Source organism: Lagopus muta, chromosome 29 (assembly GCF_023343835.1).
Source record: "Lagopus muta isolate bLagMut1 chromosome 29, bLagMut1 primary, whole genome shotgun sequence".
Taxonomy (NCBI): Eukaryota; Metazoa; Chordata; class Aves; order Galliformes; family Phasianidae; genus Lagopus; species Lagopus muta.
In genome coordinates, this window is record NC_064461.1 from 1,331,242 (window position 1) to 1,601,219 (window position 269,978).

The following is a 269,978-nucleotide window of genomic DNA, read 5'->3' on the forward strand; positions in this document are numbered from 1 at the left end:
TGGCGCCGCGGGGGCCAGCCTGGAAGACGAGCTGCCTCCCGATACTCTGGGGAGGGCACCTGCAGCAGAGGAGAGCCCACGCTCCCACTGCCAAGCAGCTGTGCACAGCCCGCTGCCCGGCCTGCAGGTGGGGGCTGCCCTGCAGCAGACCTTCCAGCACGTGCTGCGTTGGGGCGACCAGCTCAGCCGTGCTTTCCTGGGAGCTGACAGCTTCCCGGGGGCAGTCAGGCCCGAGGCAGGCCCTTGGGATACAGGGGCTGCCCCCAGCAGCTGGTGGGCCCAGCTGAGCCAGGCCTCCAGAATTTACACTGCTCCCAGCAAGGAAAGATTCCCCTTCGTCTGGTGGACAAAGCTGCGGACGGCTGCGGGGGATTCCAGCCCTGGCCAGGCGGCTCGACCCCAAACCCCTCCAAGAGAGCCTAAAGGCACTGAGCTGCAGCTGCTTCAGACCAAAGCTATCCCTGAACTCTCCAGTCCCAACTCCAGCAGCAGTGCTGACACCTCTGCGACCTCCTCCCCCGAAGACCTCGTCCTGCTCGCTGGAGCCGGTCCAGCTGCTGGAGAGAAACCGGCTGCCTCTCCACAGCCTGGTGCAAGCAGGAGCCAGGCAGCACCTCCTGACCCAGGGGCCTGCAGTCCTGGCCCCGACAGGGGCAGCTGGCTGGGCCGACTCTTTGGAGCCAGCAGCCCCTCTGCCAGGAGCTCCCCTCCCAGCCCTGACGCCATCTCAGTGAGATCCAGGTGAGACCCAGTGGGGCAGGCAGGGGTGGGGAGCAGCAGGAGCTCATGGTTGGTGCTCAGCGGTGTTATCGCGGTCCTCCCCAGCTCCCAGATCACCAGAACTAAGCTTGTTGGCCTGACAAGCATGCTTGGCCTGCACGCGTGCCACGGCATCGACTCCGTGCTGCAGTCAGGAGCAAAATTTCAGTGTCCCCATCACTGCACAGTGCCTCGTCCCATCCAACTGCATACACACGCACTCACAGCCCCAGCAACTCGCTGGCTCCTGGTCTTTTCCATACGGTGGCTGTAGGCTGGGTAGGAAAGGCATTCCCAAACGAGCTTGTGGCTTCCTTTGCTTTGTGCAGGAGACCCTCCAGCTGGCTGGCGCCCAGCTCCCGTGTCCTGGCCGTGGTGGTGAAGGGGCTGGCCGAGAAGAGCCGTGCTCCAGAACAGCCTGAGAAGCAGCTGCCTGATTCACCGCAGTCCCACAGGTGATGCAGGGCTCTGCCTGGGGCTGAAAGAACGGCTGGTGGGTGGTGGGTTTGGGTTTTTTTTGAGGGGGGTCCCTGGGGCACAGATCCACAGCGGTGTTTGTTGTGCAGAGCGGTTCGGGCGCTGTGTGACCACACCGGTGCTGCTGACGGTCACCTGAGCTTCCAAAAAGGGGACATTCTGCAGCTGCTCTCCACCGTGGATGAAGACTGGATCCGTTGCTGCCATGGAAACAGCACTGGCCTCGTTCCTGTGAGCTACACGTCTCTGATTTTGTGAGGAGGAGATGTGAGGAAGCAGCTGAGCTTGCAGCAGTGCCATCCCTGCCCCATCTCTACCACCTCCAGGCCTGGATGCTCTGCAGGGCTCCTTGCTGCAGTGCCGGCCCGCTGCTCCTTGCAGTCGCCTCCTGCGGCTGTTGTCACAGCCCTGCTGCCACCTCACCACAGCCCCTCGTTGGGATCTGCTCTTGTTGGTGTGCCCTCAGCTGTTGCCCACGTGTGAGGGCCACCAGGGTCCCCATCCCCGTGCATTGCTCTCAGTCCCACGCTCTGTCCCTGTGTCCCATCGCTGCCACCACGTGCCCCGCTTTGCCGCAGGGCTGCTGACCCAGGCCGGCCCCAAGCACCCCCACGCCGTCCCAACGCCCTGTAAATAGTTGTAACCACGGGAAGATGCTCATTCCGGGGGAAATAAAGGCTGTGACTCAGTGTGCTCGGGTGCTGCGGTCAGTGTGGACACGGGGCTGGGAAAAGCTCCAAAGGTTGGCTGTGTTGGAAGCTCTGCTGTCTGTGGGTTTGTTCTGCTGCTGGTCCCCACGTGCAGCTGGGCTGCTCAGGTGAAGCCCTTCCTTCCCTGTGCAATGTGAGCAGAGGGTTCCGTGCTTGGCTCCGGGTCAAACCTGCTGCTGTTCTGACGGAGGGGATTTCAGGGTTTTCTCCTGACTTGGGGATTTGCACCCAACTGCTGCGTTCTGTGTGGGGCTCCCCGGTCTGTGGATGTGCTGCAGAGTCCAACGATGGCATGAGGGAGATTGCAGTGCAGGGGATCCCAGCCCAGGCCCACAGCCCTGACCAGGCTCTGCTCCCTGCTCCCAGCACGTTCAGCAGCCCCTTTCCATTCCGGTGGCAGATGAGCCATCGCTGAGCACACAGGCAGCGTCCTGCTTTCAGGATAAAGCCGATCTGTTTTTATTCTGTTCTCATTTTCATTTATCTTTCTGGAATTTTGGCTTTTAGACGAGGGATGCTGCATCTTAATTGGAATGTTATCTGGATTGCCCTAAGTAGGTTTGATTGAATGCCACGACCGCCTCTGGACTTTGAAATGAGGTCAAAGCAGCAGGAGATTAATCCAGGTACTTTTTCCATTACTGTTTTTTAAAGCACTAAATCCATGGCATGGTACCTGTGGTTTAAAAGGGACAATGCAAGGGTATGGGACAAGCACGGCGTTTTAACAACGCCACAGAGGCCAGGAAATGGAAAGAAAAACTGATTTACATCAGAACGAATCCTCAACATGCTATTGAATTCCTCCAAAAAACATTTTATGCCCAGAAATTACTTTTGAACCATAGCAAGTCCCTAAAGGAGGATTTGTGAGGACCGCGGCCCCTTGGTGCCAGCAGCGTCAGGGAGTGCAGGGCTGCAGATGCCTCCAAGGACCCCAAGAAAGGATGCAGGGCTCCCCATCCCCATCTCTCTGCTGCTGCACTCTGTGCTCCACGTGGCCAAGCAGCACAGCAAAGAAACACAGCATGGTTTGGGTTGGGAGCTCAGGGATGGCGAAGCTCCGACCCCACAGCGCCTGCAAAGCCACCAACCTGCCCACGTCTCACAGCAGCCCAGGCTGCCCAGGGCCCCATCCAGCCTGGCCTCCAACCCCTCCAGGGATGGACGGGGCATCGCAGCCTCTCTGGGCAGCTGTTCAGCCCCTCACCGCTCTCCCAGCACACAACTTCCCTGAGCCCCAGCCTCCAGCTGCCCTCCCTCCACTTCCAGCCATTTCCCCTCGTCCTGCTGATGCTCCCAACACCTCTTCATCTTTCCAGATGATTCTTTAGGTAATGGGGAGGTGGAGGGGTGGAAATATTGCTTTGGGTTCAGACTATGTGTGTGACACCACTGCTCTGACATCTGCTGACTGAGATGCTGGGGCTGACAGCAGTGCCTGGGCTCTGCATTCTGGAATCAGAATCTACCGACCTGCCACAGCAACCATAGAATCACAGACTGGCCTGGGATCACAATGACCATCAGTTCCAACCCCCTGCTGTGTGCAGCATCGGACCCATAGGGACCCACAGATTCCCTTAGAGCCCCACAGATCCCCCAATGGGACCCATGGGGACACATAGAGACCCATTGAGATTCATACAGACCCACAGAATCACAGATTGGCCTGGGTTGCAAAGGACCACAGTGACCATCAGCTCCAACCCCCTGCTGTGTGCAGGTCCCCAACCAGCAGCCCAGGCTGCCCAGAGCCACATCCAGCCTGGCCTCCAATGCCTGCAGGGCTGGGGCATCCACAGCCTCCTTGGGCAACCTGTGCCAGTGCCTCACCGCCCTCTGGATGAAAAACTTCCTCCTCATATCCAACCTCAACCTCCCCTGTCTCATTTTACACCCATTCCCCCTTGTCCTACCACCATCCCAATGTCTACCAACCTGCCACAGCTCCCTGTAGAACAGAATCATAGAATCCCCCAGGTTGGAAAAGGCCTTAAAACCATCGGGTCTGGCACGCAGCTGACCGTCCTCCCCTGCCTCCCAGCCCTCTGCTCAACCCTGGCCCTGAGCACCGCATCCAAACGCTCCGCAAACACCCCGGCCGTGGCGCCTCCACCACCTCCCCATGCAGCCCATTGTTCCGGCGCTTCGCCACCCTTTCTGTACAGCACTTCTCCTTCCCGACGCCCAACCCAAACCTCTCCCGGCCATGGAGGCCGTTTCCCTCGTCCCGTCACCGGGGAGAAGAGCGCAGCCCCGCCGTGCCGTAGGCGCCTTCAGCCGCTGGCAGAGAGCAGCAAGGTCTCCTCAGCCTCCTCTCCCCCGCACCAAACAGCCCCGTTCCTTCGCTCTCTCCTCACGGCCCACCTTCTCCAAGCCCTTCCCCAGCCTCGCTGCCCTCCTCTGGCCCTGCTGCAGCCCCTCCACGGCCGTTCCGTGCCCAGGTGCCCAACCTGAACCCAGCGCTGGAGCTGAGGCCTCACAAAGGCTGAGCGCAGGGCAGGACGACCTCCCTGCTCCCCTCGCCGCTCCTGATCCCAGCCAGGACGCCGTTGGTTTCTCGGCCCCCTGCGCACACTGCAGGCTCGCCTTCAGCCCGCTGCCATCAGCGCACCGAGCTCCCTGTCCATCAGGCAGCTTTCAGCCGCTCCTCCCCAAGCCCGTAGGGTTGCCTGGGGTTGCTGTGACCCAAACGCAGCACCCCGCACTCGGCCCTATTGAAACTCATCCAGGTCACCTCGGCCCATCGATCCAATCTGCCCAGATCCCTCTGTAGATCAACGCTGCCCCCGAACTCGACGTCGTCCATCCCGCCGCCCTCCCCAATTCCTGAGCGCACGCCAAGGACGGGCAAGCTGCACTTTGCCTTCCTGACCCCGTCGTGACCAAACGCTCACAAGCGCTGAGCGCGGGGCAGGACGACCTGCCTGCTCCTCTCCACTGCTGATCCCAGCCTCCCCCATCAAGCCGTACCAACCTGCCACAGCTGCCTACCAACGCTGTCCCTCTGCCTGGGGCTGAGCACAGCCAGCAGCCACCGCTGCGCTCTCAGTGCAGATCTGAAAGAGAGACATCCAGCAGCATTACTGGGGGCACGGCGCCTGGGGGGGGGGGGGGAGCTGCTGTGAAAGGGGGGCGACCCCAAAAGAACAGAACAGAACCCCCAAAGAACAGAACAGAACCCCCAAAGAACAGAACCCCCAAAGAACAGAACAGAACCCCATAAAGAACAGAACAGAACCCCCCCAAATAACAGAACCCCCAAAGAACAGAACCCCATAAAGAACAGAACAGAACCCCCCAAAGAACAGAACCCCATAAAGAACAGAACAGAACCCCATAAAGAACAGAACAGAACCCCCCCAAATAACAGAACAGAACCCCATAAAGAACAGAACCCCCAAAGAACAGAACAGGACCCCATAAAGAACAGAACCCCATAAAGAACAGAACCCCATAAAGAACAGAACCCCCAAAGAACAGAACAGAACCCCCAAAGAACAGAACAGAACCCCATAAAGAACAGAACAGAACCCCCCAAAGAACAGAACAGAACCCCATAAAGAACAGAACCCCCCCAAGAACAGAACAGAACCCCATAAAGAACAGAACAGAACCCCCAAAGAACACCCCACAAAGCCATCGATAGGAAAAGATTTTCCATTTAATACTAGACTCTCTCAGGATCGAGATGCAGGCTTTTTTTTTTTTTTTATCTTTTTTTTTTTTTTTCCTTTTTTATGCAATTACATCCAATGTTAAAATTGGTAATACATAATTTACAAAGATTAACATCAAAACAATGATCTATTTAGATATGCTTTGTAAAAAGGAAATATATTAGCAGCATTTATTTTCAGCAATCACACAGCCTACACCCATGCAGACTAAAGAGTTCGTATCTATTTGCAGTAATGTAGTGCTTCCTGGTCTCAGAACAGCAATCCTGGTGACACAGCGGCCTCCTCGTTATTATAAAATAACACAAGAAATAAAAAAAGTCATTAATTTCTACACCAGTAAGAAAAAACAATTCTTTGCACTTACCTAACATTTGATTGTCTAAAAAACGTTTTCTTTTTAGTCTTTCAACAAAAGAAAGATAAAATGACAGAGCTGATGCCTCGCTTCTGTTCGCGCTTTATTCGTTAAAAACCTCTTTGTTTTTTAGTTTTTAGTGTTTAACACCATTGGAGACAATGATTTCTGTTTGAAACTAAATGGTGAGAGACAACTCGAGGGCTGGACATGCGATTTTCCTACGACACACACGAGTATTTGATACTCAGGGATCCTGGGGCTGTACAGTGCTTCTCTACAGTAAGAAAATATTCCAAACTATTTTCTTATTTCTTTTTTTTTTCTTTTTTTAATAAAATATTTTTTTTTTCTCAAAGGGTTTTTTTTTTTCCTTTCTTTTTTTCTTTTTTTCCTCCTTTTTTTTTTTCCTTTCTTTTTTCTTTTTTTCCTCCTTTTTTTTTCCTTTCTTTTTTTCTTTTTTCCTCCTTTTTTTTTTCCTTTCTTTTTTCTTTTTTATTTTCCTCCTTTTTTTTTCCCCCACTTTTTTTCCCCCCTTTTTTCCTCCTTTTCCCCCTTTTTTCCTCCTTCTTTCCTCCATTTTTTTTCCTCCATTTTTTTTCCTCCATTTTTTTTCCTCCATTTTTTCCCCTCTTTTTTTTTCCTTCCTTTTTTCCCCCCTCCTCTTTTATTTTTCCCCCTCCTTTTTCCCCCTCTTTTTATCCCCCTCCATTTTTTCATCCCTTCCTTTTTTCATTTTTTTCCTTTCTTTTTTTTTTTTTTTTTTTTTTTTTTTTCTCCATTTTCTTTTTAAACCGACACATAAAACTCCAATGGAATGAATCATGTTCCACTAAGAGCAAAATAATTATCATCATAACAAGAATGTACATCGGGACAAGCTTGGTCCGCCCAAAAGGAACATGTAACTACCGTATTGCTTTACATCCACGCAGCAGATATATACAACTTGGCACATTAAAACCCGGCTTTTCGTAGAACAACACCTACAACAGGACCGTAAATGCGTGTGGACGCCTGAAAGACACAAAGCAAAGCCATCCGAGGGGCGGCTCGCTCCCCTCCCCCCCTCCGCGGCCCGCAGCTCCTTGCCTGCCCCAGCGGTGCTCCGTGCGGGGCTCAGCGCCGCGCTGCTCCTCGGGTCGGACGCCTCGGGGCGGGGGGGGGGCGCACGCACCGCCCCTACATTAAGAGACGGCTGAAGCTGCACAACCAGAACACAGGAATAGTGTTAGCAGTCGAAATAGCCCACAGTTCACGACGAACACTCGCTCCGAATACTGCTCTGACGGTTCATGGAGTGAAACGTTTCCTTTTTTTTTTTTTTTCCGTTTTGTTTTTTTTTGGTTTGTTTTTTTGTTTGTTTGTTTTTGTCTTTTTTTTGTTGTTTTTTTTTTTGTGTTTTTTTTTTTTGTTGTGTTTTTGTTTTGTTTTTTTTTTCCTGTTAACAGGTTTTTAAATCCGCACGACGCACGAGACACACGAGAACCACGGCTTAGCAAAAGAACCCACAGCAAATGGTGTTGTCAGGGTCTGACTCCGCTTTATAAAACCTCTCTGCAGGAAAAAAAAAAAGTGAAAAAGAAAAGAAAAATCACAGCCCACCCCTTCCCCCCCCCCCCCCCCCTCCCTGCCCACCCCTTTCCCTTCCCCCCCCCCCCCCCCCCTCCTCACTGCACGATGCAGAACAGAACGAGCGCCTCCACCGAACGCCTCCTGCCTTACGGGACCAAAGGGGACCAAAGGGGACCAAAGGTACACGTGTGCACCCTTTGCACACTCAGGGACGTTTCTCACTTCTTGGTACTTGTGCAAATCAGAGGCCACGACTTTAGGGCGGCCTTTAAGCCACTGAAGGGCCTTTCCCCCTCCCATCTGGGTTGCGTTCACCGTAGGGGCAGCGGCGGGGCGGCAGCATCTCATACAATCACGGGTTAATGGGTGACATGGGGGGTATCTCAGTGTCACTCCTCAGCCTTCTTAACCTCCCCATCCTTTTTTTCTTTCTTTTTTTCCTTCCGCTGAGTGGGAATATCAAGCAAAAATAAATTAAATTTGACCATCCTGGACAAAGAACCACGAGGTTTTTCTCAGTACCTAACATCAATACAAGGCACGCCCAACAACACACACACCATAAGAGCACTGCAGAGCAGGGCAGGGCGACCTGCCAACCCAGACATCTAAGTGCTAAACTGTTTGTCAGTTTGTCAGTTTGCTGCTGCCCTCTTTTCCTTGGCTGGTGCACAAGAAGTTGGGCTCCTGCCCTCAAGTCCTCAGCAGACCTTGTAGCAGCCTCCAGACCACGGCTTCCTCGTGCGACATCACTTCCTGAAGCTGCTCTCCGGGATGCTCAGAGTGCGTCTCCTCAGTTTTCTTCCTGATCCTTCCTCCAGCAAATACGTGACATCGATAGCTGCAACAGAACAGAGGCCGCGGGTGAAGATGGTGACACCAGAATTGCTGTTTTCTTTTGCAAGAGGAGCATTATATTCTGCCATTTCCCTTGTGTTGCTCTTTCAAGGAGGGCTTCACTCACAGTGACAGTAAAGAGTCCTCTGGAGAGCAGCCTGGTTTGTCTGAGGTTATCAGTGCCCTCTCCAGATCACACCAAGAGCGCTGCAGCACGACAAACCAGTCTGCAGAAGGGCAGCAAGCAGAGCACGAGCTCTATGGGCAACACATGAGGACAACCTGCAGCAACACACAGGCTGCTGCATCTCCACTCAGCTCCTAATGACGCTGCAATTAAAAACAGGGACCTGCTTAACCACAGCAACTGCCACAGCTCAGAAGTGACTCAGAACCCACCAAAAGGACCCGCACTACAAGTCAAAAATCACTTTCCAAAGTCACTTTTGTTGTGTCTGTTTCGCTTCCGTGCTGTAAACAAGGAGTGACGGAAGGAACGACTTCAGAAAGTCGCAGTGGTTGCTTAAAATATCACCCAAAGCTGTCTGTTAATTTCTAGGTACTGGAAAATGCTCCTTTTGCAAAAGAAAACACCAATGCAAACAAAACCCATCATACGACTCGTGTCTGCTTGCAATATTCAGGCAAAGGCATTTCTTTTATCAGTGCAGCCTGCAGCGAGCTGAAGAAGAACAAACCACCAAACCCGTAAGCGAGGCCGTTGTGTAACCACAGCTTAAGGTCTCACCGTTTTTCCCTGGGATTTTCTCTAAGAGGTTGAGGAGGATTTGGTTGAGTCTCTCTCTCTGGATGTGCCGCCTCTCCTCCGGACTGCAGGGCTGCCGTGTGTCAGCAGCGCCTTCTTCTGCTTTTTTCTCTGTCTCAGAGCTCTCATGAGGAACTGCCTCTTTCTCCGGCTCCTCCAGGCTTGGAGCCTCGCTCCCAGCTTGCTCCTGGTTTCCTAACACGTCCTCCATCAGCGGAAGAGACTCTTCCTCCTGGTTCAAGTCTTTGATCTGTTGCTTCGCGCGATCCGATTTCCAGGATGACCTGGAAGAAAAGCAGCATTTGAATTGTTTCAGGCTCCAGTGGAACACAGCAGCCCTGCCTGCTTTCACAGCACCACGTGCTCAGATCAGATCCCCCTTCTGGCAGCAAGGCACGCAGGCTGGCACTGCTGTGCTGCCTCTGCCATCTCCCACGCTCAGCTCTGACAACGTGCAAAATGGCTCCTGTGCTCCTCCTTAAGTGCAGCACCCAGGAACAAGGCTGAGGCTGCTGCTCTCCCTTCTCCCTCATTCCCTTTTCCCTTCCTGTTAGTTCTGACATAATCTCTATTTACTATTTCCGCTGCACTCAGGAGATGGATGGGAAGAACAGGGGGGCACCCGACAACCAGGATCACCCACCTCCAGCCCTGCAGGACTCACCTGCCTCCATTCCTCTTGTAGTTGTCTGGTACGTAATGGGGCTGGAAGAAGAACAGGGATTACGGTTAATACTGAATGCTGCGCGGTTCTGAGACACACGGCATCACTTCAGCGCTGCAGAATCGCCGCTGAAAAGTGAGCTTTCAGACGTTCCCCAGTCGCAAGGAATTACCATCTCAACTTCTGTCAGAAACCACAAACTTCAGACCTCCCCATCGCCATTCACTCAACATCTGCTCAGTTTCAAATTGCATATTCCCTGCATGGAGTCATTTTTTCTTTCTGTGCTTTGTTTCCAGCCAAATTTCCATCCACTCTGTGTACTTATGTGTCAGTTCCTGAAGGTTTGCTGTGTGCTTCGTGCACAAACACAGCCAGGGGCCTCTCAGAAACACGCACACAAGTAAAGAAGCTGTGAGAACACTTACAGAGAAGTCTCTCTTGGGAGTGAGTCTCTTGGGGAAGTGGTCGAAGGCGTAGGGCTTGGTGCAGACGGGGTAACGATTGCGGTGGATCTTGTAGAAGAGATGAGCTGATTTATCCAGGCGGTAATCACAGATGTACACATCCTGCTCCTTCACCCCTTTTGGCCTCCCTGCAGTTCCAAAGCAAAGAACGTAGGAGAAAAATACGAAGCGGGTTGAAGTGGAGGCACAAAACCCACACGCAGTGCTGGGGCAGCAGGGCTGGGGGCTGTGAGTGCAGCAGCAGGCACTGCTTGTCCCCTGGCTTCGCTTTCGCACTGCACACATTTCCACTGCAGAAAATCTGTATGTTCACATCAAACTCCCCAAATTCACACAAACCGCTTTCGCCGCTCTCACTTTGCCACCTTTACCACAGCACCGCCCTGCTGCTGCCTCCTCACCTCCTGCACAGCACAAATCACAGCCCTGGTGCCACAGGCAGCACCTGGAAGCTGCCTGCTGCCTTTGAGCAGCGGGAACCATTTCAACACACGACCCGAAGGTGATTTCTGAGCCTGTTTCCTTACCTTTGCAGTAGGTGTACAGGTCAAGAACGCAGCACGTTCCCACCACAGCCTCTAAGGGGATGATTTCATACAAGGGCACCCGGAACAGCTCGTTGTGATAGAACTTTCGAGAAGGGGAATGATGCGTTTCATGTGGACGGAAATAATGATGACCAAAGGCAAACCGTTCCTCTCTGCTCGGAGATGTGGAGGTAAGAGAGAAACAAAAGACAAAAAAGAAAGACTATTTCTATAAGCCTGGGACACAACTTTCTTTCACGCCCTCCTCTTATTTTTCTGTTTTCCTTTGCAACGGCTGCGATGAAAGGAGAGCTCAGATGAATATAACTTTATCCCCCCTGCTAGGGGGAAGTGCTCCCACCGTGAGCTTTGTGAGCACAGCAGACTCACCGTGCTGCTGTCGATAGGGCACAAGCATTCAGTCACATTACAATGCCTTAGCAAGCCTGCGCTCGTTAGCAGCGCCAACTCAGCTGTCACTGCGTATTCTCAGCCTATTCCAACAGTGAGGGAAATACAGCAAGTTGTGTCTCTTATCCCCTGTTCACACCTCCAACTGGACGTGCTTTGACTTCACAGTAGTGGGGTACATGCAGAGACAAGCAGCAAATCATCAAGCCTTGGCAAGTTAACCGCGCTCAGTCCTGCGTTTTTAAGCTAAGACCTCCACAGAACGGCTGTGTTCTGACAGGTGGGGATGCCTCACATTTAAAAGGTGCCTTCAACGTACTTCTCATTTTTCCAGAGTTTTTCAATGCGGAAAATATCGAGTTTCTCCCTGTTGATGTGGGACAGCAGCCTGTAGGACTGCCGGACCGGGTGTCCGTCTGGAGTTCTGCGGCTGTCTCTCATCAGGTAAACGCAATCACCTGGCAATGGGCACAAAATACACACCTGTAAAGAACTTCTCATCAGTCCAGCAGAGTAAAAGGCTTCATTAAAACTAATGTGACAGAGCTAGCTAATGGAGAGCTACCTAATTCAGAGGGCTGGAGCAGCTCTCCTATGAGGAAAGGTTGAGGGAGCTGGGCTTGTTTAGCTTGGAGATGAGGAGGCTGGGGGGAGACCGCATTGTGGCCTTGCAGTGCTTGAAGGGAGCAGATAAAGAGGAGGGGAACGGCTGTTTGTGAGGGTGGATGGGGATGGGACAAGGGGGAATGGGTGTAAAGTGAGACAGGGGAGGTTGAGGTTGGATATGAGGAGGGAGTTTTTCATCCAGTGGGCGGTGAGGCACTGGCACAGGTTGCCCAAGGAGGCTGTGGATGCCCCAGCCCTGCAGGCATTGGAGGCCAGGCTGGATGTGGCTCTGGGCAGCCTGGGCTGCTGGTTGGAGACCTGCACACAGCAGGGGGTTGGAGCTGATGGCCGCTGTGCTCCTTTGCAACCCAGGCCATCCTATGATTCTATGATTGCAAAGGGTGATGCAAACCCAACGCAGAAGCAATGGAAGGAGGAAAGGTGGTCATCCTTTGCACAGAAATGTTACTAGCAGAGAGCCAAACACAAGGCTGGTAGCCTGCACTCAGGTTCCTTACTACGTGTCACTCCCATAGGAGCAAAGAGTGCAGCTTTCTAATTCTACAGAGGCAAACGTTTGCAAGGAGGTGATGCCAGAGATCTGTGCACCCCCCTCTGATGGAAATCACAGCAGCCATTGGAGGAACCACACACACCTTGGCGCAGCAGCAGCTCGTCCCGCAACAAGCAGATGTAATACACACAGCCAGGCTGGGTGTAATGGGGCCGGGGAATCATAGGAACCTCCTGGGGGAGAGAAGAAAAGAAATGTTCAGTGCCACCACAAGCAGGGATTCCCCATTTGGAAACACACAGATGTGGATAGGGAAGAACTGACAAGAAAAGCACGCTATGAAGAATCCCACACAGGCCGTGGCAGTGTTAATACATATAAATCAATTAACTGCTTCAGCTTGTAGCTGTGGTGATGAATTTATTGCTGCTTTTTACCCTGTTCACGGATCGAGGCTCACACTGCTCACACAGGTAGTGCTCCACGTCAGAATTCACACCCATACAGTCACAGTGCTGCCAGACCTAGGAAAGCAGAGCATCCCAATTAGAAATTCCTGTGATACACCTCGTTTACAAACCGTACTTTCTCAGAAATATTAAGGAAGGCATGAAAAGAAGCTTCCCAAAGGCAGCTAAAGACTTTCTCCAAGCTGCTTCACATGGTGGGAGACACAGACACCATTTCGATGCAGCTGCTGGTGCAGAAGCTTGAACTGCTCCAATCCTGGCTGTGTAGGCCAGGAGTTTGTGGCAGTTTCAAGAAGTGACAGCCCCCCCTTTTCTGAAAACAGAATCTCTCAATCCTCCTGGAGAGAGGAAACGAAGCTCAGAGGAGGTAATTTAGGCAATCAGCTGCAGGTGTGAGTTCCACTGGTTGTGCTGAACAGCAAAGGGGCTCCATTCCGCCTTCCCCGGCCTCACCATGCACTTCTCACACTGGATCATGAGTCCTTCATCCTTGTAAAGGCCACAGATGCAGCGGATGACGTCCTCATCCTTCTCGTGCCCATTCTCCTTCTCGCAGACAGAAGTCTCGCTGCTGTCAGCCTCGCTTGCTGTCTCTCCCACAATCTCATCAATCTGGGCAGAGGCCTCGTGGCGGGCGTTGTAATACGCCTTCCGCAGCCTGCACACATCGCGACCAGTCGGAGACTTCCTGCCGTAATATTTCTGCATCAAGAGCAAAAGGAGGAGTTAAAAGCTTTGCAGTGGCTGCTTTTCCCTCTCAGGTTCCCTCATTGCGCTCCTCCTCTTTGTTTGAATGCGCTCTTAAAGATGCATCCACTGGTGTGGTAACACGACCGTGGGCTTGGCCTGAGCAGCAAGACCAGCCATCAGTATGGCACTAAGGAACAGCTCAGCTCTGCCCAGAAGCACTGCAGCTTCTTTAGGTCAGCTACCCATGCACGTTTTTTGCCTTCTACTTCTCCAACCTACGGCAACAAAAAGCACTGAGTAACTTGAAGCACCCAGACTGTTAACAATGTCTGATCTTCAGAAAAGGATGATCAGAAATTCTCTTTCTATACAGTATCTTTTTATCTTTTATTACTGTAAGTCAGGAAAAGCATTCAGCTAGGATATATCCTCACTGTGTGCAAGAGCCTTAGGATCAGAGGGAGCCTCACCTCTGCGTTCCGAAAGACCTTCAGCATGTCCCCATCAAAAGCTTCCACAGTTTTGTAATAGCCAGTCAGGATCTGTTTCTCAATGGTGGCGAGGTCCAGTGGGTCAGAGATCTTCTCATAATAGTCTGCATTCCTAAAATGAGAACGGTGTGTGCAGAATTGTCATTTTCATCAGCATCTCCAATGTGTGCAAACCCATTAGGGAACACTGGGTTACTCCAGCAGTACTTACTTCTTCTTTGGGGGCAGGTTCAGGAGGGGAGCTGCAAGAGCCTGCCTGGAGGAATCTGCAATGGGAACACACAGTTTATTAGCAACAATTCCTGGGGTGAAACTTGGAAAGTAACTAACAACATTCAGCTCAGGTTGAATAAAATCAAAAGGCCCTTCCACTATCAGGGAACCGAAACCAAGCTGGTGCCCAGAGGTTGGCTGCTCTGCTCAGATTGTGTGTATCGAAATGCAGGATGGGCTCCTTGCAGTTTAAATGGCACCACTTTGCTGAAATACTGAACAAAAAGCCATGTAAAAGCATGATCTGCAGGTTGTGGTGGTGGAGAACATGGCTGAGGATAATTCTGGTAGCAGGAAGGGGAAGAAAAGGAAAAGGTTATTTAAAATCCTGACAGAAGCTTTTTTTTTATATTCCTAATATTTTGTATGCAGAGAATCCATTGCTCCAGAGGCTGAGAAAGTCTCCATGGAGACACATGGGGTCACCTTCACCTTTGTAGGCGATGATGCTGTCACAAATCTCCTTGAAGATCTGTGCCAGGCGGGCAGCACGAGCCACTTCAATGTTCTCTTCAGCTGCAGCCAAACGCCGCGTCCGGACCGAGCGGGCGGTTTGAAGGGCTGAGAACTGGGTCATGAAAACATCTGCAAGAGGGCAGAAAGGAGCAACAGCTAAAGAATTCCACTAAAGACTGAACCGCAGTGTTCTTTTCCAACGCAGCAAGTCATTACCCAGAGCCAGGACAGGGAGCACTGGTCAGGAGAGCATAAGGAACGGTGACACAATCAGCTTTTAGGTATTAAAAGTCCTCCAGGAAAAAAAAATAGCAGATGATAGAGCTGGACCTTCCATGCTACTTGCAGTCATTGTGCCATGACAAAACACGGCCTAGAAACATCATCTTCTGCATGAGAACTGACTAAAGATGCGTAAGTAACTGCTTGTGTCTGTTCTATTTGTCTTTAAGCTCAGCATCTGGGACAGCAAAACCACACATTCCTAATATTTACATCATGTTTAAATAAGGGATTGCTCATTTATCTTCTCCCATCCAGATCCTCTTTTCCTTGCATACTGTTTAACAGAGATCTGCTCCAGGAAGAGCACAGTGAACCCTTCTGTGCTCAGCATCCTTATTTTTCTGCCTTGCCTGAAGTCCTTCCTACCAGAACTGAAGGTTTCTCACAAACAATAAGACATTGCTTTGGAAAAGGAGCCTGTGGGCTGGCTGGTAGGGACTGCCTGATTCCATCCTAAGGTTATTCCTGATTTCTTTTTTGCCTTTCTAGTGCCACCATGTTCAGGTGGTTACCAAGTATTTGATGTTGCTGGAGCAAACGCAGTCTGTCATTAAAGCCACTGCAAATACTCCTCAGAGCTTACAGAGCAGAACGAATTCTGGGCAGGAGTACAAACTCTCTTCTTTTGGCTTCTCATAGGAGAGGAGCAGCATCCTGAGGGCTCTGTGCTGCCCTTACCAGATTTGATGTTGCCGTCATCCCGACAGATTCCATTCCAGCGGCTGTACAACGACGCCGTATGGATGTTATCACTGACTTGCTTCACTTCCTCCTGCTTCTGTCGAATCTTTTCCCAGTTTCGTACCAGAAACACGTGGTGTTTTAACACAAAATTCCTACATACATAAAAGAAAAGTCAAGAATCACCTTCTTGCTCTGTAATTAACACCAGCACGTGGGAAAAAAAGACACGCAGAGGTGAAGTTCTCACGTCTGTGGTGAGGAATCCCACCCCGACTTCCCAGTGCCCCATCCTATAGAATCATAGAATCACCAAGGTTGGAAAAGACCTCAAAGCTCATCCAGTCCAACCGTTCCCCCATTCCCAACAGCTCCCACTGAACCACGTCCCTCAACACAGCATCCAGCCTTTCCTTGAACACCCCCAGGCTCGGTGACTCCCCCACCTCCCTTGGCATCCATTGCAGAAATAGAAATGGAAATATAGAAAATACCTGTTCAACATTTGCACACCCCTCAGCTCCTGAGGAGAAAAACCACCATTAAAAGCTCTCCTCACCTTTCTCTGTTGGACATGGGCTTCATCTGGAGCTGTGGTGTCAGCCTGGTGGGTGTGCTCACGCTTTCGCTGGGCTCCTCCGCCATGTGGCCCCTCTGGAAAAGAAATCACTCTGATAGACAGGAAAAACCACGCTAAGAACTGCACAAACCAGGGGAAGCAGGTCCTTGGGGTGGAAAAGGCAGCATTTCTCTTTTCGTTGTGATGCTACAGACTGCTTTCTTGTCATCTTTCACCCACGAAAGACGCTGCCTTTTCTACTTACTCTCTTTTTCAGTTTGTGCTTGGACTTCCTCTTCTCCTTCGACCTCCCGGTCCTCCTGTGGCTGCTCACAGGTTGGTTGCTTTTGTTTGGAAGTCCGTTCACTCGCTGACTTTTGCCCCCAATTATCCCTCTGCATTTCTCAAACCCACACTTGCAGAGTTGCTTTGGAGAAAACAAACAGGGGGAAAAAAATAAAAGAAAAAAAATAAGAGTGATTGAAATAAAGCACTCAGATCCTCTCTCGGCATTATAAAGAACCTGTTCTGTCAAATGCAACATGGATTTTTGTTAACCTTCACTCTGCAGGCACTGAGAGCTTTCTCAAGGTTTTGCACCCTGCTCCTTACCTGCTTTTCAACATTAAATGAGTGGAAGTTGTAGTCGTACGTCAGTTCAGTACCAGCAGGCATATCTTTAAGTGCATACAACCCAATCCGGTAAACACCATTAACAGACCTGCAGAGAAAAAGACATACAATTAAATATTCCTAATAATTAAAACTAAATTGGCCTTTGTCCACACGGTGGAAGCGCTGGAGACAGGAAGCAGTGCTATTGCTATGCTCTGCTGGCTTGTTCTCCATCTGTTTTGTTCTCATTGCTCTCTTGGACAGCAAACTTGCAAAGCCAAAAGCAAAGGAGAGCTGTGCTACGAGAGCAGGAGGCTGTGCTTCAAACAGAGAACCTACAAACCGCATCAGCTGCTGGGCAGCACCTCTCACCAGCTGCCAGGATTCAGGCCCTCACCACTTTCAGCCCTCACTGAACACTGGATCTCCTTTCACAACATGCTCTGAAATTCATTGTCTCTCCAGTTCTCTCTTTTTCATGTGTGTGTGTTGGATTTTAGTATTTTAAACTCAATTACTACTGCTTTCAACCACTACAGTTACCTGAGAACCAAAAGCTTCCTTGCTGTGCTACAGCTACTTCTCTTCTGCAACCTATGACAATACATTTTTACACTGTTGAACCAAATTCCCCTCCTTTTACACCAGATTCCCTGGTTATCTCCACCTCAGCCACCAGCATCCCAGTCCCCCAGTAAACAGAACAATATTTTTCTTACCATTTCTGCATCTCACAGTTTGGATTACAGCTGTGGTTGATAAATCGAGCCTCGTTGCCCATACGGTAACTGTCTATCACCATTCCACTGTCCAAATTCAGGCAGTAATGGTCACTGTGGTTATGGTACTGTTCAATCATCCGGTTCCTACGAAGCAACACAGGGAAGTTATTTGTGATCCTCTCCTTCCTGCTGCAAAGCAAACAAGGAGGGACACAGTGACAGCATATTCAAGAATTCGGAGAGGGTTCTGAAGGAAAAGCAGCCGTGCAACCCTGTAACACACAGAAATCACACCTAGAGATGGAGGAGAACCATTTAACACCTATTCCTATAAGTCAAGGCCACTGCCTGGATTAGAATTCAGCAGTTTGCTCTTTTGGAATGCTCCCTTTTGGGTTCTGCAGATGATGTGTAAGCATTTCATGTCGATAAGCTGTGCATGGAAGAGAAAATGCAAGCATGCATTCCTTGGTGTGTACAGGAAGGCATGTGAACAACACTCAGCTCCTCCCCTCCCCTGCCTGCAGTGGGACACAACATCCATGCATTGCAGCCGAGCAGGAGAGCAACAGTGGGCAAAGATTCAGCTGTGCCAACAGTTATCTCTGCACCAGGAGATCCTGCCTGCACCTGATGGAGCTCTCTGAGCAGCACGGATGTCTCTCCAATGTAAATTACCCTGTGATGTTACGTAGTTAACGAGACCGTGATTGCTTTCTGTAATTAGTTACTAATGCTCCCACTTGCTCTTTTGCCTTCACACCACTCTGCAATGTCTGCTTTCTCCTCCTGCCCCATTCTGGCCCCGCAATTCTGTTCTGCACAGATCCTGCACAGCACTCCTATCAGGTTCACAGCACTGACACTGACAGAGCAGACAGGGCAGCTGCTGCACTCCACAGAACAGCCACTCCTCTCTATCTGACTGGGAAAAAGATGGTTGAGCAGAAAAGCTCAATTCTAAGCCTTCCTTCTGGTGCCAGTGACCCAAAAAGCATTTTCTCTTCTGCATTCTCCCATTCGTTTCTGTCAAAGGATTTCCCAACAATGACGACGGATGCTAAAGTCAGCTACTGAGCTTTCCACACAAGCAGCAAATAGATTTTTCTACCTGAATTCTTGCTCACTAACAACTTCTCCCAGGTATTCGATGATGAACTGTCCTGCTTTCAGGGGCTCTTTGGTGCGGATTCCCCAACCCTTCTCCTCAGCCCGGAACCTCTCCAAGCACTGCACCCATTCGTGCCTCTGGATCCGCTGGTTACAACACTGCTCGCCACAAGGGCAGGTGTTTGGTGAACACTCAGCAAAGATCATCCTAAAATCCAAAATGAAGAAGCGTAAGGAAGGTGAACAGCTTACTTCTTACGTGAACCAATGCACAGCACAGCGGGTCAGCCCACTCCTGACCTGTTAAGGCAATCCTCCATGCAGCCCTTGCCATTCTCATCATCTGGTTTCTTGCAGTTGCAGGTAGTGGCTTCGTAGCCAGAGAGAGGTTTGACATCCACGTAGACGTCTGGAGGGGCAGGGAAGAAAGAAGGAGGTGGGGATTCCTTCCAGGTAAACCCACCAACCATTTACCTACACAGCTCTCAGTACCATTGCACACAGTGAGAACAGAAGGAGGAAGTTCCTCTGCTAGGATGCAGAGCACGACAGAATCCCAGTCGCACATTTTAGTAACAGTAAGATTTTACTTACTGGAGCGGATTTTTTTGTAAAGCGGGACATCTGGCTTCTTATACAGCTAGAAAAGAGAGGAAAACAAGACACTGAATAACAAGACACTGAATAACTGCATCTGATAGTCAACAGCATCAGGGACGCGACGCCCCGTCTGCGTGTCAAGGTTTGGTCATCACTGCTGCATGCACAAACTAACACGTTTTGGACAAACGAGGCTGCTGTGTGGCTGTCAATACTTCAGGGAGCAATGGGAAATGTCCAAGAAACAGATTGCATTTATTACCTGTGTCGTATTGATTTGATAAGAGGGGCAGATGCACCTCACTTTCAATACAGGGCCGGAAAGTGTCCCCAGCTGGAATGTCAACAGCTCTCAAGACTTTGAGACCACAGTGAGGTGTTTTAAAGGGGACTGAAGCAGCAGCAGCCATCTGGGGATGTGCTTGGCTCCCTGACGGCCCATGTCTCAGAGCTCTGCCCTCAGCACGGCTGGGGACAGCTGTGCCTCCCAGCCCTCAGCGCTGTGTTCAATCACCCGGTGGAAACTTCTCAGGGGGAAAGGAAAAAAAAACAAAACCAACAACCCCAAACCTATTTTTAGGTTTGCCCATATTTAAAAGGCTTGAAAAAGAATTGTGAGCGTTCAACACTTTCTCTTCTTTCCTCAGTACGAAAATTTCAGCTTGCAAAGTGAAAAATAAATTCCACTCTGCTGGGAGCCCTCCAAGAAAAATAAGGCCCGAAATTTCTCCGTGCTGTTGGCAGTACATCTGAATTCTCCCGAGGCATGTCTAAAACAAGATCAGTGCAGAAAGCAGGCATGCTACCAAAATAAAAGCCTGCAGCACAATTAGTGACTTCTCTGGCAGAAACCTATAGGGTTGCTGTTTTGCAAGAGATGGAATAATGGAAACTATTCACATGAAAGACGTAAATAAATCCTTTCTTCGTCACCCAGTGGCAGCAATAAGAATATCCAGCAATACACAGGATATATAAACACGGCTTTCATGCCGAAATCCTGCTATTTTCTTTCCAACCATAATCTTGGCAAGCAGTAACTTTTTATCTTGTACCTGATTGTGTTTCCACTGCCAGAGGATGTCGTAAGGCAGCTGGAAGTCAATTCTCTTTTGTCTGAGATACTTTCCTGAAACAAAAAGGTTTATAAGTTGTAGGCACTCATATGCACAGATCCCCCAGGGCACCAGGATTGCTCCCAGGCACACGGCCAACATTCTGATAGGGCCTCTCAGTGTCTGCAAGGCAGCAGAACAGCAGACTCTTCCGAGAAGGTTTTGTGTCAGTGACGAGCACAGGAAGGAGCCCACCATCTTGTGATCCTTTGCCTTCTGCTCTGTTTTCAGTGAGGTCTGAAGCGTCACAGAGAGCAGGCAGGCTTGCTGGGTTAGGTGCACAAAGGAGCTGCATTCTGCTCAATCACTGATCATTAAGGGTGTCCTTAAACTCTACCAATTACAATTAAGCTCTTAAGAGCCGTGCTGGGAACCTTTCAGGTGCTCATCCAGGAGACCCTGAATGTGAGTTACAGGACAGAACCCAAGAGCTCTGTGCCCTGCTGCACAGCAGTTACCAGTGAGCAGAAATCCCCATCCAAGGAAACGCCTCCCCCACGACTCTGTGTACACAAGCAAGATGATTTAGCACAGAGACCAAATATGCATGCAAGAATTCTGTATGCGTGATTCACACGAGGTGGTAAATCACAATATTGTGCTCAGAGAAACCAAATCAGTTTTGGAAACAGTTTCCAAGGCTGTCGGTACAGCCTTCACCAAATGAACGAATTCAGACTTGACAAGGACATTCCTGACTGCTTCAGAACGACTTCAAGAGGCTCTGCATTTTCAGCAATGACTGGAACTCTTTTTAGACAGGAGTTACTGCTGTCACTGCAAACCTTGATTTCTTTTAAAACTCTCTGTCACCCCAATCTCTCTGCAAAAGAAGGAAACTGACTCGTTAAATGCTTCATTTATGTAAGGCCTGAGGCTTGACACCAAGTGCTGGGTGACTTCTGGCTAAGATTAAAACGTTCCCTTATCATTTAGCTGGAGCACTGCTGTCACAGCGCAGCAGTGAGAGGAAGGACTGGAGATGAGGTGACAGCTCCTCCTCTGATTTTCCCAGGTTTTCTCAGTAATCCCTGCCTTCGATTCGCACCCCTCCCCACTGGAAAACAGAAATGGTGATGTTTTCCCTACAATGCGCTCCTCAATGACTTATTTTCAAAGCTTTATTCATCCCTAACAGGTTCCAGGAAAGAGCTAAATCTGCTGGGAATTTGCTTTCACTTCTATGACCTCACCGAGCCAAACAAAAGGTTCTTTCAAGTGCCCTGGCAGAGCGCCTGCAGAGTGAGCTGCGTCCCTCCTGCCCTCCCCAAGCAGCCACCAGCACGGCTATCTGGCACAGCCCTAAACCTGTAACCCTGCTCTGCAGGCAGCTACCCTCCAGCTGCCCAACACGGAGCAATTAAAGCAGGCTTATCTTTATGGCAGAAGCTCGTTTGTGTCTGCTAGCACAAACAAACTTGAGGTCAAGGCCCTGTGAAAAGGGAGCGGGATTGCTGCAAACCAAACCTGAGCATCCTGACAGATGGTTCAGTCCTGCAACAGAGTTAGGTGACCTAATTGAAGAAAGAACTGAGGAAGGTCATGTTCTTGAGAATCCCAATTAACACCTTCAGCTCTGGAACCTGTTTCTGAAAGGCTTTACTGATTCACACGCTGTTCATTTCTATTTATGTTTTTCATTCTTCCTCATTTTTTCTTATTTGAAGATAGACATCATTAAGTGCATGGACACAAAGGGGGATTTATTACTGCTTGCTTAGCATTTGAGATTTAAGAAATTGGACTAATTGGACTGTTTATGAGGGTGGATGGGGATGGGACAAGGGGGAATGGGTGTAAAGTGAGACAGGGGAGGTTGAGGTTGGATATGAGGAGGAAGTTTTTCATCCAGAGGGCGGTGAGGCACTGGAACAGGTTGCCCAAGGAGGCTGTGGATGCCCCAGCCCTGCAGGCATTGGAGACCAGGCTGGATGTGGCTCTGGGCAGCCTGGGCTGCTGGTTGGGGACCTGCACACAGCAGGGTTGGAGCTGATGGCCACTGTGGTCCTTTGCAACCCAGGCCGTTCTGTGATTCTATGATAATCATCTCTGGCTGTCCTACTGCAATATCAGTTTGAGAAGGACACTGCCATACTGCTTTCATGCTGAAGCACTTAAAGCACTTAAAGCACACTTAAAGCCGAGCTGATCTTGAAAAACAAAACATGAGAACAAAGGACAAACAGCACAAAAGAAACCTCAAGAGTCAAACTCCTATGCTGAAAAACACAGAAGGATGAGTGTGACCTCCGATGGAGTTAATATGCTGAAAGATATCACGACCTTAATGAGGTGATAAAATAAAAGGGAGAGAGGCAAAAAGTCCAAACAGAGTCACTCAATGTCACCCCAGAGCGATGTTTGTTTCCCAGCAATTAAAACGTGTGAAGTACCCACCGACATGAATAGGGGCTGGAAACAATCCGTGCTCGTGCTCTCCAGGAGTGTATTCCAGCTTCTCCTTCTTCAGCTGGATGAGGCGGCTCTTCGGACTGCGGGCAACAGAAGGAGAAACGTTTCTGTCACACACAACAAATGTATCATCTGTTTCAAGGAGGCAAACAGCTCGAACATCAGGCAGCAGAATGAGAAAAGGAATGGCTGAAAGAAGTCATTTCCAGGTTGCCTGGCAAAGAGGCTCATGGCATCCATTTGAGTTTTTCCCCATCACATCAGGCAGCACCTAACGGGGCACCAACAGAATTAAACTCCTGGTGTGTGAGAGGTCAGAGGTGACTCAGATTACAGGAATCAATTCCCATGTTGTCTGTCCAGCTCTCTGAGGTGTCATAAAGGCACTGTGCCCACTGTCCCAACAAACATTCTGGGTCTGTTCCTTTAGTAGGGCGTCCATCAACGAAGAACAGAGAGCAGAGTTAAGGGAGCCCCTGTCCAGGAGGAACAAACAGGGCTGTGGAGTGGCTGTGTGCTCAGGCTGATGTCCAATGACACAGCCCAGCACCTCTGCAAACATTCTGGTCTGTTCCACAGTGATAATGAGGTAACTACATTTCAGGCAGTGATAAGAAGCTGAAATGAGGCTCTGCTGAACGAGATGCTGCATATCCTCTCCATGAAAGCTCTGCTTTTAATAGCTGGTGACTGAAGAAATACTTGCACTGAACCACATGCACACACGTGGGCAGACACAGCAGTGGGAAAGTTTATTATACAGATGAAATGGGAATATCTAGGTAAAACCCAAAATGAACACCTTTGTTTGCTAAGGGACAAAGGGAATGTACCTGCAGATGAGAGGCTAAGAAACGTGCTCCAGGCCACAGGGCAGGGGTTCAAACACAGATCACCCATTTCCAGTCGGGTGTTTCATGTCCCAGAACGTATCACCAGCACAGTGCTGCTGCTTTACCTAAATAGAGTCACTGCCAAGCTCTGCCAAGCTGTCCTAACCAGGAAGCAGCATCATTTCCCCATGCAAGAAAGGTCGCTGGTTTTGACATTATGACCCCATTTACTGATGGCAGACTTTCACTCCATTTGCCTTGGCAAACACGCAGCTCCTTCACCCACCAGGAAAAAACGTTCATCTAGAGAGGATAAAAAAGGAACCCACACTTCTGCCCTTCCAAGTTGTGCTGTGCTGAATCACTGAGGCTTGCAAGGAAAGTGACTTTGTGGTGACTGCTTACAAGACCTGGAAAACAAATTCTTACCAAGAGGAAATGGAAAAGCATTGTGAAAAGGGAAAGAGTGAACCTCTGGTGCCAAGAGGCAAGCAAAGCCTGAAACCAGAGGCAAAGAGAAAAGGAAGAAAGGTGTGACTAAATGCCAACCAGAAGAGCCCCTTTCACACCTATATGCTCCATGTAAAGAAAATCACCAGAAATCTAAGTTGCCAGGTAGTTCCCTAGATTTAATTGCTAATTTATTATTTCATTTCTTTGGCAAAGCAGACTTTGTACTCCTCTAGCAAAGCCACTGCTGGGTAAACAGAAAATGACTGCAGAGCTCAACCTTCCTTTGTTCTTAAACCCGCAGCTCTGTGCAACCTCACACTGAACTTCTCCCCAGCAAAAAGTGCAATTCCTGCAGGGGGAGGCTGAGGACGCTGGGTAATTCGTGGGGATGCTAAAATGTACCTGCAGACATGGCCACAAAGGCACACCTGGATACAGAGGTAAAGCTGAAGCTGACTTCTGAAATCACTCCTCTCATTCTTATCTTATTTCATTCTCGTCTGCAAGAAATTACAAAGTTTGAGCTGCAGTCACTGTGCTGTAATAAAATCTGTAGACCAAAGTGAGTCGGGGGGAAAATGATTTCTCTCTTTTTAATGCTTCAGACCATAACAGAAGTGGCAATTCTTGACTTTCAACACAATGCTCCAAACAGCTGCAGGAATGTCACCTCACTGCAGACAGAAACGGGCTGCTTATCAGAAATGGGAGATGGCTGAGACACTGCACTGCTGCTCCCAGCAGCACAGAAAGCAAAAGACACAACCACACCTGGCAGGGCAGCGAGCAGGGCAGACACCTGGGGTTCTTTCCTAAGAAAGATAACCACTCTTCATCATTCAGCCCATGAAAGCAGAAAACCAATGGGCCCCTGTGTGCAGACGCTGCACTCAGTGCCTGAACGCTCAGGCTCTGCCAGCACTTTGACTGCCACGATTCCCACTGCCAAACCAACGCCTCACATTCTCCAAGGCTGATCCTCAGAGACACTTTCAGACTGCCTTCTGACAAGGGTTACGTTTCAAACCTTCACTGAATCAGGTTCTGATCATTAGCACGCGTTATTTTTCACAGGCTTTAATGAAGTTGCTGGTTTTGGTTCAGCTCTTACTGCTGTTACTTACTCTGCTGTTTTGTACACGTCAGAGTAGAGCCCTGCCTTCTGGTACTTCTTCTTTGGGGGCCGGGGGGCTTTCTTCTCACGCTGGGGAAGAGAAGGCAAAGGCTGCTGCTGCTGGGTGTTCTCAGGTTCAGGTGGTTTCCCAGGGGCATCCTGAGGACTGGGTGGTTCAGGTGGTGCCTCAGAAAAACTGGAAAAACATCAAGATGATCTCAGTGGATTTGTATTTCTTACCATCAGCATTTTCTTACCGTATTTCATCGCCCCTTTTTATGGTCAGCAGCACAAAAGCCTCTAGGTTACAAAATTACCTGATGTCTCTGCTATTTAACAACGCAACTCAATGACCACCAGCCAGCAGTGCTTAAGCATCACTGTAAGAAACAGGATCTTTTCACAGCAATATCACTACTCCTAATGTTTGGAGCCTCAGTGAAGTAATTCAGAAGGTGGTTTGTACTGTTTGCTTTTGTACTCTGAAAATAGGAGGTGGCCAACCTTCACTTAGCTTCCAGGAGCCATGCAACGCATTCCTGGAGCGTGCAGCTCCAGCAACATCCTGCACAGCCAAATGCCTGCACGTCAGCACTTGGTTGTGAAGCACAAACGGATCGTAATTGTTTGGAACTATTCAGAAAACTCAGGGAGGAAGAGCTCTGAGCTCTTTGCTGCAGAGATTTCTGGTGTTTCTTTAGCAGTGACTGCACCCCTCACACAGGTGCACACCTTCCCTCCTACTCACTGTTTTGGTTTTACTCTTTTGCTGCCTATCAGTCGATCTCGCCTGACGTTCAGCGTTGCTCGTAATTGTTTCTCAAGCATGTAAGTCACACACTGCAGATTCCCACGGTGCTGCAGCTCTTACAGCTCCCAGCTCAGTGCATGACCTAAGAACTGTCTCTGCTGAAGCACCTCCTCAGTTCTCCTGTTACAAATCCATTAGCTGCATTCTTCACCACGTGTTTCACTTGAGAGTTCACACAAACAAGCTTTACATTACCTGTGATTTTACCCCATTTAGGGGTGTGATAAGCAGTGGCTTAGAAAGACCCCATGTGTTCTGAAAACACTGAACTCCTCAGTGGAAACAAATGTAACGAGCAGAGCTTGGAGAGCAGGATTCTCTGATGGGTTAAAATGCCTTAAACATCAACAATATGAAAATGAAAGCAGGCAGCTCTAAGGGAATTACCTCTTACTGCTCTCCTGTTCGTCTTCTGGCAGAGGTTTCTGTCGTTTCCTGGCCTGTTCCTCCGACAGCCACCTCTTTCTCTTCCATCCTTTCCTGTGATCTGGATTCAAGTTTACGCTTTGCACCACAGCTTCAATCACATCAGTGATGGTATCAGGTCCGAGGTGTAAAGGGCTGCTGCTTTCTTCCCTCTTATCTAACTCCTGACTGACCAGCCGAGCTGCCTGGAAGGCCTGCATGGACACCACAGCCTGCATTGGGTATTTCCTGGGCCTTCCTGGCCTGCGTTTCACAAAGTTGTTCCCTGTCCGTGACTGCCTCTGCAGCTTTTTGGCTTTCAGGATTTTATTGACGTGATCAAGATTTTTTTTTGTTGCCAAGATCTTGTTATAATTGCACATTTTTCTAGCTTGTCGCTGCATGGCTTCAACCACGCTTCTCTTGAGATGATGTGGGGAATAGCTGCTCGGCAATCTGTCCGACAGAAGCGAGATGCTGTCACTGCAGGAGCTGCTCGGGATGGCTGGAGCAACGAGGCTGTCCTGCTTGCCCAGGCTCCTCTCCCTGTTGTGGTTTCGAGCAGGACTAGCCGATGGTGGAGCAGATACATTCGCAATGACTGCTTCTATGCTTTTGTCCAAAGCAGCCTGGCCTTCGTGCTGCGCCATGCGCTGCAGCAAGCTGTCCACAGAATCATCAGCAGCTGTCAGCCTCGTCCCCCGCGCCGGCGCTCCGATCACTGAAACAACCAGAGAAACAACCAAAGTCTGAAGCAAAATCCAACACAGTGCTGACAGAATCGATTGCAAGAAAGGTGGGGTTGGGTGCAGGTAAGCCAAAATACCGGGACAAAGAGAAAGGCAAGTTGACACAGGAAGTCAAATGAGGTCTCACTTTTCGATCTACTTCAACTAGCGGGTCGTGGGCTGAGGACTGAAAAGCTGGGGTTACTGTTAAAGAGAAGGCAACAGAACGTTTCTGTAAAAGGGTTTCTATCTTTTGGCAAGAAGGTGTGTTAGCAGCCAAAGATGCAGCACAGACAGTTCACACTAAGTATTTTCTAGTCTGAATCTGTTACTGTGGAGAGATGCATTCCTCATCAGTTTTCCAAAGTCATGAATTTGCAAGTGCAAATGGAAACATTTTTCTGAGAGTACAAACAATTTGAAGGAGGAAGAATCAGCATGTCTGCTCCTGAAGCCCTTCTGTGCACAACTTTCTTCCTATGGGCTCAAAAAAGACACGTGCAGTCACTGCTGTAAGCGGAACCAAACCACTTGGAAACCAAACTGCCTGAGCGACTCAAAGCACTGAAAGGATTTTCACTTTCAGCTTTCAGTTTCTGGTGGAGGGGTGAAGACAAACTTCCCTGTTTTCCTGTGGTCTTTACACACACACTGGGGCAGAGCTGAAGGTTCCACATAGAAGCACCGCCTGCTCAGCTCTGCGAGCAGCTGCCCATGAAAACTGAACAACACACATTTGGACACAGGGGCTGCCCACGAAGCAGGGCTTCTGTAGGGAAAATGACCCCAAAGGATCAGACATCTGAACTCTGATCCCCAGCAGCTGCAGCACTGCCCGTGTACTCCGGGATGGTGAGGAAGCAGCTCTGTGTCAAACGCACCGAAATCCCACACGCGTCCCAGAGCTGCAGATGTGACAAAGTCTGCTCTCTTCCAGCACCAGTTCCATGTCTTTGAAGCTGACAAATAACTCAGTTTTGTTCTTTGCTCTCCTGCCCAAGAAATGCCTGAGCTTTTGACAGCTGCCTGTGCAGAGGCTTGAACTGCTTGCAGTTGTCCCTTTCCAACAACAAGACACAAGGACACTTCACTCTGGGTGGATTTCCTCAGCACGTGCTGAAGAAAGCTTCGTGGTAAATGTTTAAAGGGAGGAGGAAACAGCAGCTTTGCCACATTCTTTGCATATGGAAATTGTAACCAAGTGGTTCTGTTGGTACACATCCTAGGGATGTTTACTACAAAGCTGCAATCAACTTTACTGTCTAAGAATGTTGGAACTCTCACAGAAGGCTCTTCTACAACTGGCATTCTACAAATGCCTTTCTTGCCTTATCTTCTTGGCCCCACAAGCTCCCCACAGAGGGATTTATTCACCTAATTCATTGATTAGCTGCAGTGCCGCAAGAACTGCTAGCAATTAAAGTCTCAAGCTTCACGAAGACTCATTTAACACGGTGAGGAACCCAACTCCATTCCAGCACAGCTACGCTGCTGCTGCTTCTCTACATGCCAGCTCAATTTCCCCTGTTCTACAGCACAATTTGAAGCACTTGCACCCTAAGCTGCAAATGGAAAAAGTCATCATCTCCACGAAACTCCTGCTGCTGTAAAGTTCTCATAGCAACGCTGCCTTTGCCTGCAGCACCGTAGGTCTTAGTATTGCAGTGATCTCCAAAACAAGATGAGCAAATATTACTTGCCTGTAGAAGATGTGCTCTCAGATGTTGATCTCTTTCTGGAAGGGCTGCAATTTGTGCTCTCTGACTGCCTCTGGGAAGGTTTGTCCTGTGTTGGCAGAGTGCCTAAAAAGCAGATCAGGGAAGACAAAAGCACAAAAAAACAACACCACTTCAGTCGGGCAGTGCCAATAAAACACAATGCAGATGCTAAATATTCAAACTAAGAGTATACTTTCTTTCTTTTTCAGCATTAAGAACACTTCCTTGTTAGGATGTCAGTGCTTGCAGAAGGATGGATCTCAACCCTCACAACAGAATTGCTCGCAGGGCAATGTCACACATGGGACAGTAAAGCAATCCATGAGGAAGAGACACTTAGTATCCGAGGAGCAGCTTTAATGTGAAAAACCGACACCAAAACAAACAAAACACTCGGACACATCCCTGCTTCCAAATGAACTCCCCTCCTGTTTCATCTTCATGGAACAGTTGAGGTTGGAAAGGATCTTCTGCAGATCCCAGACAGCCACCATGTCAGGTTTCCAACGTGTCCACAGAGACTCCAAAACCTTCCCAGGCAATCTGAACTGGAGTTCAAACCCCCTTATGATAAAACAGTTTTGTTTTTTTTTCTTCTACATGGCCAGAATTTCCTGTGTTTGACTTTGTGCCCGCTGCCCCTCGTCCTGTCACCAGGCAGCGCTGGACTTGGCTCCCTTTTCTGTGCTCCCTGCCATCAGGTCTATGCACCACTGATAAGATTTCCCCTGAGCTTTCTCTTCCACAGGCTCAGCAGTCCCATCTCTGTTTGTATGACGGGATTCCCAAGCCCTCAGTCACCTCGGTGCCTTGTCACTGCATTCCTGCAGTGCCCCCATGTCTTTCTTGGAGCGAGGAGCCCAGAACTTCTATGATTATTATTATCCTGTGTTGTAACACCTCAGAAATGTTCAACTGAGAGACGAAGTAAACAATACCACGGCTCCAAATATTCTCACTTTTTGACAATGCAGAAGCACCAGACTTAATTTTTCATTAATTCTTCTCAGCAAAGGCATTCCTACAACGCTGCTGGACATTGCCCTGAGCTGCAAGCTGAATGTCTTTGCATGGAGAATTCCCCACTTTCCTGCATGGCATCCTGGCACAGGGCTGTGAGTGTGTTTCTGGAGGGTCTGCTCTGACAACACAAAGCTAAGAAGGAAGCTGCAGTGGAACTCTGCAGGGAGACCACATGCAGTTGCTCAGTATTAGAAAGAACAATTGTCTTCTCATCCCTGGATCAATTTTTCTAGCGAGGAACTACAAGAGATATTGATTTCATACTGCGTAGATTAAAACAAATGCCCTGAGACCTCAGGAAAAAAACTGGAAAAGAAAGGCTAACTGCTATAAGCACAAAGAGGTTATAATAAGTTTCAGCAGGAAAAAAAGACGAGAGGAATTTAAAGAGCTGCTTCATTACAGAGCAGCTCATCACTGAGGTTTCTTACACATGACCACACACAGAGGGTTCCTTCCTCTCATAGATTTAACTGCTCACCTCCCTCAGCTGCCCAACCTCAGCAGGCAGGAGCCCTTCAGCCCCTGCGGGGACTCAGCTGCACAGCCAGGCCCTGGGGTGACAGAGGCCGAGCCCTGATGGAGTTCAGCTGGTGCTCAGCCCAGGGTGCCATGCTAGGCCCGGGGTCAGGCAGCGCTCGGCCCACACTCCTGTGTTAGGCTTGGGCTCAGGCAGCGCTAGCCCTATGGTCAGGAAGCAGCCCAGGCTGCAGTCCCAAGCCCAGGAGGCACTAAGCCCAGGGTCAGGCAAGTGCTAGGCCTCAACTGCAGTGCAAGGCCTCAACTGCAGTGCAAGGCCTGGGGTCAGACAGGCGCTGGGCCTAGGCAGAGGTGGAGGCCCTGGCAGCGCTAGGCCTGGGGTCAGACAGGTGCCAGGCCCAGGCTTCAGCGCTAGGCCCAGGCGGAGGCGCAGGCCCCGGCGGTGCTAGGCCCGGCCTTGCCGCCAGGCGGCGCCGTTGCCCACGGCCCTGCCCAGCGCTGCCGCCCGCCGCCGCTCGGCCCTCGGGTCGGGCACAGCGCTGCTTCGCGACCCGAAACCGGCACACCAGCAGCTAAAATATACCTCGCATTTGAACACGGATGTTTCCCTCGTCTGAGCACGCACTCTCCGAGCTCTGGGCGCACACACCTTGTGTCACGCTGACGCTTGCCTCAAACCTCTCCTTGGCTTTTCAGTGGGATGAAGGGAGTTTCAAACCACCAAACAGCTTCTTTAGGCTCCCCTTCGCTCCAGGCACGGTGAGACCACCTTAAAATAAGCTCCCAGCTGTTCAGAGCAACTCGAGGTGTGAAGCTGCGGCGGTTCCCTGAAGAAGCCCCACGCAGCAGTGCCCACAAGCGGCTGCTGTGCTGACAGCCCCTGTGTCCCGCCGAGCCCCACGTAAAGACAACTCCTTACAGCCCCACGACCTTCCTGCCGGCCCCCGAGTACGGACTGTGCAAAGCTGCATGCCTTTAGGATTGAAACGCCTCTCTGAAGTGCATCTCCTGTGAAACACCACCATTCATCCGCTGAGCCCCGGGTGCCAAAACACAGCATCCCAATTACAGTTCTGATCCAATAGGAGAGCGTCAGACATCAGCTAAGATGACAGAAAGTACGCGCCAAGGAAGGCGGCCATGCAGGGTTTTGTGTTCAAAATCCTGTGGAAATGGAGGGTGTTTTCCATACGGGGTATTTCTGAAATAAATTATGACGAATGTCCCCTATGGATCACAAGGGACCATTTTAGAAAGCATTCCCTAACGCTGCTCTCCCACTGCTTGCTTTAACAGCTCTCATTCTGCGTTCCCTCCACCACGCACCTCAGCTGCATCTGGTTCAATAAATAAAAGAAAAATCATCCTTGATGCACCACATTTTCCCTTCATCTCTGCCATTTTCCGCAGTGCACAAAAATAGGACCCGGGTCTTTCACAGTAACGGCCACAGAATCACAATTCAGCAGTACAGATTAAAAACAAAGCCAACTATGCAACTTGCCATTGATCTAAAGGGGAAAAAAAAAAGGAAAAGCATGGGGCTTTTTTCTAGATGCAGTCTAAGCCCTCTGATGCACGTAGACGACGCGGGCATCAGGAGCTCCTTGTGAATGAGATGAATGCTGAGCTGGAAGCTGCTCTCACAACACCAACAGCTGGTTCCAATCACGAGAAATACACTTACTGAAAGTGATACGCTGCATCTGATGAACCAAATAAACACGCCCTAAGAGGGAGAGTGATTCAGAGCCTTCGCTAGCAGGTTTCAGCCTAAAACATCTCTAATTAGGCCGTTCCTCATAAAAACCCAAGTCAGATCATTCACTGTAATGGAATTCCTCAGGAAATTCCCAGAACTGCACAAGCTACCACAACGGTTCTTCGCTCCTCCGAGCTGCATGTAACCCTTTGGTGACTGAGCTCCTTCAATTCTCCTTTCCATCTCAGCAGCAGAGGCGACGTTACAGCTCTACTGCCTTCTCCTGACACCTCCCCTGGTGTCGTTTTAATCAAATACTACAAATACTAAAGTTCTGCCTTTCTCTTATCAACGCTGCATGCAGATGCACTTTACTTTCCTCAGACTGGAGGATAACACAAATGCAGGCGAGGCAGTAGGAGGCATCAAATGGAAGCTTTACAAGGCACACGAGGAGGTAATATTCCTTACTGATAGCGAGCTGCTTCCCCAGCACTCACTGTGAGCTACCAGTCACAAGTGATTTTGGGCAAAGGATTTACATTTACCAGGGAGAGCACAGGAAGAATGGAGTAAAGGAGGAGAAACTGTCGGCATTTTTTAACACAGCAGAACGGAGGTCCTTGAACAGCAATCCTCTGCTGCTGCCACTGCCATTTTCTGTGCAGCCTTAGTTCTGTTTCAGTTACGTTTAGGGATCTGTAAGACGAGCTTCCCAGCTATGAATAAAACAGTCTTTACAATGTTTGGTCTTGGGCATTCCCAGGATCATTTTGCAACTGCTTGGAGGTCCTGCAAAAGGCCTCAAGTCAGGGATCAAAACCACGCTACAGTAAAGATGATCAAAACACCTAAAATTGAGTCATAAAAGAAATACCAAACATTTTCTTCAATGGAAAAGTAACTCACAGTAGGAGCCCCCACAGCTAGCCTCAACTCAGTCCATCCAACTTCAAAATAAGTGGAAAGAGAATTTCTACAATATCAAAAATCGTATGAAATTTTAACTCAATTTCTCCAGAAACCAGAAGGATAAAGAAAAGCCTTTGAATGAAATCATCCTTAGGAAACTTTGTACGCAAAGCAAAGCAAATCTGATGGGAAGAGGTACCCATGCAGCCCCACACACAGAACTCATCCCATTAATCTGCGCCAGAAGCTGAGCAGAACAGCATTAACACAACAGAAATCCTCACAAAAACCCCCAACCAACAGCAGTTCTAAAATCCAACACGGGAAAAACTGCCACAAAGCCAAAGCCATCGCTGCCTGCCTCTCCAAGCGCAAGCAGGTTTAGAGCTTACCATAACAGGGCTGATGATAACAAGGCTCCCTTACCTGACAGAGGCTGCAGTGCCTTCTCAATAGAAGGCAACGGCTCCTTTCGCAGCGGTCGATTTAGCGAGCTGTCCTGGCCGCTGAAGAGTCCAGGGCTGTCAGTTAGTTTTTTACGTCCATTGGTGCTGGTAGAGTTTGTGACTCTGCAGCTGCCTATTGCACTTGTGAAAAGATTGGTGTGCTCGTCGCTGCTGGCCGGCTCGGAGCTGGGGGTAAATCCCCCCAGGGACAGACCTGGGGAGCCGTCTGAGCAGTCTATCTGTAACGGCGTCTGCAAGCCCAGTGCTAAGGAATTAGACTCCGAAGGCTCCCTCCGGACCCACTGTTCGTCTCTGCTCAGCAATCCCTTGGAAGGCGACAGGTGGGGACAAGACATGTGACATCTGTGTTTCTCCTTATGTTTGTACCTCTCACCGACAGCCTCCTTCCCGAATCTGTAGCGCTTCAAGGACTCCAGAACTGTTCTGGAAGAGCTATTGGCCGTGATGGTGTCCATGGAAACCTGCGGCTGCTCGGAAGTACGATGCTCTCTGTGTTTGTGGCGGTGCCGGTGCTTGTGCTCCAGCATCCAGCCGTAAGCCATCTCGGGGGGAACGCTGGGGTACGTGCTCATGGACAGCAGCGGAGTCCTACTCGTCGTGAGGAAAGCTTCCTGGCGTAAAAGTTTATGCTTTTTCTTGTGGTATTTGGTGGGATTGAGAAGCAAATGGCCTGTATGCATGTAGGAGGGCGGTGGCAGCGGGGTGGTGAAAGAAGGAGAAGGTGGAGGGGGATAAAGAGTCGGAGGGTACCTTCCGTAATAACCTAAACCTATGGGAGCAGCTGCGAGGGGGGAAGGAGAGTAAGGCATGCCGTAGGAGGGATAGAACCCGGTGCTGGAGAGAGGAAAGCTGAGGCTGTGCATGAAAGGCATCTCTGCCATAGCCTCCCGCATCTTCGGAGGCCTGCCTCTCTTCTTCTTCAAATCGGGTTTCCTAATGTAGTGCAACGGATCTAAAGGAAAAGTAGGGTGAGTGTAGAAACTATTGAAATTGATCCGGAAAATGGTAGGCAGGAGATCCCGGGGTATAAAATGGTGACTTCTGTGGGTTATTCTAATTTCGCTTAATCGACTGATTAATTCTTCCAACTCAGCCAGGAAATCTGGGTCCTGCCTACCCCGAAGCTGAGGATATTTCTTTTTCCTTTTTCGCTTCTGCCTCTTCATTTTGTCGTAACTGAGGTAATCGTGACTCCGGCGCTTGCATTTGTGTTTATGCTTCTCTTTGAGATTACTTAAAACCGTGGAAGCTTCGGGTGCAATAAGGGAAACGTGATCAAAGGAATGCCTCTTTTTCTTCTGCCCACAGAACTTCTCAGCTCGATCCGAAGTGCTGTTGTTATCTGTTCCTATTCCACTGTCGCTGGGTATGGTCTCATCGCTGTGAGATTCGCTCACGGGGGAAGGAGTGGCTTCTTTCAGCGATGTCAGCTCACTCAAGTGAGAAGGAGAGTTTGGCAACAAGGTGGGTGGCGATAATCTCCTCCTTCCCTTAGCAGCTTTCTTCATTGCGAGTGTCTGAACAACGCTTCCTTGCCTGGAGTGGATGTGCAAGTAAGGCACCGAGCTGGGCTCAATGAACCCCGCGTCGCTGCTGACGGGGCTCTGCCCCCCACTGACCGCAGAGGACTGAGAGCAAACGGGGGACGGGAGGATCTCGGAATTATTCGCTGCTGAAGGCAGCAGGTGGGGAAGCACTTGGCCAAACGACGTCCCGGGAGTCTGTTGAGCAGATTTCTCAAGAACCGTCAGGCTGGCAGAATTGCCGGTTAAAATCCCGTTCAGGACAGCTTTGGGTTTCCTTCCTCTCCTTTTTCCTATATAAATCGTTCCTTTCTTGCTGACATTTATTTGCTGGCCCAGTTTTGAACCAAAAGTGGCAGCAAGAGTTGACACCGTGTTGTGGAGCTTGGATTGCACTTTCCCTTTGTTATTTGGTTCCACCGTACTCGAGAGAATCTGATTCAAAAGTTTCTTTCTCTTCAAAGTTTTCATTTTATTTATTTTCCGAATAATTGTTTTCATTAACTGCCCGTTGTTTCTCTTGGCAACTTTTCTGTCTGAGTCTACTTCCAAATCACTCATGCTACAAATATTAGGCTTTTGGACTTCTTCTGGCCCTCGGAGCTGGTCCTTTCTCTCATAAAAATCCCCGCTCCGATGCTGATCGCTCTCAGACTCCATCTTGTTCGAGCTCTCCGTTCCAACAAAAGGTGCCACAGAAAGAATCGGTGGCTTCATTTTAATCGATGACCTCATCTGCCTTTTAGGCCTCCCTCTCTTTTTGGGAAAAGCTTGTCCCGATAAACTCTGCTTTAGGGAAGGAATTTCCACCTCGGGCTGCAAAATAGGAGGCTCCTGCTCTTCTTTTGACTGCACTGAAAAGACTTTTGATGCTGGGATCTTCAGAGTTCTTTTGGGGGGACCTTCGAGCTCCGGCATCTCCTTGGATTTAGGTCTTCCTCTTTTAGGTTTATACATGTCAGGTAAGAAATCATCCGACATACACAAACTTGAAGGTTGTTTGTGAGCACTGTAGAACTTCTGAGTCTGCTTGTCAGACTCAGTCAGCAGTGCTAGAGACTGCCCACTGCCCTCATTCAGTTTTGGCAGCTGATGCTTAACAAATTCGTGCTCCACAAACGAAGACGATCCTATGTTTTTTAAGAATTTGGCCTGCTCCAAATTACTGCTGGATAGTGCACTGTATGAAATGTTTTTAAAAAGCTCTGACCTTTCCAGTTCCAGACCCTTTGGAGGCCGGCATGTGCTTCTCGACACCACTTTAGTCCATCGTGGCTTCCTTCCTTTTCTCTTCTTTAAAGGTTTGGATTGCTGACTGGTGCTCAGATTTTTTGCTCCTTGGCAGGATTTATCTGATGCAGCTATTGCACCGATCTTTAGGAACTGCTTGCTACTAAACAAGCTTGTAAAACTCACTACCGAAGGGGTGACAGTAGCATGAATGCTTGTTTCAGCTGCCAAAATGGGTTTTTTCCCTATAGAAGGGCTAGTTCTTGAAGTTTCTACATAAGTAGCCTTTGAATCACTTAGGTCTTTGTCAGCACCTTTAAAATCGGTGCTCAGAGTATGGTTCAACGTTCTGTTGATATTTAGAAGCGTGCTGTCGGGAGAAAACTGACTTTTGCCAATCTGATCTGAAATGCCTTCGAGGAGATCAGCCGTGGAACTCAGGTGCAGCGGGTTGGGGGCTAACTGTGAAGATGCTGCTGAGAGGCTCCTGTTTAAGGTGGTAACAGACACTGTGGGTGAAGGCGACGGGAGATTTCCCTCTCCTACTGCACTAAATGGGGACTTGGCTGTGGATACGTCTGAAGCACCTCCTGTCCTGAAGTCTGGTGAAGTGCAATAGACCGGAGGCTGTTTTTCGTGCTTAGATGTTTCATAAATCCCTTTCTCACTGGCTGTGTAACCATCCTGTGGGACGCAGATTCCTTCATTAAACATTTCTTTGCCTACATCAGCGATTTCTTTCCGAATTGAAAATTTTTCCAAGCTACTTTCTTTGCTCTGCCTCGCAATATGCTTCTCAAACGTTTTGCTGCTAGTATTTTCTTTCAGCAAATCCGTAGTATCGTGGCTTTCAAGGCTGCTGAGGTTAGAATTGCAAGGAAGCTTAAAGGGCTCCGAGGCAGGCATAAGGGAGTCTGCTTTCAGAGTTCCAGAGTCCTTGTTAACCAAACCCACTGGAGTGCTGATTCCTGTTGGCTTCTTTCCAGAGTCCTTGCTAACCAATCCCACCGGACTGCTCATGCCTACTATCTTCCTCCCAGAGTCCTTGTTAACCGGACCCACTGGGCTGCCAATCCCTGGCGTCTTCCTACCAGAGTCTTTGTTAGGCAGAGCCGTGGCATTGCCAGTCCCCGGCATTTTCCTCCCAGCATCCTTGCTAACCAATCCTGCAGGACTACTTATTCCCAGCAACTTCTTCCCAGCATCCTTGTTAATCAGTCCGGCTGGAGCGCTGATCCCCGCTGGCTTCTTTGCAGACTCCTTATTAGTCAATCCGGTTGGAGTGCTGATACCTGGAAACTTCCTCCCAACATCTTTGTTAATTAATCCAACTGCAGAGCTGCTCACTGGCTGTTTCTTTCCAGAGTCCTTGCTAACTAACCCAGGTGGAGTGCTGATCCCTGCCAGCCTCTTTCCAGAGTCCTTGTTAACCAATCCTATTAACGGGCCGATCCCTTGTGGCTTCTTCCCAGAGTCTTTGTTAACCAATATGGCTGCGCTACCAATCCCTAATGGCTTCTTCCCTGAGTCCTTATTGACCAATCCAACAGCAATACCAGATCCTGGCAATTTCTTTACCAAATCTTTATTAACTATCCCACTTGCAGGAATGGTTCCTGGCAGCTTCTTCCCAGAGTCTTTAACCAAACCAGATGCAGTTCCGCTTCCAGGCTTCTTCTGCTTCGTTTTGGAAGACTTCGAAGGAGGACAAGTTGCAATAAGTTGAGCCAATTTCTCTGTAACAGTTGTTGCTCCATTAATCTGTGTTCTATCCTTTAAGTCAGAATTATGGCTACTGATAAGAGTTGGAGGAGATGACTTTATATAATCTGTCATTTCAGTGTGCAATGGGGAAACTTTCTTAGGTAAGGGATTTGTTTCTACTTGTATACCTTCTTCCACATGTAATTCAACTGTTGTAACTTCTCCAGCTTTCTTGTACGACTTTGAAGGGTCCTACAAGTTAATAAAAAGAGAAGTTCTTTAGGAATAGAGCACAAAGACCCACTACCTCAACAAATTCTATCAGGAACCTGTCAATAATTCTTCCTCGTTTCGAAGGACATTCTTTTCGCATAGAGCTCCCATCTTTGAAATGCACGGATACATTCACTCCAATCTGGGCCTAAGAATGGAAGATTCCCATCCCTTATAATTACATGTGCACACAATTTCAAAACATTGCAGGATATCTCATCTCAAGCATTAAATGGAGAGGGAAAGGCATCAGTGTCATCCTCATCCATCCCTCTCCAATAAAAACGAGTAAGCCAATTGCTTGGTACTTACTGTACTTAATTACAGTCAGCACTGGGTGGATTACATTTTAGAAAACTCTAACTATGGTAGGCAAATATCTAATTATACTGAAGAAAGATATAGCCTGGATTCCTTTGAAATCATTTGACATCTTGGGTGCTGCTCATGAATGAAGTACTGACTCGGCAAGCTGCACCAGTACGATCCCAACAGAAGACTGCAAGCTGGACTCAGTCCGGCATTATTTCCTAGAGATGGGAAATAGTTGCTTGGGTAACACGTGTTGCCCGAGCTGTCGGAGCTCTGCAGTGCGCAGACGTGCTGACCTGCCACTTTTCTGCAGGGCCAGAGCCAGAGGTGCTGCTTGCTGGCACTCAGTGGAAGCTACTGAGTCAGCATGACCCACAACATGGTTCCAAACCTGAAATCCAACCACTGCAATCAGGGCTCTCAAACATGCTGCAGACACAGGGAGACTGCGAGTCCCAGAGATCTTCAATAAATAGTATTGAAGGAAACTTTTTGATCATCCTTAGTCATAGAGATCCTTCTTGCAGTTCTGTATTATCAAAAGCTTCTGTTCATGGGAGGTGTTGCTATCACTAAGGTGTTGCTGTCACACAGAAGGAATAAGATTGTTTTAAAGTGGCACTGAAGATTAAACTTCAGTAGTGCACGGCCAGGAACCTTGGGAATAACAAGTATGGAAAGCAACAGCGAGGAAAACATTTGAATACAGTGCTCGTGCACTGAGGAAATCAAGCAACTCTCAGCTTAACTGTACCAGCACCAGTCAGAGTGCTTGCACACACCAGCTGTAAGAGTTCTAAAGCAGTTGGCCAAAAGCTAATCAAAGCAGGTCACTCCACCCGCCTGAGATGAGCCCTGATCTCTGCTGGGCTCACACTAAAATCCTTGATGCACCAGAAGCAAAACAGCCCTGATGTTACCACCGCTGCCTACCAGCCTGATTGTGCTTTCAGAAAACAAACAAGGTTTCCCAAGAGCAGCGATGCATCTCCGATCAAAGTCCTCCTCTTGGAGAAGGGTGGACAGGAGCACGGGTAGAGGCCGGATGCCTCCAAATGCAGATACAGAACAAAACCCACCAGTCATATGGGCTACTGATTTTTAGCTGTGCTGGAAAAAGCGACCGTGGTCTACAGAGAATAGTTTGGCACTTAGCCCAGCTTTTCTGTGGCAGCTGCAATCTTATGTAAATTCTGCTGGAGCGTCACATTTCAGGAACTTCCCCCCCGTTCACCCACCCTCATACTCACCAAACCCACAGCTGGGGGCGGGGAGGGGAGCAGCCCCAAACCCTAAAGCATGGGGACAAAAGTGCGCCAGGCTTTCCTGAAATGACTTCTGTTGTGCAAACAATCACTGCACGACAGGGAAGGCGTAATCTGAAGTCCCAAATATATTACAGAGTGCTTTCGACGAGTGCAGCACTTGAAAGCTTCCGTGTTTGGCCCCGTTCACATGCAGCTCTCCAAATGGCAGCTGGTCCCACGCTTTCATTCTGTCCCTGGTGCTGGAAGCTGCCTTACACGAAGCTCATTTAGCACTGCATGACTTTGTGCAGTCAGTCTAAAACAAGACCTCAGGTCCCAGATCCTGCAGAGAACGCTCTGAGCCACCCCAAAGAAGATGAACCGAAACATTTACTCTGCTTTGGTACCTTTTTGCCCAGTTTTTCACTTGGTGGCTGTGAGCTCATCAGCAGCCTTCCCTGCCTAACCAAAGGCAAGATACAGAAGGACAGAGCGCTGCACTCAGCAGTTTTACAAAGACATAAGATGAAGCAGAAAGGCAAGTCCCAGCCTGCTCACCCTATTTTAGAGTTACAGCAGACTGTAGCTATGTTACTATCACTTCTTGCCTTCCCATTTTCTAAAACTTCAGCAACGCAACTCTGCAGTGCCTCTGCACGCCTTCACCACGCACACATCAGCAAACCACTCATCTAAAACCAACAGAAGCTGAGTTTGTATTTATCTGTAAATACGGAATGGAAAAGTGGAATCCCTGCCACTTTTTTCCTGTTGGTTTCTTTTTTCTTCCTCTTTAGAAGGCTGTCAGCTTTGTTACCTTCACATTTCTGGAAGACAAACCAAACAAACTCACCCACCACTCATCTTTGTGAATGGAGACCAACCATCTGTTGGCACAGCTGAAGATGCTGCCCAAGTTTTAGGAGTCCCTTCAGCAATAAGCTTGAAATCCCACCCAGAGATGGGAGTGCAAAGCACTTTCCTATTCCTTTTTACACTGGTATTCCAAGAGAAAGATTTCTACCACTTCCCTTTGTGCCTTGGCAGTGAACCGAGCACACTGCATGTGCTGAATTCCCACTCAATTCCTCCTTCAAAAGCACGGACAGTTCAGTCTCACAGCTACAAAGATTGTCACAGCTTGCTCTGAATGGGTCACAGAATTGCTTCTCCTCGCCTCCTCTCCACAGAAAGGAAAAAATTAAGGGATCAATTTCATTTTCTGAAGCGTAATTTCCAGCACTACAACTCGCTTTATTTCATCACAGTAAGGAGAAAAAAAAATACATCCCTCTGGTGTAATATTCAAAACACGAGGTGGTTTTAAACTCTGTTTACCACTTGTGTCTAGAAAACCAAATTTTATCTCGCGCTGGAAATCAGCAGGATGCTGTAAACCATCGCTCCAGCCATCAGGGAACGGAGTTCAACAACTTACACAACATCTCAGCACAGCATCAGAGAGAGAGCAGAGTATCTGCAGTGCGTGACCATCAGTGAGGGACTTGAAACTGTTTTAAGCAAGGAGAATTTGGATTGCAAGAGATTGGAGCTTCTCTACGCTACGCATTTGGGTTACTGAGCAGACAAGAGCACTGCAGAAACAAACTACTCACTTGTTTTGAAGGACAGTGCTCGTTCTTCTCATCTGTCATCTTCCCACTCTTTGGTGGCCTTCGTGGTTGCTTGATGCTGGTTTTTATGGCAGGCCGGCACACATAATTCTCGAGGTTCTTAGGAGGCTTTTTTGTTCTCTTTGCTTGGAGACCAATCTTCAGTTTCAAGTTTCCCTCCGAAAAGTTTGTTTCTTTCACTGAAAACTGTTGCTGCGCATCAACCAGAGCCTCCTTCTTCCCATTCTCCACACCGTTCCCCTCCCGATTCTTCTCACCCTCCTCCTCTTCCTTGGTGCAGCTTTCCAGGTCTACGTCTCCCTTTCCCACCAACGTGCCAATGTTTACCAAAGAGGGGCTTTTCCCAGAAAACCCTTCAGAATCAGAGCCCAAGCCTAACATAGCAGTATTCCGAGGGTCCATCACAGAAGGAGTCCAAGCCTTCGGGTAACTGTAGGGAAGATTTATGGCGAGCTGTTCCACAGATCAGTTCTACGACTGGCAGCCAGCATCTTTTACTCTGCAAAAGGAAAACGAAGACAGAGGTAAAGTCCAGCTTGAGAGCAGGAGGGGACTGACTAGCAAAAATGATCAGAAAGCAATTGTAGGTCAGGAAGTTCAGAGGTGGGCAACGCCTGGGCAGCAGCTGAGCGCTTTGCAGTGACTGGAAATGACAAATAAATATTTGCACTTTCATTTGAACCTCCAGGAATGCGGGAAGAGAAAAGTCCATCACTGTCCATCACTGGGACACTGATGTGTGTGTATTTAACCCACCTACCATGAGACAGCAGAGGGAACTTTCTCATCTCAGCTTCCCCCAGAAGTAAAGCAGAGGGCGATGGGAACAAACCAACGCAAGGGCTGCACCTCCAGCTGTCACCTTCCAATAAGAACATCTCCAAATAATCAAAAATGCTATTACATTATTGCTCAGGAGATCGGAGGTAATTAGGGGAAATCTCCATCTTGCATCCAGATGAAAATAATTAAAAAACCAGTGGGGTGACACAGGGGACTAAAAGCAAATCAGTACCAGGTCCCAGGCAGAGGCCATTGGGCAACTTTGTGTCAGTGGAGGTGGGATCCACATGCAGGCACACCAAGGAAAACTGGCCAGCACATAAATAATAACAACTCCTGGATTAGCTCCGAATTATTTGGCTACAAGAAGCGATTCCTACAGTGTGTGATGCAGTTTAAATCCCAAATCTTTGCCCACACAAACGCTTCCTTCTCCAGTCAGGTAACTGCAGCCCAAAGCAGCCACAACCCTTCAGTCACGTTCCTACAAACACAATTAATTAATGAGCTTAAAATCGGAAAGCGAGTTGAATCAAAGCAGCAGCACCAGCACTGCTGCACCTGGCTGCACATTTCCTCTCCCAGATGAGCAATGATGCCCACATAGCAGCTCCATCAGCTGCAGGACCAAGGCGAAGAGTGCCTTCAGAGCCCGAGGCTGCAAGGTGGTCCCCCTCAATCCACCCTAAAGGGACCCGGAGCCATTCCAAAGTCCCCAGATCCATGGCTCTCATCAACACGTAGCAGGTCATTTCATTTAGCCATTAATTCCACTCTGCACAGACAACAAAAATGCTAATCCTGGACCTAATCATCATTTTGCCTTGATCACTGTAATCTTCTTCTCTCTGACTCTCCAATTATCCCACTCTAATTCATACAGAATGTGTCTGCCAATTTGATCGTTTTCATAACCATGGGCTGATTGCATCTCATCCCCTTTCAATCCCAATAACGTTTTTTCTTCCCCACCCCTCCAAGTTCAGGCTTCCCATCGCCGTGCAGAACAGCACTTTGGTTCCTGAACTGCTCCTACACCTCAGTGCCTTCTGTTACACCACTGTGTGTGTTCTTCTTCTGCCTTTTTTCAGCTTTTTATGCCATTCTCTGTGGCACCCTTCACTCTCCGGATGCTCCCCACACATCCACCCATAGGACCTCTGTGGCTCCTCCAGCAGCTCAATGCCTTCAGATCTTCTCATGGATGCAGTGCAATGGAGCAGCTGGATGGCAAAACCACAGCCAAGAGGTGGCTGGAGCAGCTTCCAATGAATCTACCCTGAAAACACCCAAGATTTGGTACTTTCAGGACAAAAGATGATCCCATAGACCTGAAGGATGCGTGCCCTCCCTTCCCACTGTTCCACCAGCACACAGAGCCTCATCATTTCACCACCAGCTCGGAGAAGAGGGCAACGGACTCACAGAGCGCTGCTCCCAGAGGAGATCCTCAATATGAATGAGCTTCATTACACCTTCGTGCACCAGGCCAGCAGTGCTGCTCAGCCATTCCTCCCCCAGGGCTCACATTCTGCAGACCCACAGCTCTTCCCACAGCAACACCCACACGTTTCACTTACAACGTGACAAACTCCATTTCCCACTCTATCCCAAGACATCCTGCCTTTCATCCACGGGATCTTCGCTGAATGCAGATTTTGCTACACCAGGGACTCTCTAGCACCAAACATCTGCGTGGCCACACAGACCACCATCCTCACCACCTCCCCAGAGTGAAACACACCGAGCTTTCAGCCACTTACCCCACAGATCTCAAATCCCTCCTCACCAAACAGAAGCATTTTCACACCTCTTCACACTTGTGCCACCTGGGGCTGAAGGCTGAGCAGAGCGATGGTTCTCTCATTCATTCTCACTGCTGTGTTGGCACATCCAACTCAGCACGGATTACAGAAGACAATTAAAGTCAACAATCCATACAGCACCCCCACCTCCTTACAGCAGCTGCTATGTAAGCACATGGGCTACGTCCACCTTTCTCCTGTGACGCTGCTTGTAGTTTCTATCCATGAGGCTGCCCCATAAACCAAGCATTTAAACCCCCCCCCTTCACTTTAAACTCCTTAAAACAAGTCTCTTCCTTTTGTCAGTTATGACTTAATTTTTTTGTTTGCTGTTCATTATCACTATGACACGCTGAGCTTTTCAGATGACTGCTGACTGCCTGTAGCAACAAAACGTAACTGGAGGCCACCAAGTTGGATTACTTTGGTTTGGAAAACACGATACACAGAATCCTCCCCACCCCCCCATCCCAGCATCACAGAGCTCAGAGCAGCCACCAAAGCTTTCGTTTTTGAGTAAAAATGCTTCTCCAGAACTCAAGTAGGCAAACAGATGATGATTTTAGAGCCCATCTCCACCCATATGTTCAGCCAGCTGCCAAAACTTCCCCATTCACACTGAGGCAGCAGCACCAGGGACAGCCTCCGGGTCCTCACGGATGACCACGTGCAGCACAGCTCGCTGGCTTTCACCCTTTACATCACTTCCCACATTCTCAATGCAGGTGCACTCAGGAGAGCAACCAAAACAATCGAGCAAAGAGGTTCTCTGCTGTGTATTTAAGTGTGTGAAGTCAAAGCAGACACATCTCAGCAGCACGCCCTGCAGTTCCAGCTCCCCACATCTCCCCATGGCACGAGGAAGCCGGAGCAGGAACCCATTGCTGTGCTTCTTGTTCAGCTGCTGACAGAACACAGCTCCCTAGGAAGGGAATACATGCCCTGAGGCCATGGATGGAAACCCACATTCCAGGCTCTTTCTACTTCTCTGCAGAGTAATTAATGGGGTGAAGGAACCACAAACCAAGGGTGAACAACAGAAGTTACTGAGGCTGGAGATTCACATTATCGTGGTGTTCCAGGGGCTGGAAGGGGAAATCACCTCATGCAACTCCTGGGCAAAGCAGGATCCCTACAGGAGGGGCACAAACTGCACGCATCACGCAGTACAAAGTAAAGGACAGCAACACGTTTTGGCTTCTGAGCTGAGAAACGGGTCAAGCTGAGAACCATGAGGCTCAACCATCACATCCAAGCTCATAAACGGGACCAAAAACACAACAGAAGGGCAACTTCCAAAGCATGATTGGTGGGAGGGGGACGGCACACAAACACAGAGACCCACGAGGTGCGGAGCCAACCCAGCAAACCCCCCCAAAGTGCAACAAACCACCCCAATGTTTCATTCAGAGGGTGGTGAGGCACTGGCACAGGTTGCCCAAGGAGGCTGTGGATGCCCCAGCCCTGCAGGCATTGGAGGCCAGGCTGGATGTGGCTCTGGGCAGCCTGGGCTGCTGGTTGGGGACCTGCACACAGCAGGGAGTTGGAACTGGATGAGCATTGTGCTCCTTTGCAAACCAGGCCATTCTAGGATTCTACGGGTCCTTATGGTACCCCATGGGTCCCTGTGGCACCCCCATGGGTTCTCTGGGCAGCCTGGTCTGGTGGTTGGCAACCTGCACACAGCAAGGGGTTGGAACTGATGATCATTGTGGTCCTTTTCAACCCAGGCCATTCTATGATTCTGTGGGTCTCTGTGAGTCTCATTGAGTCTCTATGTGTCCCTATGGGGGATCTATGGGTCCCTATGGGTCTCTTGGTGACCCTGCACATAGCAGGGGGTTGGAACAGATGGTCATTGCGGTTCTTTTCAACCCAGGCCATTCTATGAGTCAATGGTTCTGTGGGTCTCTATGTGTCCCTATGGGGGATCTATGGGTCCCTATGGGACTCCTGGTGACCCTGCACACAGCAGGAGGTTGGAACTGATGATCACTGTGGTCCTTTTCAACCCAGCCCATTTTCTGATTCTGATTCTACGACATGTAACTGCCCCCATCCTCCCTGCAGACCCCCGGCCACTCAAAGCCAAGGAAACTCGGACTCACCCCCCATCCCCCCCCAAAAAAAAACCTCACCGGGAAACTTCCCTACAGCCCCGCGGATCGGAACGCCCGGAGGTCCCGCGGTGCCGCCGCCGCTCCGCCCCGCTCTGAAGGCGGCTGTCAGCGCCGGGTCCGGCCGGAGCGGGGCCTCCTTTGCAGGCCGCGCCGCTGTCAGCGGGTTCAGCTCTCGGCCCGCCGCTCCCCTCCCGCTGTCAGCGATCCTCCGCCCCTCCCGGCTGTCACGGAGCGCCCGCCCCGCCCGCGCACGGCCCCGCTCCGCCGACCGGAGAGCTCCGCCGCCGCCGCCGTTGGCGGGATCGCATCCCGCAGGCCGCACCCGAGCGCTCGGGGCGGGCTGCGATGCGGTGCAGCACGGCGCGGTGCGGTGTGGTGCGGTGCGGCCCTCCCGGCCCCGCTCCGCTCCGCTCCGCTCCCCTCCCCCCGGGCTCCGGGCCCGAGGCGGTCCCCAGTCCCCGCCCGCCGCCCTCTCCCGCTCGCTCTCCCGCCCTCCCGCTCCTCACCGTGTCAGCGACAGCACGGCCGGGACCGAGGACGGGCTCCTCCTCGCCGCATCCTCCCGGCCGTCCTCGGGGACGGAGCCAGGGCGGGACCCGGACCGAGCGGCCGCCGCTTCGGCCCTGCTCCGACCGAGGCGGCGAAACCAAAATGGCGGCGGCTTCTGCTCCACCGCGAGCGAGCGCCCGGCGCCCCGCCCCCACCCCGCGCCAGGCCCCGCCCCCTCCGGCGGCCACACCCACCGCACCAGGCCACGCCCCTTCCAGCAGCCTGGGGGCGGGAGGGGGATAAAACGCGAGGCGGCCGGAGCTCTCGGGTTGGATCGCGCTGCGTTTTTTGTCCTTTCGCGGCAGCCGTAGTGCCGCGCTCGGCTCGCTCTCGCGGGGATCCTCGCGGCGCGCTGGTGAGTGCCGGCCTGAGGGGAACCGGCCCCGGGCCTGCAGGCCGCACACCGCCTTCGGGCCCCGCCGTGAGGAGGCTCCGTACTTGCGGTTCGGGCTGAGGGGAGGGGAGCGGCGGGGTGCGGGTGCGGCCGGGCTGTGAAATTCTTCGGAAATCTGCTGGGGAAGCGGAGCTGTGCGGGCTGTGAGGTGAAGGGACGCAGAGTTTCCTCATCGTCGCTCCTTGGTGTGCAGCTGCGGCCCTGGCGGTAACGGCTGTGCCGTGCAGCCCGGCGCTGCTTTGCTCGGTGGTGCTTCTTACCTCTGTAGCCAATGGAGCTGGCTGGGGTCAGCCCTGCCGCTGCGATGTGGTGTCAGACTGAATTTAAGCTCTCTGGGAAGCAGCGCTTCTGATCTGGGGGAAAATATAGAAAACGAGGAAAAAAACTGAACGGCCTCCTCCTTTCCCTGCAGAGAAAATGCTGAGAAGCGTGAAAGGATTCATTTGCCGCCCTCTGAAGGTAAGCAGAGTGGCAGCAGGGTGCTGCTTCACCCTTTGCATCTGTGCTGGAACCCAGAATGATAAGCGTGACAGCAGGACGAGGGGAATGGCTGGAAGTGGAGGGAGGGCAGCTGGAGGCTGGGGGTCAGGGAAGTTGTGTGCTGGGAGAGCGGTGAGGGGCTGAACAGCTGCCCAGAGAGGCTGCGATGCCCCGTCCATCCCTGGAGGTGTTGGGGGCCAGGCTGTATGGGGCCCTGGGCAGTCTGGGCTGCTGTGAAATGTGGGGAGGTTGGTGGCTTTGCAGGCGCTGTGGGGTCGGAGCTTCGCCATCCCTGAGCTCCCAACCCAAACCATGCTGTATTTCTTTGATGTGCTGCTTGGCCATGTGGAGCACAGAGTGCAGCAGCAGAGAGATGGGGACTGGGAGCCCTGCATCCTTTCTTGGGGTTCTTGGAGGCATCTGCAGCCCTGCTCTCCCTGACACTGCTGGCACCAATGGGCTGCGGTCCTCACAAATCCTCCTTTAGGGACTTGCTATGGTTCAAAAGTAATTTCTGGGCAGCCTGGGCTGGTGGTAAATGTGAAGGTTGGTGGTCCTGCATGGAATGGGGGGGGGGGGGTTGGAGCTTCATGATCCTTGAGTTCCCTTTCAACCTGAACCATTCTGTAGTAAGAAGTGCAATTCCTCTCATCTCACATCAGTTATGTGAAAATGTGGTGTCTCCCTTTATGGGAAGAGAGGCAGCTTGTTTGTTTTCTTCCTTCTGTGTTTTGTTCCCTTGGTACAAATGTGAGACAGCAAATGTGTGAGCGTGCCTGGGCAGAGGGCTTGAATGGGACAACTGTTAAAAGCCCGAAATTGGGCATTCCATAATGCACAGAATGCAAGAGTTCTCCTTCTTCACTACTGGTGCTTCTCAGAAGGTGAAGAATCTGTTTGCTCTGCACTGCTGGAAAAGGAAAAAGGAAAAAAACAGCCCTTCCCAAAGCCTGTGCTGCAGGTGGGAAGGGGAGCTTCCCAGAGCTTCAGGTGGGTGCAGAAACGGCCCAGCAGTGCAGCAGCACTCTGCTATCAACACAGCTTCCTTATGCCATGCACAGCGTGATCGATCCGTACTGCAGCCTGGAATGACTTCTCAGTGGTCAAGAACAGCGGTTGTTTGGTTTGCTGTTGTCTTTTAAATGCCTTTTCCATTAGAATTAGTGATTATGAGCCTCTCTAAGAGGAAGAGAGTAACTCCTTCTTCCCAGAGGGAAGATTCTGGTGTCAGTGTTGATCATGGCAGCCTGTAAGCAGCCCTTTCTGGAGACCCAGCTACGTAGGAACAGCTCCACCTTACGGCACATGACTTTATGATTAATCTCCCTGCACCACGTGATGCTTTGCTGCCATTTCAGGGATCCGAGTTAAACTGCAGCCCTTCCACAGATGTGAAATCCTCTCCGTGTTGCTTGGATCAACTGTGTTAAAGGATGACGTGGGGATGGGAGAACTTCAGGTGCATGGTAGGGCTGTGCACAGCTCTGCAGTGAGTCCCAGAGGAGCACGCTTATGATTCTGGCATTCCGTGCAAAGCCAAGAGGAGCTCATTCTGCAGAGCTTAGCAGCTGCTGGCTTTTGTAGCACAGGGAGCCCGACTTCTGCTGTTCTGAGACAGCCCTTCTTCAAAAGTGGTTTCATTAGGCGTCACTCAAACCAATTCTTGAGCTGCATCCAGATGCACGTAAAGAAAACCACGGGCTGAGCCTGAAGTGAAGCCTTGGTTCGTTTTCATTCCGTGGAGCAGAGCTGTGGTTCTCCAGATGAAGGCATCCCTAAGGCAGTAACCTTTCCTCTCCTCCCCAGCCAACAGAGCTCACGCTGCGTGCTTTGCTGCAGGTTGGAGGAGGTGAGATGCTCAAAGACAACGAGAAGGGCTGGAATTCTGGGCTAGGAGCGACGTGTTTTGGTGAACAGGTGGCAATGCTGTGCTCTGCTGTAAATGGACATCCCTGTGCCTTGCTCCAGGCTGTGCATTAAGTCACCTCCGAGGATTAAGGGTAGCCAAACAGACATCCTAATTGATCATTTGTACTTAAGGAGGAGAAAAAAAACAAACCAAAACACTGATGGTATTTAAAAAGGTGTTGAAGCACTGATTGAGGACCCCGTGGTGTGGTTAATGTGGGTTGTGGGGTAAAACCTGACCTGATGTTTCCTTCTGACCTTGTGGTGCTCAAATGGCCCCCAGAGGAGGATGGGGATGACAGCAGAATTGCATCATGCAGCGTGGAGTGGAAGCAGCTGTTCCTGTCTCTAACCTTCAGTTTCTGACCGCCCTCATCCACGCAGACAGACCAGGAAAACGCTCCTCTGTTTATAGGCAGAGCCTGCAACTGTTCCAGTCCATAACAGGGAGGGTGGCTTTCGGTTTTGCTTGCTTTGCTCCCAGCCTCTGGCCTGTGCAAATGTTGTATTCATTGACAAACGCGTTTTCTTTCACCATCGCATAACAAAGTGCTTGTCCTCCTGCTCCTCTCTTTCTTGCTGTGTTGGCTGGGCTTCATGGGTGTGCTTCAGCAGCCTGCCTATGGGGAGAAGAACTAATCAGCTTAGCTGCCTGTTTCAGTTTCTCAGTGTTGTAATGAAAGAGCCTGGATGCAGGGATGCAGCCAGGACAAATCGGTGCAGGGAGTGCAATTAGGAATATCAAACAGTGGGCAGCTCTGCACCAATCTCTCCATAACTGAGGTGGTTCTGGATTACTACAGCTTGATTATGGGCTACTACAGCTTGGGTTATCAAGGCACTCGCTGCTATTCATCAACGGGGGCAGAAATGTTATGGGAAGGGCCCAGCAATGAGGCCCAGCACAGCCACGTCTCCAAGAGGAAACTCAGCTAGGAGCAGCTTGGCTCTCTGGGCGAGGGGAGTGGATGGAAACGGTTTAACAGCAGGCATGGAGAAGCGCATCGTGGTTTTTCATGTTGTTTTCCGTTCTAAGGGCAGATTCCAGTTCTGACTGCAGGGACTTCTGCTCTGCGCTGTTGTCTGATCGTGCTTTTCTCTCCTCAGTTGGACCATGGCTTTGCTCTCCACGCGGCAGCCAAGGATTGCTTCAGTTCTGTTGTCAGCCAGGATGTCCAAATCCCAGCAGAAAAACCAAGAGCGATTTTCTGCACCAACGAGGGCGACCCGGTGAGTCCCTGCTGCCAGGGAGAGGAGCCCACGTTCCATCTGTGGGTGCGTGGAGCCAGCAGGGCTTGCTGGGGTGGCTTCTGGGCCACAGAAAGGAAAGTGGCGACCCCCAGCCCAGAGGAAAGCAGGCTGTGGCTGTGCAGTTTAAAACAAGGCCTGGATTTAAGCAAGGCAGGGCTGCTCCGCTGCCTCAAATCCTCCCGCAAATATTGATTCCTCCTCTGTCGTTGCGCAGATGAAATAGATTGATATATTGCACGGGCTCAGATGTGGCTTAGCTTGTCATCAGACACCATTAATTTCGACTCCAGGGTTCTTCTTCCCTGACTAACCTCCCCAAATTGGCTGTGAGGGGGGATGAAAAGCGCACCCCAGATAACCTCAGCGCGGCGTGGCTCTGCAGCATCATTCCAGCCCGCTGCTCTTCGTCTCCAGCACAAAATGAAGTGGGATAAATGAATGGAAGAAGCCTTTGAGATGCTTTTCTGCTGCCTCTGTAATTGGAGTCTTTCAATACTGATTCCTCAGGGGTCTCTATGGAAACAGCAGCATGCAGATGATCTCGCTCACGTGGTCTGAGCGTCTCTATAGATCGCGCAGAAGGGTCCAGATGGCAAGAATTGTCTCTGCTGTCCTGTGCCTCCAATCCACGTTGCTGGGCAACTGGCTTTGGCATTCTGACTTCACGTGCCTGATGTTGGGTGACAACCAGCATCTCCATTTCTCTGCTCAGTTCCTCGAGGTGCAGCACTGCAGGCTGTGCAGGGAGCAGAGCGGCGCTGCTGGGTTGCTTCATCAGCAAACCTCATCATTCCAACTGGGCTCCTACGTGTGCGCAGTAAAACCCCATTAAAAATGGATTAAGAAGGCCAGGTGAAAGCTAAATTCTTAATGAGGCTTTGCTTTTTTTATATATACCTTTCTGTTAGCAGAGCTCAGAGTGACTTAAACACGGGGGTAAAGGTAGGAAGCACTTTGCAGGTGTGGCAGCTGAGGGTGAAGGAATTTGCCTGAGGTTGTGCAGCAGTGATGAAGCAGAATAAAACTGATCTCTGGAGCAGCGCCATGCAGAAACGCAGCTGCTGGTCAAACCATTCCTTATTCAAATAATAGATAGCAGGGAAATTATCCACCTGTGGGCTTAAAGAAAGTACATTTGAGTCTAGCAGGCAACTCTGAGGGCGATCACAGTGCCGTTAAGGTGTGCTGGTGATCAGGAGGAGAAGTGGAGCAGTAGAGGATTAGATACTTCATAAAGCATGGGGCGCAGTGCCTGTGAAACACAGCAGCTTGTGCACAAGCTCAGGTGGGCTGGAGATTTCCTTTGGCAGTAATTCTCTGACACCACAATTCCTGCCTGACTTCGCTGTGTGGTTCTTCTGCCTGTCAGTGAGCTGGTCCTTGTGTTGCCTGCGTGGTCCCTGGGTGCAGAACGGAGTCAGGCTTCAGAGTGTTGCAGTTTGCTCTTTGCCTCCCCAGGCCAAGCACAGTGAGCAGCACGAGGGTCAGCATTACAGCATTCCTCTGGAGGAGGTGAAGGCTGTTCTCCCACATGGACTGCCCCCTCGATTCCAGCAGCAGGTAAGCCTGCATCAGAGCACGTTTGTGTGAGTGCTTCCGAGATGATTGCATCGAGCAGCAGCAAAGAGGTTATGATGGACTGAGGCATAATGGTGATTTGCCTCTGCTGGTGCCAGAAGGAAAGGCCTTTGATGGTGCCAGTCAGAGATGCTGGGAAGAGCTGCGGTGTGCTGACGTGTGGCTTCTTGTTCTTGTCCTGTTCTCAGATCAAGACCTTCAGAGAAGCCCGCATCATGGTGCGAAAGCCTGCTCTGGAACTTTTCACATACCTGAAGAACTCCAACTTCGCCCACCCCGTCGTCAGATACGTGATTTGTATCTTTTATCACTCGGCTCGGTGGTGGAACACGGGTTAAACACAGGCAGGTGAACATGAGCACATGAGGGCAGCATTTTGCTGAATCACAGAATCACAAGGTTGGAAACAACCTGCAAGATCATCCAGTCCAACCCCCCTCCCATTGCTATCAGTACCACAAGCACTGAACCATCTCTCGTAGCTCCTCATCCAGGTGCCTCTTGAACACCACCAGGGACGGCGACTCCACCACCTCCCTGGGCAGCCATTGCAGTGCCTGACCACCCTTTGGGAGGAAAAGTTTCTCCTAATATCCAACCTAAACCTCCTCTGGTACAACTTCTTGCTGTTTCCTCGGGTCCTGTTTGTTGCCTGGGAGAAGAGGCCAGGCCCTTTTGCACCACAACCTCCCTTCAGGAAGTTGTACAGTGCAGTGAGGTCTCCCCTGAGCTCCTCTTCTCCACACTGAACAATCCCAGCTCCTTCAGCCTCTCCTCATCAGCCCTGTGCTCCAGACCCCTCACCAGTTTCGTTGCCCTTCTCTGGACACGTTCCAGGGCTTCAATGTCTTGTAGTGAGGGGCCCAAAACTGAACACAGCACTCGAGGTGCGGCCTCACCATTGCTGAGTAGAGGGGGACGATCACCTCTCTGCTCCTGCTGGCCACACCATTTCTAATGCAGAAATATTTGCTGCATGCTGAGCTCTGTGCTTTGTCCTTCAGGAGCTGCCTCTGCCTCATCTGCTGTCAGCAGAGTCATCCTGAGAGGTTCCCAAAGCTGATGGTCCTTGTTGGGGCACAGCTCCACCAATGGTGGTGTCAGCACAACTGAGGGAATAGGAATCACAGCCCTGAAGTCCCAAGAGAGGGGGGAAACGTGGGGAGAAGGAATTCTTCAGCCTTGCTTTGCTGCCAGATGGAACTCCATCCTGGCTTTTACGACCTTTGCGCTTCCTTTATTCTTTTTGCCAAACAATTTACAGCTGCTTCATGCTACATTCAAAGCTTTTTGTTGGAGATTTTCCTTGACAGACTGCGTTGGAGACGGTGAGAGAGGAACTGGGAAAACCATGACGCTGTGCCACGTGGTTCACTTCTGCGCACGGCAGGGCTGGCTGGTGCTGCACATCCCGGATGGTAAGGCCGTGTCAGGTACACACAGCCGTCACTGCTATGGGAGATACAGAGCTTTAGGGCAGCACACTGAAAATGACGGGTCTGTGCCACCTCTGTCCTCACAGGACTTTGTCCATCAATGCTGGCAGACTCCTCTCGTAAATGCAGCAGAATGAGGACAAGGGATGCACCCACGTTGTACATTTTGACTCAAAATAGCAACTGCTTTCCTTTGCTTGTAGCTCATCTTTGGGTGAAGAACTGCAAGGAGCTCATGCAATCCTCCTACAACAAGGAGAGGCTCGATCAGCCCCTGCAGGCGTCCTTCTGGCTCCGGAACTTCAGAACCACAAATGAGAGCTTCCTAAAGGAGGTTTGTAGGGGCTGCCAGGCTGTCGGTTTGTAGCCACAAGAGATCATCACTGCAGGATCGCCTCTCTGGGGCCACGTGTGTGTGCTTCTGTTCTGCCAGCACCTCGAGGTGAAGCCTGCATGCGCCCATCGCTGGGCAGCGCTTCGTGGGGTGATGCATGCGCTCACGTTGTACACATAAAACCTCTCCATTGCTAGAATGCAGTTCTTTAAAAAGAAGTAATATAAATCCCTCTGTGGGAATGGCTGCCTTTGCATTACTGCATTGGTTTAATTGCTGTTTTCTCTTACGCAGATAAAAACACAACAAAAATATGTGTGGAGCAAACGAGACAGCACAGAGCAGGGCAGGCCGCTGGGAGAGGTGGTGGAGCAGGTAAGGAGCTGCCTCGCTCCGTCTCGGCTTCTATCAGAACATTGCATCGTTGCTTTTGTAAAGTGGGATTGCTTCAGAGGTCTGTCGTACCTTCCCCACCCCTTTGGAAGGGCAGGCACCCCCAGCAACCTGCATTAAGGAGAACAACCTGAGTTGTGTTCCTTTGTTCCTTTTCCTCCTGGAAGGGCTTAACTCGAGTGAAGAACGCCAGCGACGCGGTTGGGGTGGTGCTGAAGGAGATCAAGCAGCAGTGCTGTCTGGGTTCCTTCAGGGTCCTGGTGGCAGTGGATGGAGTCAATGCGCTCTGGGGAAGGACAACGTTAAAGAAAGAAGACAAAAGCCCTGTAAGAAGGGAGTGTGAATGTGTGTGGAGAGCAGGGGGGGACGCACTGTTTTAATTTAGGTTCAGGAGTAACCCCTCCTGTGAAGTCATACACACCAAAATGCATGTTTGGCTCTGCCAGCTTGGAGGGATGTGCAGAATACAGCCTGGGCTTCAGGCAGTTTTAACTGAAGGAAGTTGTCTCAATGGGGAAAAGATTCAGGTACGGTGTTATGGCAGGGAAGGTTTGGGGGCTTCTCTGTAGCGTTACTGGGGCTCAGTAGGGTTAAGAAAGAGCGAAGAAGGGATGCACCTGAATGATGCACACAAATAATACTTCCAAAGTAATTTAAAGGGGGGGAGAGGAATGTATTCCCCACATAGAAACTGCTGACAAACAGGAGTCGTGCCATCCCCTCTTCGCCAGGTTTCTCCAGAGGAGCTGACGTTGGTGTACAACCTAAGGAAGATGATGAAGAATAATTGGGTGAGTTTTGGCCCTTTACTTTAGGTGTCGATTAAAGCTCCTGCTGAGAAGTGTGAAGCTGCAGCTGTTTCACTGCTCCTTCAGTAAAGGAGAGCACAGTGCAGCTGCTTGGGGTCAGCATCAGGCTGATGTTTGGCAGCAGATGTAAGAATGTAACAGCAGCTCAGGTACACAGCCCTGCCTTCCTTGAATAGTTTGTACCTCACTTCCTGAGACCCCAGGATTCCCCGGCTGGTAATGATGTTGCAGTTGATGATTTTGTTGAACTGAGGAGAACTTTCTGGATTCCTCAGAGTTACACTTGTTCCTCAAGGCAGTGTTTTGGAACTCTGAGCTGCCATAGGACTCTGCCTGGAAGCTGTGTCCATTTCACAGTGTGCTCTGCCCCTCTGTTTCAGAACGGGGGTGCTGTTGTGACAACACTCAGCCAGACCGGTTCCCTCTTCAAGCCCAGCTCTGCCCATCTGCCCCACGAGCTGCTGGGAAAGGTGAGCAGCCACGGCCTCTTCTCTCCTTTATGTTGGGAAACAAAACCTCAGTTTGGAGCTGCGCTCAGCCCCAAGGCTGCAGTGTATGCTCTGCTTTTCCTTGAGCTCAAACGCACCTTCGTTCCCTTTGGAATTCCAGGAGGGGTTCGATGCTCTGGATCCTTTTGTCCCCATCCTGGTGCCCAACTACACAGAACGTGAGTTCGAGAGCTGCTACCAATACTACCTGCACTGCCGCTGGCTGCAGCACGACAAGGGTGAGTGCCCGCCTCGCTGGCTGGGGGCTGCAGCTCGGGGTCTCCCCCGATCCCCTCTCAGTGCCTCCTCTCTCTTACAGCGCGCACGGAGGACGGCAAAGAGGAGCTGCGCTTCCTGAGCGGCCGCAACCCGTGGCAGCTGGAGCGGCTGGCGGCGCCGCTGTAGTGAATAAAGACTGTGCTGCACAGCACGTGTGTCCTTGGGGGCGGGGCTTCGGGAGGGGCGGGGCGTTTCGATGATGGCGCTCTGATGCGATAGGCGGAGCGGAGGAAGGGGGCGCGGCTTCTACGTGACGTACTTCCGGTGGCGCCGCCAATGAGGAAGGCGCAGAGCGGCGGCGCGCGATGGCGGGCGAGGCGGTGACGCTGCAGCTCGGGCACTACGCGGGCTGCGTGGGCGCCCACTGGTGGGGGCTGCAGGTGGGACCGGGCGGCCGCGGCCGCTCCCGGGCGGTGCGCGGGGAGCTCCGCTCTCACTTCTTTCCGTCCTTCCCCCGCAGCGCCGCCCCCCGCCGGGCGCCGAGCTGAACCACGCCGCGTTGCTGCGGGCCGGGCGGGAGGGCTGCACGCCGCGTCTGATCGCGTTGGAGCTGAAAGGTACGGCGGCTGCGGACCCCTCCCGGTGACCGCCCCGCTCCCGGTGACCGCCGTCTCTTGCAGGCGGTGTGGGCCCGCTGGGGCGCGGCGGGGTCCGCCCGGAGCCGCTGGCGGCGTGGTGAGTAGCGGGGGGTGCGGGAAGGAGCGGCGCTGCCGGCAGCCGCCGCCACTGTGCGTTGTTTGCAGGCGCGGGGATGTGGCCAACTACGTGGAGCCGGGAACCGGGACAGAGGTGCGGGATCGCGGGCAGCGGCCGGTGAGGGAACGGCGGGGAACGGGCGGGGGAAGCGCTGCAGCCCCGACGCTCCCTGCCGGGCTCCGGATTCGCCGTGGGACGGGCGAGGTTTCCGTCCATAACCGCCCCTGCTGGGCTTTTTCTGTAGGGAGACGCTTCAGCTGATGGAGACGGCAGCTCCAGCGCTTCCGCTCAAGGTGTGTGCGCCTCTATTCCACGGCTTGCGCTGTCCGTGCGGCTTTGGTTCAGTTGGTGAAGACGGAAGCAGCAGCAGCAGAAGGGAGGGCACAGAGTAACATCTCCTCGCAGAGAGAAGTGGTAGAAAAGAAGCGAAGAGCTTCAGCCATCCCAGCCAACTGCAGGAGGAGCTTTTCTTTCTCCTTTTCTCCAGTCGAGGGGAGATTGAGAGTGGAAAAGACTTTCTTGGTTCTTCCTTCTCTCCCCAGATGCAGCCCCAGGCAGCAGCATGCAGCTCTGGTCCGATTATCTCAGCGTTCAGCTGCACCCCAGGAGCATTTATGTCCTCCAGCAATACAACCACGATGGGTACGGCTGAGCACAGAGACACACAGCCTTTTGCCCATGGATCTGTTACCCAGAACAGGGATCTTCACTTTGCCTTCACGTAAATATAAAAGAGTGGAATAAGAGCTGATCCTGCTTGCTTGTTTTCCTTTATAGGGATTCTGGTCGTCTGGAAGCCTTTGGGCAAGGAGAAAAGCTCCTGCAAGATGGTGGCTGTATGGAAGAGCTGGAAGATCGCCTGCACTTCTTTGTTGAGGAGTGTGATTATCTGCAGGTGTGACAGCATCAGCCGAGCTCCCCATTTCGTTTTCCCTGCTTTGGCATTAAGCAGCAGCTCACAGCCCAGCCCTCACTTTGCACAGGGATTTCAGGTCCTCTGTGACCTCCACGATGGCTTCTCTGGAGTTGGTGCCAAAGTGACAGAACTGCTGCACGATGAGTATTCAAGAAAAGGAATCCTGACCTGGGGCTTGACTCCAGTCACTCATAACGTGGGAGTAAGTAAAGGGGGAAAAACCCCACCACTACAGGTGAAGTTATTCTGTCCCATCAAATTATGCTATTTCTCTGCATCTTTTTTTCATTTCCCCCCCCCAAGGATCCTCAGAAGAACTTCTACAGAGTGCTGAACACAGCCCTCGGCATCGCGCACCTCTCTGCTCACAGCTCCCTCTTCTGCCCTCTGTCACTCAGCAGCAGTTTAGGAATCAAACCCCAACCTCCCATTGCGTTCCCCTACCTAAACTACGATGTAAGTCCCGTGCCACATCTCCCCTAAGAGCAGTCGATGTACCACTAAAGTTATGCATGTTTCAGTGATGCATTTGACAACGTTTGCTCAGCAGAAACAATAACGCCTTTTCCCCTTTGACAGCAGAGCCCGAATTGCTGCTTTACCATTTTTGTGTTTTACGTCAAAGTTCACTGATTTTTATTCACATTACTCAAGGAGCAGAAGGACTGAGCTCGTCCTTCAGCACTGCCTTGTGCCCCTTCTGCAGGCATCCCTCAACTACCACAGCAGTGCAGTTCTGGCAGCAGCACTCGACACCCTCACAGTTCCGTACCGCCTCTGCTCCTCTCCAGGCTCCATGATGCACCTTGCTGAGATGCTCAGTTTCTCTGGGAGAAAGGTAAGGGCTGTGAACGCAGCAACCTCCAACTCCTTCAGCTCTATGGGACCCACAGCAGGAGGATGAGGAGCGCCATGCAGACCCCGAATTTGTCACCTCTCTCCACTCAGGTTGTGGCTGCGTGGGCTGCAGTTCCCTTCCCCGCTGCGCGTGGCCACTCGCTCCCAGATGCTTTGTGTGCACACCAGCAGGACGTGCCCTGGAAGCTTCTGTCCTCGTGTAGGGAGCAAAAGGTCAGCCGCTGTTTTGCTCAGTCTGTTGTGCTAAGAGGAATTTGCAAAGAAAACCCAACCAGGTAATGAATACTTCAACGAAGCTTTTTCTGGCACTTCTGTCAGAAATCATCTCTTACACTCACTGTCCATCAGGAGTGTGGGTCAGATTCAGAGTCCAGTGATATCATTTGCTATTGGCTGCATAGCAGAGCTGTTAAAAAGCAGCTGAGTCACCAATATCTTCATTCACGTCCCCCTGAAAACTTTGGATTTGTTCTCTCTGCTGCAGCTGCTCAGGACAGCAGCCGCCTTCTCCGCTCCATGCCTGTGAGACAGCCGAGCAGGTGCTGCAGTGCTATTTGCACACTGTGTTTCCTGGGGCATTCAGGTTGGTAAGAGGCTCCTTAGGGATCCCTGCATGGAAATGGAGGACAGACTTTGGGGTAACTTCATTCAACTTCTTCCTGGCAGCGCATCCCTCGTTCTCGAGCAGCCATGTGTTACTCTACCTCCATATCCCCACATCTTTTCTTCTCTTCTGAGCAGACAAGGCTTCCTCCCAGACGATCTTTCTAGTTATTCTACAGCAGGTAATATGGCCCCTTGCAATTATTGTGCAATAGAAAACAACCCTGTAAGGCAGAAGGGTCCAACAAAGGTACAGGATCCTCTTCTGAGTTTGCAGAATGAGCAGCAGCCAACCTCTGTGCTGCACCGAGTGCAAGCAAAACGTCTGCTTATCGACAGCACTGTGGAGCAGGACTGGGAAACCAAGTTTTGATTCCTGTGTTTAAACCATTTTCTCCTGCAGCTGTTGAAAGCATCCCTGTGCTGACATCGCTGCAGTCCTCACCAGCTCTGCGCACGCTCCTGTCTGATCTCTGCAAGGACCTCCAGAAGTTGGGCACCCGGCGCTGTGCCAGCTTCTTTGCTGCAGGAGTTGAAGAGGACGACTTCCACGAGGCCTTGCAGGAGCTGAGAACTCTGTCACAGTGCTACGAAATGGGTTTTGAAGCCGGTAACTCTGAGGATGAAAGCGACTCGGATTGATGGATTTATTACAGGAGACAGGGGAAGGAAGGAGATTCTTGAGATTGCTTTCAAAATAAAGGGAACGGCTCTGAAAATGGCCCAACTGCGACTTTTGTTTTATTTCAGATGATTAAAAGGCTGGCTGGAGTGGTGCAGTCTACTTGCACTTGTGTTCTCAAGCAGGAAAGCTGCTCTTCTTGACTCTGCACCCACCTCATGTGCTTTAGAGTAAGACCACACAATAAATACCATCTGAATTCTGTTAACTTTCCCATATACAATCAACACAAGGGAAAAAAATTTACAGAAAGTCTTGTGTTCCACATGAAAACAGGCATCTTATGATACAGTATTTACATGCAAAGGTAGAACGGCCCAGATCTTTACCCCAGACAGAACCATCACTGCTGTCATCCTGTTTCTGAAGTGCCTCACATTGATTCTAAAGGAGGATCTCCCTCTTTGTTCCCTTAGTTCAATGCAGATGGAAAAGTGCTGCTTGGCAGAAACCCAAGTGAACCACAAGAAAGGTGCCACCAAGTACCTGCAGAAGCATTTTTCCTCTGTTAGCTGCAGCAAAAAGCTCTCCTGCTGCAGCCAGGAAAGCCTCAGTCGTCGGGTTCCTCCTCAGAAAGCAGGAGGTCTTTGTCTGACAGCTGGTCTGCATTGCTGGTGCTCGTTGCATCCTCCTCATCTTCTGAGCTCCCATCACAGGATGTGTGGAACAGCTTCATCAGTTCCCTGAACCTGTGGGATACCTGAGGGAGAAGGGAAAGCCAAACTGAGCAGGGGCCTGAAAGGCGACAGGAAAGAGGAGTTTCAAGTAGAAATTCCTTGGTATGAAGGTCAGGCTTTATTTGTATTTTTTTAAGCATAAAAATATGAGATTTTATCCCAGCCTCAATCCTAAAGGCAAATTAAAACGAGAGCGTGGAGCTGCTCTGCTGAGGATTCTTATTCTCTGATGCAGCATCACATTGAAAATTAAGTTTGGCTGCATGTTCAACAGCAGCTCCACAGCCCTCCTTCCTTCCCAACCCCTTTCCCCGTTCAGCAAACACAGCATTCCCACACCCCTTACCTCAGCAGCTGTTTTGTTGCCCAATTTCTGTGAGATGGCCTGGAAGGTTTCCAGGTGGGCTCCTTTCTCCTGGCAGGTGGTGAGGATGACTCTGTCTGCCTCCCTGTGAAGCAGCAGGATGGTTATCAGAGCAGCCAAAGCCAGGAGCTGACAGCGCTGCTGCCAACACAAACCTAAGAGCTCCGTTCCCAGGTGAAGGCTGAACTTCACGACCTCAACACAGCACAGCAGAGCTTTCCCTTCACTATTACTACCCAGAGGAAATCTCTCTGGGCAGAACTGCTGTTAGCATTTTTACCTTTTTGTAGGGAAAAAGGTGTTTTTTTCCCCTCCCCCCCAGCTTGGAGCACTGCAGCAATTACACTGCCACAAGCAAAGGCAGCAGCTATGGTAGGCTGTGGTCAGAGGAAACAAGACAAGAACAATCAAAGAGGGCAGAGGGGGGCAGAAGAAAATGGGAAAAGAGGATGAAAATAAAGAACTCTCTCAAAATTGCCATGGCTAAATCCAAACACTGAGCACAGCAAGGATGTAAGGCACAGTCCAAGCAGATGTACCTGGTCCAGAGAACAACCTTCTCCCCAGTAGAGCTGACTTTGCTGTTCTTGGCACACACCGTTGCTTCCATGACTCGCTGCTGTTGCTGCTCCTCTTCCTTCTGCCCCAGGGAGGCAGTGCACACTCTATATTCCAGCTCCTCAGAATGCTGGTGCACCTGGAAGCAGTTGTTTGCATTTGACTTTAATCTGTTCTCAGGAACACTTCCAGTGCAGCCCATTTTATCTGCTTCCAAAGCACAATTACTGGGGGACGGTGAGCAGCAGCTCTTACCCAGTGCTGGTTTTATCCAACTCTGCTTTGCTTCAGATTTTCCTTCCAGAACCAAAGGTGCTCCCTCAAATTCCCTTGCACTTAATTTTGAAGGATGACCAAACTTATCTGACGGATGTGAGGGAAGCCCTTCAGCCTGACCCAAACTGTTCCTGGAGGAGCCGGGTCGCACGGAGCCTTTCAGCGTGGCAGAACGAGACGCCAAGAGCAGATCTGTGCTCAGCTCGAGGGAAGCGTCCGCATCTCCGTGCTGCTGCTGCTGCTTCAGTCCTTCACTGCCACCCCCTGCACTGCGAGGGCTGCCTTTGGTTTCTTGAGGTAGTTTTGGGGCAGCTTTGTGCACACGTGTCCATCCAGGTGCAGCAATGAAGGAAGGACCGTCCTTGGCAGCACTCACTGCTCCCTCCTGGACCCGGCGTTCAGGCAGCGCAGCTTTGTCTGGAGATGTGTGCCTGCTGCAGGCTGCTCTTCCTTCTGGCTGAGATCCTGGGGAGAAACCCAAACTGAGCTCAGTTCCTGCATGAAAAAGCTTCTGGAGGTTTCATGAATTTATTTTAAAGAGGCTTTTGGATTCTAGAGGATAAAGCAATGAGTGAGAGCAGTTTGTAACGCAGCTGCACTTTACTCATCTTGCACCTCCAAGAAAGCACCCTGCAGTCCATTTCCTTCAGCACTGTGAGATCCTGCAACTACTGCTGTGTGGGGAAGTGAGCACATGGGAAACCTTCAGTGCCCTGCCCAGAACAAAGCTGAAGGTGAAACAGGGGTTGATGCTTTCAGTGCCCTACTCAAAAAACCACACAGTACATTTAAACCCCTGTATTTAAGCTTTGGACAGTCAACCCAGAGCTCCCTTTCAGTTTGTTGATCCTGCAGTGATTTTGTTTCCCCTTCTCTGTGCTGGACTGAAGGAGATAGGAGTAAAGTGAGGGGGATTATTTAAAGGAGGATTAAGGAGACTGATTTTGAATTATTGTGCTAATATCAAAACTGGGGGGGGGGGGAAAGCAGTATCATGGAGCAGTGGTGCTGGGAACAGAGTTCATACATTGGCAATGAGCTTAAATGTATCAATAACTTTTAAAAAGGGATAATATTTCCAGTCAGGAAAGCTTGAACTGAATGCTTTGGATATATTCACATTTAAAGCACCTCAACAGATCCCCATTAGGAAGTTCCACGCTTGTTTTCATCTGTGGAAAAAGGTTTGGAGGTAAATGCTAGTGAGCATCTGCATGCAGGACATGCACACACCTGCAGGCAGAGGATCCCCTTTCCTCAGTACAGTTTTTGTTCTGCTCTGGACATCCTCCCCTTCATCTCTGTTCTCCAAGTTTTCTTCTGCAGGTTCCTTCGACGTTCCAGAATCCTTCCCTTCAGGCTGAGGACTCGATTCTTGCTGAGCAATGCTGGCACTCAGCTCTTGAGAATCCTTGTTTTTATAAAACTTGTTTTCACACACCTGCAGATCAGTAAACAGGCATCTAATTACAGATGTGTTGGATCCAACCAGACCCAACACCTCAGCCTTTGCTTCCAAAGCATTGCTTGATCCCAACCAATGCTTCAGTTCGGCAGTATGTTCACATCCAGGAAGCCAAATCTTTTCCATTACAAACAGGCACAGTTCTCACACTGTGGCCACAGAAGCATCTTTCAGAAACACACACAAAAAGCTTATTTTTAACTCAAAGAAACACCAAAACTGATGAAATTTGCCCTTCTTTGCTGCACTGATTGAAAGTGAGCAGGAGATAGACCAGAGAAGGCCAGACAAACACTGAAGAGGAAGACAGGACTGGATATCTGCACTCTTCCCCAACACTTCCCTCTGATACTTCAGAGACAGCAGACCTGTGTCTGAAAAGCTCTCAGTGAGGCTCATGGCAGAATTCCCCCCTGCACCCAGCACCCCAACAGCTTCACCTCACCTTACTGCTGCAATGGCTGCAGCTCCTCCTTTTGCTCTTCTTCAGCTTGAGTTCACCGCTGCCTTCATGGCAGGAACACGAGCATTCCTTCATCCCATCTCCCCACTCAGCCTCCTGCAAACAGACAGACTGCAGCTCATCAGTGTGCACTGCACAGAGATGACAGATCTCTACACAGACACACTTATTTTCGTGGACATGCATTTGCCTAAAGTCCAAATACAAGGATTGATGAGGTGCCCCATTGCCCACCTTGTCGTTGTTCTGGCCTCCCATTTCTTTACGCTTCTTATTTTTGGGGGCTGAATGAATCTTGGGCGGTTCATCCTCTTCTTCTACATCTGGCAAAGACACCTCTTCAAAGCCATCAAACTAAAAGGAAACAACAACAAAACAGAGCTTCTCTATCAGCACAGCTCTCCAAAAGACCGAATTCCATTTCTAAATGCTGAGATCAGTTCCAGTGCCCCACCAGCCCAGTTGTGTTAGAAGAGACAAATGCTGTATAAAGAGCTTTTCAAGGTTTGCCCCAGGCCAGCTGTTATCCCATCCTGCTGCCTCCATTGCTCTGGAAATGCAGCCATGATTGGAGCCTTTCAGGTTCAAACGTTTTTCTTATACTTTCTTATCTTCCCCAGTCCAGTGAAAGCATCACTGCACCTCGTATTCCTTCTCTTCCGTCCAGTTGATTTCCTCAAAATCCCCCATGCGGCTGGCTGAGGGCCGTAAGTGGTCAAAGAACACAGAGAACTCATCCTGCAGGTGGTCGTGTCCTTTCAGCAGTTGCCACATCTGGGTCTTCAACTGAAAGAGAGAAATGAGGAGAAAGTGAGCGTTTCGTTCCACGCCATCTCACCCTTCTGAGCAGGATTCCTCAGGGCAGGCAGAACATCAAGGCTTATTACAACTCCAGCATGGAAGTTTATGTCGTGTTGGTATTATAGCTCAGGAATATTTTGAGATCATTCCATATGCAGATACCAAATTAGCAAAGAAACATCCCTATAAAATGCTGCATGTGGAAACCAAGGAGGAGGATCTGTCCTCGCTTCTCAGGGATTCAGAGGAAGATCCCTGGATGCCTCCTTACCTCTGCAATCTCCTGGGGGAGGCAGTCCACAGAACTCTGCAGAACTTTGATGATCTTCTGATGGTGGGCAGGATTTTCAGCAAAGCAGATCTCCAGCTGCCTGAGGAACTTCCGGCTCTTCTCAAATGCTTGCTGCTCCTCAAACTGAGCCAAAGAAAAAAGATTCAACCCTCATGAAAAAAAAACTCAGAAGGAATTTAATGGGTGAAACCTCTGCCTCAGTGATGGGAGAAGTGGAAGGCTGACTTCTGAGAGAAGGAAACCATCCCACAGCTGAGAATAGGAAACCATCCCACTTGCTGCATCTGCCCACGTCTCTTTGTGGTCAGGTTCTGGGATTCCAGGGGGAAAGGCTGATTGCTTCTGCACAGTCACACCCAGGCTAAGTCTCATAACAGACACTAGACTTTTCAATTCCAACTAATTAAGCAGAAGGTAAACAAATGATTTACCACCTGTTTTTCCTTGCCCTGGGGAAAACTCCTCATTCTTTCACTCCCATAAGCATTCACGCTGTCTGCTTCTTTCACTCTACCTACCAGCCCGCACTCCAAAGCTTGTTCTGGCAAAAGAAAGGCAGCAAAGTCTGTGAGCAACTGTGGCCAGTCATGCAACAGTTTCTGTAGAGTGAAATACAGATCCACAGCTGTCTGCTTGTCCATGCTGATCTCAAACTCGTAGATGACACGGAGGAAGTCTTCATACTTCCCAGGAATGTGCTGCAGTGCTTCACGCACCTGCAAAGAGCAACAGACCTTTATAGGACTGCATGACACCCAGGAAGGAAAAAGTAAATGTAGGAATCCCTGATCTCTTGCTATTCAGCATTCTTACAATGCTCCCAGTTTTGCTGGGTCAACAAAATCTCTTTCTTCAGAGGTAAAAGCAGACTGCTCACAAGAGAGAAGGGAACCAAACCCAAGAATGTGGAGTTGTGAATTTAAAGCAGGCCCAGTGTTCTGGGTTGACCCCAGACAACAGCTGAGCATCCCCACAATCACTCTCTCTTCCCATTTCCCCTGAGCAGAGCAGGGGAGAAAACAGGAAGAACAGAAAGAAGAAAACTCCTGGGCCAAGACAAAGGATTTGGTAAGTAAAGGAGCAGCAGGTGGTGTGCTATGAAGAATGGCAGCCCCATCCAGGCCAGCAGCAGCACCCACAGCTAGAAACGGCAGTTGTGCTGCTCAGAACTGCACTGTGTTTGAGGATTCAGAGTCTGATGTAACCCCAAACACCAACAACTGCTCTGCCTTACCCTGGTCAGATACGCCTGTGCAAACGCCAGATCCTTCTGCTCCCTCAGGGGGTCCCTCTCCAGGATGTTTTCATCATACAAGAGGAGCAGCTTTGATGTGTCTTTGCTTGCACGTGCCCGGCCCCTCTTATTTCTGGCTCTGTGAGAGCTCCTGCTTTTCCCTGGGGCTTTCATGTTCTCTCCTAGGAAGAAACACAAAGTCAGCCATTCCTCATGCACTCTCTTGGCTGGCAGACAGCTATTGCTCTATACTAAACACCACAATACAAAAGCAGCTTTTTCAGAGTTGAGGTTTTCACAGTGATCAGTTCACACCCTCCTCTAAGCATATGAGTAACATACTTTCCATTAATATAATGCCATAAGGGAATGGAAAGTACTGCAACAGGAGGGGGTGGCAAAGTCTTTGGCAACAAGCCCAAAAGCAGCAGCAGCAGCAAACACAGACATGAAGGAAAAGAGCTGCTTCCCTTTGGAAGGGCTCCAGTAGGCACAGACCTCCAGCAAGAGAGCTCTCACCTCCACTGCCAACCCTTAAATGAGGTCTGGGAAGAGGTGGCTCCTGGCTCTTCCCCTCCCAGTCACTCAGGCACATTGCTTGCAGCTGAGCTCCCTTGTGTTAGCCCTGCCTTCCCACCAGGTGCTCAATCACCTGTGATTTAGCATTTCCACTACAATTAGTCAGGCAGGCTAATGACATAAATTAGCTACTTATAGCAGTCAATGAGAAAAATCTCTGGAAACAGCCAGAAACCCTTCTCTGACCTTAACTGCTACACAGCTGTCCTTTATTGCTCCCCAGCATGACTTTGTAGCACGAAATTCAACTCGGCAAAGATGTGACACAGTGTCCCCATTTGTCACTTTCCATGCAGGCAGCAGTTGTGTTTCCCCACGCCTGCCTCAAAAGAAACTGACAAAGCTTACCTGGTGGCATCCTGTGGGCTTCCACCTGTGGGGCCATGTTGGTCAGCGTGAAAGCCGATTTAGGTTCCTCTGACACATCTCCACACACTTCATCGTCTTTCTGGGAGCTCTCTATTCCCTCCCCTTCCTCCTCCTCCTCTTCCTCCGGCTCAGAGTTCTCTTCCTGAGAATTCTCTTCTTCAGAATCTCCTTCTTGGCTTAAACGTCTCTCTGTTGCAAGCCAGGTCAGCTTTTCCATCGTCTCCTAAGAAAGAAACGACAAAACCCCAAATCATTTTCTTTTAGTGTCTGTCTGTCATTCAGCACCCAGCTCACTCAACAAGAACCAGAACCACGCATCTCTGTGTAGTTCTGCACAAACCTCACTGTCAGAATCTGAAGTTTATAAGAGCCTCAAGTTTGGGAGGACTGTGCCAAACAATCCTCCATGATCTTATTTTGTCTCAGAAACCACTTTTCAGCTAAAGCATCTTGGACCAACAGCCTCACCTGAGAAAGTCCCTACAACTCAGCAGAGTTTAAATCTGGGATTTTGCAAAGTATTCCTTGAAGTTTAGACTCAAAACCTCCTCAGAAAAATGCAGTGCATCATTTCTCCACAGCCAGCACAAGCACTACGATAATACGTGGTTAACATTCCATCCTTCTGATCAGCTGCAAACTGTGATTTTCCCTTACTTCAATGAGGTGTTTTGGAACACCAACATTTTTTAAAGCTTAGTTTGCTCTTACCTGAAGTTCAGGCACTGAAAGGATGGATTCTTCCGAGGCTGACGACATTTCCTCATCTTCATCTTGTGTAAAATCATCAAAGTCATCATCCTCTTCCTCCTCCTGCCCTTCCCTTTCTCCTCCAGCTTCAGGGCCAGCGGGTGTCCCAACAGACTGCCCATCCATGCTGGATGAATCCTCTGGTCTTCCTAGAGGGCTGCTAAACTCTGTTTCAACATCTGCTGCGGATGAATGATTCTTTGGAGACTCACTGCTTGCTTGTGCTCCACCAACAGCACCCGCTTCCCTCTGTGCTTCGTCACGGGGAGACGACTGCAAAGCCCTCCTCTCTTCTTCTCCCTTCTCTTCACACAAAGCATGCTCCTTTTTAATTTCTTTCAGCTCATTAACACATGAGCACGCAGCCTCCATGTTCAGCTCCTGGCCAAGCCCCAGCATGAACTCCTCCTTGACCTCAGCACACAGCAGATTCCTCTTCTGTACTGGATTTACTTCCTTGACAGCATCGCTCGAATCTTCAGCTTCAGTTTTCACTGCTTGATCTGCATCTTCTGAACGAGGCAAAAGGTCCACAGACAACGGCTCTGAACCGTTCTCTTCTACTTTTACCACAGTCCAGCTACAGCAGTCACTCTTGTTTACCTTTTCCTGACTGCTGCTATTTGAGGCAGTGGGGTTTGCACTGCATTCCTTCTTGGGGGAGGCAGCTGAGCACGGGACACACAGCTCCTGGGGTTCAGCCTTGGGCTCCACCACAGCACAGGAATTCTTGCTGTTTCCAGCAGAGCACGAAGGAATCAGATTCAGCTGCTCTTCACTTTCACCAACAGATGATGCAGGAAGACCAACAGGGTTAGGAGAGACGATCAACGAAGGAATTGAAGACGTCACCAGAGGTTGATTTAATGGACATGGGAAAGTGGAAGGATTTACCAGTAAGGTTGTAACTGGAATAGCCTGAGTGCCTCTACCAACGGCTGTATTTATGGACTGAATCATATTGCAGCCGTTGCCAATGTTCACCACTTTCACAGTGGTAGCAGGCACAGTGAGGATGACAGGAGATGGCTGAATCAAAGGGGGAGCCTTTAGCAGTGGGGCAGCTTTTGTCCCTTTCTTCTTTTGGTATCCCTTACGAACACAAGGTTTGCGTATTTTTGTTCCACTCAAATCAGGTAACATCAATTTGGGTTGAAAAGTGACTGGATTTGAGGACACCAGAGCTGGTGGCACAGCACCTGAGAAACCTTGCCTGGAGTCTGGATGCGAAGCAGAAAGCACGCTCTGAAACTCCAAGCCATCCCCACTTCCTACCACTGCTGGCACATTCAGAGGCTGCACTCCTGGAACTGTCTGCACAACCGTAGCTGGTTGGATTAACTGAGGAATCTGAACCATCACTTTGCCAGGAGGAGCTTCTGACTGGGATAACTTCACAGTTTTCTGAATGTTAACGGTGTTGGAACCGGGCTGCAGGCAAGGACTGGGTCGAATGAGGACAGGCTTCAGGGCTGAAGACTTCTGTCTTCTCCAAGCTCTTCTAGAGAATCGATTGGCAAGGGGCTTCAAGGTCAGGACCAGTCCTTTAGGCATGAGGAGAGGGTATTTTTCACCACATTCTGTGTCTGAAGATTCCTTTTCTGTGCCCAAGAGGTCTGATTCCTCACCAGTTGAGCCTGGCACCTCCCTGGCATCTTCTGCTAATTGCTTCAATTCCCCCTGAATGGAAGGCAAGCTTGCCTAAAAAATTAAACAAAAAACAAGTGGCTTTCAGTCCATCCAGAGGCTCTTCCTACCCTCAAACATCACTGTAGAAGCAGCAACAGAAATTGTACCTTTAGCCAAAACGGCAGGCGATGCTCTTCCCTTTCCACAGGTGGCTTCCACTCATTAGGCTGGATTTCATCACAGCACTTGAACAGAACAGGCAACTGCTTCGTCTTTTTGTAGTGCTATGCAGAGAAATGCAAGGCAGCTGTGGTCAGCACACCTGGCTGATAACTGGTGGCACGCAGGCTAAGAACTGCGCTGAGCAAAAGCGTTCATTGGAATTAAACAACTAAAACCACCACAGAAAGGTACATAAACGGAACAGTAATAATAAAAGCTGAACACAGCCATGTTTGCCCTTAGGAAACTGTCAGCACGTACATAAAAAGGTCCTCAGAGCAACCAGCACCTCGACTGCATGCCGAACATGGAAGACAAGGATCCATCACCCATCACTTACTCTGATGATGTTGTCTGGGGCTCGATTCATATTGAGATTCTTGATTCGCACTGTCAGCTGGTGGGCAGTTTTTGTTGGCAAGAGATACTTGCTGATCAAAGGCTTTGGAAACTCTGTCCCTTCAAAATGTTTCAGACCCAAAGCTAATAAACTGAAGAAGGAAGGAGAAGAAAGAAAGAAAAACAGTCTTTTAACTGTACTCTGGAATGCTATTTGGATGTGCTGCTCCACACACACAGGTATCCTTCAGTTTGCATCCTGGCAACTCTCCACACAAAGAAAGCTCACACGTGTGTGTGCTGGTCAGTAATTCTAAGCACTTACTTGTCCTCTGCCTTGGTGAAGATAATCTTGTCCCGAGGAGGGTTTGCTTTCAAGGAGCATACTGGCAGTAGCTCTGGATACATAAAGACTCTCCTCGTTGCCAAAATCCACGCCACTTGCTTTGGCAAACATGGAAAATCATTGGCTGTGAGGAGATAAGCACAAATGGCAAACGCTGCTACTCACTACTGACTTCTTGAAAAGTGTTTCTGTTATTCCTTTCCGTGGACCTTTCTACTTCCACTCAAAAAAAGTGTTACTTCCCCCCAGTTTTCAGAATTTGCACGTTGCCCAGCTTCTGCTTTGAAAGGGAATTCAATGTTATGTGTGTTAAGCAACACATCTGGAATTATTTCCAGTTTCACAGCTTTCCTGATGGAGCTCTGCAGCTCATAAACATCATCTACAGAACAACAAGTAGCAGGATTACGAAGCTGAACAGAAGTCAACAACTCTCATCACACGCTTCACCGGGTTACAAGTTTACAGAGTGAAAAGACAGTCAAACAAAATTAAGGCCATGCCTTAAGGATGGATATAAGAAAACTATCAAAGACATTTCCATTTCCAACCGTCTGGGCTTCGCCTCATTTCAGCAGTGTGCAATTCCCACTCTGAACCCCCCATCACCTCTCTCCTCTCACACATACCGCTCTTCTTTGCGGCTTTGCGAGGGCTGCAGTCAACCTGAACTTGGGCATGGAAATCCTCAACGAGCTGCAAGGCTCCCTTCAAGTTACAGGGCTGGAACATTGTCTGAAACTTCGGGTAGAACGACTGGCGAAGGAGCGTGGAGCTCTGAGCAAAGTTCCCCAGCTCGCTCTGCAGAGCCACACAAATCAAGAAAAGATTTTAAAGAGTCTCCAAAGGCATTTTTGAGAGCACATATGTCACTGCAATCATTGCAACCAGTAACAGCTGGCCGAGTGGCAGGCATAGGAAATGCACTGCTACCGATTTTCTGTCCTGTTTTTCAACTCCATGAATCTCAGCTGTTTTTTAATACTCAGCTCTGTCTGACCACGTGAAATCCCCAACTTCCTGGAATCTTTCAAGGTCACTAAAAGTTCACTAATTACAACAGTTGCATTTGTTGAGCTTTGTTTTCTGTGTTTCCAAGGAAACGGCACAAAACTACACTGAAAGGAAGGAAACAGCACAAACTACAGCCAGCCCAAAGCACTGCTCTGAGCACAGTGGGAATTATTTCAAGTACTGAGCCCACTAATCAGCTAACAACATCGCCCCTTTTCTGAGAGATGATCTCCCTCAGTTTAATGGGATCAATTAAACAAATCGAGCTCTCTGAACATCTCCAGTGACCATCCACCATTACGAGTGGTGCAGCTCTGTTTTCAGACATATCCTTACCAAAAACATCTTTGTGGTACTTGCTTCTGAACTTAAAGCAGGGTTGGAACTTGCAAGAAGATGGATTTGAGTCAGAAGCTGAACGTGCTTGTAAAATAAAATGAGACAAACAGGGATTGTCAGCGTGTCAGTAACCCAAGAAACCCAAAAGCATAATAGAAAGGAGCAAGAAATATCTCCTGAGAACCACAAACAAATAATAATAAGCAGAACAGGCAGACCTCAAAAAAAAAAGCCTTTAAACAACAGAAAACTGGGGAGAAAACTTGAATACCTACTTAAGATCCAACTTCAAATGATATTTTTAAAATTAATTTATAGAATGAAATGCATCAAACTGTTTGCTGTACCATTGGCTTCCCTCCACCCAAGGCAGCACACAGGGAATATTCATTAGGTCAAGCCTGATAATGTTTTATTACCTGCTGCATTTGTTGCTGCAGCCTTTTCCTTTGTGCGCAGTCCAGAACAAGGCTCTGGAGAGGCTTCTCATTCTGAGGCTTTGATTTCTCTGCCTCTTGTGGTGGCTTGATAGATGACTTCTTCATTCTCAACTGCTCAAGCTGCTCCTTCACAGTGCGGTGCTGCTCGTTCAGTAAATTGGCCAAAGGCTCTTCAAACCTGTTTGAGACCAGGCAGACCAAAATATAAGCACACGACCAATAATCACCTGTATTCAATTAGAATGTTTGGCTCTGTAGCTGGTTTAAGAATTGCTGAGCTCTCCTCTGGTACTGCTCATCCAGAGAAGAGTATCGAGAAACTCCAGCCTTCATTTTAGCTCCTTTCCCAAACAGATACAGCTTCATCTGGAGCTGATCTGCCCCATAAATAAGGAGACACCACCCTTATTGCAGTTTCTGTGATTTCTCAAACAAACTGATATTGCCCAGAAACGCTTTGGAGCCTTTTCCACCTGAACTACGAGTGTCACTCACACCAAAAACCATCAGAAGTTTATTTGCACACTTCAGCCTTTTCAGACCTGAGCCTCAGCAGTTTTATGCATTCTTTTCCTTAGGAAATGCTACTATTACATTCAAGTTATCTGCTTAAAAGATAAAACCCCACACTTTGTCAAACCAGCTTTCAATATCATAGGGAAAAAAAAGGAGTACATCCTTCAAAGTAACGGCCTTTGCTGAAGAGGCATCGTCCCCTTGGTGGATGGCACAGCGCAGCTGCAGATGATGGTGGGCTTTTTGCCACAGCAGTTATTAATAATGAGTTCTATGACAACAGATGGTCTCACCTCAGTGCCTGCGGCGTATTAAAATTTGGCCGTGACTCTGTGATGTTGTCTTCATCTTCCGGGCCTTCATCTTCCATGTTTGAGAAACCCATCTCATCCTGAAACTGCCAACAAGCACACAGTAACAGTCAGCAAAAGAAAGCTTAAGAATGACATTTACCACAGCGCTCACAGTTCACAAAGCCCACGATGTCCCTCTGAGCACACATTCATCTCTGCAGAGGTTTCTGCAGCTACACAAGTTCCTTCCCAGGGTTACAAATCACACTTCTGTGACAGATTTTTGCACATATTCAGCATGGAACATCTTACAGAGAACCCTCTTACGACTGTAGAGTTTTCATGCCAGACTTGAGAACGGTCTGTTCTTCAGTGCTACCACTTACTGTCTCAAACAGCTCCTCCATCAGCTCATTCACTTCCTTTTCTGCAAGCAAAATTAAAAAGAAGTTTGAAGATTCCCTCCTGCAAGACACCTAGCAATCCTGTCACAATGTCAAGCCATGAATGAATTCATGAATGAATCTCTCCTGCAAAGCACAACCACCCTCCTCTGGGAAACAAAGAGGCCCTAGAAGGAATAACCTCTGATACACACAGAATGGCTGAGGTTGGAAGCGACCTCTGGATGCCATCTGCTCCTGAAGCAGAGTCACCTACAGTGTTTGCTCAACACAACACCCAGGTGGCTTCTGAGCATCTCCAAGGGCTGCACAGCCTCCCTGCTCAACCAGTGCCTGAGCTCATCACTGATCAGCAACTTGTATCTGACAGCACAGCAGTTCTGGCTAGATACCTCCACGTATTCAGGGCAAGGCAGCTGTGCATAGAAAAGCTTGTCAAATCAGTATGCAGGATGTTCTTTTTCTCTTACTTTTTGTACTTATTAGCCTACACTGCAAAGCTTTTGCAACAGAATACTTTTCAAGACCAATTACTAATCCTAACAGGAAAGGCAGCAGGATTCCCAAAGGACTCACTGGTAATTCTCACAGCACGATCATTTCTGAAGTCCTCTGTGTCTGGCTCATCCAGATCTTCCAGGAAGTTGTACTCGGGGTCATCATCATCGTCTAATTCATCTAATAGGAAGTATGTTGTGACATGTCAGGACTCTGCCCCAGGACCAAATCAGGGCGTACAACATGTGTTACAAAACCAGACAACGGCTGCAGCCAAGATCACGAACAACAGAAGGAAAAAGCAGTCAAGAAGAAGAAGAGAAAAACCTCAGGCTCCATCAGTTCCACAACATGCTGTACACACCTTCATTCTCCACATCATCGTTCATGAGCCCTCCAAGCCACCTCTTCCACTCCTCATCATCTGCAGTGTTGGGATCGTACATGTCAGGTGTGATATCTGGGGCTCGGAGCTCAGCCTCCAGCTGACCAAGGGGAACGTCCTTCAGGGGTCTCTTGGATCGGGTTCTGAAGGCAATGAGGCTGTCTTCCAGAGGCTGAAGAGTTAGGAAAAGCATGAAGGAATGACTGTTTCCCTGACACCAAGATTTTCGTCACAGTAAGAAGAATCCAACCCCAGAAGTATCAGAAAGCTTTCATTACTCTTGCTATTCAGTTGCTAGCCTTTGTAAATACACTGTAGCAATGCTCCTCCACACACATCCCACTCCGCTCTCCCTTCCCACTGCCTGTCATCAACCTGAAGCTGCACCACAGCCCTGTTTCTTCATCACTCCTCACCCCTGCACAGTACAGCAGTATTTTTCTCAATACAAAACAGCACTTCTCTTTACAAGCGAGCTTCCCTGTGTATTCATAGCATTCTGACCTGGCACAGAGTTATATTTAACAGTAAAAAACAATGAAAATGAGAAGCTTGTGTGCAGGTTCTGAGACAAGAAATGAGAAGTGTGTCATTAATAGTGCTTTGCTAACAGCTGCCACCACTTTCACACAGCTCCTGTCCTACACACCAAACACATTCACCTGTTTAAATGTACAAACTGGGAGCAGAATGCAGTAAAAATAGCAGAGAACACCAGAGAGCCTCCTCTTTTTTTTTAGCAAATCTTCATTCAAAAGGAAAAAATATTCTCCCATAGCATCCCAAAATAGGGTACCTGGTAGGAGTCCATGCACACCGGGCTGGAAGCCAGTTCCTCATCCACTGCATGCAGCTTCTCCATGAACGTGCTGTCTTTGCTTTGCTTTGGTTTAGGAGGAGGTGGAGGTCCCATGGGAACTACTTCAGCACTAATATGCCTAACAACAGGCGTAGGAACCTTCTCCACCTAATTAAAAAGGCCTCTGTGTTAAAAGGAGTCATTTAGAACAGATTTCCTAGGACAAAATAAGTTGTTGGGTTTTTATTCCCGTTTGAGCACGGTTTAGCACAACAGAAACATGGGAGATGCTTCAGTTCTCACAGCTTGTTGCTGATGCAGGTCTGCTGATACCCAGTCCCTACCACACTGTAAATATTTCCCCCAGAGCCAAGCACAGAAAGCCTTACTCCCTGCACTCCTCACAAAAATAATCAGAGGAATAATGATTGTCTGAAGAAGAGCAGACTGCTCCCATTGCCAGGACCTTTTTTAAGCACTTCTATTTTAGACAAAGCTTTTTCCTGCCAAGGTTGCATTTATCTGCTTATCACAGAACGGCCTGGGTTGCAAAGGCCCACAGTGCTCATCTGGTTCCAACCCCCTGCTGTGTGCAGGTCTCCAACCAGCAGCCCAGGCTGCCCAGAGCCACATCCAGCCTGGCCTCCAATGCCTGCAGGGCTGGGGCATCCACAGCCTCCTTGGGCAACCTGTGCCAGTGCCTCACCACCGTCTGGATAAAAAACTTCCTCCTCATATCCAACCTCAACCTCCCCTGTCTCACTTTACACCCATTCCCCCTTGTCCCATCCCCATCCACCCTCACAAACAGCCGTTCCCCTCCTGTTTATCTGCTCCCTTCAAGCACTGGAAGGCCACAATGCAGTCTCCTTGGAGCCTTCTCTTCTCCAAACTAAACAAGCCCAGCTCCCTCAACCTTTCCTCATAGAAGAGCTGTTCCAGCCCTCCACATCTTAGTGGCCCCCCTCTGGACCCGCTCCAAGAGCTCCACATCCTTCTTGTACTGGAGGCCCCAGGCCTGGATGCAGTACTGCAGATGGGACTTCACAAGAGCTGAGTAGAGGGGGAGTTCCTCATGCAGGAACCATTGCAGTGGGACCCCAAATCTACACAGCACCTGTAACGCCACCACAGCTTAAGGCTCCGGTATGCAGGGTAGGTAAGGGATGTAATTTTGCTTTTCCGTTCATAATTCAGGAATAATAACTGAAGGCTCTTTCTAAAAAAGGCAGCAACTCTCTTAAGCTCACCTCACAGAGTGCTCCTCCTTCTTCATCAGACGATCGCTGTGTCCGGGACCGCTTTGCTCCCCGAGGAGAGGAAGCAGTGCTCTCCACATCGCTTTCCAGTAAGCTCTGTCGTGCAAGAGATACAGAATGCAATCAAACAGTCATGCCACAATCAAACCTCACTTCAACTAATTTTCCTAAAGATTCTTTTTTTTACCCAAGGGAATAATACAGAATTCAAGAGAGATTACTAGAAGTTCTTGGTAATTTACAAGCATTCACTTGGTAAAACGGAACGTTCTGCAGCCTCAGTGATGCAGACAACAGCATGCTGAACAGGTCTTAGCACAAGTGACATTCACCTCTTCTGCAGTCTCATCTTCATCTTCATCATCAGGCTGGTATTCTTCATCAGACGAATCATCCTCCTCAAGAGGGATGTCCACAAACTGAGGTGGCTGCAATACAACAGAAGAAACGTGGCAGCTTTTAACAGGCAATGGAAAGCACTGCACTCCGATGCTATCAGATGAATCTTTCTAACAGCATCCTAGAGGCCAGCCAAAAGGTTCCCTGCTAAGCCTCAGCACAGACTGCAACTTGCCAGCAGTAGTTCACTTACCTTTACCTCATTTGCCTTCTTAATTGGAGAAATATTCCACGTTGGAATCACCTGAAGAGAGAAAAAACTCCCCTTATTCAACCAATTACATCAGGTGAGTCACTGAGCTGGGGTCTCGCTCTCCATCGCAGCCAAATAACAACAGATTTCATATGCTTTATAACAACAAATGCTTTACAAACCACCTCTGGAATCTCTGCAGGCAACAACTTACATCTATATACTGCATACAACTTATTTTATTCTATATATTTATACGACTCTGACCTGACTCTGCTCATCTAAAATGAATTGGTTTCACAAAGTTGCATCAAAAACACGCTCACAGAACTTCTACATCAACCCAATTTGGAAAGCACCCCCGACACTTCCTTTAGAAGTCCCACCAACCAAAGGCATCAGGTGTAATAATTAAAGCAGCTGATGAACTTACCACTCCCTTCTCCACAACCTCCTTCAGTTTGGAACGAGTCATTTTGGGTTCCTAGGTTTAAAACAGAAAACCACCATCTGTGTTCAGCTCCTTCAACTGCAAACTTTACCCCAGCAATTATTAACTACAGGACTTTTCTCCCTTGAATTCATTGCTTTTTAGACACGATCTGAGTGAAGTAAAAATAATTCAATAATTTGGTTCCATAATTCATGCTCACAAACGCGACTTGCTTCACCCAGGTGCCAAACCTGGTAGTGAAATGGAAGAGATGATTCTACCCACCCTCTCTACACCATAAATCAAGAGGGTAGACTGGAGAATTTGTGTGTTTGGGTAAACCAAGAGAAAAAAAAAACAACTGGAAAAGCTTTTTACTTACAAACAAAGGTATGTCCTCTGTTTCACTGATTGCTGCTTTCATCATGGCAACCACATGCTCATTGGTGATCACCTCCTACAGGAACACACACCGAAAAAAAGAAAGGTCACCTTCATATTCTGTTTGTTCAAAAGATGCAGCTTTACAGTGAAAGTTGGAATCGTGAGGCAGAAATAATGAATGCACAGTAATTGCAGGCACTCACATGCAGGATATTTCTCACATTGACCACTGTCAGGTTATGCTGTTTGGCACCATCTTCTAAGGTGCGATCGAGGGTATCGTCTAGCTTGATATCACAAGACAGAGACCTCTCTTCTTCTTGACTTTTCCCTTCCCTTTTCCGTTTGTTGGCCTTCCTCCTCCTCTTCCTCCTCTCAATATCTTCTCCATCTTGGTCCTCTGAAAATTAACAACAAAATTGGATGCTTCAGACAGCACGACTTACAAAAGAAACAAAGCCCACTAATCCTGTAGATAACGAAGCGGTAGCAGCTTGCCAGCAGCTGATAATGAAATCTTCCAAATGGCCATAAGAACTCCAACAGAGGACCCCAATTCCGTAGGAGCTCACTGAGTCACACCAGTCAAGCAAATACAGGCGATGCATTTGACATTTCTACATCTGATTTTACGGCGTGTCTCAGCAGCCCTTTAATGCTCTTCCAGGAGGAGCTGTTTCAAGCACGCAGTCAAGATTAAAACAATCAAAACTCCCAGACACAATACAGCAAGAGCAGCTTACAATTTCCAGGACTTAAAATGCTTCCCAAGTGGTGTTGGTTTGCTGACACGGGGAAAAGAAAGCATTCAAAACTTCCTCTGAAGGAAAACAGTACTTTCAGTAACTGAAAAACGCAGAGATCATCTCCAGCAGGTTTCACTTGAACACCCATGGTTTATTTAGCCACTGAGTTACAGAGCATGGAATGAAAGACTAAAAAAACACTGCACTTGAAAAGCCCTCAGCATGGCATACACGCCTCCAAAGTTCTGTGTCCATCACATCAAGTCTGTTCCTTGCACAAAGCTTCCCCAAAAGGAACAAATTCCCCCAAACACTCCTTTTCCCCATTATTCTGCTGGGGCCACTCACCAGGTCTGGTGCTCTTCAACAGCTTCATTGCAGCAGGACTTCTAACAGCTAGCTGCAAATTGCTCCTCGATGGAGATTCCTGCACTGCAGACGGGTTGTCAGTCAGACACAGATCTCTTTGCACATTTGCTTCCACCTCCGCATGCAGCTTAGGAGTTTTCCCTGTGAACAGTGTTCACCAGGTTGCAGTCAGACACAGAGACAGGTGAGCAATGTTAACGGGCCACTACATTAAGAAAGTTCATCAGAACCCATTCAAATCCATTAAATCAAAGTACTGAGTCACACTCTGCCACCCAGGCAGTGAAAATGACCAAGTGCTTCAGCAGCACATGATTTCTCCTGCCAGAAACACACCAAGCAAAGCGAGCCTCACCTCCAGCCATTTGTCTTTTTCCCTGCCTTAAACAGGGGCCTTAAGCATGTTAACAAACAGCTGCACCAATGGGAAGTAACAGTGAGGGGCAGGCATTCCACCAGCCAGCACAGCATGCTGGCAGCCAGAACAGCACAGCTGACTGCAACCTCAGCCACCCCTGGGCTCATTTAAGGTTATTCTGCTGCTAAAAGGGTCAATTCCATTCCCCTGCCATTGCTGTCCTGCACAGCTCTGGGACTTACAAGGGACAGCAGCTGTGAGCTGACTGCCGTGCCACCCCCAGTGTGAAAGCAGCTCTCAGTCCAACCAGAGAGCTACACACAGAGCAGCAAAAGTGAGGACAATGCTTTGCACAAGGTAATAAGGGAGCACTGTCAGGTTTTGCAGCAGATGAGCTTACAACGAGCAGCTGGAGCTTTCTGAACACCTGGAGGCAGAATGGGAAACATGTGCGTGTGTGATAAACCTCCCACAGAACAGCTCTGTGTCAGAGCTACCATCAGCTCAGGAGCAGATGAGAAACCAACAGCTCCAATTCCTTTTCTTTTTGGGCTCAGATCCTCAGCCTCACTGAAGCCAGAGGCAGAAATGTATGACAGGGCAAGAAAACAACAGAACAGTCATTGTGGGAAAGCAGATGCCAAGCATTTATGTCAGCATACAAAGACTGGAGATACAAAATAGCACCGCCATAACCAGAAATGCCTCTCACAGCAGCTGAGCTCACTGCTCCCTAGAATGCTCCATACCGTCTGAGAGGCAAAAAGAGCCCTCTGTCAGACGAGCAGTGCCTCACTGTTCATCACAGACCATTTATTTTGAAAAACAAAAGGCGAGACAGCTGCCCCGAGCTGAGTTTTGGACAGCCGCCTCTAAGTCACGCACTGCACACAGCACAGAAAATCTCTTTTTTGGAAGTTATTATAGGGCGCGACTGCTACCCGAGGTCCGTAGGAGAGGAAACCCAAAGACGGGCCCGGGGAAGCGTGGGGTCTGCAGAGCAGAGCGCTTGGAGGTCTGGAGAAGCTCTGTGCGGTGGGGCTGCTGCCGTTCCCCATTCGCTATCAGACATTTTCAGGGACAAAAACAACTTTTGAGACAGAAACAACCGGACAGCTGCCACAGCGCAGCGCGAAGTAGGACAAAAGCAAAGCGCGGGCAGAAACGAGGTCTCCCGGCTCTCCCTCGCGGCCGAGGCCTCACAGCGGGCAGCCCCGCGGACCCCCCACCTTACGGCACCTCCTCACCTTCCTTCCCTCCTTCCAGCCGCTTCGCTTCCTCCCCGCTCTCCGGGGGAGCAGCGCAAGGCTCCGCGGCGCCGGGCCGGCCCTCGTTCCCCTCCTGAGGAGGCCGCCTCCCGCCTCTGGGCAGCGCCTCCGCTGGGGTTCTCCACACGGCGGCGGACGTCGCTGAGGAGACGGCTGCGGGAGGCGGCGGTGGTTGCGGCGGTGGCGGTTCCCCGTCCTCCCCGCTGCCGCTCCTCTCCCGCGGGCTGTGCGGCCCCGCGGCCGCCGCTCTCCTCTTCTTGCAGGGCAGCATCTTCAGCGACAGCGCCATCCCGCCACCCACCTGCGGGAGGGGAGGAAAGCGGCTGAAGGCGGCGCAGCGCCCGCTGACCCCGCCGTGTTCCGTCCCGTTGCGGCTCCTCAGGAAGCGGAAGCACCGCGGAGGCCGCGCGCAGGCGCCGCGCCGCCATCTTGGGGAGCTGAGGAGCGGCTGCCATGTTGGGGGGAGGGGAGGAGACACCGCCATGTTGGGGGGGAGACAGCGCCATGTTGGGGGGCGAGGGCCGCCCGTCGCACCGCCCGAAGGGGGGGAACCGAGTGCCGCCATCTTAACGCGGCCAGCACGCTGAGGGCGGTAGAACCCGCCACTCGGCCCCAGGGTTGAGCTGTGAGGGGAGAACCCGCCCGCAAACAGCTGCGTTAGCACCGTCCCCTCAGCGCGGGACACGGACTCTGTACAAACGCACCGCAGCCCGTCAGGGCCTCCGCCCGCGTCCCGCAACCCGCAGCGCCGCCCGGAGGCGCGACCGCAGCGCCGCCACTGCCGAGTCACCGCCGGGCGGCTCCGGGGCGGGGCGGCGGGGCGGGGCCGGGCGGGGCCTGCGCCGATCGGGACCAGTCGGCGGCTCCTGCATCCCGGCTGCGGAGCATCCTCCGGGCGGGGGCCGTACCGCGGCGCCTCCGCACCGGGTGCCGCATTCCGCCTCAGCGCGGACCATGGCGGAGATCACCAGCGTCCACCCCGGCTTCGGTGAGTGGGGCTTGGCCGCGCGGAGAGCCCCGTTCCGCCGCCCTTTCCTCCGTTTCCCAACCCCTCCCCATCCCCATTTCGGCGGTACCGGAGCAGGCCGCGGGTGGATGCGGAGGGCGGCGTTGGAGGCCCGGCCGCGGTACTGAGCGCCCCCTTGACGCGCTGCCTGCGCCGCGCCCGGCCCGCCCTTTGTTCGCGCCTCCCCGGGGGCCGCGGGGCTGCGGCGCCGCCACCGAAGGCCGAGCGGGGCGGGGCGGGCCGTTACCACAGCCACCCCCCCCCCTTTCCTCGGCGGGGCCGCGGCGGGCCCGAGGGGTTGGGGGGGAACGGCGGGGCGTCATCCGTCGATTGGCGCCTGTCCGTTGGGTCCCCGCGACTCTTAAGAACCCGATCGCTGCTCCTTCCGTCCTCCAGCACCGACCGACCTTCTGTCGGGGCCGGGGCCTATCGCTAACGCGTGGTTACCGCGTTAACTTTACGTTCTCAAGCTCTTAGTAACACGGATCCATCCTGCATCGCATCCCTTACATACAATGTCTGCATTCCACTTGCGCGTTCCGTGTCGTTTCTGGGCTGCCATCGCTGGCCGGCAGTGGCCATCAGGGTGTAATCAGCAAATGTTGGTATTAAAAAGAAGTTCTCAGCGCTATCTCATTAACCAAAACCGTAATTCCATAGCCTGGAAATCGATTTGGGTCTCAGATCTTTGCATCGCATCAAAGCAAAGATACCTGGTACAGATGGTGCATTTTTTTTTGTAAAGAATGGGGTTTTATTGGAGAGAAGAGACAAAATGGGCTGTTTGAAACGGGCATCCAAAGCACTTCTCTGTTCATGAACTCTCAGAACCTCATCTCCGGGAGTCTGGGAGGCGGCTTGTAGCCGTGAGGAACTACAGAAAGAGAATTCATGGATGTATGGAAGGATTACGTAAAGTGGGAGTCTCCAGGCAGGAGAGGAGAGGTGCGGCGGGCAGAGCAGGGCTGGTCCTTCCGTGCTCTTTCTTTTATGGAGAAAGAAGCATCCAGCAAAACAAGGTGGGGAGGGCTCGAAATAAAAGCTGTTGGTTTTTTGCCACTATGTTCAATGAAGCTGGGAGACTCTTTGCCACCAGAAGCTGCAAGAGCCAAGTGAAGAGCTGGGGGATTTAGAGGGGGAAGAAAAGGCTTGTTTGGTGCTTTCTGATGTGACTGCTGAAATTGTTTATTGGGAAATAAAGGTACAAGAGCTGATTCTCTGAACACACAATGGGAACAAAACACAAGAAAACATGAGGTCAGAATAAGAAAAGAGTTTGGGCTTTTGTCCTTTCCTGCATGTGCTCAGAAGCTTTTAAGGTCTGCATGTGGCTGAATTGCACTGGGTTCAGACTGGCTCTTAAAGACCACTTGGGTCATTTCAAAGAGGGAATGTGAAATAATGAAGCAGAGATGTGTGTTAGTGTTTGTTAGTGCTGTGGGCCCAAAGATGCGTCTGTGAAGGCAGTGACCACCTGAAAGACATCCTGGTGCAGGAAGGGAAGGCTCCCATTCAACCCAAAGGGATTCCTGTGAGAAGGAGATTCATTGTTATGGGAAAATCAGATTTCCCTGAGCCTATGAGATACTCAGATCAGAGCCTGCCAGTCTTCTCCTCTTGCCTCGCAGCTTTAATGAATGATAACATAGGAAGGGCAGAGAAAAGTGCCAAATTCGGGTGTTGTCTGTAATTGAAGCATGAATTCAGAAGATGATTTTCTGTTGTTTGCAATGATGAATTTTTGCCTTTCCGCGCTCCTATGGAAGTGAGCAGTGTGTGCAGCTTGTGAGGAAAAAGATGGGGCAGAGGGGATTTAGTTTGCTTTGAAAAGAGAGGAAAAAAAAAGGGAAAAATGTTTAGTAAAGCAATAATACAATTATAACAAGACCAATACCTTAATGAACTTCAAAATACCTTTGCTTGCAGTGACAAGTAGCATTCCAGTGTTAAGATGTTTAGGCTATAGAGAAAACGCTGCAGAAACAGCTGCTTGTTTACTTCTGAAATAAACTGAATTTCACTCTCCTCCTCACTGCTTCTCACCTCTGAGGGGCCGCAGAAACGTGTTGCAGAAGGCGACTGTCCACCAGCAAATAGGGAGGTTGTGAGAATCGGGAAGAATTTCAAAGCCTGAGTGTAGGGAAAGAGCTTCAGGAGGAGCAGCTCTTCTGTTCCGCAGGAGGAGAGCTGGGGCTGAGGATCCCTTCCTCCTCTGTTGTGATACGACCGCAGCGTGAACGTCTCATGGCACAAGAGGAAGATCTCTCCCTTTTCCTTCTTTTAAGGCTGAGCAGAGCCAGCTCCTTCAAGCTGGCCTCATATTCCATCTGCTCTCCGTTCTCCACCCTCCATCTGCTCCAGCTCTTTAATTATCTTGGTGGCCCTTGACTAAATTGCTTGAATATGTCAATATAATGTACTGGGGAGCTCGAAACTACTGGTTTCATTGGGTGTTTGATAATACATCTCCAAAGCAAGGGTTATAAATAGAAAATAACGAGCTTGGTCGCTAAAAATGAGTGCTGTGCCTTTTTGTTCTGGCCTGACACAGCTGAAGAACCCGATTGACATAAACTCCAGAAAATATCAAACAATCTCTCAATACAAAAAGAGGACATTGTGCCCATTGCTTTTGAACGTCAGATTTTAACATGAGAGTCTTGGTAACTGTGGGGTGACAGCATTTTGTCAGCAGCTGCTCATCGAAATCTGGATGGACATAAATAGTAATGCTGGGGTGACCAAGCAGAGAATGCAACACAGGGGAGCAGTCAAAGAGAACAACGTCAGCTTTTGGGGGAGACACAGTGGGCTGTGTGTGCATGACAGGGCAGCTGGGGAAACAGAGCAGTGAGTGGAGGAGAACAAATCTCCGTGTGATGCAGGTTGCTGTTGTGTCCCTTGTGCATGTGGGACGGGGCCACGTTCATCACCCTCCCCCAAAAAATAACTGTAATGTAGCCAGGGTTCAAGCTGTTCATAAGGGATGATTCCCAGTCCGTGTTGTGGCCATAGAAATACAAGTTCTGAGATACAAGTTAACTTTTTATTCTAAGGAAACCTTGATACCAGGCTTATTGCACAGCATTCTGTAGGGTCCCTGCCAGGCGTGCTCGCTGCAGGCACTCACAGAGGTTCCAGCTCTTTCTTGACTGCCTTTCTCCCCTGCAGATGTCTCTCCAGTTGTGGCAGGCCTCATTGGTGCTACTGTCCTGGTGGTTTCTGTCTCAGTAACAGTTTTTGTGTGGACATGCTGTCACCAGCAAGCAGAAAAAAAGCACAAAACCCCACCGTATAAATTCATTCACATGTTGAAAGGCATCAGCATCTATCCGGAGACCTTGAGTAACAAGAAGAAAATCAACCGAATCCGGAGAGACAAGAATGGCGCTCCTAAGGAGACTGGGAGGGGAAACCTTTTGGTGAATGCTGCTGAATCTGGCTTGGTAGGCTCTGATAAGGCTCCAGATGGGCCAAACGCAGCTCCCCACATTGATCAGCTTCCGATCAAAGTAGATTATGGAGATGAACTAAGCCCAGATCAAAGCCTCACTCCAGGAGGAAGTAAAACCTCCTCACCATCTTCTCCAGGAGAGGACGTCCTGTTGGGTGAGCTGACTTTCTCAGTGGACTACAACTTCCCCAAAAAAGCACTGGTGGTCACCATTCAGGAGGCCCACGGGCTGCCCGTGATGGATGAGCACACTCAGAGCTCTGACCCGTACATCAAGATGACCATTCTTCCCGACAAGAGGCATCGCGTGAAGACTCGCGTGCTTCGCAAGACGTTGGATCCAGTCTTTGATGAAACCTTCACCTTCTATGGGATCCCCTACAGCCAGCTCCAGGATTTGGTGCTTCACTTCCTGGTGTTGAGTTTCGATCGCTTTTCTCGAGATGATGTGATTGGAGAAGTCATGGTGCCCCTTGCAGGAGTGGATCCGAGCACCGGGAAGGTTCAGCTGACCAGGGAGATTCTCAAAAGGAACATACAGGTAAATACATTCATCTCGTGTCGTGCAGGTTTCCTTGCATTGCACTTGATGCCAGTTCTTCCGGATCGGGAGCCTTGCTGAGCAGGAATGCTGCAATATTCTCAGTTATGAAACCCATTTTTTTCCACAGCTGTGTTATTTTAGTAATATCTGACCGTGCTCTTTTAGTTCTGTAGTTCTCTGCTGTGTGGTCATAGAGTTTTGGTAACACAGTCACTGCAGAGGCATAGAAATGAGGAATGATTTAACCAATTATGCCCAAAAAAAGGCAAAGTCCCACTCCCATTAAAAGAGCAGAGTGACAAAGGGTCATTCATCCCTGTCCGAGCTGTTCAAGGGGAATAGCAGGAGATACAGTTACTCTGAATACCTTTTCTACCACTTCTGAGGAACAACATATCCTGCTCTGCAGAGGCAAATCTCACTTAGAGAAGGATTCATCTGACAGATCTGGACACCTCCATTTGTAATTATCTAATTTGTAAGTGTAGGCTGTAAGCCAGTGAAAACAGATCAGCATCAGCAGCAGAGGCTGCCACAAAACATGGGGAGAGGTCTGGAACAGCTGACATCAATCCCACCCCAGCGACCGTCTCCTTTTCCCACTGAAATGTATCTGCCGTGGTTTTGCCCAGTGTAGACGTCTGAAACCTAAGTGAAGTGAATCCTGCTCTCATTTCTCATTGCTGTACGCTGGAAGGATGGGCAGCCCACAGAAAAGATGGAATCTCACCTTGATGGGCTGCTTTACGTTCAGTTCAGTGGCTGCGTTTTTTAAAGTGTTCTTTTCAATGCTTTGACTGCATGTCCTGTAGGTTTTACAAGTAATGGATTAAAAATTGAGCAAAGTGGTCACGCTAAAAAATAGGTATAATCAAGGATGCAAATTGTTTAGCATGGAACAGTAATTAAAAGTAGATTTAGTAGCTTGCTTGGTGCCAGCTGCGCACACGATTTTCTCCAATTAATTTAAGCAATAGCATTCAAAAACCAGATTTCACATTTATTGTGGTGATGTTTCTGTTGGAAACAAAGCAAATCCTCCATTTGTGACCTCCTTCCCCATCTGCACCGTGGGGCTGAAAGGAGCAGATGCTGACAGAGGGGGCAGGGCAGGGTGCTGTGGCTGGGCTTTGCAGTGCTGTGCTCCTGACGCCGCACGATCTCATGCCCACTGCTAATACCATTTCCTTTGATAGCAAATAAACTTCATCTAAATTAGTGCCATCTCACTGAAAGTTAATGAATACCGACTGGAAACCAGAGCTATTGATCTTAATAGTGTTACTCTTTGGAAGGATGTACAACAAGTTGAATAGAATAGTTTCTTTTTCGTCTTCATCCTTTTCCAGTGCAGACTTGACTGATGGTGGAGCTTCCAAACTGTGCCCTAGGAGCTCGAGGTGCTCACCAGTGTAAGCTCCAAAAGAGGTCAGTGAGCTTAGAGCTCCTAGAAACCACAGCATCTCCAGAGGAGACCTCAGAGGAACCCTGGGGTGCTGATTTCTGTGAGCAGGGCCCCAGGTTTGCTCCCAGAGAAGCTGAAGGCTGTGGTGATGCTTACTTTGCTCAGCAGGCACGGGATGTGGAGCAGAGGATGATTTACCTTCAGCAACTCGATCTCCTTCTGGAGACCTCACGTGGCTAAGGCTAAACACGTATTTAGAATGAAACACAGACAACTTCCCAACTCCTTGGTCCTTTAGCATAAGAAAAGGAAAATACCGGTGACCCCCAACATTTGCCCGTGTTTATAAGACCACGTTGTCCTAAGAAATGATTGCTGTTTCTTGTTCACAGAAATGCATTAGCAGAGGAGAGCTGCAGGTCTCACTATCTTACCAACCCGTGGCGCAGAGAATGACTGTTGTGGTGCTGAAAGCCAGACATTTGCCAAAGATGGATATCACTGGCCTCTCAGGTAGAAGCTATTTTCTCCAACCCTGAACCTGTCTGTACTCTGCCACATAAAGCCACCAGGAAGGCAGCTCATAGCTTTGCTGAAGTGCAGGACACCTCAACAACCCACACTGTTGTGTCCATCTGAAAGAACGTGTAGTGTAGTAAAACACAGGCTGGGTGTGCACCCTATGCCACATGTATTAATTTAAACCTGATGCTGGCATAAGGAGTAAATTGGTTTGAGGCTGGTGGAAGAATGAAGGCTTAATTTTCATCTTTCATCGGTTTCAATACCTTTCACTGCAACCATTCCCCATCTTAAAACCATTCTGACACTTTGTGGGACCGTTCCCTGAAATTAGGTAGAATATTTCTTTTTACAAATGACAGCAAAGTGAAAGCTTTGACAAGTTGGTCCCTAACCTCACCAGAAAGCTCCCCACATGGTACTGCTAGGAGGGAGTAGTTGCTGCAGTTGGTGTGCCACCATACCAGCCTTCCCCAGTTTCCCCATGCAGTGTTGAAGCTTGTTAAGAACTCCAGCTGCTGATGTCAGCTGGTTGCTCTGCAGTGGGAGAATCCTCTGGGAGCTGAAGTGTGAACCTAAATGTGCACAGTTCACTTCTGCCTGGATCAGCAAGCTGAACCCCTTCCCAGAACCACAGAATCACAGCATGGCCTGGATTGGAAGGGACCTCAAGGGTCCCGAAGCTCCGACCCCACAGCACCTGCAAAGCCGCCAACCTGCCCACGTTTCACAGCAGCCCAGGCTGCCCAGGGCCCCATCCAGCCTGGCCTCCAACCCCTCCAGGGATGGACGGGGCATCGCAGCCTCTCTGGGCAGCTGTTCAGCCCCTCACCGCTCTCCCAGCACACAACTTCCCTGAGCCCCAGCCTCCAGCTGCCCTCCCTCCGCTTCCAGCCGTTCCCTGCTCTCATCTCCCCTGCCCAAGAGCTGCCTCCCCTCCTGGCTGCAGGCTCCCTGCAGGCGCTGCAGGCTGCACTCAGCTCAGCCCCAGCTCCTCTTCTCCATGCTGAACGAGCCCAGCTCCCTCAGCCTGGCTTTGCAGGGAGCTGCTGCAGCCCCTGCTCATCCCTGCGGCTCCTCTGGCTCCTCTCCCACAGCTCCCTGTCTTTCTTGTTCAGGGGGCTCCAGAGCATTGCTGGACTGTGTTATTAGTTCATTTCTCTCTTCTCTGACAGATCCCTACGTTAAGGTGAATGTTTATTACGGAAGAAAGCGCATAGCAAAAAAGAAGACCCACGTGAAGAAGTGCACTTTGAACCCCGTCTTCAACGAATCCTTCATTTATGACATCCCTGTTGATCTCCTTCCTGACATCAGCATCGAATTCCTGGTCATCGATTTCGACCGTACCACAAAAAATGAAGTGGTGGGACGGCTGATTTTGGGAGCTCACAGCATCACTGCAGCTGGTGTGGAGCACTGGAGAGAGGTTTGTGAGAATCCTAGAAAGCCGGTGGCCAAATGGCACAGCCTGAGCGAATACTAGCAGAGGTCGTGGCAGCTGATCATAGAACAGACTTACACCTTGTTTTAGCTGTAGAACTAAACTTTCGTAAGAAGCAGCAGCTGGTGGGTTCTCTAGTGATGTGATTTTGCAGGGCACTACGATTCTAAAGAGCATTAAATTAAAAAAAAAATACCACAAATATATATAACAGTGTAATCACGCTATTGCATGCCTAATACAAACTGAAATTAGTATAACTACCAATATCAAGTCGCAGATTTTAATACAATTATCTGTCACTATGGAAGTTGTGTTTGTGCCGAACTGTCTTTGCTGGTATTCACCAAAATTGGCCTGTCTTTATTAGGCTTCTCCCAAAGTTTCTGGATTCTGCTGTTTAACCTCTAGTTTCTTGTTAGTTTGCCTGCCCATTGGTTCTTGCAGTTCTCTTCTTTGCTGGTTTGGGAGTACCAACTGCGTTTCCATTGAAGGTGGTTTAGAATTCTGCACTAATGCAAAAGGAGAATACAGGGGGAAATGGCACTTTCCTTCAGAGACAAAAACAAATTCCTTTATCAGGTACTGAAAGACTTATATTGTGGTATCACTGCTTTGGAGCTGTGAGGCCGCAGCCTCAAAGATTCGCATCTAAATTCATACACCAACAAATGGATCACTTTGCTTTTGCCACGTGGAAATTAGCACAGACACCATCCTACAGGCTGTCAGAGCTGGGGGAGTTCCACTGTACTGCGTTTTATTTGACCCTGTGTGTGAAGGGCCCAACAAAACCTGGCACGGCGCTGTTTGTTAAGGAAGCTCTTGCTGGTTTTAAACATGAAATCTGAAATTCCACAGGATTGGTAAGTTCTGTAATAGCAGCGTAATGTGAGGAGATAGGAGAACAGCCTGGGAGAGAGGCGTGAAGTGAAAACTCCAGAGAGCTTCCTTTGGGTTCAAAGCGAGTCAGTTCACGTGATCTAGGACAGCTCTCCAAAAGCGTAACACAGGGCAAAGTCTGTTCTGACACAAAGTCAAACTGGTCAAGCAGTTAAGCTTTAGAATTACAGAGCAGCTCAAGTCAGCTCTGAAATTGTGGACACAACTTCTGAGACATGGAACACGCATTCTGTCACCCCTGAAATGCAGCAATGCTGCTCCATAAATGCGGCCTGCAGCACTTCAGGCTGCCAGCCCCAAACACTGGGCAGTTCTGAGCTGCAGCTCACAAAGTTCCACCAACACATAACTGAAGTTTGGAAACTGCTGCATTCAATCTCACTTTCTAGCGAGACAACATTCACCAAGATGTTATTAGCCAGGAGGATCTCGGTGTGTAACTCGATTGGGCTTCTTCCTACATTCAAGCCAGGAAAGACAAAAGGATGATAATGAGCAGCAAGCAATTAGTTGTAAGCGTTGTTGTTGAGTGCAGAGGAAATAGTCCTAACAAGCAGCAGAAATTCAAAGCAATTCTGTGCTCTGCAATGGAGACACAAAGCAGAACTGAGCTTGCAGGGAGGCACTGCGAGGTTGCGGTGTTTGTGTGGCTGCTTCCAGGCAGCCCGTCTGTTCTGTGCCATGTGGGATGCAAATAGGTGTTGTAATTAAACGCTTCTAAGACAGCTGAACTGTTTGCAGGACTTGGCTATTGAGCTGTAGAGCCCTGATGGAAAAATGGTCCGTTCCACCTTCTTCCTAATGAAAGTAGAATCACTGAGCAAGGCTCACGCGGTTCCCTTTGCACCCGCACAGTAAAGCACTGCTGCTGGGGTGGCTGTTCACAGCCAGTGCTCGGTCCATTGGCAGCCCTTTGGCATCTCTCCCTTGGAATTTGCTCCTAGAAAGCTGAGTTTTCTCACTCGTCGCCACTTTCCCATTGAAATTCCTTCTAGGCAAAATGTCTTTTCAGAAGAGAAGTCGCACTGGAGCTGCAGCTCTGTTTCTCGGCCCTGCGTGGCAGATGGGAGCACGGACTTCTGTTTGTGTTCAGTCAATCCCAGTTACGAGTGTTACTGCCTGAGGTTACAGCAGACTTTATCTTTGTCCCTTACAGCCACAAACCAGAGCTCTCCTTCAGAAACAGCCATAGGTTTATTCCAGTCCTGCTTTTTGCACTAAGCAAGCTTAGGAATCATCACAACTTTTTCTTTCCAAGAAAATCCAATCACCAGAACAAAGCAACGCAAAGATCCCTTTTCTTTCCCTTCAGTGTGAGAAGCATGCGTAAGCCTAGATGATCTCTATAAGATTCCTTTAGTTGAGAAGGAAAGATGAACTTCTTGTCAAGGAAACATGCTCAGGGTAAATAGTCTTAGGCTATCGGGCAGATAGGAATAGCTCCAACGCTTCTGGAATGATAGGAAACTGAAGATGTGCAGATATATATTTTTTAAAACGTAAAATAGACAGTAAGTGACAGCGGGCTCACTGTAAAATCTCCCAGATGTGGTTATTCTTTACCTTGTGTCTTCTATTGTAAAATTAACTTGGACAGTGACAGCGTTGTGTGGAAAAAAAGGCAAAAAACCTAACTCAACATGTGTGAAACTGCATAATGCTAGAAGCTACTTGACATTATGTAATGCTATCTTGTATGTTGAATTTGTTAACGCACATTGAGCGTGGAAATAAAACTTAAATCACTTTAGATGGTGGCTGTGCTGTGTTGGAGGCAGGCGGAAACAAACCTGCAGAGCATTCCTCAGAAATGCAGGGAGAGCAAAACGCCAGCAGATGAAGTGGGCTGCTGTCACTTCAGCATCAGCACGGTGAGAACCGTGCCATCACTGAGCCTCTGCACGGCTGTGATTTCGTGTGAACGGGCATCCGAGGGGAATAAATGGGCAAAAAAGAATCCGGGCGGTGAAAGAAGCAGAATTTGATTCTTTTATTCGTGGTTCAGACGCATTCCTGGATTCCCAGGCAGAGCTGCTTTATTCAGGAACGCTTTTGTCCGTGTCGCTGTGAGATACAATGGTGCAGCGCTCCGTAACGCAGCTTCTGCAGCTCCCATCACTGCCACAGAGCACAGCACTGCTGGGCACGAAGCCACAGCTTTAGAAAACACCAAATAGTGCAGAATACCAAACCGTGTTTCCACAGCAACCTGGCTACAGAAACTCTCCAGCACGGCCTGACAGCCTCCCCTGCAACAAAGGGTGGGGATCCAGAGGTGGCTGAGGGATGTGAACACCTGAAATGAGCTTCGTGGGAACTTCGGGTCTCTTTAAGATCTTGGTGGTTTCAGATCTTCCAATGTCCCAGAAAATGGAATGCAATCAAATGCCACAGCTCCTCAGACACCATTTTCCACCAGAAGGGAACGGTTCATTGAGGAAGGAGAAAGCACCACATCAAGAGGTAAGGACGTTCCAAAATGCTGCCCTCCATCCTGAGCACAGAATGCCTTTACCCGTCCTTACCTTGCTGCCCACACTGCAGTTGGTCGCAGTGTTCAAGCACTGTCATTTATTGCTTTAATGACTGCAGTTGGCAGGGGCAGCTTTGCACTGTGCAAGATGTGAAAGAAAACCTCTCCTCACCCTTCTCTGCTTGGCTTCTACCTCTAACAGGGCACAGCTTTCACAAACATCCCGTTTCAAACAAAAGGATTTGCATAAGAAAAAGAAAAGAAGCAAACAGAATGGATCTGACAAACCGAAACGGTTCAGGGAAAGCATGGAAGCTCTGCTCAGAGGCTCTTCCCACCTTCTCTGGCTCTGGCTGCTGATGCCAATGAAATCAATAGGATTTTTGCCATCTTTCTCCGGCAGCATTAATTGGGCCCCTCCTTCTCCAACAGCTTCTGCCTCTCCTAATTCAACACAGGAGCAAGACCAGTTACCATGGTAATGCGAGTTACTTTTTGATGACAGACGGGATCTGCTGGTATTTCCTTCAACAGGCAGGCAGAAATAGCAGCTCATCCATCCCCAGCAGCACCTTACGCTTCAGTCCTCCTCTTCCACCCTGGTTACAAGCAGCCTTTGGATCCCAATCAATTAGAAAGTGACTCCACTGCTTTGAGACAGACGAGAGGCCCCCTGTGCAGGCAGCGTTACTGATGTGCTCACAAATGTGCCCTCACTCAGAACCCACGGCACAGAAAGCTGGGCTGCCCCTGCAGGATTGGAACACGATGCGTTCCTGGGTTTCCCTCCCGTGTGTTGTTTGAACCTCTGTGTTTACTTCCTTCCTTCTGTGGTCCTTCAGAAGATGCCTTACCTGCCTACCAGGCTCATCAGAACATGGGATGGGAAGGGAAACACAGGCTAAGAAATATGGAAGAGAAAGGGAGGAAGTGAGAAAGAGAAATGCCAGGAAAGGGAGGCAGCGCAGTGAGCGGGCAAACGCTCCTTGAGTCATTTGGATTTGGTTTAATTTTCAGCAGGTTTAGAATCTGCTCCCTTTCATACACTCTCCTTGCTCTTAAAATCGATAGACTTCCCTAAAATACACAAGGAGGAGCATTCCAGAGAGGAACTCTCCTTAACAGGTTGAGTGTGGGCATGGCATGGTGGATCACGAGTGTGGTTCCACTCTGCAAGCTTCACGTTTCAGCCACATAATGAGCTTTGTATGTTTTCACCCTTTCCAAGTCATCCTCACGTAACACACCTCAAACTTCAGTTTTCACAGCCAGAAATCCAGCTTCCCTGTGCTCCTATGGCTTATTTCTTCATAGACCATTCAAGTGGTCTGCAGGATTTAGCAAAGAAACGCAGCTCAGTTCCAACCTTCCCATCCGGAGCGATGCTGACCACCTCTTCTGCCATCAGCCATCTAGTGGCTCAGCTGCTCCAATGCAAATCCCCCCCATCACGTGTTTCCACGCAGCCTCACTGCGAGGAATGACCTCAGCCTAGCAAACATTCCACTGTCGCTCATCTGCTGTGGCAAAATGCAAACAGTTTGTGCTGGAGGAAGGGGAACATCTCAGATCTCCTGCTGTTATGGCTGTGTAAAGGAGCAGGCATGGCAGCACGCTCCCCTGACCCAGATACCCACCTTCATCTGCAGGGTCTTTTTGTTCAGCTCTCAGTTACGTGTAATTAACATCCACCTTTTGAAATGTGACCGATTTTGCATACTTGTAAACAACTTGTTGTTATGTCAGCAACCTTTATCCGCAGCGAGGAGGTGCTGTGGTTCTGCATTCCTGCAACAGAAGCAGGAAAGTAAAGCTGTATCAGCAGAGCAGAACACAGCAAAGCTTTTCTTAGTGGAGTCCAAGCAAACAATAAACAGTAACATTTGCTGAGCGTGGCAGCGTTGGGCCCATCTGAGCTGTGATTTCTTCATTCCTGGGGATGTTTGTGAGCTGATGGCAGTAATTTCTGCCTTAAACACCTCCGAGTGGCCTGGGGGGGGGCACGAAGCAATGAAACTCTCCCTCTGTTGCCATACAGAACATATTTGCTGCCTCTCCCAGCTCCTGGGGGCTCAGACAATGGGACCGACTGCCTGCAGCACTGCCTGCCTCAAAGGTCAGAGCCTCCACTGGATGAGCTGTTGCACACAAAACGCTCCTGCAGCCCTTCAGATGACAGACAAATGGATCACACTGGACTTCACGGAATGCTGTGGTGCTCATTTTTCTCATTCCACAGATATTTTCATGCTGGTTACAAAAGGGCCGGCACTGGAACCAGTCCTTAATGGCTTCCAAATTCCAGGGATGAAGCTAAAAGCGAAGCCCTGAGCGTCTGCCTCCAACCGAATTGGAATTTCCCCCTCGTTTGGCTCAAGATCTCAGCACAGTGCCTACATACTTACCAACTTTTAGTATGAATATCAGCCAGGAAATGTGTTCTGCCCTACGTAAGTTGGAGTTTTGCCCCATAGCCAAAACCAACCCAAAGCCAGAAGAGCCTTTTCCTTTGGGCTGAGCTCCGTGTCCTGCAGTTAGTGAGAAAGGATGGGGACAAAGCAAAGTGAGGAGCTCCCTGTCTCTGAATGCACTTGTTCACTTTGGGTGGATTGGTCCAAGCCATGGAGCAGCAGAACTCAGCATCTGCCACATCGCTCCGAAGGAGACAAAGCATCCAAATGGTGAAGTTTTAACCATAACCATCCATCTTTTTACATTTCTTATTCCTTTTCTACTTCCCAGACTCCCAGCAGTAAGATGAGCGCTTTCCAAGCTCACTTAAAAACAACCCACGAGTTTTCCTGCCCTGCCTCAGCCTCACGTGTAACACGAAGGGGGGCAGCTCCACAGCACGCAATAAAACACCCCACACCAATCCTGTATTAAAAACTCTATATTTATAGTGTCAAATAAAACGATAACCCCGGGTACAAATTTATACATGACAAAAATAAAACTTTGTTTTTCTTTTGAATAACACTGTGAAAACAAACAAAAAAAGTGCTTGCTGCTGTTCTGATTTAGTAATTGTGGAAGCAACAGGCTCATAAAAGGCATCAGTAAACACACGTTGCATTGAAGGATCACGTAAGGCACAGACATTACAGATGGGATGGGGAGAACTGGGCTCCCAGCTGCCTGACACTGGAAGTAATCATTGCCACGAAGCACTGAGAGCTGCTCCTAACCCTGCTGCTGTCCCTGGGTTTTATCTTCCAGTTTTAGATGGCGTTTAATGCAACAAGGAGCGGCTGAGAGCTGCAGTTCCAAAGCAGTAACTGCAGTGAAGGCAGCGCAGTGGCACGCATGGTGAATTGAGGACAGCTCTTCCATTCCCAATAACCCCAATTATTCTCCCTGCTCTGCAATCGGTGATGATTACCAGCACAGCCAAACACTGCAGTTCTGGAAGGAAGTGAGGAACAGAAATCCACTCCAATGCTGAGCTTGGCTACAAACAGCATCAAACCATTCGCCCTCCCCACTTCCTCGTGACAGATTCGTTTTTTCTTAAAACCTCACACAAAATACCCTTAGAAGCACCAGGCCCAGAAGTTCAGTGACATCTCACACAGTAAGGAGTGTAGAAAGAAGAAAGCCTAAATTAGGGTCTGGATGTTCGTTATCTTCACTTTTTTGTGCTGGATTTTTTTACACGTCCAACAACCTGTTTCAGTTCTGCTGGCAGCACACTGAAGGCACTGCAAGGCCTTTGGGTCAGTGAGATTAACAGCTGCTGACACAGAGTTCAAAGATCAAGAGAAGCACTTGAGTAGCACTGCGCTTACAGGCTGCCCAGCCTTCACCACTGAACAGAGACTCGAGGCACTTGGTTCTCTGAGAAAGGCCTTTTAAACCCATCTGAGTCACCTATGATTTTCTGTATCATTTCTAAAACAACCCTGGACATCCATCTCTCCACGAGCTTTTTGCATGGCAACAATCTAACAATCTGGATTTAAATCCTGTAAGCGGTGTCAAATCACCCCCAAGGAGGAAGGACGTGCTGACGGTTGGGTGGGGACGCCCAGCTGTGCTGCTGTGCCCTCACTGCTCCCTTCTGCTGATCCCACCTTTGAGGCAGCACTGAAGAACCTCACCAGCATTAGGGATATCAGCTCCGGCCCCAGCGCCTCACTTTCAGTCTTCTTTACAAAGCAGTTATCACAGATCAAGCTGAAATGACTATGTTAGAGACTCCTACTCAGTAATACTGTCTCCTTTAAGACAACCATAGAAAACGCGACGTAAATAAATACGCCACTGCACCATCACAGCTACAGCTTCAACAAACAAGTCAGGAAAACCCAAAGCTGCAGTTTGCAGAGCATCCGCAGCATCAGCTACAAACGCTCCAACAACGCCATCGATGCTGAACGGAGGGACGGCGCTGCACATCCGTGCTGCTGCCAGGTTACGGCTGCCAGAGGAGCAATAATTTGCTGTTTCTGCCTTGCTGAGGATCCCAGCCACCACGCCGTGGGTTCACTGCTCGTTCAGGTGAACTTTTTGCTAGAGAAATCCTTTCCCGTGAGAACAAAGCACGCATCTCCCCTCACTGCCACCTGCATGCAGCCCAGGCTGTGGAGTCGCAGGCTTTGCTCAGCACTTTCCAGCACAACCTCAACAAAATCCTCCTCTGGTGATGGCAGTGAGTGGCTGGGAAGGCAGCAACACTTTGTTGTGCAAACGACTGAGAAACAGAATGAATTAAGCTGGGTAGAAATTCAGCATCTTTTTTCCTCTTAAAACAACTCGGCTTCCAGTCTGCAGTGACCAAACATTTAAAAGTGCAGCGTCAGAAACCCACCAGCATCTGTAACCAACACACAAGCAGTATTTGGAGAATCCGATCTAAAAATGACAGCAAAGGGAAGTCAGATCGTTACTGTGTCTCAAATTAAATATCCAGAACTAAGAGAATACCGTCTTAAGCAAAAATAATGGTAGAAGTGATGCTCCCCCTCACAGAAGTCCCATCAGTCTTTAAACCTACTGCTGAAATGTTGTTGTTCAACCGCTTTGGTTACGGGTGGCTGCTCCCAGGTTTTCTCTTACACAGGAATTCTTTCTCTTCAAGTGACCGAATCCTTCTTCCTCCTGAAGGGGGATTTCAGTCTTTTCCAAACGCTGCTTTTGGGTTTGGATTTTTTCTCCATTGCCATCACTGCTTCTTTTTCTTTCCTGCGGATCTCTCGCACCAGAGCGTGGAACACATCATCAATGTAATAACGGTAGGCAGCAGAAGTTTCAAAGAAAGGACAGTTGAATTCTCGTGCCAAAGCAGAGCCTTCTTCTTTAGAGACCTGAAAAAAAACACATCTGTCAAGAAAGCCAAAACCAGCGAGGTTCTTCCTTTCTCTCTTCTTGTTCTGCTCAGCCCAGAGCTGCGCGCGCGCCCTCCCAGTTCCACAACTGCCCACCTCCCCTGGTGTCTTTCTCTACAATTCCCCTTCTCTTTCACCCATCATTTCACAAGCTACGTCACCATCTGTAAGCGACCCTCCAGACACAGCAGCTCTGATCATTCATAAAACAAGAAAAGCCTTTCAGAGAGAATTCCCTTCTCAGGACGTAATCCTGGCTGCGTGACGCAGCAGCCCTCAGCCCAGGATGAGCTTCTGTCAGTGTGGGGGATTCCTTCCCCTGGTCACTGAAGCTGTGCCCGCTCCCTCTGCTCTGCCCCACACCTCAGTATGGATTCCACCTCAGTGACTCTCCTGCCATGCTGAAAAACCACCTCACTCCAGGCACACAAACACCTCTGCAGTTTGTTCTCCTCGTCGCTCTGAAGCTTTGCTCCAAATTGTTTCCCACAGACAAGAGTTACCATTCCCTTAAGCTGAAGCTCACTTTCCTTTCTGTGCATTCTTACCCCCATTATTAATCACACCTCCTTTCTTAGCAGACTTGCATCCTCTGACCTGTAACGTTTGCAAGTGGTTTATCGTGTTACCATCGAATGGCCTGGGTTGAAAAGGACCACAATGATCACCCAGTTTCAACCCCCCTGCTACGTGCAGTGCTGTACATCCATTAAAAGCAGCTCTTTTCAGGAAATAAAGACAGAAAAAGCCTAAGAGCAGCTGAAACTCAAAGCATCAACTGGAAGATTTCAGTCCCACAGTGGTTAAATGCATTTGGTTATTCAGCAACTCCAGCTGAAATTCATACTGCTCTCGTGTTCAACTTATTACAGTGAACCCAGAAGAACCTGATCTCTTCTATGCCTGCATTTTGAAGCAGAAGCAGGAAGGGGAGCCTCCTGGGGAGCCACACACCTGCCTCAGCTGCGTCAGGTCGGATTTGTTCCCCACCAGAACCACAGGAGTGTCATCGGTGCGCCGCACACGATAGATGAGCTGCTTGAATTCACGCACTTCGTGGAAGCTGCGTCGATCTGTGATGGAGTAGCAGATGATAAATCCCTCTCCAGCCCTCATGTACTGGTCCCTCATGGCCGTGAACTCTGCCTACAAGCAGAACGTGACACAAACACAACCATTTCTAACTGGAAACAAGAGATGCATTCCAAAATCGGCGGCGGAGGAATGCTGTGCAAATTTGGCATCTCCCTCCTCATCCTTTTACACGTGAGACAAAAACTCTGTGGGATCAACACCATCTTTCTCTTGGTAAAGAAATAACATAAATACGTGTTTTGTATTTGTAGAGTGATCCAAGGGATGAAACCTTCCCTAGGAGGACTGGCTGGGACAGCTGGGGCTGCTCAGCATGGAGAGCTGAGAGCAGCCTTTCAGTTTCTAAAGAAGCTGTAATTGAGGAGGGGACAGAATCATTAGCAGAGTCTGCTGTGAGGAGACTGAGGGATCTCCTGTCTGACTGACTGTATCAAACTAAAAGAGGGGAGATTTCCATTAGGAACAGGAAGGGAGTCATGGAATCATAGAATCACAGAACAGCCTGGGTTGCGAAGGAGCACAATGACCATCAGTTCCAACCCCCTGCTGTGTGCAGGGCCCCAACCAGCAGCCCAGGCTGCCCAGAGCCACATCCAGCCTGGCCTCCAATGCCTGCAGGGCTGGGGCATCCACAGCCTCCTTGGGCAACCTGTGCCAGTGCCTCACCGCCCTCTGGGGGAAAAACTTCCTCCTCATATCCAACCTCAACCTCCCAGTCTCAAAGCAATCCAAAGGCTCTGTGTATTTCTTAAGCCGTTACACATCGCTTGCTGAGTGTGAGCAGTGAGAAGCAACAGAGAGAAACACGTAAAGCAAGAGAGCTGCCTGCATGCCTAAACACAGCATGGGAGCGAAGCTGTGAGCACGCAGATGAATGAAGACAGCTCTAAAGGCCGTTCAGAAGGACAGAAAGGCTCTGTGGAACTCTCTCTGTCTGTGCCCTTGCAGCCTCCCATGCTCTCAGTGGTGCTCACCAACCTGTCCTGCTGTGTCCAAGATATCCAGGTTGGCAGGTTCATCATCGATGCGTATCCGGATCTTATAAGCATCCTCTGGATTCGCAGCACAATTCGGGGAGAACAAATCGTCAACGCCATCGCGAACACCCGTTAATCACCGACACGCAAAGGGAGCGTTACACAAAGGGAGCCCGACGCGGTAACGGCTTCAAAGCATCGGCCGGCGGGGGGGCGGAGCGGGGCGGGCGGTTCTTACCGATGGTCGGGTCGTGGTCCTCAGGAAAGCGATGGCTGATGAACTGCATCGTCATGGCTGCAAAAGGAACGGCGCTGAGCGCGGGGCAACGCGGCCCCGACGGGAACAGCGCGGAGCTCCGCCCTCGCAGCGCGGGAAGCGCCCGGCCCCGCCCCGCCCCGCACGCACCGCTCTTCCCGACGCCGCCGGCGCCCAACATCACCAGCTTGTACTCGCGGGGCTGCCCCGCGCCGCCCGGCCGGGCCCCGGCGTCCATCTCCTCAGCGCCGATCGAACCGCCGCCGCTTCTGAGGGTGAGGAAAGCAGCGTGAGCCCGACGGCCCTCAGCGCGGCCCGGCCGCTCCGCTCCTCGCTCACCTCAGGCCGCTCCGTGACCCGTTTCACGCCGCCGCAAGCGCGCGGCCCGGCGCCGAGCTCAGGCGGCGACCCCAAAATGGCGGCGGGGCCGCGCCAAAGAAAGACCGCCCCTACGTAGCCACGCCCCCATGGTCACATGACCACGAGCCTCCTTGGCCCCGCCCCTCCCTGACTTGGAACCATTCCCGATTGCGAAACGGGAATTAAAGGCGCAGCTCATAACAAAGCGCGTTTATACAGCATTTATACATTTATTTATAACGAAAGCACGGGTCTCAAGTATTTACAAGACGTAGGAAAGTCAATGTTTGTACAAAGGTGCCAGCCACTCCCAGCGCCAGGGAGCTACCAGTGCTGCTCCGGGAGCTGATGGCGTCCCACAGCCCAGCAGCTGTGCAGCACCCTGCCCTGCCACCACCGCCACGTTGTGCTTTGTGTCCATAAAGATATTCACACTCCGCTCCCCGTGCTTCACAACGGGAGCGGCGCCTGCAGGCACGGCTCTGTGCCTCTCCTCCTTTGTCGAGCACCGTGAAACAGAACGGGATGGAATCAAAGTGAGTTAAGAGAGTGGGAGAAGCTTGGAGAACCTGCAGGTCCCATACGAACTGCTGAGCAGAATGAAGGAGGCAGGGATTGCTGGAGGTGGGGGAGCAGCTGGCAGCCGGGGGCGGCAGCAGGATGAACCCACAAAGGACAAAACAACCCCCATCTCAGCCCTCCCCCCCCCCCAAGCACTTGGCTGGAACCAGAAGTCGTGGGGTTAGAGAAACCACATTGCAAAGAAAACACAACGTGGAGTTACAACAGGAGATGCTTAAAGTAAAAGCAAAATCATCAACTTCAAGAAATGCAACCCAGCAAATTTCTCTGAACTATCAGACGCTGCTTTCCTTTGTTGAAAGTCCAAACATTGAATCCACACAGTCACCATTAACGGGACCGTGAGCACGGGCTGACAGCAGAAGCACTGAATAAAATACAACACCAGATGGGTGGTGAAGTCAGCGTGGCTGACAGCTTCCTTTTTTGTTTTTAAAGTTACCCTGGAAAATGGGAAACAGAGGACAGGTTTCTCTTTCTAGAACCTCCCCCACGCCGTGAGGGACCGGCCCTGTCCAAAAAAACCCTATTTCAAATGGTTTTCATAGATGACAAATTCACTGCAGAAATAAAGAGTTTAAAAATAATGGAGCCCTTTCAAGGCGGAATACTGAACCTTTAGCTTCTGCAAATGTAAAAACAATGCATATTTGCAAAGTTCTCTTTGTAATATACATGCATTATTGCTAGAGGAAAAAAAATAATAATAATAAAGAGATGAATGAAGACAGTTCTGTAGCTTTTACGGTGCCATCCAAAATGGCATCTGTTGTTTGGCTCGCTGTTGTGAGGAAGGATACTGGTATCCCAAACTCCACCCCTGTGAAAAAGTACTTGCATTTTTATGGCCACCATGTTCCTCCTCTTCATCTGATGAATCTCCAGCATATGCCACCAATCCAAAGCCCTTCTCGGATGTTTTCATCTTCTTTGCTTGATGATCTAAGGGGAAGGGGGGGGAAAAAAACAACAGAACAATCCCCCCGGCCCCCAAGAAGGAAAAATAAAAATAGAGAGAGATAAAATGCCCCAAAACAAGTTAATAAAAAAGATGTTAATTGTAAATCGTTAGTTGGACACCATTTTGAGGTCACAAGGCCAATGGTCATCCAAGGTCGAAGGCCACACGAAACAGCAGCAGCAACAGCACATGTGATCCATCAGAACCATGTAAGAGAACAGAGAAAGAAGAAAGAAACACACAAGAAAGGTAAAGTTAGCAAACGGGTCAAAGTGATGGCAATCGCACCGTTTTAGAGATCAACACGTAAAGAAAAGTAGAACTTTTGCTCAAAAGAAAGCTAGCAGGAGAACAACCTCTGGGAGCAATACTGCAGAAAAACTAAGGTTAGACGAACTAACGTGGTTTGTACCTGCAGACTGGTATGGAAGGCACTAAACTACCAGGAGTTAAAGCGATCCCATGTTTTACCGAGCTGCAAACAGCCGATGTGTGACAGCCCTGAGAGAGGATGAAAGCTAACAACGCTTCTGTCTGCAGACAGGGTGACAGAACTCGTGTCTGTAAATACACACCTGAACCATAACTGACACTCCTCAGTGCTCCTAGAGATAGCTGTGCACAACGTAAAGCCATGACATCTGTTACAGAGCGAGCCCAGGAGATTGTGCTGACTGTGGGTCAAAGCTCAGCCCTCCTGCCTTCATCACAGCCTCACCATTCAGAGGCGTTTATTAAAGCACAATCAGTGATTTCAGAACGGGGCAATGATCTCCCTTTTACTGCACGCAGTAAAAAGGACACAAAACACAATCACCAATCTAAATGAGCGTTAAGACCACCGCAAACTCCACTGACAAACAGGTTCCACTCGTTGCACTCACCATGGCTGCCTGGTAAAGACCCCACACCATTTCTTTCTTCAGATTCTGATTTCATCCCAGTGACAGGAAAAGCTGGTGGAGGCATCAACTGCCTGTTCAAACACAAGCAAGCCTTCATTACCTTCTATTTATTTTTTAAGAGCAAGCACAAAGATAACAGCGACCGAATCCGAAACGCAGTCCTTGCCATTAACTCTCAGCTGGGCTCTGCGCCCCTTAAGAAGGACAGAAACGAACAGAGGTGCCAGCAGGCAGCGCAGGGCTCGTCCCATACCTGTCCCTCTCTCTCTCCTTTCCTGAGGAACTTGCTGACTTCGACCCGGCTCCATCGATTTCGCTCTGACTGGAGAAGCCTGTACCTAAATTAGTCATATGAATGGGTCCATGCTATGAGCAGAAAAACACACGGCATTAGCAAATCTACCACTACAACACAAGCTACAGCTCCTTAATGATACTGATAGGAAACCCAACTTTTCAGAGCATATTGCCAACTATTAGGAGCAGCCACTAATCACCTCTGTTCAGTACAATGCTTTTTTTTTTTCTTTTTTCCTACAAATACTGAGGGTGAAGTTGTAAAAACCTTCCTGACTCTGCTGTGGAAGCCACTCCAGCACCCCGTCCACCATCCCCGCACTGCAGGACAGTGATGACAGCTGTTTATTCCTGGTTTGACTCATTACCTCTAATCAGCTCATTCTGAGTACTTAGAGGCCTCATGCCACAGTAAACTGTGCTTGACACATGTTAACAAGATCTGATGCTTAAGCAGATCTTTATTTTCTCCAGACCAAGCTTTTATTCATGGGTTCTGCCTATGAGCATTTGCAGAACCTGCATTTTCTCACATAGAAGCCTGATGAAAAGCTCCGTTATTTAACATAAACTCAGCAACTTTTGCTGTCTAAAATGAACCAACAATCACTTTCAACACTGGGATTCTAGAAATCCTCCCAAGCCCTGCCTGCAAGAAAGGGGAATGGGAAAACACAGACATTACACCCACCTCCCCTCCCTCTATGGAAGCCCATCCAAAAGACCCACAATAAAACAAACAGGGATAAAAAAAGAAAGCCAATAACAAATCATCTCACTTTCACCTAACCAGGCACACGCTGCTGCCATCTCTTCAACCTGAATGCACTGCTGCTCTTCAGGAAAGAACACGGGCATGGAAAGCAAGGATGCACAGGCATGGATGCCAACGCATCGGACAGCCCAGCCTGAGAGCAGAGCATCGGCTCAAAGAAATGGAAGCGTGCTCTCAATGTTTGCAACCATCACTGCTGCCTGCCCGAGGGCCTGTCTGAATTTTCTCAAATAGACTTTGCTAACAACCATCCCTCTCTCCAGCCAAGTTCCATTTTGTCGAATGAAGTAAAATTGCTGATTTTATTCCACCTGATATCCCAGCAGTCCTGACTCCCTCTCATCGGGCAGCTCCTCGGTGAAGCGCCTCTTTTGGCCTTGGGGATGGGCCTGGACTTGTGGCTGCGTACCAGCTGGCAGGCTTGTTTTGACCGGGGCAGCAGCAGGAAGGAAAGGAGCGCTCAGTGGACTCTGGCATGCAGAAATTAAAAACAAAGAAGATAATGCTTCATATGCATATGATCAAGTCAATTCCACGTAAGGTTTCATACAGAGGATCAGAAAACGCAACCAATTTCTCTTTGCGGAACCTGAGAGGTGAAAAGGAAGTGCATAATTTAGAAGACAAGTACCTGCACTGCAGAATGCTCCCAGCTCTAAGTTATCACTGCCTGCAGCTCAGGCTCCCTGCACCCTCAATGCCTACAGTAACGTTTTGCATCAATGGGTGACACCTCCCTGCATCACCCCTCATGTTAGCAGGGTGCAGCACGAAAAGAAATGCAGCCTGAAACTGTTATACAAAAAAAATAAGTTGCTTGGCCAAAAGCATCAAAGCAACAACCCCAGATATCGGCTCTGTGTGCCCCAAGTTGTTCCCCATCTGGAAGGACTTCAAGTACGTCATTGTTAGCAAAGAAACAGCTGAGGAAGCCGACAGCTACGAGGCAAATCCTTCATCTTAGCAGTACCTGCCCAGTGCTGGCTGGAGGCTGAACTTGAGATATTGGATACTGCGTCGGCACAGGTGGAACTCCTGCAGGAAGCGTTGTGAGGACGCCTGGGGCCATTGGCACTGCGGGTGGAACTATGCCTGGAACACCATATGGAGGCTGAACTGGTTGCTGAGGAGGGGGAACGACAGGATAACCAGACTGATATCCATTGGAAGGGTAATATGACGGCTGAGAAGGAACGCTGTTGATGGCAGCAGGCTGTGCAAAGCCTGCAGAGAGAGGAGGAGGAAAAAAGGGCCATCGTTAATGCAGCCAAGAGTCACGAAAGCAGTGAACTAATTACAAAGCGTAAAGGAAACACGGCTGCTTTCGACACAAGGAGCAAAACACCAAGGCTTCCACAAAGGCCTTCCGCCAAACCCAGCTCCACAAAACACAACACCAAAGGTTTCAGTCTTGCCAACGTTACCTGCCAAAGGTACAGCTGTCGTAATCTGATTCACAAACCGGGAGTATTCAGCATGGACCTGCAAAGGACGTTCAGAGGTGAGAAAGTGAGCATCCGATTCCTACACTGCAATCTTGCAGGCAAAGGGCAGCTGCCTGCTCATAAAACCACAAGGGAACTTTGACTGCAGAACACGCTGCACACAAAGGCACAGCAAGAATCCAAACATGAAAGCTGAAAAAAGATCAGGAATTCAAAGCAAAACCTACCAAAACAAAAACAAAAGTGGAACAAACCACTCATCCTGCTGGTCTGAGTCACAGTTGTGTAAAATGCAGGAAAGCCTTTCAGAGGATATACAGCATGGCAAGGGAGCTGCTTTGTTAAAAACAAAACACTTAAAGCATCTAAAAGCTCCCAGACGTATCTGTCAATATTTGTCCTTGGATATGGGCTGCAGAAAGGCTCTGACAGGAGTTTACTCTCTTTTCGGTACTCTGCTTTGTTGCATTCAAGTTAAAAAGCCTGAGAAATGAATTTTGCATGTTTGAGAGATCAAGAACATTCTTCTGGTGCCAACCATAAGAATCTCTTTAGGAGAAAGAGACTGTGTGCCTCTGGACATTGTTTAAAGCTAAAGCAACATCAACTCTGAAACTCATAAGAGCTACTCACAGTTTGCAACAGATTTTCACACAGCTTTTTAGCAGCTGCCAAACCTTCTGGCTTTGGGTGACTGAAAACAAACAGAAAAATCCATAAGCACAAACATTTATGCTGACCTGGGGAGCTTTTCCTTCACAGCAACCTGCTGCCAGACGTTTGCGTTTTAGGGAGCCTCAGCATACCTGATGTAGATGTACATGGGTTCAAAAGCTTCTCTGCCTGATGCTGGCTCGATGCAACCCGAGCCTTTTCCACGAAGGAAGACTTTGGCACCTGTTTCAATCTGAATGTGCTGCAGATAGGAGCAGCCGGGCCCTTCCACCTTCTCCTTCACATTAAATGTAGGTACAGCATGCTCCAGACCGACGAATAATTTGTCCTGAACGTAATGCATCTGTGAATGTAGAAGTAAAACTGATTGTTTCACTCTTAGGATGAGGACGTTGCTTTCACTGGAGGCCAGAAGTCAAGTCAGAACACTCAGTGTTGGATGGCACAGTGGGCCCTTTGCCTTCCTCTACATAGGACTGCTCTCTCCATCCCTTTTCTTCTAGGAGATCACTGTCACCTGAGCCTCACCCTTCAGACTCAGTCTGACCAGTCCTCCAGTTCCCACCACGGCCCCATAAGCATTTATTTCTCTCCATAAGCAGCACATGACATGCATACTTGTAATTAACTAATTGAAGTCACGAACCAATCACTCACCCCTGACTGGAATGGAGGCTTCTGACCAACTGCTGGAGACATCTGAGCGATGGGGGCTGGCTGGTGGTACACAGTCACTGTAGCTCCATTGAATGTTGGACTGGAACCTGTGGCAGCCTTCACTACTCCATTAGTAATTATCTCCTTAATACGATTAACAGCTCCTAGTCGACAGGATGTGAAATCCATTTGTATTTCAGCAGAGGGAAGTTCCTAACAGCCCCCAGCACTCCCCACAAAATCATCTGTGCTGATAGGATACACAGATATTCATCTTTTGGTAAACACAGCACTAAGAGATGTCCTCATGCCCAACGGGGAAGCAAACATGACAGAAACATCCCTAACCCTGCACTGAATTCACAACTGCACGAATGAGCGAGGTAAGAAGAACTGCTGGCTGTAGGAGGTAAATACAGGTGGGCAGCTCTACGGTTAGCTTGGGAACATGAGCAAAATGCCTTCAGCTTCTGCATGCAGAAGGAACTTCCTCGTGAGAAACTGCTCTGCTGCTGCATCCTGGTATGTGATGAGTTGTTATTTCTGCTGGTAAGCTCATGGCCACGGATCCAAAGGGGGTTGGTGGACATCTCAGTGCTCAGCCACCCCCAGAAACACGAGCACCTCCCCATTAAACTGATGGCTGTTAACTGCCCTCTGTCTGCTCCCCTTCAGGATCCACAAACCTCCCAGTGAAGCACTGGTGCTTTCGCATTACGCTGATCAACGCAGATTATTTACAGCGCAAATCCCCACCAGCCACAACAAAACCCATCAGTACTACAAGACTGCCTGAACACACTGCCAATAAGGAGCATGAGAAGTGGAATGCTTGGCACACTTACTGTCAACCAGCTCCCTTGTCTGACCCTGGACATGAAGATACAGAGGGCGATCTCTAGGGAGAAAACATCAAACATCCCATGACATAACAGAGTGAGAACCTCGTCACTTCAACACCCAACTACAGAGAAAGCAGAAATACAAACCCAGGTCCCACTTTTGCTTTCTCCTCTGCAGTCATGAACCGCCCTCGAGTAGAGACAGCAGCTCCACTCAGTCGACTTATCTGAAAGCAATGAAGAAAACAGAAAAGCTTAGTGATAACAAGAACACACACAGCTTCAAAGCGGTTGAAGTTAAGTTGCCTTACAAAGAGACCAGAAAATGTTATTAAGGTAGGAAGAGAATGAACAGTGCTGCTGAAGAACACTGGCCGTGCTGCCTCACCTCATGACAGGAGGCATTATTGAACAAACCAACCAACCACTAAACAGAGCACCTTAGAAAACACTGTTTTTGTAACAGAAAGCTGAACACACGTTGCCACGAACTCTTTTAACCTCAACAAAGACGCAGACCTCGAGCTGCCAAGCCAAAGAATGCAGATCCAGCTCCTGAACGTACCTCATCCTGGGTCTGCCCCCTCGTCAGGAGGTTTCTGCATGTGAGGGGCACGTCGTTGATTTCCACCTCTGCCACCACGAGGTCATCTTTGCTTTTATTTGTGGCCGGGCCTTTCCCCAGAGCCTGCAGCTTCAAAAACAAGCGTTGCAAAGACCAGTGGTTGGAAAACCGAGTAATAAGCAAACAGAGCCTACAGGTCCAGGTTGGGTGAGCAGCCATTTTAATTTCCTCTTACATCTGTTGAACCCTCAAATCCATAAAATTATTCATAGGAAGCGCTTTAAAATGAAAACTTTAATCACTTAACACCCCACAGCTTCAAAATCAAGTGATAAACGTTATTAGGTTTATTTTCAGGAGATTTTGAGGTAACAATTAGTACTGGAGCTCTGCAAAAGGTGAAATAGACATAGAAACGAGCAACAACACTGCGCCAATGGAATCCACAGCGTCGTTCACTTGAACTGGCATTCCTGACCAATGCTGTGCTCCCAGAGGAGCGCTCACTGCTGCACCTCACGGTCAGAAGGCAGCAAGAAGTGCTTTCCATGCACAGAGAGCAGAGAACCATCTCTGGTGACTGTGATGTGGGGCACATTTGGTGTCCTTTCGTGTTACCTACAAATAACTCCAATGACTGCTTGGTCTCAGACCGCTTCAAATGTGGAACTCTCAGAACACGCTGCTGTGCCACTCTATCAGACTCAAAACATAAATAACCTCCCCCGTTGTTTCCTTACGCCTCACTCCACTTTTCCCACGTATTCCTGAAAGCTATTTGAGAAAACAGCAGATCGCCCTAACCCCCTCCCGGGGCCCGGCGCTCCCCTCGCCCCTCTCTCACCTTATCCGCCGCGTTGGGCGCCGGCTTCAGCTTCCCTTTGGCCATTAACATCGCGTTGATCTTCGCTGCCACAGCCGCGGCCGCATCCAGGGCCCCCGACGGAGCCGCGGAGCTCTCGGAGACCCCCACGGCGGTGCCGCCATCTCCGCCGCCGGGGAAAGGGCGGCCGGGCAGCGGAGCCGCACCAGAGAGAAGGAAGGCGGGGGCCGGGCCGGGCTGATCCCATTTGCTGCGCCGCCTGCAAGCGGAGCAGATCGAGGAGTGCCTTCAACGCCTGCCCGTTGGAGGCCCGGCGCCCGCCGCTCCGCGGAACCGCCGCCCCGAGGCCTCCCCGCCGCAGCGCCCGCAGCCCCCGGCCTCACCCGCCCGCGGTCCCAGCGTCGCGCTGCCCGCCGCCTCCCGCTGACATGGCTCCGGCCCGGCTCCACCGCCTCCGCGCGAACCGCAGCGTCATTTCCGGCCAACGCGCGGCGCCGCAACGTCACTTCCGGCCGTTGCCATAACGACGGCGTACGCTCGGCACCGCGCGATTTATGTCACGCCAGATGGACCAGGCCCTCCATGGACAGACGGGAGGGAAGGCCGAGAACCGACAGCGGGCAAGCGAGGTGGAGCGGGGCGGGACCAGAGACGTGGCGGACCTCCCACTTCAGGGCTACGAACGCGGCTCAGCCGTGTTCAGGCGCGGCCTAAGCGAGGAGCGCGAGACGAAGGCGGACGGCAGGCGGCAGTAACGCCACCGGCAGCGGAAGACGCGGGCGCCCCCTGGGTGCTTTCACGCATGCGCACTCCCGCTAGCACAGCGCCCCGCCTCTGGGCGAGCTGCGCATGCGCGCTAGCTCCGTTTCCAGTCAGAGCTGGTTTTCCGCCCCGCGCTGCTCTCAGCCCCTCCTCAGCCGTCCTCACAGCGCCCAGTGCCCGGTTTGCTGTTTCCCAGCGTCTTTACTTTCTCACCGAGTGTGACCAAATGCCCTCGATTCGTTTCGTGAGGGTCTCAGGTGTCGCCTGACCCCCTGGGACGGACCCTGGGGTCCTAAGAGTCGCAGACGCAATGACTGCCATGCAGATGGAGCTGTAATGAAGGCTTTATTATTTCGCAGACTTTTGTTAGCAGTGCAGGATATCAGTAATCAGAATCGGCACAGCACAGATCTTCATTAGTAGCAGCTTAGAGTTATGAGGTGTGCCCTCATCACCTGGACCAGGCCAAACCCTAACGCTGCTCACTCTGCAGGTCATAATCTGACCCCAGAACGCACCCAAAGGAAAACATGTGGCTCAATCCGTCCTCAGAGGTGCCCCTGACTGAGGGGATTTCTGTTGGCTGCAGCTCCAGCCTGCAGCCCATGGGCGGGTGCTGCCCAGCTCCCAGCGTTCCATGGCACGCCCTGTTCCCCTTTGTGTCATCATCTGACATCACAAAAGGACAGAAGCCTTTACATCAGTGTTGGCTCAGGCCCGGCTCAGTGCCTCCTGGCAGTCGCAGAGTTGCCCTCGCATCCAGTTTTCTCTAGAGGACACAAGGAGTCTCTTGTACCTCAGAGGATAAAGGAGAAGAGAGCTATTCGGCGAAGGACAGAGAAGGGTATCAGAAGTGTTTCCTGGTAGGAAACATCAGAAACCTTTCATTCTTTAGCTTCACGTGCCCACCTGAAGCAAGAGCATGGTCAGCCTGCTAGAGCTGATCGCTAACATCGAGCACTGGAACGAGACTGATGGCTGCAGCACAGTCACGTTTCCCACACTCGAGAAGCTTTCCACCAATGGTAAGGCATTTGGGAAACTCGGGAGATCTATTTGCTCCTGAGCTGTAGACCTCTCCCAGTACTTTTAGTCCAAAGTCTATCCAAAATTCAGTCCGTGTCATGGATGAATTTACCCAGGAGCTGTGGTAGATCACACCTGCCATCTCCTTGTTTAGAAACATGCTAACAGGCCACAAACTTGCTGACTTAAAGCATTCTGTGTCTTTTCTTGCATTGCAGATGTCACTACCATTTGGAACAGTTTTTTCAAGCGTGTTCAGCAATTGCTCCTGCTGAAAAAGGTGGGACTGCACCCTACCCCTTCCCTTGCCCAACGGCCTCCCCTTGCCCAATGGCTGCAGTAGCCCAGGTAGCCCTGGACCAACAAGTGCCCTTGCTCTTCCACATACAGACGTGCCACAAATGTGCCAAAGACCACTTCCTTCAATCACTGAAGATATTAAAATAGTTAGAAGTACAGTACCTATGCCAAATACAGTAATGCAAATAATAGCACCCAAAAGTATTTGCTTCTCTGTTCCTCGCTCCCAGAGTGCAGAGCACACACACAACTGGGGATGCTTGGAGAGCAAAGGAAAGGGAAAGAATGTGTCCAAGTACCTGGTCTTTTCCAGCCCCCCCGTCTCAGGGTTGTGCATTAGGAGCGGGGAAGCCATGGGACACCCCTTTGCAAGCTGCCACAAGTCCTCACTCTGTCCTTCTCCTTTTTGTTCCAGCCTCTGGCTGTCAGCATCACCGGACTGGGGACATTTTGGATTCAAAAATGGCAAACCCTTGAGGATGGCAAGATCCTCACGTTTCGGAGACCGCTGTTTTTGCTGTCCAAGGCTGTTACACAGATCCGGGATTTCAAATACTTTCCGATACACTTGCCTGGTAAGACTAATTAAGCAAAAATTTGGCTTAAATACATTTGCTCACTTATCCTAATTAGCAATCCTTGGTGGTTAAGACAGCACTCTGGCAGTGCACTTAAACCAGAAGCTCCTGGTGTGTTACCTGGATCTGCTCAGCTGCTGTGTGACTCAGTCACCTTGCTCCTCTTTTCCAGCTGACAGTGAGATAGTGGAGCTGAACTGTGAGACCATATGCCTGCACAGCTCCTATTCTCAGCAGACAGTGCAGGGCTGTCTGTTGGAGACCTTGGAGTATTTCTACCACATCCTAACAAATGGAGAAGATGCAGACTTCACATTAAAGGACATCGGCACTCTCGCTATCCGAGCGGAGCAGGTGGAAATGACATTCTGTGAAGACTTTTTACTGCATCTTAACACGTCTACATACCTGGTACAAAAGCTTCTCAATGTAAGTGTTTTGGTTTTTTCCTGCACTTCTTACAGCGGGTTTGAAATCCTGTACAAAGCCAGGGAACCCAGCTCTGCTGCCAGCCGTGAGCTGCCAGGCCACTGGAGCTAGGCATGCAGCAGTGAAAACTGTCTCTGTGTTCTTTCTTGTATTTGCACTAGTTCAGAGGTGCTGGGAATGAACACAGTCTTATTTTTGCTGGCAGGGCATAGCCCTGGAAAAGCCTCACCACAAAGAGGAAAAAGGCCAAAGCAGTGTTGGGGCCAAAGCTGTTTGATGGTGAAAGCAGCAGCCAGAAACCCGGACTCAGGACAGGCCTTCCATTGTGTTTGCTCCATTGCCTTGTTCAGTGCTGAACAAGTGGTCGCTCTGCTGGCTGAGCTGCTAAGCGCCGTCCTTGCAGTAAGGCTGGCAACACTCCTCATCCTATCAGAATATGTGCCATGCAGTTTGCTTTGGCAAGAGGCTGAGGCACTCGTCAAGAAGTTTGCTGAGAGACAGTGAATTCTTCCACGTGTAGAAAAGCCTTTGTGAGCACTGAGATTCTTCCCTTGGAGTCACATCAGGTCTTTCTGTCACTTGCAGAAAAGATGGGTCATCTCAGACAAAGAAACTGCTCTCATGCCGAGCCCACTTGGCCAAGTCCACCTGTTGCCAGAGTGAGTATATTTGTTCCCTGAACTTATCTGGGCAAGTTTGGATGTGCTCAGCTCACATTTGGTTGTTTCAGCTCATATTTTGGCTCTTTCAAACGGTTTGGCAGCTCATTTCTTCCTTGCTTTTGCTAAGCTTGGACTTAACGTTCCTGATTGTGCCCTGCATTTTACCATTCATCCAATCAGAGGGAACTGGTTTGCACTGCAGAGACATTTAGGCAATGCTCTGATGTTTCCTCCACCTCTTTTCTGCACTCGAGACTGCCAAAACATCGAACAAAAGGCAGATCCTAATATTGCTGTCGTTTTCAACACAACATGGAAAGCATCTCTCAGAAAGTGGAACAAAAGTAGATGATGCATGTCCTCTGCCCGTGGCGTTTCCACGTTTGTTGTGAAAGTCACATCCATCTCAGTACCTCTGAAATGCCTTCTTGTGTCAAGAGGGGCTGCTGAGCTGTTCCTGAGGCCAGCACTGTTCACTGGCTCCTGTTTAGGGCACATAATTTAGTCTGTACAGATACCTGGCACTGATCTGGCAAAGGAGCCCTTTTCACAGAATGGCACCTTCTTCCTATTTCCAGGTTTGTGATCAAGGAGGTTCCTCAACTTGATACGATGCCAATGCCAGAGGAAAAGCTACTTGAAAGAAAAGGTAACATTAATGACTGATCCTTGAGAGGTTTGTGCCTCTCCCTGTGCTCCTTCCCAGTGGCTGCTTAGAGCCTGTGGTACAACAAGATGCCTGGGGCAGCACTCCGTGTGCCTCTGTCCACAACTTCTGGTAAACATCAAGAGACACATTTGGAACAAGATGGGACGTGTGTCCCCCCTGCCTTCCATGCCCCACAGTGCATCTCTTCCACGTTATGAGTTTGTGCTGGAGAGAGTGAACTTCTAGGAAGTTCAGCACTGGGAATTACAAACGCTGTCTTAAGTTCTGGGGATCAGAACAGCTCCTGAAATCAGAGTGCTGTTATGCAGGTCTGTGCCTGCAGTTCTGAGAGCCTTTCTCCTTTCCTGTTTACAGAGTCTCTTCTCTGCAAGCTACGCAGACTACGAAGGACCATTTCTCTCAGCACATTAACCACAGCTGAGAGCGACAATGAAGAGGAGCCTGCTGACAGGTGACAGTCGACAAGGATTTGAGTGGAGTGCTCTTGTGCCTGTGTGATATTGGCACTGATGCTGCTCTTTCAGCAAAGCAGCATTCCAATCAACGTGTCCCAAGGAGGCAGAGCAGCATCTGTCTGCGGTGCTTCTTCATGCTTCCTTTAGTTCCTGAAAAGCCTCTTTGTTGGTAATGCTGAGGACAAGAACAGGCTTCATGGCTCTAGCCCATCTTTTCTGCCTTTGGCACTAACGACCCCTTTTCCTTCACTAAGTAATGCAGTATTTGAGACCACATCAGGCCAGGAAGGGGGATGCCAGCATGGCCTGTCATTGCACAAGGCACAGTTCCTCATTCCAATAAGAGGGACAAAGAGCTGTGTGTCCTGAACTTTCCTTAGAGAAAACCCTCGTTCCCTTGGTGGCACATCTGAGCATTACAGCTCAGTGCTGTTATCCCCCATCTGCTGGTGGGAAGACAGTTGGGTGAAGAGACTTCATCCTGCTGAGGAAGAGGGCTGGAGAAGAAATTCCTCCTGCACTCAGACTGACTCCCCTTGGTCTGTTTGTTGTTTTTTTAGACCTCTCCCACAAGTGCCAGCTGCAGAAGGAAGGCAGGAGAGAGGAAGTCCCACCTTTCCAGTGGTCATTTCTCATCCTGAAGATGATCCAGATAAGCTGTCGGCTTGGATCCAGGAGAGGAAGCGATTCATTTCTCAGCTAGAAAGCTCTGTAGACATTGAGAAATGGCTGAGAAATAAATCTTCCTGGAGCCACGTGGAAGAGAGAGTCTGGGAACGCATAAAGTCACGCAGAGCAGAGAGAAGGGCTGAACGCAAAGCAGCTGTGACTGATAAACTGGGCGTAAGTAGATGCTGTGTTACTTCAGCCTTGGGATCACTGCACTGCATCCTCTGTGGCCTCAATCAGTAGAGCGGTGCTGCTCTGTCCCAGCCACTCGCACATCTCCTGGCATGGTGATTCTGGCAGTGGGGATGGCAGGGTATTTTCCAATTCCTTTCCAGGACACAACACCAGCAAGCAGCAAGCCTCAGCCCCCTCCTTGCATACCGTACCCCGAGGCTCTCATTGCACTGCATAACCTCCTGCGCAAACGGAAGACAACACTGGTGAATATCTTCAAGAAAGCTGGCATGGAAGGCAGAAATATCAAGAAAGCAGACTTCATTAAGATCATCAAGCAGGTATGGAGGGCACAGGAAAGCAATAAACAGCTCATGCTGACCCTCACTTTGCACAGGCTTCAGTGGTAAAGAGTTGTCAGGATCACATTCAGGTCAATTAGGGCTTAGCACTTCACTTTCTGATAGTCTGGCCCATGACAAAATATATTCTTGATACCCAGGGGGCTGGGAAGCTTAGCACAGTAAAAAGCTGAGAGCTCAGCAGGGCTGGCAGTGGGCAACCATGCCTGTGGCAGGGCAGTTGGAACTCGATGATCCCTGAAGTCCCTTCCAACCCCAGCTATTCTGTGATTCAGAGGGCAGCAGCACAGCGGTCCATTTGTCAGTGTTTGGTAACCCCACGTAAAGCTCACCCGGTGGCCTCCTGCTCTGGGGTCAGCCTTGTTTGTTGTTTTATTGATCACACTGCCATTTTCTGTTTTGGTTGTCAGGCAAACATTCCCATCAACGAAAAGGAGCTGGAGGATGTGATCATCTTTTTGACTGCCCCTAACCGTGGGAAATATACGACCGTGGCAAAGCTAATGGAAAGTCAAAATGAGTGGCTGGAAATGAAGAAAAAAGAATCCAGAGAGACCAAAGGGGGTAAGAGGAGAACACTGGGCAGGGAAACTCCCTCTGTATCTTTTCAGACTATGGAATGTCTCCATGAGATGCATCTGCTGGGGGCTATAATGCACAAAACACCAAAGTCCTTTGCCTTACAAGCGTTGGTCAGCCCCGATGTTTCCTTCTGCTACTGTCTAACATGGTTTCTCTGGGCTTTCTTTTTGAACTCTTCCAGGTGCAAAGACTCAGCCCCATAAAGCCACATGCAAATCTGCCACACCTCCACGTTCTGTTGAGGGCAGAGCCAAAGAGATGGATCCTACCAAGCCACCAGTGAAGTTAACACCCTTAGAAGTTACCCCAGTCCATGCTGAGCCAGCACAAAGACATCAAACAGCCCATGAAAAGAAAGAGTCTCCAAAACCATCTGGAGACGGGACACAGAAAACTGTCAAGAGACGAGAGGTGAAAAAGGTACTGCTCACATGGCAACCAAACCCTCTTGAGATTAATCCCCATCTGGAGCTTCTCCGAAGAGAATGGAGCAACTCCAGCTCAGTGCTGAATGCTAATCAGAGCCTTTCTTTTGCTTACAGGGCAAGGGCAGCCCAATCAGATCTCAGCTGGAGAGATCTGGGGAGCTAACTGTTAAAGAGCACTGCTTCCCATCAACTACAAGCAGTGCCATGGGTGCACTGGTCGACCAGTACCGCAGCAAGGCGGCTGCGAGTTACCTGAATTCCTCCAAGCTGTGCAAAGAGCGTGACATTCATCTCGCCGAGTCAGTGCTGCAGAGAGGTAATGCAACCCCCAGGGCCTGAGATGAATCTGACAAGCTCATCCCTTCCCCTGCCCAGAAACACGACCAATGTATGGGGAGGGGAGCTGCTTTTGGAGAATACTTGCAGCCCTTGGAGGACTGGTTAGGATCAGCAATCCCATCAGTGTAGATGAGCGCGCAGAGCGCTCCAGATCATGGCCAGGTTCAGCTAAGAGCACAAATGATGAGGCAAGCTCATGGCAGTGGTACAGGGAAAGCAAAACTGGGAAGTCAGGCCCCTGTTAGGTTCAGTGGGTCCATGGCCAGGCAGAGCCATGGCTGTGGCTGAACTGAGGTCTCCACTGAAATGGGGCTCCTGATCCCAGGGCAGAGAGTGCAGGCAGAAGCCCCACACAAAGCTGCTTAGGGCCGCTGAGGCCTCTCAGCACACGCTGGGCCATCATCCACACATTCCTGCCTTACACAGTAGCTGTAACCACTCCAGGGCAGCATCACAGACATAAACCAGAGGTGACCTAGATTGGATGTGCTTTGCCAACAGGCCTGCTGCACCCAGGAGACAAAACCATCAAAAAAGGACGATATCTGAGGAAGATCAGGCAGCCTGGAGGATACTACAACATAGGACTTGCCGATACGTCCTCACCTCTGAGCATGTCCAGGTCATCAAGAAGTACAGCTGGAAACCTGGGCAAAGAAGGCAAAAACAAGAAGGCTTCCGAGGAGTTTTGCCATTACGAGTAAGAGTGGTCATATTGCCTAGAAGTTTATGCTCATAAAACAGGCTTCATTCTTTTTCTCATTTTATTTTCTTTTTTCCTTTTTTTCTTCTCAGCTCTCATCAGAGGAATCAGAAAGAAAGGAGCAACAGGTTCTGGCCAGGTCACCTTCTGGACAAGATGCGCCTCTGCATTCCAGAAGAGAAGACCAACAGGGCGCACCCCTTGTTCAGCTGTGTTCGCCCAACCCGGCCTGCATACAAGATTATCTAAAACCACAACCAGGACCAGCCAGCCACTGTCTGTGTCCACCAGAGACGTGGCATCCAAGTCTCATTCCACCTGAAGGTCTTCCAGCAGCACAAGATGTGCACAGAACGTTGCACTTCATCATCAGCTCAAGAGATCTGAGCCGTTCTGATAAAGCACAGACACAAAATACCCTGAGCTGGAATGGACCCACAGAAGTCATCTGGTCCAACAATTCAAACCCAAATAAAAAACATCATCCATCCAATTCTCAGGACTACTTGCATTCTATAAATGGAGAAATAGAGATAAGCAACAACACTGCGTCAATGGAATCCACAGCATCGTTCACTTGAACTGGCATTCCTGACCAATGCTGTGCTCCCAGAGGAGCGCTCACTGCTGCACCTCACGGTCAGAAGGCAGCAAGAAGTGCTTTCTATGCACAGAGAGCAGAGAACCATCTCTGGTGACTGCAATGTGGGGCACATTTGGTGTCCTCATGTGTTACCTACAAATAACTCCAATGAGAAAACCACTGCTCATTTTCTGAACAGTTCAAATTAGATATGGAGGTTGTCTGCCCTGCCTGTGGCAGGGGGTTGGAGCCTGATGATCTTTGAGGTCCCTTTCAACCCAAGCCATTCTATCATTCAAATTACCAAGAAGGTAATGCAGAGGCCAAGCACATGGCACACTAAATGTGACAAGCTAGCTCCTGTCTCCTGCCATGCCCAGAAGCATGAGCACTGTACGGGGCGAGGAGCTGCAGATGGAGTGTGCTTGCAGCCCTTGGAGGGCCATGGCAGATAATGCTGCCAGGATCAGCACTCCCATCAGTGGGCTACAGCTGAGAGAGCAAAGAGTGCCCCGGATCAGCCACAGCCCATTCACCTGGGTTTGAAGCCAGGTTCAACCAAGAGTGTGAACCGAGACAGGAGCTCGTGCTGGAGGGGCAGAGCAGGGATGTCAAGAGTCTGGTCAGGTTCACACAGGTAAACCAGCCATTACTGGCCCACTGGTGGCCTTTTATCATCTGTTTCTTAGAATGCTTTGTTCCAACAGGTTGTATATCAATATTGGTTGTTAAAAGCAATAAAACTTCCAAAAAGTTTGTCTTGCATCTAAAAAGTTTCTACTTATTTTATCAATCTGTGCTGCTTTTTGACTGATAGTTCTGCAGTATCAGCATTACAGCTGTAATGTGGTAACAAATACAACAAATCAAAGCTAAACCGGGGAGAAAAAATAAAATGTGAGAAGTCTCAGATCTCTGGGCTCCAAAATGACCTGAAAGTCATTCAGTGTCCATGGGGAGGTCTCTCTTCAGAGCCTGTTTGAGTCTGCAACTCTGTTGAATGCTTTAATATCTCGCATAGGGGAATTTAGTACTTATTTTTAAGACTGTCTGCTGAAAGAACCCAACTTGTTTGCAATTTACACTGAATCCACTGAATGCAGTTAGGAACAGTTTGTTCTCTCTTTCTGTGTTTTCTATTAAGGAAAAACCATAATTAATATTACTCATGTTCTGATCAGAGCACAGCAGGCATGGACCTCGTGGCTTTTCTTTGGGGCAGGGCTGTCTCTCTCTGTAGATTTGTATCATTTAAATAGGCAAATGCTGTGCTGGAAACCCAACAGGAATTTTTTTTTAAAAAAAAAAAAGGCCTTCAGGTATTTTTCTACCCGAAATTCATAACTTTGTTGTTCCTCACAGCTTTTCAGATCGAGGTAAACATAAATAAAATCAGCGCCATTCAGGTGAAAATTGGCGGGAAGCGACGGCCGCGCTCTCCCACCCCTCCCCCCTTTGCACACGACACAAAGAGCCGCGTGCCGGGCCTTCGAATCGCCCCGCCCCCCGCCTTTTGCACACGGCCCGAAGTTACCTCAGCGCAGGCGGCTGTCGGGCCGGGCCGCCGAGGCGCGATCTGAGGCGGGCTGCGGCCGAGGTGCTGCAGGTGCTGCGCTGAAGGAGAGCGATGGCGACTGCTCAGAAGCCCAAGAACTGTGTGGTACGGTTTAGTTCCATCACAGCGTCTTACTGAAGTAAAAAATAGCGAATCTTAGCTTAAATCAAACACCCAGCTGTGTCGTAAGCTTTCTTCACTTGAAAATTTGGGACTGTTCCATTTCTAACTCCAAATAAAGGTGCTCAGTGGCAAAATAGGGTCTCCAGAGTGTAATGTGTTTGTGTAAATGAGTGATGTCTTAAAGCATCGTCACACCAAGCATTACGGGTGGGGGCTGTGGGTTGATAGCTGGACTTCATAGAATCATTAAGGCTGGAAAGTTGTTTGTGAGATGCCCTCCCCTGTTGTGGGAGGCATTCCTGTGTGGGGCACCCACAGCTCTGGGCAGCCCTGTCTGATGATCCCAGGCAGTTCTCTTAGAGCTCTTCTCCAGCCTCAGTGGTGCTACAAACACACCTGGCTTTGTAAGTGCTGAAAATCACATCTGCCATTTCAAGTGTTTGGTAGGCAGGCTGTAATCCGTACAGATTTGGTGTTGAAAGATGACTGATTTCTCTTTTGCAGAGTGCAGTTGCGTTTCCCAATAAAATATACACAGAACAGCAGTCCCTGACTCTCGTGAAGAGGCTGCTGGCTGTGGCAGTGTCCTGCATTACCTACCTGAGAGGGATCTTCCCTGAAAGCGCCTATGGGACCAGATACCTGGATGGTAACAGGCTGTTCTCAAGCTTTTTTGCATAGCAGATGAGCCCAGGGTGGTTGTTGAGTTTGTTCTTAAGCCACTTCATTCATTTAATTAAAGGCAGTAGCTATTTCCCATGACCACACTGAAACTTCACTGTACGGTCGTTATTGAATGCTACTAAAGATAGCAGTGATGCTGATAGAGCAGTAAGAGCATTTGCACTTTAATCTATGCTTAACAGAGTGCCTGAAGAATGAGCTTCGCTTCCAGTGTTGTTGGTTTTTGTCCTTAAAGATGGCTTTTTCATTTTCTTTTGAGATCTCTGTGTCAAAATCTTAAGGGAAGACAAAAACTGCCCCGGCTCGACTCAGCTGGTGAAATGGTACGTTGACCACACACTCACACAGCAGTTACAGTGCGTGAATTCTGAAAGGTAGCTCTCTAGTTAGCAACTGTAAGGAAAGCTTCACCCTGTGGAAGCAAGCAAGTGCCCAGCTCGTGTTCTTAGTGCCTGATCTTCGCTATCTGGATGTGGCTAAGTTCTTGTCATGCTTTTATCCATCATAACACGCAGTCAGGCATCAGAAACAGTGCTGTGAACACATGGATGGTTGCAGGCACAGGACTGCATCGTGTACACACCACAGAGAATTCCTGAGGGTTGAATGTATTCAAAAGAACCGTAAGGAAGAGGTGCATTTGCAGGCTGTCCTTAGAGGTGAAACTAATAGGAATCAGGACTAGCTGGGCTGTTTGCTTTTTGCAGGATGTTGGGATGCTACGATGCCTTGCAGAAGAAATACGTAAGTCTTCCAGTGTTATTCAGCTATTTGAAGTGCATTTAAATATTCGTGTATGTGATTCCACTGCTTGCCACTGCAGCCAGGGGAGCCTCTGGTTACAGGAAAACTGTTCTTTGATGCACTGAAACAGCTAAAGTGTGGGAGTTCAGGGTACTGTTTGTTGTGTGCTCGATCTCTGGAGGCCACATAAGCAAATCCTTTCTCCAAGAGATGAGCTGAACGTATGAAGAGCTTGATTGCTTTGAGTAGGCCTGGAGTGGTCGTAGTTGGTTTTGAGAGCTGAAGAAACAAAACAGCAGAAGTGGGCTGAGCACATCTGACGTTGTTCTTTTTGCTTCTCACAGCTGAGGATGGTCGTCCTGGCGGTAAGTGGTGGAAGAGTAAAGCCCTTGTGTCTAAAGGTTGATGCTCAGATGTGTGTGGGTCTTAATCTGTCCCCTGCCCTTCCTTTCAAACCTCCAGGTCTACACCCACCCGGATGATCCTCAGGTAAATCTGGCAGAGCAGGAATGTTTGGATAGAAAACTCCAGACTAAATCTTGGAGTTTCTTTCATGTGAATTCATCCTGGCAGCCCCTGGCTCAGCTTCGTTGAGCCTTGGTGACTTTGTGCGTGTTAAATCTGGTAAGGATTCAAATGCAGTGTTTCAAATGCATGGGACAAGAGTTAAGGACTGTGATTTAAATAAAGGTCAGTCGGGGACTGAATGGAAGCAGCAGCAGTATTGGCTTCCTTGACAACTGATAATTTAATAATTACTGCATTTGTTTGCAGACAATTACAGAATGTTACCACTTCAAATTCAAGTACACCCCCAGCGGGCCGGTCCTGAACCTCAGCAGGTACTGCCAGCCTGCCCTGCCCAGGAGCTCTTTGGTCTGTCTGTAATTCTAGATCAGCGTGGTCCATTATTTAGCCTTAGTTTTAAAACACAGTGAATCATTTCAGCATTTAAACTCGCGCAGCCCGCAGTTGCGTGTCTTAAAACAGCAGCCCTTCAGTCTGTATGAAAGCTGAGTGTTCTCTGTTTGCAGTAAGAACAAACAGAGCGATTCTGCCATCAGCTGTGCAGACACCAAGAAGGCGAGCATCCTCCTCATCCGCAAGATCTACATTCTGATGCAGAACCTGGGCCCGCTCCCAAACAACGTCTGCCTGACAATGAAGCTCTTCTACTATGATGAAGGTGGTGTTTCCCCATCGTTTTGACTGATCTGCTGTGCCGAGATCCTTGAGAGCGATTAAAAGAAAGAATTTCACGTGTAATCTTTACATCTGCTGGGGCTTGATTATTTCTCAGGACAGTTTCTGAAGTGCAGGGGGCGCTGCTCTGATCTCCCAGCAGGAATACGGCCTTACAGCTGACTTGGTTGCAGTGGGAGTTTTAAGGGCAAACTGGGTTGTTCTGAGTGCATTAGGAAGTGCTGTGTGCCAGTTGGTGCTGCCCTCTCAATGTCTGGCAGCAGCTGCTGCTTTTTAGAGGAATTTCTAGCTCATCTGCTTGCCTGCGTGAACTGTTTCAAACGGTTGTTGTAGAGGGAAAGAACTTCATTTAATACGAGTGGAATATTAGTAATTCCTTTCCTCCCACATGCGTTTTTTAACAGCTTTGTATTCAAGGCAGAAAAGTCTCTTAACCCTGTAAGCTGAGCTGCTTTTCTCCTGCAGTTACACCTCCTGATTATCAGCCCCCTGGCTTCAAGGAGAGCGAATGTGAGGGGATGATATTCGAGGGAGAGCCCATGTACCTGAACATGGGTGAGGTGCCAACGCCGTTCCACATGCTGAAAATGAAAGTCACAACTGACAAACAGAGAGTAGAAAACTGCGATGAAAGCATTCTGAAGCAAAAAGAGCCCAGTCTGCCCCCGCCGGTGCTCACGGTGGATGGAGATGAAGCAGAAGAAAGCCAGCACAACATGGTGAGAACTCGAGTGCTGCTGCAGCTTTCGGAACTGTTTTCAATCTGTGTGGTAGAAAGGGGCCATTAATTCTGCTGCATCTGTTAGTGTGGTGTTATGAACAAGGAATGCAGTGTTTCTGTGGCACTCTGAGGAAGATGTTATGTGCTCAAAGTTTTTTTCTAGGATTGCAGTCATTTCAGACGGATGTTCTTCAGTGACTGAGTTCCATCTCTGCCTGCTTGTGTTGATGGGGAAGTAACACTGAGCTGGGCTGCACATCCTGTATCAGATTCAATAACCTTATAAACACGTGTTGTTTCACTTAGAATCCATCTGAGGAGATCTGACTGCTGTGAGCAGGAGCTCTCTGCTTCTGTCTGCAGTAATTGGGCCCCTTTCTCATTCCAGGAAGATCCCACGTTGGATAACAAAGCAGGAGATGGTGATCATGCAGATGCTTTGGAAGCTCAAGGTAGAACTTGTCTTTTATTTCAATACAAGAGATTTACAAAGCTGTCTGAAATAATGCTGCTGTCATCCTGCAATCCTTGGCTCGTTTAGCATGGCTGAAGAGCAGCACTGTGCTGATCTGTGGACTGTAGGGAAGACTGCATGGATTGGAAACAGGAGGAAGCACCCATTCTTTATCTGTGGTGCACGATTCCTCCCCCAGCTCAGAGCCCTGCAGAGGTGTGAGGCTGGGAGTGCATTGCTCACAGTGTGCTTCGCTTTGCTTTCTTACAGAGGAGGATTTTCCTTGTGGAAGGGATGAAGTTTTGAAGGAGAACAGAAACCAGTACGTCTCCAATCCTCAGGTATGAAAGCTGAAAATGGGAAAACCTCATTTAAATGTGGAGGATGACTTCAAACGCAGGTGCTGAAGGTTCTTAAGGCAGAACAGCCCCAGGTACCTGAGTGCTTTAGGAAATGCTTTGCAGCATTTATTTTCAGATTCTTTTCTTTAGGTTGATCATCTGGCCAGGAAGACCTCTGAACTTAATGTGTCAGAAAGCAGGACGAGGAGTGGGAAGTTATTCCAAGCCTACATTGTGAGTGTCAGCTTTTCTTTACTTCTTTGAGATGTTTTCTGCTCCAGTGAATAAAACTGTCGGCTTTGCTACACTTTATGCTGAAATAATGGATTCTCATTGCCTTGATTGATGGACATCAGCACGTTCTGATCCTTAGCGTCAAACCAAGTCTGTTCCAAAGAGCTGAAAGCTGAGCACAGGTTGAGGCAAAGCTCATTAGGATTGATTGATATTTGCTAGAGAATAGACTTAGCGAAGCTCCCTGCCGCCTCGGCGCACTGCTGGGAGGGAGCCGGGTTCCGCTGGGCCTGCAGGTGGAGCAGCGGCGTCTGTGCTGCCATCTGCCCTTGGGAGGGAGGCAGCGTTGGGTCCCCCGCCCCCAGCGCTCGGTGCTTCTCCCCGTGCTCAGTTCCGTGACGGCGCTGTAACGCCGGCCCTGTTCTGTTGCAGATTCACCAGGCTGAGCCCTCCTCAAGTCAGGATGTGCTGCCAAAAAGGAGGAAGATGAGCGAGCCGAAGGAGCAGTTCTAGACACCCGTCCCCTGCTGTCTGCCTCGCAGGGTGCTCCTCCACTGCTTCCTCCTTGTGTTTAACGTGAATGTTAATACTGAAATTCCTTTGGGGGGTTTCCTGTGCTATGGGTGGATTTAAGGAGAGGAAGTTTATCGAGAAGCCCAGATGGAGAAATGAGCAGTGAGTTTCTATGGGGGGTTGCATCCCTGTCAAGAAACGCTCACAGAATGCTGCTGCAATTCTGATCAGCTTCCTGGTGTTAAAGTTTTTCTTGTGAAAAAAGAGCAGAGCTGGAGCTGTTAGAGGTCTCTGATTCTTTGCATTTCTTCCAGACCGAAGTGTAGTCACTCTTCATCCCATTAATTAATATCCCATGCCAAGTGCAGGCAGCTGGATGGCTGCTTGCGTACCATTAATTGTTGGCAGCTGTTTGTTAGAATGGTGTGAGATGATTTAAAAAAGAAACTGTTTCAGTTCGGGTGTGTTGATTCGTGTGTTCAGGTGGAATGATTAATTGCTAGAGTTGGAGGAGGTGCCACTTTTATTCCACCAAAGCGATGGTTGACTTTGGATGTGCTGTAGAGATGCTGCCCGTTGCTCAGAGCTGCTGCTCTCTTTTGGTCTGGGTAGCTGAATGTTTCTTGACACGTTTGAATTTGTCCCGTTTGATCGTATTAAAACACTGTTCTTCAACAGTTGGTTGCTGTCTTTCTTTTATGCTTTGAGCGCATTTAGGGCCGTTAATAAAACACGGGGACTGTTGTGGGTGGTCAGTGGAGTTCACGTTCTTGTCTCCGACCTCATCTGGGATGGTGAGAGCAAAGAGGGCCAAATAAAGGCAGTGCTGCTCTGTGCTGAGCGGTGCTGCTGCAGGCGAGGGATGGCGCTGTGGGCTCTGCAGCGCTGTGAGCGTCAAGGGCTGGCAGCAGCTCCAGGTGTGCAAAACCCGACCCAGGCCCTGGAGCCCTCTCAGCCCGGAAGCCCTCAGGGCAGGACGTCCCCGTGGCGGCTGCGATTCCTGGTTCCTTCCCGGAGGTGCAGTCATCTGAATCAACACGTCACCGCGCGGCAGCGGCCGCTCCCAGGGCCAGGTGAGCTGAGAGCTCCGGGGTAAGAGAGGCAGAGAGTCCCTGTCCTCCCTGAGGCCATGCTCCGAGTCGGGCTGTTGCCGTACCCCTCGCTCTCGGCACCTCTGTTCTTTATCCCCAGGTGGGGATGACGACGCTCACACGTCGGGGATGGCGTGGGGACAAAAGGACTGAGCCTGAGCAGGACGCGGCTGCAGACAGGGAGCTGCCTGACGATGACTCTGACAACTCCAAAGCCCCCCGCCTCACGCTGATGGAGGAGGTGCTGCTCCTGGGGCTGCAGGACAAGGAGGTGAGAGATGCTCCAGCGGCTGAAAGCTTGTTTGAGTTCTAACCCCGAGTCCTCCCCAGCTCAAACAACCCCCAAACACCCCCCACCAGTGGCTCAGAGGGAGCTGTGGGGCTCGATGGGGCAGCTGAGGGTTGCATGCAAGCACTGCCCAGCAGCAGCTCTGCCCTGGGGGGGGGTGGGAAGCCACAGTGGCTGTGCACGGTTGTGGTGTTGCTGTTTGCAGAGCATTTACTCTGGGGGAGCTTTGCAGTTGTTTTCTCTGCACAATGCCCAGCTCAGACCATTCGCCTTGTGCTCCCAGCCTGCAGCTGTGGGCTGGTGGCTGCCCTGCCTGGGGAGCCGGGGTAAGAATAGGGCTCATGGGCTGAGCAGGAGGCACAGGAGAGCAGAATGCTGTGCAGGAACCTTGGAGCAAATATTTGAGAGCAGCATGGGAGTGTGGTGCAGTTTACATTCTCCCTGGGCTACGTTAAACATTCTCTGTGTGGTTAATGTGTTCCTGGGATCTTTGGCCAGCAGGAAATTAAGTGAGCACAATAGATAAGGAAAAAAAAGATTTTTTCACATGCTTGCTTTGGTTTTTGTGGGTTTTTTTTTTCCCCCTTCTTGTCCTTCCACATTCCTCCATGGGGCAGCAGAAACCTGGCAGCCAGCTGGGCTCCGTGGCCCAGCTCTCCTGTGGGCTCATGGCTGGACTGGTAAAAAAAACGGAGAATTTTAGGCAAATCCAATGCAGCTTCATTCTTGTAAGCACCAAGCTGTCATGATTCTGACATGAGCTTTCAACTTACCCCTAAAATTCAGGGTGGGAATATCCAACAAATCAAAACCTTTGGTGACATCTGTACCCTTTCTCCTTGGGAAATTTATTTGTTAACCTGCTAAAAAAAAAACCAAATCCATTGCATCTGCTGTGATGGAATGAAGCGGGGCATGTTGTGCAAGCATAAAGAGTTGCTTTGTCTCTACTCACCAGGAAGTGAAGAAAGCAAATAAAGTTAAAATCTCTACTTTATAGAATCATCGAATCACCAAGGTTGGAAAAGACCTCAAAGCTCATCCAGTCCAACTGTTCACCTATCACCAACAGCTCCCACTAAACCACGTCCCTCAGCACAACATCCAGCCTTTCCTTGAACACCCCCAGGGTCAGTGACTCCACCACCTCCCTTGGCATCCATTCCAATGCCTGACCACCCTTTCTGAAAAGTAATTCTTCCTCATGTCCAGCCTGAATCTCCCCTGTTGTAGCTTGAAGACTTTATGGTTCTCTCAGCTACGTGAGCTGAACAACGCAGTGTTTATAGCACTGTGCAAACACACGGTGGGGAACTGAACAGCGCTGAGGAGAGAGGAGTCACTGCCTGCTCCTGAGGGCAGCACTGTGGATGCTACAGGGCTGGATGGCGTTGGCTTGCACTGCTCACAGTGTGACAGGGGCTCCGAGGAGGAAAATGTTCTTGGCTGGATGTTGGGCATTCAGCACAGGGGAGAACCAGCTCCTGTCCCTCCTGTCCCCAGCTCCCTGCCTGTCCCCTTGCTTGCAGGGCTACCCATCCTTCTGGAACGACTGCCTGTCCCCTGGTCTGCGTGGCGGCATCCTCATCGAGCTGGCACTGCGGGGCCGCATCCATCTGGAGCCACTCACAGCCAGGAAGAAGCAGCTGCTGGACAGGAAGGTGATGGCAGTGGGGCTCAGGGGGGTGGTTTAATGAGTCCCAGCTATTGTGTGCCCCACAGAGTTGCTTCCCCGTGATGCTGTGCTGTGCTGGATGGCTTTGGCTCATGGGTTTGCCCACCGATGCCCCATTTGTGGCACATCTCATGTGTCTGCCCACGTCTGGGCCTTACAGTTTCTGGTTGGTTCTCACAGGTGCTGCTGAAGTCGGCTGCTCCCACTGGTGATGTCCTCCTGGATGAGACCCTCCGGCACATCAAAGCCTCTGAGTCCACGGAAACGGTGCAGACCTGGATAGAGCTGCTCACAGGTTGGTCCAGGGGGGAAAAAGAGCAGATTCCTGGAAGGGCTTGGGTTGGAAAGTACCTTGCAGACAGTGCAGTCCCTTCCCCTGCCGTGAGCACGGATGCTTGGCCCTGAGCACCTCCAGGGCTGGGGCACCCACACTGCTCTGGGTTGAATTTCCACCTCACATCTGACTTAAACCTCCCCTCTTTTAGCTTAAAGCCATTCCACTTATCCATTCCACCCCAACTCTGTTGTGATCCCATGGTTCCGTGATTCTCCCCAGGCGAGACCTGGAACCCCTTCAAGCTGCAGTATCAGCTGCGGAACGTGCGTGAGCGTGTCGCCAAGGGCCTGGTGGAGAAGGGGATCCTCACCACGGGGAAGCAGAGCTTCCTGCTCTTCGACATGACCACCCACCCCGTCTGTGACACCACTGAGAAGCAACGCCTGCTGAGGAAGCTGCAGGACAGCGTGTTGGAGCGCTGGATGGGGGACCTGCGCCGCATGGACCGCAGGCTGCTGGCGCTGCTGGTGCTGGCCCACACCTCAGATGTGCTGGAGAAGGCTTTGGGCAGCCTGGAGGACACCCAGTATGAGATGGCCATGAGCAGAGCCAAGGATGTGCTGGAGGCCGATGCGGAGCTGGAGGCGGCCCAGGGCAGAGGGACAGAGGTGATCTGGGCTGTGCTGGCAGCCTTTAACAGGGCCTAAATCCTACAGTGGGCCCACGAGAGGTGGCTGAGGGCTGTGGGTCCACGCGTGGAGCTGCTCCCCTGGGAAGGGCCCTGTGCCCCTTGGGGGCTGCATGCAGAGCCTCCTCCTCCACCCTGCTGTGTTGGAATTGGGACCTGGTGCCTTTGTGGCTGCAAGTGCTGGGGGGAGCTCGAGGGTCTCTGTGTCAGAGAGGAAGGGAAAAGTTTACACTGTTTTTTTTATTACTGTTTTGTGGTTTCTTTTTTTCTTGTTCTTCTACCCCACTTCCCCTCCTGGGCAGCGTGAACGTGTTCCTTTGCATCCTGCAGCAGTTCCCTCTGTGCTCTGCCTCCATGGTGGCTCAGCTCCTATTTTGCGTGGATTTGGGGGTGGGAGAAGCGGGGGCAGCGCCAGCACTGGGCCTCGCGGCGCTTTGGAAGCATTGCGGGGCTGCCACGGTGTGGGGTGGGGGTGAGGACCTGGGGGGCGCTGGGAGTAGAGGGCGCTACGGGTTCTGCTGTGCTCCTTCTGCCCACCAGGGGGCGCCCGCTTCCAGAGCAGTCCCAGCGCCCAGACTGTGACCACGCCCCTCCTCCCGGACCGCTCTGCCTATTGGTTCTTCTCACTGTCCATCAAGCTCAGTAGCTCACACGTTCCCTTGCTTTCTCACTTCCCATTGGTTCCGACAGCACCACGCAGAGTGGCCAAGCCCGGCCTTTTTCCCCGCCCCCCGCGGGCTCTCATTGGTCGTGCGTGACGTCACCACGGCTTCCTCACTGCGCCCATTGGGCACGTGCCTGTCCGTCACGCAGCCGGGGCGTCAGGGGGCGGTGGCGGCCATTTTGGAGCAGAGCGCAGGGCCGAACGGCGCGCAGTGAGCGCGGAGGCAGCGCGGAGCCCCAAGGCCGCCACACTCCGCCATGGCCGCCCAGTTGGGTACCGGCGCCCGCGCGGAGGACTCCGGGCAGGAGAAACAGGTGAGGAACAGCGTGGCGGGCCCTCCCGCTTCCCGTTGGCTCTGCAGCGCGCCACTCTTCCTTGCCCCGCTCACCGGTTGGCTTCTGCCGCCGTTGTTCCAGCCTCTTATTGGCTGCGGTGCTGGCGCGGAGGCGGGACTTCCGGGAGAGGCTTGTGGGACTCGGGTTGCGGGGCTCCGTGTGGGCCGGTTACCCGCAGAGCCCGGTGCGCTCCTTCGGGCTGCGTGTGGACGCTGAGGGACATCGGTCCCCTCGGTCGTTTGGTCTGCCGTGGGTCCGAAGCTTTTACATCCACCGCTGTCTTTCAGGATTCGCAGGAAAAGGAAACCGTCATCCCGGAGCGGGCCGAGGAGGCGAAGCTGAAGGCCAAATACCCCAACCTGGGCCAGAAGCCCGGCGGCTCCGACTTCCTCATGAAGAGGCTGCAGAAAGGGGTACTTATCGCTCCTTATGGGCTCCGTGCTCTCCATGCAGCGGGGCCACGTCAGCACTCGCAGCATCACAGAGCCATGGGGGCTGCTTTGTGCCCCCCTTGTCCTGGCACTGCCCCGTCCTCCTGACCCTGCCCTTCTCATACTGCTCACAGCCCCCTCAGTCTTCTCCAGGAGAGCAGCCTGGAGCTCTCAGCCATTCCCCATCAGGTGACGTTCAGTGCCCAACATGGGACCCTCCCAGCACCTCCCAGCCTGCTTGGAACTGGGGAGCCCAGCACTGAGCCCAGAGCTCCAATTGTGCCCTCCCCACAGCAGAGCAGAGGGGAGGAGCACCGCCCTGCCCTGCTGGCCGTGCTCTGGGCGTTGCACCCAGGGTCCCCCTGGCCCTCATAGGGCACACTGCTGGCTTGTGGCCACTGGGACAACTGAGCCCTTCTCTGTAGAGCCAAAATCCCGTTGAGCGTGCGGATTAAGGAAATGTGGGGAGAAATGTGCAGATCCCCGCAGCCTTCAGTGTCCAGGTGTTTCTGCTCTGTGTTTTGCTCGTGTTCTGGGCTGGTGCAGAGGGCACGGGGGATGCCAGAAGTCAACAGGAAAAGCCAATCCTATGGCTGTGCTCCCTGGTAAAGTAATTAAATCCTTCCCCAAGAGCCCTCTGCAGCTGCTTGGGTTGCTGCTGAAGGCTCTTCTCTTTGCACAGGATGATGCAGAAATCCCTTCGAGCTGTTGTGTGCATGGCTGAATGCCTCAGCCACCCCGTACTGCTGGTCCTGGTGCAGCTGCCTGAGCAGTCCCTGTGTGTGCTGCATTGCTGACAGGAATGCTGGTGGTGTTTTAGATACCAGCTCCTAAAGCAAGCACAGAAATGAGGATTTAATTATTTAACACCAAGCGGGAAAGGGCTTTAGGGCTGGGCTGGGCTTTGTGAGGCCTTCAAATCTGTTTGTAGCACTACAGTGTCACCAAATATCCTGAGGTGGAAGGGACCCCCAGGGATCACTGAGTCCAAATCCTTTCTCCACACAGGACCACCCAGTGTTCAAGCAGCATTTCTCAGAGCACTGTCCAAACTCTGCTTGTCCTTTTGCCCTTTGCTCTGCTGTCAGCAGGGCAGAGCAGCACAGAGTCATGGCAAGGGAGTGGAATGCCCTTCGCACCACAGCTCAGCATTGCTGGGAGGTGTCTCAGGGCTGCATCTCTGCAGGCATTTGGCCCTTTGGTTTCAGCTGCAGGAATCTGTCTGGGCTGTGGGCTGGGCTGTGCTCACTGGGGAGGACGTCCTGCCTTTGACCCACAGCTCACATGTTTGCCAAACTGGAATAAACTAAATCAGCAAATGTCCCCCAGCTGTGCTGCTGTAGCTGAGCCTGTCTGGAGGAGGCTGCTGACGCAGCGTCTGCCCCACAGCCACTGTTAGAATCACAGAATCATAGAATGGGTTGGAAGAAACCTCCAGCTCCACCCCTACCGTGGGCTGTGTGGGCAGCTCAGGCTGCCCAGCATGGGGGACCCACACCTCTGTGGGCAGCAGTGCCAGCGCTGCACCGCCTCTAGGTGAAGAATTTCTGCTTCATGTCTGACCTAAATCTCCCCTCGTTTAGCTTAAAGCCATTCCCTCTTGTCCTGTTACTGCCTGCCTGTGTAAGAAGTCGCTCTCCCGTGTGTTTATAAGCTCCCTTCAAGTAGTGGAAGGAGAGGGGATGGGGATGGAGGCTGCTGGCTGGGCTGAGACACCTGAGCCGTGCTGGGCGTTGTGGGAGCTGCTAAATAAAGGCCCTACAGCTGCCTTGGACTTTCCCCTTGTGTGTTGTTTCGGTGATAAGTTTTGGGTGTCACAGCTTCTTAAAGGTGTGAGTTGTAGCCCGTTGTGTGCAGCTTGGCCATCCCAGGGTGCTTCAGAGTAACCTGAACTCCTTTTTTCTCTTTCAGCAAAAATACTTTGATTCTGGTGACTACAACATGGCCAAGGCGAAGATGAAGAACAAACAGCTGCCGACTGCGGGGCCGGATAAGAACCTGGTGACAGGAGACCACATCCCCAAACCTCAGGACCTCCCGCAGAGAAAATCCTCACTCGTCGCCAGCAAACTGGCAGGGTAGCCCATGCTCACGGGCTGGTTTTTTTTCCTGTTTTCTCTTTTCTTTTGGTTAATTGGATTGAACTTCACTGTACCATAGAGCTGGGAGCACCAGAATCCACATAGTTATACGAGTATTTGTAGCAAACACACACCACAACCAAGAAGAACATGAGATGCTGGTAGCCCAGGCCACGCAGGCAGACCTTTGGTGGAGTCGGTTGCACGTTTGCTTTTTGCGAGCAGGTTTGCTGCCTTACCTCTCACAGTGCTCACAACCATCCCTGCTCACAGTCCCTGCAGTGCTGCATCCCTCCCTGCAGCGCCCTGAGGGAAGTGAGGAGCACTGAGAGGAGTTGTGTGGTGTCATCGTGTTGTTTTCTTCGGGTGTCTGTAGGGGAAGACGCGGAGGGGGAAGTGGCAGAAGCCGATACGTGGCCTGCAGTCTGGTTAGGTGTGTGTGTTAGAGTTGTTAATGAAGTGGTTGAGTTGCTGGCTGCAATGGAGGCAGCAGCCTTGGAGGCTTTGCAGGCAGTTTCTCTCCTCCTGCTCTGTCCTCTGCCAAGGATGCCTGCAGCTGTGAATGGAGCTGCCTGCTCAGAGCCCGGAGTCGTGCACAGGGCTGCTGGTTGGGATGGGTGTGATGTGAGAGCAGCAGGACAGCGGCACCCCAGGGAGGAGAAAGAGAAGATTGTAGAGGCAAACGTGTGTTGGCAATGTCATGCACCCCTTGAGGTTCTTTTTTTTTTTCTTTTGTCCTTTTTTTCTCTTGCCTTTTTGTTTCAGGCTTGAAAAAAAGCAAACCATGAAGTCAGTGTGGTGGCTGCAGCAGAGTGGGGCGCGCTCAGTGCCCGCTTGGTGCTGCTGAAGCAGCTCCAGGTGTGGGGCGTTCAGTGGGGCTGAGGTTTGTGCCAGGGCAGCACTGAGTCCAGGCCAGATTTGAGCCCAGTTGTAGAGGTGAAGCAGGCCGTGTGGGTTTTGGGGAGCTGTGTTGGATCAGGAGAAAACAAAGGAGGGAGGCAGTGGGTGATGATGCACCGCACAGCTTTCCTCACATGTGATCCTGGCCGGGTCGCTCACAGAGCTGCACTTTATTGCACTCCCATGCTGCTGCTCTGAGCAGGGAGCGAGGCTGTGCTCAAACACATCTGCTGTCAGGTGGCTCATCAGTGACCCTGGGCGAGGAGCCGTGGCCCTACAGCCATGGACTTTGCTCTGAGGAGTGTGGCAGGGACAGGCAGTGTGCCTCGCGCAGCTCCTCGCCCAGCCCCGCGCTGCCTGCTAGGATGCTCTGCTGTTGGTCCCAGCTGCATTGTAAATAGATACGAATCATATATACAAATATATATATAATTTTTTACATCTTCATTTGTCCTCGTTTCTGGTGTGCTGTGCTTCAAAAAAAGAAAAAAGAGGAAAAACGAGAGAAAAACAGTGAAAAATGCAAAGCGGCTTTGGGCTGCGCCTGTGCTGCTGCCTGCGCCCGCTGGGGGCAGGGAGGGAGCGAGTGACTCTGACCATGTCTTCCCTGCTTTGCTGGAAATGCCAGGCATGTTTGCACAGCGGGAGGAAGCGATTGTGACAACACAGGATGAGAACCAGCAAGAGAAGTTCCCTAAAACGACCGTAATGCGCTGTGGGTGACGTCTGTTCTGTCCCCGAAGCAGCAGAGCAGTGTTGTCTGCACGTCCATCGCATGATGGAATCTGCCTTTGCTTTTAGGGGTGTTTCGCCTTTGTCCTCTGCTCCTGTGTAAGTATTGCAAGGAGGAGGGTGACAGATTGGGCTGAACCAACAGGAGAAAAGTCTTGTGTTCAGCACCGGGTATCCAAGGGTGTTTTTGGTGCTCCCTGAACCCAAAGGGGTTTCTTTGAAGTGGGAAGGGCAGAAGTGGCTCCTGGGCCCTGTTCTGCCTCAGCCCCACGCTGGGTCTCAGCTGACCTCGTGGCAGGCACAGGAGGGGAGGAGTTTTCCCCTCTTTCAAAAGAAATCTCCATTCCGTGCCCTGCGCCAGGGGCTCCTGGTGCCTCCAGAGGACAGAGCTGCTCCGTGGTGACGTGTCCCCTCACCAGGGCTGTGCTGCCCTGAGCCCGCAGCCGTTACTTGCCCACGTCATCAGTCCTGATGTCACACTTTGCTTCCTCCAGCTGCTGGCGTCACTGGCGTTCAAAGCATTGCGCCGACCCTCCCCACAGCCCCGTCATCCCGTCGTCAGACATCCTGCTCCCCTTTCCCCCACCCCAAATCAGCCATTTCGTCATCCCCTCAGTCCACTTCAAAGCAGGAGCCGGCTGTTTGCACAGGGACACGCTGTTCCAGCTGGGTGCCAAGTATGTGCGGGTGTTTGTTTGTGCTTTAGAGCTTGGCACTGCTGGGGAAATATGTGCTGGGCGCTGCCCTGAGCTGCTGGAGCGAGCTGAGCTCGCTTCTGTTATTGCTCCCAGTGCCAAGAATTCGTTTCCCGACAAGGACGCATTCCTTGAGGCCACAGGGAAGGCTCTGCAATGGGATTTCTCCTTCCAGACCCTGGTGTTGCCTGGTCCTGCTTGAAGGAGTGGGCAGCAGGGCAAAGGGTGTGTGGGGTTCACGCATGACCCTGTTCTTTTACAGCCTGGGGCAAAAGGGCATTGGGAACACTGGGGCAGGGCTGCACCCTGAGCTCACAGCCTCCTCCTCTGCCAGTGGGTGGTGACACTCCGGATGGTGACAGAGACGTGAGTTTGCAGTGCTTTCGGGCCCCCCAAAATCACCTTCACCTTGAGTTCTTCACATTGGCAAGTCCCCAGGTCCTCGCTGCCTCTCTGGAGGAGGAAGATCTGTCTTAGGGGCTCTGTGGGGTTTCCCATCTGGTATTTTATCTGCACAGCTGGAGTTTCCCTCCATCCCACGCACCACCATCCTGATCAGGGTCAGGGCTTTCAGGGGTTTCCTTTGTCCCTTTTGTGGGGCCGTTTGCTTCCCATTTTCCCACTCCTCAAGGTTTTGGTGGCGACCCCTCGCTCCAAAGGTAAACCAGAGTCCAGCCCCCAAAGCTGCCTCAGGCTGACGTCACTTTCCTTTGGTCCAGAGCTGCACCCACACTGGGCATTCAATGGCCTTTGGACTGAACAGCACCACAGCCCTTCCTGCAGGGAAACCCTTAGGGGGCAACTAAGAGTGGATGATTCCTCACAGGTCTGATTTCCAGAATCCTGCCCATCTTTGGGCACAAAAACCTATTGAGTGTGGAGCTGGTTGAACTGCACCAGGAGCTTTGCCCCACTCCAGCACCTTGCCACTGCTCCTGGCTCTTTCACAATGGTGAAGATGGAGCTGGAGGCCTGGGGGTGAAGAATCTTGACTTCTACAACAGCTTGGGTTGGAAGGAACCTTACAGCCCCAATCTGTGCTGTAGGCTGGAAGGAACCTCATGGCCCCAACCTGTGCTATGGGTTGGAAGGAACCTTATGGCCCCAACCTGTGCTGTGGGTTGGCACCATTGCCTCGGGTGGCAGCTGCTGGTGGTGCTGTGTTCTCTGCGTGGTGCCCACTGACTGCAGCAGATGAAGACGAGGACCCGGCCGGTAATGAGACGAATGCACAGCAATTCCCCGTGGACACAGAATCGCAGTCGTTAAGGTTGGAAAAAACCTCAAAGGTGCATCAGGTGAATTCATCGCCACTTTCCTGAGCACCTCCAGGTGCGGCGATCTGCACCCCCGCCTCCCCGGGCAGCCCCTCCCAACGCCCGGCCGTTCCTTTGGAGAAGATCCCCGTTATCCATCCCAAACCTCCCGAGGATCGCTGAGATCTCCTTCCGGCCGCCCTTTCCACGGCACTCCGCCTCAGTTCCCCGCCCTCAGCCGGCACAGGGGGGTCAGCCCCACATCCAGCGGCGGAACGGCCCTTCTTCACCCCAAAATTCCACTTCCCACCCCCCCAGGACACCCGCGGCGCACAGCAGCCGCTCCCCGCTCCTCCCCGCCCCCACCTCCCGCGGGGCCGCACCGGAAGCGGAACCGCCCCCCTCCCCCCCCGCGTCGTCATCGCGGCTATAAAAGAAGCCGGCTTCGCCCTCCCGCGCCATCAGCCGCCGGTGCTCATCGGGCGCCATGTTTGCGGTCAAGCGGAACGCCGTCATCGGCTTCAACCTCTACTGCGGCGGTGGAGGCCCGGGCCTGGTGCCCGCTTCGCCAGCAGGAGATCAAACCCCGCCGCCCCCCGCCGCCGCTCCGGCCGCCACCGCCGCTGAGGTACCGCGGCCTCTGATTGGTTCCGCGGGGCTGTGGGCCGCCGGCGGCCGCGCCGAAGCCCCCCGCGCTCCGATTGGCTCCGAAGCGACTCCCCGCGTTCCGCTTGGTTCCGCCGCTGCCCGCCGTCTGCCGTCGGACTCCGCGCCGCGGCCCGTCGCGCTGTGGAGCCCCGAGGAGGAGTTGGACGGCTGCGAGCCCGAGTCCGAACGCGGCCCAGGAGGCGATTCGTTACCCAGCACGCCGCCCGAGCTGCCCGACGAGCTGCGGCGGGACTCCTTGGAGCTCATCCTCCGGTACCTCCGGGAGGCGGCCGGAGAGGCCGAGCCCGGCGTTAAGAAGCTTTTTCCGGGGCTCTTGGGAGGGCCGGGGCGGCCCGGCAGGACGGGTGGAGCCGTCATGGAGAAAGCGCTGGAAACGCTGCGGAGGGTCGGGGACGGAGTGATGCAGAAACACGAATTGGCCTTCCAGGGTGCGTGGAAACGGGAAACGGGAGTGGGGGGGGGGGGGAGGGAAGGGAACAGAACGGCCGTGGGGTGAAAACGAAAGCGGACTTTGCGCTGGGAAGGGCTGGGGGAGGGGGGGGCTGGGCTGGGCCACGCCGCGCCCCGGGGCTGAAGGGCGGCCGTCCCCGTGCTGATGTGCTGCTGGTGCTCCTCACGATGCTGATAGGGCTCTGGGAGTCCCCCCTGTGTAGCGTGGAGGGGTTTTGGGGCTCCTTAATGCGGTGTGGAGGGGTGGGGGATCGTCCTGGTGCTGTACTGGAGGGTCTGGGGCTGCTCTAATGTTGTGAAGGGGCTTTGGAGCAGCTCCACGGTGTGGTGTGAGGGGGTTTGGGGCTCCCCTGTGTGTGTGAGGGGTTTGGGATTTCTATTGTTGCCGTGCAAAGGAGCTTGAGGCTGCCCTGCTGCGGGCTTTGGGGCTCCCTCGTGGTGCTGTATGGAGGTGTTGGGGGAATGGAGGAAGTTTGGGGTCTCCTCGCTGAGATGAAGGGGTCAGAGTTCCTCTAAAGAAGTGGGGAGTTCTGGAGTTGCCCCGCTGAGGGGGTTTGGGGCTCTCCTGCTGCGGTATTACAGCTTTTTGAGGCTCCTAAAGCTGAGGGAGCTCTGGGGCTGCACTGCTGTGGGGTTTGGGGCTGTGCCGTGAGCTCGGGTCTCTGCAGACTCAGGTAGGAGAAGCCCCCCCCTCTCCCCCTTTGCCCTCAGCTCGTAGCATGGCTGCTTTAAGGTGCTGATCCTGACCGGTCCCAAAATAGCCCTCAGAAAATAGCCCCCGTGCCTGGGCTGGGCTGAGCAGATGGGGTGGTTGGGGAGGCTGCAGGTTTGGGTGTGCTGGAATGGGCTGGAAGGGAGAACCGGCCATTTTGGGCTGGTCTTATGTAACTTGGAAGTGAGTCCTTGGGGGCCGGTGAGAGCCAACCATTTTGGGTTGAATTGGTGTCATTCAGAACGGAATCCTTGGGGACCAGCAGGAACTGACCATTTTTGGCTGTTTTTGTGTAACTTGGAAGCAGCTCCTTTTGAGGATGGGGTGGGGGGGAGGGGAGGGAACAGTGAGAACCAACCGTTTTGGCTTGGTTTTATGTAATTCCAAGCCCAGCCCTTGGGGACCAGCAGGAACTGACCCCTTTTTGGCTATTTTTGTGTAACTCGGAAGTGACTCCTTGGCGGGGGGGGGGGGGAAGGGGACCAGTGAGAACCAACCTTCTTGGCTTGGTTTCATGTAATTCCAAGGCCAGCCCCTGGGGACCTGCAGGATGTGACCATTCTGGGTTGGATTTGTGTAACTCAGAAGCGACTCCTTGGGCTCTGGTGGGTGCATCAGGGCACAGAGGGGCAGTGTTGGCGTCCCCCCTCCAAGCTGGTTTGTGGTGAACACCTCCCATGTTCCAGTTTGTTGTTTGTTGGTTGGTTTCTCTTCTAAATGCAAAGGGATTCAGTTTGTTCCTCGCTTCCTGCATTGCACTGTTTGGAAAAGTCCAGGGGTTGGCTGCCCTGCTTCAGTTAAATTGGAGGGTATGCTGCTGAACGAGCAGAGCTCAGGGTGTGCAGATTGACCCAAGCTGCTGTTAGCAACCGAGGCTTCTGCAGAGCTGGCAGCTCTGTGTACAGAGGAGGAACTGGCTTCTGGGAGGCTTCCTCTTGGTTTGAGCAATAACAAGCAGTGCCTTTCAGTTTCATAAAGGCTCATCTTGTTTGCTTATTCATGAGGGGGCACCGTGGGTCAGGCTGTTCCAGGTGGCTGCTCAGACGCAGGGCTGCCAGGCTGCCCCCGGCCTCCTGCTGCCCCCCAGGGCCCTCACGAGATCTCAGAGGGCAGCATGGGGTGGAGGTGGGGTCCCTGCTCTGCTCATCCTGTGGCAGGGCCTGCAGCAGCTGCTTTGCCACAGCTTTCAGCCCCCAGGTACAGAGGCTGCGTCCTCTCGCTGGTGGCTTGGCGTGGCTCAGCCCGTCTCTAAGCTGGAATCTCTCTTCAGGAATGCTTCGGAAGCTGGAAATCAAAAAAGAAGAAGACCTGCAGGCGGTGTGCGAGGTGGCTGCTCACGTTTTCAGTGATGGAGTAACAAACTGGGGCCGAGTCGTCACGCTCATCTCATTTGGTGCCTTTGTTGCAAAACACCTGAAAAGCATCAACCAGGAGAAGTGCATCAGCTCGCTGGCGGGGATCATCACAGACGCTTTGGTCTCATCCAAACGCGAGTGGCTGATGAGCCAGGGAGGCTGGGTGAGTCACTGCCCACCACGAGGCTTTCGGAACGATTCGGTGTTTCCTATTTCCGTAACCCACTGGGTGTCAGCTGCCTGTGTCAGCGAAGTGCCGATGAATCACTGTTCCAGTTCAAACCACTCTCTGAAAGCACCTCGCCAGTGCCACGTGGTGCCTTTGACCCCAAAAAACACGTGCCCCCCTGCCTGCTAAAGAAGTGCTGGCATCCCTACAGCAAAACATATTGGGGTGCCCCGAGTTTGCCTGCAGTTGTGTGGCTCCCAGTTGTTGGGCTGTGTCTGCAGCGGGTCTCCAGGAGCTGTGGGTGAGGAGCCAACCCATCGCTCTGGGTTGCTCCTTCCCGTGGGAAGAGGCAGCTGGCACAGGAATAACTGTCTCCTCTTTCTCTTAGGAGGGCTTTGTCGACTTCTTCCGAGTGGAGGACCTGGAAAGCAGCATCAGGAATGTGCTGATGGCCTTTGCAGGAGTGGCCGGCCTGGGGGCGAGCTTGGCCTACATGATCCGGTGAGCTGCAGTGCCGCAGAGGGGCAGAGCTCAGGGCAGACCGGCTCCGCTGGGAGCTGGCGAGCCGATCACCTCCTCCTGGGCATATTTATGCAGCTGGACTCGTGTTGACCCCAGGAGAATATCTAGGCATCCCCTGAGCAATTCTTTCCAAAGAAAGAAGGTATGTTCCACTCGGATCGTGGGTACCAATGAGGATTTATTGCTTTGGGAACAGAAAGTGGAGGAGTTGACTGATACTCTGCTTCGTTCAAGAGCATGAGGAGAGAAGGGCAAAGTGGACAGCTTCAGTTTTATCCCGGAGGAAACAGATCTGTTTCGTGAGCCAGTGAGCAGCAGCAGCAGCTCCTGCCTGGACTGATCCTCGTGGCTTTGGTGCGGAGCTGATGCTTCGGAGTCGTGGTTGTGGGTTTTTGGAAATGGCATCTTCAGCTGCCGCGCCGCTGCCTGAACTCACAGCTCTGCTGTCGCGGCTTTAGGCAGCGGTGCTGTGCAAGGCTGAGGCGTGCAGCCTGTGCTGGAACTCGGGGTGATTTCTGTCCCCTGCATTCCAGCAGGGTTTGCTCTGGCCGCGGGCGGCCCTGTGAGCAGTCCTGCAGTTTGAGCTGGCGCTGTGGGAACCGCAGCCGGCTGCAGCCCGGCAGAGCCGGCCCGTCTGATCTGACTGCTCTCACCGCCCTGCCACGCCAGCAGTTTAAAAATAGGGAGTGCATTTCTAAGTAGGTAAAACCCCACGCAGGGCGGGGAGGCTGCGGAGAGCCTGCAGATGTCTGTCCAGCTGCAGAATGTGTGCATCTATACTGAGCTAACAGCACAGAAGCGAAGGCTGAATGTGGTGGAGCTGCTGATGGATGTGCTGCGCTTCATCCCTTGCGTGGAGTTTCTGTGGCAAAGCCTTCTGTGGTGGCTTTGAGCAAACCTTTCTCTGTGCTCGAGCAGAAGTGCCAGGGGTTGTAGTGGGGATCGGTGGCTGCTGCACTCGCTGCCTGCTGGCAGCAGCTGAGACTGCTGTTTATTTTAATCTTTTTGGTTTTTCCGAGCTCTTCTGGCAGTTGGGAGGTTGTGGAAGTTGGTGTTGGTTACTTCCTTCTCTCCCCTTTAATTTTGACTCTGTAAGCAGTGAGCACAGCAAAGCTGATGTTTGAATGTAAGCGTTCTGCAGCTGTGTAGAACTCAGTGCCTCGGCTCTGCAGCTTGTGCCAACCCCAAGCACAGCACCCGGCCCTGGGCTCCTCGTGGGCTTTGGGCTGTGCTGTGGTTGGGGCTGAGAACCCCTGCAGAACGGGGCTGAGGTGGTGAGGAACCCGCCCGACTGCAGCCCAAGCAATGCCCAGTGGGGAGAAAGCTAAAGGCAGGGCTGTTGTCTGGCCGGCCTGGGTGCTGGAGGAGCACTTAGTTTTGTCAATAAATGTCTCTTGTTCTCAATGGGTGGCATAAAACTTTATCCTGTAGCAGGATGGGGAGCTGAAGGCTCAGCTGTGAGCACCCCAGCCCTGTGCTGCTGCTGCTGCCTGCCTCTGCACTTTGGCCATGGCTGAAACCCCAACTGCTGCCTCTCGGTTTCAATTCCTGTGAAGCTGAAGAAGGAGGAAGCGAGGGGGGCAGCGTGGCTGTGGGGAAGTCCCTCATGCACGGTGGGATTCCCCCCCCCGGTGGGCACCCGTTGCCTGCGCACATCTCATCGCTCCGTCCCCCAGCCGCAGGCTGCTCTTCCAGCACCGCCGTTGGGTTTTCAGGGCTGTTTTGGGCCGACTGCGCCATGGCAACATGCAAAAAGCGGCCGCGGCCACCTGCGCTTCCTGGAAGCCGCGGTGCTGATAAGGCGCGGTCCTGGGGCAGCTGATACGGCTCAGCTTCCTCCGCCCCGCGGCTTTTCGAAGAAGCGGCGCCGCGTTCCGCGAAGCAGCGGAGGAAGTCACGGCCGTGTGGGGCCCGGGGGAGGGGGGGAAATGGGGCGGGCAGGGAGTGGTGGTGGTGGTTGGGGGGGGTGGGGAAGGGAGAGGAGCTCAGAGCTGGGCTGAGCGGCCCCACGGCTGTGCGCTGCCATAGAATGACTGGGGATTCCTGCCCCCCACCCCCTCACTGTGTGCCCCACAGCTTCAGGCTCCACATGGGAATGGGGCAACCAAAGAGCCCGGCAGCAGCGCCAGCAACCTCGTGGCCTCCAGGTAAGGAACTTCTTCTGACAGGTGACCTCAATAAACGTCTGTTTTAATGCAGAGGCTCCGTTGTGAGTGAGGGGAGGGCACCGGCGCGCTTCGTGCGCCTCTCGGCCCGCTTCGTGCGGCTCGGCCCGCTTCGCACGCAGCCACCCGCGACCCCGCGCCCCATTGCCATGGAATTTGCGTCACTTCCGGTTAGCCTTGTAGCCCCGCCCCCTCTTATTTCTGCCTCCTCGCTCTGGCCCCGCCCAGCAACAGCGCCCGCCAATGGCCCTCGCTCGGTCACATGACCGCTTCCAGGAACGTTCCGCGTAGCCCCGCCCACCCCGGGGCGCCCGCGGGGTGCGTGGGTCGGAGTCGCGCGTGGAGCCGTCGGAAGGCTGTGGGGGGGGGGGGGGGGCCTTTAGCACAGAGCGCTGCGCAACACGGGGACCAACTGGGGGGCGGGGGCTGCGGGAAAATGGGAGATTTCCCCCCCCCCCCCCCAGTCTCAGAACCCTCCAGCATCCCACGAGGAATAATAAAAGCACGAGTGGGAATCCAGCTCAAGGGATCACTGTGCGGGTGGGGAGGGGCAAAGGCCCCGTGTTGTCCACACGTGGGGACGCCCTGTGCGCACCCTGGGGACACGAGGCCATGTGCAGCACGCAGCACCCGCGGTCCACAGAGCACCCCGGACGCGCGTGGGTGCCAGCCAGGTCCCACCCCGATCCACAAACAGTGACACAGCTGCAACACCCCGAAAACACACAGACAAAATCACACGCACAAAAACACACCCCGACACCCCTCCCCAAAATCACCCACACTGCGAGGAGGGGGGACGCGGAGCGGCGTGACACCAAAGCACCTTTATTACCGGGATATTAAGGCTCCTGGCCGAAGGGGGGGGGGGGGAATGGCAGCTCCCAGCGTCACCCCCTCCAGGTATTCCTCCTCAAAGCACCGCAGCCTCTCGCGCCCCAGCCACGCACAGCAGCCACGGGGGTCGCGCCAGGAGCTGCGTGAGGCAGCGCAGAGGACATCGATTTGCTGAGAGAGCTGCGGTGAATGGGAGAAGGAAATGGGTTGGCGGGGGGGGGGGGTCAGGATCATCGACCACGCGTTCTCCTGCCCCGGACCCCCCCCCCAGTATCCCCCCAGTACCCACCTGCTCCTCGGCGCAGGGGCTCCGCTCGTCCTGGGGCAGCGCGCAGCACGTGGTGGTCACCGCTTCCAGCAGCTCCGGCACCGGGCGTCTGTGGGATGAGGGGGTCAGGAATGGGGGGGGGGGGGGGGGGGGGGGGGGGGGGTTCTGTCTATCCCAGGGTCTGAGGGGATCCAAGAATGTGTGCTGTGTGCCTCCCACCCATGCCTGAGTGTGGGGTGGCGCCAGGGTGGGGAGTCCTAAGGGGAGAATGAAGGGGTGGGCTGGGGGCTTTGGGGGAAGCTGAAAGATGGGAGAGGGGCCCAGGAAAGGTCGGGGGGACCCAGGGGCTCTGAGAGGCTGTGGAGATGGAGGGATGTCCCAGGGGTGACATTCCCAGGGACTCCAGGGAGATGGAGGGGAGGGACCCAGAGGTTTTGGGGGGGGTTGTTATTCCCAAGGACGCATTGTGGGAGGGGTCCCAGGGGCTGCCATCCCGCGCTCAGGGCGCCCCCCCCCCCAGCACCCACCGCTTGCTGAGCAGCCGGATGGGTCCGCAGAGGGTGCGCAGCATGGCGGGGCCGGGCCGGGCCAGGCTGATGTTGTGCACTTCTTGGTCGTAGGCAGGGTGGGGGGCGGCGGTGGCGAAGCAGCGGCTCCGGGCTTGGCCCAACCCTCTCTTGCAGCAGCGGTGCTGCCGGGTCTTCACAGCCCCCTCCTCCCGGCAGAAGCGCTCCAATCCCTTCTGCCACTGCAAAGACACGCGGGGCCCCAAACACCGCTGTCAGCGGCCGTCCCCACCCTGTCCCTGGCCGCTGCCGTCACCCCCTGACACCTCTGTCACCTCTTGAGATAGGTGGGGCCTTCCTGAGACACTGCGTCACTCCCTGGGTCACCTCTGTCCTCCTGACAGCTCTGTCACCCCCCCCTCCAAGGGACACCTGTGTCACACCCAGTGACACGCAGGGCCCTTCCCACACCCCTGCATTACCCTACAGACACTTCACCCCCCCGGGATATCCCAGGGGACACTTGTGTCATCCCTTTGGGACACCTCCTGGACACCCGGGTCACACCTAAAGCCACCCGTGTCCTCCCCAAACACCTTCATGGGACACTTAGGTCACTCCTCAGGAAATACCGTCATCATCCTCCCAAACACTTGGAGGATGCTCCAAGACACCTGGGTCATCTTGAGCGACACTTGTGTCACCCCGCTTAAGACAGCTGTGTGCCCCACAGGCACCTAAATCACACTCTGGGATGTCTGCATCAACGCCTGAGACATCTGTGTTCATCCCTCGGACCCCTACGTCACCCTCTGGCTACCTGTGTCACCTCCAGGACCGCTATGCCACCCCCTCTGGATCTCTGTCACCCCCTGGATCTTTATGTCACCCCCCCCCGGATCTCTATGTCGCCCCCTGTACATCTTTGCCACCCCCTGGACCTTTATGATCTCTGTATCACCCTCCCAACACCTGTCTCACCTCCATGACAACATGGCCACCCCTAGACCACTCCTGTCACCACCTCTATGTCCTCCTCACAGCTCCCTCCCACCTCCAGCTCCCCCCAGCTCCAACTCACAGCAGTGTGGGCGCACTCCAGACTGCTGTTGTGGCAGCAGCGGCCGAAGTCACGCTCCAGGCGGCTGTGGAATCGTGCCCGGGGCCCAGGGAGGCCTTTGGGGCTGGGCCGCAGCCCCCGCAGGCGACAGATGTTCTCCATGTTGGCGGGCGTTGGGCTCGCCGGGTGGGAAGGATGGCACGACCACGGGCTCCAGGAGGGTGATCTCGGTGATCTCAGCGATCTCAGTGGTGCCCACGGTGGCTTTGGCGAAGCAGCGGCGTCGCGCAGCCCCGTGCTGATGGCAGCAGTGGAACTGACGTGTTTTCACCCCAAATTCATCCTCGCAGAACGTGTCCAGGACATCGGTCCACTGCAGGGACAAAGGGACACCCAGGTCACCATCAAAATGTCTCCCTATCTGTGTCACCCCCCTGGGACACCTGTCACCCTCCTGGACACTTGTGCCATCTCTCACAACACTTCTGTTATCTCCCCCCCGGGACACACTCCTGGACCATCCGTTCCCTTCAATATCATTGTCACCCCCTGGGACACCCCCACAAATATTCGGGTCACCCCTCAGGGACCCTCCCCAGGCACACGCATCACCCCCTGGACATCTGTATCAACCCCTGGCACACCCCTGACCCCCTCCCAGATGCCTGCTTCACCCCCCCACCCCCCAACACATCTGGGATCTCTACAGGACACCTGCGTCACCTTCAGAGATACCTGCATCACCCCTACGTGCCCCCCCCCCCCCCCCCCCCAGGAGACACCCCAGCTCTGTGTGCCCCCCCTTGGTGACACGACCCCAGACTCACCGCCCGCCGGGCGCAGGGCAGCGGGGCATGGTGCTGGCAGCAGCTGTCCAGGCGAGGCCAGAAGCTGTCGAGTGCAGCCACCTGCCTGCGGAGGTGGGCAAAGGCAGCAGGGGGCAGCGAGGGCCGGGGCGCACGGGGGATCAGCGAGGGGCCGCTGCAGTAACGGCTGAGGTCGTCAGGCAGGGGCCAGGCAGGGGGGAAGCCATCCAGGACGCTGCCCCAGGTGGAGGCGTGTGACGGCGCCCGCGGGTACGGGATGTCATCAGCCCCCGCCGATGCGATGATGTTGGGGGACAGATGGAAGTCCTGCTCCTCCTGCTGCACTGTGGGGAGATAGCAGGGTGAGTCTTTTCCCCACCCCTGCAGGTCCCACATCATTCCAGGAGGGTCCCCGTTCCATGGTCCCGGGTGTCCCCTTGCTCACCCAGACTTCTGTGCGCCCTACAGCCCTGTCCCCACATCCATCTGTTCCCCCCCCCCCGTGTTGTCCCCACCCCTGGCTGCCCCCTTGCCCTGCAATCCCTATATATGTCCACCCCTGTCCCCATGTCCCCTCCATCCACATTCCCACCTACATCCTGTCCCTACACCTGCTCCATCTCGTGTCCCCCCCCATCCCTGGGCACATCCCTGCCTTCCTCACCCCTTCAACCCCCCTCCCCTCTTCTGGGTTTCCCCATGCTCCCCCCATTCCATCATGTCCCCCATTCTCACACTGCTGGATCTCGTGGGATTGCTGGATCAGTTGCTCATTCTGGGGCTTCAGGTCTGCCACTGTGACATGGGAACAGAAGGCACTAAGCTCAGATCCCACAGATACTCTCCCCTCCCCCAGTCCCGGTGCTGAGGTGGGGGGACAAATGGGGATCCACACCCCAGATATTGGGAGAGCATGGCGGGCTGTGATGGGGACAGGACAGGGGTGGCAGGGATGGGACACAGGTGGTGGTAAGGCAGCCAGGAAAGAGCTCAGGAACGTGGGGAGGGGACACAGAGTGTCAGGGAGGGACTGAAGTGACCAAACAGGGACCGGAGCATCCAAAGAGGGGACGGCAGTGGCTGAACAGTGACCCAGCTCTGCAGGGATGGGGATGCAGAAAGCTGGGAGGGGATGCAGGTGTGTGGGAAGGGGACCCGGGTGGCCAAGCAGACACAAAGAAGTCGTGGAAGGGACACAAGTGGCCGTGGAAGGGACACAAATGGCCGTGGAAGGGAACCCAAACACCCGGCGGGGAACATGGCGGGGTGGCGGCCCAGGTGTACAGGGAGGGGTCCAGGCATGCAGGAGGGGCCCAGGCAGCCCAAGAGGGCTGAGCTGCGCCCCAGGGGCCGCAATGGGGAACTCACCAGCTGTGCCGAGGAGGAGGAGGAGGAGGAGGCCGAAGGCGGCCATGGTGCCGGGCGCTGTGGAGCCACCGGCGGCTCTGCTGCCTTATGAAGGGCCGGGGCGGTGCGGGGCCTCATCCCGAGGCTGAGTCACAGCCTGACGTCGGAGCAGATCCGGGGGGGGGGGGGACCAAGGGGGGGGCAGGGGGGGCTGCGGGCACCCAGTGCGGCCTGCACCCCTGGGCTGGGCCCAACTGCGGCCTGCGGGTGGGCCCCATGGCTCAGCACAACCGGCCCGGCCGGTCCTGGGGCACCACGACACCAATGGGCCTCAGCACTGCCAGGCTGGCCCCCAAACCATCACAGCAGCCCTAAAATCACCACAGTGGCCCCAAAATCACCACAGTGGCCCCCAAACCATCACAGTGGCCCCAAAATCATCACAGTGGCCCCAAAATCACCACAGTGGCCCCCAAACCCATCATGGTGGTCCCCCAAATCACCCCCCTCCTCCACTTGCGTCACAGCCAGTGAAAGCGTGGTGGATTTTTGTGGTTTTTGCCCCATTTTGGGGCCAGCTCCACCCAGTGAGTCACCCCACTGCTGGCGGGGCGATGGGGATGGGGGGAGCCTGCAGGGGGACCCTCCTCCCCTCCCCCCCCCAGCACGGTTTTATCCCGTTGTCACAAACAACAAGGATAAAGGAGGTGACCCCCATGGGACACTGAGCACAGGTGGAGTGTGACATTGACATGGTGCTGGTCACGTCCCTTACACCCAGGAATGTGGGGGGAGGGGCAAGGGGGGGCACAAGGGCCGTCTGACTGCAGTGAGGAGGGCCCAAGGAGCCCCCCCAGCACAGCCGCACCCCGAGGGGCACAAAACCCCATTCACAATGAGGGATGGGGGTGGGGTGGGGGGGGGGATGAGAGCAAAATTTGGGGTTGGTTCCCACAGGGGCAGCCCCAGCCCCCCCCCCCCCTCTTGGGCTATTGCCCAAGGCACCGGCTGACGCGGGTTTGCGCAACCCCCCCCTCGGGTAGGGAAAAACCCAGACAACACAGTGGGGGGAGCACAGGCGTCAGGGGGGAAACCCTGTGTGTCTTTGGGGGAGGAAGGAGTCTGGTGTCTGGGGAGGAAGGGGCAGAAATATGGGGTAAATGGGGACCCAGGTGGGGTTAGAAAGGGGTTGGGGGTAGGAATTGGTGTCCAGGTGGTGGGGACGCATTGGGTGTAAATAGGGGACGGGTACCAACATGGGGAGGACACAGGTGTTGAAATAGGTAGGGGGGAAGGGGGGGTGGGATCCTATTTCCAACACCTGCAGGTACTCTTGGCTGCAGAAAGGGTCTGGAGAGAGCGCTTGGTTCCCAGCAGAGGCACAGCCAAGCACCATTTCCCAGCACTTTAATGAGTGCATGGTGGAGGGGTGGGGAGAAACAGAGAGGATACAGGCTGTGTTTATTTGGGGTGGAGAAAGGGGGGGGTCAGAAGAGTTCCTCAGCGTTGGGGACGCGGGCGTCCCGCAGCTCCTGCAGCCGCTGCAGCACCCGGCCCAGGCTGTGCTCCCCCAGCTGCCGGTTGTCCCGCGTGCGGATGCTGACGGTCCCGTGCTCCTGTTCCCTGCGGCCGACCACTGCGGGGGGACAGCGTGGTTTGGGGGTAGGGGGGGGAAAAACAGGTCGGTTAGAGGGGAGAATAGGCTGGTTTGAGGGGGGGGGGGGAACAGACATGCAAGGAAAACAGGTTGGTTTCGGGAGAAAATGGGTTGGTTTGGTGGAAAATAAGGTTGTTTTGGGGGGAGCAGCCCTGCGTGGCACCCAAACATGTGGGTGCAGCCGTGTGCTGTGCACACCCACACCCCCCTGTGCACACACACACACCCAGTCTGTGCACACCCACGCCCGCGCTGCGCGCACCCACGCCTGTGCTGCACCCATGCACCCTCGTGTGGGCACGCTCAGACTCTGAGTCACACACACGCTCATGGGAACCCCCCACACCCACCCGTGTCCCCCCCTTTATGTGTGCACACCTACACGCGTTCCCCAGCACACCCATGGCAGCCCCCAGGGGTTCATTTGCAGCCCTAGGTGTGCGGTGCTGAGCTGCAGCCCTCGGGCAGAGGAATCCCCGGTGGGGTTTCAAAGGATTCTCAGGGGATCCCAGAAGGTTCCCAGGGAGGCTCTGCGGATGTTTCCAGCCACTTCCTGATGCTCTCACCCCACAAATCCCAGTTCCCGTCGGGATGCGGATGCGGAGGTGGGCAGGCGGCCGGGAACCACTGACTCAGTGCTGCCACTCCCATGCCCGGGGGGGACACACAGCCGGGGGGGGGGGACTGGGGTTGACAAGGAGCCTGGGGGTGACCTTTTCCCCCTTACCCAGCTGGAAGTTGTAGTGGGTGAGCTGTGCCCGGCGGATCTTCCTGCCCAGTGTGGCACCTGCATCGGCATCCAGGTCGGCCATCACGCCGTCCCGCCGCAGCATGGCATGGACCTGCCAACATCAGGTCAGTGGGGATGTGGGGGACAAAAGGGGACACGCAGGGCCATTGGGGACAAACTCACCTCACGGGCATAGCCCTCAGTGTCAGGTGCCTGCGGGATCACCATCGCCTGCAGTGGGGAGAGCCAGAGCGGCCTGCAGGGAGGCAGCTGGGGGTAAGGGAGGGAAGGGGTTTGGGGTCTCCTGGAGACTGGGTTATGTGGGACTGGGGTGCAGCCAGGACTGAGGAGATGAAGATCTCCAAGAATTGGAGATGGTTTGTGGGATGCCCCTGGAAATTAAAGGGGTTGCGTGGGGATACAGAGGTACCCCTGGGAATTGAGGGTATCTGGGGATGGGGGGGTGCCCCCAGGATGTCCCCAAGAACCGGGGTTGCTTTGGCTCCTCACCATTTGCCGCCGCAGCTCTCGGCCATCACAGCCACCATGCGCTCAACGGAGCCCAGCACGGCGCGGTGGATCAGCACCGGCCGCGCCATCCCTCCAGCTGCACTGTGGGGGCACAGTGTGGGGGGCTGTTGGCAGGCACTGCGCCTCCCAGCACGGCCCATCCCTCAATCCCCCAGTCCTACATATGGCCCCAATCTTGCCCCTGCCCCCCACACCTACCCTTGAACCCCCCCAGCCCCAATCTCTCCAATGTCCCCAACTCTATGCCCTCTAGGTCCCTATTCCTGTCCCTTGGTCCCTGATCCTATCTCCACCCAGCACCCCATCCCCAAACCTGCCCTGTCCTCATGCCTTCCCTGCCTCCTCAATCTTCAATCCTGCTCCCTTTCCCCTACCTGGCATACTCCAGCCCAAACCTCTCGGGCATCTGGAAATCCAGCTGAATGGTGCCACATTGGTGATGCCTCCCCAGTGCATCCTGGATCCGGATATCGATCTGCAAAAAGGGCAGCAAGGGTAGCTTTTCCTACCCTGACATACAGGTCACAACAGCCCCAGAGGACAATAACGGGTCCTTAGAGCCTCCTCCAATGTGATGCAAAACCAAACTCACCTTGGGGCCATAAAAAGCACCGTCACCCTGACTCAGCTCCCAGGGCTCCCCAAAATCTTGGAGGCTCTTCTCCAATTGCTGCAAAAGCAAACGGGAAGGGGGAAGGGACACGAGGTGATGCTCTGGATGCGATGCATAGATGTGATGCTTGGAGGTGGAGGGGCAAAACCGGGACACGACGCTCAGGGTGTGTTGCAAAGGAAAGACACATGGGGTGGGATGGGCAGGAGATGCAGTGCCAACACTGTCCCACCTGCTCAGCACGGTCCCAGGTTGCAGCATCCCCCAGGAAGCCATCGGGGCGTGTGGCCAGAGCCATTTGGAAGGAGAAGCCCAGCGTGGCGTAGACAGAGCGCACAAAGTCCAGGCAGGCACCGATCTCTGCCTCCAGCTGTGGGACAACGCTGTGAGCAGGGAAACGGGGGACACAGGGGGGACACAGGGGGGACACCCACCTGCTCCAGTGCACAGAAGATGTGTGCATCGTCCTGCTGGAAGCGCCTCACGCGTGTCAGCCCAGTCAGGGAGCCGGGCGGCTCATTGCGATGCAGCACCCCAAAGTCAGCCAGGCGCAGCGGCAGCTCCCGCCACGATCGTGGCCGGTGGGCGAACATGAGACTGCCAACAGGTGGACAGATGGACGGACGTCAGCCCTGCCGAGCCTCCCCCCACCCCAGCAGTGTGCTCAGCTCACCAGTGGGCCGGGCAGTTCATGGGTTTAAGTGAGAGCGTCTCGGTGCCGGCGGTGAAGGAGAACATGTGGGCGCTGTAGTGCTGCCAGTGCCCTGAGAGCTCCCAGAGGCGAGGGCTGAAGATGTTGGGGGTCACCACCTCACTGAAGCCCCTTGCCTGGTACTCGCTCTGTGGGGATGGGGGACATCAGCCTATCCCCAGGGAGCTGCGTGCACCCCATGGTGGCGTCTGAGGGGCAATGGGGCACAGCACTGTCCCCAGCAGTTTGTAGAGGAGGGTGACGACACCAGAGCAACCCAGGGGGCTTTGGGGCCATACCCTGATGAAGTCGATGAGGGTGTTGTAGATGTGGGCACCACGGGGCAGGAAGAAGCAGCTGCCAGGGCTGAGTGCGTGGAAGAAGAAGAGTTCCTGTTCCTGTGAAGTGGGCCATGTCACTGCAGAGGCCATTAGTAGTTGATTCCCAGGAACTGTCTTACGCAGGGCTCACCTTCCCGATGCGACGATGGTCGCGTAGTGCAGCTTCATCCTGTGCCTGCTGCCAGGCCTCCAGCTCCTGCGTGCTGGGGAAGGCGATGGCAGCGATGCGCTGCAATGAGAGGCGGCCCGAGGGACCCTGCCAGAACGCAGCCGAGCTCTGCAGGAGGGACAGAAGGAGGTTACAGGATGCCCACATCCCCTCGGCCCGCATTTCCTGTGCTGCACCTACTGTCAGGATGCGCAGAGCCCTGATCGGCCCCGTGTGCGGGAGGAGGGGACCGCGGCACAGCTGGAGCAGCGGGCCACACCTGCAGGGATGGATATGGGGGGGGGGCTGAGTCACCATTCTGCCTCACACAGCCCACGCTGGGGTCACCGTGCTCACCTATACACAGCGGCCATTGGGGACGTCACCTCCTCCTCAATTTGCTGCAGCTGGAAGCTGTTGTGCTGCGGGGAGTGAAGCAGGTGGCGATGACACGGGTGACATCAGCTTAAGTGACACCAGCACAGGTGACACCAGCGACGGTCCAACTCGGAGCGTGCCACTGCCCTCAGGGAGGGGACAGCCGAAGTCTCACCTTGAAGAGCTCCAGCAGCTCCTCACGGGTGGCCTCAAGGCGCTCAAAGCGGTGCTGGGAACGGGCGAAGGCCATGCAGGCATCCTCCAGCACCGGCAGCTCACTGCGCTGCACCGCCCTGCAGGTACAGGGACACGCTGGGGATGAGGGCGAGGGGCTCCACGGGGCAGCGTCCCCACAGCCCTGTACCTGTCACCCATGTGGGCGTCGCAGAAGAAGCCATCCTCAGTGGCGACCGTACTGCAGATCGTGGCTCCATAAAACTGCTCCACTGCTGCTCCCAGGACGAAGGCGCTGGACTGCCAGAAAGCCTGAGCACACCAGAAGATGTGGGGACACAGCACAGGTGGGGGGGGGGGCCACAAAAAGCATGGAGGACACTGGGCCATGGCAGGACAGTGGCACTGTGGATCTGAAGGACACTTAGGGGACAACAAGGGGGCACTGGGAATACAGGAGACATGGTTGACATCGGAAATATGGGGGCACGGAGGATGCTTGGGATGGCGGGGGGGGAGTGGGGACGTGGGGCTGTAGGGGACACAGTGGGGACGTGGTGCTCAGGGACACGGATTGGTGAACACGATGGGGATTGGCTGCGGTTGGACCCGAAGGTCTTTTCCAGCCTCATGGATTCAATGACACGAGGAGCACGGAGGGGCACTGAGGGTGCCGGGGGGAGGGGAGAGGGGGTCACAGCGTGCAAATGGAGATGTGGGGACACGGGGAGCGCAGGGCACAGCGAGACTCACAGCGCGGCCCTCCGGCGCGGTGAAGTCGAGCAGCTCCAACTCCGCATCGCTCTCCAGGGGCCGCTTCAGGTCCCGCAGCTCCCCGTTCACCCGGGCCACCACCGCCGAGCGGCGCCTGCGGGGACAGCGCGGGGTCAGCGCGGGGTGTCGGGAGGTGGCGGGGGAAGGGGGACCGGGCCGTACCCCAACTGCTCGGCCACGTGGAGCGGGGTGCTGCGCAGAGCCCGGCCGGGAAGGAAGCGGCCTCCGGGCAGCGAGATGCGGATCGGGGTCCCTTCTGCGGGGCCGCTTCCACGGCCGTCCCCGTCCCGCTGCTCGCGGTCCGCTTTCAGCCGCTCGAAGAGCTGCAGCCGTTCGGCGAAGTGGGGCTGAAGGCGGAGAAAAGGGGTCAAGGGGTGCGGACCCCCAAAATGGCGAGGAGGGGGTTGAGGTTGTATGGGGGGGGGAGGGGGTCGGCGCACCCGGTACCGCCGCTGCCACCCCCCCAGCAGCAGCCGCCGCCCCCCGCGCAGCGCCGCGGGCATCGCGGGGTCGGAACCGCCTCTTCCGGCACCGGGCGGAAGCTGCGCTCCCCCACGGGGCGGAGCTCCGCGATTGCGGCCTCGGGGGTGACGAGATCCGCCCCTCCGACCTCAGATCGCCCCCAAAAGCTTTCGGGAGGCTGCTGACCCCCCCCCCCCCCCCCCGCTTTTGGTCCCCCAAAGCGCCGCCATTTTGTCCTCCTGCGGTCTGAGCCCCCCAGCGCTGCGGACCCCCGCGTGCCGCCATCTTGTGTGCCCGCAGCCGCCCTAAACATCACCCGAAGTGCCCCGAATCCCCATCAACGCCGTCACTTCGTACCCCAGAAATCGGCCCCACGCAACGCCACACCCGAACGCTTCAGACCCCCGGGTCGCCATTTTGTGCTTCCGAGGGCTGCTGTCCCGCATCGATGCCCCAAATGGCCCCAAAATGCAGCCATGGGGGTTCCTGCAGCCGCCCCCCACAGAACGCCCTGAATATGGGAACGCTGCCGTTCTGCGGTGCACAAAAAACGACCCCAACGCTGTGGGTCCCAACGCTGCCATTTTGTCCTCCTGCAGTCAGAGCCCCCCAGCGCTGCAGAGCCCCGCATGCCGCCATTTTGTGCTCCCACAGCGGCTCCCAGCATCGTGCAAAACGCCCCAAATCCCCTCAGTGCCATCGTTTTACACTCCTGCAGTCACCACCCCACAAAACACCCCAAATATTGAAACTTTGCTGTCCTACAGAATGCCCACAAAAAAACACCCCAATGCTGTGGGCCCCAACGCCGCCATTTTGTGCTCCTTTGGCCGCTGCCCCACACAAACATCCCAAATCCTCCAGGCCCCACAACGCTGCCACAATTTTGCTCTCCTGCCCCTCAGCCTCCACCTCACAGCCCCACCAGCAGAACTGGGAGCCAACAGTACCCCTATTGTAGGGATGGGGTTTTCTCTTTCCCCATAAACATCGGGTTTTGCCATCCCCCAGGCTGACCCTGGGGCAGCAGCAATGTCCATGTCGGGGTTCAGACCCACATCGGGCTTCAGACCCACACTGCGGTGCCATTTGGTCCTTTGGAGCAGCCGTGCTCCGTCTGCAGCCCTCAGATGGTGGTGCCAGAGCGCTGAAGCATCGTTCAGCTGAAGGAAAAGGAGGCAGAACAGCACAAAGAGGGAAAAACTGGGATGTAAACAAAACCTTGAGATGCTGAGCGGGGAGGAAGCATTGCTCCTGTCTGGGTGGGAGAGCAGCGCTGGTGGGGATGGAGAGTGGAGAGAAGAGCAGCAGCTGCCCGACCCCAGCCATAGCAGGAGGAGGGTTTCACAGGGGATGACCCCGATCCAACGGGTGTTTTATTAATGGAGGAATACATGTTTCAGAGCGCTCTGCCGTTCCACCGCCGCTTCCTCCAACGCGTGCTGCCCTCTCGCCCCGACCTACAGGGAAAAGCAAACGGCCCCATTGATGGTGCTTTGGGAACAGCAGCAGCTCGCCCTCCTGCAGCTCAGAGCCCGGTTGTTCTGCAGGGTTAAAACACACAAAAGCAAACTGAAGCCCCCCAGCCGTGCACATCATCCAGCAGGCGGTGCTGAGCACTGAGAGCTGCCCGGCGTCCGTGCGTCCGTGTGTCCGTCCATCCACCCGTGTGTCCGTCCATGTGTCCACATTCCCCTCCGGCTCCACTTTGGGAACCACGAGACGCGCTTCGTTTATCGTTACTTTATGTAAAAAAAACCAGGCGTTTTATTTTTCTGTTGTTTTCCTCATCAGGTGAAATACAAAAAGTATCGCCGGGGATTGAAATCACAGACATGGGGAGAAAGGAAAAAAAAACACACCCCCAAAATGCCTTCATGTCTCCAAATCACTGCATGGGTTTCACTGTGCTCAGCGGTGCCATCGTTAACGCAGCGTTAAAGCAACAGCGCAGAGCAACGTGAGGAACCAGACCCAGAACCACGCAGCTCCCACTGTTCAAATACCTCATTTCTTTCGGCTTCTCTTTGCAGGATGGTTTCTCTCCTCACGAGTCCTCGTGTTCCTCCCGGCCTCGGAGATGCCAGCAGCAGTCAGTCTCACACGTTGGATGTGGAAATCACTGCTTGAAACAAAAGCAGCAGCAAAGTCATTCATGTTGTATCCGGGGGGTTGGGGAGCACCGCAGCCACAGCCAGACCCCAGTGTGGGGCTCAAGGGATGCGATGGGGCTCCACACTTCAAACCAAGCTCTGGGTTTCCCATCCAGAGCCGCAGCCAAAGATGTTCAGAGCTGAGATTCAGTGCTTCGAGGCACAGGGAGAGGATGATCAGCCCCATGCTGAGCACCCCATGATGGCACCGAGCACGGCCCCCGGCACGCACAGCAAAGAAACGATCTGCCATCGTCTGGTTTTGTAATCTTTATGTAGATATTTAACCCTACACCCTTATCAAACATATATAATGAGTTCTACCAACTAAAAAAAAAAAAAAAAATAATAATAATAAAATAAAATAATCAAGTAAAATTCCAACTTCATATAAAAGCCCCCTGCGTGCGGCCGCAGCGCCGTCCCCAGGAGGGGGAGCTGATCGCCCCATCGCTCTGCATGCAGGATCTCTCTGGTACAGTCTGTGAGTTTGTCAACCATCGAAGAGATGTCGTTAAAAAGTGATTATATACACACGTACAAAGTCAACAGTGTTCCCAGAACAAAATAAAATAAAATAAAATAAAACAAACAAACAAACAAACGACAGACCGATGGATTTCTCCCAAACGGTGGTTAAGATCTACAGGAGGGCTCACGACGGAGCTGAGGACGCGGTGCTGGGGTGGTGCAGGGGATGCATGCCGGCCCCGGTGCCACCACGCCGCATTCCCTGCTCTTTTGGGGGCAGAAAGCTGCAGGGAGCTGGGGAGCACGCGGGTCAGTTTGCAGCCGGTGGCTGGGCTGAGCAGGGCCTGGGGCAGCTCTGGGGGTTTCTGCAACGCCCGACGCTCCCAGCTGCCCCCCCAGGAAGGGACAGAGCTGCAGGCGCCGGGAGAAGGGGGAAAAGGTGGCTCGTCCCCAAGAAAGGCACAGGAAGGGTTGGTGTTTGTCACAGCACGAAGCGCTTGGACCCTTTATTCATCCCTCCCAGCAGCCGAGCTGCTGCCCCCACCTCTCCTCGTGTCTGACACGGGCTGAGGAGTGGGGAGGCAAAGCAATTTGGTAATCAGCTAAAAGAACATCCCAACGTCGCGCATTTGATCTTTCTTTTTTTGTGTGTTTTGTGTGTTTTTTTTTTTTTTTTCTTTTTTAAACTACTACCGGAAGTTTTATTACAACAGCAATACTTCTTTTCGTTAAAACATTTTCTCTAGTCTCGCACCAAGGGGGCGGCTTAGGAAATAAACAACCGAAAAATACAGAACATTTAATTTAGGAAAGTGTTATATGGGACTTTTTTTTGGGGGGGGGGGGGGGGGAGAGGAGGGGGGAAGGGGCTGGGGGGGGGCCGGAGGGGAGTCGAGGAGGGGGGAGAAAAAAATGAAAGAAAAATCAAGTGAAAGCGCTACTCCACTGCTCCTACAACGTCCCAATACCTTCGCTCAAGAGATCGGCGTCTGCTTCAGTACCTGGGGGGGAAGAAGGGGCGTTTTGGTGCAAAGAAAGGGGAACCCCTTCCAAAAGTCGGCCGCGGCCTCTTCAGGCTGTGAAAGGGGTCTCTGTTCATGAAGGGCTCGCGGGGCCTGAAATCTGCCCGCGGGGTTCTGACCATCATGGCGCCGCGGTTCGCACCGTCCCTGTGAGCGATGGGGGTGACGCTGCGGGTCGGCCCCAGCTGCTCCCTGCCCAGGGAGGCCATGGCCACCCCTTCGCGGACACGGCCCAGGGGCGCGCCGCCGTGGTCCCGCTGGGGCTGGCTCGGCTCCCTGGGTCCCGCGTGCACACCGAAATGCTCTTTCATCGTCCCTTGGTGAACGGTACCGTGCTCCTTGGGGAAGGCGCCGCCGCCGTGCTCCACGGCGAGGGGGGGAGCGGGGAAGGGCACGCCGCCGTGCTCCCCGGCTGGCGGTGGCTGCGATGGGAAGGGGACGCCGGCGTGCTCCCCGGGGACGGGGGGCGGCGGGGGTGTGGGGAAGGGGACCCCGGTGTGCTCCACGGAGGGAGGCGGGGGCACGCCGTGGGGCAGCGAGAGAGGAGAGGAGGTTTCTTTCGAGAAGGGGTTGGCGTGATCCACGGGCGGCATGTGGGGAGGGACCGAGTGATCCCTCGGGAAGAGGCTGCCGTGATCCTTGGGTGGCGCGGCTGGGGGACCGGCGGGGGGGACCGACCGGATCCCTTGGGAAAGGAGTCCCGTGCTCGATGGGAGGAGGCGCGATGGGAGGCGGCATGTGGTGGTCGAAAGCAGGGCTGAAGTTGTTTGTTCTGAAATTGTTGACGCTCTCCTGAAACGGCGGCACGCGCTCCTTGTACTGCGCCTGGAAGCCGCCCAGGCCCGGCAGCTCAGGCGCACTCGAGGGCCCGTTGTCAAAGGCGCTCCCCGTGTTGCTTATCTCAAACCACCCCGACCTGCTCGCCTCTCGTCCGTGTCCTCTGCTTCCTTTCCCCAGCACTCGGATGGACTCCACCGTCTGGATGGGCTCCCCGGACATTCCCCTGCTCGACGCATTGTGGTAGCCCAGCGTCTCGATAGGGGCTCCTTTCTCCTCAGTGCTGTCAGGCAAATCCAAGCACGACGACGACACTCTGGTCTCTATGCGGTAGTGCTCCTCTTGCTGCTGCTGCTGCTGCTCTCCTTTGGAAGCACCAGCCTGGCTGTGGCTAACCCCTTCATTTGAACTGCTTTTAGGAAGCTGGCTGAAATGCTTCTCCTCGGAGGGTTTACGAGAGGCATTTTTGAGCATGTTCTTGAATTCGATCGTGGACGTGGCAGAAATGGAAGAGCCCAGGGACTTGTCCACACCTGGCGCGGGCGCTCTGCCCGCGGGGCTGGGAAGAGTGCTCTGAGAAGAGAAAAGCGACCGGTGGGGAATCGAGTGGGGGGAGTCCGGGTACTGCTTCTGCGAGAGGCCAGAGTGCACCACGGGTTTGGGCAAGTTGTTATGATTGGAGTCTGGTGTGAAAAAAACGTCGTTCTTGCTGGGCGAAGGGGAGCCATCCGAGGTGGAGTCGTTTCCCCTGAGGCCGTAGCTCCCGTACATCCCCGGGGACGTGGACAGCGTGTCGCAGCCCTCGCTCTGATCGAGGATAGACCTCATTGACTGAGGGAACGACGGCTTCACGCTGAAATCCTGCGATCTTTGACCATAGCTCGGCAGGACTGGCTGATACTCTGCACCTTCAGATAGTTTACTTGATTTCAAAATAGACTTGGCCGGCTTCTTCTCCAGGTTTAGCATGGCAGACGGCGGTGGCCCGGAGTAATCAAAGTCACGGTAATCTTCATCTTCCTGAAAAGATGTGTCTGGATAAAACTTCTCCTGAGAGGAGTCCATTAAAGAGGAGGGTATTTCCATGCTGTCTGCAGACTGCTTGTACATGCCGGCCGGAGAATCTCTGCCCAGGCTGAAGGGCCGGTAGGTGTGCACAGAATTGGAAAGTTCTTGGGGATATCCATCATCTCTGCTCTGAAGAGGCGACCTCGTGCTGCTGGGAGTAGAAGAACCCGGGCTCATGATTTTTGAGAGCAAAGAAATAGTGTCGACGTTACTGGAGGTCGGCTTGTCCATCATCTCATCCTGGGTGGGCGTCCCGCTTCGCTCGTCGCGGACTGGTGTTCCATCCACGTTGTCCATGGAGGTGCTGGTAGGACCTCGCTGAAAGTCAGAGGAGTGACTTTCCGGTGCCATGTTGGACCCTAAGCTGCTTAAAATCGGAATATTCAAGTTCAGACCACTGAAGCCAGGATTTCCCTTCAAGAAATTGTGAATCTTCATCTCCAGGCTTGGAGATGGGGGCTCCGATTCCAGCTTCGCCTTTGAAATTTCAGAGGGTTGACTCATTGAAGTGTCTGTTGTTAAGAGGGAAGAAGGGCTGGGAGGATGGGAACTGGAAAATCCCAGGGAATTGGTGGGTGGCTTAAAACCAGAACTTGAAAGCCCTGCGGTGTGTCCAACAGGAGCCTTATTAACTGAAGTTGAGGAAACCTCAGCAGCTGATGAATTTGGAGAGTACCCAAAATTTTTGGATATGAACGACTGAGCGTTGGAAGGAATATTTCTTCCCTTCAAGCAAGGAACGGTTGTGTTGGCTGGCGATGCCGAAGTGCTCTGTGATGCAGTTTCACTGGACTGAATGGTATTTCCAGCAACACTCTGAAGTAAAGACGACAAACCTGGAAAAGAGAATGCTGCGTTCAGGTATTCAGGTGAGAGGCAAGATAACTTCAACTCCTGTCAAGGGAAAGATTTCTGTGTTTTCACTACAGATATTCCTTAAAACTACTTCATGTTTTAGCCAGGAAAACGACTGGATTTTCTTGCTTTGATATTAATGTTGGTACCCACAGAGGCACAAACCTTTGCCAGAGGTTTAAATTAACCTATGCATTAGAATGCACAACTGAGTCAGGCAGTAACTCGCCCTGGCTTTGTGGCTCAGAGGCACACATGCTGCAGGACTGACCACTGTTGCAGAGGCAGCAATAGCACTTTTCAGAAGTTTTTCTGCTCTAATTTTAAAAAAAGCTCTCTCAAAAGCACAGAGAAACTACAGAGACCTCACTTGGTCTCCTGTCACATTCAGCATTCCTCCATAAAGTGCACTGGATGAATGCCCTTAGCTCACGGCAAAAATACAAAGCTGTACACCCAGACAATAAAACTGCCCTGCTGACACTTGTTACCTACAAAAGTCACCCACATTTGCCAAAAGTGGAACACATCCCAAAGGAGTTTTTTCTCCCTCCATCTCTGCTGTAGGACTGCACAGCAGTGTGTGTCAGTACTGACATTGCCATCCAGTGGACAGTCAGACATTCACTCAAAATTCACCCCGGTACCTTGCAGTGCTGGTGCAGTCTGAGTCTGGGTTTTGGAGAGAGCAGACAGGATACTTTCAGGAGTTATTTCCACTTTGGAGAGAATATTTGCTAAAGGATTGGAAGGAGCAGATGGAGTCCCCATGGCAGGAGTTTTCAGGCCGCTAGTAAGAGTTGTGGGGCTTGTTGGGGTTCCTGGAGAAGGTCTTGATGCAGGACTGACACCTAGGATGGAAGCACACACCACTCATGTACGTTGGTTTGTTGACAGGTGCTCTTTTGGCTCGTGTTTTCCATGCACACAACTGCAACAGAGTGCCATGCACACCGAGAGGCTCACAAAGCCAACAGTCGCGTTAGAGAAACTCAACCAGGACCTTAAGTGACAACTAATTCACCTTTATTTCACAACCACTTTCCTTTAACAAAAGATTACAAAACGAAACTCCATTACCAGCACCTCCAAGCCAAACACCTGTGCCAGAACCACTTCAGCACTCACCTGTGTTTTTCATGACAGAAGTTAAACTGCTAAGAATGGAGCTGATCTTTGCCAGGTCGACATTGGCGAGGTTGGGCAACGCAAGAGCTGGTGACGAAGAGATGGGAGCTGAGCTCACTGGTTTTGGAGCCGGAGGAGTTGGGGCAGGTGCTGTCACTGTCACTGAGGTTGTGGCTGTGGCAGTGGTACATGGCACCACTTTGGGGGTATTTTCAGTCTTCACAGGTGCTGAAGTTGGAGCAGCTTGCTTTTCTTTCCTTTCTTCCACTGTATTGGGGGGAGTAGGGGGGGGGGGGGGGGGGGGAGAAACGAGACCAGGGTTATCACTCTGTCCTTGAAGGATTACTTCAGGTACAGGATTTTCAATGTGAGCCTTATTTCACCCCAGTTAGAGAACTCAAGTGGTTCCAGTAGGATATGTTAAACAAAGGCAATTTTGTGGTTAGCTTAGGAGATGGGATGGGCACAGTCAGACCGTGACTCCCATGCTGGGGTGAGGACTGAAACCCAAGTGCTCCATCCAGAGTCCAATCAGGGTTTGACACCAATGCTACGTCCCCAAGGAGGCCCAAGAAAGGCGTTTTGTCTGGATGTGATTCCCACACAATCACTCTGCTGCTCCCACAGAACATACCGATGATTTTAGACGTGTCATCCTCCACATCAGAGAGCTCCATGTCCTCCACATCCCGATTATCTGTCACGGGCTCCGGAGATCCCGGCTTACGGCTTCCAACTGCTGGAGAATGAGAGTTATCCTCTTCCCCCATTCCCTGGAAGGGGGACTCAGAGCCCGTTGGAGATGGGGCATCCATACTTGGAGAAGGGACAGGAGACTCCTCCGGATCAGGAAGCGTTGCTTTCAGTTGATCCAGCTTTTTCTTCAGATTGCTCACTCTATTAGCAAATGTTTTATAAGCCTGAGACAGAAAGGACATTGGTATTTATTTAACAGGATGACAACACGCCTCAACACAACAGGAGTAGAACACAGCCTTAGAAAGTCATTTTAGTTTCCAACTACCTGCACCCTGCACTGAATGCACCGCAGTCGGACCTTGGGTCTTCAGTCTGACTGGCAGAGCAAGAACCAAACTTCCATAAAAACCATTTTCTAACAGATCCCCTCAGTTTGCTCATCTGTTTCTTGCACTGATTACACCTAGTATGGCTTCCAGAATTTAGGATTTCTTAGAAAAAACTGCAATTCTCTCCACATTTAAAAATGCAGACGTGCTACAGAACTTCAGCAAGGAAGTAACTCAGCCTCTGACCCACTAATTTTTATGGTCTCCTTTTCACAAACAGATGATGCACTTTCCAGCCTCTAAGATGCCTAGCAGAACATCACTCTGCCTGAGGAAGATGAAGGAAGCTCCTACTTACGTTTGCTACCACCTTGACTTCCTTATACTGTGCTTCATAAAATATCCCAGCGTTCTCCAGGGCTTCAGTTAGAGAGGGGCCATTTTTCACTTGCTTGTCTAAGCCATTCACAAACTCTTCCAGCTTTGAGCTTGCTTCTTCAAACTCCTTGGAGAACTTCTTCCCACCTGTTTTGTCTAGAAGGAGATGAACACCATGTGAGTGACCTGGCAGCCACCAGCCAGCATTTCAGGTGAACTGAACAGGTCAAGAATGCTTGTGAGGACGTGTGAGGGCATCTGTGAACGGTGCACAGCAGAGTCTCACTGTTTATGCCTCTATCAGCTGGTTTCTAAACCCAGTTTCAAATGAAGTATTTTAGGCACCTGTTTACTGTTTCTTAACTGCACAGAACCCAATTTCTGTTTTAAGGCTCAACAGAAATTCCCAGAACTGTTTTGGGCATATTATATCAGTTTGTATCCATTAGACAGCCTTTACCTTTTAAGCATTTAAGTGTTTCAGTGCTGCATACATCCACTCTCATGGTGGAAAGCTGCTTCTCTTTCAGTTCTATCTGGTCTTCTGAGCGCTTATATAACAGCAGTTCATCGATGAGAGATTGTGGCTGAAAAATCCAAGAAGAAAAGCATCCTCATCACATTCTGCAGAAGAGAAACCTCGCTTTGCAAAGCAACCACCACAGACCCACCTCAGCAACAAACTGCTGGGACAATTAAAAGGGATGGACCTTTTCTACTTTTATTTTTGAATAAATCACTGCCTTTGCTAGTCAGCTTGCTTTTCAGTCATCTATCTCCCACGTTCTGGGCACCCAGTTAAGATAAATGTGTTGCCAAAACCCCCTCAGCCACCCTAAGCTGATCTCTAAGGTGATCTGCCTTGGTGAGCGGCACCTCAGTGGCACTGTGTGCAGCCAGCTCTTCCAAGTGCAGCATTTGGATTCCACGCTGCCCCTGAGAAGCTGAACTGCTGCACCAGGTTATTCCAAAGGAAAATCACTACTGCAGGGAGTCCCCATGCAGCTCAGAATGCTTTTCAGCTGCCCCGCTGTCCATAAAGGCTCACAGAAGGGATCACAGCTCTCATAGAAATTGCAACTGAGACATCTAGCAGCCACTATACACCAAGGAATGAAAGGAGACTGAATAGTGGAGCTTCTGACCAAGCTTATGCTGCTGGTGAATGTAAGCTACACAAAAGTTACAGTCTGAGGACAGAGGTTAGTGCAACAGAACACTTCTGCTAGCAAACTTACTCTGAATTCAGCAACGATCTTGGACTTCAGAGCAGCTTTTGGGTTTGCGGATGCTGCTGGAATAAAGAGAAAGTATAAAGAAACCAAGGAATGACACAGTGATGCGAAGCAAAAGTCAAGAAGGGCAGCCCTAATTAAAGTATTTAACATAATGAAGAACTCACAGGCTGTTGTTACTCATTGCAGCTCTCCCTCCACACACGTCCCTCAGTGCTCTAGCTTTCCATTAGCTAGATTGTCTTTGATTGAGGCCAACAAATTATACCACTGCTTTACAGCTTTTGTGTACTATAAAAGTTCACCCTTTCCAGCTCTGCGGTTGCTCTACACAAGGTTCACCTGGCAGCCCTATTGATGACAGTTTATTCCTCTCTACAGAGGAAGGTAAAAGTGTTTCCTAAATGCCAGACACACGGCTCGTTATTTCCTTGTGATGTGGTCCCTCTTTGCTACTTACAAAGTTTAACCAAGTTCTCAGCCTTAAAAACAAATCCCTACGCTCCTGTTCTGATCACTCTCTCACTCCCTCAGCAGTGGTGAGGACGGATGGAATCCCACCATCAGGAGACACTAAATCCATTTGTTTCTGGACAAAACAGGAGAAACATCTGACAAGAAGTGAAATGACACGTCCTTCATCCATGCTGAATTTACAGTGCACTTTTGTTTGGGAAAGCAGCTCGTGATGTTAGCCAAGTAATAAAAGCTTCCAAGCTCTTTTGTTAACCTTCTGATCTCAGCACAGGCAGACGTGTGCTGCATCTGACACCTAACATTCCACCATCCTGCTTTATTGAGCATTCAAGGCTTTGGTGCATAACAAGATCAATAAGATTGCTGTATTACAAATGCATTTCCAGCTAGGCTGCATTCTGATAATGTTGGAGGCAAAGTTCATTATCTGTACTGCCAGCTTCCAGTTTTCTTTTATCCTATCACCTACTTTGCTGTTGAAGATGTGCTCCTGAGCATGCAGGTAGTGTTCACCATGCCTTCCTGCTGCCAAAGTACAAGGTTCTGTCTGTCTTCTCTCCATCTCTGCATAGTCTAATGCCAGTTTCCAAGAGGTTTCACCTCTACTGTTCATAACCTCTGCTCTCAAAGACTTTTTTTTTCTCTCCATACTTCATTCCTTTAAAAAGTGGTTCTCTAGCAACAACTCCTTGGTGCGTTACACATTAGTCTGTAAGGAGCTTTACAAGCCTGGAAGGTGCATGCTGGCTCGTATTTTAGTCCAGGTACTCTGCCCATTTTGGGCTATAGCCTTTCTTCCTCAAGAAGGCAATTTTTATATTAGTTCAGAGAGTTCACATTGTTTCCTTACTTTGTGATTTCTTCCACGGCTTATTCGGTTGTTTGTTCAGAGTTTCTTTCAGCTGCTTCTGAGTTTTGAAAGTGGTACCTGGAAAACATTTCATTTTTTGCAGTCTGGCATTATGGGATTCCTTTAAGAATCTGGTTTTGGTGCCATATGGTTGCATGGTAGAAGAGTGAACAGAAATTTGTTTTAAAATACCTAGACCAAATTCCTTCGATGAGCTGCTGGATGCCCAAGAGAACCTAAGTTTACTCAGGGATACAGCAACTTGTGGGATGGTCTGCCATTTTTAAATCAAGTTTCTGTTTGCCCTTGCACTACGACAGTTCAAAAATCACAGTCATAACCAAAACAAGAAGGAAAAACACAAGGCATCTGACAATAAAGCTACACCACTTGTCTCCCTAGACAGGCTTGCAGGAAATGAGCATTCAACAGACATGTAATGCAAGTCAGAAAAACAGCCACAACACCTGATTTGTAATGATCTGAAATACGTTTGCTTTAAAATTACAGCAGCTAAGAGAGATTTCAGGACTTATGCATGAACTTCATTTCTCGACACGCAATGCTCAACTGAAGCCTTTTCACGTGCCAAACCCTGAGCCCACGATGTTGCACCTCTGCTGCAACGACTACAACTGGCTCTGCAGAACCAAAGATGAGGATTTCCTGAAGCTCCTCTGGCTGTCAGTGAGGCAACCAAACGAAGCAGAAACACAGACTGATTTCCTTCAAGTCAAGGACCTCAGTGTTGGCTAATTTCTGGCTGCAGGTGACCACACATGCTCACAGTCAGTGAGAGTGATTTCAGGCTTTAAGCAGGGTTCTCTTATTAAGTACTCAGGGACATACATGCAGCTTTGCTTGCAGCCTGTTTCCTACACAACAAATATTAACAGCAAAACCAACTTAATACTGAGAACGAAAGGAACAAAGCCACCGTAGTTCCTCAGCTCACACCTCAAAGGAAAAGCCAGAGCCCCAGCTCCTGTGCCAGGACACATTTCAGCATCCCAAGAGCACTTTGCACTCGTGATGACTTTACTGTCAGCTGGAACAACCCAGCTTACATTGGAGGATTCAGAATCGTCTTTAGGAAGGTGCAGGAAACACATTCAGTGCTTCTCACAACCTCTCACTATTTTTTTCTTGCTCCACACAGGCGTGGGAAGCGCACACGTGCACAACAAATGCGTTCTGTTCAGCCACCTCAGAAACCTTCTCACTGAGCTCACCTACAAGTTCGTAAGTTAAGAAACGTGAAAGGCAAATCACTTACTGAGAGCTTCTTTTAATGCCAAAATGGTCTCCTCAGGGTACACGTTTCTGTCCTCCCAGATTTTGAAGATTCTTTCTATAGATTTGGAAACCGACGGATCCCTAAAAAAGAGCACAGTGGCTTTTATCTGCCACACAGACAGCAACTCCTCATCACTTAAAATGAATAATAATACAAGCAGTTGTACATCTGAGTCAATAAGAGAGCCTTCAGACAGTGGCTATCTGCCCAGATGGAGACTAATTCCCACTGCAAGGCATCTGCGTGAAATTCAAGCCACATATTGTTGTTAACAAGAGTGAAGTAATGAACACAATATGAAATTCTGCTCCCGTTTCTGGAGGGTTTGAGATGTCTGCAGTGTGGAGGAGGAAAAGAAACATCACTGTTTTGAGATGTTAAACCTCAGACTGTCACTTACTTCACTAAAGAAGCTGCTTCAGGAAGCACTTCTGCAAACGTATCACGGAACACAATCGCGTTTTTTCTCTTGCAGTTCTGTATGACATCGTTGGCCAAGTAAAAGAGATTCAATCGATGAGGAAAGGCAGCTGAGGACAAAAAGAAGATTCAGGTCTGTTATCAGGTAGGAGAAGAGATGTCTGCAGCACTTCTGACATAAGGTAGGGGCCTGCTTTTGGGTTTTTGTTCAGCATTTCCATCGATGCTGTGTGCAGCAGCAAGCTCAGAGCAGTGATAAAAACTGCAGCTTGAGAGGGCGACTCACAGAGCTCCCCGTAACTCAGTGCCATTCCCTCCTAAAGCCAGGCCTCCTTTCTGGCTTGGGCTCAGAGAGACCATAGAGCACTGCTGGGCCTGCGCTGCTGCTGTGCCCTCTGTGCTATGGAAGGAACCTGCGATCAGGCAGAGCAGCAGAGGCTCATCTGTGAGGTCAAACAGCCCACAAACAGCTCAGCATTCTGCAGAAGAACAGCAGTCAATGCTCTGAGCGTGAGTCCAGCACGGCCTCTCAAGCCCCAGCATCGCGCCGTTTGGCTTCTGACAACAACTCCAGAGTTCACTTGTCCATATTTTCTAAGAATAATCGTGTTTAAATCCACTCTCCCTTCTTTTTCACAGCTCTGTAACAGTCTCTACAACTTGTGGCTTTACCAGGGAGGCTTTTCCACCCCCAGAACTGCCTCTGCTGTTGCCCCAACTCAGGGCATGGAGGGAGTGACATTTTTCACACCACTTCACTGTCCCCTAAGGAAACCAGGGACCCCATACAAGTGCTCCCTCCTGGCCCCAGCCCCATCATTTCAATGCATCTGGCTCAAAGCAATCCTCAGCAGCACAAGAGTTCAACGTGCTGCATCTTCTCTGAAAAAGAGCTGCTCAAACAGCCCTTCCAGAAGCACAAGTTAACACAAGCTCTTGTGCAGAGCACAGAGGACTCAGATCTGCATCTCTTCTCCAAACAGCCTCCCCTGTTCCTGCTGTGCTGGCACCAGTTTTGGTCCCTGAACCTCCTACCACTGCACCCCCAGACAACACCACACTTGCACTGCTGCTCTCACTTGAAACACCCATACCAAACTCCTCTTTTATCTTACTTATATCCAGTTCCAAATTCAATTACTCCATCAAATCTTCTCTTAAATGGAGCAGCAACAGCACTTGTCGCTTAGTAAGCCGATCTCCATGCTAATTAATTTAATTTCACTTAATTTAACTACATCACGTTAGGATTTAAATATAGGGATGGTGACAATATCCTGCTTTGCTGGAGCTCGTGGGAGCGTGGAGCAGACTCCCACCCTCCTTGGTGACCCTATGGGCTGTGCTGGCCATCAGCACGTCTCTCTGACTGCTCTGGCTCTTCAGGACCGGGGCGATTTGGGGCAGAGGCAGCCTGATGCTGTGCAGAACCCCATTCTCATGGGTGATTCCGGCCTCTTCCAGCAGTGAGGCTGTGTCCCCACTGCTCCCATCTCCAGGTTTCCAGCTGGGAAGCATTCAGAGCAGAGGCAAGCGGTGCTCTCAGCTCAGCCCCTTACCTGCAGTGTGCACACAAAAACCCAAACCCACAACACAAGTCAACCAAAAAACTCAGTGTGGAACTCAGGCTCCTGCTGGCCCTCGGCAACAGCCAGCCCTTTCCAGCTCCAAGCCAACCAGAAAGGAAGCCCCAGCTTGCGCTCAAACCTCACATCACACCTGAGAAACCCTCCCATGCACACGCTGCGTTTGTATTTGGCAGCTGACAACAACACACTTGCACAATTTGATTGGAAACTGAATGCTGAACGGAACACATCTCTCCTCCCGTGTTCATCTCACACACAGAGGGGTATCCATGGCCACCAGTGCGTTTACTGCAAGCAGCGTACCTGCAGAAATATGGGCACAGCTCGCTTTTAGCATACTGAATGCAGCTACTTCAATGGCCTTATTGTGGAGCAGACAGTCTGTGCTCGTGAATGACACAGCACATTCACACACCAAAAGCTGTGGCCGTGTGAAGCCCCTTCATGCACCGCTCACCCCAAATCGCACGCTGCTGGCAAAAGGGCCTCAACTGTGCCCAAGGAAACAGCACAAAACGTGACGACCTGGGAGCACTGGCACACAGCTGCCTGTCTGCTGTATGGGATCCGACTGCTGCTGAAGTACCGATGCTCCAGAACAAACTTTGATAGCAACAAACATGGACAGCTAAAAGGTTTGTTAACAGAAACAGCAATTTCCAGCCTTCATCTTACGAGTGCTGACGAGGCAAAGCAGGGTTGTTTTGACAAACGTTCTCTCACCAAGCGTGGGGGGGCACACAGTGCTGCCCTCCCTGCTGAAACCCAGCCACAGCTGCACACCCCCCATTTCTGAAGCAACTCTGAGCAACTTTGGCTTCCATCACCTGTCAGGTCATCAATGCATCAAAGCAAAGTTTGCCCTGTGACGTAACTGAAATGCAGCACCCCATTGCTACGTCAGCCTCTGGTCGATGGATGCTCTCTCCTCACACGTTGCTCTCCAGCAGATCTCACTAACTTCACATCATAACTCAAGCAGGCGCTGCAGATGCACCAAGATTCAAACGGTTCAATCCACACACAGCCTTCAAACACAGCAAATTCAAAACCAGCTTTAAGACAAACATCACACGCAGCTAACGCCTAGAATCATTAACTCCCCTGCTTATGCTGAACCTCAGCACAATTCATGTTATCCCATCAGTATGGAGCTTTTTGTAACCAAACCCACCCACGTGGCACAACACACAGAATCCCAAGTACAACCCAGCAGCACGCTGCATAACCACTGTGTGAGCTGCAGGAAAGCTGTGCGAAGGAAACAACGTTCCTTTGGCCCCAAGGTGCACTTTGTACAAGGCAATCCCAGCCACATCTGAGGGGTGAGCAGCTCCTCCTCCTCCGTCACGCTTCAGGCTGCCTTGGCACAAATGGGAAACAGCAGGAAAGGATGACTGACAGCAGAGCTGTGTGCATCTCCTCCAGCTGCACTGCCAGCACCAGGGGCAGCTTGGAGCTAACATCCAATGGAGCCGTACCCATCACTGCGTTGTCTTCAGGAGCTCCTGGTGGCCAAAGGGCTGACCAAGATCCAGCAGTGTGCCCTGGTGGCCAGCAGGACCCTGGGGTGCATCTCCAAGAGGGCAGCGTGCTGAGGGAGGTGCTCATCCCCTCTGTTCTGCTCTAGGGAGGACTCAGCTGCAGCACTGAGCCCAGCTCTGAGCTCCTCAATTCTATGCAGAGAATTGCAGAGATGGTGGCAGCCTGAAGCACCTTTCAATGGGGAAAGGCTGAGAGCCCTGGGGCTGTTTGCCAGGAGAAGAGAAGGCTGAGAGGCACCTGATCAGTATCTGAAGGGTGGGTCAGGAGGATGGGCTCTGTTTGGTGGCGCCCAGAGACAGGAAAGGAGCACAGGGCACAAACCAGAACGTGAGAAAGAACTGCTGCACGTTTGAGTGGCAGAGCTTTGGCACAAGCTGCCCAGAGAGGTGGGTGAGTCTCTTTCTCTGGAGACCCACAGACCCACCTGGACACTTTCCTGAGCAACCTGCTGTTAGGAACCCGCTTAGGAAGGGTGGAGTGGAAGAGCTCCAGAAGTCCCCTTCAACCCCTGCGGTTCTGGGATTCTTCCAGAGAGCACAGTAAGCTCTTGGCTCTTCAGTCACGTTGCTGGAGAGAGCTGTGAGGTGCAAAGCAATCCTCACAAACATGGGGGATGCACCAGGGCAACCTCAGAATCGCTTGTGGAAAACCAAACCAAACAGAAGTCCAGGCCGGTACTGACAGCTCCCAGCCAACAGGGGCTGGAAGGACAGAAGTAGAGCATCCATGGCTCCCAAAGAGAGAGCAATGACTTCTGATGAACCTTGGAACAAGAAGAGGACTAATGAAGGCACTCGAATGAGTAGGAAGGGGCAGCGTCAAGGAATGTGCTTGAAAGGGACTTTGGCAGCTCCCTGGAGTGGAGGAGTAAAGCAGAACCACCTCTGCCAGGAGTAAAAAGACAACTGCTGCGACCACAGCAAACGCAGGGCTCCAGAGATGAGTTCTGAAGAAGATAAACACACAGCGTTGTGCCTTGTGTGAATTTATAGCACCGCCAGCGAGAGCCCGGGCAAAGCTATTCCTTGGGAACAAACAGGTTCTTACATCACTCTTTAATCACTCAATGCATTAGCAAGAAATAAATGAATATTTCAGTCAGTTCAATGTGATTTTTCTCCAATCAATATCAACGTAAGACAAACTCCAGCGACCACTGGCAGACATCTGAGCTTGTGGCACATGGAATCACCTCATGGTTGGGTCAGAAGGGACCTCAGCCCCCTGTGGGCTGGGAACCACACCAGCTCAGGCTGCCCGGGGCTCCATCCATGGATGTTCACCCACACTTCTCTGGGCAGCAGTGCCAGCACTGCAATGCCTCCGGCTAAAGAATTTCCTATCATCTAATCTAAGTCTCTTCTTTTTTAATTTAAAGCCATTCCCCCTCATCCTACACTATCAGATCACACACATAAGTTGGTTTACCTACTGTTTACAAGATACTGGAAGGCCACAATGAGCTTTCTCTTCTCCAGGATGAAAACCCCCAGCTCTCAGCCTCTCTCCATAGCAGAAGTGCTCCATCCTCTGGAGCATCCTTGTGGCTTATGGACCTCATGCACTGTTCAGCTGTACCTTTCGGGGCTGACAGCTGACAGACTGCCTGACTCATTACCAGGCATCACCAAAACAACCCTCAGAGCACATGCAGCACCTCCTCACCCCCCACTCCACACTAACTCAAGTCCTGCTAAAATGCATGCGGGTCACCGAGCCACTGCAGCACGGCTTTACAAAAGGTTCAGCACAAAGCAGAGCAACACTGCAGAACAACAATATTATTTCCGTGCTACTACAGAGCTTACTTTAGCTCCTCCAACACAGAAAACCTTCACACATCAGCCAGCTATAACTCAGCCTTGCTTAGACTTGGGAAAACAGCAACTTTTCCACTCCTGTGCTGTTGCTGGCATTCACCAAATCTGAGTTTTGGCACCCAACACGTTTCCTTCTTATTGATGTCAGTCTGTGTTTCCTGTGGAACAGGATGGTCACAATCCCCCACTCCGCAGCACTGAACACATCTTTCCTCCAACCTCTCAAAACGACGCGCTACAACAACTCAAGCAAAGCACAAAGCACAATTCCAGAGGCCCAACGCACCACAGCTTAGCTGCAACAACTCCATTTATTTATTCCAAAGCACAGAGCGGCGACACTAAGCTGAAAGCCTGCCCAGGAGCTGAAAGGCCTCTGGGAAATCACGCCTCGAAGCACGTCAGATCTGAGTGCTCCATGAAGTTGAGCTGGGCAGCTTTGGCTCAACACCAGCACCACCATCACAACTCCACTGCTGGGCTGCGGGCACCGCGCTGAGCCCCAGAGCCAACCCTGAGCTTTGGCAGCACGCAGCCAAGGCTGCCATGAAGCCGCCCCTTTCTAAGCACACCTCTCCCCGACACGGACCACCCCAACAACACGGCTGGAAAAGCCTTTGGAGCACAGAATACGAAACCCAATCTCAGTTTCCAAAGCGTGGGAGAGGAAAGGAGCCCCTCCAGCAACGGGAACCGCTCCGTTTCCCGGGAGCTGCCCTCATCCATTCCAGCCCGGCCGCGCACCGAACGCTGACAGAAGGACGGGAAGGGAAAGGGGCGGCCCGGCCCGATCGCCGCCCGCACTCACAGCGCCGCAGCCACTTCATCCAGTGGTAGACGATGGTGCTGTGGTGCCGTTTGTTCTCCAGACACCACGAGGAGAGGCCCTGGATGGACTCCATGGTGTTGGTCACCGCTTGCAGCTTCCTGTCGAGCGAGGCCTCCAGCGCTCCGGCCGAGGAGGACGCGGCCGAGGAGGAGGCCCTGCCGCCGCCTCCGCCGCCCGCCGCCATCTTCCTGCCCTGCTCTCCCAGGCGGGGCCGCGCGGACGGCGGCGGCGCTCACGGCCTTCACAGCCCCGCGGGGCCGCGGCCGCCGCCCGCCCTGACGGCTCCGCCGCGTCGCGCTGCGCCGGGGAGGAGAAACAGAGCGGGGGGGGGGGGGCGGGTGTTGGGTGTGTGGAGAACGAGGCGGCCCCACAGCGAGAGGCGGCCGCGTTCCGAGCTCCGTTCGGCGGCCGCGCGGGGCACTCGCCGCTTCGCCCTCCCCTCCCCCCCCCCCCGGGCGGCGGATGAGGTGCGCTGGTGCCTCGGTCACTCGCCGGCCCCCTCCGCGCGCAGCGCCCGCCCCCCCGCCGCCATTTTGTGCCAGGCTCCCTCACACGGCCTCGGCGGCGCCCCCCCCTACACCGCCGCCTCTGCGCCGCGCATGCGCAGCCGCTCGCCCCCCAGGCAATGCGCACGCGCCGCCCCGCCCCGCCGCCCTCCCTCCACTTCGCGCCTGCGCCTTGCGCTGCCCCCCCCCTTTCCCCTCAGCGATGCGCTTTGCTCCCGGCCTGCCCCGCGGCCAAGATGGCGGCCGCCTGCGCTTTGGCGGGGTCGGGGGAAGCAAGGCGGGCCGTGAAGTAACGGAGCCTTTCCGCCCGACCCGGCCCTACACAGAGCTGCCCTTCCCAGTGTGCGCTGCCCTGAGATCAAGCTTCTTTTAAAGCACCAAAGTCCCTCCCCCCCCCCCCGCCCCCAGTCGGCGCTGTTCCAAACCCTGCCAGAAACACACACACACAAACTGAAGGCGGCTTCAGCTTTTACAAAAAAAGTTTATTATGTAAATATAGGATGTGGGCTAAGTCCCCGTCTCCTACTCTGCTTTACAAACACCAAGTGCTCCTCCTGCCCCACACCGACCCCGTGGTGCCCCCCACACCTCCCAGGCCGTCGTACCTCGGGCTCCTGAGGGGTCAAAAACAACTTTTAAAAACAATTTCTCCCCCTCTGCTCCAAAACAAATCTTTCCAGAGGAGCTCAGAGACCCTACAGTGCAGCCGGGCGGCAGCCAGCAGGTTTGCACTGGCACCTCCAGGAGCTGAATGTATCCAGGAAACAAATGTTAACTGATTCGTTTTAAAAAATATTTCTTTAATCATACTCGCTGTACTGTGGAGAGAGCGGAGGGGAGGAAGGGTTCGTCCAAGTTCCCACGAGGTATTGTTCTCAAACCAAGAGGGGTGCCGGGGCAGCAGCACCCTCAGTCTGTGGATTCCAGCACGGACTCGCTCAGAGCCAGGTCCCAGTAGTGCTCTGCTCCGTGCTTTTTAAAGTGCTCCCGTGCCATGTTTTCAGTGGGGCACTGCTTAAATTTCATTTCGCCAAAGCTGCGATCCTTTGCTGTGCCCTGGAAAAGAAAAGGGACTCATTTCAACAAGTCTGTGGGAGAAAGTAGCTGAAATAAAACTGAACGACTCAGGGGAGCCTGAGAATAAATGTTTTTACAGGTTAGCAATCAATTAACCTGACTGTTGCAGAAGCATGGGTTACCAGCATCCACTCTGTGCTGTGTAATTCTGTTATTGTTTAAGAAATGGTTACAGCTTCAGTCAGACCAGTAGATTTCCATTTCACACAGAGCTGCAGAACGTCAGCCATTCTGTCAGGCAGGGTCAACCCGTGCCTTGCCTAAGCCCCCCGAACTCCCAGCAAACCAGAACTGCCACTCACCTCCCAAACCAGAGAGCATTTGTTTGTTTTCTTAACAGACTCCTCATCAGACTCGTCATCATCTGGAAAAACAACAACAACAACAAATTCTAGTCCTGCAGAATCCCCCACCACTGCTCCACCAGTCCAATGGCTACAACATGATCTGTTACCACCTCCTTCCCCACAGGGTCTTACACTTACCCTCTCCCTTGGTGTTTGATGTTTGTTCATCCCATTTTATTCGATGAAGCATAAGACGTTTGAATTTCTTCTGTGCTTTCGGGCCTGGGGAGAATTGAGACTCACATTCACACAGTTCCATAACCTTCGTGCTTTAGGAGATTTTAAAAGGCAGCAGAACAACACCCACAAACACACAGCTAAGCCTTTCAGAGCATGCTCAGCTGATCAGACACAAGCAGAGCACAGCCAGGCCCTTCCAGCCAAACTGTGAGTAACTGCATTGGACTCTGAATGGATGCAATGATTTAAATCGAATGCATTTTCCATCAACATCAAACGTACTGTTTTTTTCCATCTGGCTTACAGTGCTCTCCTCTGTGCTCAGTACTAGCACCGTTAAAACCATAATGAAGGCAGTTTCAAAGTGCCTCCTCACTTCCTTGTTCTTCCACAACCCTCTGGCTGTTATTTTCACACGCAGGTGATTTTTGCAAAAGCAAACTTTTGAACATTATGCCGCGACCAAAACCTGCCTCAGAAATCCTCACCTCCTTCTACCACGACCACGTTGACATCTTTGTGTAGCACCACCACGCCTGTTAAGTACAGCTGGCCAGCATTCGCCTCGATTTTGAATTTTTTTGCTGGATTGCTCAAGTTTCTGACCCTAAGGACAGGATAAAAAACAGCTGTTTGTGGAAGAACAGAGCTATTGTTCAATATCTTGAAATTGATTTCTGCACATCAATCTGTCAAGTAGGCCAAAGGACGCTCCTCTTCACAGCACGTGTTTCTACAGAGCATTTCGTGGGCCATTTACAAACTGACACAAGTACAAACATCCATCAAGAGCACGCATCCCAGCACTCACCTATACACAGCTATGTGAACTCCCTGTGAAACATCTTCTTTCAGCTTTTTAATCTTCTTTGCTTTTCGTTGCTCTGCTGTCAGTTTCCTTGCGGCATTTGCTTCTTCGTGAGCTCTGGATACAAAAAGACACAGCAATAAGCAAAAACACAGCCTACAGTTTACCTGTTACCACATTGAAACAGATCCTTAAGTACAGAATGGATCCCAAAACAGCTCCAAATTCTACCCAGATTCCTGAATTGAGCACATGGGCTCTTTTAATTCAGCCACCAGTCCAATTCTTCCCTAAACGTGTTAATTGATAACAACCATCCTGTCAATCATCATCACAGTAGGAAACTCATTTAACACAGGGCACAAAGCCAATTTCCAATGCCAAAAATTGATCTCTCAGACCCAAATCCCCACTCGGGGCCATGAGAGGTTCATTCAAGACAGTAGAAATAAACTGCAAGAGCAGCGCACACAAACACACATACAAATCAAACTGCTCTTGCTTTGCTCCATCAGTTCTGGAACTTTCTTCTCTAGGAACAAATGCAGCAGCACCACAAAGTCCATCCAGAAAAGACAAACAAAAAATCAGCACAGCGTGCCACCTACTTCTGTCTCTTTGCCATCTGTGCTCTAACATGAGCTTCGACTTTTGTTGGGTCCTGAACAGCTTCCGTCCCCAGCACTCGCATCAAGTTTGAAATTCTTACTGTAAGGAAGATGAGAGAACTGCCATATTTCACAGCAACACCCAGCATGTTCACAGGCTCACATGCACTCCTGCTGCAATTCCCAACCACGTTCACAGCTTGACAGCTAACGGCCTGCAGCAGCCCAACTCCGCACGCTGCAGCTGTTTCTTCTTACCTTTGGGCTCTGGAGGTGGCATCAGGCCCAGCCTGACTTTCTCCTGCAGCTCCTTCTGGGCTTCTCTCCGAGTCTGTCGCCGTAACTTCTTCTGCTCTTTCTTAGTTAAATAAACACCCAAGGTCACTGGTGTGTCACTGTCCACTGCAAAGAGAAACAAGGCAAGATAAAAACAAACGTTATGCCAAGCTTTCTGAAAACTGGGCAGAGAGGCTCCCTTCCAATTCTGGCTGCTTTTGCAGAGCTTTCATATTTATTTTCATACGATCTCTTTACCTCACAGGGATAAGAGACACGCCAGTCAGCGATAACTACAGCTGATTCACCTTGCCAAGTGTCAACATTCTGGAATATTTTGTACCTAGTCAACCAAATTGGGCAAAGTCTGAGACCAGAGTGCTACAGGGCAGTACCTGGTGGGTTAAGCTGTGCTGGGTGCTCCACGAGGTTTGTGATTCCAAAGTATTCATCTTTTTTTGAAGACGTTCCGCCTTTTCTAGAAAGGAGAGAGTTGGGCATCATTGCAAACCTCCCAGCCTGGATTCTTGCATTCCCTTAAACACAAGCCATGGAAAAAAAATAACACTTCCCTTGGACAAATCACGGCAGGTATTTGACATGCACAAACCTTTACCCAAAGCATAAAACAGAGGCATGCAGCACAGACGTGTTCCCCAGTGGAATATCCACACACATTTCAGTTAGGAGACAGGCCTGCCACAACTCCAATGAGATTTGTGAGTCAACTGCACTTGTGCTTGAGAAAGCACAACCAACACAACCAACCTGGGGCCAAACCATCGCCCTGACTGCCAGGCAGCCAGCTGCTCAGTGCCTGCAGGAACGCTGTCTCCAAAAAAGGAGAAGGGCAGCTGCCTACCAACACCCTTGGAGAGACCTGGGAGCAAACCCAGAGCCTGCCTGTATCTCAGGGACTGCAGCAGAATTCAATAGGACAAGCCTAATTTGCCACACTGCTCCACAGAGCCCCATATGATCCCCAAGAAACTCCCAGTTTCCTCGTGCAGGAGACCAATCAAAGCCTGGTACACAAAACACTTACAGATCAAGGCCGTTAGGGATGATGTACGAGTCCCACCACTCAATCTCTGGGATCTCCCCTTCTTTCAGCTCCTTTTTAGGGGTAATAAGAGCCAACTTGGTAGAAGTGTGTATCCCTGTCTTTCTGGCGGCCTGAGAGATCTCTGCCTGCAGCTTTTCTAGTTGAGCCTGAGAACAAGGAGAGGAAAGTGGCACATAAAAGTCATTCCGAAATAGCACAACTTCAGGAAAAGCACAGTTTGTAGGCATCTCCTCATCTGCAAATGTATATGCTTAAATCTGAAGCAAACCGCAGAGGAAACCTCACAAAACAAGATGATGAATGCAGTGCTTTTTCTAGCAAACTTGCTACAAACTTGGTGTTATTACTGAGCCTTCTTGGAGCACAGAGCAATCCCCAAATAATGCCTCTCTCTGGGCATCACCTCCCTGGGATTTCCTGTCTAATGAAGCTCTTCTCTCCCATTTTCCTCACAAATCTGGGCAGTTTACCAAGACCCTCTGAAATCTGCATCTCTAAGGTGATCACTTCTGTAGAAGGATGACTTGGCCACAGAACTATCTGTTCCCTTCGGAATTTTTCAATCCTTTATCAAAAAAGCCAACAAACCAGAACAACAAACCACCAGATTTTGTCTTTTGTCAAGTGAGGAAGCGCCCTCCACAAATATATTCTTATTTGGAAGTCTGCCTTTTCAATATGAACGATGTTGACAGAAAAAGCAACGTGTGATTTTACCAAAAAGCTTCTTCCTCAAGTGAACACAGCTCCCTTCACATCCCAGGAGAGGAGAATCAACTCCCATCCTGAACCAAACCCTCATTTCTGTGCTGTCAGTTAGCATGGCAAGACCTCAAATACCTTCGTTCGCAACCTCTGGGCAATTTTCTCAAATTTGCCTTTTTCATGGAACTTAAAGGTGCGTTTCTGACGCTGGGCTGGGGTTATGGAGACCCGGGGGTCAAAGTAAGTGTTGGATTCCATATCTTCCGAGGGCTTTTCTTTAAGCTGTTGTTTGAACTGCTCTCTCTTCACAGCTCTGATGTTTGCTTTTAGGGTTGGCATGCGGTGAGTCAATTCAATCTCTTTACCAGTCGCATCAACAGTTCGGCCTTGTTCATCCAAGATCAGTGGCGTAGGCTTTGTCTGATCCTTCAATTCCACCTTCCTGGTGGCAAAACAAACACATTCAAGTGTGATTATAGCATTAATTCAAGGGAATTGAGAACCACATTCCCACCGTGAGCACCAGACCCATAACTTGTGAAAATTCTGTGAATGGCTTCCTTGCACTGCTCAGCTCTCAGCTTTATATGGCCAGAAAGGACCCGAATCTCACGTACAGAAGTTGAGTGTTTCTCAGGGAAGGAGTGAGCTCCATTTCATCTCCGTAACACATTCCTTCCTTCAGCAGCCACTAAAGAGCTGCTACAACTGATGATGCACAGGGGAAACCCTTTGGCTACACCCTCTATTAACACTCTGGAACCTCCACTGTCAGGATTAGCGTTCAGAACAACAGCAGCTACTCACGGCGGTGCGATCCCCATGGCGTGCAGATTGGCCAGCCCCACCATGTTGGCATTGCCAATAAGCCCTGGTTTCAAGGCCAGCTGAGCCTGAATTCGGGCCTGCAGCTCGGCAGCTTTCCTGGCCTTCTCAATGGCATCATTCATGAAGGTTGCTGCCTGGGAGGGCTGGATCGTGTTGCCGATGGGGAGCCGTTCCGATTGGGATGAAGAAGAAATTTTTGGCTGTTGACAGAGAAATGACTTTTGTTACACAGCTGTTCTGATACCCCCAGCACAGGTCAACACATCATAGCTGCGTGCTACAAAGCAGCCTGCTAACTCCAGCAGCTACCTGTGGTGTTGGAGGACTGATGAAGCTCAGCTGCTTTTTCCTCTCTTCGATCTGTCGGGTGGCTGCTTCCATCATCTGCTTGATCTGTGGAAACAAAATGGGATGGTGAATTTTTCGCCACTTGACTGGAAGGAGAGAAAGGATCACCAGCACCCTTTCACACCGCTTTACAGCTGCAAATGAGCTCAAGCCAGCTTAATGAGAATAGAACAGTATCAAGCTACTTTAACTGATGACTGCCAGCTGTAGGAATCTAACAGTGCAGGCACTGTCTGCTAAGACTTTCTCCTCCTGGTTACTGCAGGTTATAAGAGAATATCCAAACTTTCACCACTTGAAGACTCCATGTTGTCATAAGCCCAGTGCACAAGAGGCAGTGAGCTCTGTGAAAAGAACACGGGCAGCAACTGCAGCAAACAAAGGATGGCCAAAAGCAGTTTGCCATCTGCTTGCACAGCTTGTGGATCCGGAGAAAACAAACATTACACTGTATCAGGATTCAAGATCTCAGCGCTGTTCTGGAGACAGAGCTGATGTAACACAGCCCAGTCAGACTGACCTGCAGCTTGGTCAGCATTCCAGGGCTTTCTGATGGCGGGCCTGGAATAACCTCAGGCTCATCCTCAACCTCCTCAAATCGTGGTATGCGCCGTTTCTTGACACCAGAAGATTCTTTGGATACCTCAGAGTCATCACCAAACACATCCTGAGGTAAAAGGAGAGAAAAACAAAGCTGATTAAAAGCTAAGAATTTCCATTGTGAACGCTGCTTCAGGACAAGAAAGCACCGTGAGAATTAAATCCAGCACTGAAAGGTCAGCACTGCACTGTGAGTTTGCAGGGTGGCACTCACAGGCTGCCCTAACTGGTAGCCCCACATCAAGCCTGTGCCCTGGTTCCTCACAAGAGAAGCATCGATGATGATCCATCCGGCAGCTTAAAGGACAGCAGACCCTGCAGGGACACGCCTGTGTAAAAGCCATCATTGCTTTCTTCGGTGGTCATGGGATTTTGGGAATTGAGGAGATGTAAGATCTCACTCAGCTACTCATAGAGATGGAGAAAGCCTGCACACAAGTTAGTGTGACCAGGCCCTAAGGGTGCCTGTATCTTCAGTCAACTTCAGAGGGGGTGAAAATGAAAGCTGCTCCATCCTACCGTGTTCTGACCAAAGGAAGAACAGAATCCCAGGCCCTGGAGGCAGGGACATACCTGCAGCATTTCCTCACAGCCTGACCCAGCAGGCTCCGGTTCTGAGCCAGATGCTGAGATGCTTTTAAGAAGCACAGCTCAGAGAGCAAGTGGGGCACTGATCACATCATGGACTTGCATCAGGTGTCCATCTCCCAAAACAAAAGTGTGCTTCACATAGAGCTCCGTGCTTGGGGAACTGGGGAAACTTGCCATTCGAGGGCTCCCCAGCTTGTGTGTTGGTGGTCATAGATTTCATTTGGTCAGTGCCAGTTTGGTGTAGGTCAACTGGATTTGTCCATGCAATTGTGTTCCTGTACTGTGTGTGAGAGCATTATTGGAAATAAAAATATACAAACCGGTTGCAAGCGTTAGTTGAAATCCCTTCTTCACTATAATGGTTCATATTCTACAAGGACACATCCTCATCCAGACACAGGTACTTCTTGGAAAACCTACAAGTTCAAGAGAAAGGACTTGCCCATAGTATAAAGTGTGTAAACCATTACGTTTTAGTTCCTGAAACTTCCCAAGCAATGACCTACCCCACGAGAGTTAACCAAAGAGAGAGAAGGAAGGCCAGCCAGAATGCTGAAGACAGCTAATATGACCAAGTAAGCAGCATCCTGAATTCATTCACTTCCTGATGCTACAGAGCTAAGTGTGTAAGTATAAATTCAACTCTGAAACCTGCAGTGGTGGTGGGAAAAGTCATTCTACACAGGATCAGGATCTGACAGCCTCACTCAACCACGTCGCTTTACAGCCGCGTGAGGACAGATCTTGAGGAAGGATCTCCAAGATGCAATTCCAGAGACTGAGGTTGATGAGAAGGCAGGCCGGATGCCTGTCTCCATACCAGGAGCCAAGAGATGAGGACAGCTCTGCTCTGCTGCAGCCCAGGCCTGCTTTGGGTCAGTTTAGAAGCCAAGAACACCATCAATCATCTGCAGTCACGTAGGACACCCACGCAGATGCTGCACTGGAGAAAAGTCACCAACCCCACACCCAGCCACATCCCTGCCTCCGTGTGCAGCGTGAGACAGAGCGCCAGGCTGCAGCGGGACGCCGCTCCTCCCCTCCCTCCGCTCTGCAGTGCACCGGCCACAGGAAGGTGAGAGGACAAGACAGAGAGGACAAGACAGTGGGAAGCCAGGTGCAATAACGGGTAATTCTGAATTTCACTTCTGAAGAAGCGTGGGATCTGTGTGTGTCAGCAGTGCCACAGGATGGTACGAATCTCCCTACAACACCACGGCCTGAGGTCTGCCCACCACAGGGTACCACGCAGCAATGCAACGCGTGATGTTTCTCTCTGCTGCCTCCACAAGAGGGCAAAAGCAAAAGCATGGAGGGGGCACAGCTAGGAGAAAACAGCCTAGCCAAAATCTGGCTTTCTAGTGGCAGTGTTGCATGACAAGTGCGTGTGCTGGGCTAAAACCCAAACTGAAGTGGAACCACAGAACAGAAATATTTGGTAGATGCTTATTGGCACCGCTGTTCTGATCAAGAAAGCTGCATAAAGCTGCAGTCCTTTAAGCTACAACATTCACTGGGACACCCGAAATCCAGACCTCTGCAGATCTCTAAATGAAGTTGCACTACTGCTGCTCAGGCTGCACTGAAACAGGCAGAATGGGAACTGCTTAAACACACTGCTCCTTAAAAGATGAATGTATCTGAGGTCTGCAGGAGGCCCTTCTCTGGCAGGTATTAAAACCTCCTCCAGGGAGTGAGAGAAAAAGCAACAGTTTCTAACAGAAAATGGGGAGCGAAGGCAGCTGTTTCCCCAACACATCTGAGGAGGGAAAAACTGAAATCTGAAAAGGATTATTGTAGATAACTGAGGTTAGGTGACAACTAAACAAGCTTACAGAACAATACAGTTTACCATAACATAGGAACCTCAGAAAAAAAAAGTCAAAGGAAACTTACTTTGTAAGCAGGGAGCAGCATGTAGAGTAGCCACTTTTAAACTCAGTATGCGAGTGATGAAAAAAATGGATTTCCAGAAGGTGGCCAGTAAAGTCTTCAAGAGAACAAAGGAGGTGAAAACAGGTTTGGATGCACGAGCCTTCCCCATCCCAGACAAGTGTTAGGTGGGAGAAACACCAGAGAGCTTCTACATCCCTGCTGTAATCAACCTTGTGCTAAGGTGAGGGAAAAGAGGTTGCCAACAATTGCCCTGTGGATTCCAGATGGCAAAGAGAAGGAAAACCCATCAGATCACTCACCACAGAAAGACCCATTCACTTGCAAAAGGGCACCATCCAGTGGCAGACTGAAATAGGCTCCACAGAGCAAGGAAGAGGAACAAGAATTACTGTGAGGTGGGACAACTCTACCCCAGGTTGTCAAGAGTCAGTACTGCCAAGTGCAACAGTGGTGAGTAGGAGAGGAAGCAGAGATGGAGCCCTGCTGTCTGAGTTACTTTGTTGACGAGCCTAGCAGAGATTGTTAAAGAAACCAAAAGCCCAGGCTTCCACCTTGGACACCACCAAGGACAGCATTCAGCTTCCTCATCAGAAGGTAAAGAGAACTGAAAGGTAAAGGCTCACACACTTCATCATGGAGAAGGGTCTTTTCTCTTGAACTTTAAGCATTACAAGATGTACCTCTCTGGAAGAGGAAAGTGTGACAGAGTACCAGTGCTGCCTCCAAAGCCACCAAACAACAGAAAACCACAATCAATAATCAGTCCTTGGCTCACCTTTAGCTCTCGCTTTCGATTCCGGTCACTGTTGGATTTTGAGTGCCTGGAGCTTCGCCCTTCCTCCACTGCTTCAAAGAGTTTGTCCACAAATCGCAGCGTGGAATCATCGAGAAAGGGCTTGAGATGGTCTGGGAAAGAAGAGGAGTTGTGTCAGTGGCAGAATTCGCTGCTCAGGATGAGTGGGAGAGCACAGAACTCACAGAGCCTTCTGCAGAGCCACAGAAAACTTTTAAAATGCAGCTTCAACCCAATTAATGCAGTGGAAACTGCAACCAGGGCTCAGGAAGCCTCTGGGATCTGCAGATGCTGACATCTGGAGTTAAGAAAAAGGGCAACAAAAGGACATCCTGCAGTAAGGAGTTTAAACTCGCTGTACTGGAGTCCAGACTTCCACTAGATAAAAAAAAATAAGCACAAAACAAAACAAACAAACAAAAAACCAACAGGGATTAAATTGTAATTTTAAATTCCTTTCGGTGAAAAAATAGATTTTAAATTCATTTTATCCCTTTCTGCAGTACATCCCACAGCTTTTGAACTTGTCTCACCTGCACGTACTTACCTCTGCCTCATCGAGGCTGTCAGACATTATCCCTATCACTGTGCAAAGAGGTGCAAATGAGCTCCAGGGTTTGGTTAGCTTTGGTTCTAAGCATAAAAGCTTGTGTTGAACGAATCTGCCTTCAGATCTACATGCATGGCATCCACCTCCCAAACACTGACAGCCTCGAGTGGCAACGAAACCACAACCTGCCATGCAGCTGAGCACCAGCAGTGCAAACTCAGCCTCTCTGAGATGGAGGGAAAGAGCTCAAACTTGGTCTGAGGCTGCTTCAAACACAACACAGTGACTAGAAATGGGTGATGCCAACACAGGCTCTTTCATTTCAGTACGTAATCCATTTCTTGTGTGTATGCTGTATAGGTTTCCTTCTGCCAAAGGGCCTGACTGCTTCTAACACAAGCTCAGGGTTGTGTGACATACCAGCTGCCTTCTTCTTGTCCATGCCCTTCCCAACGCAGTTCAGTGCTGCAGTGACCACAGTGGGCTCGGAGAAACCCAGCACTCTCTTCACTGTCTTCTCGATCCATGGTTTCAGCTCATCCAATTCCCTTTTGGAGAGCGACATTGCTGCTCGTAGCTGATCTCAGTTATCTTGCTTGTACCTGTGAAGAAAGCAAACAAGACAACCAGAGTTCAACAAAACAAAGACTGTTGGTATTTTGGTGCATTAAAGACAGAGCCTGAAGCTGGTGAAAACTCCTAGAGGTTATTTTCACTCCCTGATTTTTAAAACAAGCGCTAAAATTACGTGAGCAACACAGAGGTCTCAGGAGAACAGACAAGATGCAGCTTCCAACTGTGAGAAGAGAAACCCCGCTCACAGGTTTTGTGCAGATGGCCACAGAGAAGTCCAGAATCTCCTAAACCCCACCAGCACAAAACCACCCTTCCCTTAAGGGAGCTGGAAGAACGCAAGGCAAGCGTGTTCCAGTTGTTGTAAATCAGGACCCACTTCCACGCACAGTTTTCTCACAAACACAAGGAGAAAAGCTTGGCCTTGGTGTTGCTTCAGCCCTTGCTTTCTCCTGCTAACACAGCCTGGAGCAGCTACACGCACGCCAGCCCACTTACAGATGCTCCCCAAACCAGTTTCAGGAACTTTTCATGCACAGCATCTGCTAAGCAACGCCTCAAACACATACAGCAACATCTTGATGGGTCACCCATTGGTTCTTCCCATTCCCACGAGCTTCCCAAACAACTCTCAGCACATTCCCAGCTCTTTGCTGCAGGCAGCCTTCCTGTAATGCCCAGGGAGAACTCAGCAATCTCATTGAGGTTTACTGGTTCCTAACCACCAGCACACCCCTGACTGCCTCCGTGTTTACTGCTTAAATGAAGCAGCAGATCAGCAATGCTGCCCTTCCCTGTTGGCTCTTTTTGAGCCCGATTCCAAATCACAGATTCAAGACAATAATTTCTCACCATTAATCATTAGTAGTTCTTTAACATAAGCTGCAACGAAGCGGATGCAATAATGTTTAATTACTCAGCCAGGCACTAATCTGATTTGGAAACCAAGTCTCCTTTATCTGGAAACAGGAGAAAATCTTCTTAAGGAAATATGTTTGACCTCAACATTTCTTGCCCCCAGGAAAAACCCAGCAGAGCCTTTACCTTAACCTAGGGCTACTTAAAATGAGAGCTAACAGCACCTAAAATGCAGTTATCACTCCTAAAACTGAGAACAAAGATCCTGGATGTGGTAACAAAGCGCTTCTCAAGTTAGAGACTGAAAAACAGCCGAGAGAAGCAAACCTACAGGTCTGAAAGAGCAACAAAAGGGGTGAAGCTTCAGCTGGAGAGCTCCTAATGACCCGCAGGGAGGAGGTTGGACACACCTTGCAGTCCTGCATTTTTGACAGTGGGGATCACTGAGATACATTAAAAAGCAGCATCGGATACAGCCCAAAGGAACATCATTACAGCATTTCATCATTAAGTCCAGACTTGGAAGCACGTAATACTTCAGGGTGAAGTTAATTGAGAGTCAAGACGCATCAAGATAAGTGATAACTACGACACAACAGCGCTGCTGATGCATCACAGCTTTCTGCACGCTTGCTCAGAAAGGCTAAACCGAATTAATTTGCACTTGGCTTAAACCTCGCATTCCTGTTCAACTCCTGCAATTCGTGAGGACCGAGGAAGAAAAGCAGCAGCTTCAATGGCATTTCCCCCCCCACCTCCCATCAGCACCAATCCCGCAGCCGTCAATGCTCGGAGCTCTGTGGGACTTCGAGGGCACGAGAAGCGCAGAAAACAGGCTGTAAGCACCTACATGGAGGCACCCACCAACCCGGGCCCCTTCGGTGCTTCCCGAAACGCGGCTAACGTGAAACTGCCGCTCCCACAGCGCTGCGGCCACAACAAACGGAGCCGTTCGGTGCCCCGCAGCTCCCACGCGCCCGAAGGGACCGCTGAAATTAACGGTTACGATGAACGTTTTGAATATAACCCAATCCCGCGGCGTTCGTTGCCTCAGCCCCACCCGCAGCCCCGGATTTGAGCGCACAAACTCGGCGCTCCCGGCCGGCTCCGGGCTAGGCGGAGGGGCCTCGCCTCGCTCTGCCACCGCGCGTCACGGCTGGGCCCCGGATTCCCTCACAGCCGTCCGGACGCGGCCTTCCCGCCCCGCTCCCCTCGGCCGCTGCCTTCCCGCCTCCCCCCGGTCCCTCACCGCGGCGGGGCGCGGCCCCCGCAGGCCCCGGCCCGAACGGCGATTGCGGGCCTGACGGCGACGGCACGTCGGGGCGGAAGCGGAAACGGCTGCGGCGGAAGCGCTGCGCATGCGTGCCCGCCCGCCCGAGGGCTGCCGGGAAGGAAACGAAAGGAGGAAGTGAGGCCGCGCGCCTTCATCACGTGACACGGGAGCGCGGGAAACCGCCTGCGGAAAAGAAGGAGGAGCGGTTTGGAGAGCGGCGCTGCTGAAATGGAACCGGGGGTCCCCAGGGGTGAAAAGCTGAAGCAGCAGCGTGTGATTGCAGCTGGGAAAGCAAACGGGATCCTGGGCGTCATCAGCAGAGGGGGAGCAGCAGGGCCAGGGAGGCGATCGTCCCTTTGTGCTCTGCTCTCTGTGGCCCCGTCTGCAGCACTGCGTCCAGGGCTGGGGGTTCCCAGACGAGACAGGGAGCTGTGGGAGAGGAGCCAGAGGAGCCGCAGGGCTGAGCAGGGGCTGCAGCAGCTCCCTGCAAAGCCAGGCTGAGGGAGCTGGGCTCGTTCAGCATGGAGAAGAGGAGCTGGGGCTGAGCTGAGTGCAGCCTGCAGCGCCTGCAGGGAGCCTGCAGCCAGGAGGGGAGGCAGCTCTTGGGCAGGGGAGATGAGAGCAGGGAACGGCTGGAAGCGGAGGGAGGGCAGCTGGAGGCCGGGGCTCAGGGAAGTTGTGTGCTGGGAGAGCGGTGAGGGGCTGAACAGCTGCCCAGAGAGGCTGCGATGCCCCGTCCATCCCTGGAGGGGTTGGAGGCCAGGCTGGATGGGGCCCTGGGCAGCCTGGGCTGCTGTGAAACGTAGGCAGGTTGGCATGCAGTGTGGGGTTGGAGCTCTGTGATCCTGGAGTCCCTTCCAAGCCTGGCCATTCTGTGATTCTGTGAAAAGGAGGGAAACAACCACAAGAGGGCGGATGGGGCCACCGAGACACGTTACTGCCCCGGCCAATTAACCTTACCTGCAATCCCCCAACCCACCCCCATCCCTCTGACTGCAACACCCAAGCGTGGCTGAACCAGAACAGCTTTTATTAATAGATGCAGCGCCCAATGAACAGACAGCCATGCAGTCAGATGGCCGCAGCCCCGCTAGCAGCCCAGCCAGGGGTCTGCGCGGCTCTTGCGGGAGAGGAAGGAGATTTTGCGTGCCATCTCAGTGTTGTAGACACGCCGGCACGCCTCATAGGCCAAGCGCTGCCTCTTGCGGCACGGCTTCTCATAGTAACGCCGCTGCTTCACCGACTCAATGATGCCATCCTGCGAGAGGATCCTGCGGGGAAGGTGATACCAGAGAACCGTGATCACATCTTCCTCCTCCCCTCTGCTGTGCCTTCGCTGCCACTTCCTGCATTGCCCACAGCCCAGCTGCTTGTAACGTCCTGACAGCCTTTATCTCCCCTTTCACCAAACCCTGTGCCTGCTGAGCCTTTGCATTTCAAGATCAAAGCTCGCGTTGCTTATTGTCCCCCCTGCTCACTCACCACACGAAACTCACTTCCTGCATTCTGCTACAAGACCCCAAAACAGCAGTGAGTGCTCTGGGAGTTGTCCAGGGTGCACTTACCAGGAATCTGGGAACACCAGGAAGCCTGTAGAGTGCTCTACAGCAAACTGGAGGCTCTGGGTGTAATTTAGGGTGCTCAGGAGTACACAGAAGGGTCCCAAAAGGCCTCTAGGGCATTCCAGGAAGCCTCTAGGGCACAATGAAGCACTCTGGGAGCACTGTGAAGTGCCGTAGAGTACATTGGAGCTTTTGCCATAAATGCAAGCACATTGGGATGCCCCTGGGGCAGCACTTTTTGGACATAATCACCTGCCCTCAGCTTCAACGCACCCAGGAGCAGCAGGGCAGAGCATCGAGGCATCACCCAAAGGGCAGTGAGATCCCGGCACGGCTGCCCTGTGGGGGTCTCCATCCCTGGAGGTGCCCGAGAACCAGAGATGGGACCCCTGTGCAAAGCAGCCAACCCACATCAAAGGGCGGACCCGAGGGGGAGGAGGGCTGTGAAGTCCCTTCTGCCCCAACCCCCTGCGATGCTCGGTGCCCCCCGCCCGGGCCCAGCCGCAGCCCCTCACCTGCTCAGCGCCCCATAGGCCGCATCCACGTTGCCATTTTGCACCATGACAGTGCGGCCGATGAAACGGAGGTGATTCGCCATGGTCGAGGGGCTCAGCTGAAGGCCGGCACCGCCCCGGGATCTCCCCTGCCCCCAGGAACCACCGGGACCCCGCGAAACAGCGACACCACCACTCACCTCCGTGTGCCCCGGAACCGGAAATCAACATAGGGCCCTGGCTGGTGGGCGGGGCTTAACACAAGGGGGCGTGGTTAAGAGGAAAGGAGCGGGGCTTAACCAGAGGGGGCGTGGTTAAGAGGAAAGGGGTGGGGCTTGTGACGCGAGTCTGTGGGGGCGTGGCGTGAATGAAGGGGGCGGGGCCATGGGAGAGGCTCCGCCTCCGGGTATCCCTATGGGGTCCTGGGTAGGGGTCACCGTGTGGGGCTGGGATCAGCACCAGGGGATCCCGGGACCGGGGTGACATCGGGCTTGGGGGTTGTGGGGTCCAAAGGACACCGGGCCCAGGAGGAGACACAAGGGGGAATGCTGGCCCCCATGGGGGACATCAGAACAGGTCCAGGAGGGACGCTGCTCCAAGGGACAGCGGGTATGGACACAGCAGAACTGCAGATGACACAGGGTCCAGGGATGGCACCAGGCCGCAGGGTGACAGCAGCACCAGGGGGGCCACTGGACCACTTGGGGGGAGGCATTGGATCCAAGGGACAGCAGCCCCAGGGGACACAGGGCTCGGGGATGACATCAGAGCTCCAAATGGGGACACCAGCTTCAAAGAGGACAACAAATCCAGAGGACAGAGATCCCAGGGGGCATCATGACCCCTGGGTGGAGACACCAGGTTTAGGGGACAGCAGCTTCAGGATGGCCACTGGGCCACATGGCGGTGGAGGGGAACACTGGACGCAAGGGACGCCAAGCCCAGGGGTGACACCAGGACCCAGATGGGGGCCAGGTTGAGGGGACACCAGGACCCAAGGAGACAAAACCCGCACCTCCTCACCCCCAAAACAGCCCCTCCACCCCCACATCACACCCCCAGCGAGTACAGAGGACACCATCACAGCCCAGCCCAGCCGCTCCGCTGCCATTTATTGCTCCCACGGGGGGAACGCGTCGCGCCCCAAAACCCTGCGGGGAAGGCACGAGGCTGGGGGGTGGCTGTGCTGCTGCGGGGGGGCCTGCCCCCCACCCCCATCCTCCTGTCCCCTTGTGCCCCCCCCGGCGTTGCAGCGAGGCCCCAAGGCACCGCGCTCAGGGTTGGAGGGGGGGGCGGCTCTGCTGCGTGTCTGTGGGGTTTGAGGGGGGGGGGAGAAGAGACCCCAAAAATCCACTTTGTTTGAGGTTGTTCTCGCAGTCCGGGGACGGGGCGCTGCCTCCTGCCCCCACTTTCAAAATAATAATAATAACAATAATTAAAAAAAAAAAAAAATCAAAGAAACAATTAAAAAATAAACCAGAAAGAAAAAAAAAAAAAAAAAAAAAAAAAGGCCAAAAAAAATAAACCCAAAAACCAAAATGAAGAAGAAGAGAATCCCGTGCTGGGGGACGGTCACACGTCGGGTGCTGCGGGGGGCGTGGGGGCCCCAGTCCGGGTGGGGAGGGGGCACTTGGGGTGTGTTGTCCCTGTTGGTGTCGTCTCTGATGTCCCCCCCGATGTCCCCGACGTGGCGCCGTCCCCGTGTGCGCTGCGGCGGTCTCGGAGCAGCAGGAGGACCCCGACGGGATCTGGTTCAGGGCCGGCTTTAGGGGCGACGTGGGGGAACCAGACTTTGAGCATCACCTCCACCTGCAGCAGGGTCCCCAGGTAGCGTGCGCTGCGGGGCGGAGGGGGCCCCCGTCAGCCCCCAGCCCCACAAAGGGAGCGTTTGGGGGCTGCGGACCCCCTGATGGAGAGGAGATCCTCGGGGTGTTTGGGTTTTCTTTTTGGGGGGGGGGTACTCACCCCATTTCGGGTTTTTGCAGGACACCGATAATCCGCTGGATTCTGTCCATGGCCACGCTCTGCTGGAAGCTGCTGAGCCCTGTGGGGTGGGATCCCCCCCGTGCCATAAATGCCCGTCCCATGGGGTGAGTTTGGGGGACACCGTGGGGATGGAGCTTCCTTCCATGATCCCCATCCCATGGGGCAATGCTGAGGACACCGTGGGGACAGAACCACTGTGCTATAAATCCACGTCCCGTGAGGACAGGAATGTAGGGATGAGACCCCATACCACAGATCTCAGCGCTACGGAAAGGTTTTGGAGTCACTGTAAAGGGGGCCACGGGGATGGAACCATTGTGCTGTAAGTCCCCATGCCATGGGGGGAGGGGGGGGAGGGGAGCATTGGGGACACTATGGGGCTGTGGTGGAGGATCTCCCGTGCCATAAATCCCTACGCTGTGGTTCTGGGATTGTGGGGCACCCACCTTTGTCGTATCTCCCCATGCGCAGCCCATTGAGCAGCTCCGTCAGAGGGCGGATGAAACCCCGCAGCTCCCGGCACTGCAAGGAGGAGGAGGAGGAGGATGAAGACCACCACCCCTATGAGACCCCCAACACCCCCCCCTCCACAAAGACACCCTGAAACCACCCTATCAGGAACACTCCAACCCACACCGCAACGTTTTAGGGGTCAGCACTGCTTTGTTTCATCCAAAAACTCACTTTTTGGGCAAAGAGGCGATCTCCGTCGCTGGGGGGGGTGGTGTTGTGCCGGGGACCCCCATCCCCATCCTTTGGCCGCTTTGCACCACGCAGCACTGGGGGCGGCTCCGGATCCCCCCCTGCCCTCCTCTTACGGCCCCGCTCAGACCGGGGGGGCACTGGGGGGGCTCTGGGGAGGGTCTCAGTCCCAATGCCATCACCAGAACTGGGGGAGCGCTGGGAAGGTTCCATGGGGTCACCTGGAAACGGGGAATGGGGAAATGAGCGGGGAAATGGGAATCGCATCCTTTTATTTTGCCCTTCTTACAATTTTTTATTTCTTTCACCTTCTTCGTCTTTTCTTCACCTTCTCTTCTTTTACGCTTTTTATCTTTTTTTTTTTAAACCTTTTTTTTTCTGCCGTTTTTCCATTCCTCTTTTATTTTTTATTGTTATTATTATTATTTTTTCATCATTTTCCCTTTCCCTGCCGAACGCTTCCAGTCCTCCCCCTCCAGCACCCCGCACCCCTTCTACCCCTATCTCCCCCTCCCCCTCCCCGGTTCCCGGTTCCCCTCCCCCGGTACCGATACCCCCCACCCCCGCTCCCGCCGCCCCGCACCCACCCACCTGCCGGCGGCAGCCGCTGCGGCGGGGCCGTGCCCGCCCGGTGCCGCTCTCCCCGTCCCTCCGTCCCCGTCCCGCTCCCGGTCGCGCTGTCCCGGCACCGGCGCCGGTTCCGCCCCGGCTGCGGCTGCCCCACGCGTACACGTGCGCGGCCGCACGTGCCTCCGCCGTCGCCCCGCCCCCTGCGCTCCCATTGGCTGCCGCACCCCTGGTAGTGGGCGGATCCGCCTCTCGCCGCCACGCCCCTTATACCTGATTGGCTGCTGCTGCCGCACGCCGTGCCCAATGCGGACGCTGCCCCGAGGCGATTGGTTGGGAGGGTGGGGCCGTGGCCACGCCCCTCCATGTGGCGAGGCGGCGGACCGGCGCGACACAGCGCCCCCTACCGGGCGGCGGTCACAGCGCCGGGGTTGGCGGGGAGCGGGGCGGGTCTCGGTGGAACCGGGCCCAAGCTACGGGAGCCTCGGTGAGAGCAGATCCGCGGCCGCGTCCCGCCGGCAGTACGGGACGGAGCTCAGCACCGCCCACTTCCCGTTCAGCCAATGGGCGGCGGCTCCGCTCCGGCTCGCGGGCGGCTCAGCCAATGGGAGTGCGGCGTCGCCTCAGCGCCGTTACATAATGGAATGCGGGGGGGGCAGACGCGTGTGCGCCCACGTGGGGGCGGGGCGGGGCGGGGCGGGCCGTGCGCGGGCGTGGGAACGCGCGTGGGGGGCGCGGGAACGCGCGCGGTGATGGGCGGGGCTTTGTCTGAGCCCCTCCCCTCCGTCCCCCCCGTGCGTGCCCCCCAGTATCCCCCACTGCTCCCCCACGACCTTCTGAGTGCCCCCCCGGTGCCTCCCAGTTTCCCACCAGCTGCCCCATAAGTGCCTTCCCCGTGCCTCCCAATGTGCTCCCCATGTGCCACCCAAGTATCGAGCCCCACACCTCCTCCAGCACAGAGAGCCCCCCAAGTCCCCACCACCCCCATAACGCTCACTCTCTCCCCCTCCCCCTCAAGCGCCCCAATGTCCCCTCTCCTTTTCCCCCCCCTTCCATCCCTGCAGGACCCCTCACCCTCCTCACCCTCCTCACCCTCTCCCCCCAATCCCAGCTCCCCTCCTCCATCCCTCCCCATCCCCATTCCCCCCTCCCCGGGGGTTGGGGGTGGGGGGAGGAATTCCCAGGGGGGTATTTAAGGCCGGGCAGCAGCACCCAGCAGCTCCCCCTGCCATGCTGCGTGCCCTCCTGCTGCTGGGGGCTCTGTGCCCTGCGCTGCCCGCCGGTGAGTGCCCCCCCCATTGCCCATTTCTGCAGGAATTCACCCCGATTTGTAGCTCCCCCCATTGATGTCACCCTCCTCCCCGTGGCCATGGGGAAGGGTTGGGGGATCCCCTGGGTTGGGGGACCCCCCTCAAAGCCCTGTACGCCCCTCGAAGTCCCCCAACAGCTCTGCTTCCTTCACAGGTCCCCATTGGACATATGAGGGTGAGTGGGGTTCGTGCAGCAGCACAGGGGTGAGCCCCCCCCCCCCCTCCCGAGGCACCTCAATGGAACCTGGGATCACCCCCACCCCAATTCTCCATTGCCCTCACTTTGAGCACCTCATTCCCATCCCAAATCCCCATTGCCCCCCTCCAGACACCTCAATGGAACCTGGGGTCACCCCAATTCCCCACTGCTCCCCTCTGCCCCTCCCAACACCTCATTGCAACCCAGGGTCCAACCCAGCGTTGCCACAGAGTGGAGGGGTCCCCCTAAATGGGAAGGTGCTCAGTGGGCGACCAGGAGGCTGTCGGATGGGTGATGGGGCCCCCACAGCCCCCCCACCCCCCAATGCCAAGACCCCAATGGGCCCATTGTATTCCTTTACATAAGGCACAGAGCCCCGCTTCGGCTGCCAAATCCAATTAGGGTCCATCCACGGCCAAATCCCCGCTAAACCCCTCTGTGGGGATGGGGACCCCACGGGTGCCACTGCTGTGGGGTCAGCGCAGGTCGTCTGAGCGGCTGCCTTTGTCCCTGCTTCACCAGCTGGAAAAATGTCCCCAGATTAGTGGTGGCACCAGGCTGGGAACGTCACCGATGTCCCCAAGGGGCCGGATTTTAGGGGGGCAAAACAATGGCTTTTGGGGGAAAACAACAGCATTTAGGTCTATGTGGCGCTCCAGGCGCGTTATAGGGCTGGGGAGCGTTGTCCCTATGGGTCCCCATGCTGTCACCTCACAGGTCCCCACGGGCAGCACCACTGGCCTGAGGGACACCCAGCATGCGGGGGCCGATCCCAATCCCCCATTGACATCGCAACGCAGCGGGTGCTGCCCGACCCCTCGCTGCCCCCCATCCGCCCCATGGGGTACGACCACCCCCTCGTCCCCACCTTCAGCCTCACCAACAACGGCCACACCGGTGAGATCGGGGTCTGGGGGAGGTGATGATGGGGGTCTCCGTGTCACAGCCCCGCTCAGTCCCCCTCCCCGCCATGGTGTTCCCTGCAGTGGTGCTGGCATTGCCACCCACCCTACATCTGGAGGGGCTGCCCCGAAGCTTTGCTGCTACACAGCTCCACTTCCATTGGGGTCACAGTGGTCACCCCGAGGGGGCTGAGCATCTCCTGGATGGGCGCCGGGCACCCGCAGAGGTATAAGGGGTGTGTTGGAATGGGTTTGGGTGTGGGAAATGGGCTCAGGAATGGGTATGGATGTGGGAAACGGTATGGGAACAGGAGTGGGAATGGGTTTGGGTGTGGGAAAAGGTATGGGAATGGGTAGAGGTGTGGGAAAAAGTATGGGAACTGGCACAGGAATGGGTCTGGGTGTGGGAAATGGTACAAGAACAGGTACAGGAATGTGTCCAAGTGAGGGAAACGGACACAGGAATGGGTCTGGATGCGGGGATCCACATGGGAATGGTAAGGGGTCTGGGAAACGGCATGGGAACGGTGTAGGAATGGGTCTGGGAAATGGGCACAGGGATGGGTGTGGGTGCAGGAATCAGCAAGGGAACGGGTGGGCGAATGGCTGTGGGAAATGGCATGGGAATTGGTATGTGAATGAGTGCAAGCATGGGAAATGGGCGCAAGAATAGGTTTGGGTGCAAGAAGCAGCACGGATCCGGGCGTGGGGATGGGTGCAGGCGAGGGAATCGGGTGCACGAACAGATCCAGATGCAGAAATCAATACAGAACAGGAATACAGGACAGGGGCAGGGTGTGGGGCTGGGGGAAGGTGTGGGGCACAGGGCACGGCCGGGGGGGGTCCCAGCCCCACGGTGCTGCAGATGCACGTGGTGCACTACGACGCGGAGCGCTACGCCAACGCCAGTGAGGCGCAGCATCACACAGCCGGGCTGGCCGTGCTCGGCATCCTGCTGGAGGTACGGGGAGGGGGACGGGACACCCCCAGCCACCCCCCAGCCCGACAGCACGGCCCTGAGCCCCTCCTCACCCCCCTCCTCCCCCCAGGTTGGCGATGAACCCAACGCCGCCTACGCCAACATCCTGAACCATCTGGGCAGCATCCGCTACGCCGGTGAGACGCCGCGAGCGAGAGGGCAGCGCATGGGAGACGAAGGGGAGGGTGCAGGCAGGGGGAACCCCACGCTGCTGTCCCCCGCAGGGCAGACAACGTCCATCCCCTCCTTCAGCGTGCAGGAGCTGCTGCCCGAGCGCCTGGACCGCTACTACCGCTACAATGGGTCCCTGACCACCCCACCGTGCTTGCAGAGCGTGCTCTGGACCGTTTTCCAGCAGCCCGTTTACATCAGCGCGGCTCAGGTGAAGCTTTGGGGCTTTTGGGGCTGCTGGGGTGAGGATGGAGGTCACAGCCACCCTGTTCCCGTTGCAGCTGGAGCAGCTGCAGGGCTCCCTGTACGCCACAGCGGTTGATGAGCCCTCAGCTGAGCGCCTGGAGGACAATTTTCGGGACCCCCAGGACCTCAACCAGCGTCCAGTGCTGGCGTCCTTCACCAGCAGTGAGAACTGAACTCTGGGACAGATGCAGGGGACCCCACAAAGGCCCTCAGAGCTCAGCGCTGGCTCTTCTCTTGCAGGTCCCCAGGGGTATTCGACAGGTAAAGCACATCCACGGCAGCTCTTGGGTGGTGGGGAGACCCCCTGCCTGCCCTGAGCCCTCTGTGGGGTCACGCAGGTGAAGTCATCGCCATCGTTTTCGGCACCGTCCTCGGCTGCCTCGGCCTCTTCCTCACTGTTCACTTTGTGAACAAACGGCTTCGGTGAGTGAGAGCCTCCCTTCCTCCCCCCCTGAGGAATCCTCACCACCAAAAGGAAGGGCTGGGGGGCACTGGGACCCCCCCCAAATCCTCACGGAGGGTCTCAGCCCATCCTTTCTCCTGTAAGGCAGCGCCCAGAGGACACAGGAGCAGGACGTCGTTTTCAAGGCCTCCTCCCGGCGCGCGGCTTCAGATGAGAGCCACCGACCCTGAGCCAGGAAGGACCCCCCCCAGAAGAGCGTGTGGGGCTCAGCCCTACAGAAGGGGCCCTGCTGGAAGCAAAGCCCCTTCCCAACCCCACAGCTGGCAGAGCAGGTTGCAGAGCACTGACCCCATTCCCTCCCCCCCCCACTTCACCCCATCCCATAAAATCTCAGTGCCATCACTATTAAAAGGGTTTTACTCTCAATCAAAAAAATAATTTAAGACTTGTTCCCTCCCCTGATCACACAGCAGCTCCCAGACACTTGGAAGAAAACAATACAACAGAATGGGAGAGCAGCAAGCTGGGGAGGGCAGAGCAGCCCCCACCCCTTGCTGGTTACGGGGGGGCTCTGTGGCCCCAAAACAACAGATATCATCCCAAAAACCAAAGGGGAATGGGAGCATGGGAGTGAACACTGGGGAGGGGGGTGGTCCCAGAGTCACAGCCCAGAGCCCCTCACTGGGGAAGGTGAGGGAGGGGGGTCCTCTCCCATGCCTGGGGGGCACCACAGCAGCCCCAGGGGCACCTGGATCTTCTCCCAACGCTCACCCTACAGAGAGACCCTGTAAAAGACTAATGGAAAGTCATTAACGAAGCTAACGGGAGCGCCATGGCCAGGAGGTGCCCACGAGGCTACAGCATGGCACCAGGCAGAAACTGCCCCAAAAGGTGCCCAGAGTGGGTGGCAGGGAAGGGATGGGACTCAGAGCAGAGTTTGTGCCGCAGCTCCAGGTCAGGGCGGGCGACAGGGTTTGCTCAGTGGGGCTGCAATGGGGCTGAGCTCAGCAGAGCCGTCCAGGAGCTCCAGAGGAGCAAAGCTTCCCCAGGCTGCCCTGGCACCGCTTGGAGCCCCGCAGCCTCAGCGTAAGTGAAGGCAGCACTGAGACCTCCCAGCTGCCAAAAACAGGGCACTTGGGTATGGAGGCGGCACAGGAAGGCAGGGCTGCCGTCGCTGCTCAGTCCTCAAAAGGCACCTGCAGTGCTGAGTACATCATCACTCTGCTGTCATCCTCCTGCTTGCCTGGGGAAAGAAAGGAAGAAGAGGGTGAGTGTTTCACAACACAGGGAGCAGGGCTGTTTTTTGGGGGGGGGGGGGGCTTGCTTGTGGCTTGATATAAGTCCCCCAAAAGCCAGGAGATGCAGCTGCTGCTTGGGGACAGACAGGCAGGTCTGGGTGACACCCATCCTCCCGCATCCCCTCAGCTGATGCTGCAGATGCCCAAAGCCCACAGACCTCCCTGCACTCTGGCAGCTGAGGCCGACCCACCAAAATGCCCACAGGGCACAGAGCCATACAAGATTCCGAGCTGGAAAGGACCCATAAGGATCACCGAGTCCAGCTCCTGGCTCCATACAAAAATCAGACCCCAAACAACCCCATTTAGCCACAGTGACACCCCCATATCGGGTGCCCTCTCCCTGCTCTGCCCACTTCTTACAGGAGAGGCACTTGAGGATGTTGTGGAAGGAGCCCCCAGCTGTGAAGAAGGCCCAGACGCCCATACAGAAGGTGATGATGTAAATGGGGACCAGGCTGGCCACGTACCAGGGGTTCAGGAACGTCTGCAGAGACAGAGAACAGTTAGGAACGTCACCACCTGCCAGCCACACCGGGCACCTGCAAGGCCCTTGTGAAATGGCTGCAGGGTGTGTGGAAGGGGGAGCCCCCCTGTTATGCAGCTGCCTCCCAACATGGCAGTGCTCCGTTAAGCCTGGCTAAAATTCTTGCCTACAAGTTTCCCACCAAGGGCTTAGCAAATAATCCTCCAGCTGACCCGCAGCCCTCCACTAACCCTGCTTAAATCCCACGTCCCCAAGGCACAGCAGAACAGGCTGCCCCGGCCACGAGGTGCACAAAGGGGACGGGATTTGCCCCACGCCTCTGTGGCAGAGAGGGAGCCTGAGAGCCCAGTGGGGGTCCCTGCGATCCCCTCGCTGCCCCCAGATGACGACGTCTGCTTTACTTGGGGGTCAGCTTGTGATGCAGAGGCAGTCTGCCCCAGTGCACCAAACTCACCAGCCCCGACGTAACGAGGTGACTGATGACAACCAGCCCCAAGCACCAGTAACGGCGTCTTTCGCAGGCGTCGAAGAAAATCACTCCCCAGAAGGTGTGGAGCAAAACAACAGCCATGGTAAGGAATGCTGTGGGAAGAGAGTGACACAGAACCCCTCACAGCCCCCCACGCCTCCTCCCTGCTGAGGTGGGGCAGATCCAAGCCAGCCCCCAGCCTCACCCGAGGTGATGAAGTAATACGGCGAGTCCCCATGGATCCCGACGATGCCCGGCCCGATGGAGTCTGCCAGGATATTAATGACTGAGAACACGCCACTGATGATGCCAAAGGACAGACCTGACACTGCAGAGGGGGACAAGGACATCAGGGCCGTGCTGTGCGCTGCGCCCGCCTGATGCCTGCTTGGTTCCGTGCTCACCGTACGCCATCTGCTTGAGAGAGATGGGCGACCGGCCGTCCTCACTGATCGTCGCCAGGCCTTCGTCTGCTTTCCTGCTTGGGCAGAAGGGAAAGCGTGAGGAGGTGGGGAGAAACGGGGCCTGCATGGGGATCTGCCCTGCAAAGGGAGCTGCGTCAGACAGGACGGGAAGTGGTGGTTATAAACAAGTTTGGAGTGAAGGAGAACAGCGCCAGTGCGGGATCTAAGGAGGAAGAAACTTGTGGATAAAAATCAGAGCTCTGCAGTGACCACAGCTACCAGAAAGTCACTCAGTACACAGCTTGAGAGGACCCAGGGTGAGGGAGCAGGGAGCGCTGCCCATCGACGGGCCCTTACTTGAGCAGCTTGAAGTAGGCAAATCTGAAAGCCTCCTGCAGCAGGACGGAGACAGCGGCCCCAAAGACAAGGAGGCCATACTGAAGTCTGGCATTGCCCTGATCGCTGAGATGGACCGAAATGAACCAGATGAGAGAGGCCAGGAGCAGCGACACCAGCCAGAAAAACGCTCTGCAGAGAGAGAACAGGGAGCTGAGACAGGGAACCCCGGCAGCGCTCAGGATCTGGAGGTTAAGGATCGTGCAGCTGCGACACGCTGAGCCATCAGCTGCTGCTGTGGTTTGTCTTGGCTCCAGGTCAGCACAGGAAGTTTTTGGTGGCAGAGTTTTTGCTGTTTGATCACTGCCATGTGAGACGTGACAATCTGCCCGAGGAAGCACACAGCTGAAAATCAAACAGACTCAGAGACAGAAATCTTCCTTTCTCTCTCGGGGCCACATCAACCTTTTCTGCAGACAGCTGCTGCCCTAGGAAACAGGGAAAGCTGTTCGGTTCTGCACCTCAGGAAGGCTCAATCGAGGGCCTGTCCTTGGACAGATGAGCACAGGGAGAAAAGCACTGCTCACATCCACTACTGCCTCCTTCCCAGACAGAGAACCCTGCATTAAGCCATGGCAGCGGCAGAGCCCTGGCAGGAGCTGCGACCTGGGGACCAGCAGCACCCCGACAGACAACACCTCCCCTGGGGGATGGGGGGAGGAGGAAATTTGGGGGGGGGGGGGGGGTCTTAAAGGGCTGTGCCACCAGACCTGTCCCAATAACAGCACCGGGCCTGATAACAGGGCAGGTCGGAGCCAATCCAGGCTCCTGTATCCCACGGAGGGGAGGCTTTGCATCCCTGCTGTGTCCCCACCCGTCCCTCCACGCCCCTCCAAAGACCCCCAGAGCCACCCACACCCCCCAGCCCCTCTCCAACCCCACCCGACAGCACCTCGGACCCCCTCACGACCCCCCCAGCCCCCCAACGGCTCTCCCACACCCACCTCAATGCGCCCTAAAGGCCCACTCGGCCCCCAATCCCCCCCAGCAGGCCTTAACCCCCCCCCCCCCCCTTAAAGGCTCCCGGTCTCCCAAACGACCCCCGTGGCTCCCAGCAGCCCCCTAAGCGCCTCCCTACGGGCTTAAAGCCCCCCCCCCCCAGGGTCATCTCTCACCCCGCCACCAGGATAATGACCCGCAGCGGTTCCGCCGCCACCGTCAGCAGCACGAGGGCGAGCGCGGGGCCGAAGGCGATCCCGGCACAACCGAAGAAGACGGCGGCCCCCATGGCGGCGGGGGGGGGGAGAAGGGGAGGGGAGGGGAAAGGAGGGGGCGGGGCGAGCGCGGGGCACGACGGGAGTTGTAGGCCGGAAGAGAGCGAGGAGCGAACAGCGCCCCCTTGGCGGTGGGAGGACTCGCAAAGCGTGGGGTCGTCGGGGACGTTTTGGGGGGCGGTGCGGGGACGGAAGGAGAGCAGCGCGCTGTGGGCCGGGCTGTTTTTAAACCGTAAAGGCCTTTATTTGTTCATCTTTACGTAAAGCGGGCAGGAAACCCCAGCACGGTGTTGGGTTTGGGGTCTGGTGGTGTCATGGCAGTGCGGGTCCGGATAGGGTGAGGTGTGCGTACAGCAGCTCTCCCTGTGGCACCGACACCGTCGCTGCGGCTCCGGCCCCACGATGTCCCCTGCACCGCCTCTACTGACCCCAACGCCCCCCACCATCCCCACAACGGCCTCATTGTCCCCCCCCAGCAGTGCCCCGCCATCCACCCACCAACACCCTGTTGCCACCCATTGTCTCCCACATCCCCCCATTGCCACCCATTGCCCCTCATTGCCACCCTATTGCTCCCCATCACCCCCCACATCCCCCAGTTGCCACCCATTGCCCCTCACTGACACCCATTGCCACCCACTGCTCCCCATTGCCACCCATTGCTCCCCATGACCCCCCACATCCCCCAATTGCCATCCATTGCCCCTCATTGCCACCCCATTACTCCACATCATCCCCACATCCACCAGCTGCCACCCATTACCACTCATTGCCACCCATTGCCCCTCACTGACACCCCATTGCCATCCCACTGTCCTCCACATCTCCCCATTGCCACCCATTTCCCCTCATTGCCACCCCATTGCTCCCCATCATCCCCCACATCCCTTCATTGCCACCCATTGCCCCCCATTGCCACCCGTTGCCACCCACTGCTCCCCATTGCCACCCATTGTTCCCCATTGCCCCCCACTGCCCCCCACATCCTCCCATTGTCCACCACTGTCCACCTCACTGCCCCACCAGGACCCCCACCTGTGACCCTGGAGGCTCCAGGACCGTTGGCTGATGGCCTGAAGAAGGGACAGGAACGTGGTCCCAGCATTGGGCTGCAGTGATGGGGAGGTGGAGGATGGGGAGGCATTGAGTTTGCGGGGAACTGAGGATGGCAGAGTGGGATAGAGAAGCCCCAAAGGGGTGCATAGGACAGTGGGGGTCAGCAGGGGCAGGAGGACACCCCATTCCTGCCTCACTCCTTACCTGCCCGTGCAGGGAGGAGGCAACGGGCACTGAGCCAGAGGCTGATCAGCAGCAGCAATATTCCAGCCACGGCCATTCCCACAGCGCTGGGCAATGGGCAGCCACCTGGGGACCAGTCTGTGTCCCATCACTGCCACACAGACCCCACTGTCCCCCCGGATCCTCCCGTGGACCCCCAACAGCCTCATTAACACTACAATGATCCCGTTGCCTTCCCTCATGCCTCCACTACAGCCACCATGGCCCCATTGACCCCCACACCACTCTCCTCTGATTCTCACCCCAGCACTGCACCATCTGCTCTGTCTCAGTTTCCCCCCATGCATCCCAGCTGGAAGGAGCCACGAAAGGGAGTCACCCCACCCTCCTTTTCCCCCTCCTCCCAGCCCTGTGCTCACCCACAGCCTCATGCAGCTCCATGCTCCTCTGGATGTGGGGCCCAGAAGCATTGAAGCGAACCTCACAGAATCCCCCAGCTCCCCCAGGGCTGAGCAGCAGCTCTGTGCTGTTCCCCAGCCCCAGGACCTCCTGGGGACGGTCCCCCCCCGGCCTGGAGATGAGGACGGGGCCACCAGAGGCACCCACAGCACAGATTGGGCTGAGGGGGGACTGGGGGGACCAGCGGGTGGCCAGGACCTGCACCCAGCTGTGGGTCCTCCAGCTGTCTGCAGAAAGGGAGCACAGTAGGGACCCCCCACACAGTGCCAGTGGATGTGTGGGGGGGTCTGTTCTGGGGAGGGATGTGGGGGTCACAAGTACTGGGGGAGGTATGAGGGTCCATTTCAGTGGGGAGGACATGGATGGTGGACAACAAGCAATGGGGGATCTTTGGGGGCATGCTAAGTAGAGGTCCATGGGGGTCTCATCCAGTGGGGTGAGATGGGGGTTGTCGCATCCAGTGAGGGCAGAGAGAGTCCCAACCAACGGAGGGACGTGGGGGTCCCAACCCATTGGAGGGCATGGGGTGGGGAGGAAGCAGGGGGCTGTGTGAGATGGGGCAGACTGAGGGGTCCCATTCAGTGCCTATGATGGGGTTCCCATCCAATGGAGTCCCCCCCACGTCTTCCTACCTCCCACCAGCAGCACGGTGCCGTTGCTGAACTTCAGCTTGGTGGCGATTAAGTTTGCACAGAGGTACAGAGCAGCGTCCTTGGGCTGAGCAGCCTGGATGTGCAGCACAGCGTAATCCTTCTGATACTCACAGGAGAACACATCCCGCCTTCTATCTATGCAGTTCAGAAGCTCTCGGGGCGGCTCTCCGGGTCTGTGTCGGAACCACAGCACTTTGCCTGCTCCATCCATCCACTGATCTGCCATGCATCTGATGCTCACCGCAGCCCCATGTTCCACAAAGAGGACGGGATCCGGCTGCCACAGCTCCAGCAGCACTGCAGGGACTGAACCGAGGTCACTGCCAGCCCCAACCCCCAGCACCCCGTGAGCATGAAGCCCCCCCAGCCCCAACACACACCTGTGCACAGCGGCAGCAGCCCCACGGCCACCAGCACTGGATTGAAGCAGGAACCCCTCGGTGCCATCGGTGCGGCGCAGCCCTTCTGCAGGGCGCTGCTCAAAGCGTTGGCCCTGGCTGCAACGCCTCCCTCCTGGCCACGTGGACACCACGTCCCCATCAGAGTCACTTTTCCCCTATAAGGGCCCACGGTGTCCCCAGGAGGGTCTCTATGAGGATCGTGGTGTCCCCACACGGCTTGGATGTCCCCGTAAGGGATGGAGTGTCTGTGTAAGGAATATGGTGTCCCACAAAGGAATCAGCGTCCCCAGAAGTGTCACAGTGGCCTCATGAGGGTTTCAGTGTCCCCATGAGAGTCTCAGTGTCCCCATGGGGGTCACAGGGTTCCCATGGGGGTCTGTGTCCCCATGTGGGTCTCAATGTCCCCGTGATGATCTCAATGTCCCTGTGAGGTTCTCAGTGTTCCCGTGTGGGTCTTAATGTCCCCATGAGGGTCTCAGTGTTCCCATGAGTTTTCTGGTGTCCCCACGAATGTTGTGGTCTCTCCAGGAGGATGATGGTGATCCCACATGGAAGTGGTGACCCCAGGAGTGCTGCAGTGTCCCTGTGAGGACAGCGGTTTCCCCATGAGGTTGGACACCCTACTCCTGGTCTGCAGGATTGCACCCCAGCTCCCAACCCTGCTGTTGCTGTGTGGGACTCACATTTGGGGGTTGAAAACACAAATATTTGTTTTTTTTAGCCACTCCTGCAATGCTCGGGGCTGGAGGCGGCCCCTCAAGGACCCTCTGCCTCCCCTATGGGGTGGAGGGAGAAGGCAGTCCCAGCGCCCAGCACTGCAAACCACAGCATCCTGCGGTGCCAAAGACCTTCTGGGGACGGCCATCCCCTCCCCACTGCCATCCTCGGGCTCTCACCTAAGTGACCTTTAAAGGACAAAGGACTGAAGGCAGTTTTGCTCCCCCAGCGCTGCCCGCCCCGCTCTGCTTTGCGGTCGAGCAAAGACGACAGAAATGCAGCGAACCCGACGGCCTGAGGGCAGCAAGAAGGGTGGGGGATGGCAATGACAGGGGCTGTGTGCAGCAAACAACAGCAAGGTGCCAAAACAACAAAGAGGGGGGGGGGGGGTGGGTGATAAAATGAGCGAGGCGAGCACAACCGCAGCGCTGCTCCGGCTGCAGGAACCACACGGAGCCCACATGAGCTGCTCTCACCCCCCCGTGGCCCCCAGCAGCCCGTGTCCCTCTGCATCCCCCATCCCCCGATGTCCTGCACGGCCCACGGGCAGCATCTCAGCGTTGGAGCTGCGCTCTGCGTGTCCCCATCCATGCACTGGGCGCAGGGAGTTCGGTCCCAAATCCTCAATCAGCCTTGGGGCTGTGCTGGGGGGGGGAGCAGTGCAGGGTTGAAGCCCTGGAGGAGGGGGCTGGGGGGGGGGGGGGGGGGGGGGGGGGGGGGAGGTACAGACAAAATGCAGGGAAACAAAATCTCCCCTGTATCACCAAGCTGTGGTTCAGTTCCATTTTGCCAACAAGAGCGGAGCACGCGGCCCCCACCAAGCATGTGGGCTGGGGGTGATGGGGTCAGAGCTGCACTGCTGTTCTCATTTCCCAACCTCTGACCCCTTCCCAAATATCCCCCCTCCCCTCTTTGTGCCCCCAAATGCCACCCGGGCGCATCGTCCCATCACTGCTGTCACCTCAGCCATAACCTCGGCTGCAGGATGCGGCACAGGAAGGCTCCTCCTCGGCCCCAGCGCCCCAAATCCCCCCCTCAGAGCATTCTGCAAGAGCTGAGAGCAACCTGAAGCCGTGCAGCTTTGCTCAGCGCCATCCAAGCATGACCTGCAGCCCGGCTGATGCCATTCTGCTGCTGCTGCTGCCCGGTATGTGCTGCCCCAGCCCCACTTTCCTCTCCCTGTAGCTCTTGGCATCGGCTGAGTGGTCCAAGCAGAGGGAGGGGGGCTCACACTGATGCAATTTGCTGTAGAATTTGGTTTCTCCACCAAATCCTACCCTGTTTTCTTTTACCCTTAAATTCTCCGTGCAATCTCCTGCAGTTTGAATGCGATGGCAAAATCCATTCTGATGATCCCATCCAAACCCCACTGGGCACCGCTGCCTTCCCTCCCCACGTCCCATCTTCTGCCCCCTCACATGAGGATGACACCCCTCACCCAGTGCAGGGCAGCTCTGTAGCACCCACAGGTCTCTCTGAGCCATAAATTCCCTTTTCCCATAAGATCTATGCTCTGGGCAGCAGCCAGCATCCATCAAAAGGCTCCGAGCTGCCAAATCCCAATAAAACCCCAAACGACCCCGATTTGGGGCTGCCTCACTCTCAGAGCATCTCACCCCGCAGGAGCTGCTCTGGCACAGCTGCGGATCCGGCAGAGCCCAGCACAGCTTTGGGTCCGCCCTGGGCGCACAGCAGAACTGAACTGCAGCACCGATAGTGGCTGGAATGCGAGTCGGCACCGGGCTGTGAATTGGTACCGGGAGCAGCCGGGCAGCAGATTGCAATTCATCTACCAGAGCTCAAATTCCCCACGTTCAGATGGAAAATACTCCGGGATGAGGAGAGCAGAGGGGTTGTTTTCCCTCCACATCAGCTCTGCGCAGAAGGAGGACTCCGGCTTTTATTACTGCGCTTCCACCACTCATCCCTCTGAGTTTGGGGACGGCACCAGGTTGGTGGTGACAGGTGAGCATCGGGACATCACGGGGACAAAGCAGGCGAGGGATGAGGGCGCAGCTCTGTGCTGCAGGGCTCTGGCACTGCCACCACCACGCCACCTTTGTCCCCGCTGCCTGCAGATGCCACGGAACCCACTCTCTCCATCCTGCTGCCCGTGGATGCGGATCTGCGTGAGCCACCCTTGGCTGCCATCCCTCTGCTCTGCCACCTCTATGATGTCCCCGAGGGTTGGGACGCGGTTGGCTGGCAGCACAGCAACGGCAGCTTGGTGACGGCCGCCTCCATGGATGAACGTGGCGTCCTCAGCGCCTGGAGCCTCGCCTGGCTCACAGCGGAGCGGTGGGGCGGCGCCGTGGGGTGCACAGCCACGCAGAGCAGCACAGGCAGGAGCATCAGCGTGACCATCAGCCCACCCAGCAGCACAGGTCAGCTCCCGTTGCTCTGCTCCATCCCCTGCATGCGCGGATATAACTTTGGCTACCGCTTGGGGCAGCTTTGATCTGCGCTCGCCGGTTCCGGGGGTGCGAGGCTGCAACAGATCCGAGCTCCCAACGCTTCCCATCCCATTGCTTCAGCTCAGCAAAATTCACCCAGCGAAGGATGAGGGGAGGGCACTGAGCCCATCGTTCCCCCCTATCCCCCGGCAGATCCCAGCCCCTATCAGCCCATCCCACCCCAATCCTGCCTGCTGCTCCCCATCGATCTGGAACCCCCTTTTCCCCAACTCCTCGCATCCCCACGTGCTGAAATCCCTCAATGCCCTTGGCTGCACGACCCCACACTTCTCCCCACGCTCCTCTCCTCCCATCCCTCCGTTACGCTCAGCACGACCCCTGTGTGACCACCACAAAACTTATCCCCATCTCCCCCCCCTTCACAGCGCAGTGCCTGCAGTGGCTGCCGGCGGTTCTGCTGCCCTCAGTTCTCACCATCACCGCCCGGCTGATGCTGCAGCTCTGCAAAAAGCCCCACGTTGGGGGTCCCGGAGCCCCACAGCCCCCCCAGCAGCGCAGACCCCCTTTGCCACCCCATAGAGCTGCAGGACGGAGCCAGGAGGTGAGCTGCCCCCCCAACCCAGGCTTTCTTTTGATTTATGGCTTTTTTTCCCCCCTTTTGGTCTTTATTTTTCTCTTTTTTTCCTCTTTTGTGCCCTTCTTCTGTTTTTCTCTTTTTACTCTTTTTCCCCCTCTATTTTGCCTTTTTTCCCTCTTTTTCTTTTTTTTATTTACCATTTTCCCCTCTTTTTTGCCCTTTTTTCTCTTTTTGTTCTTTTTTTTTCTCTATTGGCACTTTTTGCTCTTTTTTTTTTTTTTTCCCTGCTTTTTTTTCCTGCTTTTTCCCCCTCCTTTTTCCCCCTCTTTTTCCTCTTTTTTTCCCCCTTTATTCCTTTTTCCTTTCCCCCCTCTTTTTATTTTCCCTTTTTCCTCCTTTTGCTCTTTTTGCTTTTCCCTCTTTTCCCCCTTCTTCCTTCTCTTTTTTTTTGCTCTTTTTTCCTTCCTTTTCCTCTTTCTTCCTTTTCCTTTCTTCCCTCTTTTTTCTCTTTGTTTCTTTTTTGCTCTTTTTTGCTTTTCTCTTTTTGCTTTTTCTCTTCCCCCCCCTTTTTTTCTCTCCCTTTTTCTCTTTTTTTTCCTCTCACTTCTCTTTTTTCTCTTCCCCCCCCCCCTTTTAACCCTTTTTGCTCCTTTTCTTTTCCCCCTTTTGCCCTTCCTGCTCTTTTTCCCCTCTCCCAGCCCCTCTCTGCCTCCTCTCACACCCCAGACCCCCCCGAGGTGCAGCCGTGTGCCCAGGGCTGCCATTGCTATGGGATGTGGGGTCACTCCTTTCTTCCCAAGCAAAGACCCAGAGGAGCCCCCAGCCGTGTTTTAACACCTCCCCCCTGTTTTGCAGGCCGAATACGCAGCGGTGGCACTGAGATCCCCTTCCCCACCTTTGCAATGAGGAAAAAAAAGCAAAACAAGGGAGACCGCAGAGAAGCTCAGGGCGATGGGAGCCCGGCGGGCAGCAGCTCTGCGCTGTGAGGGTCTGCAGCTCTATGGGAACTCTGCAAAAAGGAAAAAAAATAAAAGAGGATTTGGGGGGAAAAAAAAAGGGGATTTCAGGGCTGAGTTCCCCGCTGTTGTTTCCTCACCGTGTGGGAAGAAATTCCATCAGAAAACGCGTTCCTCTTCTGGCACATCCAAAGCGAATGATGGGGGATGACAGCATCGCCGCCATGCAGGCCTCTGGAAAAGCCCATTTCAGGCTTTTCTCAGCCCAAAGCGAAAGTGCTCTGGAAAAGAACTGTGCTCCCATGCAATGCCATTGCCCAGCACAGCTCCAGACCCCCTTCGCCCCCCTAAGATCCCTATGGGGGTCTGCTACGTGCTGCTTCCCAGCCCAACTTTCAGCCCTTCCCCACATGACAGCCATTACATGGAAATGCTGGGGAAAATGGGAAAAGGTCCTTTTAAACCTCAGGAACGAAGCAAAGCTCCGTTTCTCTCCGCCTTTTGCTCGCTGTGCAGCAGCACAGAGCTGCCATGGCACACAGTGGGGACGCTCGCGGTGCTCCCCGTCCTCAGGTCCCCTCTTTCTCCTTTGCCCCAAACACTCAGCTCTGTGCTGAGCGCATCCCCCTTCCTCCCTGCTTTCCCATTCCTGAATAGGAAGCTGCTCCCAAATGTTGGGACCGAATTGTGGAGCTGTGGGAAAGCCCTGAGTGCTTCCGTGCGACTCTGAGCAGCTGCTCCTGGGGGAGAAGAAGGGAAACGAACGCATTCCAGCCTGGAAACCACGCGGGAGCGAGCGGGGCTGTGTTTAATTAAGAGAACAGAGCTTGCAAAGCAAATGGCTCCAACGTGCGGTTTCAGATCTGAGCCCCAGAGGTGCAGAGCTGCTCTCGGTGCCCATCTGAGCCTAAAAGCTGCCACAGAGCAGCGTGGAGTGGAGCCGGTGCTCCGAGTGCAGCGGATGTGGGCACGGAGAGTGGGAACCTGCAGCGCGTTGGGTTTGGCGGTTGGTTGAACCTCTGTTTAAAATGGCTTTATTTTTTTCCACTCCCAACGTCTGCCATCGCCCCGCTCAGCCCAGCCCAAAGCCAGCGCTGTTTACAGAGCAGCAGGGAAGGGCAGGAAAGCTCTGTTTAGGAGAGAAATTCCTGCAGAAAGAACAGAAATCCCCGGGAAATGCAGTGGGAAGCGTGCTCAGCTCTGTGCCCACTGGTCCCGGTCACACCATGTCCCCATCCACATGTGCCCATCCCCATCCCCAGTCCATCCCCATCCCCATCCCTACTTCCATCCCATTCCCCATTCCATCCCTCTCCCCACCTCCATCCCATCCCCATCCCCTTTCCATCCCCATCCCCACCTCCATCCCATCCCCATCCCCATCTCCATCCCCATCCCCATGTCCCCATCCCCACCTCCATCCCATGCCCATTCCATCCCCACCTGCATGTTCCCATCCCCATTCCATCCCCATCCCCATCCCCATGTCCCCATCCCCATCCCCACCTCCATCCCATCTCCATCCCCATGTCCCCATCCCCACCTCCATCCCATGCCCATTCCATCCCCACCCCCATGTCCCCATCCCCATCCCCTTTCCATCCCCATCCCCATGTTCCCATCCCCATCCCCATTCCATCCCCATCCCCACCTCCATCCCATCTCCATCCCCATGTCCCCATCCCCATCCCCATCCCCATCCCCATCCCATCACAGCTCTGGCTTTCCTCCCTGCTGTGTCCCATAGGAGCAGCTCCATCCATCCACCTCACCCCACAGTGGCTGTTTCCTCAGGAATCCTGCTAATCTCATTGTGAGCAGGACGGCCTCATTTGCCCGTGATTTTAATTTCCCTTCGAGTTTTGCTTCCTCCTATGGAAGGTGGGAAATGATGCAATGCTTCAAGCAGAGGATGGGATCGTCCACACCTTCCTGCTCCATCTGCAGCAAAGAGCCCCAGCCACAACCCAAACTGATGGCCCTGGGGGGTCCCTTACAAAACATTGCTCCCACCCTTGGCTGCCTCTCCACCTTTTGCAGATTGCTTGTAGCATTGGAGCTTTAACGCACAAAAAAGACCTAAAAGTGCACAGCTTACATAAAATGGGAATGGGGAAAATGTTGGCTTTGGCCACATTTCTTGGCTGCCCTTTGGATGATGCTGCTGTTCTCTGTTACAATTGGGTAAGAATGAACCTCAAGGGAAGAGGCTAAAACCCAAAGCGCAGAGGGAGTGCTGGGTTCCTCCAGCCAGAAAACCTGCATGAGTGCTGTAAGCAAAAATGGTGCTGGGTGGGAGGCAGCAGATCTGGAGCTCTTGGGCTTTGTTCTCATATGGGGCACTGGCAGCAGCTGAGAGCAACCCCTGGGTGCATCCTGTGCAAGCCCTGGGCACAGAGCTCCTTCTGCATCATGAAGCAGGGAAAGCAATGCACTCAGCCTCAAATCAAATGTGATGCCAAGGCTCTGTGCACTGCTCTATTGCCCCAAAGAAATCCCAATTTCATCAATTCCCCATCAGCACTGTGCTGTATGTTGAGTTGTAATCGTGACATCCTCAGATTGTAACGACCACAGCCCCAAGCCAGCAAAAATCCCTCGGAATCCGGCCTTGAGGCTTTGCCAGGAGCCTTCCTTCCCACCCCGTCAGTCCTTCTGATGAAAGCTACCAGAATCCTCCCACCAGCTCCAAAAACACAACGTTTTAACTCTTTTCTGGCTCCCCACGCTGCTGACGCAGCTCCCAGCCCCATCCTGCTGGGATTCCTCCCTGTTGGAATCTGATATCAATTTTTGGCCGCGGCTGAAGTTTTGGTCGTGATGCTGTTGAGGGTGGAGGTTTGGGACGCTTGGGAGGGGAGCTGGGATGTTTAGGGGGGGTCAGGATGCTTAGTGAGGGGGTTGGGGGCGTTTGGAGGGGAGTTGGGATCTTTGGATGTGGGGGGTTGGGATGTGGGGAGGTTTGGGGGGTTTGGTGGGGGGGTTTGAGGATGATAGAGGGGGTTTGGGGCTGTGTGGGAGGGTTTGGGGATGCTTGGGGGCTGCAGGGATGCTTGGTGGGGGGGTTTGAGGATACTTGGGGGTGGTTTGGGGGTGCTGGGGGGGGTTGTTTGGGGATGGATGGATTTGGGGACGCTGGGATGCCTTCCCATTGCACCCCCAAACCTGGTGCAACGCCAAGAGCCAGCGCAGCGCCCATCGCCGTGCCCATCCCAATGAGGGCACAAGCAATGAGAACTGCATCTCTTTCTCATCAAACCCACTTCTCCCCGCTGTGTAAGGCACAGAGTTTGCTCTGGGAGCCCCCAGGATGTTCTCCATCACCTCCACCCCATGCACTCACCTCCTCTCCCCTCCTCCTGGGTCCAGCCTGCGCTCCGTTGCCTTTTTGGAGAAGGCTCTGAACCATCCACCCCAGAAAGCAGAGCAGCAGCATTTTGCTTCCCCTCATATTTCCCTCCAAAAAAAAAAATATATATATATTTTTTCCTGTTGTGGTTTTTGTTTTTAGAGACGAGAGGGGAAAAAAGGAACTGATGCCAATACTTCTCTGATCACCGCATGTGTGGATGTGCAAAGAGCCTCCCCAAAAGAAGGCATTCCTCTGCTCCACGGGACTCAGATAACCTCAGCCTGCTGTTGGTCAGGTTTCTTCTTTCTGATAGGGAAACTGAGGCAGGAAGCGAAATGACAGCTGGAGAAAAAATAAAAATCCCCAAAGTGTTGAAGGGAGGGGGAACCGAATCCGAGAGCTCCGGCCCCAAATCAGCAGCTCTCAGCAGCACAGCCCACAGCCCAACCTGACCCCGCGTGGTGCGGGGGTCCCGGTGTCCCACATCCTATATCCCAGTGCGGGGGCAGCTCGTCCAACCCCCCTCAGTGTCATTTCCTGCCTCTGGGCTGCAGCTCCAGGACGTCTGAAGGAACTGAGCAGTGCGGAGCAGCGTCCGAAGGCGACGCCGGGGCGTATAGGATGATGAACTTTGCATGGGCATCGCTCATCCTTCTTCATTTTACATTGGGTAAAAAGGCATTTCTTTTTTTTTACTTCTTCCTATTTGCTGCTTTGGGGGTGGTTGTGATGCTGAGATGCTGAGCGGGGCTGAGGGGTTTTGGGGGGGTTTTCTCAGCAACTGGAGGGGGGCAAAAGCAACCTGAGAGCAGCTGGGAGCTCCAGGGCACAGCAAAGCGTGTGCTCAAGGTTTGATAGATTGCAATGCTTGCTGTACTGCACTCAAATGAACGCTCCGTGCAGCTGAGAGCTGTAAGAGAGATAGAAACGGGGCGAGGGAAAAGGCAGGATTGCTCCAGCTGTGCTTTGGGAAGGCAGAACTGGAGTCAAGTTGGGCAGTGGCAGCACCCAGAGCTGCTCCTGCTTCCCAGGCAGCCAAGGAATGAAGCTGGGTGTCCTTTGAAGGGTTAAATGGGATTTTGGGATGAAAGCTCCTCGCTGTGACTCCCGTATTATTTCCCGTATTATTCTTAGCGTGGCTCCAGCGTAAATACAGCAAATAGCTTTCTCAGAATGCGTGGGGAGAAAGTGCTGGGAGTTTATCCAACTGGAGCCAAAAGGAGCACAGCTTTTCCCATGGCCATAGGATGTCAGCTGGGTGGGTATGAAGTGAAATGGAACTCCAAAGATTGATGGGATGTGAGCAGCTTTAGAGGCAGGGAAATGGGATTCAGAGTCGTCATGCTCCCTAACGGTGGGGTGTGAGGCTGAGAACCACTGGGTCCAGGCTGGGGAGGTTGTAGGGCAGAGAGGGGCAGCTACCAGCCCCCATGCAACCTTAACGTGATGGGGTCAAATTGTCCGTTCCCAATTGGCTCCCTGTATACAAAAGTCCAATGTGGAGAAGGGAAAGGAGCGGGGGCTTGCCGTGGTTTGGATTGAGCTGTGTGTGCGTCCATTTATAGTGGCTTGGCAGGGAGGAAATGCCAGGTGAGCGCTCGCAGCACCCCGAGGGCACCCAGGATGGATGTAGGCACTGGGGATGAGCCCCACAGCCCCCCTTACTCCGCTCCTTTCCTTCAAATCCGTCCCTAAAATACAGGAAAACGCGACGCGGCGGCCAGCCCGTATCTTGATATCTTTTGTTCCACGACCTTGATTTAATTACGGACCAGATTGGGAATCCGTTACTCCCACGGGGGGGGGGGGGGGGGGGGGGGGAGAAGCAACTTTTGCACAAAGAGCCAATAAATCAGCGAAACCATTCCCGCAAAACCACATCCCACAGAATGCGGGGGGGAAGGCAAAGCGTTTCTTTTTTTGTTTTTTTAGGAAATGCTGAGATAGGAGAAGAGGAAATGACCAAGTTTTTATACGACTACGCATCTCACTACAGTAAGCAATCTTCGTTTTGGGCTAATTTTGTGCAAATTGAGCGATGAAAGCGAGGTGGGGGGGGGGGGAGCTGGGGTAGGAAAGAGGATTCAAAGGGCAATCCAGAGCTGTTTTGCTGGAGCTGCTCTGGCCCCTGCAGTTCTCAGCATTGCCTGAGATTGCATCCTGCCAAGCCAATGGGTTACACTGGATGTAGATGCAAAATGGGCTCACGGGGCCTTGCTTTCGTTCCAGGTGATTACTTATATGCCACTGCAGAGTACTATTATGACAACACCACGCTAATGCCCACAGTGTACACGGTGCTCACATACTATGAAGGTGAGGTAAGTCGGACTTCCTCTTCGTATTACTGAAAAAAAGTAGAAAGGGTTCTTCCACTGCAGTGAGAAATGGGTTTGAAATGTTGACTTGCAACTGTTGGACAACACAGAAGGGTTTGGGTGGAATGCATCCACGCCGCAGCTGTGATGTGCTGCTGCATGCAGGCTGTGATTCTTCCTGAACGCCCCTTTGAGCACCATATTGCTTGGGAGAAGGGATTTGGGAAAGATGGTGGTACTCCTCCAAATTCTAAGCAAACTGGAGGTCTTTGCTTTGCTAAGCTTCTGACAGCGAGAGTCCCCCAAGGGATGCTCCCAATGGGGATTGTCCCAACTGGGATGATCCTGATGGAAATTGCCCCAACTGGGATGCTCCCAATGGAGATTGCCCCAACTGGGATGCTCCCAATGCAGATTGCCCCAACTGGGATGCTCTCGATGGAAATTGCCCCAACTGGGATGCTCCCAATGGAAACTGCCCCAACTGGGATGCTCCCAATGGAAACTGCCCCAACTGAGATGCTCCCAGCTCCCCACAGGAACACTCCCAACAGAGATTATCCCAACAAAGATACTCCTGGGCACATTTATTTTCCCCAAGGCCTAAGTAAGGGGACAGCATGAAGGCAGAGGAGTTGGGCAGGGCATGAATTCTGCCACCGCACAACACAGCTCCAAACCATGCTGGTTTTGACCCATTTCTTTTCACTGACTTCCCAGGAGTATTTGGACGCGGAGGGATTACCCCTGCAGTGCCATCTGCCTCTGCTCCTCCTCCTCAGCTTCCTGCACCTCCTGCTATGATGCACCAAAGGTACAAAGCCAAGCACTCACTCCAAGCACCCCTTTAAGCCAGCAAAACGCAATTCTCTCCGAAGCAGCAGCGCTCTGAAGCACCTTTCCACAACCATCAGACCTCTGGGCACCCGGCTCTGCGCTAACGACAGCCAAAGAAGCGTGAATCACCACAGGAACTGTGTAAAAACCAAAAGCCAAAGGGACTTTTAGGGTGTTTCCCAAAGCACTCACCCATCCCACACTCTGCATGCAGCCTCCAGCGTGGGGAACTCCACGACCCCGGAGCCCAAACCCTGTTGGCATCCAGGTGTGCTCTGAATTCCCCCACGGCCTCGAGTCCATCCAACACACAATGGGAGGACATGGGAATCACTTCCTAACCTCTTCCCCTCTTTGCAGACACGACGGCTGAGACGAAGAAAAGAACACCGTCACTGCATTGGAAGCTACATCCTCTGCACGAAGCGGTCATCTCTGTTTTTAGTACGGCTGTGATTTTATACACAGATTTTTTTCCCCCCCCCGGCAGATGGATGATGCCATCCCAAGCCATAAAAGCTGTGCAAACACTGAGGAGCTTTGTAATGACTAGCTTCTTTCCTACTTCCTATTATTCTGTTGTAAATATGAACTCCTGCCAATAAAGTGACTAACAATTGACTTTCTGTCTCAGTTGTGTGTGACAGCGTGGAAGCACACTGCTGATTGCAATGCCTGCACGGAAAGCACAGCATTGTTATCCCGATGGGGCGAACCTGCCCGGCCCCACTTCTGTCTCTAAGCAGCAAAATCTCAGCAGCTTTGGGGATTGGAGCAGATTTTTGCCATTTCCCAGCTCTGTACATTGTTAGATGTTAATGGAGATGCTTTGGTACAGCCCAAAGGATGGCTGTCCTGAGATGCCAGGAATCAACACTGTGAGGTTTAATAGGAATTACAGAAATCAGAGATAGGAGAAATCAAAGCTCAGGTTGGAGGGGACCTCAGAGGTCAGGTGGTCCAATCTATTGTGATAAAAGCACATCCCATAGCAGAACATCCAACACTTTGTGTATCCAAACCTTACATTCTCCAGTATTAGTTTCCACCATGGCCCTGGGGAGTTGTTGCAGCGTCTGCATGTTACCATAGTGACAAAATTGTCCTCTTGGGACCAACTGGAATCTCCTCCAGTGCCACGGGTGCCCATTTCCCCATTTTTTTTGCATGGTTCCTTGTAAATGAGGAGCGTCTGACTCCTTTGCAGACAGACATCAAATACTGGGACACACAGATGAGGTCTCCTGAGCCTTTTCTCCAGGCTGAACAAGTCCAGCCCCTCACCAGCCCTTGGAGCATCCCACGGTTCTGCTTTGAATCCTCTCCAGTCCATCTCCAGCCTTTCTGAATGGCAAAAAGCAAGACCAGCATTCCAAGTATGGTGCAAAGAGCACAGAGCAGAGCAGGATATTTCTGACTTTGCTGATGCCACTGGCACTGCCTTGGCTTGCAGCGACTGATAGCACAGCTTCACCTCCAGAGGGTGAATGATCAGCCAACACCAGCAGAGCAGTGGTGTGCAGCTACTGCAGGAGCTCCATAACGTTCCTCCCTTGGACCTTTAAAGATCATAGAAGCACGGAAATACAGAAGGGGTTGGGTTGGAGGGCGCTGTAAAGACAACAGAACCACGGAATCGCAGCACAGTTGGGTGGGAAGAGATCTGGAAGATCATAGATCCATGGAATCACAGAACGGTTGGGTTGGAACGGGCCTTAGAGACCACGGAACCATGGAACAACAAAAGGGGTTGGGCTGCAAGGGACCTTAAATTCTTTACTCAGAGGGCAGTGAGGCCCTGGCGCTGCTGCACAGAGCAGTGTGGGTGTCCCACCCATGGAGGTATCCCCAAGAACAGCGGGGAGGACCTGGTGGGTCTCCAGGGGTCCCCCAGAACAAGTAGGGCCACGTGGAAGACCGCTGACCATAGAGAGCGGCAGGGCAGAGAGGCTTCAACAGGAGGAAAGGGACTTCCGGGTGGCCGGGATGGACGGGCGCGGCTATAAAGGGCGTGGCCATGCAAATATATTGCAGCGCTGCACCAATCAGACGCACCCGGGAGCACGAAAGGACCGCTGGGAGGGCCAAGCGGGTGCGTTCTCGGCTCAGTTCGGAGAGGAAAACGGCTCAAAAGAAGTGCCGAAGCGATGGGGGAAGAGTGCTCGGGTGTTTAGTTGTACTGGGGGCGTCACGGGGTCTGGTACTCTCCATGCTCAGCAATGCTTTATTGGGCAATGTACACAGTAAAACCAAGGGAAGCATCTCTTTGCTGCAACGTGGACGGGCCAGGTTGGGGGAAGGACGTGGGGACACTCATTCTGCTTGCTTCCTGGGTGCCCTTGCAGGACAGCCTCAAACATCCTCTGCTGGAGCACGACTGATGCAGATGCTTCCATGGGCGTTTGGTGCTCCGTTCCTTTTGGCTCTCTGCTGCGTGCAGTGAGGACATGGACAACAACCACCCCCAGCAATAGGATCCCCAGCGCTGCCAGCAGCAGCAGCGCTCTGACAGGGCTGCAGAAGAGTGAGGAGACACCTGGGAAACTCCTGCACCCAGCCGCTCAGATTCTGCCTTTCTCCCAGCTGCTGCCATCAGGACATCGCCAGGTTCTGGTGGCAGCAGCTGGAAGGACGCAGGAAGGGGTGTAAAATCCAAGATCCAAGACCTGGCTGAAGGCAGCCTTGCCCATTGCAGGGGTTGGAATGAGGTGTCCTTTAGGAAGACGTACTTTGCAGAGATATGGAAACAAGAAGCCCTTTCCCCAAAGCTCAGCCCACAAAGCCAACAGTTCTGCCTCCCATATGCACGGGGCTGTTTGTCCCAGGACAGCACAGAGCAGTTCTCAGCACTCACCATAGGAGATGCTCAGGGTGATGGAGCTGCTGGACATGGAGCCGGGGCTCTGGCATTCATATTTTTTTCCCCCCTCCATCCAGAGGAATGGGACCACGATGGAACCTTCTCATGTAAGGCTTTTGCTGCTCTCCCTCCCCACTGTTTTGGGCTCCATCCACATCCAACCCCTGAGGTCACGCACATTATTTCTTTGGACTTTTTTTTTTTTAGCCTTCCCAGAAGGAGATTCTATGCTGACACCAATGGAAAGAAACCCACTTTTCAAGTGGAGAAAAGTCTTCAAAGGTCACAGAGGGGGAAGAAGCTCTACTGCAGGGTCAGGATCTTTGTCTTTTGTCTATGCTACTTACAAAGATGAACCTCCATGGGGATATGGAGGTGGCTGCCAGCAAACGTGCATCATCAACATGAAAACATGAAAAATAAGGGCATTTGCAGAAGATTTCTGTAAGGTAAGAACTCAGAATATCGACCTACTGTTGTTTTTGCTTTTTCCATATATTTGAAAGACAAGCCACACTTATCAAACGAAATATCAACACAAGGTTCCAAACCACTGCCTGACCACTGGATTTCTACTGGAAACACAGCAGCTTGCTTAAAGCATCAGACAGGTCCAACAAGCAGAACTGGGGGAACAAACAGGGTTAAAACATCAAAGCACCCAGGAGCTACCGAAAAGAACGAGGGAAGGGGAACATGGTGGAGGAAACGCACCTTGGATGGGGAGCATGCGAGCACTGCGAGCATCAGCGGCCGAGACGCCGCCGTGAAAAGTCATCATCTCCCGCCTGAAGCCTTCTGGGGTGTCGTAAAGGAGCAGGATGGGGATTTATGGACGAATAGACGTAAAATAAAAGAGACACCTGCCTGGAGATCATCTCTGCCGGGACTCGAACCCGGAACCTCTGGATTAGAAGTCCAGCGCGCTCGTCCATTGCGCCACAGAGACCTCACCGTGAGCACAGCAGCGGCACCAGAACTGAAAAATCCCGCACCCCGCATCACTGGGGGGGTCCCCACACCCCACTCCCACCCCACGGCACCGAGACGGCACGAAAACCTGGTGCCCAGATCCATCTCCCTTGCAACCCGACATCTCAGCATCCCTTCCTCCCAGTCGGATGGGCGATAATCCCGGGTATGATCCATATCTCGCTCGGCAGCGGGGATGCAGCAAAAACCTGGAGGTAGGATTGTGTCTGCATCCCTGGCAACCTCTCCGCAGCATCTGTGGCTCAGCTGAGGGCAGAGCTAAATCCTGGAGCAGAGTGAATCGCTGCCTCTTCCAGAGCATCGTCACAGCATCCTCATCGCAGGGGAAAAGATGAAAGAAGATTCCGCTTACGATGCCAAACAGTGACAATAAGGAAGAAAGCTCTGCTTGTCACGGTGAAGAACAAAGAAACCTGCGGTTTAAGCAGAGAAATAAAAGAAAATGCAGCCATCGTCTTTTATTTTAAGCAAGCTGTCAATCAAGGGTGTTTAATTCTTCTCTAAGTGCATCTTCTGTCAGAAAAAATGCAGGTGTCAAAACATGAGGAAAACCTTTTGCATCCTCCGAGCCACTACACAACAGGTGAAGCTCTGCCTCCTTGCTGCGATGACCCACATCCTGCATTTCTAAACCCCACAGTTTCTGGAGCAACGCTTACTCCCAAAAAGAGGGGGAAATCGGGCTGTGAGGCGATGCGGTGCGTGAGCAGAAACGCAGCGCCAGCCGTCTCAGTGCTTCCCAGGTGAAACTGAAGCACTGGGTTCCACCCTTGGTGGTTTATAGGAGGGTTTTCCATTGTCCTGACTCCTGCTTTTCAGTGGGTAAATGGGTTTTTAATGGGCGCTGAGGGTTTGTGCTCTGCAGAACATCAGCAGGGAGAGTGGGAAATCGGAACCAGAGTTTTTCCCTTCCTCTTTGCTCTGCTTTTCCTTGGAAGAAGGCTGCAAAGAGAGGAGAGGAAGGCGAGGGTTGAACTTCTATCAGACAAAACCCTTTCTGCTGCAAGTGGTGTCCAGAGAATCAACAGCCCTTGAGATAAATGGCTGCGTGAACCAACTGCAGCGCCACAACCCCACCTCCACCTTGAGGATGCATGAAGAAAACGCCTACAGGCAGGGTGAACAAGGGCTGAGCTTAAAGGCTGCCACCTCATAAATCTCTGACCAAGTCATAAAGAGCTGAGGTTGAGCAGAAAAGAAGAAACAAATTTCACACAGCTCGTGACCGCACCGCGTGTTTCATGTTGGAACCAACCAACTTTGGGAGGTGACAGCCTCACAGGTCAGGGGATGGGGACAGGGAGGAATCTGCCCCTTCTAGCCTTCCCCAAGCTGTTGGCTGTCCCTCTGTTACTTCCAAATGCAATAAACCTGACAAGAAGAGATTGGAGCAACCAGCACACCTGCAGGTCAACCATTTTTGATGCCAAGAATGCCAACAGAGCCATTGGTAGGAGAAGATGACAATGAGCTGCTTTGAGACCGAAGCCACATCTCCATTTAGATGAAGAGATGAGGTTGTCCAACATGAGTTACAATGCTGTCAGGTGTTTACAACATGTCCCCAGTGCTCAGAACTGTTACGGGGATGAAAGAGCTGCAAACAAAGTGCAAATCATCCCCCAGCTCGGCCCCGGTTTGCTGTAAATGGGAAGAACGCACACCGTGTGCAATGATACCAGGGAGCCAAAATAAACCAAAATAACTGCCCACCTTATAGACAGCTCCAAATTTCTCCAAATCCTTCTGACTTGCTGCCTATTTTCTTTTTTCCTAACTGTAATGATTTATTTGCCTTCCTTCTCTCGCCAACCATCGAACGCCCCAAGCACAGCCGCTTGGTTTGGCCGCCACGTCCTCAAAACTGCAATGTCTTTGTGTCTAAAAGGCACTGCACCAGCAACCCCTGCATTTGACTCCCCTTCGTCGTCAACGTCTCATTATGAGACAGAGCCAGAAGTCACCAAGCTGGCGATAAAGAAAGACTCCAAGCAGAAACCCCCACATCCAAACCCCTTCTCCTGCAGAGCAGAGCTCAGAGATGTGCTCCCCAACCCCCCTTGAGCCTGCTGTGCAGGTGGAGCAGGATTTGGAAGCATTACTGGGGTATCCAACGCAAGGTCACCACCTCCAGCAAAGCAACCTGAGGACAGGGGACATTTCCTGGAGGACAACACGGGTCTGGTTGGCACCATCCCTGCTGCCTTGGCATAGCTGAGGGAAAAAGATAAACCTGAGCCTGGGTGGGACAGCACAGAGCTCAGCAGCTGTTGGAGATGGGGTTACCCAGCTTTGCTCTATTGGTTGGTGGTCCTGCAGAGCATGAGCTGAGGAGCTGCAACCTTCCAGGCCTCAGGACTGGGAACACAAGAATCAAGGATAAAACTCCCCTTCTCCGCCCCACAAAGGCTTTCCAAAGTTTAATGTTATGCCCTGAGTGATGACAAGGCACAGCTTGAGCGCGTTTGGGGCTCACAGCATCCTCTCTGCACGCGTTCCTCAGCACGCCTGATCACATGAAGGCTCCAAGTCTGCCAGAATGCATCCAAACCTGCACCCCACCATCACCCAAGCACAGCTGTACAGTTCTAGGCACATTCGTGCCAACCTCACGGGCAAGACGGTGTTTCTGAGCACCTCTGCTGCTCTGCAGCAACGACAACTTGGTTTTGAAGCAGCCAGAAAGCAAAAAGTCCCTCTGCCTTTGCTCCTTGCAGAAGAGCAGCATCAGCAATCTCTGCGTGCCACAGACGCCGTGCGATCCACAACCACCTCTGCCTAGGATGGAGATTGATGCCTCCAGGAGGACGGTGCCGTTTATGATTCATAAATTCAGGGCGCATTTTGAAGGCAGCTGTGAGGAGCTGGCATCTCTCCTCCAAGGAATACGGATCAGCCTCAGCACCGTGTCCTCCCCACATTTTAGCACGTTTTCTCTCCAAATCAACCTTTCCAGCAGCACCTCCCGCCTCGTCCCCAGCCCCACGTGCAGCAGGAAGGGCTGTGCCTCAGTTTCCCATCCCCACTTGGCTGTGTGGGCTCAGCCTGCCCGCCCCCCCCGGTGTCCCCACCGTCCCCAACCCATCGTGGTGGGACGCGTCGGCGCCACCATCGATGCTCCAGCTCTTCCCAAAAGGTTCCCCCATCACTCACTCGCTCTCAGCCCGATGCTTTCAGTTCCGCCGTCTCCTCCCAACACTTCGGGACTTTCTCCCGTGTTTCAGGAAAATGAAAGTAGAAAAGAAAAAACAAGTTTTGTTTTCTTCTTTTCCACCTCCGGGCTCCCCAAACCCTTTCCCCATCCTCTCCCTTCTCCCTCCAACTTTTGCCCCATTTCTCCCTCCGCTCTTTCTGCCTTTTCTCCGCGATTCCACCCCCCTCCTTCTCCGTCCCGTCTCCCTTTGTCCCCTCTCGTCCTGCCCTTTCCGCCCGGGGGGGGTGGCCCCAGAGTTTCCATGGGGATGGAGGCGGTGGTTGCAGGAAAAACACAAAGACGATGGGGGGGGGGGGGGGGAGAGGGGGGAAGGGGAGGGGGCTGCGGGGACGTGGCTCAAAGAGCCGTGTGGGCTCGGGGGGCACCGCGCTCCCACCACTTTTTGCTTTAATTCATGCTTCTGGCCTCGTGCTCCTTTCTTTCTGAAGGAACACTAACGGGCCCTATAGGAAAAGGAAAGAAAAAGTTGTTAGAAGTAACCAGAAATACGTGGCTGTGCCGGATCTGCTCCTCCACGCTTACATCAGAGGTTGGGGAGGGTGAGAGATGTGGTTTGGGTCACGCAGAGCAAGCAAAGAGCATCGAAGGGCTGTCTGACCTCATGGGCATCTCCATCAGCACGTCCAGATCGACTCCATCCCATGGGAAATCGTGGGCACCCAAAGGGGTGCTGCTGCCACCCAACGGGATGCCACTGTTGAATCACAGAATCTTTTGAGTTGGAAGGGACCCTTAAAGGGCCCAACCTCCCTGCAAAGAACAGGGAAACCCAGAGCTCCATCGGGTGCTCAGAGCCCCATCCAGCCCAACGTTGGGCGTCTCCAGGGATGGGGCACCTCCACCGACCTGGGGAACCTGTGCCAGTGCCTCACTGCCACGACTGCAATCAACTTTTTCCATCCATCCTGTCTAAATTTTCCTCCCTGAAACCATTCCCACTTGTCCTATCAAACAGACCCTGCTGAGGAGTCCGTCCTGCTCTCTGTCACAGCCCCCACAGGGCACTGCCACCACCACCAGTGGGGACATTGGGATGATTCAAGTGTCACCAGTTCCTGAAGCAAAGAGCAAAGTTTGGGTGAAGCCAATGTTTCCGGAGGCTGAGCAGGGTTCACAGCCACAACCAATCCACGTCACACCTCCCTCATGCATATGAACTATTTTATCTCCCAATGCTGATCAGTTGTATCAACCTGCGTGTGCTTGTAAAGGTGTTCAGCTCTATTTTCCCCTCACCTGTTTGCAGTCTGCTCATCCCACCCATCCTCTGTCCTTGCCTGCAGTGGCTTTGCTTCTTGCCACGTTCCTTTGGCTCTCCTCTCATGCACCTGACAGCGAGGCACTGCTGTAGGAGGTGGATCTGAATTACAGCCTGCAAGGTTACAGCCTGTCACAGAAGGGCTTTTAATCTGGAAAGGCACAAGATTCATGTCAGGACACCAGAATGCATTAAAACCATTAAAAATCAAACAAGTTGTAATTATAAGATGACAATCATTGATTTTACACTTAATTCTAACAGCGTGCCACAGTTGTTAGCTTTAATCTGTTAGGATTTCACTTTTCCATTAATTAGCCAAACAAAACTAGGCTAACTGCTCATAAGACTCATGGAGAGCACAAAGGCTGGAGGGCAATGGAGAGGACGGATCCCTTCCCTCCTTTGCACCCCGAGGTCTTACCTCACATTATCTCTTACACCAACTTGATGCTGCTGTAGGAGAGCTCGTGAGTAGGGCTGAACTCTACAGGTAGAACTCTACTGGTAGAACTCTACAGGTAGAACTCCATAGGAGCATGGAGGGGACGTTGGATGGAAGAAGCTCTTCTGAACTGGACCAATCCCCCTGTGCTGCAGCAGTGCTTTCCCGAATAGAATTTTGCTGGTTCAGTTTGCCTGGCTAAAAACCACAAAAAATAGCATCTGCTTTGCGTAGGATTGGGCCAAATGATTCCTCAGAGCAAAGCAGGCTGCATGACGGTGCTACAGAAGGGCAGACCTCCATCTAGGAAACGACTGGAGGAGGAAGGGGACTGCAAACTTTATGTGGGCTTTACCTCTGACATGAATCTCCATACATGAAGCTCGTTGCTGCAGGGTGGAATCCAAAGACCTTTAAATTCCAGCCCTGGGTATTTATCTGGGGGGAATGAAGTGGATGTGGTCTTTCTTGTGAAGGCTGGGAGCAAGAAAAGAGGGGAAAACCTGCTATCTGAGATTCCAGAGCTAATGAGGGAAATGGCTTCGGAGGAATGCTGATTTTAGGCTCTAAATACTGAAGTCACGAAGACCCGAAGGAGAGCACTTCCAGAGTTCTAAAGGCTCCTTCCCAACGCCGTACACTCTGTGCTTCAGCTGCTGTGTTCCTACAGGTTCCCACTTGGTGCCACTGTTGTTCTGTATTTGTCCCCAGTAGCAGAGCAGCGGAGCGGGGAGCTCAGGAGGGGCAGGAGAGGGGGGTCAGGACAAGGCGAGCACAGTTCAGCAAAGCAGAACGGGGCTGGAGTCCGTCACTGCAGAGATTTCCTGCAGCAAGACCCTTCTTCTTGCAATTCAGGCAGGGACTCATTGCCATGGCTGAGCAGAAATGGGGAATCCTGAGCCTGTGGGGACGTGGTGTGGGGACCCTGCTGAGGCTTTAGGGCTCTTGGTGCCTTTTTTTTCCCCCTTTTTCGAAGGTTTTTCTAAATTTCCCATTCTTATTCAGAGGATCCCCAGCTACCGGTGCGTGGTGCTACACAGATGTGATTTGATTTCGTCCCCAAAGCATCCTGAGATGCTGCTTGTCCCTGCTGAATGGTTGGCTTAGCAGAGAAGAAGCCGAGGCTCAGGTGTGCGATGTGTGGATCAGGAGGAAGCAGTGAGCTCCTGCAGCCAGGAGAGCTTCCTTGGCCATGGTGGCGATGGGCTGATGGTTGGAACTGATGGTCCGTGCCGCTCTTCTCCAACCTTAATGGCTCTGCGATTGCCCCAGGTGTTGCTGCCCATCTCTGGCCCCATCCTGCTCTCCTCTCCATCTACTCACACTGAAAGCTCATCACTGGGAAAGATCCGTGTGTATGCAGAGGTCCCTTTGGGGGCTGATGATGTCAGTAAGGCCTGAAAGAAGTTTGCACAGGGTGTCATCAGAGCTGCCTCTGTCAGACAGGCGAGCGCCGTCGCACGGAGCTGAACTTGCAGTCGTATGGCCGTCATAACGAGGTGCTGGATATTAGCTGATGGCTTTTTGGCCTCTGGCCCAGTGAATGTTACAACAGAACAAATAGAGCCGTCAGATCTCCCCCCACAGCCCTCCTTAAACCGCAGCCCGGGCTTTGCGTGGCTCCTGCTTTACAGGGGATGTAGGATTTCATTACCTTGCTTCCTCCTAAAGAGATGTTTTCAGCCCCCTAAGATCTTCTGGATCTTTGCTGACAGTTTAAGCACCTGCAGCCAATGAGAAACGCAGTGCCACTGTGAGGATTCCTTTTCTTTTTGATATATATCTCTGTATAAAACCCAATCACACCGCCAGTGCTGCTCGGCTGTAGAGCTTCTCATTGATATTTGAACTTCCCAAACAGCAGCCCATCCTTCACGGCTTATTAACAGCCACTGCTGCCAACTTCTCCCATTTGGAAAAAAAAGGAAAAGAGAAAAGCCCACACATGAATTCTGGTTGTCCTGCAAGGCAATTGTGTGGCTTCTATGGCAGTTCTCCTGGACTGAGCTTGTGAAGTGCTGTGATAATTTTCATCGTCTACGCACAGCTTATCAATCTGGCCTTTAATTGTTATGAGCTGCCTCCATCTCTGTGAGTTACAGAGACTGATGGAAGGTTTGGACAAGGCAAGCAGGGCTGCTCAGCAATGGATGAAGGTCTTTGAGGTCCCTTCCAACCAATGCCATGCTATGATTCTGTTCAAGACCCGCTGGTTGGGTTCGTACAACGCCAGTGCCCGAATTAACAATGAATTAACAATGAATTAACAATGAATTAACAATGAATTAACAATGATTTCTAAAGGTGATCTCAAGCAGCCACACCTGCTGACCTCAAAGATCAGTGCCAACCCCACAGACGCTCCATGTCCACAAACTCCCCGAGTTTGGGGAGCAATTGGGGGACGGCGTGCTGCGGATGTGATAATCAAGCCTCAGTGACAGCTCAATTTATCACCGTGCGAGCTCCAACGTTCTGACTCCGGAGAACGTTCCCCCTTGTCATTGCTTGCTTTTTACTCCCAATGAAAAATCTCCGACGAGATTCCCTTTGACGGCTCTCTTTGCATTCCTGGCGCACGCTCAGCTAGCCAAGCAAGTCTGTAAATAATTGAGCACCCGGCGTTCCCTTCGCGCTTCCCACCAGAACTGGCTCGGTTTGCTCCCGACAGCAAATATTTAGCGAGGTAATCAATCCCCCCCCCTCCCCTCCACCCCCCCCCCCCAAAATCTTCATTTGGATAAGAAAACAAAATGCTTCTCGCGGATCTGGTATCTGATTATTGCTGGCACCCGTCCTGCCTTTCTTAGAGAGCCGTTTGCGGGGTGCCGTACCGGGAGATAATTATGGAGGATCACAGAAGCAGTTCAATTAGCTGCAGCTAATGCTTCCTATTAGCATTTTGCTGGAGCTTTTGGAGTTTTTTCAGCTGAAACACATAAACAAGCTCAAACATTCGCACGCGAAAGCGGAGGCAGAAACAGAAACAAAGAGTGGGGAAGGCATCAGGAGAACAGCAGAGCAGGAGTGGTGCAGCGGGGGCTGCCTGCAAGATGTGGGCAACGCTGTGGTTCATCCCTTAGGGCATGGGTGCAACTCTTCAGTGTCCCAACGCTGAAAATACAAACCCCCTCTGGAGCATTAAATGGGGACTTTGCATTCCTCTCCATGATCTATCTGCCCCCCAAGCGTCTCCACGCTGCCTTGTATGAGATTTGTGCCTCTTTGGGAGCCACGGAGCCGTGGATGTCAGCTGTGGATGCTCTGCTGTGGATCCCCACCTCCCACCCACTGTGTTGAGTTATTGGCTGTTGCAGGCTCCACGTCAAACAACTCATTTCGTGAACCTGTCTGCCTTTACCTTCACATTATCCTTGTCCCCCGTGCCCACTGCCTGTGAGAAGACACTTTGCAGCATCATACCAGGAAAGTAAATTCAATTTCCAGCATCAATGAGCCCTGACTGCTTTGTATGAGGCCCACATTTGTGAGCGTTGTCCTGTGGCTCAAGCACCTTCCTTTGATGCTTCCACCCCAATTTCTTTTGAGGAAGCGATCAGACACTGCTATGCCCTCCAGTATGTGAGATCAAATGCGCCAAATGTTTTTACACCTTTTCTCCAGGACTGTCTGTCATGAATGGATTCGGCCCTGCAGCTCCTTCTTTGCTAATCGCTGCAATCATTGCACACCTGGGCTTTCTTGGGTCTCATACCCATCTCCCTGTCTCCCTCTCTTCACCTTCTTCCTCATCTAAATTCCCTTCCAGTCCTTTTCTGCTCTCCTTTCCTTCCTTCTTAGAGGCCCTTTTCACCCACCCTTCAAAAAACCAATGTTTGAATGGACCTTACGAAATGAACCAGCTGTGTTAGCGCTCAGAGTGGAGAGCCAAGAGCTATCAACCATCTGCAAAATATCCGAGGTGAAATCACGAGCTGCAGGGGGGCTGCAGTCTTGATTAAAGACAATGACTTCCAAAATAAAACAACTAAAAAAGCAGACAGCACAACTGGGGGCTCTCCGTGAGCTGTAGGGACGAACATGGCCTTTCCTGTCACCTCCACTGGGGAGATGGAGATGTTCTTCTGGGCTCTGGCTCTCCAGCATCGGCACTGCTGCTGGTGGCTGACCACAGGGTCCCCCCATTTTGCTGTGTTTGGTCCCAGTTTCAAGAAGCTGCTGTTTTTCATGGCATCTCACGGCTGGGTGTTGAGTCAGCGCAGAAGCTGGAGCTGCCCGTTGCGGTGGGATGCGTGCAGCTCTCCCAGCGTCTTTGTCATCCCCTTCTGGTGCGTTCTGGTTTTATTGACCCTTGATGTTTGTTGTCATTTCTGTTGCACGCAGAGCTGGGCTTTGCATCCGGAAGCAGCAGAGCTTGGCTGTTCAAGGCAGAGTTCAGCGCCTCCTTCTCCACCATCACGGATGTGGGTAAACCTCACGATCCCTGCAGCGGGTTCCTCTTCTTCACTAGAAATATCAGAGCGTCCTCCAGCAAGGCTCCCAACCTCCCCCCTCCAACATCCCATTTTTCTTTGGTGGCGCATGACTGAGAACCTTTGCCAAGCCCTTAATGATGGCATTAAGACGAAATAATGTCCTGCTGCCGTGTAGAAGGTCTTTGCTCAGGAAATGAGGGAGCAGCTGTGAGGGGAAGCACTAAGGCAGAATGAGATACCGAGTGCCATCTGTGAGCTGCATGGCAAAAGCCTGTCCTGCCCTGGGAGATGGGAGCAAGAGGAGGAAAGAGGGCTCACATCAGGCTCTACTGTGCGCAGAGCGCACGCATCCAACAGGTTCCTGCCTTATTAAAAATAATAAGCCACATAAATTAACTCTTCTAGTGCACACAATCCTCAGATGAGACGTAGAGCGGCTTGACGCCGGGCTGTCAACGCACCACTGAGCACAACCCTGACAGAAATAGTGCTTTCTGTCTCATCCCTTCCACTCTAATCCCCGTGTGCTTAATCCACGCTGGTACAGAGGCACCACTGCAATGTTGTAAATCAGTGCAGAATCTGTGAATTCCTATGAAATCAACCCGGGGGAACAAAGCAGAGAAAGCTGCCCACGTGCCATAGGAGCAGGGCCTGCGGTGGTTGATTGCTGCTCTGGCTCCTGAGGAATCAATCTCTTAGCCAGGCAAAGGGCTGCTGTCAGCAGGTGATGCAGAGCCGTGCAGCCTGGCAGGGGACTGCAGAACTTTATTATAAATGATGGGCATGGAGTGTCCTGATGGGAGTTTGCTCTTAGCGGCGAGAAAAAAAACCAACAAAGCTCCAAACAAATCCTGTGCCGCTCCAGAGAGGAGCGGTAACCTCGTTAAAGGAGGTGTTTTGTAGTAATAAAGACCCAGGCATGGCATCAGTCAGGTGCAAAACGTACCAAGGGAAGGCACAGGATGAAAATCCTCGTTCTGTTCTGCAGGTTCCGTCAGCGGTGGCAAAAAGCCAGCGAGCGGAGGGTGAGAACGGCCTGAGCTGAGCGCAGCGTGTCAAATCAGCACCGGAGGGATTGATCGACCCCATAATAAGGGGCAAATTGGGGGGCTGCTTCGAATAATTACAATCTATTGCAGGAGAGGCAGGTGGCTGCAGAGGAGGACGCCGTAGCTCAGAGTTGAAGCCGTGTCATCAGCAGTGGGGGAAATGTGTGAAAGTTCACATTGCATCGCAGGCTTGACCAGGGGGAAATGGGTCAAAATGGGGCTTTTTGTCATTGGGCTCACATGGGAAGGCTGAAGTGTGTGGGCATTTGGTTGGGGTTTGGTTGGGCTGTGCAATTAAGCGCAGGGATGATCTGGGCTCGTAGGCTCCTCCCTGGCTCTGTATGTTGATGTAACCCAATCTCAGACCCATCTATAGAATGAGCAACTCTGGGCTCACCGCCTGCTCTGGGGTCCTGCAAGCTGCTCTGAACACACGCAGTGCTTCCAAAGGATCAACAGCACTGTGTTTGATGGGGTCTCTCAGGATGGGTTGATGTTCTCCATGTCTTGGAGGTGACATCAGCCTCAGGAATGTCAATGCTGGGCTCCACCACAGCTTAACGCCTCCCTTTCCCGTACTTTTTAGGGTTGGATTGTGAAGACAATGGCATTTAAAGCCCTTTGTTGGCCTCCCAGGAGGTGATGCCAAGTGGCACAGCCAAAGGTGTAGCATCCAAGCACTTCTGAAACATCACAGGGGAAAAACTCCACCCTGGGTTTGTGCAGCCTGGGTGCCCGTTCCTGATCTGTTCCCCATTGCTCTTTGCTGTCTGTTGATGCACACGAGCATCCTATGGATGCATTTCAGATGTTTGGAGAGGGATCAGCTGCTCCTGGTGATTGCAGGCTGCTGCTGCAGACATCTGTCCTCGCGCAAATGAACCCTACCAAGGCTCTCTGATGACCCAGAGAGAAATTAGTCAATTAATACCCAGCATCATCACAAGGCATGGGCACGAGCACCTTCTGCAGCACAAGCTGTAGCCATGGAAAAGCAGCTGTCGGGTTTTACAAGCTGAAATGTGAGCTGGTCTGCAACAAAGGAGCTGTGTGTGTGGGTGCAGTGCGTTGGGGCAGCACCGTGTTGGGGCAGATCCACCGTCCTGCTTTGCGTTTCTGCCGTGCAAAACGGAGGTTTCTTTGGATATGAAGCCATAAATCTGTAGAGAAGTGACTGGCACACAAAGGTATGGGAGCAGTTCGACCGTGGCACGGGGGTAACTTTGCATAAGAAAACAAAACCCACTTTTCTGCCCTAGAGCTCCTGGAAAATAACTGTGGGATGATTTTCTTCAGCCTTCCCATGTGCCCAATGACAAAAAGCCCCATTTTGAGCACTTCCCCCTGGTCAAACCTGCGATGCAATGTGAACTTTCACGATTTCTGCCTCAAAGGATGGTCTAAATCTCAAGGCTGCCAAGGAGCGAGGGGAAGCATCGCTACAGTTCCAGACCTGTGGCTTTATGAGGGCGCAGGCCTCCGAAATCCCACACTCTGACACTGCACACGAGATCACAGCATGGCCCCAAAGCCCAGGATGGGCAGCATGTGGCACCTGGAACTCGGGCAGGGACTTTTAGGATATACATTTGTAAGGAAAACGTCGCCGTGGTGGCTCAGGTGTGGCTAAAACCGCAACATCTGAACCTGCAGGAATCCTCCATCAGCGTCTCCATGGGGAAATGGGTTCTTATCCAGCTCAGCTATTGGCTTGGAGTTGGTTGATGGCATTTCAATTCCACAAGTACCCAAAGGAGAGTAAAACTGCGAGCCTGGGAAACAAGGTGTTACTGGAAGGGTGGGAATGCAGAAGGAAAAAGAGGGCATAAGATTACAAGACAGGTTTGGTGGACAGAAACAGCCTTAGGAGGGAGAGAAACCAGAGGACGTATCTCCATAGGGAGACTGATGTTCAATCACACCTTGCTCTGCAGAAGGCTGCCTTGCTTTTGCCTTGCTCCCATGGCTGCTGCTGCTGCTGCTGGACATTTCCAGCTCAGGGATTCCAGGTGGGACCCACATCCAAGATCTGCATCCCCTGGGAAATGGAGGCAATCCTCTCAAATCCCAGCACAGCTTCAACCTTTCCATCTTCTGGAGAGAGATGCCTTCGGCCGGAGCGGATTAAGAGGATAAATGCTGACAGCAGCACGGGCTGCAGGACCTCCTTCAGAGCCACTTACGATGCACTCAGCCGTCTGAAATGGAATCTGAGCGCTTTGTGAGCGATGGCCAGCAACGGCGATGGAGAATTCGCTCAACCCATGAGTGGAGCGCAGCTCCTCAGCGCAGCTGTGACCTTTTGGGGCCGTTCTGCTTCCAGATGTCGGTCGGGGAGGTGCCCCCCGTTGTCCAACACCCAACACATGTGGGGCTGATTTGGGCTTCGTAGGGTGCAGGGCGACTGGGGGGTGGTTGGGGCTGAGTTGAGCGTGGGATGGCCAATGCATCAACTGGAAACTGAGAAATGAACAGATTGCAGAGTGCCAGAGAGGAAAATCTCATTGGGGCTGTGCACAAATGCGGCTGTTTGTCAGAGATCTGAGATAAAACCAGGACAAAAAAGAAGTTTTCTGAAGTTATTATTATTTTGTTTTTAAATGAAAGCGTCTCTTCCTCCATTGTCTCTCTCAGAAAAGAATCGAGTTTTTTTTCTTTTTTTTTTTTTCCTTTATTTTCTTCTTCTTTTTTTTTATTTTTTCCCCTTTATTTTCCTAAGGGTTTCTTGTGTGAGAAAAAAAAAAATCTCTTTCTGACCTGAAGCGCTCCCAGCATTGCAGCACAATGAAGCGATGGCAATTTACAGACATTTGCTAAGAAGTTCGATCCTGTTTCTTCAAGCTTGAGCCTTTTTCCTGGAAATCAGACAAGCTGACTGTGCTGCTGCAAGCAGAAAATATTAATGTGCTAAAGTTAAGTAAAGTGTTCCTCTGCACAGCCCAAAAAAGGAAAAGGAGCAACGTTATTCCACGGTTAAGGTCCCGCTCTGCTTCAGTGTCAGCCAGCAGAAATGTAAATCACTGCAGCAAAATAAAGGGTAAAAAGAGGAACAAATTCAAAATGTAATAAAGTTAGGGAAGGCTGAAAGCCGGCAGCGGGTCTGATAGGAATGGGAAAGAAATGGTTTGAAGATATATGGGCAATTATCCTGAGAAATATGAACGTCTGGAGGAAGGAAATCTGTTTGCTGCCGGACTCTCAGCTGTGAAACGATGCTGAGATGGTGAGGAGGGCCTGTCGTCCATGGGGCTGAGTGCCTATGGGGTCACATCTGATGGCTGTGGGACGTCCTGCGTGGAGATAAGGGAAGCTGTGACCCAGCTCTGCAGGGCTTTATCAGCATCCTGCAAAATCCAGCCCGATTTCCTTCCACGAGTCTAAATAACGCCGTAAAACAGATAGGAGAGCTCAATAATTTATTTCTATTTGGGACCTGGAATGAAATGTAATTCTGTCCTGATAGCAGATGCCAACTAGCTACATCCCGGCCCATTAGCGGTGTGATGGAGTTTCCTGGCATCTTGACGTGTGAAAAATCATCTTTTCTGGTGCTGCTGAAAGATATCAGAAGTTGAATGTTGGAAAGGCTCTGGAGGAAGAGGGGTGCAGCTTCCTCACCCACCGCCTCAGCGTCTTCCACGGGTGCAGACCTGCAGCAATGCTATGTTGGAGGGGCTGTGAAGCACCCCAGGGCTAGCAGAGGGATTTTCTTTTCTCTAGTCTAATATTCAACAGCATCTGCTGTGGGTGAGCTCGTTGGATGGGGTTAAACCACAGAAACATCCTCGGGCCTGGAGAACACTCAAGTGCTGGACTTGGCAGTGGTTTAAGGGCAAATGAGCTCTAAGGTAAAGCTGACTGAACACAGAATTGGGGTAGAGGTCGACATCGAGGTGGGACTGAAGGGTGGGAGCCTTCCTTTCCCCACATTTCCCATCTGTGAGGTCGTGGTGGCAGCTGTGGGGCGCAGCTGCGTGGGCCGGGGGTCCCAGCTGTGGGTCACGAATCACAGGGAGCGTATTTGCTGATGGAGGCAGAAAAATGGGGAGGTGCAGGATGGAGCCGAGATGATTTTGAGGGCTGAGAAAATGCTGGACGTGGAGAGGTAAAGCTTGAGGGTTGTGCAGTAACTTTGATTACAGCGTGTAAATACCTTAACAGGAAGAAAATAAGAGGTGCCGAGAGGCTCTTTATTCTAATATGTGAGAACATAGTGGGATGCAACGGCTGGAAGATGGAGAGAGAGGAGCTGGAAATGTGGCTCAGACAACCTACGGCGAAGATGATTATCTATTAGGATAAATTACCTGGGAAGCAAAGCAGCCTTTATCTTCTGACAGAGGCACACGATGCCCTTCTGGAGAGGGCACCAACAGAAGCAAGTTACTGTGTTATTAAAAACTCTGAAGAAATCTCTGGCTGGTTTTGTGCACGGCGTCGTGTTTAACGCCTGAGGTCACCCAGCCCATCCCCAGCGCTGGAGGGCAATGGCAGGGCTCTTCCAATGGCGCAAGCAGGGTGTCTCTTCCCATGGCTCCTTCCTCTGCCTTTATCCGCCTCTCCCTGCACTTTCTCATTCCGTTGCTGACGTGGGCATGTTTCTGCTGAAGACCTTCTGGAGCAATCTTCCAACATCTGCCCAGCAGCCCTCAGCACAGGGCTGGATGTCCTGGGGATGAGGCACGGCTGCATCCCATCCTGGAAGCACCGAAGCGATGGAATTTCCCCACAGCAGAGGTGTGATGTGACAGGTCTGAGCTGATAAGCAATTTCTTTCTTGTTCTGCAGCGGCTGGAGGAGATTGTCACCCACAGAACGTGATAGCAAGGCAGCGCTGATAACGGCGTGCGCTGCCGGAGGATGCAGCCAGGCAGCCCCCAAGGACCAGAGTGGGATGTCCAGACAGAAACACGCTTCAATTTCTCTTCTCAGACTGAGACATCCCAGATAAAGCCTTTATCTGGCCTTTTCTCCAATCAATACGGTGCTTCAGCCTCCTCCTCAGAGCACAGCGGGGGCAGGCGGCGCGGGAACGGCTTTATCACAATGCTTCCTCAGATGCAGGAAAATTGGATTTTCCTCCCCAGTGCAACTTTAGGGGCTGCTCCACGTTCCAGCCGCGATGTTTGATCCCAGGGAGGCTGAGGATGGCAGCCTGGGCACTGTGGGGATGCTTACAAAAGATGCATTGAAGCGAAGGCAAAATAACACGATTTTCACCTCTCCACCTGAAGGCGTATTTCCAAGCAGCCCAGAGCCTTTCCAGCCTTCCTTGTGGTCAGGAGAGGGCAGCAAAACGCTCCTTTTGCAGGAAAGGGAAGCAGGTAGGAAGAGGAGTGTGAGGTCTCTCCATGTGGTGCTGTTTGGTTGCGATGAATTGGAGCCAGAGCCGGCGCACGGTGCTCAAGAAAAACGCACAGAATTTGAAGCAGAACCCCAAAGCCACACTCTGCTTCCGTCAGATGCTGCTGGAAGGTGGCCCTTTGTGAGGCATCGTGCAGCTGGTGCTCAGGTGGTGGATGCTGTGTGTTGGTGCCTTGAGACGCGTCCATCCACTCCCAGCTGTTGGCCACGGCCAAGCCTTGGTGGTGAAGCATCCACTGGGGTCACAACGCTGCTCTGTTTTGGTGACCTTGGTGCCACTGATGATGCTCAGCAATGGTTCTGACCCATTGTCAGATGGGTTCTGACTCATCCTCGTGTTCTGACCCCAGAGCTGGTGGCTGAGGAACGTGCGGACCGTGCTGAACCATGTCTCCATTGGCTTTATCCAAGGAGAGCTGATGTGAGCTGCAGGGTTTGTCAACAGGGTGAAGGTGCTGCCCCCACATCGCCTCTCGTTACGTGTTGGACAGTCTGACCTCAAACAGATTAATCCTAGAGAGCAATGCTGGCTTCACAGCCCCTTCTGCTCACAGTGCCACGGCCCAGGAATCCCAAATCTCACAACGATGCACCCAGCTTCCCGCCACCGGCTCCTCTGACATCAGAAGACCACAAACAGCCTCAGCTTAATTTCTAAATATCTTTTATCTTTTGCACCTGCACATCCCCCCCCCCTGCCACCCCCTGTACAACTTTCAGTGTGGCTTTGGCCGTGGCATGATGGAATGATTTCCAGGTACAGGTGAGGGACTGCTCCCAAGGAGCTCTGCTTGTGGGCATTTTACTCTGAAGAGGGTTTAATGGTGTAAATATGAACTCCATACTTGCAGTTTAACCTCCATACCCCAGCCTGGTCCCAGGCACGTTTAATTTTCTGATACAGGAGTTTTACACCACCACATCCTTCTGTCCATCCTTGGGACCGCTGTGATTCTGCTCCATTTCAGAGCCTCGAAGCCTCTTGCCATTAATCCTGTAGGGATGCAGGAGCTCTGCTGGGCTGCCAAGCCTACTGGTGAGAGTCATCCACCCACATCCAGCAGCCTACAAGGTAGGTGTCTCCAATGAGCTCATCGCTTTGTGATTCCTTTATAGCCGGTGGCAAGAAGCAGAAGTGAGTCACACCGCCCTGGACGGCTGTCCTGGCACAGCTGAGTCACCTCCAGGAGGTGGCCATGTGTAGTAGGAGGCAATGCAACAGCCATGGCTCTCCACCTGCCAGCCCTGCTCAAGCACTGCCCTGATGCTGGGTTCAAGATGCACCTCGTTCCCTAGAGCAGGATGTCAGGTTGGATGTGAGGAAAAAAATTCTTCTCCAAAAGAACGGTCAGGCATCGGCACAAGTTGCCCAGGGAGGTGGTGGAGTTCTTGGAGGTGGTCAAGGAAGATGGAGATGTGACACTTGGGGGCAGGGTTAGAGGCTGTGGTGGGGGTGAGTTGGCTTGGGGGTCTTGCAGGTCTTTTCTAACCTTCATGGCTCTGTGAGTGGGAATAGGTGGATGGGTCGATGCTTGGACTTGATGGATCTCCTCCAGCCTTAACGATGCCACGATTTTGTGTCCCAGGACTGCAGGCTGCTCACATCCTGGGGAGTCTTGGGATCATTCCCTCTGATATCCCCTCCATCCCACAACCAGAGCTTACAGCCTCTCACCATGAGCTCCCCCACCCGCACGCCCCATCTACGTGCAAGAGCTTCATTTCCTCAGGACAGGCTAAAAGCTAAGGTGAAAATACAGCAATGGCAAAACTCAAAGCGTGATAGGACCGTCCTGAAGTGGTGCAAGTGAAAGCAGAGCTGCGTGCACGCATGGGCTGCTCTGCTTAAAAAATAACCTCGAGTGCCTTGAATACGTTTGCATTTACAGCTGAGAAAGCGGTGCTTCCCTCGCTGACAGCCTGTGTGAACGAAATAGTTTGCTCAGGATGCTGGATGGAGAAGAACGGACTCTGAGCTCATTCATCCCTTTGGGATCCTGCTGGGATTTCTGCACGTGGGTGATCCGAGCAGCAGAAAGGGCAGCTTGGAACCAACCCTGCTGGGATCAGTGTTCCAAACAGAGAACAGCCCACAGCACGGCGTTCAAAACCAGGGCAAAGCAGCCTGAGAGGTGGCTGGAAACTCCTCGGCGAGGCCGCAGCACGGGCTGAAGTCATGCTGGTGTCTGCAGCTGAGCTCTGGATGCAGATCTGAGCTGCTCCACCAGCAGAAAGCGGTCGGGTTTTCAGATCTGCAAACAGAAATGGTGATTAGAGCTGAGCCCGTGCTCAGTGGAGAGCTCTGCTCCTAGGTAAGTGCTGCCTCTTCCTCTGCTCTTGCTGTTGTCACTTTATCAGTTCGCTGCAATCTGCTTTTTCCTATATTTGACTGCTTATAATTAGCCCGCTGGGTCTGCTATTCTCTCCGTTTCTTTATCTGTTTCCTGACAGATTTGGAGATGGCTCCATTTTAAATATATACTGTGCTTTAAGAAAAGAAACTCTTCTCCAGAGCTCTTTGAAGCTCAGCGCTCCGGGGACAGTGCCAGCAGACAGGCTTTCGGCTCAAAGAATACGTGTAATAAGGGACAATTAGGTGGCAGCAAACATTTAATTATCAAATGGATTGGTGCTTCTCACACTGCCTGAAGTTAAGCAGGTGCCTCATACACAGCTCTCAGATGGGAGAAATGTTTCAATGCCAAATGAGCTGATGAACGTACGTAGGGTACTTAAATCAGGAGGAGGGCTTTAGCAAAGTCCTGGAGCAGCTTTCACTTGGGGGAAGGGGTGGTTTTGGGGTCTATGCAGGGGGCTGCATGGCAGTGGAGATGGGGGACTGTCCCTGCAGTGACTGGGGGAGGTCTCGGTCCCAGGAGATGATCCTTGTGGGTCCCTTCCAACTCGGCTGTGGTTTTATAATTAAATGCCATTGACCTTGAGATGCCGGGGTCACCCCCAAAGCAGTGGGGTGCCCCAAACCACGTCCCATCAGTGGGCTGGAGCCACCAGATCTGTCCTGCCTCATCCCACGTGGCCAATGGCACTCGATCTCAGCATGGGTGGCTCTCAGCAGAGCCTTTGCACCTTTGCCACCGTGTCCCTGTAACCCAGACCCAGCTCACTGAGCCTGCAGTGCTGGGGCCGGGCAGGATTCCCTATTCCCGAAAGCTTCACCAAGCACTGGATGGGAAAACTCTGCCCAAAAAGGGGCTCTGCTCTGCTCCGCGCTCCCAGCTCTTCTTCCAGACCCTTGAGCCACTCCAACTTCGTGAAGGAAAAAAAGATTTGATCTGAACAGGTTGAGATCCTCTCTCTATTTTCAACAGCCTTTGCTCACCCAAATGCCTCCAGGGCTGTTGCACGACTCCATCAATGCTATTAACCTCTGCAAACACTGTGCTCAGCTGATGTCTGACCTGCCATGGGCAGCCCACGTTGACGTGTTGGCAGCACAGACAGCAGGCATGGGTTGTCAGCTTACTTCCTAAAGCGGTTTCCCTTGTGTTTTCTAGTTCATTTGGGGACTTCTCTTCCTGCATCATCCATGGGTGGAGATCCTGCCATGGTGGGCAACGCTCCCTTCTCTCTCTCCACTGTTCCCAATGCTGAATCTCCCCCCAGCTTTCTGAATCTCCCCAGGCAGACGCTCTTCACCCAAATGGAAAATGCCACGCTCAAGGCAGCTCCTCGCTGTCGGCTCAAGCCTTGCTCTGCAGACCCATCTCTGAACGATCTGGGGGCATGAAGACCCAACAGGAGGAGCTTCAACTCCTTTGGGGCTGCGAGCGCAGTGAGGTCTCTCCTTTCCCCCACTTTCTGCTGGTTCAGGTGGACAAAACTCCTGGGAGCAAAGTCCCTCGGGGTGGTGCACAGGGCCGCTTGTTTGTGGCCGGAGAGTGCAGCGAAAGCAAGCGTTAATTCCACTTACAGGATGAAATTGGCAGGAGAGCCACTGAATTTTCAGTCCAGCTCTAAAGTGCTCTCAAAGTGATCTAATTTATCACTGCGGCAGAGGCAGCAGCCATTCAGATGCTCTCCCAGCTCTCTGGCTTCGCAATCAGGAGATAAGATGACTTCATGTGAGCGGACGGGTCCAAATTCTTTGTCTTTCTGCCTTTCTTGGGTCCTCACCAGATCCTGCAGTCGCACTTGTGCCTCCCAGCTGCTGCTCCATGGGTGGCTCTGGAGCTCTGGGTGTGGGGGTTTTAATTGCCGTGGCTGCATGGGAGAGATGTCCATCCAACAGACAGCAGCTTTGGACACAGGCAGATAGTTGTGGGATGGGGGAGGATGGTATTAACTAAAAGAGGGGAGATTTGGAGTCAGATGTGAGGAATTCCTTCCCCAGAAGCACTGAGGCCCTGGCGCTGCTGCCCAGAGAAGTGTGGGTGCTCCATCCTTGGAGGTGTCACAGATGGGGCCCTGGGCAGCCTGAGTTGGTGTGGGGCAGCCAGCCCATGGCAGGGGGGCAGTGGGGGTCCCTTTTGACCCAACCATGCTGTGATTCTATGGTTCTATGATCTTTGAGGTCCCTTCCAACCCGACCTTTGCTCGATTCCATGATTCTCTGATTCCACCTGTCCAGGATGTGCTGCCCATGGTAGGGTGGATGGGGAGAGGGCAGGAGGGTTTGGCTGCTGTAGGTCAGAGAGTTCAGCGAATGGTGAGAACTCAGTCTTTGCCCCTTTTTTTCTTGTTTTGCTTTTCAAGCAAAACCTCAGTGATTTTCAAACAACTGGAGCTGCTCTGAAATGGAGAAGGATATAAGGAGAGGAAAAAGAAGTAGAAAAGTATTCTGGAATAAGCAACTTTGGACATCACCCTATTAATTGTATTCGGTGCCTAGAGGGGGAAAGAACAGAAGAAAGAAAGAGAAAGGTGGAAAGGGAAAAGCGAAATTCTGATATATTAGCAATAGTATTTGTGGAAGCAAATGGAACTGCTGTGTGTCTGCCTGGGCTGCCAGGAGCAGCTCTGCCTCCCAGATGCCTCTGCCCTCTGGTTTTAGTGGAATGCAGCTGATGGGGGAAAAGAGAAAAGGAAACAACGACTGCTCCCACGGTGATGGAGGGGAAACAGCAAAGCCTGCAGCCCTCAGGCAGCTGTGCTAATCAAACAATTCTCTCCAGGAGTGTCCAGTGGAAGAATGAGCTCAAAATGAAAAGAAAACACCCCAAACCTGAAAGAAAAAGGGTGCAGGGGGGCATAGCTGCAGTTGCTGTTGGAAACTGCAGTGAAAAGTTGTGTCAAATGTTAAAATGAAGTGGTTCCAGAGCGTGTCTCCATGGGATCCTACATGTCTCCATGGGGTCTCTATCACCATGGATCCCACACCGTGTCACCACGGGGTCTCAAAGTATGTCTCCATGGGATCCCACACCATGTCTGCATGTGGTCCCACACCCTGTCACCATGGATCCCACAGCTTCTCATAGAAAGAGCCCTCAGCCTGTTCTGCTGGGGGCATTTCCTGACCCGGGCTGGGCATCCTCAGCACGTGGAGGTGCTGGAAGGTCACCCAAATCCCTGCAGTGCAGCTCTGATATGGCTGAGATGGGAGCATCCTGCCTGCTCCTCAGCTGCCATTGCATTGTGGAGCGCAATGCGAGCTCTTTCAGCTTTCTGGCTCTCCGAGCGGGTGAGAAGTCCTTGTGACTTTGACCTGGAATCGTTTCATCAACTGACAGAACATCTGCCTCTCCCCAGGCGCTCCCAGATTGCAGGGAAGCGGCTCAGGTGATGGAGATGGAGAGGCATTGGCAAGGCATTTCTTAACGGCGTTGCGCCCGATGTCGCTCACCTCTCCTCTGACTCCATACAGGGAGGCACAGCTGGCCACCAAAGCAGATCCATGCCTACAGCCACGGAAATGGGGCACTTCCAATGTCCTCCACTTCTCTGCTCAGTGTCAGTCCAACCCGGGCTGCACCAGGCACCGATGGCCGCAAAGCCCCACGGCTCCGCTGACACCCAGAAGTGGGGCTGGAATAACAGCACCCAGGTGGCAATAGGTTCTTCTTGAGCATCTGGCTTCAAGGACAAAAAACCAACCACAAGGCACAGAGACCACAGCAACTGGGAGAGGTTTGAGAAGCATTTCTGGGTTCTCCTGCCATAAGATCACCAGCGAGCTGCTGAGACCCAGCGCCTGGAACCACTGGATGATTCCCTCTGTGCAGAGCCCAAGACCAAAGGCTGTCAGATCGCCACCATCTTCACAGTGGGGATGGGTGGATGGTTGGAATCGATGATCTTAACGGTCTCTTCCAACCTCGGTGATTCTGTGGCTGATTCCTGCTGGTGGCGAGCAGCCGTCAGCAGAGCAGATGTGCTCCCCTGGTCCAAGTACTGCACTTTGGACAGTGGGGCTCAGTGTTCCCCACTTCTCTCAGCTGCCGCAGGGTTTGCTTGCACAGGTGGAGGTGTCTCTTCCTTGGACAATTGTGACAGAGCAGCCTGCTCCTGCTGCACGCTCCGATGCCCTGAGCTGTGTGTGCAGCACCTGCAAGTTGTCTGTGCAGAGCTGAGCCGGGCTCAATCATCAGGCAGAGCTTCAACGTAATTAGGAGCTATTACAGCCTCAGGTTGAAGATTTCGGGGAGTAATAACAATATGTAGGGACACGATTAATGACGTGCTGCACTTTGCATATTCAGAGGACCTCATTTTGAGCGCCCACCCACAGCCCCTCTTGGCTCTGAGCACCTATAGGAGTGTTTACCCTCTGCCTCCTATCTGTGTGCTGAATGCCATCTGCCAAGAGGAGCACCAAGGCAAGGAGAGGATCGTGCTGCCTCCGGGACAGCAGAAAACGCCCTTGTGCACTGGGATGAGACAGAGCTGAATGCGGGCACAGGTCTGGGCTATAGGCACACCAATAAAACACCTGAGAGAGAAGCCAGTGCTTGGAGAGAAATGTCTTTTAGACATCAGAGCAGCTCCTGACTTGTGCATAACTCCCCCAGAAAGCAGCCGGTGCCCTCTGGACACAAAGGCCAAAACTCATGGTCTGATTTCTCCCCTGACAAGAAATAGATGGAGAGGGAGAGGCCGTCGCGATAAATCACCGCTGCTGTGAGGTCTCTGTCTCTGCCTCACTGATGTCCTCATAAGCAAACGAAAGGAGTGAGACCCAGCCAAAGGCAGCAGCACTGCTGTGAGGTCTCCTGGATGTGTGCAGTGAGGCTGTGCTGTCGGGGGAAGCACGGTGCCATCAGAGCAGCAGTGACACAAAACACAGCTGCTCCATGAGGCCAACAGGAAGAGACGTGGGGTCTCCTTCAGGAATGCGAGAAAGAGCTCAGATGCAATAAACCAGCAAAATATTCCAAGATGACGACCAGGGGCTTCTCATTATCCTATTTCATAATAATCAGGTGAAATAATATGCAGGAGTGCATAAGCAATGGGAAAATCAAGAGGGGGATTTTCTGGGGCGTCTTCCTGGGCTGTGGGCGATGGGGAGAAACCTTCCTCCAGCTGATCCATGGCCTGAAAAGGAGCAGGGAAGAGGGGGGCAGGATAGAATGAAACAAAACAAACAGAAATCTCCCACTGTGAGTCAAGTGAAAAGGGGCAGCTGTGGGTGTTTTGTCTGGAAAACAGAGGAGATCATCTGCAGAGGATCAAACCCCACGTGGATCAGAGAACTGGTGGGCTTCAAAGTGTTCCTCCTCCCTCTGAGACCTCCCCCTGGATTCCCAGCACTGTGTGCATGTGCCAACTTCTTCCTGTTCAAGGAAAGCTGAGGAAGGGGGGTCCTTTACCCTGCCTGTAGCATTTCTCCTCCTTCAGCTTTAGGAGAGACCCGCAGTGACTGGAAGCGTTGGAGCAAAAGGACAATTTGGGACGCAGGAAAAATGGCACAAAGCTTTTTTTCTTCTTCTCACCCACGTGTGGGTGAGGGGGGATGGAGCGTGAGATCGCAGGAGCAGAGACATCCCTGAGACACACCAACAGCAGCACGCTCACCTCCCGATAATTCCTCACTCATAATTACACTGAGACCCGACAATTCGCTGGGCTCACAGCAGCATTGCTGGTGCCCCAGTTCTGCAGTCGTGTGACGCCCAGGGAGATTCATCAAATCATACGAAGATTTCAGCGTGCAAGGCCACAATTTCAACGAGGGAAGAGAATGGGAATGTCAAAAGATGGCAATGCTGTGGCAGCCGTTGGGATGCACTGGTGGGGAGCTCTGCACGGCGGTTCATTCGGGGGTGGATTTACTGGGGAGCTTTCCAACCCAGCATCAGGACTTTGTGGCAGTGGGCCGATGGTTGGTCTTGATGATCCTTAATGATTCGGTGGTTCTAAGGATGCTGGGCGAGTTGGTGGTGCCGGTTCCACATCCAGGAGAAACCATTGCTGAGGCTGAGCTGGGGATCAGTGCTTCTCCAGGATCGCTCAAGCAGGGGTGCAGTGCCCAGAAACAGGTCCTGGTTTGGGGGGAGCTGGTGGAGAAGAAGTGACTTGCACCAAACCAAGTAGGGTGACACCAAACATGCGCGGCTCTTTTACACGAGGCCGAGGTTTTACCCATTTTTTCCCCCAATATGTCGTGAAAGCAGAGCTCATCAAACACTCACGTCGCTGGTTTTCAGCAGCACCGCCTGGCATTCGCTGTGATAGGAAAGGCAAGATAGATCTGCTTAAGCCTATTGAGACGTTTCATCACAGATAGGCTCAGCTGGGGAACAGAGTGCGAACCGGAGGAAAAAAAACGTTCTGATATTTATGTCTGTGCATCTGACGAGGCTGGGGCTGAGGCTGGGCGCTTCGTTTTGCCCGTAAATTTGTCACTTTAGAGCCAGACAATTTTCAACCCCGCTGTGGGGTCGCCTCTGTAATCCCGATGTAGAGGAGCTTCCCAAGTCGCTCCTAAATCAGGCGTTTATCACGGCTCGTCTGAAGCAGCTATTTTAGAGAGGGACCCCGGGGAGGGACTCCGTTTGCTGTTTGCAGATGCTTAAACACAGCCAGCTGCTCTTCACCCGGGCACCCAGGGCTCCCTTCAGCAATGGGTGCAGCTCACATCACCCCAAAGCACGAGGCTGAAACAGCTTCGACAAACCTTAAACGAGCGATTTGAAGGTGTGGGAAGATAGCGAAATCTATCGCTTCCTTTCGGATGTGCTCTCCTGATAGATTCCCCTCCTCGTTAAACGTTTGAAGCCTATTTTGAGCCTGAAATTGCTTGAAATCCTTCATCCTTGAGTCTCGGTGCGTCTCTGCCTGCTGTATTAAATATTCCTCCATTCATATTCTCCGCCAGGTACACAAAGGCAGCGCGCAGCCGAGTGACTTCCCAGCCTTTCCCTTTCATTGCCTCCTTTCATATTGATGCCGAATCCTATTGAGGAGACGATGCCTGGAACCTTTCTTCTATGGTGATGTTTTTTAGCTTTTTATTTTATTTTATTTTTTCACATTGGAAGAGACAAAACGGAAATGGGGAAGGAGGTCCGGACTCAACTTTCGGAGGTTTTAACCAGTGGGATTTGGACTGAATGGGCACCAGAAGGAAAATTTACCCTAGGCCTTACGCTGTAGAACGCCCAACATCTTTGTTTTTGCAAGGATTTACTGGTGGATATAAAGCAAAGGAGGCATAAGGGGTCTTCTTGCAGAGCCACACTCTAATTAAGCCTAAGGCCTTCTGCCTCATCCTGTGTCAGCACCTGCAGGCACTTGGCGTGCCCATCATTCTGGTGCCATTCCTGCATTTTATGGCATCTGCCCTCGGTTTGGGCTGGGTGAGCACTTCAGATTTCAGCTCCAAGGTGAGCGCAGCCAGAGATAAATCAGAGCTGGAGACAGCGGGGCTGTTTCTGCTCAGTGCCGTAAGCGAGGTTTGGGTTTATTTCCGGCAGGGTTACCAAAAGGTGATGCTTTCTGTAAGTCCTGACCCAGCCCAGAGATGATCCGAATGGAAAACACGTCGTAATGGCAGCAGGGCCTGCGGTCACCCCACAGCAGTGGGACAGCCTGGTCACATCCCTGTGCCGTGCCTTAAGCTACGTGCAAAGAGGGACCAAAGTGGGGAATGCAGAAGGGTTTGGAGGAAACACGGAGAGAAGTCACACCTCGGAAGCCGGTTGCCATGGAGACAGGCTCGTTTAACCCTATCAGGGTCAAGCAGCCCTTCTTATTCGAGCTAATTGAATTAAAGAGACGGAAAGGAAATGCAAAATCAATCGGCACCGATTCGCGCCGTCGCTCAGGCCGAGTGGGATTCTTGAGGATGGGCTTCGGTTGGGTATCCACGCACCAGGGTCATCTGCAGGCAAAAGAATCCACTGATGGGATGGATTGGAGAGGGAAGATGCCGTGGATGAGGTGGCACTGAGTGCTGTTCCATCCTGGGATGAGAAGCTCCCAGCTGCGCTCAGCGCCGCTCCTGAGCCGTGGGCACGGCTCCTTTATCTCCCTTCTGGATTTGAAATGTGGATAAAGCAAAGCTGGCAAGGTAATTATTCCTCACTGTCAAACATTGCTCTTGGTTTGCTGTCTGCAGACAGCTGGAGAGTGATGAATCCCTTTGTGTTTGCATCAGCCTTGGAGTTGCTCCAGGAAAAGGTGCAAACAGGGAAGTTTCGCGTGAACGTGACCCGTCAGCACGGATCTCACTGCTGCTGTGTCTGAGCTGGAGATGGGGGCTCGTGTGAAGCCAGGGCACCCGACTGCCAAAAAGCAACACGGTGTTGGAAATGCGAATCCCCAGCGTGGAGACACCAACGGCGTTGCTCACAGAACCCCCAAACCCGCCGTGTCCCATTGAAAGCCTGCTTCACGCAGGTGTGATTTTGGCAGTTCTCTCCTCTGCAGTGGGGTCACGGGGAGCTGTGCTCCAAACCCGAGGTGCCACCGACCCACCGCTCCCACCGCTCCTCACCTCCCTACATGTGGGTCAAAGCTGCCATCTGCTCATTCTCTCCTTCCTCTCTCTTGATGGCTCTGACCTGTGATTGTTCTTTTTTTTGGTGTTTTTTTTCCTATCCTTGCAGGAACACAGAAACCCAGAATGGCTGAGGCTGGAAGTCACCCGTTCTGCTCCAAGCTGGGAGCCCAGGGCCGTGCGCAGGACTTTGTGCACATCACAAACCCCACAGCCTCACTGTATTCAATCAACCACGCTATTATTTTATTCTTATACCTAAATCAACTCAACATATGGGGTTTTTTTTTTTGCTCAGATGATGAATGAGGACTGGTGGAAATTCCCATTCGTCAGCCCCAAGGTGTAGCGCTGAGCACTGGCAGCTCAGGACCCGTTTTTGGGGCAGGTTTCGCTCTCTTTCTCATCTTTTCCTGCTTAAAATAAACAAAACCAACAATCTTTCCCTCCCCTGAATCTTGTCCAAATCCATTCCCTGGCCCTCTGCCTCCTTTCTGAATGACTCCATGGGAGTCCTTGAGTCTCAGCATTATTATATTTTATTTATACAGCACAATAAATGCGCGTGGCACCTTCCAGCATACATCAAACAGCAAGGTCCGTTTTCTGATGAGTGCACAATTTGATTCAGGGAAAAAAACACCGTACATAAAACAAACAGCCTGGTGAGGAGAACCGAGGGCACTTTGCTTTATTTCCTCAACCCCTAAAACTGAAGCAAGCAGGGCAAAAAGAATCATGGTTTGTAGGCACGCATTTCATCTCACGCCACCCCTGGGTGGAAATGGCTGAAGCTCTGCCACGGCTGCAGCCAAACACCAAAGCGCTTCTGTGTGTTCTGTTGGCTGGGGAATGAGAAGGAATGGTGGAAAGGGAAACCCAAGGGATTTCATGGAGGCACAGAATCGTGATTTCTCTCAGCATCCGTGTGCTGCAGGCCCGCCGAAATGCCGGATATCAGTTAACGAATTGGTTAATTTTGGAATCAGCCTAAGAATGCCTACTGGTAAAGGACAGATTTGTTTTCCAAAGGCTTTCCAAAGAGTGCATGGCTGCACTCACCCAAACAGCAGTGGGTAAACGCAGCTCAGAGGAACAAATGAGCAACGCAGCGCCCCAGGCATCGCGTTTCCCCACCGATGAGCTCAATCCAAAGCCTTTTCCTCCCTGAAGCAGCTGAAAATCCCTCCTGGGATTCCTGAGATCCTCACCCCCCCCTTCCTCCCGACCTCAGCACCGCTTTGAAGGCGCGAAGGGCCGGCAGCCAAACCCCAGAGAACCCAGCAGATATTTTCCCTTTGGTTACAGCAGAATCCACACCGCCAGCGCCGGCTGCACGGCGGCGAGATGTCGATGCGGCGCAGCATCACAGAGGTGACAACGCGACAGCAGCGCTGGGATTTCTCTGCAAGGAATTGCTCATTTCTGTGCCGCGCTGAACACGTCCTCAGAGGTTGAGATGATAAGCCTAAACCCATTTATATTGTCTAAACTACTTCTTTTTGGGGGCTGGGGAATTGGGTATTTTTATTTATTTATTTTTTTCCCCAATCACGGCCTTTCAATCATTCTCAAATTGCTAAGGAGACATTTTAATTTTTTTTTTTTTTTTAATTTAAATTTTATTTAATGAAGTTCCCAGGCACAGAGAGTTCAAAGATCACCTGGAACACAAAGGGTTCGCTCTGGGTAGGCAAAAAGCCTGCAGCTCCATCGAGGTGCCTATGGCCAATCACTGCCTACCAGCAACTCATGGCACAGAGAGGCATCAAGGGAGGGTTGGGTGGGCATCACAAAAAGGTTCTTCAGCGGAGGATGGTGGGCATGGAACACTGGGACAGCGCTCTCAGATCTTGGGTTTGGATTTTGGGTGCTGCGGAGGGACAGGCTGTGGACTTGATTCCATCCGACTTGGGATGTTCCATGGTTCGATGAATCTTGCACCAGGGCGTTCCTTGGCGCCCCTCATGGCAGCACACGATGATGCTGTAGACTCTGCCCAAGTGGGAGCAATGTAGCCTGGAGAGTTGCTCTCCCCAGAATAAACCTCTCATGGAGGAGAACCAGGAACACGAGCACTTCAGGAACTGCTTTGGTTGCTAAGGGACATTCAAGTAGGAAAACCTGCTGCAGGAGGGAAGGGCTGGGCTTTCTGCCCCCATCCCCCTCACGCAGCTCACCTCTGTGTCACCCATGGGGCAGGATTTACCCTGCCCCAAGCAATAGGGCAGCACTCGAGGTCACGGTGCAGCCTGCCTCGTGTGTGGCGCAGCCTACAGAGCTCCTCACAACTCATTTTCAATTAAAAATGCTTCGTGCCTGCTGGACTGGGCAACACTTCAACCCCACGGTGCCCACGAGGTGACCTCTGCTTTGAGACCCACAGCAAACTGGGGCGCTGGAATGGTGACCCCAAAAGGGACTTTCCTGTTGGTCATCCCATATTCGAGGACCAAAGGGCAACTCTGCCACATCGACAGGGAAAAGACACAATGAAGAGAGCCTGGATGGAGTCACAGGGATCCCTCCACCTCTCCGTGCGTCCCGTGGGGGTTTCCCAGCAAACGCATCCGCCGATGGGAATCCGCAGCGGCGCAAAAGGGGGCGAGGGCTGACGGCAGCACAGATCTGATCCTCTCACCTCCTGTCCGTCTGACTCCTGGCCCCGTGCCGCCATCCAGAAGGAAAACTGCTGGAACTGCCCGGGGCTGAGGGCAGAGCTGGGTCCCCGTGTCACCGCGGCGGCCGCCAATCGGTGCCATCTGCCGCAAGGCGACGGCGGGGCCACGCGCTCCGTCAGCTGAGGTTTTGAGCACATACTGCCAAATTAGTTACAGAAATGTAATCACATCCAGCCACCAGAGAGACCGCGAGCAGCTGACAGCGCAAAGCAGAGGTGTGCAGGAATGCAGATGGACTGGGACGCGGCCCCGACGCCGCTCAGCGTTAATTGCTGGGAGGTGTCTCCGTCGGAGGCTCTCGTTGGGTTGGAGAAGTTCATCTTCAGTCTGTGCCACTCGAGGAGCAGACAGCATTCCGTTATCCCCGTTATCAGGAAGCATCTTCCTGCTGCTTTTTGAACGCAGAGCAGCAGTGCCTCTCACAATGCCTGGCTCGCTCCGCCAGGATCACCAAATTAACTGTTTCCATGTGGGAGTGAGGCTGTGCCACAGCTCGTACGCCTATTATTCCTAGTGGAAATAAATAATGATAAAACAGTGATCTCTCTCCATTCCTCCAGACAGATGCTGCTCCGCAGAGCTGTCAGCTTGTCACTCAGCAGTGGTTTCCAAAGGCAACCACGTCAGAGTGGTCCCAGGCAGCGCCTGATGGGTTTTTGATACCAGGCTGAGCTCTCAGGCCAGAGGCAGAGATGCTCCTCGTGGAAATCTTCATTATTCGTCAAATCACAGTGCCAATGAGGTTGGAAAAGACCTCTGAGGCCACCACCAAGCCCAACCCTCCCCACTATGCCCACTCATGGAATCCTTGAATTATTAAGGTTGGAGAAGATCCACCAAGTCCAACGAGCAGCTCGTCCCCCTGTTCCCACAAACAGAGCCATTAAGGTCAGGAAAGAATTTCAAGATCCCCAATCCATCCCCACCGTGGCCACCAACCACATCCCTCCAAAAAACCGAAATCCTTTGGCTTAATTTATGAGGTACCAGCAACAAGTCATGCTGGAAAGAAGTCTGTGCACGGACCATCCGCTGCCCTCAATGGACCCTGTGTGACCATCATGGAGCCTCCATCCTCTTCCTCCCACTGCCCCACAAGAACAGGAGCGTGGGGAGAAGCACACAGTGCCCTGTGCTTGTGGGTGTGCAGTGCAATGCACTGCAGCTCCTAAGGAGCAGCCAATCTCAACAAAAGAAGAGTCCAAGTGCTCCCTTGGTGTCTGTTTGCGGTGCTTTTATGGGGCCTGGAGGAAAGCAGGGAGGGAGAAGAGGAGCGCTGTCTGCATCCTATGGCCGGGAGCTATGAGGGGATGAGGCAACACTTACCACATTAGAGAACAACACACAGAGCATGGGGCACACTGTGCTCCCAGGCACACGCACGGATGCTTTATAGGGCAGCAGAATCAGCATTTGCTTTGCCACTGACCTGGATTGCGAGCGCGACGGAGCTCCGGCTCTGCGCTGAGCTCATGGCAACCAACGCACGCTGGAGGCAATGCCTCTCTCATCGCCCCACTGAGCGGTGTGAATGGGGTCAGGCGTCGGGTGGTGGAGTTCCTGTGCTCGGCCAAAGTCCTTTAGAAAGCAGAATGGGAACAGAGCAAAGGGGCAGCGTCCAGAGAGTGAGTCATGGGGGGGGTAAATTAGCAGCTCAATTAGCGCTGGGCTTTAAGGGCTGAGTTTGCTGGTGCTGTCCGGGAAGGCAACATGCAGCTCGCACTAATTTGGCCTCTGTCAGGAAGAGGAATCACCAGCAAGGGAGAAAAAGAAACCTTCTGGGATGAGGAAGCGGTGCGGTGGCAGCGGTCATCGAGCAGCAGGAATCAGCCCGAAATCACAGGGGCACGAAACGCTCTGACAGTTTGGGATGTGAATTTGGAAATGTTATTTCTCCTTTTTTACCCCCTCCACATTTTGGACGTCCTGTTGCAGCACTGCATGCCTGTGCCCTCTGGATTCTGGGTTTCTTATAGACTTCAACATCAGATCCAAGTCGGTGGGGCGGAGATGTGGTCACTGCTTTCTTCTCGTTGATCCACGCACCCAAATGAGGGCCTGGGGGCTCCTCCCAGCGCACTGTGGGGTGGTGTAGATCCATGCAGATCTTTGAGATCAGCATACCCAGCTTATTCCAAATGGCTCTAAATGCCTCTGCTGATAGAACTCCCAGCTCTGAACGCTGACCCATGGATACAAACCAGGTCAGGCTGAAGCACTGAGGGGCTCAACCTCTGTCCAGCATTGAGTGAACCCCCATGGATGCCTTGAGGTGCTGAGACCCCCAGCGTTCAGCCCCAGCCCCACTGCAAACTGATTATTGCTTTCTTCACCCTGTAAACTGAATGTCTCTGCAGGTCTCAATGGATTCCGAAGGGAATTTAAGACATCCACACTTCAGTTGCTTGCACTTAGCACGATGAACCCCTCCTCCAATGCAAAACATGAGAGCCTTCACCTCTCTGCACGCATCTGCTGTGTTTTTCACGAACAGTCAGAGGAATAAAATGGGAATGAGTCATGGAAAAACTTCTCCCCGCAACACAAGGAGAGCAGAAATGCACTGCACTCAGCTTCGTTACCAGCATGGCAATGCCAAATCAAAGCATCGACCGCACAAACTGGTGTCAGAGGCACTCCTGACCTTCGCCCAGCAAAGGTCCGCAGGGGGCTCAGCAGAGGATGCTCTGTGCCACGGAGCTCTCACGCTCCGTCCTCCTGCCCCAGCACTGGTCATTATCTCTTTCTGCAGAGTTGCTCTTTATGGCTGCTGGAATAGCTCTCTGCTGTTTGGGGTTTGCTTGCTGATGCCTTTACTGGGCATCCAGCACATCCAGCCCTTCCCAGGTCCGAGCGTCTCGCCTGCGCTCCCGATCCTCAGCCGTGGCTATGCACAAATTACGGATTTTGCTTGGGATGCAGCGAATAATGGCTGCCCACAGGAATTCACCTTTTGCTACGGAGTGCCCAGGTGTGAAATTGCACCAGGTTGCATTAAAAGAGGTTGAGAACGATGCACCCTCACGCTCGATCCCACCTAACCGTGGACGTGACCGCCTGGTTCTGCGTGCCACGGTGACTCAGTGCTGTCACACCGTGGGGCTGCTCCTTCCAGCCCCATTTATCCACGTTTTGCTGTATCAGAGCTTTCTCATCTCCTTATCCTGGGCTGCATCCCACAGAGGAGGGGTGGAGGAGTCCAAACCTCGGAGCTTTGCATGATGCTGAGCCCATTGGGGCAATGGGAAAGCGATGCTCCTTAATTCAGACATCATACTCAAACAGAAGGAGCAGAGCTCTACCTCTGAGCTCTTTTAGCAGTGGTTTTGCTGGGATTTTTCTCCATTCAGTGGTTTCTTTGCAGCATACAAACCCGCAGAGCTTTCCCTTGTAATGTGTTTATAGCCAACCCAGAGCTCCCTGACGTCTGTGTAATGAGCCCCATGTATGTATAATTTAGGGTATGTTTAATCTTCCTGCTTTAGTGATAAAAAATTTACTCTTTTGGTTGGTTTGGGGCTCTTTCTAAACTACCACCACTTTTTGTTTGTTCCAGGCTGACCCAGGGATCCCATCTGGTGGAGTCAGGCCGTTCCAGTCGGGATGGGGATTAATTGATGGACTGGAGATGATGACCTTTGTTGAGCTGAGACTGCATCTCTCTGTTATTCCCTATTTTTTTGCTTCAAGTCCTCTCTGTGCGCCGTTTGCTTCCCTCCAACCCGAGATGGATGGAGCGCGGATTTAATGAGGTCGTGTTTTCCCACCAGTTCCATTTGCAGCCATTTAATGTTCAGCTCGGAGCAGGAGATTGAGTTAAAGGCTATTTAAAAGTCTATGATGCAGACAAGCATTCTGCCCAGTCCTTGTTCCTTTACATATTTGTTAATGAGCCTCTCCAGGGTAAAGGTGAGGTTTATGGTTCGCTTCTTGGAGGAGAAGCCAATTTCGCCATCCTGGGTTGTGCTGCTCTGACACTGAGATGCTGCTCTGACACACAGAGCGTCTGCACATTCTGCAAAGGGGCAAAAACAAGCAAAAATTCTGGCAAACGTGGTGTTCTGTGCTTGATGGAGACACCGAGGACGGGACGAGCATTTCTGAATCAGGACAGTTCTTCCCCATCCTGGTTGCTGCACGCAGGGGACACGATCGGAGCCAGAATGGAGATGTCTGCTCGGTGTCTTGCACAGTTCCCAGATAAATGGGGACATCAGGGGCTGTCCTGGCAGCTGCACCTTGGTAATCTCCCACCCAGGAGAGAGGGGGCCCGGAGGAGTTCGCTTCCTGCCCTGGTGAACACATTGGCAGTGATGAACACATGCACTCAAACTCCTCCATGGTCCCCAAATGCTCCACAGCTCCGACTCTCCCATGCTGGAGATGTCCCTTGTTTGCACACATCTGTAAGCCTGCAGCAGCTTCATGGAACCTTGCAACTACAGAACAGTTGGGTTGGAATCTGATTCCAAGCCCCCTGCCCTGGGTGGTGTTGCCAAGCAATAATTTGGGCACCAGATCAGAGTGCCCAGAGTCCCTTCCCAGACCTCATTTAAGGGTTGGCAATGGAGGTGAGGGTGTCTTATGGACATCCCTGCGCACCTGAGGCCTTCTGAAGGTAAGCAGCTTCTTTATTTCTGTGCCCACAGTTGTTGCATCTGAGCAAACCCTCACTTGTTGCAGCCTTGTTGTTCTGCTGCCGTTGCTGTGCTTTCCATTGTGTGGCACCTGGGGGTGGTGCTGGCAGGGCTGAAGGCTCTAACTGGCAGCCAAATGGCATTGCAGTGCCTGGTGATGAGTCAAGGAGGACCCATGAGCAGAGCAAAGCTTGGGCAGTGCAGTCCTGGAGTCACACCAGTTCCACCCCAGTGTCTCCACCCTCTCCATATCTCGTATTCTGCCCTATCTGCTCCCAAAGCACCCAGCGCGTTGACACGTGGCACTGCTCTGAAATCCTGAGCCATGCAGCGTGGGGACCCACGCGTATCATCCACCAGGACCCCACGGTGTCCCACCCCCAGCTCACAGCTCAGACCTCCGTGCGCTGCTCCCATAGAGGATGACGGATATGGCCACCCCTATTCCTAGGGCTCTGTAGTTTGAAGGCACTGCAGAGGGAAAGCTCTCTGCCACGTCCCTTTGGACCCTTTGAAGCTCTTTTACTCCGCGTTCTGACTCCGCTGCTGTCAGGTTATTCTCTTTTTCTCTGTCAAAACCTTTTTATTCACTGGGAGTCTCAGCAGGGTTCTTTGCTGGTTAATATTGCTGATTAAATTCCGTCGTCTCCAATGTAAATATTCAGAGACTTTCCCGTCTTCTCACCATTTAAACAGTGCAGAGCATGCGCTCGCACACGGGTGGTGTAGGACTTAATTGGAAGGGACTGAATCAGAGCAGGGCACGTGCAGATGGGGACAAGTGGGACACTCAGGAATGCCACCAGGACCCCAAGCAGCCCCCAGACCTCCCGCCCCATAACGTCGATAGGGAGTGCTGTGCCTGAAATCCAGCGCAGGGAGGAAGCAGAGCGAGGTGATGGTGAGAAAACCCCTCTGTGCGTCCTGCCTTCCATTGCAATAGCAGCGCTTGGAGCCGCGGGGCAGGTGAGGGCAGTGACTCAGCCCTGGCGCTCCTCCAGCCCCGGTGCTTCCAAGAGAAGAGCTGGGGGAAGAGCTGCCCCTCCTGGCACCGTTCCTCCCCATCTGAAGGATCCTTCTGGGACCGAGCCGCTGACTTCAGCCCTCACCACCCACTGGGATTTATGAAGTGCCGTTGAATATTTCATTCAGTGCAAGGATCTGCCCCGAGGACCTGATGCTGGAGGAGGCAGAAGCTGGAGGTGGTCTCAGGCAAGAGCCAGGCTTCTCCCTAAAACCCATTTCTCTGCAGCTTACAGCAATAATTCCTCTCCTGCTTATGGGAGAAAGCAGACGCTCCTTGAAGGGCTTTACCTCTCGTGTCAATGGGAGAGCACTCCTAAAGAGGGTCATAAATCTCAGCTAAACGCTGAGCAATGAGAGCGAAACGTGCTGGGGGCTGCGGGGAGGGGATGTCACCTCTCCAAAGCAAGGGATGGATGTGGATTGTAGCAAACCTCACCCTGCAAAGAGGTTCAGGGGGATTTTGCTCAGCTGGTGCCCGTGGGGCAGCATCCTTTTGATGTAAACACCCAACCTTGGGCCATTTTGCTGGAGCCCCACGGCTCATTTTCTCCCCATCCTCCTCCATCAGGTCGTACCGCCTGTCTCCGGGCAGAGGAATGGCATTCTTTTCCCTGCTGTACGACAGACCATAAATCCTGGTGAGTATCGATCCCAGTGGCCAAAGGCTGACATTGCTTTGCCAAAAGGGGAGTGCAGCATGGCACGTCGCTCCGGCGCGACGCAGAGGAGCTCTTATTGATTCCGCTCCGCGTCGCGAAGCCCTTCCCCTTTCCTGCATTAAGGGCTAATTTTAGGCTGAGATGATGTGGTAATGGGGCTGTGCTCATTGTGCTGCAATTCCCGTCCACCCCTGGGTGCCACCACTGCGTCCTCCAATGTCCCCGTCTCTCCTGTTCTGTCCCCAGGGGCTCTGCATCCCCTCTCCTCCACAGAAAGCACCAGAAACATGGAGGAAAGTCACCCCCCATCTCATCGTGCTCTGCTCGCTCCGACCTGCTCCATCTTCACCGCTTTCCTGCTCCCCTCGAGCAAAGGCCTGGGCTTAAATGCAGCTCCAGGTGGTGCAGAGGAGGAAAAGCTGCCCATGGCCGTGGTTTCTCACAGCTCTACCAACCAACGGAGCAGCAATCGGATCCGGCTGCGACCCAAAAACGTTGCATCGTTTGGTGCCACCCTGACCCCAACCACGAGGAATGCCCAAAATCTGTGGATCGGGGAGGGGGAAAAGCATCACCTCAGCTTTGCAGAGCTCTAGAAAACTTTGGCATGGGAATATGGAACATGAGCCACTTGTCATTGCTTGGACAGCAGCCGGACTTTGGCCAGACCTGGCAGCGCTTTGAGCCCGTGCTGACGATGTAGGAATCGGCACCAACTCCAACTTCAGCCACTGCTGAATCTTCTGCCACTGCTGAGCCAGAGCTGCGAACTTCTGCTCGGCTCTTTGATTCCTTCTCCTGCCAGCAGCTCCGTGGAGCAGCTCCGTTTGCAATTTGATCTGAGAGCAGTTAATTATCGGTGCTGATAGGGCATCATATGCTCCTGATCTGTGGAAATCAGAAACAGACTCTTTGTCAGGGATGGAGTGCAGCTGCTGTCCCAGACCTTCAAGTATGGCGGAGAGGAACATGCTCCGTTCTTTTGGTCTGTAGGCAATGAGGGGTTTTGCAATGGTGGAAGAAAGAGGTTAGAAGTGACCCAAGCACAGTGAGACTAAGCAGAGATGCCGACTTGCGGTGATTAATTGAAGAACTTAAAACCAGCCATCCCTGGTCCATCCATCACCATCGTAACAGCAGGCAGCAAAGGAAGGGCATAAGAGCAGGAAAGCATCCTTCCCAGCCCCCTGCAGGCTGTGGCTCGGGGATTCCCCATGCCCAAGATGGTATCTCCAGGTTTAATGGCCCTTGATGCGTTTCTCGTCCATTAATTCATCCAGCTGCTGTTGAGTCCACGCAGGCTGGTAGCATCCACTGTCCTCACCTAACCTTGCGCTGGTCATTTCCTTCGGGTTGTTCACAAAACTGGGACAACGTTGGAAACCCAGAGTGCCCCTTTTCTCCTTGCAGTTCTTTCTAGGCTCCAGTTGAGGAGTGTGCTGAATGCACAGCGGATGGGATCCAGCCAAGCAGAGGCAATGCGAGGATGCAAAGCAACTGCAGAAATGCTCGAGTTTGTCCCATCCTCAGCCTCAGCCCGTGCTGCTCTAGAGCTCCAATGGGGTCGGATCACCCACATCCTCAGTTATCCTCATAATGTTCATCTCTGCAGCTCACGGTTTGCTCTTGGTCCAGGCTTGTGGCCATGGTAGGGCACCAAGCAGATCATTTGTGCAGAGTTTCCACCCCAGAGTGAGGCACAGTCAGGTCTGTGAGCACTTTATGATATCCTACAACCTTGGAATCATGAATCCTAGAATCCTGGAACCGTGGAATATCTCAAGTTGGAAGGGACCCCACAAGGATCAAGTCCAGCCCCCATTGGTCCTCCCCTCATAGCAGGCTTGGATGAGGCTGCAACAAAGCAGCAGGACAGGGGGGCTCACACCTGGGACCGGGGGAATGGATTCACCCTCTTTCCCCATATTTCCTTTTGCACACTGTATCTCCCAGCCCTACAACCTCCCTGGCTCTCTATTTATATCAAAGCAGCGTGCAAGCAGGGAGCAGCGAGCAGACCTATTAGGGAGGGCTAGGCTGCTATAAATAGTGCCATCAGTAATTAGCTGCAGTAATTAGCTTTCCTATTCGTTAACTTGGAACGCACATAAACAAGGACTGGCAAGATGAAGACAGAGGTACTGAAACCCCCCAGCCAAGGGGGTTGGGTGATGTTAGAGCGCTGCCATGCTGCTCCCCAGCCAGCTGTCCCCACCAGGCCACAAATGAGGGCACAGCCATGTTGCACCTCTTCCTCTCTCTGGTCATTTATTAGCTCAGTTACCATCCTCCAGATCGCCCAGGTTGCAATGCAGCGTGGCTCAGGCACGCTCTGCTCCCTGTGGATGCATGGAGCGGATGCAAAGCCCCGGCACAGCGGGTCCCTGAGCCCTGGGTTCCTGCCAGCCCACCCACCACCCTGCTTCCATCCGCCTGTTCTCATCTCCCCCTGCTTCTGGCCTTGGTTTTCCAGCTTGCTGGGTTCTCTCCCCTGCTGTTCCCTGGCTGCTGCTCCCTGGGAGCGATGCTCACAGGCACCAACCCGGCCGTGGCCATCTGAGAGACTTGGTGCTGGATCTGTGGAGATCAGAGCAGAGCTCACAGGGCTGTTCCATGAGATCCTGGTGAGGATCTGCGTGGGGAAGGACCTGGAGGTCCCAGGTGACCAGTGGTGGGACAACGGTTGACCACAAGCCAGCAGTGTGCCCTTGTAGGCAAGAAGGCCAGTGACCAACAGCTGACCAACAACGGTTGACCATGAGCCATGATGGGAAAAGCCTGAAAGCCTGCATGCCCAGGGCATGGAGGGTGCTGTGGGGATGCCCAAGCACCAAAAATATGAGCCAAAAAGGTTCATTTTAAGGCGTCTTCTTTCCTGCTTGCCTTCACATTGTCATTTCCAGCCAAGGATGGAGGTTCTCACGGTGCCACCAACAGGTTCCAGGGCATGCAGCCTGTGGAAGGAAGCAAAAGGAAGGTCACAAACCTTGGGGAATTTGGCTTCCCTTTAAGACAACGCTCAGTTGAGAAGGGTGTGTTGGAACTGCAGACCCACCAACAGTGTCAGAGGAGGCGTTTGGCTCCCAGGGCATCTCTGTATAATGGCACACTGTTGCCAGGAGTTTCCCAGATCTGCAGCTGTTACAGAGATCATTTGTTCCAAAATTGCTCCTTTTAGAGCTGCTGAAAATCCCCGCTTCTTAAGGCACTTTGTTTCTCCATCACATCAGGAGCTCACGCTGTCGCTGTGTCTTAATGCCTCTCCTATGCTCCCTATCTCAGCCCTGCAATCCCAGCTTCCTGCTCTCTCTTCCCAGCAAAATTCTGGGGACTTCCACGCATTCCACACAAGGACATTTCCCCGCTGCCCCTCATGTTCCCTTTCCCAGCTCTGCCCCCTCTCTCCTCATTATCCCCACACACAGCTCCCGAAAGAGCTCCGCTCTGTTTGTCTGAAAGGTTTTCAGGCTCTGAGAGGGGCTCATCCATCAGCTGGAGATTTGGCAGCATTCCTGGGACTGTCAGTTCCCAAGAACAAACAGCTGCAAAGGCACCATCCTCTTCCCGGAATCGGGGAGGAGCACACATGGCTTCAGCCCATTGCAGAGAAACAGCCAAGCAGCAGAACTGCTGCCCTCGAGCCAGCAGTGCTCAGCTCAGGGGCTGCTGCTGAACCGAATCGGTCCCCTGTTGTCCCCTGTTGTCCCCTGTTGTCCCCTGTTGTCCCCTGTTGTCCCCTGCTCCTCTCAGGATCATCACCCCCATCCCCAAGGCATGCTCAGAGCTGTGAGCGTGACAAGGACGCTGGATGTGTGTCCTTAGGACAGGACAGGACACAGATGCCTGGAGCCACACGTGTGACCAAAGTCTTCCCCGAATGCATCCCAGCCACAAGCCCTCCCCATGGCTGCTCTGAGCACACCTTGCTCCACGCATCCTTGCTCCCATCCCACTGCTGGCACCCGGCCGTCTGCTGGCTCTGCAGCTTGCCCAGCCAGGACATCTCTCCGTCCCAGGAAATTAAATGTGGCTGGGGCTGTTCTGCAGCACTGATACCTGCTGGCCTCACTCGACCCATCGCCGTCAAACCCTTCTGCATCCTTTGCAGCCAAACCCAGCACACAGCTGTGCTCTCAGGCACAAAACCTTCATGTGCACACCCAGGGAGCACCGTTTAGCTGTAACCAAACCCACCTGGAGACGGTGCTATGGCCCATCCAGCAGCAATCCCTCAGTCAGCTCGCTCCAGCAGGCGTTTGGCTTCTTTATCTGCAAGGAGAAAACAGAATAACCAACCCCTGCCCCTGAGTGCAATGCCTTCTGCTTGCAGGGAGGAAGGCACAGACCCCCAGGGGCATGGGATGCTCCCAGCAGGTCGGTGAGCTGGAAGCAGGAAGGTTGTGCCACTGGGCAATGTGCGTTCCCACAGAGGACTTTAGCATGCTCTCCTCAGGGAGGAGCTGTGCTTTTAGATATTCTGCATTCAAGGGAAAACCACTCATTTTTTTTTTATCCAGGCGAGTCCCCTTGGTGGCGGTTGCTGCTTCTCCATCCTCACAATGGAGGTTTTGCAGAGCACCGTTTGCCTCCTACCCCTCTGCAAGAGTGAGACCAAACTGTGCCAACAGCATGTAGGTGGCAAAGCACACAGGGCTGACACCAGCTCTGGCCTTTGGAGAAGTTCACAGCTCGCTGATTCCCAGCACAGCTCTGCTCTCACCGCTGATGGGAAGCTCTTATCACCACCGTCCTCCCTTCGCAGCACTTTTCTTCCATCCCAGCTCCTTCTGTGCCTGCCGGGATGATTTGATTTGGGTTTCTCCATGCCAGCTCGAGGGGAGCTGCCCTGCACGGACAGCTTGGCACCACGCAGAGCACTCACAGCATGTGGGTCCTTCTATCAGTGCCTAAGAAAAGTGGGTAAAGAATACAGAAGGGAGACAGGGAGGTCCCTGCCTGGGGGAGCTGGACGTGGTGTGGGGTTGGGTCCTCCAGGAAAGGTCCCCAGTTCTGAGAGCAGCCATGGTGCTCCCTGGGGGCTGGGGAGTCCCAGCTGGTACGGCCCCAAGGATGCTCCGTGATGCCAAAGTTCCTGCCAATATCAATCCCAAAAACACTTACGGCTCTCCCTTCTTCCCCACGAAGCAGGATGCAGTGGGGTTGGACACAGTGAGTGGGGAGCAGAGCTGAGGAAGAGGAAAATGTAACCACGCACCCAGAGAGATCAGGCAGCATCTGTGCGCTTCTGGACGGCTGAAGGCAAAGCTGGAGGTGATGCCCCTTTCTGCAGGAGGGAGGTAAAGAAACCCTTTTTGTTTCTCTTCCATCTGAGCTGTCTCTTCAAGAAATCTCAGCTCAGCATTTTAGTCCATGTCACAACACAGCTTGGCTTGCGTTGGGTTTAATAGCCTCTTGGTTTCTTTGGAAGGAGAGCAGATCAAGACAGATCGTCTCAAAGCTCTGGCCAGCTCTGCCTTCCCATTTATTTGAACCAGAGCAATTCACCTGTCAAGTGAGAGGTGCCCAGAGCAAGCAGAAACACTTTTCAGCCTCCAGTGACTGTAAAAGAAGTCAAGGCATCGTGCTGAGCGCCCACGGATCTGTCTATCCATGCACACCTACACACAGCAGCTCAGCCTGGAGTGGATTCACCTTGCCAGCCCTGTGCCACCTGGGGGACGGATCCCCCCTCGAGGAGACTCTTCTGTTGCTGTGCTGATTCATTTTTGACCCTTTTTCAGCTTGCTGATCCCTAATGCTCTTGGTTGGTAGAGGGGGGCACTGTTATTTGGGCAGGGCTCATCCTCAGCACTGGGTTTCCATTGGGACCCAATGGGTCACGTAGGCAGCAGCTCTCCAGGAGCTGCGCTGAGCCCTTCCTGCAGGAATTGCCACCAAATCTGCTGGCCTAAAGTCAAAGCAACGCTGATCCAAAGGGGAGCAGAGTCACAGCACCAGGAGGGCTGACGGCGCCGAGTGCCGCCGCTCCAAAGTCACCAGATGGAGAAAACCAACGTGATCCGGCGCCGACCCGAAGGATTTCTGCTCCAAAGGAGGAGTCCATCAGCTGGAAGTGACACAACTCTCTTTGTTCAGTGCTACAAAGCGCCGGGATGGAAATGCTCGCTGTAAATACGGCGGGGAAGCAAACACCGTGGAGGGAGAAGACCTATTTAATCCAAAGCGCAAATTGGCACAAGAATAAATAAATATAAATTCGCCATGAACGTAGGCTGAAAATTAATGGGATTCTAACCACCAGAGAAGTGTTGTGCTGAAACAACCTCCTGACAAGCAAGGAGCCGTTCTGATTTCGGGATGGCTTTCGAGCCGTTCGTAGTTCACCAGAGGACAAGGGCAGTAGTGGACAACGCGTTTAATGCCTCAGAAATCTGTATATACAAACAGTGGAAGCAGAACAAACAGGAGGAGCTCGAATTCTTCCTACAAAGCAAAATTCTGATTTAATTGGCATAACAGGGGCTTGTTGGGATAAGTTCTGTCTGGAATATTAATATCCAGAGGCAGAGAAAGGGCAAACGAGGAGAAAAAGGAGGCGGTGGGGAGGACAGGTAACGTCCCCTGGGTGTGTAATGGTCTCTGAATAGGGACTGGAGAAGGAAAAGTGGGCACTGCTGGAGCAGAGGCAGAAAATGAGGAAAAGGAAACAGAGCAGCCATTCTAATGGGAGGTTTGCAGCCTCCTCTGGAAGATGGAAGGTGGTGGCAGCGAGGGATTTCAGCTGCCTGGGATTGCTTGACAGGGATCCTGTACAGCACGCATTGCTCGGCAGACTTAATGACTGTGTTGGTAGAACAAGAGGTAAAACAGACAAATGAAAGCCCTGAAGCTGCCTGTGTTTGCTTCCGCCCAAAAGGAAAGGCTGACAGGAGAAAAACAGCCTTGGAAATGGGTGAAAGCAGCGAGGATGAGCCCACGGGAGGCAAACTTTCCATGGTGCACGCCGCCGATGCCAACGTGGGCACTGGTTTTTCGACATCACCGAGTTCGTATGGAGTTGAAACGCAGGAAGGGAAAAGCTTTGCACGGGGTTTGGGCTGGATGGACAAGAGGAAATCAAGGAATGATGGACGAAACCTGAGGGCCCCTCGAGATGAGCCACAACCTCAGACTCCCCAGCGACTGCTGACAACAGATGGAGGGCGGCGGAGCCAAAACGGCGTTGGGAAGCGGCAGTCACGAGCACGAGGCTCCCTTTGCTTTTTGCCTTTGCTAAAAAGGGAATGACTCCCGCGAGCTCCGGGGATAGGAGTGTGAAATCTTCAAGGAGATGACAGGAGGAAGGAATAGATTGAAAGCCCCTGAATGAGTTGGGTTTGGGGTGGGAGAGCTCCTGACCTCGTAGATCCGGAGCCTCCAAGAACCATCCCAGCTCCATGGGGGAGATGCTGCTTGCAGGGATTTCCATAAAGCTTTTGACGCCGCCTCGTGTGACATTCCTATAAATGAGGTGGAGAAAGGCATCTAAGTTAAGCTCCTCTAAATCAAGTGCAAAACCAGCTGGAAAATCTACTCAGGAGATCGTTGAGCTCAGAATAGGAAAATATATCAAGTGGAAATCTGGCCTGGGCTTAGCGTTATTCGGCGCTCTCATACCTGGCTTTCAGGACAGCATGAAGGCTCTCCTTGTTAAATCTGCAGGTGGATCAACCTGAAAGCCAGCATTAAGAATCCAGCCTTGACAAATGGCGAGAAATTTGCCAAAAATAAACACGAAAATCGAGTTAAATCAATAAATGGGCTGCAGTTTGGGAGGGATGGGTGCGGGTTTCTGCGGCCGGGTAAGAACAGCCCCTCTCAGGAGTGCGGATTGGGGGACAAAGCGAGCGGTGACAGCTCCAGGGTAACACAGGTGGCCAGAGGTGGGACCACGCCATGCAAGAGCATCTAAACCTGCTCACCAGGTGGGACAGGGCAAACTGTGCAAGGGATGCTCCTTCCCTGGGCGCCGCTCTTTGGACGACAGCTTCCTCGTGGCTCATCTCCAGGCTGTGCTGCACCCGCTGCCTCTCCCCACCTCCATTAAGCCTGGGCATCGTTTCTCAGGGCTCTTCGCTCTCCACTCCTGGTAATTTTCCTCTGAATAATCCTCGGAACGCGCTGCCTTATTTTTAATGGCGTTGCGATGGTCTGAGCAGAGATGCGTCGCATTAACATGTAAATAACACCGTATTAATCTCAGCTACAAGGTGGATGCGAGGCACTTCGTAAGGATGCTTTTCTCCCACAGGGATGACAAAGTGTGTTTGTTTCTCTATAATTACAAGCGGGAGAACACCTCCACACTTCACACTTCAGCTCTGCTCGTCTATTTATTGCAGTTTTGGCAAATTCATATGTCACTGCACAGGACCCTCTGGTTTGGATTTCTTGGCTTTTTGGCTCAGCTTTGTCTATTTTGCTGTTCTGAAGATTCAGTGGCTGGGGAGGGTTTGTTGTTTGTTTTCTTTTTAGCTCCCTCCAACACTTGGTCAAGCATTTGTGTCCCCTCGTGAAGGGCTGCAGCCCTTCATCATTTATCTGATGAAGGGTATCTTAGGGAGACCGAATTAAGCATTCCTCCTCAGCATTAAATCTGCAGCATATTTCAAAGACTTTTTTTTTTTTGGTGCCTCCTGCAGTACTGCAGAGAAGAGGAATCCTTCATCTTTAAGATCCTGGGAGCGATTTCCCCAAAACATAGAGGGGAAAGGTGGAAGATGGGATGCAGATCGGTCCAAGTATCACTCGTGGTACCCATGCACCGTTTTTGGTCCTGGAGCTCATCCCAGCAATAAGGTGCTGCCATACAGGTGAGCCTTTCAGGTGTGTCAAACACAAAATGCTGCAGGAAAATGCAAAGCAAGACAGGAAGGAGCATCTGCAAGGCTTCAGGTGCCACCGACCATCTCCGAGGCCACGGCGCAGTGCAGGAGCCCCAGCTCTGGGGGTGAGTCCCACCCTCAGCACAGCCTTCAAGATTTTGGTCTGTTTAATTCAGCATCCAATGCTTATCCATGTGCTTAAGGCCACCCTGAGCCAACTCAGCAGTACTGCTGGAGTCTGGACCTGGTGAAGCTTCTCCAGAACGAACACGAGCCCAGCAGAACCTCAGGACTTGTGATGAGGATTCACCTTCCTGCACACCCTGACCTCCTTGAGGGTCTCCACGAGGGTCTCGCTGATGACCTCCTTGCAGATCTCCTCGAGGGTCTCCTTGCAGTGCCTTTGTGTCCCTCAATGCCAATTTTTGGGATGCAGGACATCCTGCCGAGGACAAAGAGACCAGAAGAGCTGTAGGATCTCTTCAGGGCTCCGGATGCAGCCCCAGGAAGCTGGAACTGAGCAGAGCTTCGCAGGCAGGGTTGTGTTGGACCATCCCAAACCATTGGGAAGCACCGACCCTCCCAGCTTACTTCCTTTTCCTGCAGATGCGTTGAGCGCTGTCAGATCTTCACACCACTCTGCACTTAATTCTTCCCTGCGAAAACCACTCTCGTCTTCACTCCCTGTCCTTTAGCATGTTATTACACCCTGCAAACGCTTTTCCCCTTAAGCCACAGCCGCTAAATTTCCTTCAGAGCTGCTGCAGAAGAGCTTTTCCCACACTGCTGCGACTCCAAATGCCCGCTGTCACGTGGAGCCCACTCGTCCAACAGCTGCTGATGCCTTTGGGATGCTGCAGGAGCACTTTGGGTGAAGTCCCTGCCAACGCCACCCATCCCTTGAGGCTGGCGATGCTTTCTGGCCACCTCTTCCTTTTTGCCATCTACATGATTTCAGGCAGCTGGAACTGCTCTGATGAGTCTTTCTGCAAGCTTTCAGACCCATCTGTTCCTGATACTCCCTGCCTCCCTTCGTATCAGAGCCTCCAGAGTTGGTATTTAACACTCGTTAGCTTTCCCTGATTCCATTTTGATGTAAATACCCACTCATCGCGTTTTCCTAAGGAGAAACTGTTGGTGGTTTCCAGTTCCCCTGCACTGAAATGCTGTGACCCTTCTGTAGGGAAGGCGGAGGAGAGCTGGAGAGGCTCTGAAGCCCCATTATTTCTCGTGTGCCAAAGGGCACTGAGTGGGTCAAAGCACCGCTGTTCAATCCCATGGCGCAGAGACCTGTTGGGGTCTCTCTGACAGCAGTGCCACCGCCTCCAGGAGGTGACATTAACCCCATATGGACCTCTGTCAGCAGAGAGCAGCTCTCAGGCCAACAGGCATCTCCAAAAGCAGGAAGGTTTCCCTCTAAGGCATGCCCTGCCTTCACCCCTCTTCGCTGGGTGCCTCCTTCCAGCTTTCTTGCTTCCCAGAAAGGCGAGGATGGAGGAGATGGACGAGGTGCCAACACAGAGCCTTAGGAGTGCGCAGCAGCACAGGGAAACTGAGGCCCTGCGAGTCCTGATGTCCCACCATCACACGGATGGACCTCAGTGGTGCTTATGCAGAAGGGCTGGAAAACATCTCAGCTGCCACTGTGAGACCAAAGAGATGCTTTGTCCCCTGCAAAAAACGTCACCAGAATATTGGCAGCTCCTTTTGGAGTGATCTTACGACCCGGATTGCTGCTGTCTGTAAGGAGGGCACCCTTTGCTTCACGGAAAAGAAAGAAGAAACCCAGGGGAGGCTTCCAAGCCTTCAGGATGGGAAGAAACACGAATCCCTTCCAGCGAGAAATTCTGGAGATGAGTGGGAATCCCTGTCCTGATGGAAGATAGAAAGCTGAGCAGACTGCCTGGGGCTGCCAAGGCAGATCTAGGGGGGGAAGTGAGGAAGTGAGAATGGAGCCAGGAGGTCCAGCAGATGGGAAGAAAAATATTTCGGTGCCAATATTTAGAAAGGTAAATGAGAAGAGTTGGGTAATTACAGGGCTGTCAGTCGGACGGGGAGCAGTTGGCCGTTCCGTTGGAGCTCACGGGAGGCAGATTTCATCACCACGGCCCGTAATCCTGATGGAATGATAGATCTGGGTGATAAACTGATGACTTAACGATAATTAAATGTGAAGAGCGTTTCGCGCGCGACGTCGACCGTGAAATTCCAGCGATAAAACCGACGTCAGCTCCAGCAGAATGGTCTGGGAGCAGCACGACCTCTTGGTCCCCATCTGCCCTGCATGTGCCACCTCCAGGAGGTCCCCAGAGCATCTCCAGCACACGCAGCTCCGTGCTGAGCAAACAGCATGGAAACAACCCTCAATTGCATCCCCGGGATTCGTCTCAGCCAACCGTGACCGCGTCCGACGCCGGCATCTCGGCTGTCACCTTGGACTCTGGGAGCAGATTGCATCCAGGCGTGATGTGGAGAGCACACGGAGGGGCTCTGCTCGGATCCAGGAGGGAGAGGGGTGCTCGGCGTTGTGCCAGCGCTGAGGTTCAGCTGTGCAACGGAGCGGCTTTGGATGTTTTGGGGTCCCCGCAGGCGTCCCCATGGCGCTGGCAGATCCAACAGAGGGCCTAAGGGAGACTCATAGCCAGACACTGCGACCTGAATTCAGACGTTGGTGTAGAGGGAATAAAACTGAGCCCTCGAGGTGGGGTGAGCGATTGGAGCAAAGCCACGTCTGCTCCCCAACCCACAGACCGTTCTGCCCCCCACGCTGATGTCTGTGACGTGCTTTGCATCCAGCACAGGATTCCTGCAGCTCTGCATCACAGCCTCCATCCTTGGGGTGACCTGTTTGCGTCTCACGTCCCTGGGGGTCTCGTTCTGGGCAAGGAAAACCCCAGCGCAGCCCTCTGCAGAACCCCACAGCAGGCTTTGCACCTTTCCAGCATCCTCTTGTGTCAGCCACAGCTGCAGGAGCTGAAGGGGATGTGAAATGCAGCTGTTGCTCAGAGCAATGGAGCCAGCTACCACTTCCCTTGCTGAATTTCAGAGGAAAAAAAAGCAATGTTAGCCACCTATATCCATTGCAACCCAAGCATGCAGGGCTGGGATGCGTGCACATTGCCCATCAGTGCGGGGGGATCCGTGCTGGGCACAGAGCAGGGATGGAATCAGACTGCCCAGCTCCCCGCAGGGATGCACACATGGCACAGTGCTGTGCCAGGCAGCCTCTCCTATCTCCTGTAGGCAGACCAGCCTGCAGGTATCCCACTTCCTGGGCACGTATTCAAAGCTCTGGGATATTGCACACATATTTTCTCAGCTCCACGTGACGGTGCATTTGGAGCGCTCCGAGGGAATCTGGCTTTGCAGGGCACAGGGACTGCAGGAAGGTTGTTTTGTGTGGTTTTTTTCCTGCTTCCAAGATGGCCTCAGGGAAGAATTGGTCGGAAAGCAGCTCCTTGAGGCACGGTGTCATAGGCTGCCATGGAAATTTGTTCTTTGGAAAGTCGAGGTGGCACAGAGCGCTGCTGGACGATGCTCTGGGATGCTGTGACTGCAGGAAGCGCGTGGGCTCACAAGGAGACATCAATGCAGGGGATGTCACAGATGGAAACCTGGGCTGGGCCCTCAGCAACCCCAAACACAGCAAAGAAAACACAAAATATCACTGCTGGCAAGGGCACGTGCCAGAATACCCCGACCTCAGGCTCCTGCTCAGCCTATCAAAGCCTCTCGTTGCTGGCAGATAAGTGACAAATCCAATGTCAAGGCTCTGCCACGTCACAGCAACCCAAAATCTGGGGCTGCACCCAGCACCATCCTATGGGATGCGCCCCATTTCTGCAGGAGGAAAACAGCCCATAGGGAAGGCAGTGGCACCAGAGACCGGAGTGCCTACCTGGTGTGCAGCTCAGAGCTCTGCCAGGAGCCCATCATCAGCTGGGAACAATCTCAGAGAGGAAGCAATTAAACTGCTCTCCCTTTTCATTTTGCCACTGGTGTGTTCTCCAACACAGGGCTCTCCCGTGGAGATGTGGAGAGCTGTGGGCTGAGTGAGGGTAGGATGGGTCTGAGAGGTGTTTGTCGGCGTTGGTGTCTCAGTTCAGCTGAAGTGACTGCGCCTGAGGGTTCATCTGTGGTCAGCACGTTTGTAAATCCATCAGGGACCGCACACAGCTCGCACCAGGAGCTCCCCAAGGACCCTACAGGTGCAATCTGGATCCCTAATAAGCTTTAGGCATGGGGTCTATTACCTCTTACTGGAGGGAAGGGAGGAATAAAAGCTCCATTTCCAGTTAGTCACAGAGATTTGATCCACGCATTCGCGTTAATGATCTGTAAGAGTGCAAATGGCACGAAGTCTAAAGAGACACAGAGAGGAGGATATTATGGACTGGGGGTGCCCCACAGCCCCATCTTCAGCCCTTTAGGGCTAAGGAGCACTTCTGTTTCTTTCCACAGTCCTAACACCATAAAATCCCAGCGTATGAACGGGGTTCAGGCTCCAGATAGCAGGAGAGAACTGTGCCATATCCCTGCCTGGCAGGGTCAGACTTTGCATTCTGTGCTTGCAGGTACAGACGCTGCAGGCTGCCATTAGTGCAGCTTCAGCAGGGTAATTTTTCACACATGTCTGCAACGAAACAACAGTGCAGTTAATACACAAGATCCTGTGCAAGCATCAGCATCAGCAGTTTAAGCACTGCACCTTGACTCCATCAGCGCAGGGCACAGAGCGAGGGGGCAGGACAGACGGACAGAGCGCCTCCCCAGAGTCCTCCTGCCCACCCCAGCTTTACCCTCAGCCACCCTAGGGCTGCATTCAGTCCCCTCCCCCAGGGCAGCTCACACAGCATGGAGCCAGCAGCCCTTCCCCATGCATGTTGAGGCCATGGGAAGCAGACCCTGCTGACCCACAGCCCCTCACCCCACTGCTGCTGCGGCCATCCCAGCAGGGAGCCCCGATTCACAGGGTCTGATCACCGTCAGCCCCACGGATGCTCGTTGCCTCGTGGTCCATTTGCTCATTTCTCCTGGATGCTCTCCTGCACCTCCAGTGCTGGGCTCCTCTCTGGGTGCATCTCTTAAGCCTTAACACAAACCCTAACACAAACAGCAAACCCCAACCCAAACCCAAAGCCATGCTCAAACTCAAACTCAAACCCAAACCCAAACCCAGACTAAAACCCAAACCCAAATTCCAACCCAACCAAAGCCAAATCCAAACCCAAATCCAAATTCCAACCCAACCCAACCAAAGCCAAATCCAAACCCAAACACAAACCCAAATTCCAACCCAAACCAAACCAAACCCAAACAAAACCCAAACCCAAACCAAACAAAACCCAAACTAAACTCAAACCAAACCCAAACCAAACACAAACCAAACACAAACCCAAACCCAAACCCAAACCCAAACCAAACCCAAACCAAACTCAAACCAAACCCAAACCAAACCCAAACCAAACACAAACCCAAACACAAACCCAAACCAAACCAAACCCAAACCAAACCCAAACCAAACCCAAACCAAACCCAAATCCAAACCAAACCAAACCCAAACAAAACCCAAACCAAACCTAACCCAAACCCAAGCCCAAACCAACCCAAACCTTAACCCAGCCCCCTGCTCTGTACCTCTGTCCCCCAGCTCTCCCTTTGCACTGTTGGCAGAAGGTCCCTGGGCTGAGCCCTGCCTGGCTGAGCCCACTGAGCTCTCCTATTCACTCCTAGCGAAGGGCTCACTTTGAAGGGATAAACAGCCTGATTAAACTCACAGCTCTTCCTCCCGAGCTCTGATTCTCTTTGAAGGATACAGGCAAAGCCAGAGCGAAAGCAATTGCTAACAGCAAATCCACTGCTGACTCCTCCTGGGAGAGAGAGCCCTGTGCAGAACGGGAGGAGGAGAGATGGAGCGGAAAAGCTCGTGGAGCTTTGCTTTGTATCAAATAATCTCATTATTGCAATTTCAGAGCTAAATGGTAAATAGGCAGAGCTGCTGGGCAGGAAGCAGGCTGGGTCATGGCTCAGTTCTGCTGATGCAGGCATGGAGCTGCTCCTGGATGCTCTGCTCAGACCAACCTTCGTATCCATTGGGTATCAGTGGGATCGTGCCGTGCAATCCCTTCAGCCAAGGTCAATTCTGGCAGTCCTGGGGCTGCTGGGAAAGACAAAGAGCTAATTAATATCAATCTGTACAATTGTACCAACTGACTGGTAAGGAAACCCGGCGTGTTTCTCAGTCTCACGCTTCCCAGTGTTTGTCCAAGGGGTGGGGAGGAACAGGGAGGAACTGCGTGAACTCGGAGCATCTTCACACAACACTGAGAGGGATCTGCAATTTCCAAAGAGATTCTGTGCTCTCCAAACATCTCTGGGGCATTGCAGAGCCTCGGGTGGTCCTGAGGGAAGAGAAGGGTTCTGGGTGGGCACAGCCTTGTCCCCATGTGGTGCAGAGACCCCAGGTGTCCCCACATATTGCAGACATCCAGCCTGTGTGCTTCCTTTCACATTTTCTCCCCTGTTTTCCCAGGCTTGAATGCAGCCCTGAGCAGAGCCTTGCCCACCCCTGCCCCTCTTTCAGCTCCCACCAGGAGCTCAGCACCTGCAGCACTCCCCAATTCCGCTCAGTGCTCTCCATTTCCAGACAGATTAACAACTCTTTTCCGGACAGATACACATCCCCTCCTTTTGTGCTGTGTTTCCACACCGTTCGCTGGAGTTTATATCTTCATCACTCAGCGTGCAGCCTCAGGGCTTGTTTACCACGCATCAAACCCTCTTCTGAATAGGGAATATTTCCTTCCTTTTGCGTTTTATCTGTTGAGCTCATCACCCGGAGCAGCAGCACTAAGAAGCATCGGGGAGGGGACAGATTCTCGTGGTGCCCTCTGATGTTCTCCCCCTGTAATCTGCTCCAAGGGAACCCTCTCCATAAGGTGGTCCCCCACATCAGATTCAACACAGCCACGATGATGCTCAGCCCCTCTGCTCCCTGCAGAACGCAGCAGGTGTTCCTAGAAGTTGTCCTGGAAATTAGAGCACGAATATCACAGCTTGTTTGCCACGGGCAAAGATGAGTTCTCTTCTTTCTGGTGCCTCCTAAGATCTGCGTTCTTGTCTTACAGCCCTCTCAGGGCGCCCACAGAGGGGGGAGGTTCTTATCAAACGTCCCAGCTATCAAAAGGAGCGGGGATGTGTCGCATCCTACTGAGCTCTCCCATTCAAATGCGTCACTACAAAACCCACAGACACGTTCTGGTCCCTATTCTGACCACAGATCAGAGCAGAGCTGAGCAACAGCTCTCCAAGCGTCGTGGACTCAGTGCAGAATGGCTCTGCAGGCGGGGGGACCGCAGCTCTGCCCTCACAGGGAGCACCTCTCCCTTAAACCCAAGCAGAAGGACCTTAGTTGCTAGCGGTGCCCAGCTGTGAGAAGGCTCTCCTTGCCTCTCCATGGGCAGCACAAGGGAAGAAGAGATCCCCTTTCATCTCCCTGCTTTCCCCACTCATCACCTCTGCGCCCACCCATATCCGTATCCCACAAACGGAGGGACCCCACTGCGGCACTGAATCCTTCCCACCCCCACCCTCCCCTCCCAGCTGCCTTCTTCCTGGGAACCCTGGAAGCCTCCCAGTACCTCCTCCATCCCCTCTCAGCACAAAGGGTGGTTGTTTGCTGCTCCCAGCCCTGCAGTTTGTGCTCGGGGAGCTCACGCGATGGCCACTGGGCGACGCAAAGCAGCTGAGCCCGAAGGAGCCTGAAGGCTCCGTGCTGTCTGCTCAGTGCAGGGCTTCTGCAATAAAGGAAGATGGAATGATGCAGCAGGGAATTCCCCCTCCCTGGAGACTTTCAAGGCCAGGCTGGATCAGGCTGTGGGTGACATGATGGAGCTGGGAGAGCCTCTGCTCGCTGCAGGGGAGTTTTGGGCTCGATGACCACTGAAGTCCCTTTCAACCCTAAGGATTCCATGAGGCTGAAAGCCAACCCCATGCACAACAGGAGGCTGCACCAAAGTGTCCCAAATCTGTTCCTTTCTTTGCTTCTTTCTACTTTGCTCTCTTTTTCCCACCTATGAAATTCCCATTGGAACACCTCCACTTCAGCTTCAGTTTGGCACCGGGGCGACCGCCGTCTCCCTCCTGCTCTGCGCCACATCCCACCATCAGCTGCAGCCACCAAATGCCTCTACTTGTGGCACAGGTCGCACTATTATCCCCCCCGGTGGTCTCCCTCCCCCTGCCCACCCCTAAGGCTGTCAGACACCACTGCTTTCAGTCCCACATCACTCTGCACTCCCCCATAGGACAGCACAGAGATGCCCTTGGATGTCTCCGTGCTCCATCAGTTCACCCATGGGGTCAAGCAGCTCAGCAGGGCCCAGCGTGGGCTGCTCTCTTATTCCAGGTTTCTCTAGCCTGAAACCAAGAGAAAAGGAACGGCTTGGCAACTAATAATAGAAGCTGTGAAGAGTTAAAATGTCCCAGGAGTGGAAGGAGCTTTGATTCATTTCTTCACATAAAAAAAGTTTCTAATTATACTGAGTCTTATCTCAGAGCTGGAGCGGGTTCATAACTCTGCCTTTGTCCTTGATGTGCTGGGAGGCGACGGGCGGCTCTCGGACAGCACAGGGACGGAACTTTTGGGAAGTAAAGTATTTCCTGGGAGTCCTGCAGGGAGGAGGGGCCCTCAGCTGAAGCTTTGGGAGCTCAGGAGATGGGATTGGAGCAGTGGAATGGGCTGAGATGGGGGCATCCTCGTGTGCACGGCTGCGGCCGCGGACCCGATGGTGTCCTGAGC

The 269,978-nt window shown here is 52.6% G+C and overlaps 23 protein-coding genes, 3 long non-coding RNA genes and 2 other non-coding genes across 47 annotated transcripts in view; 11 read left to right on the forward strand and 17 right to left on the reverse strand.

Moving 5' to 3' along the window:
• Nucleotides 1-1,929, forward strand: part of RUSC1 (RUN and SH3 domain containing 1) — a 6,696-nt gene extending 4,767 nt beyond the window's left edge. The window contains exons 8-10 of the mRNA XM_048929312.1: nt 1-741; nt 1,089-1,214; nt 1,326-1,929. The exon at nt 1-741 is cut by the window's left edge and continues 247 nt beyond it. Of these exons, the coding sequence (XP_048785269.1) occupies nt 1-741; nt 1,089-1,214; nt 1,326-1,494 (1,036 nt within the window). The 3' untranslated portion in view covers nt 1,495-1,929. The remainder of the gene's footprint in view (nt 742-1,088; nt 1,215-1,325) is intronic.
• Nucleotides 1,930-7,653: 5,724 nt separating this feature from the next.
• On the reverse strand, nt 7,654-46,820 carry ASH1L (ASH1 like histone lysine methyltransferase). Its single transcript, XM_048929307.1, has 28 exons — nt 46,617-46,820; nt 41,385-41,901; nt 33,439-38,188; nt 28,878-28,979; nt 26,432-27,170; nt 25,244-25,429; nt 22,819-22,913; nt 20,362-20,435; nt 19,301-19,346; nt 19,007-19,115; nt 18,708-18,914; nt 17,594-17,740; nt 16,872-16,980; nt 16,525-16,686; nt 16,260-16,354; nt 15,698-15,855; nt 14,711-14,863; nt 14,217-14,271; nt 13,985-14,117; nt 13,278-13,526; nt 12,792-12,878; nt 12,497-12,587; nt 11,554-11,692; nt 10,824-10,996; nt 10,258-10,424; nt 9,830-9,870; nt 9,148-9,449; nt 7,654-8,403 (listed from the first exon to the last, which is right to left on the reverse strand). Exons 2-28 carry the CDS (start codon nt 41,802-41,804, stop codon nt 8,312-8,314), a joined length of 9,081 nt encoding a protein of 3,026 aa, XP_048785264.1. The 5' UTR covers nt 41,805-41,901; nt 46,617-46,820; the 3' UTR covers nt 7,654-8,311.
• A 65-nt stretch (nt 46,821-46,885) lies between these two features.
• On the forward strand, nt 46,886-56,160 carry DAP3 (death associated protein 3). 5 transcript variants are annotated; one of them, XM_048929326.1, is made up of 13 exons: nt 46,887-47,014; nt 47,466-47,512; nt 50,549-50,671; nt 52,151-52,252; nt 52,459-52,567; nt 53,596-53,688; nt 53,910-54,040; nt 54,335-54,415; nt 54,601-54,759; nt 55,165-55,224; nt 55,623-55,712; nt 55,852-55,969; nt 56,050-56,160. In XM_048929326.1, the coding sequence occupies exons 2-13, from the start codon at nt 47,471-47,473 to the stop codon at nt 56,133-56,135; spliced, it is 1,194 nt and encodes a 397-aa protein (XP_048785283.1). In that variant the 5' UTR covers nt 46,887-47,014; nt 47,466-47,470; the 3' UTR covers nt 56,136-56,160. The 5 variants fall into 5 exon arrangements, with proteins under 5 accessions (XP_048785287.1, XP_048785283.1, XP_048785284.1 ...); XM_048929327.1 differs by lacking the exon at nt 46,887-47,014 and adding an exon at nt 47,016-47,102; XM_048929329.1 differs by lacking the exon at nt 46,887-47,014 and adding an exon at nt 47,047-47,080.
• Nucleotides 56,161-56,197: 37 nt separating this feature from the next.
• MSTO1 (misato mitochondrial distribution and morphology regulator 1) lies at nt 56,198-59,804 on the forward strand. Of its 2 annotated transcripts, none has more exons than XM_048929317.1 (14): nt 56,198-56,389; nt 56,470-56,566; nt 56,630-56,684; nt 56,753-56,822; nt 56,950-56,998; nt 57,248-57,347; nt 57,483-57,600; nt 57,689-57,823; nt 57,925-58,077; nt 58,328-58,459; nt 58,570-58,754; nt 58,964-59,062; nt 59,146-59,264; nt 59,486-59,804. In XM_048929317.1, the coding sequence occupies exons 1-14, from the start codon at nt 56,315-56,317 to the stop codon at nt 59,722-59,724; spliced, it is 1,626 nt and encodes a 541-aa protein (XP_048785274.1). In that variant the 5' UTR covers nt 56,198-56,314; the 3' UTR covers nt 59,725-59,804. The 2 variants fall into 2 exon arrangements, with proteins under 2 accessions (XP_048785274.1, XP_048785275.1); XM_048929318.1 differs by having other exon boundaries at nt 56,753-56,798.
• Nucleotides 59,796-80,977, reverse strand: GON4L (gon-4 like). 3 transcript variants are annotated; one of them, XM_048929310.1, is made up of 32 exons: nt 80,930-80,977; nt 80,205-80,526; nt 78,579-78,740; nt 77,688-77,884; nt 77,483-77,557; nt 77,101-77,151; nt 76,668-76,718; nt 76,408-76,503; nt 76,067-76,171; nt 74,814-74,984; nt 73,997-74,189; nt 73,711-73,812; nt 73,117-73,157; nt 72,731-72,834; nt 71,901-72,099; nt 71,479-71,565; nt 70,758-70,929; nt 70,108-70,252; nt 69,784-69,934; nt 69,389-69,505; nt 67,554-69,293; nt 66,822-67,065; nt 65,895-66,076; nt 65,179-65,376; nt 64,640-64,783; nt 64,210-64,353; nt 63,802-63,921; nt 63,550-63,663; nt 62,873-63,080; nt 61,345-62,104; nt 60,788-60,890; nt 59,796-60,464 (listed from the first exon to the last, which is right to left on the reverse strand). In XM_048929310.1, exons 2-32 carry the CDS (start codon nt 80,512-80,514, stop codon nt 60,315-60,317), a joined length of 6,636 nt encoding a protein of 2,211 aa, XP_048785267.1. In that variant the 5' UTR covers nt 80,515-80,526; nt 80,930-80,977; the 3' UTR covers nt 59,796-60,314. The 3 variants fall into 3 exon arrangements, with proteins under 3 accessions (XP_048785267.1, XP_048785266.1, XP_048785268.1); XM_048929309.1 differs by lacking the exon at nt 80,930-80,977 and having other exon boundaries at nt 80,205-80,724; XM_048929311.1 differs by lacking the exons at nt 59,796-60,464; nt 60,788-60,890; nt 80,930-80,977 and having other exon boundaries at nt 61,372-61,502; nt 61,619-62,104; nt 80,205-80,665.
• Nucleotides 80,978-81,043: 66 nt separating this feature from the next.
• On the forward strand, nt 81,044-91,253 carry SYT11 (synaptotagmin 11). Of its 2 annotated transcripts, none has more exons than XM_048929324.1 (4): nt 81,044-81,213; nt 84,403-85,226; nt 87,027-87,150; nt 88,332-91,253. In XM_048929324.1, exons 1-4 carry the CDS (start codon nt 81,180-81,182, stop codon nt 88,640-88,642), a joined length of 1,293 nt encoding a protein of 430 aa, XP_048785281.1. In that variant the 5' UTR covers nt 81,044-81,179; the 3' UTR covers nt 88,643-91,253. The 2 variants fall into 2 exon arrangements, with proteins under 2 accessions (XP_048785281.1, XP_048785282.1); XM_048929325.1 differs by having other exon boundaries at nt 87,027-87,147.
• Nucleotides 91,254-94,853: 3,600 nt separating this feature from the next.
• RIT1 (Ras like without CAAX 1) lies at nt 94,854-100,088 on the reverse strand. Its single transcript, XM_048929337.1, has 6 exons — nt 99,971-100,088; nt 99,782-99,900; nt 99,614-99,670; nt 99,377-99,450; nt 98,258-98,449; nt 94,854-97,282 (listed from the first exon to the last, which is right to left on the reverse strand). The coding sequence occupies exons 2-6, from the start codon at nt 99,867-99,869 to the stop codon at nt 97,052-97,054; spliced, it is 642 nt and encodes a 213-aa protein (XP_048785294.1). The 5' UTR covers nt 99,870-99,900; nt 99,971-100,088; the 3' UTR covers nt 94,854-97,051.
• Nucleotides 100,089-100,206: 118 nt separating this feature from the next.
• On the reverse strand, nt 100,207-109,046 carry KHDC4 (KH domain containing 4, pre-mRNA splicing factor). 4 transcript variants are annotated; one of them, XM_048929315.1, is made up of 14 exons: nt 108,902-109,044; nt 108,540-108,777; nt 107,696-107,818; nt 107,278-107,357; nt 107,134-107,186; nt 106,289-106,452; nt 105,763-105,974; nt 105,590-105,650; nt 104,936-104,993; nt 104,482-104,735; nt 103,823-103,981; nt 102,693-102,805; nt 102,419-102,510; nt 100,207-101,515 (listed from the first exon to the last, which is right to left on the reverse strand). In XM_048929315.1, exons 1-14 carry the CDS (start codon nt 108,991-108,993, stop codon nt 101,316-101,318), a joined length of 1,899 nt encoding a protein of 632 aa, XP_048785272.1. In that variant the 5' UTR covers nt 108,994-109,044; the 3' UTR covers nt 100,207-101,315. The 4 variants fall into 4 exon arrangements, 3 of the variants coding, with proteins under 3 accessions (XP_048785272.1, XP_048785271.1, XP_048785273.1); XM_048929314.1 differs by having other exon boundaries at nt 107,696-107,824; nt 108,902-109,037; XR_007373522.1 differs by having other exon boundaries at nt 101,484-101,515; nt 102,693-102,777; nt 107,696-107,824; nt 108,902-109,046.
• LOC125685938 (small Cajal body-specific RNA 4) lies at nt 106,062-106,190 on the reverse strand. Its single transcript, XR_007373530.1, has one exon. It is a non-coding gene; the product is annotated as a small Cajal body-specific RNA 4 (non-coding RNA).
• Nucleotides 109,047-109,152: 106 nt separating the features above from the next.
• On the forward strand, nt 109,153-118,023 carry EFCAB12 (EF-hand calcium binding domain 12). Its single transcript, XM_048929313.1, has 14 exons — nt 109,153-110,305; nt 110,525-110,586; nt 111,022-111,181; nt 111,357-111,613; nt 112,199-112,272; nt 112,854-112,924; nt 113,300-113,396; nt 113,961-114,243; nt 114,405-114,584; nt 115,016-115,169; nt 115,369-115,607; nt 115,730-115,931; nt 116,456-116,654; nt 116,750-118,023. Exons 1-14 carry the CDS (start codon nt 110,203-110,205, stop codon nt 116,904-116,906), a joined length of 2,238 nt encoding a protein of 745 aa, XP_048785270.1. The 5' UTR covers nt 109,153-110,202; the 3' UTR covers nt 116,907-118,023.
• A 615-nt stretch (nt 118,024-118,638) lies between these two features.
• HORMAD1 (HORMA domain containing 1) lies at nt 118,639-124,483 on the forward strand. Its single transcript, XM_048929332.1, has 13 exons — nt 118,639-118,900; nt 119,423-119,567; nt 119,862-119,925; nt 120,310-120,346; nt 120,691-120,711; nt 120,809-120,835; nt 121,121-121,188; nt 121,381-121,532; nt 122,015-122,268; nt 122,659-122,722; nt 122,995-123,065; nt 123,216-123,299; nt 123,732-124,483. The coding sequence occupies exons 1-13, from the start codon at nt 118,868-118,870 to the stop codon at nt 123,810-123,812; spliced, it is 1,101 nt and encodes a 366-aa protein (XP_048785289.1). The 5' UTR covers nt 118,639-118,867; the 3' UTR covers nt 123,813-124,483.
• Nucleotides 124,484-124,669: 186 nt separating this feature from the next.
• Nucleotides 124,670-128,152, forward strand: GOLPH3L (golgi phosphoprotein 3 like). Of its 2 annotated transcripts, none has more exons than XM_048929336.1 (5): nt 124,670-124,885; nt 125,004-125,174; nt 126,722-126,853; nt 127,048-127,162; nt 127,424-128,152. In XM_048929336.1, exons 2-5 carry the CDS (start codon nt 125,010-125,012, stop codon nt 127,849-127,851), a joined length of 840 nt encoding a protein of 279 aa, XP_048785293.1. In that variant the 5' UTR covers nt 124,670-124,885; nt 125,004-125,009; the 3' UTR covers nt 127,852-128,152. The 2 variants fall into 2 exon arrangements, with proteins under 2 accessions (XP_048785293.1, XP_048785292.1); XM_048929335.1 differs by having other exon boundaries at nt 124,670-124,904; nt 127,424-128,151.
• A 477-nt stretch (nt 128,153-128,629) lies between these two features.
• ENSA (endosulfine alpha) lies at nt 128,630-132,690 on the forward strand. Its single transcript, XM_048929360.1, has 3 exons — nt 128,630-128,810; nt 129,119-129,244; nt 131,174-132,690. The coding sequence occupies exons 1-3, from the start codon at nt 128,754-128,756 to the stop codon at nt 131,342-131,344; spliced, it is 354 nt and encodes a 117-aa protein (XP_048785317.1). The 5' UTR covers nt 128,630-128,753; the 3' UTR covers nt 131,345-132,690.
• Nucleotides 132,691-135,372: 2,682 nt separating this feature from the next.
• On the forward strand, nt 135,373-140,207 carry MCL1 (MCL1 apoptosis regulator, BCL2 family member). The gene is made up of 3 exons (XM_048929291.1): nt 135,373-136,023; nt 138,028-138,275; nt 138,670-140,207. The coding sequence occupies exons 1-3, from the start codon at nt 135,414-135,416 to the stop codon at nt 138,784-138,786; spliced, it is 975 nt and encodes a 324-aa protein (XP_048785248.1). The 5' UTR covers nt 135,373-135,413; the 3' UTR covers nt 138,787-140,207.
• Nucleotides 140,208-141,697: 1,490 nt separating this feature from the next.
• Nucleotides 141,698-145,942, reverse strand: ECM1 (extracellular matrix protein 1). Its single transcript, XM_048929341.1, is given in 8 exon segments — nt 141,698-141,985; nt 142,095-142,182; nt 142,601-142,821; nt 143,661-143,816; nt 143,818-144,012; nt 144,467-144,789; nt 145,181-145,240; nt 145,814-145,942. Coding segments are annotated over 8 exon segments (1,275 nt in total). The 5' UTR covers nt 145,860-145,942; the 3' UTR covers nt 141,698-141,799.
• A 1,241-nt stretch (nt 145,943-147,183) lies between these two features.
• TARS2 (threonyl-tRNA synthetase 2, mitochondrial) lies at nt 147,184-152,357 on the reverse strand. 2 transcript variants are annotated; one of them, XM_048929338.1, is made up of 18 exons: nt 152,270-152,357; nt 151,992-152,176; nt 151,809-151,923; nt 151,246-151,367; nt 151,057-151,174; nt 150,861-150,925; nt 150,705-150,783; nt 150,486-150,632; nt 150,314-150,412; nt 149,997-150,163; nt 149,758-149,920; nt 149,556-149,693; nt 149,303-149,380; nt 149,085-149,185; nt 148,690-148,791; nt 148,363-148,435; nt 148,177-148,291; nt 147,184-147,428 (listed from the first exon to the last, which is right to left on the reverse strand). In XM_048929338.1, exons 1-18 carry the CDS (start codon nt 152,330-152,332, stop codon nt 147,280-147,282), a joined length of 2,079 nt encoding a protein of 692 aa, XP_048785295.1. In that variant the 5' UTR covers nt 152,333-152,357; the 3' UTR covers nt 147,184-147,279. The 2 variants fall into 2 exon arrangements, with proteins under 2 accessions (XP_048785295.1, XP_048785297.1); XM_048929340.1 differs by lacking the exons at nt 147,184-147,428; nt 148,177-148,291; nt 148,363-148,435 and adding an exon at nt 148,448-148,571.
• A 3,413-nt stretch (nt 152,358-155,770) lies between these two features.
• Nucleotides 155,771-171,514, reverse strand: RPRD2 (regulation of nuclear pre-mRNA domain containing 2). The gene is given in 12 exon segments (XM_048929132.1): nt 155,771-156,605; nt 156,607-158,618; nt 159,285-159,488; nt 159,766-160,032; nt 160,400-160,685; nt 161,152-161,327; nt 161,632-161,758; nt 162,410-162,465; nt 163,734-163,811; nt 165,010-165,110; nt 165,431-165,560; nt 171,213-171,514. Coding segments are annotated over 12 exon segments (4,338 nt in total). The 5' UTR covers nt 171,418-171,514; the 3' UTR covers nt 155,771-155,909.
• A 686-nt stretch (nt 171,515-172,200) lies between these two features.
• On the reverse strand, nt 172,201-185,201 carry PRPF3 (pre-mRNA processing factor 3). 3 transcript variants are annotated; one of them, XM_048929281.1, is made up of 16 exons: nt 185,093-185,201; nt 182,833-183,014; nt 181,845-181,975; nt 178,503-178,649; nt 177,944-178,027; nt 177,614-177,834; nt 176,942-177,248; nt 176,081-176,247; nt 175,431-175,513; nt 175,018-175,161; nt 174,760-174,859; nt 174,155-174,268; nt 173,832-173,950; nt 173,302-173,385; nt 173,119-173,180; nt 172,201-172,795 (listed from the first exon to the last, which is right to left on the reverse strand). In XM_048929281.1, the coding sequence occupies exons 2-16, from the start codon at nt 182,975-182,977 to the stop codon at nt 172,649-172,651; spliced, it is 2,055 nt and encodes a 684-aa protein (XP_048785238.1). In that variant the 5' UTR covers nt 182,978-183,014; nt 185,093-185,201; the 3' UTR covers nt 172,201-172,648. The 3 variants fall into 3 exon arrangements, with proteins under 3 accessions (XP_048785238.1, XP_048785239.1, XP_048785240.1); XM_048929282.1 differs by lacking the exons at nt 182,833-183,014; nt 185,093-185,201 and adding exons at nt 179,494-179,589; nt 181,070-181,163 and having other exon boundaries at nt 181,845-181,883; XM_048929283.1 differs by lacking the exons at nt 182,833-183,014; nt 185,093-185,201 and adding an exon at nt 179,494-179,589 and having other exon boundaries at nt 181,845-181,956.
• Nucleotides 185,202-186,129: 928 nt separating this feature from the next.
• Nucleotides 186,130-187,395, reverse strand: MRPS21 (mitochondrial ribosomal protein S21). Its single transcript, XM_048929134.1, has 2 exons — nt 187,194-187,395; nt 186,130-186,387 (listed from the first exon to the last, which is right to left on the reverse strand). The coding sequence occupies exons 1-2, from the start codon at nt 187,274-187,276 to the stop codon at nt 186,207-186,209; spliced, it is 264 nt and encodes an 87-aa protein (XP_048785091.1). The 5' UTR covers nt 187,277-187,395; the 3' UTR covers nt 186,130-186,206.
• A 1,298-nt stretch (nt 187,396-188,693) lies between these two features.
• CIART (circadian associated repressor of transcription) lies at nt 188,694-190,794 on the reverse strand. The gene is made up of 5 exons (XM_048928908.1): nt 190,452-190,794; nt 189,843-190,081; nt 189,605-189,680; nt 189,138-189,216; nt 188,694-189,009 (listed from the first exon to the last, which is right to left on the reverse strand). Exons 1-5 carry the CDS (start codon nt 190,792-190,794, stop codon nt 188,745-188,747), a joined length of 1,002 nt encoding a protein of 333 aa, XP_048784865.1. The 3' UTR covers nt 188,694-188,744.
• Nucleotides 190,795-191,657: 863 nt separating this feature from the next.
• On the forward strand, nt 191,658-194,963 carry CA14 (carbonic anhydrase 14). Its single transcript, XM_048928909.1, has 10 exons — nt 191,658-191,709; nt 192,654-192,833; nt 192,923-193,065; nt 193,704-193,799; nt 193,888-193,954; nt 194,042-194,199; nt 194,270-194,396; nt 194,475-194,495; nt 194,573-194,657; nt 194,782-194,963. The coding sequence occupies exons 1-10, from the start codon at nt 191,658-191,660 to the stop codon at nt 194,849-194,851; spliced, it is 999 nt and encodes a 332-aa protein (XP_048784866.1). The 3' UTR covers nt 194,852-194,963.
• A 73-nt stretch (nt 194,964-195,036) lies between these two features.
• On the reverse strand, nt 195,037-198,936 carry APH1A (aph-1 homolog A, gamma-secretase subunit). Of its 2 annotated transcripts, none has more exons than XM_048929042.1 (7): nt 198,807-198,936; nt 197,653-197,823; nt 197,296-197,369; nt 197,097-197,159; nt 196,877-197,004; nt 196,299-196,422; nt 195,037-195,880 (listed from the first exon to the last, which is right to left on the reverse strand). In XM_048929042.1, exons 1-7 carry the CDS (start codon nt 198,917-198,919, stop codon nt 195,816-195,818), a joined length of 738 nt encoding a protein of 245 aa, XP_048784999.1. In that variant the 5' UTR covers nt 198,920-198,936; the 3' UTR covers nt 195,037-195,815. The 2 variants fall into 2 exon arrangements, with proteins under 2 accessions (XP_048784999.1, XP_048784998.1); XM_048929041.1 differs by having other exon boundaries at nt 197,097-197,219.
• A 219-nt stretch (nt 198,937-199,155) lies between these two features.
• Nucleotides 199,156-201,940, reverse strand: LOC125685788 (uncharacterized). 2 transcript variants are annotated; one of them, XM_048929196.1, is made up of 6 exons: nt 201,637-201,940; nt 201,236-201,553; nt 200,564-200,830; nt 200,166-200,270; nt 199,941-200,014; nt 199,156-199,268 (listed from the first exon to the last, which is right to left on the reverse strand). In XM_048929196.1, the coding sequence occupies exons 1-6, from the start codon at nt 201,794-201,796 to the stop codon at nt 199,218-199,220; spliced, it is 975 nt and encodes a 324-aa protein (XP_048785153.1). In that variant the 5' UTR covers nt 201,797-201,940; the 3' UTR covers nt 199,156-199,217. The 2 variants fall into 2 exon arrangements, with proteins under 2 accessions (XP_048785153.1, XP_048785152.1); XM_048929195.1 differs by having other exon boundaries at nt 201,236-201,562.
• Nucleotides 201,941-203,337: 1,397 nt separating this feature from the next.
• On the forward strand, nt 203,338-207,492 carry LOC125685820 (tyrosine-protein kinase receptor TYRO3-like). Its single transcript, XM_048929252.1, has 5 exons — nt 203,338-203,521; nt 203,998-204,339; nt 204,453-204,758; nt 205,214-205,389; nt 206,221-207,492. Exons 1-5 carry the CDS (start codon nt 203,476-203,478, stop codon nt 206,269-206,271), a joined length of 921 nt encoding a protein of 306 aa, XP_048785209.1. The 5' UTR covers nt 203,338-203,475; the 3' UTR covers nt 206,272-207,492.
• Nucleotides 207,493-208,020: 528 nt separating this feature from the next.
• LOC125685821 (uncharacterized) lies at nt 208,021-209,981 on the reverse strand. Its single transcript, XR_007373514.1, has 3 exons — nt 209,868-209,981; nt 209,665-209,778; nt 208,021-208,193 (listed from the first exon to the last, which is right to left on the reverse strand). It is a non-coding gene; the product is annotated as an uncharacterized LOC125685821 (long non-coding RNA).
• Nucleotides 209,982-213,557: 3,576 nt separating this feature from the next.
• On the reverse strand, nt 213,558-220,107 carry LOC125685822 (uncharacterized). Of its 3 annotated transcripts, none has more exons than XR_007373517.1 (3): nt 219,835-220,107; nt 216,036-217,094; nt 213,558-215,913 (listed from the first exon to the last, which is right to left on the reverse strand). It is a non-coding gene; the product is annotated as an uncharacterized LOC125685822 (long non-coding RNA). The 3 variants fall into 3 exon arrangements; XR_007373516.1 differs by having other exon boundaries at nt 213,558-215,918; XR_007373515.1 differs by having other exon boundaries at nt 213,558-215,541; nt 215,683-217,094.
• Nucleotides 216,564-216,637, reverse strand: TRNAR-UCU (transfer RNA arginine (anticodon UCU)). Its single transcript has one exon. It is a non-coding gene; the product is annotated as a tRNA-Arg (tRNA).
• A 34,682-nt stretch (nt 220,108-254,789) lies between the features above and the next one.
• On the reverse strand, nt 254,790-256,738 carry LOC125685905 (uncharacterized). Its single transcript, XR_007373523.1, has 3 exons — nt 256,700-256,738; nt 256,548-256,622; nt 254,790-255,307 (listed from the first exon to the last, which is right to left on the reverse strand). It is a non-coding gene; the product is annotated as an uncharacterized LOC125685905 (long non-coding RNA).
• Nucleotides 256,739-269,978: the final 13,240 nt, after the last annotated feature.

Coding starts and splice junctions, on each gene's coding strand:
- CIART (XM_048928908.1), bottom strand. CDS start 190,794: ATGGAGGGGCGTGGCCACGGCCCCACCCTCCCAACCAATCGCCTCGGG. Junction 190,082..190,451: donor GCAGCGGCTGCCGCCGGCAG/GTGGGTGGGTGC, acceptor CCCCGTTTCCAG/GTGACCCCATGGAACCTTCC. Junction 189,010..189,137: donor CTGCAAAAACCCGAAATGGG/GTGAGTACCCCC, acceptor TCCGCCCCGCAG/CGCACGCTACCTGGGGACCC.
- GON4L (XM_048929309.1), bottom strand. CDS start 80,709: ATGGCGGTGTCTCCTCCCCTCCCCCCAACATGGCAGCCGCTCCTCAGC. Junction 70,253..70,757: donor CAAAGCCGCAAAGAAGAGCG/GTATGTGTGAGA, acceptor ATCTCCTCACAG/CCAATGATTTTCCATGTTTG. Junction 67,066..67,553: donor TTTCAGTGCCTGAACTTCAG/GTAAGAGCAAAC, acceptor TTTCTTTCTTAG/GAGACGATGGAAAAGCTGAC.
- SYT11 (XM_048929324.1), top strand. CDS start 81,180: ATGGCGGAGATCACCAGCGTCCACCCCGGCTTCG. Junction 81,214..84,402: donor CAGCGTCCACCCCGGCTTCG/GTGAGTGGGGCT, acceptor TCTCCCCTGCAG/ATGTCTCTCCAGTTGTGGCA. Junction 87,151..88,331: donor TATCACTGGCCTCTCAGGTA/GAAGCTATTTTC, acceptor CTTCTCTGACAG/ATCCCTACGTTAAGGTGAAT.
- APH1A (XM_048929041.1), bottom strand. CDS start 198,919: ATGGGGGCCGCCGTCTTCTTCGGTTGTGCCGGGATCGCCTTCGGCCCC. Junction 197,370..197,652: donor GCCTACTTCAAGCTGCTCAA/GTAAGGGCCCGT, acceptor CTGCCCAAGCAG/GAAAGCAGACGAAGGCCTGG. Junction 197,220..197,295: donor TCTCAAGCAGATGGCGTACG/GTGAGCACGGAA, acceptor CCCCCTCTGCAG/TGTCAGGTCTGTCCTTTGGC.
- LOC125685820 (XM_048929252.1), top strand. CDS start 203,476: ATGACCTGCAGCCCGGCTGATGCCATTCTGCTGCTGCTGCTGCCCG. Junction 203,522..203,997: donor TCTGCTGCTGCTGCTGCCCG/GTATGTGCTGCC, acceptor CTCACCCCGCAG/GAGCTGCTCTGGCACAGCTG. Junction 204,759..205,213: donor CAGCCCACCCAGCAGCACAG/GTCAGCTCCCGT, acceptor CCCCCTTCACAG/CGCAGTGCCTGCAGTGGCTG.
- MSTO1 (XM_048929317.1), top strand. CDS start 56,315: ATGGCGGGCGAGGCGGTGACGCTGCAGCTCGGGCACTACGCGGGCTGC. Junction 56,685..56,752: donor CCGGAGCCGCTGGCGGCGTG/GTGAGTAGCGGG, acceptor CGTTGTTTGCAG/GCGCGGGGATGTGGCCAACT. Junction 57,601..57,688: donor AGGAGTGTGATTATCTGCAG/GTGTGACAGCAT, acceptor CACTTTGCACAG/GGATTTCAGGTCCTCTGTGA.
- PRPF3 (XM_048929281.1), bottom strand. CDS start 182,977: ATGTCGCTCTCCAAAAGGGAATTGGATGAGCTGAAACCATGGATCGAG. Junction 178,650..181,844: donor ATCGAAAGCGAGAGCTAAAG/GTGAGCCAAGGA, acceptor CTTTTACCTCAG/GATGTGTTTGGTGATGACTC. Junction 174,269..174,759: donor CAGATGGCAAAGAGACAGAA/GTAGGTGGCACG, acceptor TTTTGTATCCAG/AGCTCACGAAGAAGCAAATG.
- MCL1 (XM_048929291.1), top strand. CDS start 135,414: ATGTTTGCGGTCAAGCGGAACGCCGTCATCGGCTTCAACCTCTACTGC. Junction 136,024..138,027: donor ACACGAATTGGCCTTCCAGG/GTGCGTGGAAAC, acceptor ATCTCTCTTCAG/GAATGCTTCGGAAGCTGGAA. Junction 138,276..138,669: donor TGATGAGCCAGGGAGGCTGG/GTGAGTCACTGC, acceptor TCTTTCTCTTAG/GAGGGCTTTGTCGACTTCTT.
- EFCAB12 (XM_048929313.1), top strand. CDS start 110,203: ATGGTCAGCCTGCTAGAGCTGATCGCTAACATCGAGCACTGGAACGAG. Junction 112,273..112,853: donor CAAGTCCACCTGTTGCCAGA/GTGAGTATATTT, acceptor TCCTATTTCCAG/GTTTGTGATCAAGGAGGTTC. Junction 116,655..116,749: donor GAGGAGTTTTGCCATTACGA/GTAAGAGTGGTC, acceptor TTTTCTTCTCAG/CTCTCATCAGAGGAATCAGA.
- RIT1 (XM_048929337.1), bottom strand. CDS start 99,869: ATGGACGCCGGGGCCCGGCCGGGCGGCGCGGGGCAGCCCCGCGAGTAC. Junction 98,450..99,376: donor TCTTGGACACAGCAGGACAG/GTTGGTGAGCAC, acceptor TTCTGCTTGTAG/GCAGAGTTCACGGCCATGAG. Junction 97,283..98,257: donor ACCTGACGCAGCTGAGGCAG/GTGTGTGGCTCC, acceptor GTTTTTTTTCAG/GTCTCTAAAGAAGAAGGCTC.
- ASH1L (XM_048929307.1), bottom strand. CDS start 41,804: ATGGACCCTCGGAATACTGCTATGTTAGGCTTGGGCTCTGATTCTGAA. Junction 19,347..20,361: donor GGCAGTGGAAACACAATCAG/GTACAAGATAAA, acceptor TCTCTTTTCTAG/CTGTATAAGAAGCCAGATGT. Junction 10,425..10,823: donor CCTGTACACCTACTGCAAAG/GTAAGGAAACAG, acceptor TTGGAACTGCAG/GGAGGCCAAAAGGGGTGAAG.
- HORMAD1 (XM_048929332.1), top strand. CDS start 118,868: ATGGCGACTGCTCAGAAGCCCAAGAACTGTGTG. Junction 120,347..120,690: donor ATGCCTTGCAGAAGAAATAC/GTAAGTCTTCCA, acceptor TGCTTCTCACAG/CTGAGGATGGTCGTCCTGGC. Junction 123,066..123,215: donor AGTACGTCTCCAATCCTCAG/GTATGAAAGCTG, acceptor TCTTTTCTTTAG/GTTGATCATCTGGCCAGGAA.
- TARS2 (XM_048929338.1), bottom strand. CDS start 152,332: ATGCCCGCGGCGCTGCGCGGGGGGCGGCGGCTGCTGCTGGGGGGGTGG. Junction 150,413..150,485: donor ACCATCGTCGCATCGGGAAG/GTGAGCCCTGCG, acceptor CCCACTTCACAG/GAACAGGAACTCTTCTTCTT. Junction 148,436..148,689: donor GAGAGCTGCGGCGGCAAATG/GTGAGGAGCCAA, acceptor GCCTCCCTGCAG/GCCGCTCTGGCTCTCCCCAC.
- LOC125685788 (XM_048929195.1), bottom strand. CDS start 201,796: ATGGGGACGTGGTGTCCACGTGGCCAGGAGGGAGGCGTTGCAGCCAGG. Junction 200,831..201,235: donor CACCGTGCTGCTGGTGGGAG/GTAGGAAGACGT, acceptor CCCTTTCTGCAG/ACAGCTGGAGGACCCACAGC. Junction 200,015..200,165: donor CCTCCTCCCTGCACGGGCAG/GTAAGGAGTGAG, acceptor CCATCACTGCAG/CCCAATGCTGGGACCACGTT.
- ENSA (XM_048929360.1), top strand. CDS start 128,754: ATGGCCGCCCAGTTGGGTACCGGCGCCCGCGCGGAGGACTCCGGGCAG. Junction 128,811..129,118: donor ACTCCGGGCAGGAGAAACAG/GTGAGGAACAGC, acceptor GCTGTCTTTCAG/GATTCGCAGGAAAAGGAAAC. Junction 129,245..131,173: donor TGAAGAGGCTGCAGAAAGGG/GTACTTATCGCT, acceptor TTTCTCTTTCAG/CAAAAATACTTTGATTCTGG.
- KHDC4 (XM_048929314.1), bottom strand. CDS start 108,993: ATGACGCTGCGGTTCGCGCGGAGGCGGTGGAGCCGGGCCGGAGCCATG. Junction 107,187..107,277: donor AAAGCAAAAGTGGGACCTGG/GTTTGTATTTCT, acceptor TTTTCTCCCTAG/AGATCGCCCTCTGTATCTTC. Junction 105,975..106,288: donor AGCCTCCATTCCAGTCAGGG/GTGAGTGATTGG, acceptor CTACATTCACAG/ATGCATTACGTTCAGGACAA.
- DAP3 (XM_048929326.1), top strand. CDS start 47,471: ATGCTGAGAAGCGTGAAAGGATTCATTTGCCGCCCTCTGAAG. Junction 54,760..55,164: donor AGAAAGAAGACAAAAGCCCT/GTAAGAAGGGAG, acceptor CCTCTTCGCCAG/GTTTCTCCAGAGGAGCTGAC. Junction 55,970..56,049: donor CTGGCTGCAGCACGACAAGG/GTGAGTGCCCGC, acceptor TCTCTCTTACAG/CGCGCACGGAGGACGGCAAA.
- GOLPH3L (XM_048929336.1), top strand. CDS start 125,010: ATGACGACGCTCACACGTCGGGGATGGCGTGGGGACAAAAGGACTGAG. Junction 126,854..127,047: donor AGCAGCTGCTGGACAGGAAG/GTGATGGCAGTG, acceptor TGGTTCTCACAG/GTGCTGCTGAAGTCGGCTGC. Junction 127,163..127,423: donor CTGGATAGAGCTGCTCACAG/GTTGGTCCAGGG, acceptor GATTCTCCCCAG/GCGAGACCTGGAACCCCTTC.
- CA14 (XM_048928909.1), top strand. CDS start 191,658: ATGCTGCGTGCCCTCCTGCTGCTGGGGGCTCTGTGCCCTGCGCTGCCC. Junction 193,955..194,041: donor GGGCAGCATCCGCTACGCCG/GTGAGACGCCGC, acceptor TGTCCCCCGCAG/GGCAGACAACGTCCATCCCC. Junction 194,200..194,269: donor TTTACATCAGCGCGGCTCAG/GTGAAGCTTTGG, acceptor TTCCCGTTGCAG/CTGGAGCAGCTGCAGGGCTC.
- MRPS21 (XM_048929134.1), bottom strand. CDS start 187,276: ATGGCGAATCACCTCCGTTTCATCGGCCGCACTGTCATGGTGCAAAAT. Junction 186,388..187,193: donor GCCTATGGGGCGCTGAGCAG/GTGAGGGGCTGC, acceptor CCTTCCCCGCAG/GATCCTCTCGCAGGATGGCA.